The following is a 288,358-nucleotide window of genomic DNA, read 5'->3' as shown; positions in this document are numbered from 1 at the left end:
ACATTCAATGAAACAGGAATGGGAAAAAAAGAAATGTCAAAGGCTCATAGTATGCACACAACGGGATTTGTTCTAGTACGACATGCTTCGGGATCAATGCTTCGGGAACAATGTGCCTATATGAACAGCCACAACCCAAACCAAAATTCTGATTGCATTATAAGTATGTAGATTTAAAACGTTATTTTTTATATCATGCATCAAAACTGCTTGTTAGTACAGCCACGGTGCCTACAGAGGGTCTTATCATTGGCGTCAGTGAGATCCATTCTAAAATGACTATAGCAGGGGGGTCATTTTACTGCTGAAAACATCTGTGTGGCAGACAGCATTGTTTTCCACAATAACAGTGTAATTTATCTTTTTGTTTTTATTTTCTGTGATTAAAGGATTTGTCTTTGACAAGTCTTACTTGATAGCACATTTAAATAGTACTGTATAATTTGCTGGCAAACTGAAATTTCACGGAATCGGAGTGATGGCACAGCACCTGCTAGATAAGTATGTCCAGCTGCGCGAGACGACAACTAAATAAACTTCAACAACCCAAAATGGGCAAAACCTTCATTAAGCATTAGTTTTACAGCTGAAAGATTGTTTCCTCATATACCCTATTCACACATGTAAAGAGCAATATATCACAATGTCACCAAATTCAATCTTCAATTTACACATAAATTGTTATAATTATCTTTTTGCATGTTGAAGTCAAATGACATCAAACTAATATTCCACAAAATTACTGAGCAGACTAAATGATCAATCCTTATTATAAGCTAACTGTTGTGAATAGGGTAAAAGTTGTACTTGCAATAACTTTAAAAAGCTATTGCTGCTTTATAAAAAATACAATGTATAAAAGAAGTTAAGCCCACTAACCAGCATTTTTGATTACCACTGAAAATGATTTATTACTGCAGCAACTGATCAATAAATATTCCATTCCATTCCATTTTCTACCGCTTATCCGAACTACCTCGGGTCACGGGGAGCCTGCGCCTATCTCAGGAGTCATCGGGCATCAAGGCAGGATACACCCTGGATGGAGTGCCAACCCATCGCAGGGCACACACACTCACTCATTCACTCACGCACTCACACCCTACGGACAATTTTTTCCTGAGATGCCAATCAACCTACCATGCATGTCTTTGGACCAGGGGAGGAAACCAGAGTACCCGGAGGAAACCCCCGAGGCACGGGGAGAACATGCAAACTCCACACACACAAGTCGGAAGCGGGAATCGAACCCCCAACCCTGGAGGTGTGAGGCGAACATGCTAACCACTAAGCCACCGTGCCCCCCGTATCAATAAATATTGATAGTGAAAATAATTGACAATGAATTTCAATATTGATTAGCAGTGGTGGAAAGAGTACTGGAAATTTGTATGCAAGTGCAAGTACTGTTACATTGCTGAAATTCTACTCGATTACAAGTAAAAGTACTTGTGTTACAAAGGTAATTGAGTAAAAGTTAAAATTACTCTTCTCAAAAACATCTCAGAGTTCTAGTTACATTTTATTCAGTGTTGTTTAATGAATTAACCATAATTATTAATAATCAAATTTGGAGATTTATATAGAAAAGAGCTACTTTTAACAAAACACATATTTACCTTACTGATAAAGCATATAACAGGATACAACTCCAAAAGTTGGCAACATAAAAGTAATCCCTTCCGCTTCTTTTGAGTTATTAATGACGTCTTATTTAAGCGAATTGATCGAACTGCACAGTTTGCAAAACTGCTTTGCATGCGTCTGTAAGGTGGTGGAAAATGTGAGAACAGAGGAACCACCAACCACCCACTGGCCCAATGGCGGAGTCCAAGTGGCATGGTGAAGGCATTCGCGCGTTCTGTCTTTCCAGCGCTCTGGGTTGTTACAGTTAACGTTATTTTAACATTGCGTAATTTAATATGACTCCATAAGATAAAAAGGAAACCTCGTTGAATGATATTATTTGTATTTGGTTATCATGAGTGGTAATAAACCTGTAATTTGGTCAGTGTTCGATTATTCTGCTTTATTCTAAATTATACTCCTTCATCCGATTCTCAGTATCGCTTAGAGTCTCGTGCCGGCCGTTACACGCGGATCTCACGGTCACAAACTCGTCAGTCTTGGTCACTGCCAGAGGTTCTATGACTAGTAACACTCAGAAAGCATTATTTTATCTAGTCCCCTTAGACTATAAAAACTTAATCAAAGTAATGATTATTTCTAACCAGAGGTCATGACCACTCCATTGAGATAAATAGACCAATCTTACTTCCTCTGATAGCTTTGTATAATCATGCCATAGTTTCCTATGTACACTAAGTTAGAATAATATTTCAATAACCAGAGGTTTGAGACTTACCTTATTTAGATTGGTCAGACAACATATGTGCTGTTCTAAACGGAAACATTAGCCCCTACGGTCTAAGTACACTTAAACTAATGCCAAGTAGTTAGCCGGAGCTCTAAGATCTCAGCTGGCGTACCCCAATGCTCCACCTAATACAGGATTTTAGTCCGTCACTAACCTAAACGTAGATTTGCGGTAACAAAGAATATAACATGATCTACTAAAGTTCATAAACTCAGAATAATGCCGAACAATTCAAACATGACAATTTATTAGTCAGGTAAATGTTTCTTGCCAATTACAATTCAATTCAATTCAGAGAATACGAAAACAAAACATCAAATCCTCAAAGATTAGTCTACGAGTCTAAGAAGCATACCTGACAGTAGAAAAAGATGCGATCGGAAAAAACACAGTGCTGTGTGTCTGAAGGCTCACACACAGCACCGTGGGGTTCATCATAGTCAGAATTCCCCAGAACATTTTGCCTGCTTCCCTTAAATACCCAGACCAAAATACCCTTCCTCCACACAACAACAATTTACATTGTAAAAGACTCTGTCCTGGATCTGATCAGGCCACATATGGGCATTTGCACGAAGACACAACCTCAACAGAGAGCAGAATATCTTAAAGCCTCAAACCTATGTTATGATCTGCTCTACTGCTGTGGATATGAGACCATTGTACCAACCGAGACATTTCAAATGATACCAAACATGCATATGAAGATTCTTTGTTCTTATAAGATATGGTATTTGTCAAATCCAGTTCATGGGTGAGCTTTGAATTGCTCTGAGTTCAGTTGGAGAGAGAGGAGAGAACAGATGTAAAGGTGTGAGTTGGTAATCATCATTCATTGTTATAAGCTGTCTGAGATGGAGATGCAAACTCTGCGGGGAGTTCATTGTATTGGATGAAGTTCTGTGTTTCCCGGAATATGGTGCCCTTTTGGTGCGGACACCTTGGCACCAGCCTTACACGTCCAATCGCATATATGTTTCCTACTCACTTATAAATGCAGAGCACTTAATGTAGAGACTTTGGAGTGAGATGGACAATTGTATCTCATGATATAGCCGTTTGGATGAAACTTGGCGAACGGAGTGATAGAGGACTCGAACCAGCCTTCGTATTGTGTCCCTTTCCCACAGGGACTTTCAAGCGCGCAAAACCGCTGTTCCCCTTCAGTCGGTCTCTCGACGTTGTGTTGAGAGACAGACTGGGGTTTGATTCTGAGAACCTATCGTCTCCGAGATAAAACTAAAACGCCAATGGGGATTGGCCAATGGCCCTTCCACACCAGTCTCCGCCCCGTACATATGGGTATAAAAGGAAGATGGCGGTGGTCATTCATCTTCCTTTGTTCTTTGGAACCTTCTTGGCATATGATGTCGAGTTTATCTCTTTGAGTTCCTGCTGCACTTATGACGCAGAGCAGCGGACTTCTCCCTTCAAACGGCGGATCTCCCTCGGCGAGAGGACTCTTTCCTGTCGGCGACGGATTTCTCCTCCGGAGCGCAGACTTCCCCTGGGCGTCTCGGCAGCGAGCAGCAGATCTAAAGAGCAGGTCCTTTTCAGGACCAATATTTCTCACAGTTTCCACTCTCATCCAGGAGGGGGGACGGACACAGCGGCTACCCCGGTTGTTGGGCTTCCAGCATGCTGGTGCTGCCGTTGTGGATCAGTTCTGTCCGCACTGCGGGCGGTGTATGATTCAGATGTTGCGTCACTGGGGGCTGTGTTCCCAGGGGACTCAGCCGCCAACTGAATTTTTCATTTCAGCCGTGAACGTTTTTCATCAGCTACTGGCTGGCGGATCGTTCGCACCTCGCCTCGTCTAACCGTTCCCCAAGAGACGGTCCCACCGTCTTGTTCCTACACCACGCACCGGAAACGGTGCATGGTGATGATGACATGTTGCAGCTGTGTTCCTGGGTATGACAGACCCATCTTCGAATCTTACGGGCACGACACCTGTACTGCACGTTGGGGTTCCAGCATGCATTGGTATGGTTTGTCCTCAGGTGTGGCGGTCACAGCGGCTACGTACTCCGGAATGTTACTGCAACCCCGTCTGTTCCCTGTGCGTGACCGCCGCCTCGGCGAGGTTGAACGCTTCAGCGAACATCGGGGGTGATCGGGGTTCTCGTGTTTGTTACTCGCGCGTCATCCATGCCCCGACAGGCTCACCAGGCTCGTCCCCGATGGGCGGTGGTGTACCGTCCCATAACGGGCAAGACTCGACAACGTGCTCTGTCATAACATCTGATAGCTACCTCCGGTCATCAGATGCGAAGCCCCTTTGAGCTTCTGCCTCCTTGCGGGCAAGCCCAAGAGGAGGCAACGCAGAGTTGACGGCCGTGCTTCCCCAGGCCGGAGATGCACGTTGAGCTCACTAGATGTGGAGTATGCCGTTCGCGGCATGCTCCTGTCTGATGCAAAGCCCCTTAGAGCTCCCGCCTCTGGGCGGTCGAGCTCGAGAGGCAACGCAAAAGTGATGGCCGTGCTTCCCCGGACTGCCGCGGGCATCTGGTTGTAGTGGCCCCGCCCTCCCCGAAGGCTCGCCGCTGACACGGAGATCCACGTGGAGCTCATTAGACGTGGAGTATGCCGTCCGCGGCATGCTCCTGTCTGAAGAGCTCAGGGAGCTATTACTTTCCTGGACGGTGAAGGGAGCTAGGGGCTATGTTGACCACCCAGGTGGACTAGCAGCCGTGGTGCAACCCTGATGCTGCCACTTGGAGGAGTCGACCAAGTCTCCCTTCCAGGGCATGTAGCTCTTCGACACTCGTATCGAGGAGTTATAATGCCGTGGGTTAAGCTGCTTTCACCCTCCACGCTATGGTGATCAATAGGGTCCAAAACATTATGGCGACCCATTGGGTCATATGCCAGAGCGTTTGGATCTGGTTGATGGGAAGGTCGACCCGGCTGCGCACCGCCACAGGCCTCGCGCCTCGAGCGACGAAGGTCAGGGCGAATTCCCTGGGTTGGACGATGTCCATGATAGTGGTCCAAGGATCTGTAGCTCAACCTTGCGTGATGAAGCTTGGAAGGTCCGCCTTCTAGGGCATTGCGCAAGCATGGCTGTATGGTGATACTGGGGAGATATTCTATGGTGAAGAAGCAGACTGTTCCGTGACCCGACCATCTATGGATTGCTGAGGTCCTGAGCACAGCCTGAACTCCATCAGCCCCACCTCCCCGCGGTGGCCCCTCTGATACTGGGCCCTCCAAGGATGGCCCGTCAGAGATGCAGAGCCTCGCATGAGGATGCCTTTACCCTGTTGGGTAACCGCCTCAGAGCGGCCCTGACAGGAGAGCCATGGGAATGGAGAGTACACTCACTCTCCGGGCTTCTCCCCAGTGATATCGCTGCCTTTCGCAATCTCCACGTGACGTTGCGTTGGCCGGCGGTAACCCTAAGCAGGTAAGTACGCAGAGCAGTCAACCTATCCTGGGTCCCACCCTGTGTAAGGTGACCGCTCTGTCAGCCACTAACCAGCCTCCCACGGCACGGTGAAGCAGATCATCCTCCGATTTTGCAACCACGGTTCTTGGGCGCAAGAGTGGGAGCTCCTCTTATCTAGCAGTGGAACTAGACTCTGCCCTTATGCAGCATGCTCACCACGAGTTTCTGCAGTCGGTGTTGAACTGGATGAATCTGGTCAGCCGGACTCCGGGTCCCGCTGATCACTTTCAGTGCTCCTGGGCACGTGGCGTCCTCAACGGGTAACCCGCTTGATGCGTGTTAAGATAAGTCCCCAGTCTGTCTCTCAACACAACGTTGAGAGACCGACAGAAGGGGACATCTCGGTTATGTCTTCATGCCACAACGCTTTGCCGATCCGCTGAAAGGAGCACCTCTCAGGTTCCTCAGCACAAAGGGTGATTAATGACCGCCGCCATGTTTTAGTTTTATCTCGGAGATGATAGGTTCTCAGAATCAAACCCCAGTCTGTCTCTCAACACAACATCTCATTCCCTCCATCAGGGAACGAAGGTTACAGACGTAACCGAGATGTTTGATACGTGCCCTGCCTGCCGCACACGTTCGTCCTCCTCCATGTTTAAATTAAATTGCCGGCAGATGTCTTGAAATCTGTGTGAATCAAGTTCTTTTGAGCGATTTGAGTGAACGGCGCCATGTGAGGATGACAATGTGAGTTAAAATACCGCAGTAAAAGTACCAATACAGCACAAAAAAATTACAAGTACACTGTTTTTAAACCACCTAAAAAAGTAAAATTCCTGAAAAAAACTGGACACCTCATACTGTGTAGCTGAACGCTATGGAAAAACGAATTTTTCACAGATGACTGAAGCTTTTTCCAATAACGCAGTGAAACTGCACTGCCAGTGGCACCGAAGCTGCACGGACCTATGGCGATGGAGCTCGCCAAATGGGGTGGGGCTTATAGCTATATAAGCAGACACATCTCTGCAGTGTCCTCAGGTTACTTCGACTGAAGCGACAACCCTGGAAGTACGGCCAGGAATGCAGTACTCCTTCCCGTATCTCAGGAAACCAAGGTTACTTGAGTAAACGAGTACCTTCCCTATCGATACTTCACACGTACTGCGTAGCAGGACGCTATGGGGGACCAATACAAACCCGCCGTGCTGCATGAAGACCAATAACTCAAGACCACCCCGGAACAAGGTTTGGGGGCCAAGCATGAGCAGGGAAGCCCTGCTGTGCAGACAGGGCCATGCTAAGAGGTGGATAATAATAAGACGATAATAGATTTAACACTTAAATTAACCGAGTTCATAGCTAGATAAACAAACTGTAATACCCCTGAAATAACGGTACATGTTAACGTTATATGCATTAGCTAAACACAACGACATAAGGTACACAAATGTAGTGGATTGGACTCAGCCCTTGTCAAAGCCTGTCCTACGTGATTTCCGCCTGGAACGGGATAAAATGGCGGACGGACGGTCGGATAGGAAGTGTGCGCATAGCTGCCTAACGTGACGCTCGCGAGTAGCTCCTTTCCCGGAGTTATGTAACTTTCTTTTTGTTATGTTTAGTTTTCTTTTGTTTAATTTTCTTTGCGTGGATGTTCGGAGATAAAGGCTGTGGTAGTGACTGTTGAGCAGTCTAACTCTGTGTGCCGTGTACCAGCTGCTTGCTCATATAGCGTCGGTCTGTGAGGACGATAATGGCTCTGTGACAAATCCAACATGTAAGCTGTGGCTCTGTGATGGTGTGTGATTACTACACCGGTACAATTCTTGATTATTCTCACCAAGACTGAGGTTCTCAAGATTTGACGATCATCCGGCTGCAGCTGCTGTGTGGGGATACGATGGTTCCCATATTGATTTGCTTTCCTTGTTATAAGTGGTTCCCCCATTACGGGTGAAGCGTGTCTCTCTGCAGCCGCCCCGTGGTGACGGGATGATTCTAGAATAAGAGACATGTAAAGAACCATCTAGATGTTTGTTTTGTTTACCACTGTTTTTCCCCAGTACTTGAATTTGACATATTCTGTTTACCCAAAAATTGCAGTTTGAGTTTGTTCTGTAGTATTTTCTGTTTGTTCTTTTCATATATTTATTTGTTTGGGGCTGTAACCGCCATTAATGGGTAAATCGCTCCCTTGGCCGCTAGAGGGTGGTGTACTGCAGTGACAACACACATTGTGGCTTGATTTGTGATGATTTGGGTGATAGGTGTGCTGTGATTTGAGGATCGGTTTGCACTAACACGCGCCAAGGGTGGTCGTTGCAAATTACCAATCTTGTCTATCTGGCCCTGTTCACTGTCTACAGCCTATTCATTATTTAGTTTTTTGTTGTTTCTTCATTTACCTACCTAAAGTCCTAGTGTTCATTCAAGTGACAACCTTGAGCAGGCATATTGCCTGGATTGGTATATAGGGTGAATGTGGACCTTAGCACAAAAATATTTCTTGAAGTTAAGACAGAAATAAATAGTCACACTTACAGGTTGTGATTCGGTGGAGCTAACAGTTCCAAATAAAGTTGGAATTGCCCCCTCTTTCAAGGATAGTCGTTTAACATACCCTGCAGTCACATCAAGATTATCGAAGCAATCTTTGGTGAAATGACGTGCGCACAGTAAAAACCTGGGGTTATACTCCTTTCATTGATATATACATGTGTCATTGAAAAATGAATTGTATCCATAGTTTCCTCAGAAGTTCTTCCTTTTGTAGTTTAAATAAGACAGACTTGGTTTCACAACGTAGAACACAGGTTCTAGACATGATGCTCACGCATCACGAACGAGCGACAGTGTTTGGGGGAGGAGAGTTACAAATATGGTAGAACGATTACTTCAACTACCAAAGATGCGTTTCTCGATAATCTGCCTGAATTGTCTAAAATATCCAGCATGAGTAATAACGTTGACGATTTTGACACTACTATTGAAAATTTTAACTCTACTTTCTCGGAAATATTAGACACAGTTGCTCCTCTGCGTTTAAAGAAAATTAAAAATAGCAGCCCAACACCGTGGTATAATGAACACACTCAGACTCTAAAAAAAGCATCCCGTAAAATGGAGCGCAACTTTAAGAAAACGAATTTAGAGGTATTTCGTATAGCATGGAAGGATAGTACTCGAAATTACAGGAATGCAATAAAAACGTCTAGATCCGCCTACTTTTCAACACTAATAGAGGAAAACCATCACAACCCTAGGTTCTTATTTAACACCGTGGCTAAATTAACAAAAAATAAGTCGTCATCGACGTCAGATTCTGATTATCAGCATAACAGTGATGAATTTATGAACTACTTCACAAGTAAAATCCAAGATATAAGAGAAAAAATTATAACAATGCAACCTGTAGTGAAATCCGCTGAACAAACTAACTACAGCAACCCTAAGGAGAAATTGCAATTATTTTCTACAGTAGATCACGATGAACTGTCTAAAATCATTAAATCATCTAAATCATCAACATGCATGCTAGACCCTATACCTACAAAACTACTGAAAGAAATGCTCCCCGAAATTATAGATCCTCTTCTTAGTATTATTAACTCATCTCTGACATTAGGACATGTGCCTAAAGCATTTAAGGTGGCTGTTATAAGGCCTCTTTTAAAAAACCCCAAACTCGACCCTAAAGAACTAGGGAATTACAGGCCTATATCGAATTTACCTTTTATATCTAAAGTTCTGGAAAAAGTAGTTTCAACTCAATTATGCTCCTTCCTCCAAAGGAATGACATTAATGATGAATTCCAGTCTGGATTTCGAGCATGTCACAGTACAGAGACTGCTTTGATCAGAGTTACAAATGATCTGCTTTTAGCGTCTGACCGTGGCTGTATTTCGTTATTGGTGCTGCTAGACCTCAGTGCTGCATTTGACACCATTGACCACAGCATACTTCTACATAGACTCGAAAATTACGTCGGCATTAACGGAATAGCATTGAAATGGTTTAAGTCTTATTTATCCGACCGTTTTCAATTTGTAGCAATAAACAATGAGGTGTCCCGCAAATCACAAGTCCAGTACGGTGTACCACAGGGCTCAGTCTTGGGACCCCTGCTCTTCGCATTATACATGCTACCTCTAGGAGATATAATAAAGCGACACGGAATTAGCTTTCACTGTTATGCTGATGATACTCAACTTTATATTTCCTCGATGCCTCATGAAACCCAGCAGTTTCATCGAATAAAGGATTGCATAGTTGACTTAAAAATGTGGATGAGTAACAATTTTTTACTACTAAACTCGGACAAAACAGAAGTGTTACTTACTGGACCGAAAACTGCTATGCGTAACAACCAAGAATACTGCTTAACGATTGACGGATGCTCCATAAAATCCTCGTCATCAGCTAAGAATCTTGGCGTTGTATTTGACAGTACTCTCTCATTTGAAAGCCATGTCGCAAACACCTGTAAAATTGCATTTTTCCATCTTAAGAATATATCTAAATTACGTCATATGCTGTCACTGTCAGATGCAGAGAAATTAATTCATGCATTCATGACATCAAGACTAGATTACTGTAATGCACTTCTAGGTGGTTGCCCTGCGGGCCTATTACAAAAACTGCAACTGGTTCAAAACGCGGCAGCTCGAGTTCTTACACGTACAAAAAAGTATGAGCATATAACCCCGGTTCTGTCAACCTTGCACTGGTTACCTATAAAGCATCGCATTAACTTTAAGATCTTGCTTATTACCTATAAAGCCCTACATGGTCTAGCGCCGCAGTATTTGAATGAACTTCTATTGTATTACAGACCACCACGTACATTACGCTCTAAGGGGTCCTGTCAGTTGGTAATACCTAGAATTTCAAAATCAAGTGCAGGTGGTAGATCCTTTTCTTATCTAGCGCCTAAACTTTGGAATATTCTTCCCTGCACGGTCCGGGAGGCAGACACACTCTGTCAGTTTAAATCTAGACTAAAGACTCATCTTTTTAATCTTGCATACACTACACCTCCATAATATTAATCCTCAGAGGATTTAGGCTGCATTATTTAGATCAACCGGAACCAGGAACACATCCAACAACAAATGATGTACTTGTTGCATCAAAGAGTGCAGAACAGTACTCTACTCTCAGCCAGTCTTGTCTCTTTGTTCCAAGGTTACCGCAGGATGCAGTTCATGCCCAGACCTGATGGCAGAGCTGAGAATGGGAAGCGGTGACCTGACAAGTGCTAAGAGGATAGAGCTGGATAAAGGACGCGACAACTTTGTTTTTTTCTACAACATTTCAAATGCTATTAGATTGTTAATGATAATCTTTAATTTTTATATTTTTATTAAGCCTTGTTGTGCAAGCACTGATGAGCTTGTGCAGAGGCAGCAGCTTTTGCCAGAGGGGAACTGGAATCCCCTGGTTGGGCCTGGGTTCCCCTGAGGTTTTTTTTCTCGATGGGAGTTTTGGGTTCCTCACCACCGTTTGCATATTGTTTTGCACTATCTGCCTGGCCGGGGGGGCTGCTTTAGAATTCATACTTGTATTAAATGTGTCTCATGTACAGTTGCTTTGTAACAATGAAAATTGTAAAAAGCGCTATATAAATAAAGTTGAGTTGAGTTGAGTTGAGAGTGAAGTTTTTGCAGCAGTCCCAGCAAAACGTAGGCGGGGACTATTTCTAGTGACGTAGATATGTGGTGGTTAGAGACTCGGACAAGTTCATGTCTCGTTTGAGTAATTCAGAGTCTACTTCCTTTTTTACAAGCCAATAACCTTGTTATTCATTCACCTTCAGACTTAGAACTTGGCAGACTGCTTACTTTCAAACACGGCATCATAACAGACTGCTTGAAATGTAATTTTCATAATCTAATCTTACTTTCTCTTTAAAGTTTTACTTTTCACAAACCAATGCAGTTTCACTGCATAATTGGAAAAAGCTTCGTACGCAGTATGAAGTATTGATAGGGAAGATCTATCAGTGATGTCACCTTAGAGTAGTTTTAACACACATTTGTATGATAAAAAGCATTTGAAAATGGCAAACAACACTAAGTATGCTGCCGGGGGACAACTGAACAAACCAAGCTGTCCAAGATTGGGATCATATGATGGAATCATGCGTACCATTTCAAAACCATCATCTATCTAAAGGCCTGTTTATACACGAGCCTGGCTCCGCTTCGCGAGCCTCCGCTGACCGCGCGCGCAACTCCCCAAACGGACGAGACGTTAATACTTGACGCGTTCACCGTTGAGATATTCTTTGAAACGACAAGGGGCGCACAAACGAAATTGTCCTGTACATCCTCAGTAAGTAGAAGAAAATTAGGAATTTTCCCGGAATTACGTCTGACTTAATGTCTCGAGTTTGATAATCTATTGCGAGCTTTCCATATGGATGTGTATTTGACCCAGAATATTGTACCATTCATCAGGCCTCTGCTCACAGCATATATCTGAGAGTGTAGAGAAAAGTATGTAGCTGAAAGGCCTGAAATGATATTGAATCCTAGGTTTGAGGGGTAAACGGGAGTCGTGCTGGTATTTTAACTGATAAATTGCTGACGATTGCTGCTATTAACTTGTGTCAGCGATCTCATATTGAACCATGAAGGGCAGCATTATCTTTCCCCCCTGATGGAAGGTTTGTTTCATTACTTTTATGTGTTCAATGTTTTCTTGCCCTGAGGTGTATTCTAGGTAATTGGGTGTATATTGTACTTTGTCTTCCCCTTGAGTTTTGTACCCCAAACTTTTACATTATAGAAGTCTGTCATAACTTTTGCGAACTTGGGTTTAGAATGAGATTAAAACTGATTAAATCAGAATGTGAATAAATTAAAATAGCATTATGCAAATATTTAATCAAACCCACCATTTTTTTCCCCTGATTGGCAGCGCATACTGGTCAGCATTCAGCACCAAAGACAACCAAGACGCGCAACCCACCATGTGTACAGTCTGCTTGCAAAGGCATAGCCTACCGCTCTGGGCTAAGGTGCCCTCCAGTTAAGCAACCTTCAGCCCTATGGACCTCCGACTGACTGCAAATATCAGGTGTATAATGAGGCTATAGCCAGAGGGGCTATTGAAACGTGAGGAGAAGAACATTCTCAAGCTTGATGAATTGAGAAGGGCTTTAAAAACACCAAAAATGAAGCACATGTCACAGAAGTACTGTTAGCGTAAGAGCTAAAGAAAAGAAATTATGGTGAAACAGTCCCTGTCTGATTGTTCTGCTTCCAGTTTGCGCAGTAGTTGCATCATCGCTATCAAAAAGAGGAGAGGCCTTATAGAAACATAAGTGAAATTTTGTCCTAAAGGATAAATCAGAAATAAGTTAAATGGGAATAGTGGTAACACACTGTCATTGTGGATTATATCTGGTGTTGTTTGCTTCTCACTAATTTTGAGACTTGTTTCACTAGCTCTCATGGACCTGAGCAGCAGATCATCACAGTGCCAGGCTAGGTAAGGGAACAACTGTGAAGCGAGGCATAGCTGGCAGTGCCAAGCTGGCGGGCAAACCCCTCCCCCATGAGCCCTTTCACTTTGTGCCAAATGTCTTGGGCATTGGCGAGGGGTTGGCGTGCTGGACCAAACGAATTCATAAAGACTAATTGGTTGGAAGGTTCTATAACTAGTTATTATGGAAAATATTATAACTAGATAGCTATGCTTGTTTCTTATCAGATTTATGAATGTATTGCCCCAGGAGTTATTCACAGTTTAAAGTTTCACATGAAGCTTTCATAGGCGGATATCGCAGTTTTAAGAGAAGGATAGAACAAGCTTTTACCATATTCTTGTGCCCTTTACCGACCATAATGAGGATAAAGGGTTACTATGGCAACCAAAGACTCAGGTACAATTTATCTTTGTGAGGCCCAGTTCTAGCAAATGCTATGAAGGTTTTTCAACAAGGAAAAGGGAGACTTCAGAGGCTCGACAGGTGAAAATAAAGCTATATTTTAGATGCTTAAATGGATGAAAATGAAATTAATCTGCTGCTAGTCACAAAAAGACAAACATCCTCTTTTTTCACGCACTACAAAAGAAACCTTTCTGCTTGCTGAGGTTGTGGTAATGAGCCAAAACAGCTCATTTCAGATCCGTCAGTTATTTGTCTTGAGTCTATAACTAAAGATCAGAAATAAAGATTTAGAACAGTTTTTTTCTCCAAAGGTGTTGAATATTATTTAAGAAACATATTGTGTGACATAATATTACTTTTAAATATCTACTAATGCACTTATGTGGCCATCCGTGCGGTTAATGTGTAATGTCTGTGCAACATCTTTTTTATTGCATTTTTTTAAATGACTCCACCATGCTCCATTCTGGTTTATAACTTTCACTTTTTACAATGTAATATTTCTAAATGATGAAATATAGTCCCAGCTTGTTTTCTTAAATACCTAGCTTCACTTGGAAATACAATTGTTTTTATTGAAGTAAAATAGGTCACAAATGCTGATTTGTGCCCAAATGTTATTTTGCAGTGATTACCTAATATTCAGTTGTAGTAGAGAGACATAATAGTCTTCCTCTTCTGATTTGTTACTTTTGACAGAAGCATATTAATAATGAACCATATTTGACATACTGCCACTGAAACCTTCTCAGTCTCTCCTCCGGTTCTGTAGCAGATGCAGGTCAGTCTGTCAGAAGATGTTATTGTAATTTGACTTAAGCTTGGATCCCAATGGAATGAAGGTCTGCTACCTCTCCAGAGTATGTCAGGCACTCCTCAGATGGCTTGAGGACACATAAGAGCAATGAGGATGGGTTCAAGTCGGGTTAACCTTTGATACCCCAGGTCTCATAACTCTGCAGGTTTGTGCTGTTTGAGATATTTTGTTGTTGACTGCAACAAACATGAATATAATTCACAGGTAAAATTACATATTAAGCTATTACTAAATAATGAAGAACACAGAAAATGAGTCAAGTAACATTGTTGGTTATTATAAGTATATTTTATTCCCAACAAGTGTAAAGAGGTACAGAGCACCAGTATCCCAGTATAATATCATCTGCCATTTTTAAGGACAAAAAATATATATTTTTAATTGAATGGTCTTCAATAGACAGTTGTGTGTAGTTGTGTTGTGGCATCTACAAGAATGTGTAAACTGCTGCAGGTAACCACGCAGTATGTCTCCTTTGAAAAGAAAATGCTGTTCTTATGCACATTTAGGCTTATGTTTCAGTCTTAAATATGTTTCTTTTACGCCTTACTGCAGTCAGAGCCACTGAGGTTGTCTCTGTAAAATATGCAATGTAGTGGCAGATCTCAACCCCTAGGTTTAATTATGGTTTAATTTAAGAGATGTGATAATTAGAGTCACAAAATGGAGCCACTGAAGCTGCTACAGATGTATGTAATGCTCTTTATGCCTTTTGAGTTTACTGAAATCCGAAAATAAATGCATAAAACTTGCCTGTTCAAATACATGCTGGGAGTTGTTCATAAAATGCTGTGTGGGTTAGCTGAGGCTATTTGCTGAATATGTATTACCAGTTCCCTTTTCCTCAGGAGCTCGACACCTTCTGAGCTTCAGGCGTCTGAGAACCAGTTGGAAGGTTTCACAGCAGCCATTTAGCAGCAAAAATGCTTCCCACACATTAGTTTAATTTGTTTACCAGCCTGTTCCCACATGAAGGCATTTAGCACCACACTTACATTTAGCGCTTTGAATCTGTATGACAGAGAGAGAGACATAATGATCTAAAAACAGGTTCATTGAGACAGAATTTACATTTACAGAGTGGAGAAATATGATAAAACAGCACTATGTTAGCATGAATGAGGACTGTTCGCACATAACTTGCATCTTAATGCTGCATTAGAGAATTGTGTTACCTTAATGACTTTTATTTTGTCCAAATAAATATCCTCCAGAGTTAGAATGTCCCATCCACTAATACCCCGATCATATGGAACAAGAAAACAAAAGGTGTAGAGAAGGCATTTTATTTTGCTATTACATTTGTTTTATGTTTTGCAGCTGGTGAATTGTGAAGAGGTTTCTTTTTATTTGGGCCAAAAACAAACTATTCAAACAACCCAGACACTACTGAAAACCGGCATGGCTGAACCCTGGCAACCATCAACTCACACTTTGTAGACAGGGCCAGGGCTGAGTGATTACACCGACACTGTATAAAAAATTCGTAAAATTCTTTGAAATGTTTTTTACAATCAAAAAATGTAGAATTACAAGAAAATAAATTTACAAGTAGGAAAACACTGTTACTGTACTTTATGGTGTATATATTTTATTTGTTATCTTGTATCTCTAGAGTTATTTTACTTTTTATTTCAATTTTTAACAATTTTTTTACTGAAGTGTACAAATTTCAATTTAAACTGATGGCTTGCGGTTCCTATTATGATAATGACAATTATTTTTTTTCGCTATTAATTAGACAGCAGTGAAATTAAATGGAGTATCTCTTTTTTCATCAACATTCAATATACACAATATTTTTTATTTATATCTTAAGCACAATTATCTAAGTAATTTCTTATATTTGATAAATCACCCGGCCTTAACTTCACTATTGTCACGTGTGCTGACAAAAGAACGCGTCCATACAAAGGGTATCCAAAATGTGTACTTTAACATAAGAACAAAAGGCAACCAGGGAACCAGGGAACCAGGGAACCAGGGAACCAGGGAACCAGGGAACCAGGGAACCAGGGAACCAGGGAACCAGGGAACCAGGGAACCAGGGAACCAGGGAACCAGGGAACCAGGGAACCAGGGAACCAGGGAACCAGGGAACCAGGGAACCAGGGAACCAGGGAACCAGGGAACCAGGGAACCAGGGAACCAGGGAACCAGGGAACCAGGGAACCAGGGACGTAGCATAAACAATAGCAGACAATGAACTGAAAAACACACATGGCTTAAATACAAGGGAAAACGTAATCAAGGTAAACTGAAACAGGTGAGGGACTAATTAACTAATGTTGAAAACAGGCACGGGATTTAAAAAACAAACAAAACATAAATAACTGTGACAACTATAGGCTCAAACACCAAATAGATTGAATGGTACTGTATACGGATTAAATAAATTATTTTTTAGTTTTCTGATCAACTGTCTTGAAGTGGATGGAGGTGTTTAAAGTAGCCTGTGCCAAGTATTGCCAAGTAAAGGTCTAGCCTATGGCAAAGAACCCTTCTACGTTGCACTCTGACAGTGAGAATTAAATACGATTTAAAATGTCACATAATTCATGCCATACTGAATGCTTGGTAAAAAGCAGCGATCCAGAATGATACGGTAGCAGTTATGCCGTGAAATGCTTTTTCACCATAAAACTGACCAGGTCACTCACTATAGAACCAGTTTAAAGCAATAGGACACTGAGGAATGCTGTATTATGATTATAGACATTCTGCTGTCCTGTATGCCTTAAAATGCCTTAGATTACTGTACATATCACAGATACTCACATTATTCTTATAGACTCATTTAAGAGGCTTCAGTTAACATAGTAATGGGCAGGAGATATCTCTAAACAATTTAACATTGCCCAGAGACAACTGGAAAGTGGGGAATCTGGGATATTACCTTTTCTATTTTTTTGTCAAAATCTATAGTGTTTCGGTCGAAGCACATGCTAAGTGATCATATCTCAGCAGGAACTCATAAATGACTGAGGTTGGTTCAGTAATCCCTTTTATTGAGCGCTGTTGGCATTTAGACTGAGTTTCAGCTATCATTCGGTGGGCGAAAGGGAAATAAATAACTTTATAAAAATTTTAAGAACATAACAGTATGGCCAAGTTCGCCTTATGAAGATATGATTCATTATAACAAAGTAAAGATTCTGAAGGTCGGTCACAGAATGGTGTTTTATTAAATACTGCCTGAGAACATTCAGTGCAGATTTGAAGACAGCCTCGCCCACCATCAAAAATCACAGTATCCATCATCTCAGTCATTCTGGCGAGATGTTAGCTGCTTCATTACTGTGCAATATCAACGTTCATATCCAGAGGTATCAATTTTGTATGATGGGGCCTGCTCTGCTACTGTTAACCATATTTAATATATAAACTTGAGAAATCTGACAGGCTGAATTGCAAACCTTCTCTTGACTTTTTTCTGTCTGCATAGTATATGTTGCATGCTCATATTAGCCACTCTCTGATCTTTAATAGTCATTTGAGGTAAACTACTGTACTCAAACATGTTCTTGTTTGTTTTGCCTGGGATTAATTTAAGCCAATGGTTAAGTAAAATGGCAGACTTTTAGAGCATAGTTTTAAATGATGATTTGCAAGTCAAAACTATATATTTATGTTGAACCATTGCAATGCAGGCAGGGTCTGTGGTTTACCCATGGAATAAGGCTACTTTTAAACTGCTGCAATGGTTTGTTATTTATTCTGCAGGTTAAAAGTGTAAGGATTTTGTTCACCAGCTGTATGTTTTTAATGTAAGCTACTTTTATACAAGGAATTGTTTGCAATGTCCCTTGATATACCATGAGACTTTTTGCCGGGAAAGCTTTCAAAGTTTTAACATTTTTATGGTTATATATGTTTATTCTATGCTTGGCTAATATGTGTTGTTCTTTTTGGGGGGGGTTCATCTGCTTTGATACAAATAAAGCACTAACAAAATAAGTCTGACTTGATTTGACTATATAATTAGATATTACATATAATTTTGTTGTAAAACGTAGTCTTACACATTTTATTGGTTAAAACTCTCTAGAGTTATGTGTCACGAGATGACGAAATTCCAACTTTTTCCCTTGTAAGGCGGAACTAATGTTCGCCGCGGTTAGCGCAAAATCCCCGCGAATGGGGTAATTAGCCAAAATCGCCGACAGCTGTGCACGAGGGGATTGAAGCCCCGCGATTGGGACACGTTGCAATTAGGGCAGGATAAAAGGAGAGTGTACAGAACAACGAGGTGGTTGTTTTGGGTATCTCGGATTCTCTGTCTGTCACCTGTAGAAGAATAGGATTACGTGTCTGTATACGCACCTGACTGTTTGCAGTGAAACTCCCCAGCCATAAATTCTCTGTCTGTCACCTGTAGAAGAAGAGGATTACGTGTCTGTATACGCACCTGACTGCTTTGCAGTGAAGCTCCCCAGCCGTAAGTTCTCTGTCTGCTACCTGTAGAAGAAGAGGATTACGTGCCTGTATACTCACCTGACTGTTTGCAGCGAAGCTCCCCAGCCTGAAGCTCCCCAGCCGTAAGCTCTCTGCCTGTCGCCTGTAGAAGAAGAGGATTGCATACCCGACCAATCCCCTGACTGCTCGCAGGAATCCCCCTCGTCGTACCCTTCTGTCCGCTTCCCGCTGTGAAGAAGAGGAGTACGTACCTGAATCGTGCACCTCAACTGTTCCACCACAGTTCCTCCGGTCGTAAGTCCCGATTTATCCTCCCCCTGGGAAGAAGGGAGTGCGTCCCCGAAATACGCACCTAAACCGTCCTACAGCAGCCTCCTCCTATTCGGGAGTCCCGACTCGCCCCTTCCATTGGAAGACCGCGAAGCCACTCACCAGAACACCCCCCTACACTGCACTCTGTGGGCCTTCTGTGGGTCCGCAGGACGGAACGACCCTGCCCAGGAGACTCATCCTCTTAAATCTTTTATCCACTTTTAAACTCAAAGTACTGTTACTTGAAGTCTTGTTGTCTGTTATCTTGTCTGGCCTCTGTCCGACTCACCAAGGGTGGTAAGGGTCTTAGGGGTGGGTGTAGCCTGATTGGCCCGCCCGACCTGTGACATATGTATTTTGTAAAACTGCTTTTTATCACATAATTAGAAACACCACATTAATTAACGTTATATGTTTCCACTTGCTAAGTGTGTCTCATCAGGTTATAAATTCTACAAACTCACTTGGGATCTTCACGCACAGTAGAACACTTTGGCTAAAAACAGGAAATCGTCATGAAAGTAGTCAAGTGGTCAAGTGCAAATACTGCAAAGTGGGGGTATTTGGAAGTAAGACTGAAGGTCTGGAAACTGGCCACCCAAAAGGCCATGTGACTGACAGGTAAAGCAACCAATCACGTTTAGTTACAATATCAGGAAACGCAATTCCACGTAACATTTTAATGTCCAGGAACACCTGATTCCTATGTAAGTTGTAGAGTATGTAAGGATCACTGTGAAGTCCAGCTGCTTGTACTTTCAGCAAATAATTGCATGTTATAGGCCCGGTTTCTTCTAATCTCCTCAGCCATGTTGCTGCGTGTTTTATCACTCAGGGGAACGTTTCCCGGTGTGTTGTCACTGTCCCATGCTATGATCATTGCCTGTTTTATTGGACTACTGTTTGGACGCAATTTTCTTTTAAACATGGAAGGAAAAACTAAGTGTGGACAGGAAATCTTAAACCCAGAGAACCAATAAAACATTTAAACACAATAACATAAAAGATACTTTAACAAAAAAACCGACACATGATTTCTAGAAGGCAAATAACAAGGCGTGTGAGCCCACTTAACTGTATTAAGATATACTCTGATCAACCCTCCAGGGTGATGTTTTTCAGCTAAATGCTCAAAATGATTGAACACTTGTTTAGAGTATTTTCTCACTCATGAAAAGATGGGCTCATTTTCCATTTTTGAGTGTGCAAGCAAGAAATCAAAGCTTTTTGTGCCTTGCATGCCTCTTTAGATCTAAAATATGCATATCTCTGATTAGCCTTGCAGTCCAGTCATCTCACATTTCATCATACAGGAAACTGTTCATCGCTGCATTTAAAATCAGCAGGATTAACCTTGCAGATGATTGGAGGACTATTATGTCCTGACATAATAAAACATATATTCAAATATTTTTATGTATTTATATTAGGTTGAAATAAGTATAGCTAAACAAGTTACAAAAAAAATACATTAATGATAATGAAGGAGACAGTATAATCATAAGAACATATTGTATAATGTGTTTCTGTATTACTGTGACATTATTAATTTGAAGCCATTTAACAAACAAATTTTTAATTATTATTGTAATACATCTCCATAAAAGGGAAGGAAGGAGTCGGGAACCGGAAGACATTTCAAACATTTAATAAAGTAATATAACAGCCGGTGGCCCCTCACGGACGACCGCCGGCGAACAAAACATAAACATAAACACAAACAAACATAACACAAACACAAACACAAACACAAACACAACTACAACTACAACTACAACCGTAACACAAGTTCGGGCCCGGTCCTCTTTCTTCGACGGTCCGGTCGCTCGTTCCTTTTATATGGGTCATTCTATAATTAGGGGTACATTTCAAGTCCATTGGTTGTATTTGTAATTTTTACTGAATATTCACTTCAAGCAATGATCACTTTTATATTAGGGAACATTCCTCTTTATTTCATGCATAAAAGTCAACCAGTTCCAAGAGTTAATTAGGAGAAAATGCATATGCTGTCCTGGAAATAACAGTTTTTGTGCTCTCCAATTTGCTAAAAGTCAAGTTTTGCCTTTCAAATTGACACTACAATACATGTTTTTGTATATTATTTTCATCATTATTTGTTAAAAATAATCATTAAAACAAGGCAAATGTATTTTAAAAACTAATTCACTTGTTTATATCTATTAAATTATTAACTTTGTGTGTGTCCGAGAAATCTTTGTCAACTGTGTTACCCATTGACAAAACCCCTATAAATCAGCAATGGTTTGTTCCAAAGTCACATGTCCAACATCATGTGATGTCACGACCTTCAGTGGCAGGAATTTTAAATACAGTGTGGTAAATTTCTACTCCTCCTCTTCAATTTTTTATCATTATTATTGTCTACACATAGAGTAGATGATTTGCTCTTCAACTGTGTTATCAACATATATATATATATATATATATATATATATATATATATATATATTATATATTTACTATAAATAATAGCCAATAATAATTCAACTATATTTTGTTTTTTGTGTGGCTACTTTGTGCTATATTGTAAAGACTATTAAAATAGTACATGCTGTTATTTACTTCGTATTGTACTCTATTGAAAAAGAGTTTTATCAATGTCAGATTTACAGTAACTAGCAGATACAGAGCCTCCTCCTGCTTGCCTCATTGATGTTATCTGGGCTTATTTTAGATACTGTGTGCACTGCACAACCTTCCCTACAGTGTTCATAAGCTTCACTGGAAAGCCTTACTGAAGGGTACAGCTGGCTAGTGGCCCTCAACTTAATTAGCTTCATTAAAAATACAGGCCTTAGTGGTCGTCAACTACCTGTGTATAATTAACCAAATGGCTTTGTCGTCAAAACCGCTCGTTTCTCCTTCCAAAACGTTCAAAAGAGGAATCACCAGACAATGAATCGTGACAGAACTGGGAAGCCACAGACTCAAATCACGTCATATTTTCAATTGTCAAGTATGTCACTTGTGAGGTCCTATCTTTTTGGAAGTCTTAAATCATCATAAGTCAGGCCCAAACGAAATACACCCTTTAACTGAAGCGAATGTCTGATATATTCTTAAGAGGTCTGACGTCTTCACAAGGCAGGTAATTTGCTTCCCTGCTTGTTGTGATGACTTTCTTAGACAAGCCACCACTTCTTGCAAGAAAGACGAGGCCTTTTAGCCTTGTCATCGCACAGTGCGTTGTATTCGTTGGCCGACATATCGATAAACAGCTCCCGAACTTGATGGATGGCAACAAGATCTACCCTAGTTCTCTTGTGCGGCTGCATGAAGTCAGCGCGGATTAAAACATTAATCAAATTAATGTTGAAGTGTCATAAGAGCCAGGGGAGCAGGACTTTGTTCTCTAGGGAAGAAGCAGAGTAATAAGCAACTGACTGTGAAGTTTACGCCAATTTGGGAAAGAGTTGTCTAAGTGCTGAGGGATCCCATTGATGGATTTCAAAAACCCGAGCACTAGATAATGCTCAGTGGCAAGCCTATTCTCTGCATTTCCCCAGCAGGAGCCTGCTTTGAACAGGAACAGACCCCCATTGTTTATGTTTGTGGTCGATCGATACCACGATTTCTCTCACTGAATGCCAATACGGCAGAACTCCAATTTGCTCTACATGTTATTTCACATCTATACTATCTATAATAGAACTTGACTAATTGCCAGTTATTTGATTAGAATTTTGTTACTGTCATAAATGAGTACTCTTGGTTAATATATTTTCTATCTATTATGACTGTTACTAGCCCAGATAACTAACAGCTAGTGAGTCTAGATGAAGCTCCAGTTATTAAATCCTGCAGGAGCAACAGTGGTCACCACAGACCTGATTAAAAGTGTGTTGTTGCTATTACAGTGCATTCTGGTAAGAAAGTGTTTCAAGATATGCTTTGATTACGCACATACTGAAAAAACACATTATAAAATGCAAATCATTTTTTGAATATCATCATGTGTGGAAGCACATGAAAGCAACCTGTCAGATATTTACACATAGATATAGTCAGTTTAAAATCATAAACCTCAACCTGATCTGACAGGAATTTGTAACTATTTTTCGAGGTTGCTTATGAATTCGTGCATTCTGAATCTAGAAAAAAAACAATTATGAAGCACCCGCCCCTAACGTCATGGCTCAAAAAGAAATCGTACTAAAATGAGAGAATTTGAGTGAGATCGTACGAATTCATACGAATTAGCCAAAGTTTGACACTTCGTAAAATAGTTATGTTTTTGCCCTGAGATTGTGTTGAAACCTGTCACAGCAACCAGCTGCAGTGCCCTCTCAAAGCCACAATAGGGCACATTCCACATCACCCGAACTTTTAACACACTACATTTCCCATAACCCTTTGCCCGGACTCGTCAGCCATCATTGCATACACTGGTGTCTTGTTATCTTGTGTGTGTGTATATATAGTGCCTGTGTTTCTTGTTTTAGGTTTCCGGTATTGTTTATATTGTAATGTGTTCTTTGTGCCTTGTCATATACCTTTTTGTTTTCCATAGATATAACTTTTATATTAAAAACAGTTGAATTTGGATCCTACTTGACCCCATCATCATTACAAACCTTCAATAATCTTGCTACCGGTAAAATTGTCTTGCATTCTTGTATACTGTATGCTTTACTAATGCACACTTTTGTTCACAGCAGCTGTGTCACATACATGTTATATTATAAATATCGAAAGAGTGAGGGATTGATACTATAAAACATACCCTGTGCTACTACTACGAAAACACATAAACCTTCAGATTTATGCACTGGTTTGTCAAAGTTACTGACAGTCAGACGATTCTATTCCGTACAAATCATGTGGTCTACACTTCCTTTGTGGCCACACAGGGTTTGCAAATGCTAAGCATATTCAATCAAGTTCTATGTTGAATGTTTGAGAAAAACTGACTGACTATCTCCAGAGTATCAAAATAATTACCCCACGGCAAGGAATGACCTCAGGTCGCAGCAATATTCATAAGGCCTTCTGTTGTACATAAAAAATGACCTGAATACATTAACAGCAAAAATGTATAACTGGCCCCATATCCCTGAGCACTTGAAGAAAATTTTACTGAAACTTTGTTGATGTGGAGGGTTAAACTGCCTGCCACACAAAAACTGTGGCCTTTATGTTAGCTTTTTGGCTTACTAGTAGAGACAATGTTAGCTTCCACGCCAATAAAAACCAACAAACACAACTATCCATTTAAGAAAAACTTATTTTTAATGGTTAGATATTCATGGTCATAGTAAATGTTATAGTTATACCATTTGTATGAAAAAGCTTTAAAACTGTGGTGTTAGCAAAATATTAGAATAATCTGTTTATTTATATCACAATCCGTCAAATACTAGCCCAAATTTACCCAACCAATGACGTGAATTAAGGGAGAGACTAATTTTAGATCTCAAGAATCACATGTGGCACAGGTTTTTGTTCTAAAAATCTGTTGAGCACTTTGTTTGTGATGTGTCAGGCTGACAGGCGTGTCCTGTGGGTGACATACCTGAATTGGCTACCACAGCTCCCTTTGTCCTTTCCAGTACAGAACGTTCACCACCGTCAGATGTAAGTGATTATTTGCGTCCTATTTGTCTGTGTTATTCTGTATAATGTTACCCGGGGTGATTCCGACACAGACGGCTTGACCTCACAGTCCACAGCTTGAAATGGGGTCAGAAATGTATTTTAATTTTCAAACGCTAAGCTAATTTAAATAATTAGTCTCAAAGCATCGCCTCGTGGGCTGTTTATCAGAAAGTGCCAGACTGCACATTTCCCTCTACAGCAATCTATCCGTCATTGGCCGAACATTAATATTCAAAGCTTGTCATCACCATGACACTAGACTACTTCATCCACATTTGGCTCTTGAAATGCAGGGTGGCTCTTCAGCATGCCCGGTGCATTATTTAGTGTTCATCGCTTTAGGCGATTTCAGCCGTGCCTCGTTTGATCTTTCTGTCTCTGTTATGTCACAGAGGATTTTTTTTCTCTCCACCTCATTTTGTTCAGTATTAACAATGTATACGATACTGGCAATAGCTCAGACTAATGAACATCCCAAAAAATCCCTCTGCAGTCTGGAGAGCATTAAACTGAGTGTTCTGGACGTCTCTCTCATCGGCTTGGGGTGGGATAACAAAAGCTGAATTGAAGGATAATTGTGAAGAATTGAAAGGTGGTTAAAATACCTTCAAGACATCACGAAAAGAACAAGCAACGTTTACTATCCAGTATCCTGCCAAAGTGAATTTGCACTGAGGTGGAAATTGATTTTAGGGAAATTATTATTTGGCTGAGGAACAGGAAATGGGGTTTATTTTTCTTTCAATAATAATTGTTTCATTCTAGAGATTTTATAATGAAATGATTTGTATGTTCTAGTAGTAGTAGTAGTAGTGGTAGTGTCAGTGGTAGTGGTAGACAATTATTTTAAGTTTAAAAAAAAACATGAACCAAATATCACATCGCATCAAATTAAATTAAAATGTTATACAAAAATCAATTTTACAAACATAATGAAAAAAATAAAAATGATATATATAAATATCTATATAGAGGGGTGGACATGTCCAAAACATATGAATCGAAGTGGCCTCATCTCTGAGACATCTACAACACGTCGGGTCTGATCCTGGGAATATTTTTTTCCAGTTTACTACTAGAGAGGTGCAGCCTTAGAATTATTTTGAACTGCAATAATCCATGTCTGACAGAAATAGATGTTGAATGAATTCACTTCACTGCTAATCGATTTGTATGTTCTAAACAGTTTCACGTTTTCTATCTCTTTCTTTTATGTATTACTCTTGTACTTTTAGAATTCCTAAATAAATAAATCCACAGAATATTGAATATCTATGATTTCTATTATTGCAATCTACCTAGGGGACTCAGTACTCAATAGGGGCTCAGATTGTCACAACAAGCTTTAAAGATTTTAAACGTATCTATTAGTAAAAGATAGAGGTCCAGTTTGATCTATCCCAATTCAAAATATTTAACTAGTTGTTATGCTCTGCATTGAAACAGTCTAAATCAAGCCAGTCTTTTTATGCGGTATAATTGATAGCATATTTTTACTGTAGCTCCTACACTGACACCCTTATTAAATAAAAATGTATGGTGGAGAAAGCAGCAGAAATCCCATGCCCAACCCCTTTGCATCGTTCCTCATCCAGTTGCGTTTTACAACCAGTCCACCTGATTCAATCAGAAGCTAATGCCTTTTACCCTTGGTTGCCATGTGGAGAAACACACTTGTTTTAGTGCAATCTTTCACCAGGTGTCAGTGCAATGTGCTAGAATGAATGGTCTGTGGTCTGGTTTCATGCTAAATTAGTCTCCGGTGAGATATCTTTGTTTGTTTGTTTTTTTGTTTTTCACGTGCTTGCCAGGCAGCATGAAAAACGGATTTGTGGTGGTGCAGTTCATTCTCACCTGACCATCAATCTGTCGTGCTGCCTAATGTGCCGTCATCAGTGTTTGCTGCATAGGGCTGAAAATTGCAGGCATTATTGTCTTCTTGTGTTGAAAACACAAATTCAGTATGCTGGTGAGAGTGGTGGGTGTGGGTAATTTGCTAGCAACTAATGAGGCTTACGTCACATTGAAAGTCTTCTGAATATAGAACATTATGCATCATTTACATAATTCATAGAATTTTTACTTTTACTTTTTACTCGCACTTTAACATTTACTTACTCTATTTCCATCTCCCAACTATTTGAACAATAATCTTGTGTGTCTGAAGACCAAGGTCATGACATCATACTACAACACAACAGCTAAGGAGATTTCATGTTATTGATATTTTGGCTGTGTTAACGTGAATAATGGCATTAAGTATGGTCTGTTCATCATAGTAATTGTGTTTCTACAAAAATTAAACTACTGGATTTAACCACTGGAATTACCTTTACACTATGTTCTTTCTGGAGCCTTTTGACCTTCAATCTATTCATTTAAATATCTCAGTCTGTTTTTAAGAAAAGTGTAAAGCATGTAAAAAATTACAATGGGCTAGTTGCACGAAGCCGCCATATTAGATTTCTGATCAGCGTGTGGGAACACTTTTTTGGAAAAGTAGGATTTTCGGCCTATTTTAAAAGAAAGAAATGATATATCAGTGATATTACAGAAATATCCTTTGAAAATTTCTGAGGAACTCGTTAAGCCAACACTACTTGATATCACAGCATAAAAGGCTGATGATGTTTTATACCAGTCTATGCAACTCCCCGCGTTTTGCCATATAACCATCTTCTTTAAGCAACACAACAACAAACTCGTTTTCACTACTCACACTGCTATCAGTTAAGTTTTGTGTCTTAGTTTAAATTCATCGTTTCAAGTTCTATATGATAAAAGTCAGACAGATGGAATATTCTGCGTTGTGGGCAAGACTGAAACTCATTGTCATACGGCACCCACATCACTTACATGTGAGGGATCAATCGTGTAGTGTTCTTTGTGATGAGTTTCCATGATTAGCGTATTTAGGGTGTTGTACTTACTGTGAAAGAGTATTAATACAGTCATGATCAGGTGGCGTTTGTATTCCTTTCATCGTGCAGTCATAGCTCCCTGTGTGGAGAGAGGGTATGGAGCGGTTTCACATCGAAAGAGGAAATTAATGCTTTTAATGCTTTTCTTAGTCCTTCAAATGTCAAAACAAAATCATCTATGTGGAAACGTACAATACAAATGCAAGCTTATGTTACATGACCACATGAGCGTGGAGAATGAAAGTCTTTTTTTCTGTTATATTGTGTTGTGTTGGGCTATATATAAAATTTTACCCCTTGTATCTAAAAAGCACTCATATTTGCCAGACAAAAATCCTTATTTTCCAATACAGTGTTATGTAACTCGAATTAAGCCCGCCCACGCTCGCTGATGAGAAATCTAATATGGCTGCTTTGTGCAACTAGCCTATAGATTTTTTTTTTTAATGCCTGAATGTCTTTGTATGAGATATGAATAGTCCGCTATATAAATAATAAGAAAGCACAGAAGATGTGACATCTGCGAACATGGGATGCTTGTACTCTGGTCAGATCTAATTTAGCTTTAACTTTTGACCACCTGGTGTCAATGCAATTTTAGCTAAAGTACAAAGTAAATTCACCTCGAGTTCACATAGCTGTCCTAGATGACTAGGGCCAGGTGTACTTCATCACATAAACCAGACAATGTTCAAATGTGTAGTTTTTTTACTTGGAACAGAATTTTTATTGTGTTAACTCTTAAACACATTTTTCAACAAATGCTTTTGATAACTATTTTCAAAGTAAGTGCCACTTGGTTTAACTATATATATGTATAGTATGTCATTTGGTACACAACTAGTTTCTAGTTATATATAGTAAAGTAAAGTTTGTGAGAGTGCATTAAAGGAATATTGATTGTTGGAAAAAAGTTGAGCTCAACCAAGCAAAAAAATGTATAAAAGCAAAGATCATAGTGGTATACAATATCAGAAGGTCACACACATTAATAATGTATTGCTTTTTACAATATAGGACTGACTCTGCATTAAAATATGTGTTGACATGGATTTAAACTGAGTTAAGAATGTGCCACATTTTGAAAGTCACATTCTGGCATTTGCAAAAGTTTTTTACCCAAGAAGAGATTGGCAAGTAGGGCAGAGAGATTACTTAAGCATTCAATATCATTCTGGAACTGAAGGGCCCTAGACACAAAATAGCAACTGGACGTTTCGTTCCTCACTTCTAAGCACTCCTTGGTGGGAGAGAATCAGCATGGGACCTAATTTCATTTGTGAGTCTTTCTCTTTCCACTAGGGCAAAGTGTCACAGATCAAAGGCAATCAAGGTAAGTGTGGAGGAGATACATCGAGAGCTTTCGTACTCTGAGGCTGGAAACATCTTCCTTGGAGAGGCTGTTAGGGCTTTTCTGCAACCTTACAGTGCTTTTAGTCGTCAGGTAAACAAACCGCATCATAAACAGCGCATCTATGCAATATTTTAAATCTGTAAATGAAGGTGGCTGTTCAACTTTGGATAATGAAGCTCACAAGTCGCATACAAAATACACAATTTCAATTCAAAAAAATTTTCCCACATACATACAAATATACAATATAGGTGAAAAGGTGTAGGTTGAAGCTAATTATGCTTACTGAAGCTTATTATGCTTACATAATAAAGCAAAACATTTTCCAAACAGACATAATAACAAAAATAAACATTCTAGATGTTACTTCAACAGTTTAAGTATTACATACACTATTTACTTATATTGAGATTAATTATTTGACAAGCATCACTGAATATATCATTGTGTTATAAAACAAAACTGTTTGATCATCAGATCCCTTTTAGCAGAGAAGATAAAAGTCTAAAAAGTGAAATGTCCGCTTAATGTAAAATAAGTTGTTATTTTACTTTATTTTTACACTTTGATGCAATATTTTATTCCAATCTACCAAGAAAATGATAGCACGAACCTCAGTGGATCTCAGTTTCAGGGGGTGGTACCGAAATTTTATTTAAAAACCACTCTGGGAATTAACACTGGGTTGAAAACAACAGGAAACTCTCTCTTACTTTGCGCTTAGACAAATTTTCTGTACATGCCTAAAATGGCACCATGGGAAACAATAGCGTCTTTCATTTGATTTCTTATGGGACATTCATGAAGATTAATGATTTTATTTCCCAAGCTTATAGACCTCAGCCAGTCTCCATTTTTTATATGTTAATTTGATTTCCTCAACTCCTCTGGGTAGACAATGTCATTTAAAATATGCACCCTCTTGCAGACATTTGAGCAGAGCATTTATTCTGTTCAAACGTAAGTCTTCTGTGCACCCCGGATGATATTACTCATCTAGATAACCAGTCAACTTGTCTGTTATTTATATCCCACGATTTGAGTTTTAATGTACTGCGCGGTGGCGCTAAATTTTGTGAGCAGACAATTTGTGAAGAAGTATAAAGACAGATTTATAGAACAGGAAGTGAAGTTATTGAATGTTGGGGTATCTTTAAGAAACTACGACATGAAATCCTTTCAGAGGTGCTAAATAAGTCAAATGCACTTTAGTCATCTTTTATATATTAGGCTACTACAGTACAGGTCTGGTTAAACAGTCGCAGGTATATCGTTGAAAGAAAGGAACAAATAGAAAAAAGTAACGGCTCACCTCAAGGCACACAAATTACTTGAAATACTTTTTTACTCAGAAATGAAAATTCTTTCACCATTTACTCATGCCGTGTCATTCTAAACCTGTATGACTTTCTTTTTCACAACATAAAAGAATATAATATGAAGAACACTGGTAACCAGACATCAGCCCTTGTTGACTGCACTTGTATCTACACAAAACATGCTGTGGACTTGTACTTTGTTACTTCATGTTTACTAAATGTTCATTTTATAACTTAATTTTTTAACTTTACAAAGAAAAACGAGGGGGCACGGTGGCTTAGTGGTTAGCACGTTCGCCTCACACCTCCAAGGTTGGGGGTTTGATTCCCGCTTCCGACTTGTGTGTGTGGAGTTTGCATGTTCTCCCCGTGCCTCGGGGGTTTCCTCCGGGTACTCCGGTTTCCTCCCCTGGTCCAAAGACATGCATGGTAGGTTGATTGGCATCTCTGGAAAAATTGTCCGTAGGGTGTGAGTGCGTGAGTGAATGAGTGTGTGTGTGTGCCCTGCGATGGGTTGGCACTCCATCCAGGGTGTATCCTGCCTTGATGCCCGAAGACTCCTGAGATAGGCGCAGGCTCCCCGTGACCCGAGGTAGTTCGGATAAGCGGTAGAAAATGGATGGATGAACAATTAAAAACAGCTTTTTACATCTCTCTCTCTCTCTCTCTCTCTCTCTGGTTAATTTAAAAAAGGTCTAATTGCCTCACCACTCTCTGCATCACTAACACACATCCATCACCGAAATGTCCATCATCTAGCCTCCATCAGTGTCCTGGAGTTAGCTTGGCTTGGGTCAAGCCCTAATGCCACAGTGGCAGGCTGAGATATTAGCACAGCTGTGCATTTATAACCAAGCCACACACACACAAACACAGCCACACAAGCATCCTTGCTGGACATGATTTCTGTCTCTACTTCCACCCCCTGTGGCGGTGGCAGACAACAGCAGATGCCACCCTGCAAGAAGACCATTGCCCTTATTGTGTTAGGTTAGTGAGAAGGGGAAGCCAGTATAATGAGGGGCAGTCCAGTTTTGGCATCTTCTGTGTACCTAAATGCCCTCTGGGTTGATAGGGGCTGGCTGGAAAGCTGTTCAGGGCCAGAAATGAATATTAATGTGTTTATAGAGATGGAAACTGTAAAATGATTCCGAAAATACGGCTGGTTACATAAGGCTTTTTGGGACATTACGCCATACTTTGATCAATTGAGGGTGGAGATTATAGTAGTTTGGATTTAGATTCTGCCCACTGTACTAAATGGCTTCATAAAACGAAGTCTTTAAGAGCATAGTTTATAAAAAAGAAAATATGTGCTTAATTTACGTTCGTTTTCGAGCAAACCATGCTTTTAAAGACCTAATAATGGAATCTTTCAATGGTTTGATCAATGTTGATTTAAACTGAGCCTTACCGAAAATTCCATCAAATTCCTTACAGAAGTCTCCTGTGAAAAATGGCATGACAGTGAGTAAAAAAAAGGAATTGAATACATATTCATTTTAATATGAACCATTCCTTAAAAAGCTGTGTGATTTATTTTCTAATATACTTTAGTTTGTTACTTTAGATTGCTCCTAGATAAGGTGAAGATATCATATCTGGCCTACAACACTTCTGTGGATGCTTTTAGCTGCAGTCTAAAACTTCGAGGAGCAGACAACTAAAGAAGATTTCCATTTTAGATTATCCAGCTTGCTCCTTAGTTCCTTCTCCCCAATCTCAAAATCAATTCCCAGATGCTCTAAAAGTCCTCTGCCCAGGGCCATGATGGATCTCCTGAATTCTTCGATGCGGTGTGTAACATCTAAATTGTTGTAACCATCTTGTGCTTTGGCTTAGATTAATTTTGCTAAAATCTTTTTTGAAGGAGCAAAGCCACCCAGGCACCTTGTAAAGCAGCATAACATCCGCTCTGCAAATATCAGCGCCTGAGGGGCTGTTTGTTTGACAGTGGAACACCTTTCTCTACAAACCCATCAGTCATACAATGACGTAAACATTTATGGACAGCAAACTCAGATCTGCACTCAGCACACGTTCGGCAACGAGACTCTTAATTAGATCAATCGAATGAAGCATTCAATGGGTTATGGAAATGAGACTGAGAAAAACACTTGTACTGTTGTCAGCATATCCTTGTACAATGGAACCTACCATCTGTATGGCATATGTGATGAGGGCTACATGAGAGCGGCTGTCCAAAATCTAGAACTCTTGATCTTCTCTTCATCTTCTGTTCATCTTCATCAAGATTTTACCCTAAAAAAGGTCATTCAACTGTTAGAATCTATATAGAATGTACTCGTTGGCCTTCTATCCACAGTGAGACAAACTTTGTTATGCTCTGCCAAGAGAATAAATTTGAAAATGACAATGCTACTGTGTGGAAACACAAAAGAATATTTAAAACAGTGACTATTGGTTCAAGTCATTGGTTTCACTCAACGCAAACCTATTGGCCCATTTTGTAATTACTGCATGTTGCCTGTTATCCACATTAAAACTAAACAAATCGCAATTAGACTTGACAGGAATTATGCAGACTTGGCTTCTAACTTCACTTTTACAGTGTGGAAAGCAACGTTTGCATTGCAACTTGGGAACTGACATCCACTAGAATGACCTTGAAACTAGAAACATTACTGCAGAAATAGTAAATGTAATGCAATGGCAGTCATTAATTTAAATTTTTTGACCAGAAATTTACTTTATGTTCAAGGTTTTCTAAAAGCTGTCTTTATCAGTCAGTGCTGAGATAATAAGGATTGATCTCTCCATCTGCATGCTGCACTACGTACCAAAACCAAAGGGGATAACCGCAAATGTCCTTGTTGCTACAAAAACAATTTAATAGACTTTTGCAGCTTTCAGACTGCTCTTTTTCAAGCTGTGCTAGCCTCAGGATAGTCTTCATATTGTATTGTTCTATTGTTCCTTATTTTCAATAGGACTCTAAAATGTTCAACCCATTAACTGAACACACACAATGAGATGATCAAAAGATAAATAAATCATCAGTTACAGCATCAGAATATATAACTGATCTCACTTTTCATTTTGAGCTAATATCACCAAAGTTTATGATGAGTCGTTATATTATGACAAGACATTTAAAGATGAGATATTAAACTTTCACCCGCAATTAATTATTGTAATGCAGTTATGCCATAAATATACTGCAGGGATGCACAGAAGAGCAACGAGTTGTTCACTGGTCGTTCAGCTGTCACACACCAGGGCTATCATATCCATAACAAATGAACCCTTATTTATTCAATCACAGTTGAATAGACATTTGTTTTATTATTGACATTTGAGACATTCTAATTCAGTTTTGTTGTTAATTCTGAAAAATCATCAATATACAGTGTATATATATATATACAGTAAATACATACAGAAAACTTATTTTCTATTTCAACCATGGGTGTTGCTGGGGGTAGCGCCACCATCCAGGGTGTAATGTGATTGGTCACTTCAGTACCACCTGAAAAATGATTGGTTATGGTAAGCCAAATATTTTTTGCCAGACTGAATTACAGTGCACATCTGTTATCTGCAGCCCAATGGACGGCATAGCACAGTACAAAGCAGGTTCATTTACTTGCAGACCTAGTTTAGATTTCAGCAAAGATCCAATTTCAAAAGTGTTGCACGGCCTAGTGGGAAACTCGGTGTAATCCATCTGAATCCCCCTCAGAATGATCTATTGCATAGCCCTGTACGAGACACCTCCAACAGCAAGGAATTCAGATGAAGGAAATATTCAAACTGCACATGGCTTACAGTTGTTACAATTCTTGACGTCTGCTCTTTCTTTTTCTTGTGCTTTGCTTTGTGTGTGTGTGTGCAGGGATTGGCAGTCCATCCAGAAGCCTGGTTGGTGAGTCCAGAGGTGCAAGGACGTTAAAAGGGTGGCTCTACCCTAACATGGCGAGCTCAGTCTGGCGTTTGCTGTGGTGGCATGCAGGGCTACGGATTCCGCCTATGTCGACAGATCACCAACTTTATTCTCTGTTTTCTTTCTGATCGAGATTTACTTGCTGATTATTTAAGTGTATAGCTTTGAGGAGGATCGTTTATTCTTTGATAATTAGTTATCACTTTTTACCAAATTACTTTGAGAAGATTTCTTGTTTTTCTGTTTACTCTATATTTTCCCTTCACCTCTTATTAATGGTCCTGGAGCTTGTGGCCTGTCATTTAATTTGATCTCACTTAAAATCATAAAACTATGTTAGTTAATTTATAATTTTATTTTTATATTATCATATCATTTGTGCTATTTTTTGTTAGTTGGTTTTGTTTGTTATTTTGGCCTTGGGCCACCCCGAATCCATTGCTTCTTTATATTTATTTATATTCATGGTTTATAAATTGTGAAAACTTATTTTTGGTGTCCTCTGTGATCTGTCGGCTACTGTTGGAATCCTGTTAACATCGATTTTCACATAGCACCCCTTTAAATGGGCCCTAACACAGTACGCAATATATTCTAACAGTAAACCTGTTTCACATCCAGTAACTGTAAAAGTTCTATAAATAGTTTTAAACTGTTTGAAAGTCATTTTTTGATGAAGGGTACTCTGGAAATGAGCTTTTATCATAATTGTTTTACATAACTTCTTATTGTTGACTGATGTTAGTCATCTTGTCTAAAATTACTTGTGAAGAAAGTGGCATAGTTTAAGGTTGTCATAATTAAAATAAATGTGATATTCATTAGGCCTCTTCTGTGGCTCTGCTCTTAAGAAATACTGCACTTGCCATTTATTAATAGAGAGATGCCAATTTGAGCAGACAAGATCACATTCATTGTTACGTTATTGATGCATCTCTCAAAAGATACATTGTGCAATAAAATGACACATTAAAGACTGTGCCCTCAGGATCAACCCTTGTTGGTTATTCACTGTAGGAACAGCCAGATAATAGCACCAATCACACACTTTCTGAGTAATCTTGCTATGGTGTTGATTCTGAGAAGATCAAATTACAGTTATCCACCTACTGTTTCCTGTCTTTTCATAACTGCAATCCCTACAGAGTGGAAACCGGGAGCAAACCATTCCTTACAACATTGCTGCCTTTTCCAGCCATGTCTCATGTGTTGTAATTAATGTCTTTCCTCTCTCCAGAACAGCACTGGAGCTTTAAGCAGCTATTGTGATCAACTACACAATTCCAAATGAGGCCTTCTCTTCTGGCTCCCTCGGCCCCTGATGCTCAGATGTGACTCATTTGGGTCCCATCGCCCTATTGGTGGTGATGGTGATAAATATCCAGCAATGAGCGAGGTTGATCCGAGCTGCGGGAATGGGCTGCGATTCTAATATGTGTGTGGGTGGGTGATAGTGTTCGGTAGGCACAGTGCATGGTGGCTGCAGTGTAATTATGAGCATGCTAATTGTCACGGCTGTTGCCGTAGTGACAGAGTGCAGGAGTTGTGATCTAGGTTGGTCCCCGGAGAATGGAGACACTGAAGGGTCCAGATGGAGGGCTCAGGTAGATGCCGGTGTGCCACATGCTACTGCAGAACGCCACCCAAGTGTCCTACATTGGACAACGTTGAGGAATCTATTAATTTTTGAAAAAAATTGTAAGGTTTCAAAATCGGCGAGAGATAGGTCTTAAACGAAGAAATCACATTATGCAAGCAATAAGTAGGCATGAATGAGTCTGTATCGTAAATGAAACTGCATGGGCCTCAGAAGACGAAGGATTCAGCTTATTAATTAAGTGAATCGGGTTCCGCACACAGTTATATTTGTAGCTCAAAGAGGACCATATTTGGCCACCGTGTGGTCACCAGTAGGCCAAGTTCAAGGTACAAAGATCGCCTTAATAGTGGTGCTCATACTGCATCTAATTATGTCAACAGATATGGCTCAGTTGTTAGCCAGTTGTCGTCAATCCGAAGCAAAAAGAGACGGAAATGCCAACATATCACTCATCGGCATAGGGGTTCATTATAGGCTGTAAGGGTCCTTATTTGTGCGGAGCTTTATTTAAATGGCACAGCAATGGCGTCATGCCCCTTGCCTCCCTCAAACCCAAGAAGGGCATGAGGGAGAAGACTGGCGTCAAATGCATGTAAAAACAAGGCGTCTGAGCAAGCACATCTGTGTTAAGAAACAGATGTTTTCAAGTCCTTTTTAAAAGATAATTTACAATCTACTTTTACTGCTGAACACTATGACCGACAGTACTTTTTCATTTACAACACCCGAGACTTCAGATCGGAAGGATCCAAAAATATCCAACTCCGAGGTCGCCATGAACATATCTTAGCATGACTCAGGTGCTGTGCAAGGTGGATGCTGACCGAAAAAGAAGGCGCGAGAGGTCACCACTATTCCACAGGGGGATTCAGAGGATGTAGGCCTGCATCTCAAGAGCGCACTTCTAGGATGGGTATGTGCCTCCATTTGAAACCCAACCAATTACATCGCACCCACCCACCACCTCTGCAGGCAAGAAATGTGTATTTGATGAATAAGAGGAAGAAGGAAGAACTGAGAAGCGGAGGCGACGGTATTGTTTTATGTTTACACCGGCCAATTACCACGGTGCATAAGGGAACTGCTGTTTTGGAGATCAGACGTGACACTTTCGACAATTGTCAAGAGAAATGACTTTAGTGTGAGCGCAGTGTATTATTAGAGCAGTGGCGATGGTGAAATCGTCTATCATTACCACATCACTGTGCCAGGTGGGCTGTGCCATGTAGCTTAGGTGGTTTAGGCTTTCACACAGGATGATTAAGAAGCACTTTTGACAAAAACTTGATCACTTTGTATGACATCGATAGAGGCAACAGTGATGTTAATGATTGTTTTCATCAGCTTCAACTGCTTCCAACAGCTTCAAGTGTAGCACACCTCTAAAAATAGAGGCAACTGGTCTTGAATGTTCTTTTAGAATATTCAGATCATTTGCTGTGATTTCTTTTCAATGGCATATAGAAACTGCAAAGGAGCCTTTAATGTTTTAAGGTTGTTCTTTTATCAGCTTTTAGTTTCAACTTAGCTATGTCTCAGATGCTTCTCCTAAAATTCCTTGAAAAAAAATAAAAGCAGACACAAACTTTTGGAATAAAATAAGAGAAGGAACTATACAATATAAAATCATTGATCATAAACATCCGACTATGGGCGCTGACATTTTACGCAAAAACGTCAGTTTGAAGCCTTGGCATGCGCATAAGGAATCGTCAGTGGAGCCCGATTCTGCGCAGCAGAGAGCACGAAGTGCAGGGTGGTATCAACAGAGGTGGGGATAAGTCACGTATGGTCAAGTCCAAGGAAGTCTTAACCATCAAGTCTCGAGTCAAATCTCAAGTCACAGTTTAGACCAAAAAAATCAAGTCAAGGGTTCCCCTTAAGCAAGTCAAGTCCTGATAAGTTTCAAGTCAAGTCAAGTCGCAGTAGCCTACTAAAATAAACAGAGGTAAATCTTTTCGATACATGTTTATTTTTGCACAGAAAAGATGAACTTATATACATATATTAAGGAAAATCAATTAGAAATACAAATTAAACTTGCCTATCCGACTTGTGTGTGTGGAGTTTGCATGTTCTCCCCGTGCCTCGGGGGTTTCCTCCGGGTACTCCGGTTTCCTCCCCTGGTCCAAAGACATGCATGGTAGGTTGATTGGCATCTCTGGAAAAATTGTCCGTAGGGTGTGAGTGCGTGAGTGAATGACTCCATCCAGGGTGTATCCTGCCTTGATGCCCGATGACTCCTGAGATAGGCACAGCCTCCCCGTGACCCGAGGTAGTTCGGATAAGCGGTAGAAAATGGAATGGAATGGATCACTTGCCTATGTATGTGCTTAAAGTTTGGTTCCAGCAGTCGAATATTTTCATATGTTTACATGGACACAGAAATGCTTGTATCTGACAGAATATAAGCATTTATACAGGCTATGAACCTTATAAACTAATTTTGTATTGTGACTGAAAATCTGCAATTATATGTTTTATATATTTGATGCTGTAATACTTGTGCTGTCCATAATAGGGCACAGTAGGGCCATAGGGAATTTACATCTAGTGATGGAAATGTTGGATCGTTTTATTGACTTCGATCTTGAATCTCGTTAAACAAAATGTATGGATCTTTTTCATTTCGGCAGAATAAAAATAAAATGTATGTTAATATAGCCCAGGGATGATGTTATGATCCTTAATCGTCATCTCTGCGGTGGACGAGCAATATGCTCGATTCTTACGTAATATATAATCTGAGAATATTTGTTTTCTATTTGAACTGGTTTCATTATGTTACAGCACAAAACGTTTTGTTGTTATTGTGAGTGTACACAAAAAAATGTAGACACTTAACAGATTTAAAAGATGAAATTATTCTTGTCAGTATGACCAAACTGTTTTTTTAAGAGGTTTTTAAGTGCAAGTGATCGCACCTGCGCGTCCATGTCAGCCCCTCTGCTTCTGGCAAATATTTTTTTATTGGCACAGTACAGTTCAAATTCCTTATAACCAAACTTGACTACTGAGCTCGACTGTTGTCTGCCATGTTTGGCTCGGTTTGAGTTGTGCAGCGTTAAAGGCACAGGCGCAGATTAAAGTGCTGCTGAGTCACAATAATTATTTTTAAATCGAATTGTATTACTTTATTTTACTTTATTAAATGTTCAAGTCATTGTTGAGTCTTACACTATAAGTCAAGTCTCAAGTAACTTGCTATCAAGTCAAAGTCAAGTCAAGTCATTTTCTTACTTCAATCAAGCAAGTTACAAGTCCTGAAAATTGTGACTGGAGCTAGACCCGAGTCAACCCACCTCTGGGTAAGGTCCTGCCCATATTCCCTGATGACTCAATCGTAAATGAAGTAATCATGTTTCCGCACCACTTTTTTATAACATCTTTTAACTAACTAAAACCCAAATTTATAAAAAAAAACGAACACTGGACATACATCAAGGTGATAAAAACTGACTAAAATACCAGAAAACATCTGTTACGTGCCCGAGTTTTGTTTACTATCTCTTGTGTTGTTGGTTTTTGTTTTCCGCTCTCTGCTTTCTCATTTTTGTTTTCAGGTTCTGTGATTGGGTGTTCATCGTGTCAGACCTGTCGATTGACCAATCAGCAACTGGGGTTCCAGATATAAGGTGTCTCCGGGGGAATGAGATGTAAGGCTTGGGGAGTTTGAATGTTTATCCGTGTTTGTGCCCCGTTTTTGATCTTTGTTGATTCTTGATTGTGGTTTGCTTACAGGGTGGTTCCAGAGAAGCAACTTACCTGATCAATACATGTGAAAATACAATGTATTTGAAAAATAAATATTTAAAGTGTAATTGTATTTTAAAGTGTGTTTCCTGTCCCATTTGTTTACATGGAGAGGGCAGGGTTTATGGCCTGTACTGCAGCCAGCCACCAGGGGACAACCAATGGGCCGGTAGCTTTACTTTTTAGGACGTGTGAGGCACCTGGGAAAGCATTGTTAGATTATGATAATTTACACAATGTATCACAATTTTTAAAACGTTGTGTTTCGATTTTGGTTTCACTGTTTCATTATGAAGTTCAACATGCCGAATATTAAAATAAATCCGAAGTGTACATTTGACAGTTTTTTTATCTTTTAAGTTCCAGACGTAGTCACCCATCATCGCTTCATCCCACATTTCCTGTGCCCAGAAATTTCTAGAATTTTCTGACAGTGACAATTGGAAAATACATTTTAAAATATGTGAAAATGTATACAGTTTTTGTTTATTTGCAATGTACCTATATCGTAATGAATGATATAAACTAAAAATTTACTTGAGAGAAATATACACTAAAACATTGATGCTACATGAAAATAAATATTACCACAATAAATAACACCACAGAATTGTACAAGATCTATAAAAAGGTAGAGCGAAACAAAAATTTGTCAAATGATAAAATAGTATACAAATTGCCATGAGATTTTGTTAAAAATCTGAAGATTTATGTGTAGAAATAATTGAAATAAGTACAAGATCCTAAAGAATTGGTGACTTTTGTTTACTATGGGGAATATGCATGAAAGGAAGTCATGAGCTGATGACAGTGGTTTTAAAAGAATGATTCAGGAAGTCTGCTTGTCCTGGAGCTTGAGTTGAGACTTCAATGGAGATTCAAGGCTCATTGTTAAAGACACTCCACTATTAGGACTAGCAAATCATAATGCAAGTATAAGGCTACTCAGTGAGAGGGAAGGGGAACTTTGAAGTCTCTACATGATAGGAATAAACGTACATATTATTCTTCAGTTCTCCGTTAGTAAGAGTAATCTGACGGTCGCATGGGGGACAGAATGGATGCAATTTATGCGCAAGGGCAGAAATTGACTGTAAACTGGGTAAAAAAATCCTCAGTTCAAAGAAGAAGATAAACTATTTTGAGAATGGACCCCAGGGTGTCTTCACTTTATCTATAACTCTGTTTCTTCCTCTTTAAGTCTGAGTTTAAAATTTCTTCCTTCTTTCAATGTATAATCCCCAGTGTCTTGCCCCAAAGGAAATGGAAAGGACGGGTTCCCTTCAATAACCTTTCCACAGAGTTAATACAAAAGGCCGAGATTTGCGCGGCTCAAAGCAAAAGAAACAAGGAGATTGCCGCAACCTATGTAATCTTAAAACGAAGAGAAACTCAAGATAAACAGATTGTTCCAGTTCTTCCTCGATTCTTGCATGTTTCTGTTTGGTCAGGGACCTGCAACATGTTAGGAATCCAAACAGAGTCAGTGTGTTGACGATCTGTTTTTTATTTGCTGATGCACTTTAATTCTAATAAATAAAACTACGTGTGGATTTTCCAATACTTTTTATACTTAGAATGCTTCTTCAGAGCACCTGCAGTTTACCAGGAACACACATTTATCAGTCTGCACCATGTGTTTCTGGTTTCCTGCAAATGTCATCGGGTTAGCTGAATGGGGTTGTCAACACCAAATTTGCTGAGTAGAATTCAGTTCCAAACCTTCTCTTCTTCTGGCCTCCTCAGATATCTTACCCTTCGGTCAGTACTATGGCTTGTTTTTTTTCAGCGATCAATCCCTTTGAAACCATGTCAGCCAAAATGTACTATTCCCCAGGGTTTGATACCTTTCAGGGGCACATCTTATGCTGCCACTGGAGCTCACGGGACATATTCTGAATCAAAGTTAGGAATACACAGAGCAGAAAGAAAAGAAAAATTTGACATTTTCAATTCTGTGACACAGAGATGTTGGAAGTGCAGGCAGATAATGAGGTGCAGGCAATATGTGATACATGAGATAATGGCCTTATTTATGAATGTGTTTAATGCATGTCTGTTTAATGTTCAGTCAAACACTTGTTGGAGACTTGGGATGTTTGGTGTTTATATGGTTTAAGAAGCAAACTTATCTGTTGTGCATGCCACAGCTAAACCTCTCAGATGTATTCTTTCTTATACATGTCATGCCCTGTTTCCAAGGCAACTGATAATAATTCAGTTCACCATTGATCCAAAGTTATACTTATTTATTTACCCTCTTCCACCGAGTATCTCTGCCAAGCAATATTAAACACCCTAGACACCCTAGAAAGAAATTAGTTGATCGATTGAAAAACATTGTTAGCCATTCCAAGTCAAGTGACTTGTGATGTAATGTACTCCCCTGACGTTGTCGGATGCGTTTGGGGCAGAGCTAAGACAAATAAACATTCCTGTCAGATCTTTACGATTGGCCTGTAGACTGAGCTATTCCTGGTGAATATTATACACAAACCCATCTGAGCACCCTGCCGCATAATGTATGATTGTGGCCAGTTGTCCCACCTGATGGATATTTTGGGAATGCTTGAAAAGTTTAGTAATCGATACTCACCATCAATAGATTAATTCCTTTGCGTCTGAAAAAAATTGGTTAAAATATTGTAGTGTGACTGCTGTTACAGCAGTGTGATTGGTTAAATAAAACTACATGTAAATGAATTAAACAATTAGGCTACATCTGACTAAAAGCAGAACATGATTGTTATAACGTTACATTTTAATATCATTTACAGTAGATTAATTTGTGAATGATAAACTGTTTCTGTTGTCTCACTTTAATAAAATGTGACCCTGGATCACAAAACCAGGCATAAGTAGCACAGGACTTTTTTTTGTAAAAGACAAAAATGCATTGTATGGGTAAAAATAATCAATTTATTTTTATGCCAAAAATCTTTAGGATATTAAGTAAAGATATTTTGTGAATTTCCTACCTTAAATATATACAAACTTAATTTGTGTGAGTGGATGGCCTGACACAGTGCCTTTGATTAATAATTTCGAATGCAATTTTCTCAATATTTTGATTTTTTCACACTCTCAGATTCCCGAGTTTTAAACGGTTGTGTCTCAGCCAGATTTTGTCCAATTCTAACAACTCATATAGAAAATCAATAGAAATCTTACTTAAACATCTCAATCTCAAAAAAATTGCCCATGAGACTGGTTTTGTTGTCCAGGGTCACAAATAACATTGCAATTAAAGACGTCTTGTTTAGCCTATTGTTCAAAGTCTTTATTATGTTTATGATGTGCTAATCAATAGGTGTTCATGTTTTGATAAAAAAATTCTATTTCATATTTCAGTTGTGTTTTACCATAGATATAAATGACAAGATGCCGCATTAGCAGCTGTTTCTAAGGGACATATTGTAACAAGCCCGTCTGTGTTACCATGTCTGCCTTTTTCCCGAGGAATTGGGTTACTTTTGAACTGTTGCTGTGGGTTATTTTTCTGCAGTCTTAGAGTGAAATGATTTTGTTATGTAACTGTAAGTCTTAAGATTATTTTATTTATGAATGTTTGATTATTTGTGTGTTTATTTATGAAATATATTTGGACTAGGGACTTTAGCCTCATGATGAAGATTTTGTTTCACAGATCTGGCAACCCTGCCGGTCCGTTAAAGCTCAAGAGCAAGCTGACTGTGTATGATTATTAAAACTTATTTACCATTGTGTAAACTCAAACATTATACTTGCTACAATAACATATGAAAACAACGAAAGGGTATCCCATTTTTGGGAATTTAATTTCCTGTGCTTTTCATAATCCAGCCAAGACTGCTCAGTGTTGTGGCATACTAGCAACTGTGATTGACATCAGTGGACCGTTCCAAGATGGCAGACATGTTTACGTCTGAACGCCTGAACGCTTGAATAAGGCGTTTAGATATGAAGAGTTTGGTTCCAAAATAAGAAAAATCGGTTTTATTTATCTTTTCAAAAATCATGTTTTTTATTGTGCATTCCAATTACATTAATCAAACTGCAGTTGGTTTGCTTTGATTTAAGCCATAATAACAAAAAAGTACAGCTAACTAATACAATGAAAACATGGTAGCATAATACAATCTTTGAAAACAAATTTAAACGGAGTTATAACACACTCTTCATATACAGTTTATATACAGTATCTATTGTTGGTGTTTTACACCATCACCTCAACTCTCAGAAAACTTTTTTTTATTAAGTCCCTCCTTCCAAAATGCTCTGATTGGTCAAGCTGAGCAGGTCTTTTCTGATTAGTCTACTTTGATACAAATTTGTTGTTGTCCCATTAAGCTGTTAATTGTAGTCTTTGAATAGTGATTTTTCTTACAGAAAATATATTTCTTTTCTGAAAAATTTGAGCGTTGTGACTTGGCAGGTGTTGTTTACACTCAAACAGCTACAGTATACTACTCACTAACCAAATTTAAAATAATACAATCTATGAAAAGATGAACTAAAGAGCAAATTTAGATATTGTAATATTGGGCATATTGTAGGATATAGCAAACTACGATATAAAGTGCAAACTAAGAATAATTTGGTCGCTACGTTCTGGTGTCAGTTGCTTTTTTAAAAGGTGACTAATTTGTGTACTGCAAATTCGTACTACGGTCATATTATACAAACTGACAAAACTACAGGTCACAGGCAGTGAAAACTCACAAAATAATAATTTCTGCCTCACTCATTCACTTGAATTTAATTATCTGCGCTTCTAGATCAAAATGAAAGCGGACACCATGGTAACCAGTTAGCAAACAGGGGCATGCTTCTTTTCCGCCCAGTCATATCAAGAAGTTTCAAATGTAAACGTGTGTACTTTGAGCAAGTATGAAAAAAATACAAAGATGTCAAAACACATACCCACTTAAACTCGGCTACTGCATTAAGACGGCCTTAGGACTATCCATCAATAATGACTCAGTCCTATTCAGGTCTTTCCCTGTGAAAGCACTGGATGCGTCAAAGCACAGCTCCTTTGCCGACCACATCTGTGGCTCTTTGTTAGCAAAGGGTCATCTGTCCTCATTTATGCCATCCAACAAGCTCCAAAAATGGAACAACTATGGTGTGCGCGTTTCTTCTTTCTGATGGTAAAGTGTGCTACTTAATGAGAGATAATAACGTGGTAAAGGAAATGTACTGCATCGTCCAGCTCAACGGCGGTTATTGGAATTCCGTTCAGCTTTTAATGAAAACTCCATTGAGCGCAATGCCGACTCTTAGTTCATTAAAGCAGACCCCTCTCATCCCAATCCCCAAGTGATGGTGTACATATACCTACAGTATCTCATTACTGAAAAAGGGATACTTTGTTTGGACACATTTTCACAATGTCATCAGGATGACGATGCAAAGAATAGATTCAAATTATTCTTAGTGAAGTAAGACTATAGAGGAAAGAATTGATGAACGGTTGGTTTTCCCCTTCCGGTGTACAACGGTCATAATGGCTTGACTCTGAGCAGCTGATAATGGGAGAGAGATCACGTTGTAAGATGAGTTTTCAAAGCAGACTGACAGACCTGTCATTTATAGGGAGAGACACAGCATCATCTACTGGCCAGATCAAGAAAGTCATAGAGTTTAATATTTGACCCCCCACAACCTGTCCAATCTGCATAACTTGTTGTTGTTTAACCATTTATCAGGAATATACAGTAAGTTTGCCTAAAATAAGATTTAGTTATTTTTTACCAAAGTAATATTGTCAATTTTATACAATGTAAACCTAAAGGCTGCCAAGCTCCATAAAAGAGCTACAAATAGGTTTCTATTTGCAATCTGATCACATTCACATGTAGTCAGTAATGCATGAATTGTACATTAATGCATTTTACAGATGCTTTTCATTAGTTTGTATTTTCCTTGGGAGGCAGACTTGCTAGTGCTGTTCTCTACTAGTTAAGCTGCAGGAACATCATCACATTAGAAGTGTAAACACTCATTCACTCTGATGTGCCCTTGACCATGGAGAACATCAAAATAAGGGATTTATTGGCAGGAGTGGCTGACATGTTTTTAATATGGTACTATATTTTAGACAACAAGACAGTGATTAGGATTATATAAAGTTGGATTTAATGACATTGTATTTATGCTGAAACACCCAACTCACTAATTGGGAAAAAAATATGATGATGAAACTGACATTCATGCTCCCAAAATAATAAATATCTAATAAGTACACATGAAGCACAAATCCCTCATTCCTGTATTACTGTGTAAAAGGTCCATGTTACAATTAACCCCGCGTTAGTTTGTAACTGTTCACCTTTGCATTAAGAAACTTGACTTGCGAACGTATATGTTATCAATCTCTTTTGGCCAATGAATCACAATTAAATTCCGAGAGAAGTGGAGAGAGAATTGAAACCACTGTGGCTCTTAAAGTGACAGTTCCCCCAAAATAAAAATTCTGTTGTCATTTAGTCACTCTATTGTCATTTTAAATCTTATGACTCTTTTTTTTCCGCAGAACACAAAAGAAGGTATTTTGAAGAAAGTTGGTAGCTGTACAGCACTTGCCCTCATTCACTTCTTCTCTATGGATCCAAAACCAATGCAAACTGAATAGTGGATAGGGCAAGCTAACAACATTTTTCAAAATAGCATCTTTTGTGTTTTGCAGAAAAAAAGAAAGTCATACAGGTTTGAAATGACAAGAGGGTGAGAAAATGATGACATAATTGGTATTTTTGGGTGATTAATCACTTTAAAGGAGACATCATGTGAAAACCCTATAACCTATAATGCTATAACCGGGCCCCTGCTGCCTCTAGCAACCCAGAAAATTTGAAAAATAAGAACCCAGTAAGTTTGTTTTAGTGTGCCTTTTCCTGCAAGCATGTGAGAAATCGAGCCGTTCAGATTTCGCTCCGGTTGTGATGTCCAAAGCGGATTTTATAATAATGTTACCGCCCCTTAATCTACACAGTTCCACCCACCGCGCTCTGCCATTGTTGTTTTCATAAGGGACAGCGTTGTACGTGACACCAAGGCTAAAGTTCGTGGACAAAATACAATGTAGTCGCAGCACAGAGTCCAAACCTAGGAAGAGCTGGCGGCGTATGACGTTAATTTAGCACAAGACGGCGCTTATTTAACGCCTGGCAGTGTTAAGAAATCGGCTTTTTAATATTAATACGGCGATCCAAAGCACGCAAATTGTGATACTGTTGGCTTTCGTTATTTAAGACGAAACTAACGCAGAGGAATTTAGGAAACCATTGCCATGGCAGTATTACACGTGTGTTGAAAAGCTTGACAAGGAGGGGGTGGGGTTCATGCACTGAATCATGTTGCTCTGAGCAGAGCTGTTTTTGATGAGACAAGAAGGGTTTTATTATAATGACAATAAAGTTTTCTATTCTATTCTAACTACTTGTTGAAAGTGGTCGTATGAGGAGACCTTTAAGGATCAATGTTAAGATGTTGAATTATCTTCACCTACTGTTATGTCAACCAGATACTGTTACTGGATTATTTACAATATTATAATATGTTATTATTAACATGCAATAATGCCATAAAATGTCAATAAAATGTCAATTAGAATTACTCACTAGAAAAACCCTAACTTTAATAATCTGCTAAAGACGACAGTGGCAATGAACCAAAACATGAGTATAATTGGAGAAAAAACATTGGGAGAAAGCAAACTCAACTGGGAGGGCCAATTCTACTCTGGCACATTAACATAACAGTACTGCGGCTAGAAAGATGAATACTGATTGTAAGCCGCAAGAACAAGCATTCTGCTTGAAATGTCATGACTGTGGTGACATTAACATTCCGTTAAATTTCAAAACTGGCCGTATTTCCAGTTGAATTGTTAAATTGCAATGTAGGTTCAGCTGTAATGCTTGGATTTCTGACTATGCAAGCCTGCCTTCACAAACTTAGCACTTTGTAAACACTCAAGTAAAGCTCAATTGGAAAATGTATCAGCCAGACCCTTTTCTTTGAGGCAGAGGCCCTACTGAATAACCCTAATTCATTGTTATCAATGAAAAAAGGAAATGAAAAAGAATAAGGGTTTTGTCACTGATGCATTAAGATCGGAGAAGAGATGTAATTTCACATTTGGAGAAAACTTTTGCGGAAGCAATTATCAAATCGACTTTAGAATCTGATGGATAGAGGGGGTTATCAAGAGGTCCTTAATTCCTGCAAGACTGTTAGAACTTTTCTGAGTTCATCTAAGGACCAGCAGTTGTAACAACATCACAGCCTTTACAAAGAGGCTGGACTCTTTATGATTCTGAGATAAGAACCCGCAGACCAAGGGTAACCAAGCAAAATTCCTCAGGTTGGAATGTAGCAAAGCAATTCATGGCATTTAATCTTTGGTTGGACAGAATACCAACATTCAAATAACGCAGGGTTTTCTGGGGTTGTTTGACTTTGATAGAGATGCAAAAGTTAATTACATATTACATATTTTTGTATGAAACCTCTGCAAAACTTTGATCATACACATTGATACAAATTAATATTTTTTACCTCTGGAGCATTTTGTTTAGTTTCTATGGAAACTGTAAACAATTACTGCAAAGCCGTGGGTTGGAATAATATATCTATGGGCACACTGCAGAGCTCAGGGTTATATGAAAGTGTTTTCTCATTATTATGGTTCATTTTAACATTTATTTAATGACTTCTGCCCCTCTTTGGTCTGATGGTCACAGATAAGCACAACTACACAGAGAAAATAATCAGTACAAGTGGATGAGAAAAAGCCTTTGATCAAAGCCTTGAGTTCTTGTTTGTAAAAACGCAGGACTTCCAAGCAGATTGAGCATGTGAAATCACTATTAAGATCTACTGCCGCAATTCCCATTTCCATGGTAACAGTGATTTTCTCTTCAGCATTACCTTCTCTGGAATTCGGGGGCAATTAAACACATCTGATTTTTTATCATGCATTACAATTATATTGACTAATAAACTGATCAAACTTATACCTTGAATCAGAATCAGAAATCAGAATCAGAAAGAACTTTATTGCCAAGTATGTTTGCACATACAAGGAATTTGTTCTGGTGACAGGAGCATCCGGAACACAGAATCAGCAACAACAGTACACAGAGACAAAGAATAAAATACAGTACACAGATGATTTAAATAAGGGCATATGGGTATAAAAAAATTAAGAAATACAATACAATAAACATAAGAGTAAAGCTATAGAGAGTAAAGCTATGTGTGTATGTAAATAAGTAAAAAATGAGAATAGACTATTGTAGTTAAAGGTATGTGTTATATACAGCAGAATGAAATATAATTTTCAGCAAAGTTGTATAAAAATAGATAGTGTATTATCTGCAGGAAATATTTAATATTGCACTTTATTATTACTTGCACGTAATTATTTGCACGTAAGTTTCTTAATTGCATGTATAAAACATTTTACTGTTCAAGAGGGAAGAAGCTGTTTTTTTGTCTGGTTGTTTTGGTGCTCAGTGCTCTGTAGCGCCGACCAGACTGTAGCATTGTGAGGAGATGATGGCTTGGATGATGGCAGGGTGATTTTCTGAGCACTTTTCCTCACTCTGGATGCATAGAGTTCTTGGAGGGTGGGCAGGGGAGCACCAATGATCTTCTCAGCAGTCCGAACCGTCCTCTGTAGTCTTCTGAATATACTGTAAGTTTGGATAAAATATAAAGTTTGGATAAAATGTCTGCCAAATGCGTAAATGTTATATAACTTGAACTACTTAAGGTTTACTTTATATTCATTTTCTCTATAAAAGAACAATTCCATGAAGGTCAAAGTATGCTGTTTGTCAAAGTGACGTACAAATGTATTATATTTTTTAAATAAGTAGTGCTTTGTTAGTCAATATTCTAATGACAGAACATGTTTTACAAATGGTATTTTTTATGGTCGCACTTGTCTTTGTTTGTCAAGTTTGTTTGTGTTGGAAAAGGCATTTTAATTTTTTTGTAATAAATCTATTACTAACATGTTCTTGCTGAGGCTAATGTTATAGCTATTATTTCATGTTTTCTAAATCTTCACTGTTTTCTTGTGAGTTTACAGTGGCAAATTGTGCATTTTTATCTGCTCGCAAATTATATTTACCTAGATTTTTACAGATTTTTACTAATTATCTGTTTGCTCTTTATAAACACTGTTGTATTTAGTAACAAGTACGCTAAAGACATACAAAGTTTACAAGACTTTTTAATGTGACAGAAGTGGCCATAGTTGAAGAAACACTGCAATACAGTATGTTACGGCTGACTGTACAAATTGATGTAACCGTCCCTATTAATTTAAAAAATGAACTGTTTTGGTGTCTAACTCTATCATTTCCAAGACCTCTGTTTTTTATTTTCCGACAATGAAGACCCATCCATCTTTTCATCTGCCCACCCATCTGTCTGTCTAGGTGAAAAAACTTGTATTAAAGCACAGAGCACGCAGAACACATCAACTGTGGAGGCACTGCATGATGCATAGACATAGATCTCATATAACACACTGATCTCTGGGCAAACACAAATAACCGAATGACCATAAATGGACCGGGGTGGCGAAGACCAGCCTGTGTGTGATAACATCACAGACTCATCTCTACGGAGCAGGAGAGCTGAGCAAATACAATCATTCTCACTCAATCAGAGCCGGCCCTTTTACTGCACGGAGACTACAAGACATTTACAGACCACAGTCAATGTGTGCATGCGAGTGTGTGGCCACATGTGGGCGGACGGCAGATGAGGACATCATGATAGATGATGAGTTATTCTCATCCAGCCACATGTGCTGGAGCAAAACAGAAATGACTGTGCTAGTTAATAACAATACAATAGCAGCTTTTAAAGATGCCAACTGCCAACTATATAACTACATGAAAATAAGGCTGAATTTGGCAACCTCCATTTGGTTTCTTCTCCATTTGGTGCATTTGGATCTGTTGTTTACTAAATATATGTTCTGGGGTTCCTCAGCACTTGAAGTGCTTCAATTTCGAATGTCTGAGCCATTTAAATAGTTATCTAATTATTCAGCTATAACTATAGATATGGACATTTAAACTGATTTACAAATTTGATTTTGACCGCAGTTCAACTAAAAGCAAACACTTGACTGTAGACAGTTTTCAATACAGCAGAATTACCTCAGAATTTCCTACATATTTGGAATGCAGAATGAAATTGCAACCTCTCAATTTCACGAAAAACTACAAATGTGCTCCTATTTATACTGTATTTGTAGTAAATGATTCAGTACATTAGGATATGCATTAATACTAACAATAAACCATAATTCAATCTGCCTGTCGATATTATGAAATCAATAGCGGTCATGTAAAGGATTTATTTTGGCCCTTCACTTAAGCATGCATGAATTCATAAATGATGGGACACAGCTACATCTAGTGGTGAGGAAATGCAGCTTGGACAAGATTAATGATCTGCCTGAGTTACAGAGGATTTGGGCCTTTTTCTTCTTCTTTTGATACATTACTTATTTATGTCAGGTATTGTTAACTTCGCCTCGGAGCAAAAAGGTGAGAAAAGGATCTTCAGAAGGTTACAACAGCATTTAAGCATTCAGGATGCTGACAAATCATCTTCCCACTCTGTTTAAAAAAAACTCTTTTCTATTTACAGCCTGATTGTGGAAAGCGAGACCCAATTTCTCTTGACCCGTATTCCCTTGACCCCTGTGAACCGAGGGTTAAATACTTCTCTGTGCTGACCTATCTACCAAATGCTCTCCTAATTCACAAGGTGATGAAAACTGGTGAGTAGTGTCCCAAAAATATTTTGCAGGTTTGTTCAGACATGGTCACAAGCAGCATGGAAATGCACTGCTACATGCACATAATAAATTGCAAATAATTGTGCTAGTTTAGTTTTGCAAAATATCAAAGGCTAATTTGCTAAATGGGAATATAAATGTTATCCGCTGCTTTAATTGTTAACATCAAACTCAGTATTTTGGTGCATACTGGAGTTCTGGTTATTACGGTGGCCGCAAGGTGTCACTGCGCAACAACAGAAGAAAACACCTGCAAATACTCGCAACTCAAACAAACACAGAAACGCGCTGCAAATACTAGCAACACAAACTAACACAGAATCGTGCTGCAAGCTGCACGGATGACAACGGAAGTGTTTCCAGGGGACCCCAAAAACTGATGCACCTAATTGGGGCGCGCTTCATTTTGACTGTTCAAATTCGTTAGTGGAGTTGTCAGCCATATTGACTATGTGGATTAGAATAAGTTGACAAGTTTTTAATCATTTTTTTAACTTTTTTATAGTTACAGACACTTGTTTAAGTAAGTCGAGCAGCTAACACGTCTCATAGTGTTTGTTAAACTGTTCAATTCCACAGGCTAATAATATCCTACGTACATACATTAAGAAAGTTAAAATAAAGTTATAAAGCAATTACCTTCAATGTGGGTGACAACTCCACTCACGAATTTGAACAGTCAAAATAAAGCGCGTCTCAATCAGGTGCATCAGTTTTTGCGGTCCCCGGAAACACTCCCGTTGTCGTCTGTGCAGCTTGCATCGCGTTTCTGTGTTTGTTTGTGTTGCGAGTATTTGCAGCGCGTTTCTGTGTTTGTTTGTGTTTTGAGTATTTGCAGGGCATGTGTCGCCAAACTAACGAAGAAGCTTTCTGAATTCGCTTGTTTTTTTGTGTTTGCATGTGTTTTCTTCTGTTGCAGCACAGTGACACCTAGCGGCCACCGTAGGTTATGCTAGTTAAAGCCCTTGAAAGGAAACCCGCATCCCAGCATCCAAATATGCTGTCCTTTTTTCACAGGGGTATTGGGTGACCAGTTGATGATCATTGTAAAATGTAGGTCCTGAAAAAAATCCAGTTAAGGTTTATAAGACATAAGACATTTTTTAACAACCAGCTCTTTCATAGTATGGTTGGGGGTTCCCTGACCCATTCTTTTGATCTCCTGAGAGAGAAGAAATGGGAGCGTGTGTATAATTTCTTACTTTTGCTCACAGCATCTGTACACTCCATCAGACATAGTGCAGAGGCTCTTCAGATGAGTTCCTGTGGGCGACCTTTATAGCTCATCTCTGACCTGGTGCTCTGGTGGGTTGTAACTAGAGCCTTCTTTCCTCTTTGGAGTTTGCGCTGTGGAAAGGAAAGCTAATTTACTGTGGAGGTCCCAAACTGTGGCCTACATTTCTAACTGAGCCCCCTCCACGGGCCAAGCCTGGGGCTTCCAGACGGAAATGCAGTTAAGCACAGAGGAGCTTTTCCATGCTATACCGTTAACACTGTTAACACGGCTTAATCAAACCAGCGTCAGATTTATAAGCGCAAGGGACAAATCTAAAAAGTACAGTCATTTGCATTAAAAATAAATGCATTTTAGAGCTAATGGGTACAATGAAATGATCAAATTCACTGTCTCTTAGTCGAACGCATGGGCTTCTAATGATCATAAGAGACATTTTAAAGATTATAAGAGAAAGTTCTGCCTCATACGATGCAAAGCTGGATTATCTACTGAAGTTCTGATGAAACTCACACTGGTCAAATCCGATCATGTAAAACAGAACTTAAACAAGGAGGATTCCTCCGAGATCAGCCTGAACAGAGGAAATGTGGGGCTTGTCTACTAGTGTGGTTTGGATTCAGTGTGTGCACGACATCACAACTGCGCATTAGCCTAGCCAGTCGTTTGCTAACAGCCTAAAGTCTGGTTCACATTGAATTTTATTGATCCTGCATTTCATTGAACTGCTTGCAAATGTGCAATAAAATGCCAGAATGTCTGAAGTTAGACTTCCAAGAAACACGGACTTGCGGTGGATACGGTGACATGGAAACACAGTGGCATGCAGAGAAATGCAAACGGAATGCTTAACGTTCACTTTTAATAAATAATACAAATGGTATAGTCAAATTTTGTACATACATAACCTGGAAATACAATAAAAGACCTGAGGTTCATTTTAAATTCACACACAAGAGCAGCAAATACTAAGACAGTTTTTTCCACTGATAGATATAGAGAGAGAGAGAGAGAGAGAGAGAGAGAGAGATTCAAACAAAGATGGCATAGGTTATGAATTGCAGTTTTAAATATAGAAATATAGTAGAAGTTTGATGGATTTGAATCTAAATTGATTGAGGATATGCAGTGTTTCTGAACAATTCCTTATAAAAGTGCACAGACAATTGCCATTACAGGACTATAATCCATCCCCCTCACACCTACATTTTATGAACTATGTCCTTTTCGCTTCATCTACAGCCTCAAGCTAGCCCAACTACAGTATAATGCTGTTACAACCAATCAGTGAAATGCTGTCATAGGTGATGTTAGATCAAATGTGCTGTATGCATGAACTAGCTTGTTGGATATCTTACACTGGAATGCATTGTGCCGGTTTGCCTCTGAGCTGTAATCATTTTCTGCATCCTTTGTAAGGACTTTACTGCAGTGTATGGTATTACCATCATATCTAATGTGTAATAACATGCTTGGTTGCATGAGTTTATATAATACACCTGTGTTTTCAACCATTTTTTGACCACCGTACCCACACAGCCCCATTAGTAAAACTCAAAAAATCCTTCCAAACCAACCCAGATATAAGCTGTTTTTAATATAACATCAAAAAATGAATCTTAAATAATTTACATTTAAACTAGAAAACAGTGAATACCGTAGGTGAAACAAAGGTCCACAAGGTAGCTTCCCTTTAATAAGACACCTGAGATTGTTGTCTTTCGCAAGTTTTGACAGATGGGGCAATTACATTTGATGTTGTATTGATTGAAAAAAAGAGAAGAGCAAGAGTAAGAAAACTGTATCTCTGTTTAAAGCAGAAATGTATCTCTGCCTGGTGTCTTTATATAATCGAGACTGGGGCTAGATGTCATGGGAGGCTGTCACAAAATATTAATGTTGCCACTAACATACATTCAGGTAAATGTCAATTAAATAATTGAACCCCCAAAAAAAATTTCAGAACAAATATGTGTTTCACAAATACCATACCAGTGTACCAAACAATGATTATCGATATTGTGTTAATTGTCCTAACAAAAATATTGTTTTAAATTCAGCATCTATATAAAAGGTTTTGCCTTAAAGTCCATGTGAAATTAATAATTATGATTATTTTTTTTCTTGGATTATTGCAGTGTTTATTATAAATATCTTAAAAGTGTTGTTATTTTCTTTTTAAAATCCATGTGCCCTCATAATCTTCAAGCAAAATGTGAAAATACATTTCCAAACTAGTGGCTATCCATCTCCAATGACGGCAGTTAGACAGCTTCGAAAAGAACATCCGATAACTCCTCCCACAAACTGTCAGTTTGCTGCCAATTAAAATGCAACGCCTGTTTAAAAACATCCAATCAAGTCATGCCTATTACTTTTCCCGTTCGATATTCTGTTTCACTCTGAAATGCATCAAAATATGGTATTTAAAATTATCACAACTTTCGGTTCACAAGCATTTTAAGACAGTTTTCTTTCTCTCCCTTGATGCACTTTGAATTCGGAAATGATTTATTGGTCAAAAAACAGACAAATTTTTTGCCAAAATAATGATACAGTGAAAATCTGATTGTGTGTGTGTGTGCGCGTGCGTGCCTCGTACCTTTTTGCATTTTCATTAATTGAAAGCTTAAACAGGGTAAGGTAAGCAAGGAAATGTAAGTTCATGCTTTAAATGAGAGAGATGCTCCCCAATACCTGTTTAAATACTCCTTGGCTCATAATGCATGTACATACCGCAGTATATATAACAGTTTATATTAGTGAAAACATTCAGTTGTGTCCTGTTCTTTTCAGACTGTTTAATATAACTGATTTTGGACTTGAATGACATGGTGCCTCGTAGAACCTTTCCATATTTATAAAAGCATATCTCATATTGCATGCACGTTCTTGCCGAGGGCAAAGTTATGTCCTGCTAAGCTGCTGTCTGCGCCTGTTTGCATGAGAGACACGCCTTGACGAGTTATGTTGAGATGTAAAACATCACTGACCAGGAGAGCATTATTTTGTGCATATCACACACCCTTCAGTCCAGCAATGCCATACCCCCTCAACGTCTCCCAGGGTCTGGAAAGGCAGCAGGGTTGTTGTGTAGATGTGTGAGCATGTTATTGTAAGTCTCTGCAACGTTTCATAGATGCGTTTGAATTGCTTCTTGTTTCGCAAGGAACCAGCACAGGAGGACGGAAGAATTAGGAACTGATGAAGTTTTTATGTCTGCCTTTGCATCCGGGAAAAAACATGCAAATGATAATGTGAGCTGTCTTAAATCAACAGTTACAAAGACATGTTTCACATGTGTCATTTTTTCATAACTTTCAAGTGTACTCAGACCACATGATTTGCATCATTGTCTAGAAAATGAAACACAAGGGAGTAACATTTAACAGAAGCTTAGAGAAACAAGAGGCCAAAACTGTTGTTGTTTATATTACTCAGATCTGATGGTTACCATCTGCTTCAGTCAAGAACATGAGTTTTGCACATCTACCTGGAAATCATTACTATACAAACACGTAACACGTATTTAAGACTGCACTGTAAGCCCCGATGTACCTTCTAATTAAACTGTTTAATTGCAACATACTTAAACTATTTAAGATTTAGTGTACTATTTAAAAAAAAAGTATATTCTACTACTTCGTCAGACATAGTCGAATGTGGGGAAAAATTTAAGTGTAATTGGTTCAATAAAAAAAGTTTTCGACTGACCACGCCCTCCCCCTAACCCCTCCCTGGTTAGCAGTTCCGAGGGTTAGGACGACGTCATTTTCTTGCGGTTGCAGCAAAGTTGAGTTGTTGTTTTTTTGACAAATTTTTTTTGCCTATTTTTCACAGAGAGTCTGTTATGATTGTTTAAAAACTCATATATTAAGAATGTTTCGTTTTTATACTCTCTTGAACACCTGAAATGACTGGTGAAATTCGACAGGCAGGCCTAGCTTAGTCATGACATCGGCTCTTCACCTGTATTTTCCTGTTATCAAAGTTGTGAAAATCAGTGAGAGATACGAAATAACGCATACGAAAATGTCCGACTGTATGTGCAAACACCTTAAGACTTTGCGATCAAGAGGAAAAACAGGTAGGAAAAACTGTGCAATGACAACCAAACTAAAATCGACAATCTGTAAAACCTTCTGGTTTCTGTAAAAGCCATTAGGGTTGTGGAGAGCAAAGGAGAAGAACAGGGCTGATGCTGGGGGAGTCCAGTGGTTGTTCAGAAGGATAGTGAATATTTTTCAGGTTGGTTTAATCACAAATGAGGCTCAGAACATGTGCTCTGATGGTTTCACATCAGATGGTTTTCACATCAACTCTCCCTGGACTATCCAAAGAACAGCCATCCTGACAGGCAGACACAGGTTTGGAGATACCCGGAATGACCAAGGTGAACTGTGGGTAATCACACGCATTCAGAATGAGCATCTGGAAAGTATAGATTACACACAAATAAATTGTGTTTCACGTATCTGATTTTTACATTAAATAACGAATGTTTTCAAGTGTTTTCAAATTTCATAACAAGGCATTACGGGTTCATGAGAGTAAGATACAACAGTGTGGATGTCCTGGTTCTTTTTATCCTGAATAATTATGGCTTTTGAATTGAGTTCATTTCATTTATCTGTTCAATAAATAAATCATGGGTTATTTCAACATAACCTCACAGGAATTTGTTGCATTGTCCTAAAATTTTAAAATCATGGACACAACTTTCCCATTTTTATGTCACTCTGAGAATGTTTTTTATGACTTTTAATCTAATCTAATATACTATATACATGTATATCTATGTCAACATAGATATAGTTATATGGTTATATATCTATTTTACATCCTGATAGCAATCAATAAGTATAGCAGTCCAATGATAATTTTATAATTATACATCGTCTGTGAAAGGCATAGAACCAAAAAAAACATTCGCCCAATCATTGCATTCGATCCAAAAGCAATAATGGGTCGTGTGTACATTTTCAGTCAACGAATTTTGCATCCTACTGCGCACACTGTTCACGCAGACACCATATGTCATCAGTACAGTCACATTCGCTGTGCAGACACGGTGGGAGAATGGCAGGTAAACAGCTGTTAAACTTCAGGTTCCTTTCGAACATTAAGTTTCTTTCTGGGTTTTGGATTACCCTTAAAAAATATCAGAAATAGGTTGGATGTTGTGAGAGATTCTTCTGCAGTTCTGGGAGCACAATAATTTGACACAAAGGCATCCAGCTTTTGAACTCATTTATTTCAGGTAAGACAAATACTTATATAGTGCACAACAAGACACCTGTTATACCAAATAAGGTATAGAAACTATATGGAAGAAACATCTTCATATAGTGTGCCATAAGACACTGGTTATACGAAATAAGGTGTAGAAAACATAGCATGTCAGACAAAAACTGTTTGGCTTAGAATAAATCACCTTCCTCCACATTTGGCTCAGCTAGCGGCTATCCACTCTGTGAGCCTTAAAACCACACATAGGCTACACTTATTCATTCATTTATGTAGGCTTATTTATCTATGGGGAAAATAATATCTAACAACAGCTGGAACCCAAGTTCCTTTGTTAAATTTGTGCAAGTTTGGACAAACAAAAAGACAGGCCATCTAAAAAATTACCACAACTAAAAACGTCTAATCAGCAAAGTGTTGAAAGTAGAATTACATTCGCGAATACATTGCTGACCCTGAAGGTTGGTTCGCGGCTGCTTTTCGGGGGTTTCCCGCTCTTTCTGTTCGCGATTGTGCTTCGGAGGTTTCACAGGAGAAGGGTGTGAAAAACGGGAAAATCCTGGCCAAAACGGGAGTGTTGACGGGTATGATTATAATTGGTGTTGCTTTCCACGCTGGGAGCAGCGACGGGAGTAAAGGGTTTCAAAGATAATACCATGGTAACGTCTCGACAGGTTATGATAACATTTTGTTGGGTTTTGATTATGCTGCTTAGTTTGTGGACCTTTCAGTATTAGCTCAAGGACTGTGCCAAAGCCAGTGATAACACCAGTCTCTTCTTGCACATTTTGAATCTCAAAATTCAAAATGTTTTAATTTTGATTAAAGTTTGAAAATCAAAGATGATGTTTTTAACCCTATTGGCAGATTTTTTTGCCTGATTTAAACATAAACCTCCTTAATTCTTTCATTTTCTTTCCTAAAACAACACAGAATATCTAGGGTCACTTTGATGTTTATAGTAGAAAACTGTCTAATAGTTTGCTGGAGTAATAAATCGCTGAAGAAGCGATTAATCAGCAGAAGTCTGCAGTTTACCCTGTTTACCTTGTTTAACTGTTGACCAGACTGTTGCCTATTGTAAATTAAGATTATTTGTGCTACAAATGAAAATATGACATATTGCTTTATTATTCCCTGAACTCTCTGTAAATCGCTTAGGATAAAAACGTCTGCTAAATGACTAAATTTAAATGTACTAACAGAAAATTGTCTTATAGATTTGATTTATTATCTGTAATTACTTTAAAAAGTTTGCAATTTAATAAGTATATGGAAAAAAGTGAAACTGGGAAATTTCCCAGTGAGCTTAACAAAGTAATAAATGCAACAATTTTGACATGGCTAAAAGCCAAATTCCTGCTGCCATGTTCTCTCTGCTGCACAGTTCCTCAGCTAGGATCCCATCTGTGATGCCCCTTAATCCATTTGGACATGTGCCAAAACACAGTGCTTGCCCACCCACTAAAGAATGCCAGGTAGGCCGAAGGATTCAGCAGTCATGGAGGCTTTTTGATGTCCTACCAATGTTGGTATTGGCTGTTGACAGCAAATGTTAGAAGAAGTTGATACGACAGATTCCAAAGCCACCGAGATCCATCTTCATGTTATAATAAGGCATAAGCTTGGGTTGCATCTTGATCTTTCTCTGAAGACTGACAGTCTGCCCTTTTAACTGATTATATATATTCCCAAATCTCAAAATTACTTTGAGACTGAATGGACTGCCTAATGTAAAGTTATTAAACCACAGTTGTAACACACCGCTGTGACCAGGGTGTTTTGGTAGGTTTTTATCGTGTTACATTTAAGTTGTTAGAATTCGCCCAGTTAAACAAAATACTTTCATAACAAAGTGCTTTAGGAGACTCCTTGCATCATCAGAGAGAACCAACCATAAACCTTACCATGTGTGCCATAAAACACCACCTAAAGCAGTACTATATCATTTAGAATGCATTCTGTCAATGTTATTATGAGACTATTATCTATAGCCTGCCGCTATACAGTATATAAAAATGTTCTTAGCCCAACATAAAATCAAAAGGGATTATTTTTCAAAAATGTTAAAGCCTTTCTAAGAGTCTTCGTCATCGTAAAGATTCAAGTGACCTTAAGATAACCCTTCTTCAGATGTTCCAGAGTATGTCTCTTGTCTTTTATTTCTCCTATGGAAACCCTTATTATTGATCTAGACCCTTGTTCTACAGACAAACACTTCTTCAGGCATTCAACATTCATGTTTCAGTGCTTTTGAGTGGTATTCAGGCAGTAATACAAGCAGTCTTGCAACGGTGTGGCAGGTGGGAGTTATTAAAAGAGTGCAGTTGCCAAATCCTTTCACAGTTTTTATCTGGAAGTGATGAAGTGTCGTATGGCAGGGCAGTACCTGTTGGCACACCTTCTGAGCTCTGGGAAGAAGGCGAGAGTTTTCTTCCCTCAGGAACTGCAGGTCTTTATACAAGACCTCATGCATGGAACTACTCTGAGTGATTCTTTGTGGGTGTTTTGTTGGTGAGATATTTATGCATGTTTATATTTGCAGTTATTAGGAAATTAAGTTTTTAAGACAACACACCATACCAAAGTAATGTTAATTGTTTGTTGCCTTGCTTGATTATTCCAGTTTATGTCATTTATGACCGAACAATCTGAAAGTGTGTTTTTATGTGTGTTTTAATCCTAAAAGAATATCAAAGGTAACTTTCTTCTGCTTTGTGGATTGCAATCTCTCGTCAGGAAATTGATTCAGTACTTAGGGCGAGATTAACATTTGAAGACGTTGGTTCCAAAATGAGATAACTCATAATTTTGTCAAAAATCGTATTTTTTTTCATAGTGCATTCAAATGAATACATTGACATTAAGTCATTTAGCAGACACTTTTATCCAAAGAGACTTACAGAGAGTTCAGAGTGCAATAAGAGATGTCATACAGGATCAATAATACAATAGGTGCTAATTCAAAGTTACTAGTTTCAACATTCTACTAGTTTTTTGAATATCATTCAAAAATGCATTTGTTTTGTTTTTATTTAAGACACAATAACTCTAAACTATACAGCTTACTAGCACAAGAAAACACAAGAAAAACATGAAAACATTCTTTTGAAAAACTTAATAATTTTGGAACCTTGCACATTCAATGAACTCACCGCTGAAACAACAATGGTTAGGTCTCTGCTCGTTCACCCTTTACATAATATATAGCCAGCAGACTCATTTTATTAATTTCATTAGGGCTAACAAAACTTTTTTTTAATATAATTTAAAGTCATTCCCCACGTTTATTCAGGCCTTTATACAGGTCTATGAAAAATATTTTAGTGCTGTGGATAATGTAGTTAAAAAAAAATATCACTGGATTTCATTATATGGAAGTAATTCCATCGTTTATATATCAATCTTTTAGGAAAAACTGTAGAAACCATCACTGACGAATGAGCTTTCAAAACAGACAGATGGAGAGCTATTCCTTTTCATGAAAAGGATTCTATTGAAGTGAACTTGGCTGACGTTTCGGCTACATTTACGATTAAAGACATATTCCAAAAGTAAGATCCCGCATACATGTCTATGAGTTAAAGGGTCCAGAAGAGGAATTTACACCAGCATAGTAATGGCTGGAAGGAATATGACGCCTAGCAGTCTCACCAGGCCATGGTTTATCTTAATCTGGAACTGCTCAACAGAACAACCCAGCTGCCTGGACTTCTGATGCCAGGAGCTGTTGTCCTGGCCGGGGTCCATGGGCCTGAAGAACCAGCAGCTGGTTTTTGTCTGATCATTTTTCCATTTCCCTTCAGAAGAGGAAACCACTCTGTTGAATGTTGGTTAGAGTATGTTGCAGCAAATGAGATGTGGGAGGTTTTGTTTATGAGTGTTGTCTTTGCGGGCAGTTTTGAACATATGCTTCTTTTGAGGAGGTTTGTAATCTCTGTCAAACCTTTAGATTTGGTTGCCAATATCTCAAACTTGGCGGTCCGCACAGGACAGGTGCTGGGAGTGGACAACATAAACAGCAAAAAAGTGATTAAGACATGTTTTATAACACACATTTGACCGTAGTTGATTGTAATGTGTGTCATTTCTGCAGCATTTGAGTGATCGTATTTTGTCAGCGCTTAGGAGAATATCAGTTTGTTTTAAGTATAAGGCTGTGTTCACACTTGACGTATTTTTTGACAAGAAAATGTTGACAATAGCCCTTTTTTTAGTATAAAAAGGAATAGTTGTGGCTACAAATAGCAGTGGGCAATGTTCAAAGAAAGCATTTGTGTACAAAGGCAGCTTACAGAGACAGCCTTCATAGGCAGTGTTACGGAATTATTTTTGAATTATAAACAGAGAGTGTCTTTGCAATAACCAATCTCATATTTAAAAACCACAATACTAATTTCTCGCTTGAAATGCAATCAAAAGTTATTGAAAGTGAAATTTAACCTTACATTTACATGCTGGTGTTTAAAAAACATCGGGATCGGGACTTTTTTTTGAAAACATGGTTTACTCCGATTATAATGTAAAACAGATGCAAGCAAATTCAAAACAGAAGTCAAGTGTGAACATGGCCTAAGACTTACATATTTTAATAAAAGGGGAAACAATTATTTAGATTTCAGTGGATCTTAAAAATATGCATTTTGTATTGTATTTGTAACTGTTTTAAAAAACAATAAGGTATTTAAGGCTAGCGCTTTATCATAAGTCACGGCTTAGGGAGTTACAACAAAAACACCCTGACTTTTTCACAATAAAGCACAGCCTCTCATATCCTATTGCTTACATAAAACATTACAAATCTCAATCGTGTTGGTGCAAATAAATAAAGTCCGAAATTTTATTGAAAACAACGCCAATCTGAAACCAGAAATAAGAGGAGAGAAATGAAGAAAAACCCTCAGAGGTCTTCATTCTGAAACCTTCATGCGTCTTTTGCAAACAAATAAGCAGAGCATTGAAGGAATTTGGCTTTCCCTCGGGATGTTCCTCCGTCTTCTTTATCACATTGAATTTCCCACAACATCTTCATTAATCGTTCAAGCCCTTTGTTTGGATAGATATAAATAGCACTTGCTGCTTCCATCAACCACTATAAGATCTTTCTCTTCCACACTTCCACAGGTTGTAAATGAACTTGCCACACACTTGAGCGAAGACAGAATTGACATTGCATCAGTTCTATGGAAATTAATGAGGGTCTGGTAAGCGTGTAATGAATAGTGCTCAGTGAGCAGGTAGTGAATTATCAGTGCTTATTGCTCACAGGCGAGTCTTAACAAACACCCGAGTCTGTCTGGTTCAATAACACTGTCCAGCAGCCTCTGGTTGCATTTGTTGATTAAACTTCAGAATTTCCACTGGTGGTTACAAGTGAGACAAGCTAAAATGAAAGGTGTCTCGAATCATTGTGCTTCGAAAAAAAATTACATTCTGCCATCCACACATTCTCATTAGACCTAATTATAATTTCAAAGTGTGAAATTAAAATAAATAAATGGAAATATTAGCACCCGATTGGCTGCTGTTATTTTCATTAGTATTAATAAAACAGTCAATATTAAATATTAAAACGATTCAAGTAATCTTGAAACAGTGCGTTCTTTTGATTACATCAAAAAAGGTCATAGCTTGGAGGAATTCACAGATCTGGAGTTATCTAAAAGAGTTAGAAGCATTGGATTTTTAAGGTCCTACTTTGGTTTATGGAGTGTCCAATAACAAGTTTATTTACATACAAGGTGTAAAAACACTTTTATGTCGTAATAATAGGCAGTTTTTCTTACCTTACTTCTTGTCTGACTCTGAAAGGATTTGTTCCGCGATTCATCCGTCTAATCCCCACCTATCCGCTAGCCTAGTGTCATGTAATTGGTCAGATGGTGTAGTCTGTTGAGATTGGTCAAACTCGTTCAGCATGTGCCGCAAATGGAACGCCTATCATCATTACCGGATTACGGTTTACAAGTGGTTGGATTTTATATACAGTATATAGATAGAGATAGCAGGGATTTTACCTAACCAGTTTGAGCCAGATTCTGACGAAGAAACATCCGAAGATGATACTAGATAATAGATAGACGATTTTAAATTGAACACTTAAATTAGCCGAGTTCATAGCTAGATAAAAAAATTGTAAAACCCCAGAAATGACGGTACATGTTAACGTTAGCGTTTTATGCAATAGCTAGACACAGACATAAGGTACAAAAATATTTCTTGAAGTCAAGACAAAAATAAATAGTTACACTTACAGGTTGTTATTCGGTGGAGCAAACAGATCCAATTAAAGTTGGTATTGCCCCCTCTTTCTAGGATAGTCGTTTAACATATCCCGCAGTGAACGCGCCAAGATAATTGAAGCAATCTTCGTTGAAATTATGCGTGCACAGTACAACCCTGGGGTTATACACCTTTGGGGTCATTTGAAAATTTAATTATAACCATTGTTCCCTCAATAGTTCTTCCTTTGGTAGTTTAAATAAGACATATTTTCACAACGTAGATAACAGGTTCCAGACATGATACATCACAGAGGAACAACAGTGTTTGTGATCACGGCAGTCCCAGCAAAACGTAGGTGGGTACTATTTCTAGTGACGTAGATACGCGGCGGTTAGAGACTTGGAATAGGTCACGTCTCGTTTGCGTGATTCAGAGTTGAATATTTTTTACAACAAAAATAAAGTACAGGTTATGTCATTATCTTCAGGGTGTAAGTGCAAAGTGTGTATCAGAGGACACAGCTCTTGGAAAGAAGCTGTTTCTCAATCTGTTTGTATGTGCTTTTATAATCCTCCGCCCTGAGGGCAGGGGTCAAACAGTCCATGGCCCGGGTGGGTGGGATCTGATGCAATGTTTCTTTTTCTGGAGCCGTTCCTCATAAACCAATTCCAGGTCTGGAAGTGGATCCTTACAATCCTCTGTGCAGTCTTGACCACACAGGGAAAGTACTTCCTGTCCTGTGCAGCTGGCATACCACACATTAACACAGTAGCATAGGATGCTTTCTATAGCACTCCTATAGAAATGTATCAATAGCCTAGAGGAGAGGCCAGCCTGCTTCAACTTACTGAGGAAGAAAAGTCTTTGGTTAGCTTTCCTAACCAGGTGACAGGTGTTCAGGGCCCAAGTGAGGTCAGCTGAGATGTGGTTACCCAGGAATTTGATGTTTTCCACACACTCCACTTCTGCCCCATGTATAAGAAGTGGTGCATGTGTTGTCCTTCTAGACCTTCTGAAGTCCACAATAACCTCCTTGGTCTTGTTTGTATTCAAAACAAGGTTGTTTAGAGTACACCACAGGTCCCTGTCAAATTTGTGGGGGGATTATCGTATTGAAGGTGGAGCTAAAGTCAACCAGTAATATCCTGACGTATGTATTTGACATCTCCAGATGGGAAAGGGCTGTGTGGAGTGCTTTGATGATTGCATCCTCCGTAGATCGATTTTCCCTTTAAGCAAACTGGTAGCTGTCTAATTCTGGAGATACAATGTTCTTAATGTGCCTCAGAATGAGGCTCTCATTAAGGCAGTTAACAGCTGACTTTTTTGGGACAGGTACAATAATGGAGGATTTAAAGCAAATAGGGACAACGCCCAGCTGCAGTGAAAGATTAAAGATGTCCTGAAACACTCCTGCAAGTTGGTCTGCACATAATTTCAATGTCAGACCTGACACTCGGTCAGGCCCTGGTGTCATTTTTCCTCATAGCAGTCTTCACCTGATGAAACTGAAGAACAAGAGTCTGCTGCTGCTTTTCCTCAAACTGGGGCAGCTGGGCTGTCACTTCACCTCCTTCACCACCTTGTGAGTCCAAGTAGGCAAAAACTGACTCAGGGTGTCAGGGAGTGTCTGACCCTGACTGATCACACCCCTGTAATCTGTTATAGCTTTAATACATCTCCACAGATGCCGGGGGTTGTTGTTATCAAAGAGACCATCAATACGTCTCTTGTACTTGTATTTAGCCTCCTGTATGCCTTTCTTCAGCCAACTCCGGGCTCTCCTGTAGGCCATCAGGTCACCTGACATATAGGCAACATCCGGGCTTTAAGCAAAGAACTATCCAGCCAAGGCTTCTGCTTAGGGAACACTATGATGGATTTAGTGGGCAGCACAGATTGCATGCATAAATATAAATTGGCCAAAACAGATGAGGAATACTCCTCTATGTCCGCATTCTCTTTAAACACTCCCCAGTCAGTGCATTCAAAGCAGTCCTGAAGCGCTGAGATGGCGTCTGCACTCCAGACTTGTATGGTTTTAACAGTTGGTCTTGCTCAGCAGATAAGAGGTCTGTAGGCCGGTATCATTTCCAACGAGATGTGGTCTGACATGCTAAGGTGTGGAGATGCTACAGCCTTGTATGCCCCTCGGATATTCGTATAGACCTGATCAAGAATATTATTATTGAGAACACATTATTCTCCCTGGTTGGGAAGTTGATGCACAGCTTTCAGATCTACATGATTAAAGTCTCCTGCTAAAATCACAGCTCCCTCTGGATGTGAATTTAGCTGGCCATTTATGGTGCTGTGCAATTTCTTCAGTGCTGTCCTGATATTAGCCAATGGTGGTATGTAAACAGCTATATTCTTAAAAACAGAAAACTCCCTTGGCATGTAGATCAGCCTGCATTTTACGGCCAAATACTCCAAATCTGGGGAGCAGTACGTTGCAATGACATTCGTTGCAGTGCACCAATTATTATGAACATAGATGCAAACTCAACTGCCTTTACTCTTACCAGAGGCTGCCGTCCTGTCAGCTCGATACACGGAACGGCCCTTCAATTCAATAGCCTCGTCGAGTGTATTGTAATTAAGCCAAGTCTCTGTGACGATCATCACGCAGCTATCCGTGGCACGCGACATAATTCTGAGCCGTAACTCATCCATCTTGTTGACAATTGACCAGGAATTTGTGAGAAAGAGACTCGGAATGGCAGTTCTATGTAAGTTAGCATGTAGCTTAGCACGTAGGCCACCTCTCTTATGTAATTTTCATGATCTAATGTTACTTACTCTTTACCTTAAGATGAAGCAAACAGGAAATAATTGCACTCTGCCACAGGGATTCTCAGTTTCATTCACAACAGGGCAATTATTTGTGTGTTCTCGCCTGGCTCTCAACAATTCTCTAATGCCTCCAGGAAAGTTTAATAGATTTTTAATAAAGGGAAATGTCAGATTGGTGTGATAATTCTAATCCGTTTAGAAAACATGTGCTATCACTTTACTAAGAGATGTGTTTTTTTAGCTGGAGGCAAAAAAATAAATAGATCCTTTAGATTAAAGGAGGGACCTGAACCTAAACACCAAAATATCACGAAAAGAGGGGTGCGGAGAGCATGTCATGACTTACCAACCAACCACAAAGAACCCCTTTGCAACCAACTTGCTCCAAGACCCTGGAGACCACAAAGTCCATTGCTAGGCAAGCGTAGAATATTAACTTTAAACTTGGCAACAACAAAACACCCAGATAACCATCTGCTAAAATTTAACAAGCTACTGGCTCATGGTTGGATATCTACTGTATAATATTTGGTTCATTTCTTTCAGTCGACCTCTCTAATCAACAGCACTATATTAAATCAAGGTTCATTGATTCTGCATTAAACGTGAACAAAAATTATTTATAAGCTTCTATAGATGCATACAACCGAAGGTGCTACCAAAGAATAAGATCTCAGTGCCACCACTAATAAAAAAGTACATCAGAGAGCCAAGTAAGAAAGACAGCTCATGATTGCACACTGTATAAGAAAACCTTCGGCACATAAATACAGTCCGCTTCCTCTGGGAAATAATGTATATATCTGTGATCGGCTCAGCCATATCTGAAAGATTACGTCATGGATACAGTGATAGTTCAGCACTCATGGGCATCATGCGAAGCCCTTGTTAATGAGTAGCGAAGTCTGTTGAAATCTGGGGTTCTCCAGGAGAGGAGAGCTGTATTCGGTGGCAGCCAGAGGCTACGCTGTCCACCCACACTGTGAATAACACTCTAACATAAACTCTAAAATCCTCAGCTCTTTTTAGCCACAAAGGCAATGAAGCAATCCAATTGCCTAACCTTTACTTATACACTTCTGCAATGCTAAATAATTACAAACTTGATCTTTACATTTTCGGACAATGTGAGGATCTGGGTGATGCTTGCCCATGAAAAGACCTAAAATTGAGACAGATATTAGCCTTAGGTCCCTCCCTTAATGTAATGTCAATGTTTCCACTTTTTCACCAAAGTCAAATATTTAGAAAAGAAATAGTATGCCTCACTTAAAGAAGCCAGACAATTTGAAGTATCATTCACAGAGTATAGGCAATAACAACATAGCAACACACCATTTATGAGGATGTACTGTACAAGTGAACGTTAGGTGATGTAGAGTCAACCACAAACAATGGTTAGACAGACTAATAGTAATTTATGTAGATTAAGAAATATGTTACAGAAACAAACAATCAATACCACATAGAAGAAAATACAAAAATTTAATTAAAGCTAAGCTGTGTCACTGCATGTCTAGTTGATAAAAAAAAGTGCACCACAAACTGCACATTTGCTCTCAAAACATTTGTTTTCAGGCGTTTCGCTGAGCTGTGATTAAATTTCACAGCACTCTCTGTCTCTATTTGGGCACATAATGAGTTGTATAATGAGACATTATGCAAAGCCTCTCCAGCCACCAACAGGGCCCTCCAAGCGAACACTGATCTTATTTCAAATAAAAAATAACACAATAATACCACTTGTGTTTTTATGGATCATTACAGAACACTGAAACTGTACAATTGCAATCAATACAAACTTCTCGGGCCCTTTAAGGTCAGCAGCGGTAGCGCACGGCATTAATATTGAGTTAACATCTCTCTCTCTCTCTCTCTCACTCTCTCTCTCTCTCTTCTCCTCTGGAACTCAATAATTACTATTCCTTTGCCGTGTTTAGCATTAGATTCCAATTGCGCCAAAACACAGAGCCAAATAATGTGCAGGAGCAATTAAAAATATGTCAATTACAGTATTAAGCAATGCTTTGTTGTATCAAACACAATAACTCGCAGAATAAAAGTCATACTTGGTACAACTGTATGTGTTATGGGATCGTGTTTCAATTGGTCCTCAGGTGAAGGTTTCTCAAGGTGTTCCTGAACTGCATGATTGTTTTGGCACCATGCTCTGTGTTTAAATGCAACTCTGAACGTCGGCCTAGAAAGAGAATTAATTAATTTGCCAGCTGTGGCTGGAAGACAAGACTGGAATGATGAAAAGCATGCATTTCCTCTCGCTGCCCGAGAGAGAGGGAGAATCCTGAAGAGAAAGTAAAATGAAGGATCCAGGGTGTAAGAAACACCGGAATATAGAGGAAAAACTGTGTCCGGAAGTAAGATTGTATTGTGTGTGCTTGCTGAGTTTGTGCTACTGTTTTAGAATAGTGAAGGTTTCAACAAAAAGTTACGACAAATCCAATCATGCTCAAAAAATCTAAATAAAGTCCTGCATGCAGCTATACAATTTATACAGTATTCTTGGACTATATTTAGTGGCCCCACAAAGTCTTTGGACATTTAAGACACATGAATCTGACTATGGAAAGGAAATTATGCAAACTGTATTTTCATATGTATTTTTGCACTGATTCTAACTGGTATCCAGGTCAGTTTAGCAGATGTGTGGAGTCTGTTCCCCTCAAGTTCACACAACTGTCAGAATATCAACAGGTGTAGCTTAACAGGTGTAGTTCATCACATCACACTCTTTCTTTTTTTAAATCAAAGCCAAATATTTTAATGCAAATTTCAATGCAAAAACATACATATATTTACAAAAGTTTATAATTTCTATGAATTGAAAATGTTATCAAACCAAAGCATTTTGTTTCACCAAATGACTTACTTTTATAATTGTATCTACTGTGAATTCTGTCTTATAATCTGTCACTGTGTGTGATACAGAAGATAATTTAAATAACGGATCCTCTCAGGTTCTGGATCATAACATGTTTTATGAGAGGATATGGGGTTTCAGTACAGGTATGCTTGGTCAGAAGCACAGAAGCAGTTGGGGCTTTTGTTAAATAGGACCAGTGAGAAGATAACTACTTCAGCTTACATAATTTGTGTTTGTTCTGTTGTTTCTTTTGTGTGTCTTGATAAATAATTGTCAGTTAATTAAGTAAAGTTTGATGCAAATAACTGTATGACACGATTGACTTCAATAAAAGGGATTATTTACACCCAAAAATGAAAATTCTGTCACCAAATACTCACCCTTAAGTTGTTCCAAGTTTGTATACATTCTATACTTCGTTCTGTTTAACACAAAGTAAGATATTTGGAATATTCAGTTTCATGATATCATTTACTAGCATAATAGAAAAAGTTTTGTTGAACACAAAATTAACAGTTCTAGGTCACCTTTGACTACCATTTATATTGTCCCTAGTCAATGATGTCTCCGAACAGAATAATGCTAACATTCTTGCAAATATATTTCTTTGTGTTCAAATAATTTATACAGGTTTGGAACAAATTGAGGGTGAGTAAATGATAACAGAAATTTTGTTTTTGGGTAAACTAATCCGTTTTTTAATGAATGCTCCGGGTTCAAAACAAACAGATTTTGCATAAGACAGTCACAGGGGGAGCAACAGCTTCACCCACAGATCATGAGGTGTAGGTATTGGAGGAAGAAATAGTTGGAAAGAGGGATGGATGGGGGCCAAGTCTCCCAGTAAACCCTCCCCCTGTACGGGGCAGCTCAAAGGAGGAGTGTAGGTGGGAGTTAAGCACTTCTCCAGATGTAGTTGACTTCTGCTCTTAGAGTCTAACTTTCTCCAGCTAAGCCACCATCACCCAGAGCTCCCAGCAGTTCCTGCATAGGCAAGGGTTACAGGCACAAACAAAATAGCGTGACTGTCATCTGTAAACAATTACACACTTCGCCTGCGCTTGTAACATTTTCTCAACCGGAAACTTGAGGTAAGACGCATTATTTGTTCGAAGGTAGTCAAGTTGAGATCTGTCTCAGCATCTAATTACCAGAGATACAGAGCATGTCATGTTTTTTCTTGTTCATAAATATTCCAATGCATACTGAAATGTTTATGTTAGGCTCCCTTTATGGGAGACACTATGGATAACTTATGGGATGGCATATGAAACTAATATAAAGCCTGAAAAAAACTTCAAAAGAATCATATATGTTTCATCATCGTTTGAATATTATTGAAAACATTATGTATGAACTAAGTGAATATTTTAAGAGTTAAGCCCAGTCCGAGCACATGAGCACATAAATTCATTCTGACTTGAAAAATCAGCATTTAAGAAAAAGATTTAAAAGATATTTAAATAATTTAACAAAAATTATGCCCTGAAAAGTAAAGAATTGACTAAATTGTGTAAAAGTTTGATACTAGAGACCCTACAACGTGGAAGATACAAGCAACTTAATATTTGCATTACATAAGCCACTAAATATTTTCTGTAGAAAAAACATATGTTACATGAATGTACTTCTGAAACTTAGCTTTGTCATGAAGTAAAGCCCAGATAATAGATTTTCATGAAAATGATTTATTGTGATGTATACAGTTTAATGACATGCAGAATCTACTGCTTTTCTACAGGAAGAGAAGTTTTCTGTATAAAACATACCAAACCATAAAACAGCGGGGCTAACTTGTCGAGATAGTTTACAATTCCATGTAAATATTCATGAAGTTGGTAAATGGTGTAGTTGTCGTGGCAACAGCTGGAAGCAGTATTAAAGAGACAAGAATGCAGAAAGGCTAAAATTGTCCAAAATGGTCTGAGTCATCATGGGTCATTATTGGGCCTCTGACAGAGAAATAAATCATGTCTGCTGTTTCACCATATTGTTTTTTCTGAACTAAACAGCAGACATTTGCTTAAACTAAGCTGGCAGAAAGTAAAAAACTGATTGCTATAAATTTGTTCCCTGAAATATAAATACTTTTGTATTTATGCACTCGCCTCCTTCCTCTTAAAGATTGTATGTATAATTGGGCTGTGGAGGAGTTGCCAGCATGTGGTAAGAACCCAAGCAAAGCTCGACCTGAGACAAATACTTGAGCAATGATTTATTATGTGTAGGCTCAGTAGCTCTATGGGGAGGGCCAATATTACTCAATAAGAAACAGCAGTGCAATATACATTACATTTACATTTGGCAGACGCTTTTATACAGAGCAACTTACTGTACATTCGCTTCTGACTATGTGCAATCCACTAGGATTGAACCCATGACCTTGGCGTTGCTAGCATCATAATCTTACCAGTCAGCCACAGGAAAGCTCATGCACTCTCTATCTAAGCCCTTGATCCTAAATCTTACATGTAATTACAAGTGCTGTCAAATTAAGTCACAGTTTAAATTTACAGTGTATGATTCAATGAAAAGTACTTTATGTTTAAAGTACTTTAATTATACAGTGACACAAGGTGTAATTTAACAGTGTTGCTGTAATTATAATGCATTATATTATGTGCAAAACATGTATGCAAACAAATATGTAACCCTAAATAAGAGTTCAGCGTTTTTCAAACCTCATGATACACCAACAGCAGCCCACAAGCTGTTATTTCTCCTAGTCAGGAATAGGAACGACTTTCTTAGGTTTGTGAGTTTCAGTAGCACATAGATAGCTGTAAACATACTTAACAACTAAATGTACTTAACTCAAACGAACAGTGACTTACTGTTTGAATTGTAAGTTATTATAAGCTTTGATGCAATATTAATTTAAAAAAAAAATATTACAGTTTTGATATATGTTAACAAATTGCTGCATAACAACTCTTCCTTTCTTTTACTGGTCTCAAATAAGATAATGGCATAAGAGGGACATGGCTCTTGTGGGTGTACCTGCTCTCCTAAAGTTGGCAGCTTTTTCCCTGCTGCTAATCTTGCCCTCATGCCTATGTGCATGTCCGAGGTCCTGCAGTTGCCCCAACCCAAAGGAGGTCCACTGTACCTTCCGTCACCTCCCCTCTGCCCCACGCAACATACCTAAAGATACAGAAAGGCTCAACCTAGGGTAAGATGTTTTCTGAAGACCAAACTATCATATTAAAAAAAAGACATAAACATGGAGTGGTCCCACTCCCCAAAAGCTTTGACACATAACCACACATATTCAAATGAAGAAGATAACCTAAAACAACAATTGAAAACCATTGGTATAAATAACATTAACAAGCAGCATATTTGAAATTCTGATGATTACTCTGCGACTCACAAAATTACTTTGTCCACTGTAAAGCTATAACAGCATTGGAAATATTCGGTCTTCAGATTTTGCAAATCTGCACCAACTGGAAATGCTTATGCTTCATGGAAATGACATTGCCTCTGTGTCTTCAGGATCCTTTTACCATCTCCGTTCCCTTCAGGTACATTCCTAAGAAAGGTTTATGAGTGCATGAAGAATATATTGTACTGTAGTGTTCAGCTGAAATAAAAAATATTTGGTGTAATTTTTGTTCTTTATTGAAACAGATACTTAAGTTAAGCTACAACAAACTGAAAAGAGTTGACCCAAGCTTGTTTGAGGGCCTGACTAGTCTCGTACGACTGCACTTAGACCACAACCTCATTGACTTTATTGAGCCATTTTCCTTTAATGGACTCACCTCATTAAAGCTACTGCAACTAGAGGCGAACCGATTACGAGACCTCCACCCACACACATTTATTACAGTGTCAGTTCTGGGCACATTTTGGACCTCAGGTCTCCGGCACCTGCATCTGGCAGACAACCAACTGGAATGCCTGCTGCCTGGTACTCTGCAACACTTCAGCAAGCTGGAGGTTCTTTCCCTACACGGAAATCCATGGACCTGTGACTGCCACTTACAGGGGCTTTTGGAGTGGGACAAAAACCACGAAGGTGAATCTTCTTTGTTTGTATTTTCAAACCTTGAAATTATTTTTACCATCCAATGAGAAAGTGTGGGGTTCATTTTTCATCTATGTCTTGGATGCATTGTAACTCTGAGGTTGAATGAGTCCAACTTGCGAAGAACTACAAGATGAATAAAGCAAAGTATCTTTCTGAAATATTCTCTCTTTCCAGGAGTTATCAAGTGTAAAAAGGACAGTGAATCTGCAGATAGTGGCAGCTGTGCTGTATGTGCCTCACCACAGTCCCTGAACAATAGTCAGATCTTCCAGCTTTCGACCAACCAGCTCACCTGTGACCGACCCTCCCTCCAGTCTCCACTGAAAATAGGGGAAAGCAGCGTCTGGGAAGACCCGGAGCCAGATGCCCCGTACATTAAGGACCTAGAACGTCCTCTAGGCCACCTGACCTTCATTCTCTCTGACAGCCATGGAAATCAGGCCCATGTGGCTTGTGATGTAACACGTCCAGTTGAAGGGACCACTATGATGTGGGAGCCAGTCAAAGGAACAGATGAGATTGTTGTCAATGTGACACTGCTGACCCTCCTGGAGTGTGAGATTGACCGGGATGCTTTACAGAACCTGTGGAGGTTGGTTGCCTACTACTACGAGAGCCCTGCTATTTTGGAGCGAGGAACCAGACTTGGGAATTCTTCAAAGGTTACTTTTCAGTACTCTCAAGCTATAAATGAGGACTCACCATATTTTACAGAGCTCAAAGGACACTTAATGGCTGAACCTGTTTGGCTTTTACAACCAAGGGTCACCCTTCAGCTTAACAGGCGCAAAACCACAACCAAAAAACTGGTGATGAACTTTTCCACATTTGTATCCAAGCACAGTATTGGAAGAGGGGATGAGGAAGATAAGACTTCCCCCTGGGCTATCATACAAAGAGGAGCCCCAGGGAGAATTCAAACAGTACTAGAGCATTCCGAGGTCAGTCTGGACTGTAGCGTGCTCAGCTCAGGGCATCAACCTGCGGAGTGGATGCTTCCAGACTTAACGACTTTGGATCAAACAGACTCCCATAAAGCAACAATGGAAAATAATAGATTGGTTATAAAAAACGCCAGCATAGCAGACTCAGGGCTTTATCATTGCTTTGTGAGAACAGAAAATAATGTGGACATTGTGTCTTATAGACTCACAGTCAGGATGGGCCTTCTGAGTCCTAGTGATTTTAATGGAAAGAAGATGTCAATAGAAAATGGGGACATTCTTTATCTTCCTTGTTTAGTAACTTCTACGGAGCCAGTAGAGACTAGATGGTACTTGCCAAACCATCAGGTTCTCAAAGCATCGGGCATGAATGGAAGGGTTTATGTATCACAAAACAACACATTAATAATCCAAAAAGTGACTTATGAGGATGCCGGAGAGTACAGTTGTTTGGCAGCCAACCTTTATGGTGCAGACATGCTGTCTCATCTAGTTGTTGTAACCAGTGAAAAGGAAGTGCAAAGAAGTATTACAATGTCTGACCGTGAATTACCACTCTTTGGCATTGAGGACAACGAAGGGTCGGGATTTGAAGAAATCAAACGACCATCTCCTAAATTTACACCTCAAAGGGTGGACGGAAAACTCAGAAGTGATGTTTTCCGACAAAATGCAAAAGAGAAGAAAATCAAAGAAAGTGTGAGGAAACCTAACAACTCTGTCAAAGAGGTTGACCCAAGTCGCTTGGAACAGATTCTTGCTAAAAGTAATAGAGTCTCAATCATGCCACCAACACCAGGTACAACACATTCAGAAATGATAAGCACATTAAAAATAGTGACAGACACAACAATGATTATAGGCGCCACTACTTTGTTAGAGGATGTAAATGAAGAAACTAAAACAGATGTTGAAGTTAGCGGTGCCAGCACAAGTTCAAGTGTGCAAAATTTAAATGTGACACAGCTGGAACTGCCGCCACTCAGTGAGCATATAAAACAGAATACACAGGAATCAAAACAAAAGTCAAGTGATTCTAACATTTCAGATTTTACCTTAGAACACATAGCCTCAACAACGGTACCTGAACATGAAACCAAGTTGGGAAAACACACAATAGAGGATAAAATAAGGGGTAACAATAATTCTAGGCGGAGATTCCCATATAGACATCGTAGGCCTCCATTACGTAGGTTACGTCCTAAAAGACCAAATTTCACCCCAGTTCCCACTTCTGTAGTCCCATTGACTCTATTCTCAAAGAAAAGTCCGGTGATGAGCACTGACTCTTATTCTTTAAATTCTTTAACCCAAAACAAAGAAACCACAGCTTTAATGACTTTAGTAGTTTCTGTTCCACATGAGCAACTTACTGCAAGCTTGGCTTTGCCAGTCACAGAATATCCTCTAAAAGTAGCCAAAACAACATTGAGAAAAGAGGACAGAATAAATAGATTTGATGGCAAGACGAAACACCGCATATCAGGTCAACACATAATCACGACAGCTCTGGATGAAACTGAAGAAGTTTCCAATACACTTGCCCCACTACCAAAAATAAGGAATGAAATTGACAACCGAGAAATCATTTTAAAAAGTAAGAGCAAGACACTTGAAGATAAGACAAAGCAGATAACAGCAACCACAATTCCTAAAGTTCTAAGCAGCAACATCAATCCTCCACCAACAACACAAAGAGCCCATGTGACTGAGAAACCAACCTTAACTAAAATAGAAAGACAGAGAGTTTATAGCTGGGGAATACAACCTGAGAGGCAAGATGTGCCTATCCACCCCTGGCTTATACCAAAGAATACACCAAAAAACATCTCAGTCACTCAGTGGCCTCAATTCTTGGCCAACAACCATGGCATTCCAGTCTGGCCCACAGTTCCTACATCAAGACACCTTCCTTCCCAAAACAAAGCTTGGTATTTTCAACATACAGGGGACAGGGGTAGAGGGGTCACTAATCAACCTCAAATCACTGCTCAGACCGTAATACCCACAACTTTGGGGGTAAAGACAGCTTCCTTTGCAAGGACCATAGCTCCACATGTCAGCTCCCTGTCTCGTGTACGAGACCACTCACTCTTCAACAGGCTCAGAAACAGATACAGACAATCACAACTTAATGCATATAGACTGGCCCAGCTGGGAAAGTTTGTTACCTCTAAACCAAAGACATATCACTCCACCCCTCAGCCTTACCAAGCACAAAATTTCCCAAGTATCTACAAGCCTGTGACTCCGGAACCTGTCTTGGAATATACAAACAAACCCCCCACCACAGCTAATGTGCCATTTGGAGGCCGATGGCACTACAGTCATTTTGGAGCAAAGAAACTGAGCACTGCTATTCCTTTTCCAAACTTGATGGAAAAGGGCATCAAACCCAGTATCACAACTGAATCTGTCACTGTATCTGCTCTAGCAGAAGCAGATGTGCACCTGTCCTGTAAATCATCTGGGGACCCAAAACCTGTTGTATCATGGACCAAAGTTTCTACAGGTTAGCAGATTTTTCATTAGAAAACTTATTTGCTAGAGAAATGCATTTGATCCTTTATTATATTTGTCTCTTCTTGTTTACCCCATCACCCTATCTCACATAAACATGGTAATATACAGAAATATATTTTTTGTGGAAATTGTGCACAATTGTATTTATGTAATTTATGTAATCAACATAAAAAAACAGCATGTTAATGTTATTTTGCTTTCTTTTTATTTTGCTTTATTTGTGAATGAATCATTGACATGTGTGACATCAAGAAGTCCATGCAGTCAAGAAGTCATGCATTTACATATTCAAATTTATTAGATCTAGAAGATTCAAACAAATACATCTTTTAGATCACTGTTTTTATTTTAGATTTTAGATTATACTCTCTCTAGTCTTTGGATTGATCCGGAAATGGGCACATCACAGTATGGGAGCTGCTTTAAACAAATAACATATTGCTTAAAATGTGAAAAAGGCTAAAACAGAATTGAAAGTATACCAGGGTGGTTTGGGATAGTTTATTTCGCGTTTTTGTGATTGCTTAGTTTGATTATGTGTCTGTCTTTTTAAAGGTGCAACCATTCAGGCCAATACAAAACATGGACAAAGATTTGAAGTCCTTCCAGATGGAACTTTTAGGATAAAGAATGTCCAGTTGCAAGACAGAGGCCAATACCTCTGCACAGCACAAAACAAATTTGGTTCTGACCGTATGGTAGTTACACTTGTTGTGCAAACTCAACCTCCAAAAATCATGAGTTTAAAGCCCAGAGATGTGTCTGTTTATTTGGGAAAAACAGTCAGCTTGGACTGTTTTGCTGTTGGTAAACCTGAAGCTCAGATCTCATGGATACTTCCAGATAAGACATTTGTGCGAGATGTTGGTACCCATGACCAAAGAGTATACCTTTTCCCAAATGGAACGTTGAGTGTTTACTCAGCAAATTTTTCCAGTAACGGTGATTATAAGTGTATTGCCAGCAATGCAGCAGGGGCTGATACACTAACATACCACATTCATGTCACAGTTCTACCACCGACAATTGCAGAGATTGCATCTGAGAGTATATCTATGAATGTTGGCAGAAGCATATATACACATTGCACTGCTAAAGGAGAGCCATCCCCTCTCATTAAGTGGATTCTCCCTGATGGATCACAATTGAAGGGCACACAGTTCATTGGAAGGCGGTTATTTATTTTCCCAAATGGAACACTTTTTATAAAGAATGCCAGTCCCGTTGATTCAGGGAGGTATGAGTGTGTAGCTACCAACCCAGTGGGCTTTGCTAAAAGAATGGTGAAGATGGACATAAGGCAAGAGGATCCAGATCCTTTGAAAGGCTTTTTTCAGCAACACAGTGTTACAGCAACCTATGGATCAATAGTTTATTTGCACTGTCCGGTGTCCACAGGCTCCTACAGAGGCACAGTATGGAGACTGCCGTCTAAAATCTTGCTGGAACATCACTACAGGTATTTGAGCCTATTTATACATACTGTATATGTATTTAAACATGAAATTTGGTTTGAAAAATCAAAAGGTGAACATCGCTTATTCTTATGTTGGTTGAATTACATAGAAAATATGTTTTTCTTAAATGAACATCTTTGTATTTGGCAGATGGTTTTATCCTAAGTAACTTAAAATCCATTCAGTTGACACATTTTATGAGTATGTAGACTCTCTGAATCTAAACCATGGCCCTTCCCATTGAGCTACACAAAACCAGAGAAAAGTAGAGAATGAAAGAGAATGACCAAAATAATGAGTGAGGTGTATAGGATAATGGCATATATACCACAACCATCTTATAATTAACGTCAGGGTGACATTACTTTGTCAAAAGGGGTGGGAATCGGTTGCTCCCTCATTATTCGATTAGGGTCACAAATCAATTCAGAATCGATTCTTGATGTACTAATTAGCACATTTAAGATAAGATCAGAGTCAGACTAGGGTTGGTACTTTGGCTTCTAATCTTTAAACTGTATTTTAACACAACTGAGTGGCGAGTAAAACATTCTAATTGACTTATTCTGCTGTCAGACATTAAAACAATAAAATATAGTTATTAAACGCAACTCATAGGTGCATGTTAAAAAACAGTCACTTCCACAAATTGCCACATCGTATGAGAAAAGCATTACACACATTAAAAGAAATGTGAATTTACCAATATTAGTATATTAGTCCGGTGCAGAGCACCCAGTGCGTCCATCTTGCTAACTAACAGTGCAAATTTACAGAAGTATGTTCATGTTCTTCAGTCTGCACCTTGACAGGTTTTGTGAAACGCTATTTTGCACTTACTGACAAGTCAGCTGCGGTATAGTAAATTGAATGCACTGTTTCTCCCTGCCACTCACTCACTGCACAGAGCAGATGCAGAGAAAGACCATACCAGAAATGTATTTAATTTATCTTGAAGTTTAGTCCTACAGGGCTGAATATATGGTTTTCTCTCTTTCTCTAGCTACTGTATGCCCCACTGTGTTTGCGCGTGATGTGTGCACTCTGTAAAAGGTCCGGGTGTTGCACCGCTCTTGCAGTAAAGACATGACATTATTATATTAAGTAACGTTTAAAATAAAATGTTTTTGAAATTTGTGAATTAAGTGAGTTCAATCAGTTAAATCGCTAGCAGTTTGAATCGATACAGTATACAAATAGATATTTTTCCCACCCCTATTTTTCATTGAGGTTTTTTCACATCCCCTATTTTTAACTACAAATGTTCTACACTGTAAAAAAATCCTGTAAAATTTTCAGTAAACTACTGGCAGCAGGGTTGCCAGCCAGCTACTGTAAATTGTACAGCCACAGTGATTTAATTTACAGCCATTTACTGTAATTGAAGAATACAAGAAAAACTGTAATTTTGAATAGCAACAGTATAATGCTGTATTTTTTACAACAAATTGCTTGATTTTAATTTATTTTATTTAGAAGAAATACATAAATCACAGTATTTCCAGTACGTTTTGCATACTGGATATACAGTGTTTAATTTGACTTTAATTTTTAATTGATACAAAAATACATTACAGACGAATTGTGTACGTTGTTGTATATGAAATAATTTTATTCAGTTACAACTTCATAGTATCCAACATGGCTCTTTAAACATTCATGTTTAAACAACACGTTAACCAACATTACCATCATGAAACATCATTGCAAAACAAGGCCCAAGTGAGTCTGTAAAACGGTCCACATCTTGATCCATCAGAGCACAACAAGTAGCTAGAACTATGGAAACAAAACAAGAGAATAATGTTAGATATTCAATTTATAGTCAGAGAAAAACAGAGGACAACATATACAGTCAGAGAATAATATGATGTAATTCAATGATGAGATCTGTGTGTGTGTGTGTGTGTGTGTGTGCGTGTGTGCCTGTGCGTGCGTGTGTGTGTGTCTGTGTGTGTGCGTGTGTGTATGTGTGTGTGTGTGTGTGTAGGTGTGTGTGTGTGTCTGTGTGTGTGCGTGCTTCTTACTTTTCATCGATTACAATGAAAATTCATCATTGTGTAGAGCGGCAACATGTGGGTTCACTGCAACCTGTTTCTTCTGTATCCTGGCATTTTAGATGACGCTTCTTCTTGTTCCACTCTCTGGATTAATATCTACAAAGAGTCAGGAAAAACAAAATGTTATATATTAAATGTACAAAATATATTATATTAAAACACATGAATTAAATCATTAGCTTGCTAGTGTTAAATAGGGGAGACTTCTATATAATTTCCCCTAAAAAAATCCATCTCTCGTTGAGAAATGTTGTTTTAAATATCTTAACAGGTATATAACATTAACATATCTATAAAATGCAGGTAAGGAAGTTGTTCAACTAATACCTTTCAGTGGACTCCAAGATACACGCTGCCCCATCCTGGTACTCAAGATTGAACATGTAACGTGCTATGAACAGAGTGGGAAGGCCAGACATGAAGCTGTGCTGAGCACGTCACAGTCACACACAACCTAACCTTCAGTAGTCAGCATCCAGTGGCCTGCATGGGAAAGTGTGTCTTAAAACAAACAATACCACACATGACAATAGTTAATAGTTACTATACAATTTTATCTTTAAGCTTTTTACATTTAAACTACATTTTAGTACTTAAGTGACTATACAAACAAACTCTAAGCAAATTACACAGAGTAATTTACACTTAAAACCGTACTTATACAGAAATGTAATCCAACTAACGTTAGGGATGTCACGGTCAAGAAATTGTCACACTAGTATTTTGTAACGGACCGTCTCACTCCCATCCTCCAACGGTCCTATCTGGGAGACAGTCCTGCTCTAACGATGAGGGTGTCGCTAACGTCTTTTGCTACAGCTCTCATCTGGCCTCTCTTACATATACTGTATATCTAGCTGGAAACGTACATTAATCACTTTACCGGGCTATCCTCCGTGAACAACGACAAACCGCAAGCTTTGGTGACTCGTTTTAATTTGGTCTCTCGATTTACGAGTAACTGCATTTGCAAATTTGAATTACACCACAAAATAATCACGACCGAGTGTGGTATCCCAACTGTCGAAGCATGTAATTTTTACCGTGTCTACGGCGGGCGCGATGTTCAACATTAAAAAAACAACCGTCAACTTACTAATACAATGAACTGTAGCTCGTCACATACCGACTTCGCTCCTGATTTGTACAAAAACTCTAAATAACATGAACAACTTCTGTCCTCAGGTGCTATAGCGACGGAGAATGTTTGAAATCTTACCGCGACGGCGCTGCTGAAACCCTGCGCAAGACTCCTTCGGTCCCCGCGGATGGAGGTTGAATCCGGGGCTACCAATGTTAAACGCGAATGTAGATAGCTCTATATAAAGTTACCAGTATGATAGTTACCAAATATGGAAAAAAACGTAATAAATGACTTACCACAGGTGTGAATCACTCATTTTGCGCACTACCCCAATCTCGACTGTTGAAGATCATCCCGCCATTGTAGATTTGAAATTTACAGCAATGTTCTGTACATTTGAGTTAATCCGTCACGTGACCCCAGAATGCATTGCATTTACAGCAATATTCTGTATTATTTAAAAAACAGTCAGCTTCTGTAAAATAACGCTGTAGTTTTTACAGCAATTCGTTACAGTGTATGTATTTGTTTACAAAACACTGGCTGTTTTGGATACTGAAAACACTTTCAAAACAGGTTTCAAAGTACTATTTGTTTTTAAACGATGCTGATATTGTCTCTGTGTAAACTGTGAAAACACAAATTTGTAAATACTGTGACGTCATGTCATTTCTTTGTTAACATCAATTACTGACCTGGCATCCATAATACAGTATTTTACTGGTTTTCACACATCTGTGTGTATAAAGATCAGTTTAACATTGACATTGTGTGTTTCGGTGAAACTTAAATGTTTTTGGGGTATTTTTACTACATCGTTGTCTTGTAAACGAGCCTTAAAAGTTTTACTTTTCTCTTCTGAGCAATTATTGTCCCACACTATTACCACAGTGTGTTCTCTCGCAAACTCACAGCAGGCCAACTACATCACTTCTAACAAAGTGTGGTGTAGATTAAATAAGCATCTTTCTCAGTCTAGAAACCCCAAACAACCGCTGCTGATCTAGACAATACAGTGAATAAGTGTGAACAAAAGAACAATTTGTTTGTTTCAAATGCTTTTTTGATAACAATAATTTCTTTAGTCATTATTATGACAAGGGCTAAAATTACTGCAACTACGAGTTTTGTGAACCCATTTAATCATAAGTAAACTATGTCTAACTGTCATATAAAAGTGTAAACAATTTATTTTCTATTTTTTCTCAGTCCACAAAGACACATCACTGCTTTCCCCAATGGCACTTTGAGAATTCTGAGACTGACTGAGAAAGATGGCGGCAATTATCTGTGCATGAATCAAAGACCAAATGGTGAGGAAATGGAGCTATTCCAAGTAGAAGTTCTCATGAGTCCACCAAAGATAAAGAACACTGGGGCGCAACATAAGAGAGTTGCTAATGGAGACAACTTCCTGGTGGACTGTGTAGCTTCTGGCCTTCCAGACCCTGAGGTATCATGGAGCCTCCCAGATGGCACCATGATCAACAATGCTCTCCAGTCGGATGACAGTGGAATCCGTAATCGGCGCTATATCATCTTTGGCAACGGTACACTTTTGTTGCACCAAATAGGAAAGAATGATGAGGGCAATTATACATGTTATGCCAAGAACAACCTGGGAGAAGATGCGATGAAAGTAAGTGTACAAGTGGTGTCAAACTTACCACAAATATCTCCTTATGATCAGATATCCATTTTGGGTTCTTTTGGTAAATCAGTTGAAATAAAGTGTGAAGCTACAGGTGTGCCACAACCTACAGTCATCTGGATCTCACCAAGAAATGAGATAATAACCTCATCTTTGGTCAAATATCAAATCCTTAATGATGGAACTCTAATAATAAAAAAACTGACTTTGGCTGACCAGGGAAAGTATGCCTGTGTGGCACGGAACCCAGCAGGAGATCACATAAAGAATGTGAAGCTTCTTGTTGAGGTTATAGAGCCGAAAATCGATGGACAAAGTGGACGTACAGAGAAGAAAGTTTTAGCTGTGTATTACCAAACAATAATGCTGGACTGTAAAGCTGAGGGTATGCCTGAGCCAGAAATTACCTGGAACACACCCTACAGTATGTCACTGCCCACACCATATTTGGGAGGTAGATTTCAAGTCCACAGAAATGGCAGTCTTGAGCTGAGGGGCATTCGAAAAACTGATGAAGGTCGGTTTTTGTGCAGAGCCAAAAATAACTTAGGGGAAGCAAGTCTAGCAATTGACCTGGAACTTGCATCACTTGCTGAAAAGCCAAGCTTTCTGGTGCCAAACATTGAGGTTCTTCCTCTCAAACCAAATGGTGATGACATCGTTTTCGAGTGCCGAGCAGCTGGGAAACCAAAGCCAGAGTTTGTTTGGATTCTACCCAATGGGACAGCGCTAAACCCAGGCATGAAACTTCAAAGGTTTACACACTACTTGGGAAATGGAACTTTACACATCATGCGGCCAGTTGTCACCGACAAGGGCGTGTATCGTTGCCTGGCCAAAAATATAGCTGGACAAGCAGAGAAGCGTTATGCTTTAGAACTTGGACAAAAGCCTCAAATTAGAAGTGCAGCTACTACTATGAAGATTTCATTTGGACAGACATTTAACATGCCATGCACAGTAGATGGGTGGCCTCAGGCAGCAATTACATGGACTCTTCCAAATGGCCTGGTCTTGGACAAGCCTCAGGTTTTTGGAAGAGTGACATATTTATCTAATGGAACACTTCAGGTTAAAGACACTTCGAAATCTGATAGAGGAACTTTTACCTGCAAAGCCACAAACACATTTGGATCATCAACATTGTCATATCCAGTGAGTATTATGGTGTTTCCACCTCAAATCACTCATGCTCCCCCTTCAATGACAAGAGTTAGAAAGGGGTCTCCTGTGATTCTAAACTGTATAGCTGCTGGCATACCCAAACCAGACATTTCTTGGACTCTCCCTGGACGTACCACACTAGTACCCAATAATCGCTTCACGGGGCAGAATGGAATTTACATGACAGAAGAGGGTAATTTGGTCATGCAGGACCCAGGCCTCATGAACTCAGGGATTTATAAATGTAATGCCAAAAATGCCTTGGGAACGGATTTCAAAGCAACATACCTTCAAGTGATATGAATCAGAAGTCATTTTGGTCATGCACTCTAGCTTCACATAAAAAACTGAATGAAATGTCTTTACTTTTCCCAAACAAGTTTTGGGCACCTACAGTAAATAATTTAAAATCATGTAAGCAAAGTTGTTAAAGGGCATTAATCTTTTTACTGTGTCACAGCCATTGGTGCCAAATGCCCAAGGCTAAGATTTATTTGGTAATCTGTATTTAATTTATGAAATTATTGGTTTGTACATATATAAATATTCCACAGAATAATTTCTCATTACGTTTTTATAAAATTGTACAAAAACATTCTCAAGACAGTTGTGTTAATCCTTAAATCTCAGAGGTCTACATGTTTGTATGTTTGTCTCATGTTCTCTCACATTTCATGGATTTTCGTGTCCATCATAACAAAATAGCCTTTCACTGTCATAGCAGTGCCAAGCCGTTGTATGGTACAAATGTTGGCATTGATGCAGCCTTACAAAAAATAGACAAGAAGGCAATTATGTAAGCTACAGTGCTGGGTAAATTACTCTGAAAAAGTAATTAATTACTAGTTACTCATTACATATTCAACAGTGTAATTAGATTACTGTCCAAATTACTCTGTCCAAAAAGTATTTAGTTACTCATTAATAATTACTTTCTATATCCTACATCAACCTTGATAAGTAAAGTGATTCAAGGATATACATGAAACGGCTTATTTAATTCATTCAAATAAATAATATTAACTGACCAAAGTATTACAAATGAGAGAATTATACATTAAAGCACAGATTTTAAAGTAAGACTTTGAATTTTGATGTCAATTACACTATTGCACACGCATATATTTCACAAAGTATTTAGTTTAATTACATCAAAAGTAACTGTATTTAAATTAGAGAAAACATACGAGTAATCCCTTACTTTACTTTTTCAAGGGAAAAGTAATTAAATTACAGTAACTAATTACTTAGTAACTAGTTACACCCAACACTGGTAAGCTACTAACTGCAATGTGGCTAAATGAACAACTGAATATTAGATATGGTTACTGTTGTTCCATATCGGTCATGAATACTATTTCAAAATCATATGTATATGTTTACTATACTATACACTATACTCTATAAATGCCTATGCCAAGTAATGTGATGTGTATGTATATGCATTACATTCTAAAAATATATACTGTATATGCATATTCTGTTTTCAATGTAAACTTTTGTGAATAACCAAAAGAAAAGAGACCGTAACTTGTTCATTTTTCTTTTGGATATTACATTTTCCTGAAATATTCTGTTATATTTTCTTGATGCTAAAGTCCACCAAACACCACCGTTAGCATTTAGCTGTGTATTTGCTGAATAACACCAGCACAAAAGTTGCAACAACAGGCCCTTCTAACAAAGATTTATTAGAATAAACTAGCCTTAACGAAATTCCACGAGAGATAACAGTGTGAGCTCATGTTGCTTCGTTTTGAATGTGTCGACTATAATTTAAGTTATGTCTATTAAAACGTTAAAATTGCAACAACAACAAAAAATCTTAAGTATCGAAGAACCTGCATCAGGTCAGTTTTCTATCGAAAGCCAACAGTATCACAATTTGTGTGTTTTGGACCGACGTATTAATATTAAAACGCAGATTTCTTAACACCGCCAGGCGTTAAATAAGCGCCGTCTGGTGTTAAATTAACGTTATACACCGCCGCGTCTTTAAGTAACGCCGGGCGCCGATCGACGTTAAGTTAACGTCACACGTCACTCAAAATGCAAACTTATTAGCTAATATACATAGCCCCTCCTCTTCTGGGTTTACGTGCTCTACGGCAAGTCGGAGGCCCATGTCATCTCTAATCCATATCCAGCTTAACCTTGTGGAAAAACAAAAAATGGAAAGAAATAAAAGCAAAACCTGCTGAAAAGAAAATCACATTACTAATGTAATGCAGTATGTTCCAGTAAGCTATGTGTAAAATGTGTAATATGTCAAATTAAGTCAAGTCATGATTAAAGGTACCGTAGTTCCCCTCCAAAATGAAATTTCTGTCATTATTTACCAATAGTCCCGATTGACTTCTATTGTTTGAAGTAAAGTCAATGTGGACGAACGGTTTTCTTTCTTTCAAATATCTTCTTTTGTGTTTATAGGGTTTACAAATTATACAGTCATACAGGTTTGAAAAGTAAAGAGGGTGATTACAGAATTGTCACAATGCTTATGCACCCATCAATATAAGTCGTTGCTAGTCTAGAGGTCAGCTCGATTGGCTTGCAAACGCATACTGCGTCTTTGACTGGTTCGAGTCCTGCTTGGACCCGTTGTGGAATTTACATTTCTTGTCTTGTTATGTTTATCTGTGTCACGGGGATTTTTTATTTATATTTTAGCATTTATTTCGTGGTTAATATATAAAGAAAGTCAGGAATAAGAGCTCGTTTTCCACAATAGATTGATGCTATACCATATGTGGAACTGACTTTCAGCCGAGTATTTAGATATAATTAATTTTACTCGACAAAGCATGTGAAACAATATCATTGAAGGTGATTATTGAAAGGCTGTTAGCGAGGCTGTCTGGACGGTGACAGACGGTGTGTAAATTTGTTGTGGAAAACTTTCTTTATATATTAACCACGAAATAAATTGTGATACTGTTGGCTTTCGATAGTTTGCGTGCTGTTATCGGTCTCTCTATGTAAACTCCCAGCATCTGCAAAGGGAGTGGATGTGCCATCCCTTCCCCCATCATCGCTGCCGGGGACCAGTGAATACAAGGCTCGGGTCCATCATTTACCGTTATGGCAAATGAATTCACAGAAAACAGAGAAGAAACTGCAAATTCACGCCATGCAACCCTCACCTCGTCACTAGACCTGAGCACGTCCCTGGATCACAGCGTCCAGACGCGGATTTTTAAAATCATTGTCATTGGGGATTCAAATGTGGGCAAGACCTGTTTATCCTTCCGCTTCACCGGCGGATCCTTCCCCTGTAAAACAGAAGCCACCATTGGCGTCGACTTCAGGGAGAAAGCCGTAGAGATCGAGGGAGAGAAAATAAAGGTGTGTTTTTGCTGCTCTGTGCCTGTCTCTTTGTTATGCGGTTGCGTTTTGTGTTTCGGAGCATGTTTATGAGGCAGACGTCTGATACCACTTAATGTTTACATTCTGATCGATGATGTCGCTACTCATGACACTTGGTCAAGGCGTTGTTTCGTTTCGTGTATGACAGCTTTGTTGACTGGTCAATTTACATTTTATAGCTTAAATCCATAATTAAATAAATACCGGTTTTAATTTACATTTTATATCTACGTGATATGATGCTATTGTTTTATCATTTAGCTTTTTTCCACAACCATGAATTTATGTTTAAGTGTAGTAGGCCTATCATTTGGGCAGATTTCTTACTATTTTATAGTTTTACTACAAATACCACGAGTAAACTATAGTTACTGTTTTGAACAGAATAACTGCTATGAAAGGCACGTTTTGGGCCAAATGTATCTTTTATGGACACTTTTCACTACGTTTCACTACTAATCTACTTGTTCTGCCATTTTGAATTTTATTTTTTCATTACAGTATACAGTTGATATATTAAGAGAGTAGTTTTCCAAAATTCAGAATAAAAAATGAGGTTTGGAGTAGGCTAGTTAAAATGAGAGGCCCACTTTAGAGGAAGTCGTGCATCTAAGGATAAATATACTTTTCTTTATAGTAACACTAATACATTTCTTTCTGATTCTAACTACTATACAGTATGTAGCAATTTGTTTTAACCTGCTTATTTTCTAATAGGTGCAAGTATGGGACACGGCAGGACAGGAGCGCTTTCGGAAGAGTATGGTTGAGCACTACTATCGCAACGTGCATGCTATAGTATTTGTGTACGATGTCACAAAAATGGCCTCTTTCCAGAACTTAAAGACCTGGATCCAGGAGTGTAACGGGCACGGGGTCTCATCCTCTGTACCTCGTGTGCTGGTGGGCAATAAATGTGATTTAGTCGACCTGATCCAAGTCTCTTCCAACACTGCCCTTAAGTTTGCAGATGCCCATAACATGCTGCTGTTTGAAACGTCAGCCAAAGATCCCAAGGAGAGTCAGAATGTAGACTCAATTTTCATGTGCCTGGCGTGTCGTCTGAAAGCACAGAAGTCTTTGATCCACAGAGACGTACAGAGGGAAGATGGCAGAGTGAGGCTGAGCCATCAACCTGACCCTAGGAGCAACTGCCCATGCTGAGGACCTCAAATTGTGAAATTATTAACACTTATAATTTACAATGAAAAAATGTGCCTGCAACTAATGACATTTTACGTTGTGACAGCTGCTCTGTGACCTGTTTATGTGTTTCTCTGTGTCTTCATAATTTTACCTGCTCTCTCTTACACGATCTGTAGGAAACAACTCCAGGCGGATAAAAACTGAGTCGTATTTCTTTCTTAAAAATTCACAGGAATTTTTTTTTATATTTTGCCATTAAGCATTTTGCATGAAGACATTTTTCCATGACACTTAAAAACCCATTCTTTTTACTTTAATGCATAAAGGAATTTTTATACTTCCTTTATGCTGATTAAAACACTGCAGTCATTTTTTATGATATTATAATAATGAGGGTCTCATGCAAATCATGGAGAATAATGGGAAATTACTAAATAAAATGAAAAGGGGGGAAATGGTGAGTAGAATGGGTAAGGATTTTATTTTTCATTTGTCATGAAAATGAAGTCACAATGCAAAATAGTTTATAGTTTACCTTTTATAACCTGGTTTTGACTGAGATTTTTTTTTTATGAGATAAGATCGTGCAGCTCATTAATTTAGGGCACACCTCATCTGGAGTATGCTTAACTAATCTTTAAAAGTTTGAAAAAATGTGACATTAGACACATTTGGTTCTGTCATATCTATTTTGGATTCACTCATCAGCATACAATAAACTGAGCAGTGCAATAACACATCCTTAACAGTCTTAATGTACTAGCAGTCAGGAACTCAGAGGCGGACTGACCAGTAGAACATTCTGTCAAAGTCCAGAACTACTGGTCACCGCGAACAGGGGCGGACTGGCGAACGTATTATAAACGGCAATGCGAAGGCATTACCGAGTCAGACACGTATGCATGTAACACAATGCACATGTTACATACAACCACACATCCCCACCCGTCGACAGTTTTGGTTCAGGACCAATGACATCAAAATTGCCGTGGGCCGAAAATCCAGGGCTGAATTTGCTTCCCAGACCGCCCCTGCCTGAGGAACTGCACCTGGATTCCGTATCTTATGCGTAAGCGATGTATTCAGTTCCATATAAGGTTCTACAGTGAATATTCAAGTGACTCTATGCATTTAAACCATTGTTAATAGAGATTTCTAAGACATCAATACATAAAAATTACATTAACCATATACTGCATGTATTCAAACTAATATTCAAATGATGAAACAGTAAAATCATATTTCCTTGTTCTTGGCATCAAATAGGAGTCCAGCTAAATGTTTAATATAATCAGGTAAGGCTTCTGATTTACCAAATGCCCAAGCTCGAAATCAAGTAGGCCTATGGGATAAGTTTTCTGTAGCAGCTACATGGTAAACCTTATATAGTTCACCAGCTCAAATATGATCATGTGACTGCAAAACGCTTAACCATGATAACAGACTTATGATTTTTTCATATTTATTAAAAAGAACCATAAGGAGTGATAACAAAAGGCAGTTTTTACATGTAAGGTATCAAGATGTTTCCTCGAACTGGAGATTGTAAATTGGAGACCGTGTGACCTTTCTCTGACCTCCTAACAGTGCTAAACTTTATGTTCTTTTTTCTTTTCTGTGGATTTCTCATAAGAGAGTTCTCTGGTTTCCACACTGCCTTATATCTGCGGAAGAGATTAATGCCTTATCTTTTCGATTTTCTCTGTTTTGTGCCATTTTACGCCGTGTGAAGCGCTGAAACCTTTTATTACCTAAATGCTAAATTTACACAATGCTGTTTATACAGTACATAAACTTAACAGTTGAATTTAACTTTATATAGTGCAACATAATTTTATCATTTTTGGCTTTAAAATATAGAACGTTTCTTCGGACGCGCCAGCGCCTGAACCCCTGTTGCGTTTTGTGTTTGGCTAGTGTCTAATAATATAACTATTTCTATGTTATTTAATTTGTTAATATTCATTTATATTATTATTTTATTGTATAATTATGTTGCAAATTAAACGATTTTGTTGTATGTCCCTCCATTCTATTGAATAAACATTTTGTTGAAGGGGTCCTGTAGTTTGGTCGCTTTTAAAGAAACCGTATGGTACATTGACATCTAGCGGTTGAGCTTGGTATCGGAGTCTAAATTGAAAATTGGAGAGGAAAGTTCAGTCAAACAACTGTTCTTCTCGGTTTCTTTTGCTTGAAGTTAAGTTGGAGTCACAATAGTGTTTTTGTTTCTGTTGTTAAGATGAAACCGTCTATAATAACAGAAGCACACAATTATTAGGGATCAGTTTAGTATTTTACATAATTATGAAACATAACTTGCATATGCAGAGCGCTGTCACAAGGCCCCTGGCTCTCTGGAAGGTTTTTTTTGTGAATTGCAAAATATACAAGATTGTTGCCTCTCTTGAAGTCACAAATAGTATAGCCTACTTTTACACAAACACTAATGGTTTTTTTTAGAAAAATGATTGTGTGCTGAATGGAGTTCGCAGATTATGTAATACTTGGTTTGCACTGCAACTATGTTAACAGACTGTTTATGTCCACTCTCAATATTTGACCGTTGCACAAAAGTATTTTAATTTTAAACCATTGTAAACCAGATAGCTACAAAATAAAGATGTCTATCTTTTCAATTTCATACAATCCAAAATAGTTATGAATATGTTTTTTGTAAGGAGTAGTGTGTAGTGTGTGCTTTTTTGAAAATTAACTATTTACACAGTAAAAATATAGTCTGTTTTGACAAACGAATTAACAAAATCAGATATTACTGAAACCTATACATCATGGTTAAACTTTGGTAACTGTAGTGAGACTAGACTTGTGCAAGGTAGCCTTTCCTATCATTAATGCTGTTATGGTATAATGCTATAATAATTTGCTCTACATTGTGATCGTTTAAAATACTGTAACATGTTTTTCTAGATTACACACAGGTATTAGCATATTTAACATCTAATCTTTATTTAATCACAACAACGTTGTGCAAAAGTCCACCACCAGCTTAGTTCTTTTTCGTTGTTGTTTTAATGACCACCCATTTTTATTTTATTAAGATAGAAATACAGCAAAACGTACACAAAATTAAAATAAACAATAGAACTAAATGGGTTGTTCAGGCAGAAGTCAGTATTTAGGGTGACGTCCCTGTGAATAATAGCCTACTGTATTTTCATTTACTAAACGCTCAAGGATCAAGGTAATTGTTCATTATTGTTAACAGCAGTCGGAGTTAAAAAAAGGAATTAAAACATCATTATGAACAAAATATAAGCTTTTTTACCACAAGTAATTTAGTTACTGTAGTAAAACCCATTGCTAATTTTTGTAAGGGTGGTTTCCAATTGCTCCATTTTGCTACGAGTACAGTGTTGATGTGAAAACATTCGTGGGCGTACAAGCCTGTTCCATAACCTGGAGATGGCGTAGTTTCCACACTACAGTAACATTAAAGACTTTTATTTTGAAATCTGAAAATCGAACAGTCGTCCTCACTCTATCCTGTTTCACCGGGCTCGAGGCAGTTGTAGCAGGTGTCGGAGGAGTCAGGACCGTGAGCTCGGTTCTGTAGTTGTGGAGGGCCAGAGATGGCCGAGTATAGTCCGACGAGTATATTAACAGCCTTGCTGCTGTTTACTGTGGTCACAGTTAAAGATATATATGTGGGCCAAAGCAGCATGACTCAACATGACAGCACAGGCCCCGACCGCTTCCTGGAGCCCGACAAACCAACAGAGAAACAAAAACCTCAACTATACACAGGTCCGGTTCTCAATTTCCAGTTCTGGTGAGAGAGAGGTTTATTTCAGTACTTTGTTGTTGTTTGGTTAAAATCGATTGGTTAAATTTAAGCTGACTTTAAAACCATTACACTAAGGCGCGGTTAGATTTGGATAGTGTGAGGTGCTAAATTTTTTGTCATGACAAATAATTGCAATGTCTTTCTGTAAAAAGGGGATCATGGAATGATCTTTATCACACACCCTTAATTGTATGGAGGACCAGAAGAGTAGTGTGTAAAGTGATAAAGCATTTCTTTATTTAATAACTAATTCTACAATAAAAATAGGCATTAATCCATTTGTTTTTAACTAAAAAAATATTCAAATATAAAAAGGTGTAATGATAAAGTCATTTATTATCTATTGTTTTAATAGGCAAAAAAGCGTGATTTGTAAAAATAATTAATTATTGAAATATTAATCCATTAATAAATACTTCAAATTGAAAAGGGACTTTAAAAAAACAACACAAAACACGAAATAAATACATAATTTTAAAGTGCATTAATTAATTCCTTTATAAATAGTGAAATATCAAAATGTATTTGAAAATGCAGAAAATAATTGGATTTACATATTAAACTAGGAATACGAGTCATTTAAAATACTATTTATTTTACCATTTGCAATTGCATTTCCCCGCTGCCTTTCCTTTTCCTATTTGTTTTTCGATTAGCTTAGTCATTTAGCTTTTCCTTTTAGCCTCTCTATTTAGCATTTCCCTGACACTTTAAGACCTTGCATGGGTAAAACGAGGTTAAATAATGCAAATTAGCACTGAACGAATGAGATGTAACAAGCTCTCTGATTGGCTAGTTCCTTGTACGTCATGCTCAGAGGTATGCCAGATGAGCAATGGAGAAGAGAGGATAGTCTGTTGTTCACTGCATGTGTAACCAGTGCGTTATCAGCGCCTGCTTTTACTCCCAACAGAAATCATAGAAAAGGAAACTTATTGTTAGAACAGGTTGGAACATTCATACTGCAGTTGGAACACTGCAGTGCTGCGGTCATTAAGACGCCGGAGCTATTTATGAAGCTCTGCTTACGAGCAGTCAAAGTGAAATTACTTATAGAATTAAAAATTAATTAAGAATAAAGAATTCAGAGGCCCCTGGGCCCACGTGTATATTGGACCCCTCCATTCACACACACGCACAATAAAGTTTTAAATAAGCCTACAGTGTTTCCCCTATGTTTACGGCTTTGGGGGGGGGGGAGATATGTGCGGTCTCTATATTTTCTATTATTATATGCCTTTGTGGCGGAGGTCCGGACAAGACTTTTTCAAATATATCATATTTAATCAATTGAGCCCAGTCGAATATTTATATAAAAAGTGAACATCTAACCATTTATTTTATATTCAGATACCCATAATTTGTTGGCACTTGTGCTAAAGCGAAGTCCTAGTGGCCTATTTTAATAAAACTACTGACAACTAAATGTCACAACTGAAAATAGTTTATCATGAGCAGAAGTACTTACAAAGTTATTAACAAGTAGCATTTTCATGCCGTTCATACTAGAACTGATTCTAAATAATCCCAGATTTAATGATTCATGATTCATTATGAAATACTCTTAACATGCTGGTTATTAATGCTATTGATATTATTAATATCATTAATGCTAAATGTAGATACAAGACGTTATGGTTTATAATGCAACAAACCTATATAGCAAACAGTAAACTGGCAGACAGCCTAAAATACTTCATTACTGCTGCATTTCGTTTACTTAAGCGTTACAGTAAAAGTGTCCATTAATTTACCTGATTTTGGTGTCTGCAGGTCTCTATATGTGACGCGTCTTTGGCGGGAGAAGCAGCATTTACGGAGCAAAAAGGGTTTAAATGAAATACTTTGGGCACTATATGAAGATATTAAAGATATCGGCCAAATATAGTCAACATAAATTTCCCTGAGTGCGTGTGATGTGTACAGCTCAGGTATGTAGACGCGCTGCTCAATTTAAACTACAGAAATAGTCTGATGATGTAAATGGTTCATTCTGTCTAGCAGTGCGGATGGAACGCAGCCAAGCTGGGCGAAAACCTGTCATCCAGTGGTGACTGGACTGTTGCTGCTTGTCAGGGGCAGGGCGTGCGTCCTTTCTTTACTTAGCCGTTTTCACCACCCTGGAAGTGTTTTAAAAACGCAAATATTTTTATCTGATTGCTTTTCCGGTGTTTGACACAAAATATTGTTGGACACGCGCTCTCTGTCCACTGGTCGGAGTGTGTTTACCTGTGAGTGAGCGGAGCGCACGTGTCTGTGTGTGCGCACGCATCGGAGCGGAACTCGATACAGAGAGCAAATGAGAATTGTGAACGTAGAGACTGAAATGACATGCCGCTGTATAAATAAGATAAAGACCATAATGCTATTTAGTTTGTTTAGTAAAATAAAAAGGTATAGACATGTTCTGTAGGAAAGGTAACCTTAAACGCTCCTTAAACGCTACTCCAGTGATCTGGCGCTATGTATAAAATAAAATTAACTTGACCTTCAAGGGGGGTGGGTGGTGCGGTTGGAGGGGCGGAGCGCCCCCTAAGGTAATGGTAGGGGAAACACTGGTCTATAGGGTACTATGTGTATGAATACAGGAAACAGGAATACTAGGATTACGTTGACAAGTTACAAACTATGATCAAAACCTGACAATATCAACACCTGTGCATATGTTCAATTGTACACGATTTACACCACATATTTGCAACAAAACTTTCCTGGACCAGCAGCAACAATATTAAGACATTTAACAGGAAACCGTAACAGTAACTCACTGGCATGCAAGCAGCACAAACTACTACACCTACAGTGAGGAAAATAAGTATTTGAACACCCTGCTATTTTGCATGTTCTCCCACTTAGAAATCATGGAGGGGTCTGAAATCGTAGGTGCATGTCCACTGTGAGAGACATAATCTAAAAAAAATCCAGAAATCACAATGTATGATTTTTTAACTATTTATATGTATGATACAGCTGCAAATAAGTATTTGAACACCTGTCTATCAGCTAGAATTCTGACCCTCAAAGACCTGTTAGTCTGCCTTTGAAATGTCCACCTCCACTCAATTTATTATCCTAAATTAGATGCATCTGTTTGATGTCGTTAGCTGCATAAAGACACCTGTCCACCCCATACAATCAGTAAGAATCCAACTACTAACATGGCCAAGACCAAAGAGCTGTCTAAAGACACTAGAGACAAAATTGTACACCTCCACAAGGCTGGAAAGGGCTACGTGGAAATTGCCAAGCAGCTTGGTGAAAAAAGGTACACTGTTGGAGCAATCATTAGAAAATGGAAGAAGCTAAACATGACTGTCAATCTCCCTCGGACTGGGGCTCCATGCAACATCTCACCTCGTGGGGTCTCAATGATCCTAAGAAAGGTGAGAAATCAGCCCAGAACAACACGGGAGGAGCTGGTTAATGACCTGAAAAGAGCTGGGACCACCGTTTCCAAGGTTACTGTTGGTAATACACTAAGACGTCATGGTTTGAAATCATGCATGGCACGGAAGGTTCCCCTGCTTAAACCAGCACATGTCCAGGCCCGTCTTAAGTTTGCCAATGACCATTTGGATGATTCAGAGGAGTCATGGGAGAAAGTCATGCGGTCAGATGAGACCAAAATATAACTTTTTGGTCATAATTCAACTAAACGTATTTGGAGGAAGAAGAATGAGTACCATCCCAAGAACACCATCCCTACTGTGAAGCATGGGGGTGGCAGCATCATGCTTTGGGGGTGTTTTTCTGCACACGGGTAGGGATGCACCGATACTTCTTTTTCCGATCCGATACCTGAATTCTGCGTATCTGCCGATACCGATTCTGATCCGATACCAGCACTGTTTTTCATGATCAAAGTAAACTTGCATATTTTAACTTATATTGCCAGAGGTGGATAGTTAAGCATGTTTACTTTCAAGGGCATTTTAAAATATCTGTACTTTATCAGATTACTTTGGACAAAAAATACTTCCCTACAGTATGAAGCACATCATACTTACTCCACTACAGTCCACAAATAAATGTTTTATTAACATTAAATCCACGAGTACATTAAAATCTACCATTTTCCTTTACTTAAGTATTTTTACTTAAAAGTATGATATTTTAAATGTAATTAAGTGCTGTATTAAACTTAAAAATACATACAAAACAAAAATGTGGTCTCATAAAGCACAGATACTTACAAAATGTTTAACAAATAAATCTGTTTATTGCACAAAGCTATCACAATATAAAAGTCTCCAAACTCGCTCATGCACATCCTGGACACAAAATGATGCGCTTAATAGATTCGCTTCTACGTTATTTAAAGTCATGCGCATTGAACGCAGAATGGTGCGCTTAATTCATTCGCTTCTACGTTATTTAAAGTCATGCGCATTGGACGCAGAATGATGCGCTTAATGCACCCGCTTCACTCGGATTAGGGTTAGGATTAGGGCATCCCGGATAGTGATGATCCTGATGTCGCGGGGATCTTTGCTTCCCAAGTTCAAAACCGTTATAACACAAAGAGAAGAGATATGTCATGTGTTTAAATCATAGAACATTTTATCCATCCTAAAGTTAAAAGTTATTGTGCATGAATGACGCATAACATAGACCGCTTCCAGTGCTTGAATCTAATAACGTTACACTCAGCGAGTACAGTCTCCGGCAAAATGCATTTTAAACAAAACCACAGTCTATTATCTAGTGATTATGAAAAATATTGAAAACTTTGCAACGAGTAACGTCCTGACTGTTCCCGGACACATGCATGCTGGATAGAGATCGACACATTACCGCACCAGCGGAGGTCATAGTTTTTAAATTATGCTATATTGGTTTATTCCTCGCATAAAGCAATCAAAATACATGACATCGAATACAGTGTATGACAACTTTTATGGTAATTTCCTGATAGTTAGTCCTTTATGAAGCTTTAGAGTAACATCCACGGGTATCGCAACGGATCGGACTGAGGAGAACTCGTCAGTCCGATACCCGATCCAGCAAAAAAGACCCGGATCGGCCCCAATTCCGTCCCATCCCTACACATGGGACAGGAACCAAGGAGTGGCTCTGTAAGAAGAATATCAAGGTACTGGCGTGGCCTAGCCCGGCTGCAGACCTAAACCCAATAGAGAATCTTTGGAGGGAGCTCAAACTCCGTGTTTCTCAGCGACAGGCTAGAAACCTGACTGATCTAGAGAAGATCTGTGTGGAGGAGTGGGCCCAAATCCCTCCTGCAGTGTGTGCAAACCTGGTGAAAAACTACAGGAAACGTTTGACCTCTGTAATTGCAAACAAAGGCTACTGTAATATTAACATTGATTTTCTCAGGTGTTCAAATACTTATTTGCAGCTGTATCATACAAATAAATAGTTAAAAAAATCATACATTGTGATTTCTGGATTTTTTTTTAGAGTATGTCTCTCACAGTGGACGATGACAATTTCAGACCCCTCCATGATTTCTAAGTGAGAGAACATGCAAAATAGCAGGGTGTTCAAATACTTATTTTCCTCACTGTAGGTGTAGTAGTTTGTGCTGCTTGCATGCCAGTGAGTTACTGTTACGGTTTCCTGTTAAATGTCTTAATATTGTTGCTGCTGGTTTTTCAAATATTTTCATCTTCATTCTTTCTAAGAGTAAACGGGCAGTGATTGTCAATGATTATACTACAAGAGTAAATTGTCCATTTGCTAAACTTTATTTGTGTAACAAACACCTCGCGACTCCCGTTCTTATGTAACGTGTAATGTTTTACAGTAAACGCCATTAACGAGTAGGCTTTTATATGTAAGCATTCTTCTTTAGCTTATATATTATGACATCATCGTATTTGTGTGTACGTAAATGCACTGTGGGTTATCTAATAATGAAGGCTGAATATTGGTAAAGTAAGGCAGTTACTTTTCAACATTATATCAATATGAAATAATTCATAATTGGCCAGGTAGCACGCACCAAATAAATGTAAAAAAACTCATACCTTTAAATATTATAAGGCAGCAGCGAGGGTATATCAACTCAATATTTTTGCAACAATAAAGCCTTTCACTTGGACATATTTTCAGATTCAATTGTCAGTTCATGACGCGACATCCTCTAACAACTCACAATAAAAAGCGGTGATTTGAAATTTGTTCATATTTCTATATCCAAACAGTCGATAACAGTGACAGGTTGTTGGTTGTTTTGTACTCATTTCATTCGCTAGTCACCTTTAGTATTATGCTGCTTCTTCCTGCCGCTCCGTGACGCCAAGAGAAGGGATCCTTGCCACGGGAACGAGAGACCTAGCGCTAGTGGGGCAGAACTGGCGACATGTTAGTAAAACACATGATGGTGAAGACCAAAGACGAGGATTTGCACAGGAGAAGAAAGTTATTGACAGCGCATTGCATCATATCCCATCCAACATAAAATATGCTGTGTATATATTCTTTTTATTTGTTTCTCTGAATTGAGTTCGCTTAGAATCGTTTTCCACTCACTCATAGTATGAGTCTCATACAATAACATAAATACAAATACAATATCATAAGCAGTGACAATAACGCGCTGGTTACACATGCAGTGAACAACAGACTATCCTCTCTTCTCCATTGCTCATCTGAAATACCTCTGAACATGACGTACAAGGAACTAGCCAATCATAGAGCTTGTAACATCTCTCTCACAATAGCTAATTTGCATTATTGTTATTCCCAAAGTGTCAGGGAAATGCTAAATAGAGTGCTAAAAGGAAAAGCTAAATGACTTAAGCTAATCGAATAGCAAATCGGAAAAAGGAAATGCAAATGAAAATGGTAAAAGAAATAGTCTTTTAAATGACTGATTAAAACTCGTATTCCTAGTTTAATTTGTAAATCCAATTATTTATTCCTCTTTTTAAATCGCAATTCAAATACATTATGATATTACACTATTTACAAAGGAATTCATTTATGCACTTGAAAATGATGTACTTGTTTCTTGTTTTATGTTTTTTTATTTAGTCCCTTTTTAATTTGAAGTATTTATTGATGGATTAATACTTAATTTATTAATTATTTTTACAATCACACTTTTTATTGCCCATTAAAACAAAAAATAATAAATGACTTTATCATTGTGCCTATTTATATTTAAATAAATGAAGTTATAAACAAATGGATGAATGTCTATTTTTATTGTATAATTAGTTATTAAATAATAAAATGCTTTATCACTTTACACAAGACTCTTCTGGTCCTCCATTTAACTGTACCTTTAACAGTTTTGTATGCTAATGAACTTAATCCTTATATAAAAAAATATCCTTTTGTCATCAAGACCCCTTTTAAAATCAGTTAAATGTGCATCATATGCAATGCATAATGCATCACTACAGTTGAGCGTCTTTGTTTCATAGTATTTCCTGAGGGTACGGTAAGGTGTTCCAGGAGTACTCCCACGCCATCAATCAGCTGTACCCGGACATCAGAATAGAGGGAGAGAATTACCCTCCCAAACCTATCAACAAGTAAGTCTTTTTACCAAATGGTTATGGAATCAGTGCCTGTTTACAAACACACAATAATCCTGAGTCATGTTTTCTCTAGATACCTTGGAAATTTTATCTCCTACTTCAAACTGCTTGCCATCGCCTTGATTGTGACCGGACAAAATCCTTTCCAAATGTTTGGAATGAACACTCCAAGATTATGGTCATGGGGACAAGAGAATAAGGTAATGTTTGTGTCCCTTTATTTAACATAAACAGCTGTTGAACTGATTTTGTCAGAATTGTTGACAAAGATAAACTTGAGCTGTCACTATGGCCAAGCAGGTTTTTTGGAATGAGTGGCATTCAGAGCTACTGGTGTTAGTCACTATACCTTCCTAGAAAAATAACAGCCAATTACTAGTATGTGACGTTTACATTGACATAGACATTGATTGTGTACGATTCATTGACATCAAAACTGTCACCATGCCTTTTAATTTGTCAAATCCAAATTGAACTTTAAAAAACAATGGTGGGGAGAGTTTTAGCGAATTGCAAATAATAGTCCTATTCTCCTACAATGTTTTGGAATATAGTGCATTAAAGGAGTCATGAGACACGGCTATACAAATATAATCCTTTGTTTTAGATGTAATGCATTGTGTATACACGATTTAAGGTTCAAAACCACACCGTGCTCGTTTGTATCTCCTCTTTGCCCCGCCTCTCTGAAACACTCAGATTTTTAACAAAGCTCATCGCTCTGAAAAGAGTGGTGTGCTATGTTTTCCCAGTTAACCAGTGCGTAGTGATTGGTCGAATAGTGCAAGGGTGTGACGGAAATGTAATGCCTCTTACCATATTTTGAACATCAGGTTCCAAAGCAATTGTACTGACAGTCAGCACTTGCGTATACGCTTTTAGATTGAATGCTTCTTTTGTTCCAACACTTTCATTTTTGTTATTTTACGTGTCCAATGCATGCATAGACAACTTATAATACACCAAAGACACAGAAAAAATAAAAAATTACTTCTTACTGACGTAATCAAAACAAAATGTATTTTAAATTATGTCAACCACATTAAGGAATCCAAACACATTTTCGAAATCAAGCCAAGTTTACATTCATATGTAAGTACATTTTACAGGAAGTGCGTTTTAACCTGGGAAAATGTTTTTCATATTTGTTGGGTCTGTATTGCAGATATTCTCGTGTCTTATGGCCTTCTTCCTCAGTAACATGTTGGAGACCCATTTCCTCTCCACTGGAGCTTTTGAAATCTCATTGAATGGTAATGTCTTTTGGACACTTTTCTTGGGGAATTAAAGCTTGCTTAAAAGTATATGAACCATATTTGTGTAACAGAAATATCACCCTTTCTCTATTTTAGATGTACCTATTTGGTCCAAATTGCAATCAGGTTATGTGCCCAACATTCAGGAGCTTTTCCAAATTTTGGATAACCACCTTAAAATGAATCAGGTCGACAAGCTGACTTTTCCATCACCGTAGTGCAGTTGTTGTTGCCGAGAGACAAGTGAGTTGTACCTGTGCTATCATGACATCCACCACATTTTTCTGGTCAGACCTGGCTGGTGCAGGTCTGCATGATTGTGATGAACACTTATTTTTTGGCCAAGGGAAATATTCATAAATTACAAATGCAAAATGCACAAACCTAAATTGATGATTCATCCATAAAATAATTTTTGTTCACCAAAATAATTAAATGGTTCTGAATACTGGTTCTCGGGACCCTCAGCACTGCTTTCATAGGTCTTCCATATTCAAATCATACGGTCAATAGAAAAAGCTAGATAAGAAATGAGGGGAACATGTTGGTATAGGGGGCAATTCTCACTATTAACTAGTTGTTATTAGCATGCCATTTATTGTCATGTTGGCTGTTTATTAGAGGTGCCAGCGACGCAGACAACAACGTCAAATACGCGAGTAAACGTCCATTCAAGACAGCTGTCTTTCACGGCTCATTTACGCTCGTGACTGCGTGGTTCCCCCGAACTGCACGAGTCTTCCGCGAGCACACACATGTAGTGCACAGACAATTTTTGACTGTACAGTAGTTCATCTTCGTTGCTCTGTTTACTTCGGGTATGTACTACATGCTAACTGTGACGCTAAACTCAGACACATGCTAAACTCATGTTGAAATCGTTCACTATGTGTAAAACAAATGTAAAATTCCATTCAACCCGATTAATTGTCTTACGTTAAAACTATGGTCATTTCACTTATGTAAAATGACATTCAACATGAATTGAAAAAAATCCAAACTGTAAAAAATGAATAAATCAACCAATATTTGTGATATATATCTGATTGAGTTCTTTATTAACACAAAAAAGGGCAAATACATATAGACAAAAGAGATTTTTAACTTCTATTGAAGTGGCAGCTAAAATCAACCCACTTCTTTTAGTACTACAGACCAAAGATAAAGACATTTCAGAAAAATAAAATATAGCAATGATAGTTTCATAAATAGAAACAGACAAGAATAAAGTTGAAGTATTTTATTATTATCTTAGACTTAGACAAAAATGAAAAAGGTCGATTAAGTGATTAAGTTTAGTTATATTTTATTATTTATACTTATTTTCAGTCACATAGTTCTTCAATTTAAGAGTTGTTTGGGCAAGAGAAGATTCTGTTATTTAATGCAGGTGTCTAGAACTACATTAAGGGAAATTGTAATGTTCAATAATTTATGTAATGATAATAAAAAAAATGTGTATTAAAGAAAAGTTAATGTTTTTTTATATACTGTCAATTATAGTTTGTGGTTTAAAATCGGAAACGGCAGGTTTCACTTATAATAAAATCGAAAATCGTAATCGGCAAAGAAAATTGCAAATCTCTACTGTTTATTAGTACTTATGAAGCACATATTCTGCATGACCATGTTCTACATCCCTTATCCTACCCAACATCTAAACCTTACAACTACCTTACAAACTATGAATAGGCAACAAATTAAAGTTTATTGGGGGAAAAGTCGTAGTTAATGGTTTGTTATTAGCGAGAATTGCCCCCATATACTGAAGTGTGACCGAAATGATACCTTGAACTAAGCTTAAAACGATCACTCTTCACATCACGTCATCTTTAATTCAACACAGTGGCAGAATATGATATCACTTTCTCTTCCACAGGTCCCCGGAGCTATTTCTCTGGTCAGTGGGACTGTGGAGTGTGACATAATGAAGGCCTGTACTGAAAACACCCGCTGTTGGTACAGGCTGGATGCTCAGCCAACACACACATGTTCCCTTGACCAGCGTCACCCACCTTTGGGTCGACTGGATCTCTTCAAAACATCAAGCTACTTGCATTCTTAATATGAGAAACATGAAATCACTTAATGTGTTAGTAAATGCTGAAGTTGGCTACATATTCAGGTGTTTATTTTAGTCTGTGAATTTGGTCAGGGATGATATTCTGTTTGTACAAGAGCTGTCAGTTTCAATTGTATGGGATATTACAGATTTCTCAAGGGCAAGTATGAGCCGTTTATTTAAAAAGTGAGAAATCTTTTTTATTGCTTGAAATTGTAAATATTCTCTTAGTCACAGCAGGTTTGCCATTACACCTTGGGAATTTGAAGTATACATCTTTCTGTCTGTTTGTTGAAAGTATAAGGTTATAGCACTGGCAGAATAATCTATTGACTCATTTTAACTATTCTGAATGAGTGTCTGAGTTGTGCAGTTGTGATTTTTGCATATCAGAAGATGTGAATGGTAATTCCTAAAACCATTTGGAATTATTTTCTATTTTTCCAGCTTCCTTCATACCGATGTGGCCGTTAAAATGCACTCCTTGTTTTAGTTTAGTTCGTAAAAACAAAAGTGATGCTTAATTGTAATTCAGTTAGAGTGGTGGAAGAACTTTGAACATGTTTCACAGTGATGCAAAATAAAGATTTTAAAAAGCAAATTGTCAATGTTATTTCTTAATTTAAAAAGATATTTATAAGAATAATTATTATTATTAAGGTACTGCCTTTATTTATCTTGTCTCAAACTCTGGTTTTGATGTACTTTAGAGAGATTTATTTAAATTAGACATTTAAAGTTTTTTATAAGGCTACATTTATTTATACATATATATCTGAAAAAGGGCTGTCAAATGATTAAACGCATCCAGAATAAAAGTTTGTGTTTACATAATGTGCCGGTGTACTTTGCATATTATTTGTGTATTACTATTTAGTAAATATCTAAATTATTAATTAATTGAAATAACTTATAAAAGTTTATTAATTTGTGATATTTTCCTTAAAATATGCATGTATGTGTTTATAGATAGAAAATACATTTGCACAGTACTATAAATCATGTAAATGCAAATTTAGATTCTGAATGTGATTAATCGGGATTAATCGTTTGACAGCCCTAATGTAACGATTAAACACAACTCAGTTTTTGTCAGTCTTCATTATTACTGTACCAATTTTTACATATAATAAAAAGCTATTGTATTTTATCATAAAATGATTCCCTGCTGTGTGTTATAGTTCAGTTGATCTCAACTCCGGTACTGGAGATAACACAGAAATGTATATATCGGACACAACCAGTGAAGCTTGCTAAACAAATTTTTTTTTTTTTTTACGTGGATTAAATAATAAAGACTTCGAAGTTCGAAGCCCTTCCTAGAGTGAATTGTATAGCCTATACCTGTATCTGTATGTGCATAGTTAAGTTTGATTCAGCTAAAAGTTCAGGACCAGACTCATTTGAACTAAGCCAAACTTAAACTGTTTCCTGAAATATACAACTGATGTTTTTTTCTTCTATTGACCATGTACAGTAATTCTTAGCTGCCCAAAACTGCCATCTTTTTTGTTTTTCACGTTTATTGTATTAATTAATAATAAATAGAACAAAAACAGCTGCCTGGCGTGTTTATTTACTTCTATGTTAATTTTATATTTAATACACAAATTAAAAGCACTACCGTCTATCATTGCACGATTTTGGATGGATTATTCAGTCTCCGCTCCTATGGGTGTCGCTGTGGTACTAAACTGTTCTTATTCTCCTGTATTTGGGTTTGAATCTTATCTAATGCTGACAGACAGAGAGTGTCGAGTATGTATCCGACTATTTCTTTGATTTTCTATGAAGGGTTGATCGAGTATATGTTGGGATTTAATGTGGGGTTGTCTATTCATTAAAGCTACCAGGAATCAAGGAAGTTAACACTCTGATACATTTACTGTGCGATGTGATACTTCTTTAGGTTGATAGCAAGCTAGCTACGGTTTTGCAGCACTATCAAAACTTTATTCATTTGATTTTTATAACTTATATTTCATGTTTTCTCAGTGGAGACATTTTTATATTGGTCGATAAAGAACAATACTTAACGGTTTACTGCTTATTTACAATAATGCTAGCTACATTGTGTTTGATCTAGCATGCTAAACTGTTCAGAGGCATTTTGTAAAAAAAAAACGAGTGTATATGGTTTTAATAGATATGTTATACTCGTAAGGTCGGGATATATTGTAAACGAATATTATATCCGAATGAATACAATACATTTTTGTTTTTCAATATGCCTTAATATTGAGAAGTTTAACATTTCAACACTTTCTATATCAGGTCTGTGTTTGCCAGCTGGATTCGTGTACCTAATCGAGTAATCGTCATGAGTAATACTGTGAGTATCACATGACCAAACACGTGATTTATATTGATTACACTTAAACCATCGCAGCTTGTTGTTTGGATGTTCTCCTGCGACCGGCTGCTTAACTTAAACAATATCACTAATAGTCCTTCTGTACTATTGTAAGCACTGGTGCCTTCTGTTCTCAGACACAGAGGAAAAGACGAACAACTTCATGCTCAAGACGTAACAACAGCAAGAGGAGCCAGAATCAGGTGTCTGTGATGGAAACCATTGATGTGCTTGAAAATGAAAATGAAAGAACAAACAGTACGTTTGGTAACTTACCTAAGTTTCAGTGTATGGGTCTGCGCAGTGATCATTTAGTTGCATACCCATGAAAGATTAAGCTAGGAACCCTCTGAATAGCAACAACAAGTACATTTAAAGCCTTTACCATCTAACAATAGCAAACGATCAGAACTGTTTTAGATTATACTCAATCACTTTCTTTTCTGTAAGGTGAGGATGTGGTTGATTTAACATGTGAAGGGTTAGAACCTGCAGTTGTTGACCTTACCAATAATGATTCTATTGTGGTGAGTTCTGAGTTCATTAACCTTTTTTTTCATTTTGATGTTACCTGTTTCTATTGTACGATGGAATTCCTTTTAATGACTCCTCTTTCTGTTTTCTCATTGGCTTGTGGGAGAAAGGTTGTGGAAGATGGTAATGTATCATCCTGTTATTCATTTAAGACTTCAGGCAAGAAACAAAATTTACCCATGTTTTACTCACCCTCAATGCATCCTGACTGAATATGACTTTCTTCTTGAGGAATAATGCATGTATCATTTTTCTTTCAAGCGGTAGAATGGGAGTGAATGGGGGGGCAATTTTTTGAAGCTCCAACAAGTGCATCCATTGATCAAAGAACGGCTCAGCAGAGAGAAAAACAAAGCTAGACTGTCAATCTGGATATTTCTCATAAAAAAACGCATCGATTCACTTCAGAAGACCTTTGTTAAGACCACGGAGAGGTTTCGAGCAAGTTCTATGATCAATGGATGCACTTTTTGGAGCTTCAAAATTTTTACAACCATTCACTCCCATTCTACCGCATTGAAAGTAAAAGAATATGTGGTACTATAACTTTGTTTGCATTATTCTTCAAGAACATAGTCATATTCAGTTAAGATGGCTTTATGGAGACTGGAACATGGGGACATTTTGTTTCTTGCCTGAAGTATCCTTTTAATGTAGACAATATACAGTGTCTTGGAATAAAGTATCTGCTAAATGAAATTAAATATATTTCATATTTTAAATTAGAAGAGTATTCCAGGTTGATGGGAGACTGTAATAACTTCCATGCGCTGTGTTCGTGTAGCTATTTTTATTTGATACTTTATTCAATATAGCCGATAAAAGTTCTAAAACTTGTTACAGTTGTTCTAAATGCACCTTGCTTAAATTCTAAATCTGCCATTGCCACTAATGATTCTTGCTGAATTATGTGTAAATTGTTTGTGTTGCAGGTGTGCAAAATCGGGGCGCACAGGGCACAGAAAGTTATGTACTTAGCAGTGATGAAGAGGAAGAGTCCAGTTTAAGACTCAGTCCAGGCTTACTCTCCTCTCTACAAGCCAGCTCCCAAGCCAGGTGCACGCACATCATTAGTCCATTATTTAGCATTTTAGCAAACTGACATTGCTGCAATGTTATAGCAAAGTTTGAACTAAACATATTTGCTTATGATATTCAAAATTGCATGTAAAGAGGATTGTCCAAATTATAAACCGTCAGCTTAAAGTTTATATACCTATTATGTTTGCCTTTAGATAATCTTGATTTATAAATGAATTTACTTTTGATCTGTGACATTGTGTTGTTCTTAGGTCTACACCAGGGGCAGTAAGCTGTCCTGTTTGCATGGATGCTTATTCAGAGGTAAATAGTTCATATGTGCTTGAATCTTCAGTACTGGCTATGATCATACTTGTTTTGCCAAAATGGATGTGTTCTTACTAGGGCAAGATTGACGTCTCCTCTCTTTTAAATAAAATAAAAACATTCATACAATTAAAATGGAAAATAAAAACTACTTTATTTTAAGTGCAAAATCAAACACCTCATTGTAAGAGAGAAAAAACACTACAAGTCCTTACATGGACTGTTTTTCTTTCATACAAGTCCAACAGTATGAAAACCTCAGGTTTACACAAACAAATTGATTTGCGTAAAATATGTTGAAGTGTTACACAGTTTATGTTAATCTCCATTATGGTGGCTCAGACTCTCATGGCAGGCTAAACTGGGATTCCCAGATTTCAAGCAATGCCGTGGGAATCAAAGAGGCCTTTTCTTTTGCATTGTTGAATGTCTTTACTGAGAAGAATAAACCACTTTGTTACATGTAAAATGGTGAGTTAAAAAAAGATGTAGGATAATGGGAATGGGACCTATGTTGAGAGGGGGAATTGAGAAAATCAAGTTGAGTGCCAGTGGAGGATTTATTAAAGCATGTTGATCTGTGTCCTGCTTGGATACGAACATGTCTTCTTTAAATATACAATTTATTTAAACATCTGTTTTTACTTCGGTGTTTTTGAATATGATGTGAGCTCTTATTCTCATTTTCAGATTATCGATAGTGGACGGCTCATGGTTTCCACAAAATGTGGTCACCTCTTCTGCAGTCAGTGCATACGGGACTCTCTCAGTAGAGCTCACAGCTGTCCCACTTGTAGAAAGAAACTCACACATAAACAGTATCACCCTATATATATCTAATGGTATGAAATAAACCACGAGGCAGTCATTGAAACCGGCATACATTTAGATGAAGTCCACTTTCTCCTACAAAGTTCTACTGCACTCTCCTGTCAAACAATTGCATATGGCTCTGCATAAGGCATGTGATACTGGTTTCCTCATATTGTATGCATTCATGCAAAAATTACATGTCCAATTAGTACTAAAATGGTACCTTGTCCTGGAAAAAATATTTAAAAATTGTGAATTGTTTTGGAGTGAACAAATATTCTAAATCGATACCAATGTGGAGTTGTCTGGGTGTGAGGACTTGGCTGATAATATTTATTTGTTTTGGTTACTCAGCTGGCCAGTTTGAAAGTATTGAGCAGAGTAGTTATAGTGTCAGTTTTAAATTGAAAATGAATGACCAACTATCACAAAAATGGAAATATGAATCTGTCATTGTTTATTAAAATGTGTGGGTTTTCTGTGTTGTTTGGGATAAATTGCACATTCATCTGGGGGTTAAAAAAATGTATCCCCCTCTACACATTCATTTGTATAGCTAAAGTCCCAACCATATAGGCTTTTGTTATTATTACTCATGGTTAACATGTGATTTATCTTTGGGATATTGGCATCAATATACACAGGTTCTTGATTGACCATCAAGCATACTGTTATTTACAAGGAAAGAAAGTATGTTGGATGCGAAATTCTGTCCTGGGAAAGTGATTCTATACAGGAACACTTAAAGAAATCTTCTAAATTTGCTCCGTTGTCAGATATTTGAATGGTAACCAATTCTAATAACAGAAGGCTGATTTGCCAATTATACATGTAAATGTTTGTATATAGTTTCATGTATAAAGCATCTGTAATTTAAATGTTGGCAGTGTAAAGACCATTGATTTTGTTTCAATAAACGTTTTGATCACTGCTTGCAATTTTCTTTATTTTTCTTAGCTGGTGTTTAAATGTTCACCTTTATATATATACATTAAGAGGCAATTTAACATTATTCAGAGAAATTAACCCAAAATAACCACTAGATGGAAGTGTAATCATGAAAAACGAGATTTGATTAACAGCGTTTTGAAGGAATGAGGCAGCCGGGACTTCTGTAAAGTAGACTATGTGTTCTGCCCTAAACTAATAACAATACTAAGCATAACGTTTGAGACTGTAATATCATCTTTGGTTGATTGTGATGTGCAGAGTTAAATAATGCATGATCAACTTTCATAGATTTACGGCATACTGTGTTCAATATCATTGGTTAAAATGATCACAAGAGTAACGCATCGTAGATATTTCATAAATGAATATGTTTTACCAAATAAAAATGACAGCTCTACATATCGCATATGTTCGCCTTTTTGTAGAAGAACACATACAAACCATGAAAATGTATGTTAAACATTAACAAATTTATTAAAATATGTAGTTACGGTGATAAGTGAAGGTGCTGATGAGGAAGCCATGTGTGAGATGTTTTTTCAGCTGTCTCTTGAGCTTTGTTTACTGAAGTTGTCTCAGTTAAGACGTTATTGTTTGCAGGGGTAGAACTCAGACCCTCTTCAAAGTCTTATGCTAACTGGTTTGATTTAACTTATTTGATAAACTTTTGATTTTCAGATGGTTGTTTTAGGCGTCATTTGTTCTTCAAGGGTGTTAAGTGAATTAATTTCACCATTAGAGTTGTGTTTTTCTGTTTGATGACCACGACAATTGTAATTATTATATTTTTAAAGCCGTGATAATTGACGAATTATAATAGTTTTGCATATTAAATCAAACTAAACTAATTAATATTCGTTATTGTGAAATGTGTGCATTAAATAGTAAAAGTTAAAAGACTGACTGTGATTGGTCTAAAGTTGGCCGTAGGGTTGGACCAACTCACACTCCTCAGTGTGTGTGTGTATGTGGTGTGTGTGCCCGCTGTTTCTGAACGACGAAATATTTAGCTAACTGTATTTCTTTAACACGGTGATTTCACGTCTTAAAAAACATTTGTCTGGTGTGTATTGTTGTTTGAAGACTCCTGGGAGATAAACTTGATGTATTTTGAACTCGACGGCAGTAGCGGACTGTGCGCACGATTTGGACTGACATCTCGTTACTTCGATGAGCGCGTGTATTAAAAGCGTCGCGCAAAAATAGATGACGTCAGAGAGTTTGTGAGTACAGTCGCGTGTGATAATTCTACAGACCGAATTTAGTTTTTGCAAAATATTTTCGGATGTAGCCCGGGGAGTAAACAGCAAAGGATTGTCTGAAGTGTTCTAGACAGATGTAAGCATGATATTTCATCTATCAGTGGCGAGGAAAAACTTCATAAACTTTCTCTGCTGTTGGTAAGTCTTGCACGTTTGACTTTCATTATTTTATAGAGAGGTATATGGTTTGTAATTATTCTCCAATCCCCTATGCACATTTACTGCTTTGCATATATAGTATCTCCATTTATTAAGTTATGTCATGTGATTTAATATAAGCGGTGCTTTCATTGATTTAATTCACTGCATACATTATAAATGGGGGTATTGGGATAATGGCGACCTTTCAGAATTATTCTGAAAACCCTTCCAACGGTTTTATTTCCTTATAGATTGAAGAACCTGAAAACCTTTGTAAACACCATGGAAATCCTTTGGATTGCTTTGTTGATTTTTGACATTATTTTCTTTACGGATTGTGCTAGAGGTGAGTCATATTTTTTTGTCCTAAACTGTATGAAAAAGCCAGTTGAGAAGACGCCAAAAATGATAAGATGGTGCAAATGCTCACCTTTAAAAACACAAAAAGGATACAGCCTAACGCACTGAATACCTCATCATTTGAGTGTCTTTATTTTTTTGCTAACAATACACAATAATTAATGTAGTCGATATTGTTGTACGAGTTTTTAGACTAAACATTTATTTTATAAACTTAGTTCTGTTGCAGTCTGATGCATGTCATGTGCGCATTTCAGTATGCACAGGATTTTTATGTAATGAAACGGTAAAAAAAGACAAACAAAACTTATAAGTACCAACAGTTAACTTTAAACCAAGTCTTCTTGTGTTTCATATATGTGCTTATAAATGTGTTTCAAATATTTCCAAATACTGTAAGATGTCAGAAACATTAAAACAGTTTGCAAGAATGTTTTTTTCCATTTGTGGAACATCCCAAAAAATAATCTGATTTGACATTAAGAGTTAGGGTTTTTTCAATATCCATGTGACATATACAAACTATGCAATGCTTTCAGTCCCTGCTTTTGTTGATTTTAACAATGTATTTTCTTCTGTATAGTGCAGTGTAACCGCTTTTAATGTTGTTGTTCTATTGTGCCTTTGTAGTTGAACAAAAAACGCATGTACTGTATGATTCCAGAAAAAAGCGTAATGTTTACTTGACTCACCCTTATTCAAAATGTATTATTTAAATGACATTTTAAATAATGTATTACAAAAGAAGGTCAGAAACCTTATTCAGTCTGTCTCTTTTATTTGCCAAGTTGAAATTCAATCAGCCTTTAACTTGTCCATTGAATCAGATCTTGAGACTTTCTCGCATTGTTTGCTGAGTGCAGTCCTCCCATGTTAGCTGTTCTCCGGTCTTCCTTTTGGACTGAAACTAACCATCTTTTCCATTCAGTACGGGCTGAATGGGGGCCGCTGATGGGCAGATAGTACAGCTCACTGACTCCACTCCATCAGGGCCGCATATGAAGCGTGATGGAGTCTCCCTTCTGCGTTAGCGTACACCTCAGACTCAACAGCCTGTCACCGGAGCTGGCGCGAGACAGACAGAAAGAGAGAGAGAGGGAGGCTGAGCGACTTCTGTGCAGATTGCATCTGTGAGGGGCCCTGAACAATGTGGCATTCACGGTCACATAGCCCTGGCCTTCAAGGAGACGCTTAGCCAAAAGTAAACAGAAATGCAGAAAGCAATGCGATTAGATTAGCCAATTATGTTTGTTTGCTCTGCAATACCTATGGTGCCTCCAAAGCCCGAGCATTCAGGAGATTTATGTTTGCAAGCACAAACGATTTGCTGGCTCGATCGTTTCGAGGGGCTCGAAATTGCGGGCATGTTTGATGTTGCGCTTGTTGCAGAGAAGGGAACGGGACATTGAACAAAAGGCTGGTCAATTAAAGAAGATTTGCTCAATATGATAGTAGTATTATCTTGAAGATCAGATGTTCAAGTATACAGTCTTCAGCATTTTAGAAGTTTGAACGTACAGAGTGAGTAGTGGCAATTTTGGGCCAGTTTTTTACTTTGGTTCAAAGAACATCCCTTCAAAAGGGCTCACTGAAAGACAAGGCAATGGCAAATGAGGATACTATAATATACATAGAGTTACTGTTCACATTGCTGCTATACTGGACCACGATTTAAACTACCATGATGAAAATGTTTGTATGGTTACATGTGACAGGGTATCAGTTATTATGCATAAAGCAAGGAAAATAGATTCTGAATGTGTACAAGGATTGTAATACATGTATACCTTCAATAGTTGGTGTATTACCATGTTGCATTATTTTAACATTGTCCTTGGGTACTCAACGGTCTGACAAAAGAGTTTTGTACCACACTGTGTAACAATGTATCAAGCAGCTCTATCTTCCTTAAGGCCAGTAAGTCAACATTAAACCATTCATAATAATTTTGCCTGAAGTTAGCTGAGCTGAATATAGATTTAGAACTGATGAAAATAAAATGTTATAATAATAGTAAATGAATAAACTGATTTTATTCATAGGGAATTTATTAAGTTTCTAACAGATTATGTTACAACATGGGGATGTTTATGTTCAGTAGAAAAATTGCAAATTTATTTTTTCTTTGGAGTTATATCCCTTAAAGGAAAAGTTTAAAGGAAAAGTTCATCTCAAAATTTGGTTATTTTACAGTCACCCACATGACATGTTTTTGGACCTCCCTGCATCTTCGGAACACACATAAAGATATTTTAGGCAACATCCGAGAGATTTCCAGGCCTCCTCATAGACATCATGGTTAAAGTTTTCGTCAAGGTCCAGAAAAGTACTAAAGACATTGTTAAATTGGTCCATCCGCTCATAGTGGCTCAATTTTTTTTTTGAAGTGACGACAATATTTATGTGCGAAAAACAAACCAAATAACAACTTAAATTGATCAATTCTCCTCTGTCGTGTCAGTCTATGGTGTGCTTTAACGAGAACACTTCGACGCATGCGCATTCAGGAGTGGCAGATGCCAAAATTCTGCCTGTCAACCCGGAAGCGCAACTCTGTGTTTATTAGCAGACACACGCTGTATATAAGCTGATCCTTGCAAAATGTCTAATGATTTCGATATTGATGAGTGAGCACTTTTTTGCCCAACCGTACGTGAACGCGCTCCATAGACTGATAATACAGAGGAGAATATATAGATTAAAGTCATTATTTTGGTTTGTTTTTCGCACATAAAGTATTGTCGTCGCTTCATTAAAATTCAAATGAGCCACTATGAGCGGATGGACCATTTTCAAGATGTCTTTAGAACTTTTCTGGACCCTGACAACAACTATAAGACATCTATGATGAGGCCAGGAACTCTCTTGGATGTCACAAAAATATCTTCACTTGTGTTCCGAAGATGCCGGGAGGTCTTAAAGCATGCCGACACTTTAATCCAGACAGTACGTTCAAGATATACATTTTGTTCCCTTGGTTTCCTTCCCACCCCAATTGTGCTAGAGCAACACAATATGAAGCTGAACAAGTCAATTTTGATGTCAAGATAACTCCAAAAGTACTTTAATTTCTTGAGTATTAAATTACATCGCTGAAATGAGTTCATAATACAAAAAGTTGAACATTTTACTGCAGAGTGTTTTAAACAGTTTTTTCTGTAGATGTGAGGCTTGTAGCGAAAGGTTTGGCTGTCCTGGCATGAAGGGAGTACATTTCATCGGATGACAAATATTTTCCGTTGTTAACGGAAGTGTAGTTTGTTCAATACTGCCAAAAAAACACTTGAAGTGTGCAGCTTTTGCAATGTTTACGGGTCCAGGCATCCCGATGTAAAATTATTTGCATCCAATTCTATCAGCTAACCTCTCATTCCAGCTGGCGGGTGTGAATGGTTGGAAAAACGACGGACATCAGGTCCCATCCCAATTACTTTTGGCCTGTTAGCCAATCATGCCAGTAACATGTTTTAACAATCCTATGTGGAATTTCAACAATTTGTCAACAGGAAAAACATTAAAGTCTAAAGTCTATATACTATGCAGTCCCCTTATAGTTTAAATAGATAATATTGTGTGTAAGACACTAGAATATTGTAAATGAAATCCCTAAAGCCATGTTTCCTGCAATTTCCCATTTTCTGCTTTTACAGTTATATATTGAGTTATAAATCATCAGTCAACATGATCTCTTCCAACAACCTTAACTTCAAAACAAAGCCAAACATTTATTTGCTTTTTGTGGATATTAACAATGCAGGATCTCCTTTTAGTCCAAAATTTTGCTTGCTTGTAAAATATGCAGATCGTTTAATAAATAATTTAAAATAATTGCAGAAGGGTGTTTTTGGAACATGTGGCCTTGCAGTTGTGGGGGTCATGGTCTGAAGATGGGCTGAAGTGTTTGTAGGCACACACTGATTTGTTTACACTGAAGCAGACCACCCTTGCAGCACATGTCTACGTTAACTGAGATGTCGGATCCAAAATCTCAATGGAGCAAACAGTTAGATGGTCTGCTTGCAAAATAAACACCCTTATAAAGCTCAGATCTGATGGAAATCAAATCTCCTTCCCCTGAAAAAAGCCCCATGAAAACTAAGACTGAACTTTGTCAAATCAAGTTTCAAGAAGAGAAGCAGGAGGAGCTACATCTCACTTTTTTCTGTTTTTCTCTTTCTTGTATTATAGTTTATCACGATTATAAATACCACAACGTTCATTACTGTGAGTTAGAAGCACGCTGTTGCAGTTGGTGGCCATCCTCCACCAACTCAATTTAAAAGTCAAAGATATCGCAAACCAATGATAGAGATGCTGATAGTGATTATTTGCTGTCTTTTACTAGATGAACGGATGGATAAACAGGAATAGCTAAAATAAGTGAACTGTGACAGGAAAATAACTGGAAACCGTGAAACTCTTTTATATTAAGGAAGACACAAGAAAGAATGGCTGTTAAGTTGACCCAATTAAGTTGTTATTGTAAAGTCAAATGGTGTTTACAAAGTGGAGTTTTTTTGTGTCACCAACTCCAATTTGTGATGCACTGTGAAGAACATTCTTCTGAAATGAGGAGGAAGGAATACTCCCATTTGCCATACCAATGCAGAACATTTTATGAATAGTTCTGCAAATATAGAAGACTATGAAAAAACACATTTAGCTGTAATTGGAAATGAGATTTTAACTATATGTTTTAAATAATTGTTAGTCACCTGAGCTGGCTTTCTGATTATATGATTCCAGTACATCCAAAATGGCGATCTCAGTCTCTCGCTAGTTTTAATTTTTCAAGTTTTGGATATTTGGAATACCTCAGAGACCATGGGAGCATTTTGTCATGTTATCCATCCCTCTGTATCATCTAATTTTGCTCTTAAAAAGAGACCAAAAGGTCTGCAGTCACAGGATGAGTGGCATATGGCAAGTCTTTTGGTGGCTAATTGAGGTTTACAGATCCAACAGTGCTCTAAGAGGTTGGGGAGGTCCTCTTCTGGTCTTGGCGCCTCACGGTGCCTGGATGCTGGTGCAGGATCTTGTTACTCGCTGGGGGAGGTGCTCTTAATGATGGAAGTGTGAAAAGAGGAAAAACAGCCCAATTGGAATTGGGGGTTGTACAAACATTCTGTTAAATGTGTGACTGGGAGCATGAGCACACTAAGCAGTTGTTCCCAGTATGTAAACTATTCCAGACTGGAACTTGAAATCCAGATTACAGGGGGTTTACTAAAAGGTGGCACGAAACAAATCATATGCAAGTAGATGTCAGTCATTCATCGACTGCATGGCTCTTACATGTCTTGTGCATGGTACAGATGATCTTTGCATTTGCTGTGTCCCCCAAAAGTATATCTGACGAGTTAAACGGTCTGCCAATAGTATGTTGATTGTTGTTGGGAATAGGGCTGGAGACCAAGAGGCTTTCCATGTTTTGAAACATAGCAGAACTGAAAGATTGTTATGACTTGGTTCTGTTAATGGTTCCCGAGTGTGTTTTCAACAGCTAATGTGGACAGAACACAATGCTGAAACACACTTAAATATGAATCAGTGAATCAGAACATAAAAAAGATTACTATATAATCTGACCAATACATTTTTACAGTTCTTTATATGTTTTTCCATAGATTTTTTTCAAAAAGTGCTAAAAGTATCATTATGGAATCATTAAGGCATAGTATCATAGCCAAAATCATAAAATTCCTCATGACTCCCATCCTTAGTGTGGAATCAGTCCTGCGCGTTGTACATGCTCACTCTCATTTCCCGGTCACAGTATTGGCTGAATAGCTCATTGTTGTGGGCCGGTGGTCTGTGTTTGGCCAGGGTTCTGCAAAAAAGGTCAGAGGTCAGTACGGAGGACCACGGAGAGGATCAGGTTGGGTCGCATGCCTGACCCCACACCAGAGGTCTTACAATAACATGTCAGTTCTCCCGTTTTGTCTGCCCATGCGTCAATTTTCCAAGCACTTCCCATTTTCCAAATCTGATTCGACTTCTTGGCTTGGCTTGTTCCTTTTCACTGTCAGGGACTGCTCCCGCCCCCATATCCCCAGCTGTTCTTTTGGTTGCATTACAAATGAGATGTTGAAAAGCAATCCTAAGACTGGAGACAGCTCCCCTTGTTTTCTTTGGGATTTGGCATGTCAGTTTGTGTTGGGGCCTGTGCCTCACCAGCAGCTGTGTATATGTCATATGTCAGATGAGGCTCTGATGCTCCCCGTGCAACAGAAGTCCACGCCATCCTTAAACAATAAAGGTATGCACATGATTGATGGAAGGCATCTATAACAGTCACACTGTAACACGCAACATGCATCAGCTTCCCGAAAAGCGTTTTGTTTAGACGTGGCAGAACACTTAATCGTACAACCCGTAAGTCTCTGCTATGTCCGACCTGCTCCAAATATCGACCGCTTCAACAGGCTTGCATGCGATGGCCCCCACATGCCATTTGGCAGTCCTGACTTAAATGCTGCCAGTGTCCAGAGCAAAGGGTCATTCACAATCCCTGTATTTGCATTTTGCACGCTGCAACACATATTAAAAAAATTGACTATATCTTTAAAATTATTAACATAACAATAGCTCAAAAGGGGTCAGAATGTATTGACGAGAGAGTATTTGAATGTCTAGATTTCATATTAAATCAAGTGGCATCTGCACACAAATGTTGATTATCATTTTAACCAGCTGGTCCCATAGTGATTTTTAGTGGATGTATTAAGTCAGTTTCCCTCAAGTTCATGCAAGTGTGCTAGCAGATTAACCACAGGTATACTAAATCACATTAACTATTGACACGTTCAACTTATGTTTAACTTTTTGAAAGTCTCGAAGTACTTTTATTCTATATTCTTTAACATGTTAAACCTAAGATTTTTTTTCCAACTTTTTTGGTTTTGTTTGTGGTAAACAACATTTTACTACAATGATCATAGTTTAAACATGATATCACACGCAAATGGTAATCAATCAGCCAAAAATCAAGGTTACTACTGTAATATAATAAAACTATGCACAGCTCTACATCTATTCCACACTCATGACGTTTTGCAATTTGTTTGTTGGGAAAAAAGAAATGTAACCTGCTGACCCTCTCAATACCAGGCAACTCTTTGTGACTGAAATGTCATGACATGTCCCTCCCCTGCTGGCATACCCTGTTCAAGGTGAAAGGTTTTCCGTGCCTTAACAACAGCCACAGAGTTGACGGACGCTAAGTGGCTGGTGGGATGCCAGGAGGTCTCTTTGCCATTATACATTAGTTGTTCCTTTCAGCACTTCAGCTTTTTTCATCTCATGTATGACATGTAAGGCACTCTTTTCTGGTTATTTAGTGAAAAGCGAAGTGAATACATGACCTATAGGCAGTAGATAAAAAAAATTCTTGGATGAAAGATACTGAATGGTTAATCCTAGACAGTAGTGAGAATAAACAGCGAGCAAATCAAGAGAATGAGGTTTCCAACTTCTCATATTTGTCTGTTGAGAAAGACCCCATAAATCTCACATGGCTCTTTCAGAGTTCCAGTTGCGATGTTAAGAATGTTTTAAACCGTGCTCTCAATTAGGAAAACTGGCAAATCTCATAAAACTCCCAATACTAAATTATCTAGGATAAAATAACATAATTTTTGTGGCCATGGGTCCGTATCCACAATTTTTTTTACCACAGAGTATTCTCCTAAATAGCAGTAGGCTTAAAAGTTTTTATAAAGTTAAGAGTTAAGACTATGCCTACAAAAATTTCATTTTTGAAGTATAACTAAGGACTCATGGATTAAGTATTGTGAGCTGTGAAGGAGCTCACTGAAAGTGCTGCTTAAATTTGTATAACTGATTTAACTATATAACTGAAATTTGTATGCTGTTTATATTTATATGTTTTTATTAGCCTCTGTTATTTTAGTAAGTAAAATAATCTGTTACACACAGAAATGGTTATTTTGTGGTGGTTAAAGTTAAGTTTTCACAGTTTTTTGCAGTTGTGAAAAGCAGAGACAGCTGTTGGGCTTGAGATCCACACAGCAGTTGGAATGTGTGAAGTGTGTGACAGATGTGGGAGGAGTTTTGGGTCTTGGGAATGAGAGACGCTGGACCAACAGAGAATTTCACATCAGTTTACCATGCACTCTAGAGTTAATACACGTTAAATAATTGCAGCTGCAATACAAAATGCTGGTCAGTGCAGAGGAAACCATCCACAAGAGGTCTTCATGTAGTTTGGTGTTCGCTTGCACCTGTGGAAGTCTTCATCTGCTGCTGGCTGTGAAATGTCTCTCAGACACTCAAGGGATCAAGCCCGATAAAGTTACCTAGATGCGGATATGGGGGGTCGTTATGTGGGTGTCGTTTTTCCTGCCCAAATCCATTGTCCATTGGAGATTCTAACATATATTGTTATTTGTGTCTAAAGTCTCAATGTGTTGCGTTCTTAATCTAGAAAACACATGCATGTTTATAATGCATTTTTATTATTTTATGGTTGGTAACGTTTTATTTGACATGAAACCCAGAGATGAAACAGAAGGCCTGTTTCTAAAAACAGAGGGCCAGTTTCTAAAAATATTTAGCGGGAAAGCTGATTCAAGGCCGGCTCCCATGGGCCTGATCATTTTATTTTGAGCAGGAACTGAAACGGACAGTAAGGTTGTTCGTGGGGCGGAAGCTCTAGCCGAACACCCTCATGTGCCGGCAGCGGACAGGAAAATAACCACGCAGTAGATGACAGATCGGCGCACCGCAAGGGCAAAATTCAGGGTGCACTGACAGGTACAAGTGATATGACGATGGATTCATTTGAGACAATATTCCTAGATTGCCAGCCACGTGAGGTTCCCCTTCTGTCAATGACCACTTTGTCGGGCCTGCCTGTGCTTTTCGGGTCAGGGTATTCTTCTCGTGTGGCGCCGCGATGAATGCAGGGCTAAGGCGCTTTACAAGGACAAGCCGTCGGGGGATGGGGAGCAGGGGGGCGATTGGCACGAGGAAACTATAGCGCTACGTTTGTAATTTTATACAGGTACTTCATGTGGGCCCCATTATGCAAATACCTCGAAAGAGTCCTGAACCAAAACGACATTACTCTATCCGTGTAGCTTTACAATTTTTTTTAATCTTAAAATGATACAAAGGACCTCTATGAACCAATTTTACAGCCCACATTAAGAACACATGTAGTTCTCCGGCTAGCACATGGCTTGAGCATCAACCCAGAGCAACTTCATTCACAGCTGCCATTTTTTGAGTGCAAGAGCTTAAACAGGAATGTTCTGCCACCCCCTTCCATCACACCAACTCTCCAAACAAGCAGAGGGTTGTGTTCACGAAAAAACCTGATCTATACCTTGGTAGAGGATGTCATTCTTTTTTCTACGGGTCAACTCTACTCAGGGTGTCTCGTTTACCTGTTTGCACTGGTCAGTTGCCCACAGAGCGTGTAGATAAAAAATATTCTGATGGAGACCTGCACAGAACAAATTAAGTTAGTCATGGCTGAGACACGGTGTGGAATGTGGGAGGCAGGAGGAGCGTGATGCATACAGACTCCATAGGGAGAGGCTGGAGACTCCGGCAGAGACCCGGAACAGCAACCTTTCAGTGGGGAAGGAACATAGTTTTGGATTGGGAGGGGTTTGCCTTCTTGTGTGTGATTTTGGAAAATTTGTTATTTATGATTTAAGATTGGAATCGAGAACAGTTTCCATTAAAAACACTACTGTTCATGTTCTCTACTGTTCAGAAGTTTAGGGTCAATTCACTGAAATATTTTTCATAATCTTTCATTCGTTTGATTTAGTTACATAAAGAAAAATATCACTGCGCCAACATATGAATTTACTTCATTTAAAAAGCAAAGAATAGAGCTCATTAGAACCATCCTTTATTTTCTATCTGTTGTTAAAGAGCGAACACATGGCTCGAAGTTAACAAATGTAGAAAAGTGATTACAAACGTTAGCTAATGCAGGTGCTGGTCACCTATCAAGAGCGGGGTTAGTGCCCTGACTTCAGATAAGGCAAACAAGTGTGATCAGACAGGCTCGTCTCTGTCTTTATCAGGAGGCTGGAGGCCGCAAATGTAAAACATTAGCCAAAGAGATACCGGCCACTTTTCTGTAAATAGTTTCTTCTTTGCAGGTTTTTTTAAAACCCTTTCAATATCAAGTCCTCCTTGTGCCGTGGACTATAAGATCAGTGTGTTTCTATTGAACAATATTCCATCCTCTTTTCAACAGAAATGTTTTCTGCCATTTAACCTAATCCGCAACTTGACCTATGCCCCAACCTCAAACCCCTGTTCAATCCCTCCCGAAGCTCCACATTGCCATTTCATGTTCTCTTTACTCTGAAATGTCTGACCACCAACTTATGAAACATTCATCGTCTCACGATTCAAAATCAGAATCAATCCCAGTGGATTGTCAGCCTGACATTATAAGGTTCTTAACCTCTCATAACAATTCAGTTTTCGAAAACCACCAGTTGTTTCTCTAAAGGACGCAAATTGCAAATGCCGCTGTGCAACTTGTAGACTGGTGTGTGACCGACCATATATAGCTCTGTTTTCCTCTTTGTCGACCGAGGGGGAGGGATCGGCGGATATCTTATATACTCATGCCCTGCATTCCGTGCCTGTGTGAGCTGTTTGTCTGAGCGGTAAAATGGAATTAGCCCACTCTGTCCTGCCAAAGAGCACATACTAGCATGTGTGACTGCCTGGGCGTGTTTGACTAACATAGTCCGTGCTGAGACGTGGTGTTGGCCGCATGCTCTTTGAACGTATTCCCCACATCCAAACGTCTCTTCCAAGCTCAAAGGTCTCTTCCAAGCTCAAACATTAGTCCCCCTCTGTGTCCCCATTATTGAGTCCACACAGCTAACGTGGCACCCCGCGGAGGTCATTTTCATCTCCCCCCTGTGAAACGTAATGCCCCCACGGCAGCCACGTGTAATTGAAGTTGTGGCCTTTAACACAGTTTTTCGCCAGCACGCAATAAGAAGCTTACTTTTCCTTCAGCTTCCCGGCCGAGGTTACAGCCCTGGGAATTCTCTGCTCCCGCTATATTTTTTCAGGCTCCCCTTTCACATCCAATACATCTGGATAATTGTCATCCAGACCCAAGTTTTTTCTATCGAGTTCCCATAAAAGTCTTTATAAGCATAGGAAGTATGTCGTCCATTAAAATCTCCTCCAGGTTTTTGGCTTGTCGCTTTGCGAAAACAACATCTTTGAGACATGTCCTTTTCATAGCTTTTCAGCACTGTGCTTTCCAGACTTTATTGCAACATTTCTTTCTTCAATTCATTTGCACCGAAAGACAGGTGCTGTTTGAAATGAACATGATCTGGGTTAATTTGGAAGGACAGACCAGGCTTTGTTTCCAGTGAACCTGTGGCCATTATATAGGGTGAGATGAAGGTTTACGTTCTTTAGAATTGACAGTTTTAAATGCATCTGGACTGAGTCCGACTGAGGTCGGCTCTTTGGTTTCTTTGACATGGTGACCAACATTATTCCTTTTCAGTTTTTTCTAGGCTGACAATTATAGATCGGATTAAGACACTTGTTGGAAAAAAACCTTGGAGCTCAAGCTCGTCTTTTTTGCACCACTAGTGTGCAATTCCAAAAGTGAATGTTTTTGAACATATTTCAGGATCACACCTCCATTCTGCAGCTGGTTGGACAGACAAGTCTGAATGATTAAAAAAACCTACGAAAAATTACACATTCACCTTTGAAAATCTTGGAATTGTTCTAAGAAGGAATTAAATGCCATGATCCCAATACCGCTTCCGTGTCTCCCCTGCTCCAACCCTTGCCAAAACATCGAAGAGAACTTTAAAGACTTCAGGGAATCTGCTGACTGGTGAACGTGGTAACATTATCCGCTCAGCACCCAACAACCTACTGGCTTCTGATCCTGAGATTCCCAGAAAAGTGTGTCACTCTGTTGGGACCGTGGCAAAGTGGCAGAACTGGAGAGTCAGCCAAACCTATCTTTCCCCACCGCTTGAACCCCTCCATTAGATCAACCGCTCACTCAATCACTGCTCCAGCTTGTTGGATCTTGTGCCAGTTTTTATTTCTAATCTGGAAAAGAAATATGTGATATATGTGAATCTGTTTTTTTCTATTGATTGTATATTATGTTATTGATAAGAGGCCTGTGTAACCATTCATTACTGTAAACTACCGCAATTACTTAATGTGTCACAATACATATTAAAGGTCTCATGAAATGTCCTTGTTTGTTGTTATACTGTTGTATGAGGTCTATGATGTAGGATGTTTGCGTGAGTTTTACATTCAAATACATCAAAATCAAGAAGTGATCGGCTATTTTCTACACTGGTTTGGAGCCCAGTTCTACAAACGATCGGTTTTAATGGGCGTGAAGACTTTTTAAGTAAACGCCCACTGCTTTAATTGGATAGCAGTTTGCGTAGTTGGAGCCTTCTGTGAATTTGATTCGAGACGTATTAGCACCATTCACAGTTTTCGCAGGGCATCAGTATTATCTTGAGACCTCCTGTGATTTATAAATGTCCTCCCCACATCAGTATTGCATGTGACGCATTCGCAAGATTTACTCAAATTTACTGACTTATTTCCCGGATGTGATGGCCAGGCTTTGCGTATAGTTTGTATAGCCTATACATGTATTGCGTTTAATGATATATGATTGTACCTGTCTGTATTTGTGACCAGCGATCCCGAGTTTCCATGATAAATAAACAAACGGGAGACTCCCGGTAACTTATGGATGTCACCCAGCACCCAAAATAATGCCAAAGTACTTCAAAACAGCCTCCATTATTTGCAAATGATGGATAAAACTTGATATATTATATATGAGCCCGTCAAATCACAGAGATCCGCTTCGCACTGGCTTAAGATCACAGACAACCTCTGCAAGTATTACAAATGACTGAGGTCTCCATGTAATACTAATCTTGAATGCTCAGGGCACATCAAGCGATCTCTAACAAAGCAATAGTGACGCATAGTACAAAAAGGTTTTACTCGCATAAGTTTGCTGTGCCATTCTTATCGGATCCAATATTGAAGGCACAGCAGCACTGCTTTTTAATTTTAAACCCTCCACAAATCCAGTGTCGATTTCTGCCTTGTACACGAAGGAATCCTCTGAGAAATGAAACGAACAAATGCTTCATGTTTTTCCCACATGAGCTGGAACGTCTTTAATAATAAACGTTAACCACTCATTCCTAATATCGGAATCCGAAGGAAGGTTATACAGTGACTGTATTCTTCCACAACCAGGGATGACACAATATTTAGATATATTTAACGGCATGTTTGTTTGTTGCTTCAGTACTGTCATGCGCGAACCAGTGGGCAGGGCTAGAGAAGTAGTCGTTGATATCTTTCTATGGAGGTGGTGTTCAACCTATCAATGTTGTCATAGATAGGTGCATTCCAGAACCTGGCGTTCGCTGGGCCTGGTGTCAATAACAGATGTTATCTAAGTAACAAGGGCATTTTCAGTTCTGATACTTACACGATCGTGTGAATACGATTCCTTCTTATATAACAAAAGCTTGGGTTAAAATTTTGATTTTAATTTATGCCTCCTTTAAATTCTTCCGCTGAGCCTTTTTGTTAAACTTTTACCTATAACTTTTTGGCTTTTTTCTTTAGAAACAGAGATTATATGAAATCAGAAATACCCTTAAATCCAGTTTATATTAAAGTGCTGAAACTACTTTTTTAGATTTTCTGGAATGTGACTTGCGATATGCTAGGGTGTTGTTTGTGCTCACCAGGGAATGGATATGCAGTTAATAAAGTGTTTTGAGTGGTGGCTTTTGCTAGGGTCTTCTAGGTGGTTGCTAGGTTATGCACTGGGCCAGATCACAGTACTGCAGTACAAAGTTTAAGAAATCATGAAGGTTGATTTAAAAGCTTCATAAGTTTAATTTCAGATAACTACATGATCCTAAACATTTGGCCAGCAGTGAACACTCTAATATTTTTTATGTATTGGTTCTGTTAATTTACAGACTTCATTCTAGAGCTCTTGAAAATCTTTTACATGAAGTGTAGTCAGTAATGTAAACAGACCCAGCCCCTCCCCTCAGGCCAATGTTAACTGTCATGCTCTGACAATTGGTAGCAATTGACCTATTGACAGCAGGGGAAATGACTGCTTTTATCTGTCTGAATAGGGTACGGTCTGTGTAAATGGAATATTACCTTCACTTTGACTTGTCACCCCAGGCAATGACAGAAAAACAAGGGCAACAGTGGGTTCTTAGGTGAGACAGTAACTCAAGATTTACAGTTTGTTTTTAAGCTCTATTAAATTACGGTGTTTGCAAGGTAACATTGTATTTGTGTTTTATTAATTTAATTAAGGCGATTGTTTTATTACGATTTGTTTTATTACAACATTCTGGTTCTGGTTTGTTCTGAACCCCTAAGCATATGCACCACTGAACTTAAAAAAAGGTATTAAACCTAAACCACACAATGTATAGATTTTGCTGAAAGTTTAAATCTTAGGTGTGCTCTACTGTATATGTATATCCACTTGGGAAACCAATTTTGACAAGTTGCTATCTAGTGAAGCATCACACAAGTCTTTAAAATAAAGGTATGTTTTCTGGTTTAAGAAAATTAATCCACGCATGATTCTGATTGGCAATGCTTTGTTGCGTTGCATGCATTTCTGCATTCATTACGGACAAATAGCCTGTTGCAGGAATTTGAAATTCGCATGGAGATTGAGATTATCATCTTGATTGTTTTGTGTATTAAATTGTGTATTTTTCTTTTGTATTTGTAATGCATGATATAATCAGACCTTTTTCAAGCCGAAATTTATATCTGTATGTGATTAAAATACAGGAACGGTTAAAGAACAAAGAAGTTAACTAAATCAGATATAAAGCATTTGGTGCGGGTCATGCTTACATATTTCTCATCTGTTGTGGATTTATTTCACATAAATTTGGTTTAAAACATGAGGCTAATAATACCTTTATATCTTTTGGTATTTGTACAGTATGCCATTGCACAATCTGTAAACAGATTGCTAATGTTTGAATAAAGTTGATGATCTCTCATTTTGATACTGGACCATGTAATCATATGGTTAAACCCTAAAGACAAACTTATCTTGAATGTAGGTTTTGTTTTCCAAAAGAATAAGAAAATTATACCAAAACTGTTCGTAATGACAGCTTTTGACCTAACATAGTCTAAAAAATAGATACTTTGGGGTCCTGATGTGTGAGGCTACATTGAAAAGCTAAGGGATTGGAATATTCAAATAAAGGAGATTTATATAAAAAATATAAGAAAAAAGATTCTGAATTATTTCACATCACCTTTTAAATGTATGATTGATTTGAAATGCTTATGTTATTTATACATTTTTTGTGAAAAACTGAAAGATCTCAAATTCTGAAACCTATTGCATAAATTGTTTAACTTTGTGCAAGTAATTTATCTTCAATCATTTATTTTGGCTTAGTTTTATTTGGGTATATATAAATGTTTTTTTTGTGGGTGACTACCAAAGCTTTGACGATTTTCAGCATCATCTTTTGCTTTTGTAGTTGTTGGCTCTCAAAACCTCACAGTGGCAACATGCGATATCCCACAAAACCTCTCATTCCAGTTTTACCCGAGGGAGACCCATACACAATCCTGCAAATGTTTTAGGAGGTTTTTCTTTTGGTCTGACTCTTTTCTGCCCTTGGCCTGCTATTCACAATCGATTGTTCAGAATCTGGAGCTCTTCAAACTACTTAAAATTGCCCTCTGCAATATTTATGGTATGTGCCAGTCATTTGGATGACACGATAGTATTGCAAAAATTATAATGAGAAATATTATACAGTATATAATTAATATTGCTTCTGGCTGCTGACCTGTTCCAGTAGTAATATTGCGGTTATTACTGGTTCCATTGGTGTAAGTGAAGTCATACAATTCCACTGTTTTAAGACTGGAATACACTACACCACACTAACATTTGCCCATATTTTAAGTATAGATTTGTTGCAGAAATTTGTTTGCGCTAGTCTGTAGATTTTATTGTGTATTGTGAGATTCCCGGTTTTTCTCTGCAAACTATCAAAAAGTGTGATGTATGGTTTTTTAACAATCTGTAAAGATTTTAAAAGTTGTGTTGTGTATTCCAGCCTTTAGTGTGCAGCTGTTTGGAGAACATACCATAAATCATATCTGCAGTATGTTTATATTTGCAGTTGGCCATGAACCATCATTCAAGAGGGTGTAAATCCACCGTAATTACTCCATACTTTACCATATTTTATCAGACTCATAACATCCCGAATGCATATTAGGATGTTTAAATGAGATGGTGTTCGGGAGACCTTAAGTTATTCAACTTGATGAACTGAAGTATTTAGATGGTATTAAAAAAATGCTTTATTGATTTAGTAGTGAAATGTAAGAACGCTGAGTGCTCCAAACAAACCTTGCAAGACAGAGGAAGTTGGGTCAAGGTTATCTTCGTCACCGGCCGCTTCCTGACCGTGAATACATTGGCACCGGTAAGCCTAAACCTGCTAAAGAAATTATAATCTAATTCATTCCTGAGTTGCAAATCACCTCCTGTGCTTCCCAAACAAGGCCAACAAAAATATTATGCATCAACTTCTTTTTCACTAAAGCACCCTATCTAGCCGGCTCATGATAGATATGAATTCTAAAGGGAATACTGTATTTACAGAGATCACAAATAGTGCTCCACAGGGCCCTGAGGAGGCTCATTGGCAAGAGCGCTTGAGTTGAAAGAGAATTTATGATTGAATGCTACTTGCGTTGGCCTCTCTTTTTTCCTGTCATTAGTGGACATTTCAGACATGCATGTTGAGCTACCTTTAGCCAGCAGGCCATAAAGGGGAAAGAGGGACTCGGAGGACCGCAGTTTGAAGGGAGAGATCCGTGGTGCAGAAGGCAAGAGAGACTGACCACCGTATAGTGCTGTGCACTCAGCTGCAACAGAAGGGAATGCATTTATGCAGAATTGAGAAAACAGATTGCCTTTTAAAGAGTTTGACCTGTTGTCCCACCATTCACAGAGTTTCTTTCCCACAAATTCCCTCACACACAAACAAACAGAGCCAATATTTACACAGACACACAGGTTTTCAAAGGTTAAATGTGTATTGCCGCACACTGCACCACACTTATTTATTTGGGCACAATAAATATCGTTACACTCACTTGTCATGTCTGTCTTGCGCCCTTTTCAGGGGGCTAAAAAATGCTTTGCTTGACCCTGCCATTGGCTGTATGGCTTTTGTGTGTTGTGTGGGAGATGTCAAAATTAATCATGGCTGTCTTTGGGCAAAAGGGAGAAGAATTGGAAGCCAAACCCATCGCTGCTAGTGAAAGTTTAAGGCCTTTGTTTTCTCCTGAGCACCTCTGATCAGCGAAACGTGCAGTGCTGTCTGCCTCCGGGCTCCTGCGAGGAGGGGAGGCCTCGGGACTGACCCACGAACAGAAGGGACAGGAGCAGGAGGGCCATAAATCTGCTCAAGGAGTGGGCGTACAGTATTTTCCGAGAGAGAATGAGATTTCAATCTGTGTGAACAGCTCCCCAGGACGGTTTTACACTGATGAGAAAGCCATTCGAAACCAAGCGGCAGAAGAAGTCTTTGCGAGTTCCTGCCTGTGACTAATTTCTTTTTCACACTTTCAACGATAATCCATCAAAATGTCAAGCTACCCACTTCTCTCTGTGAGACACGGTAATGTGCTGTAGTCAAGCTGGCCTGATACCTGTTGCAGAGACTCCACAAGCCTCCCCCTGGGCACCGAATCATTTCACAGCGCAGTTTGAAACCATGCACACGATACATTTTTCACTCCAAACCTCTTTGATTCGAGATCAAAAGCATTATTTGGTGTAACTGTTCACAGGCAACTGTTTTATATCGCTGTATAAGATTTAACCATTTTCTTCCTGATTACATAAGGGTTCTGTTTTTTTAGAATTACATCCTGCACAGAGAGGGCAATCCCATAATGTATCACAAAGCCTATTAAAATATGTTTAGAGATGGTGCACAAAACAAGAAATATTGGCTATGGATATACCTTGAATATGTTTAATACCATAAACAATCAACTATAAAGTTGCTTTGTATTTAAAATAGATTAGCAGCATGCTGAATTTGTTGAATGACATAGACTGCAGGTCGATTATCTGCTGTGATTTACGGGACTACCGCTATAACAATGTAAATATTCACAAAAGAATATTAATATTTTCGATGACCGGTAGTCAGGTACCAATGCTCCAGTCACCCAAGTTAAATAGCTAACAATGATACATTTGTTATCCTTTTGTAGAAAGCTAAACTAATATGATATTAGCAGGGTATTTCCTGCCTCAAAATGAGGCGGAGATGGTGCCATCCTTATCTTGAACAAACATGTAGGGCTATCGTACCTTTAAGTGGCTTAACCAAACTCTTAACATATTAAAACAAAAAAAAAAATGATGAAAACAATGATTATTGAGTTATATAAAACATTTTACTTTTATTCAACCAAACATAAATGTTTTAAATCAAATAAAGCTTTTTATCCATTTCAACTATCTTTTCAACCTAAGACAGCCAATTAAATAAACCAGTCTTAGTAAATGAACAAAGCTCATTCACATCCTGCATTCTCTTGTGGTTCACTGAGCTTTGAATGATTCACTGAGCTCTTATATTCGCTAGTGACTGAAAAGTTTCAACAGTTCAAACGAATCAGTTCAAAGAAGTCATTTGGTTGCCGGTAGTTCTGATCGCAATTTGCATTCATACTGGCACATGTTTAACGCTGAATCAGAGAGCCAACTGCACATCTCAAAAACATTATAATGATGTAGGCCACATTAATTTCAGAAACCCTATAAGAAATTGAACGTACTTCCATTGAAAAAAAACAATATTCACCCGAACAGCTGTGAAACAGCTCCTTTGACAGACCCAATATTTGTCATGCTTCAGTTTTACCGAATTTTTTCATCTCTTTACGCATCTAATTTGTTCAGATGGATTTGGAAGCAATTAAATGTTGGACAGACGTCAGTCAATAAAATAAGGAACTATTTCCTTTTCTTCGATCCCAATAGTTCCTACAATTACAGGGAATGCTGTTTTAACATTTAAACATAGTATACTTTGTGCATATTACTGCATGTGGAAATTTTTACCACAAGATCTTCTTAATCCTGGTTTTGTGGCAGCTAAATGGATCCAGTCTTCCATCAGCCTTACATAAACAACCCTTTGGAAGACAGCAAGTGTGGACCGTATTTACAGACTCTGACCTTTCTCACCTCAGAGAAGCCACCGACTGAAGATCGCACAAACAATGCAGTCCGTTGCAGGCCGGTAGTAGAGAATGCCAACTAGACATGGCTGGCTGACAGAGGACTGCGGTTACAATTTCCCCGCAGACATAAACAGTGACACTATCAATTTCCTGCCTTCAGTCTCTTAACAGGAGTAAGCAAATCTGTGCGTGGGCAGAGGGAAGCCTCGGTGCACTCAGCTAGAATGAGATGCTTTAAAGGGATAGGTCCCCCAAAAATGAAATTCTCTCATCATTTACTTAGCCTTATGTCGACCTGTATGTCTTTATTTTTTACACACAACAAATCAAGATGTTTCCATTTAAAATATTGTCCTTCTGCGTAGCTCTCAAATCTCTGTAGTGGGATTCGACTTTACGCTTATTCAAATTTAGTAGTCAGCCTTTTCAAAAACGTTCGTCTTCCAAAAATGAATGAAAGTCAGAATTGGTTAAGTTAGGATGAGTTATGACGGATCTTTCTTTTCGGGTTAAACTATTGCTTTAAAGCACAGTCTTATCCTTGAAAATAAAATATCTTTGTCTAATGTTTTGAAGCTTTCGCGTTGCATGTTCAGACTTAAGTATTAGAGCCAGGTTTAAAAAGAAGAGAAATGGCCTTGAATTAGGCATGAGAGTGTGTCACTTTCACATTAGAGGTTTAACTCTGCTTATCTGGTGAACCAAGGTTGGTTTATAAATGCTGTGTTTCAAACTAAAGCACACACGCGTACCATACTTGCATGTTTGAAATAAACCTACAACTATAAACAGGCTATGTAACGACAATCTACAAGCCATTTGCTATATGTTAGGGTAAGACGAAGACATTCAAGACTTGGTATCCATCTCAATGTAAAACATTTTCCAATTTTATTAGGTAAACTGGGCCTCATTTAAAATCATTTACCCTACATTTTGTGATGACAATTTTATATGATGCTCTTTTTGATTTGGGTTTTGCAGCCCATCACATTGCTGAACAAAAGCAGGATAGCACAACAGTAGGAAAAACTCTAACCAACATGCTTAGTTTGAAAATGACATTATTCATAAAAACAGCTTGTCGCGGTTAGGAAATTTCCCTTGCGGTAAATATGTGTGGCACATTAGCGCGGTTGGCGGTATTACCGCACCCACCCACCCACTTTTTTTTTTCAAATTACCCGAGTGATTTATCATTATTTTAGTGCATGTAAAGATTTATTGATCAGTTGTTACCATGTTTTATATATTTTTTGTTTTTAAATGATAGAGAGACGGGTTATATCTTTTTTTTTAAATGCAGAACAGAACACCATGCCTTGAATCTGAAAAACTAAACTAGCCCATCACATAAAACAGTTTAAATAAAAATACATCAAATAAAAAGATAACATCAAAATAAATAGGCTTTTACTTGAAAAGGAGGTTTTATCTGGCAACTCGTAGTGCTTGTAGAATTTCTGAAGCATTCACTTAAACGGCGTTTTTTTCCTCAACTAGATACTATGTGACAGCGGCTGTAAGGCATTTATTCGTGTTCCTTTCACGACGGTTTTCGATAGATTTTGCAAAGGATTCAGCTACTCCTAACTGTCGGCTGGTACCGGCCTCGGCTGTCTTTTTTTAGGTTGCTCCGAGACTTGACGCGTCTGAAGGCAGCTACGTTTCGATGGCTGGATGGCAGTTAGCGAGATTATACCTCAAATTCGACGTATTGACGCGTGTTACAGGCAACTTTTTTCTGCAAATCGGCTCATCTAAATTAGCTGGCTCTCCCTTTCGGTTCAAACCCAAAGTATTCCCAAACTGGCGACGTTACATTAGGTTTTGGGACCAGAGCGCCTGCCATTGCGTCCATCTTTGAAACACCAGAAACTAACAGTTGGTGGGACAATGGTACACGTAACACTCTTGAATTCGTCATTAGTTTATTAAACATTCATTGCAGAATACAAAGGTGTAAAAAAGAACAGCATCTCCTGATGCCATACCCAAAAAAGTTGGTTGCCGCGGTTTCTGCGGTTGCGTTCCTCTCCCTGCGGTTGGCTTGTCAGTAGCGCGGTAGTACAATACAGCGGTTACCGCGACAGCTCTATTGTAGTAACTCACTTCTTTGTCTACAGGTCCCCCACGTGTAGCGCAGAAGGTTGCTCACCGACAGACCGTGAGGATCGGACGCACCATTAAGCTTCAGTGTCCTGTTGAGGGGGATCCACCCCCCCTCATCATGTGGACTAAAGATGGCCGGAATATCAACAGTGGCTGGACGCGCTTCAGGGTCCTTCAACAAGCCCTCCGGATCAAAGAGGTGGAGGCAGAGGATGCTGGAACTTTCATTTGTAAAGCCACCAATGGCTTTGGCAGCGTCAACATCAACTACACCCTTATTGTCATTGGTAAGTGTGTTTTTAGGTGGTAGACCTATTTTTTCATGAAATATTTGTAAAAAGTTGAATATTTTGACTGCAATTGTCATAATTGGATATTTAATGAACAACTCAAAAGTTGGCTTGATTCCCATATGATCTCCAAAGAGGAAATAAGCCTCTACTTTCCAGAAACTGCAATCCACATGACTGCCTTTTCTCAGTCTTGATGTCCAGTAGATGTGCCTGTGGTCTGTTTTGTGTAAAGTTAAAGGCTGAATGAGCACACTGGCCCATCACCAAATTAATCTGGGCTTAATTTGGCTTTATTCCACATGATGATCTGTTCGCTTACATGAGGAGGGGCCTCCGGTCTCATGATCTCACCAGCCCCTTTACAAAGCTCTTGAGGACATAACCCTGCTCCAGGTACATTAATCAAAGATGGTACACCATCAGGTCAACAAATCATCACCGTTACTTCAAATTGTGAACGATCACCTCTGCCTTCTGGGTATGGTCACCTTACACTTCAAAGATGATAATGTAAACCAGTGGGGTAATTTGGGACCGAATGAAGCATTCAACTAAAGCAATGCCAAGTCTAAATGGAGGAACTGGTGGAGTCCCTCTCTCAGGATGAGTTTTATATTAGCTGGACTATGTTAACGATCCTTTTATTTGCCTCTCAGATGAGCCATGTGTAATGCAAGACAATGCAGATAAATTACAGGAATTGAGAACATCCTCAGCAGTGAATGGACTATTTGTTTTGTAGCATATGGTCGGTCTTTAGTGCTCTTGACCCCTGTATGTGTGCCTAGTAGAGTACTGACTTCATAATCCTAGTACTGTATGTGCGATTCAGTCAAGTCAAGTCCCCTTACAGATTAATGGGCATTAAAAAGTGCTTTATATCAGAAACATCAATGCAAAAGGCAACCAATCTTGGAAATGTAACTGACATGCTCCTCACTAGTGGAAGCTCCAGTCGTTATATGTTTTGGTATAATATCACGCTATAAATATAGCAATATTGGTCTGCTGTTAGTAACTATAATAACACAACTGTTGTACTGTTGTACAACTGTTGTAGTGTGTACAGTAAATATTATAAACACATTCCAATTTGATGTGACAGCCTTCTTTGCGAGATATAACGAAATAAACGGCAAATGCACAACTGCAGAGCAACACAGCCAGCATAGGGGTAAAATTGTGCAGGGAAAAGAAAATAATGAGAAAATGAGATACTGTACTTGAGAAAATCCAAGAAAATAAATTAAACAATGCAGTGTTAGCTAATAGAATGTGTGAAATCTAACCCCTCCTTCCTCACGCTAGTCAAAAACAAGAAAACACCGTGAAATTCTGAAAGGAGAATCAAAGCACGAAATGTGAGTATAGTAAAGTAGGCGTGTGTAAATGTCTTCTAATAATTAAGCATGAATGAGAAGTTTCTCTGTAGATGAAAACAATAATCGGATGGATGGGGGGGATATGGGGGCAGCTGCCAAGATGACCTCAGTCGAGCAGCTGCACCCACTGTGCTGGGACGCCCCAAGATGTGCCAAGCCAGCTTTGATGAACCGCAAACACCTCCACATGATGTTTAGTCAGGGCCCTTGAATTAAGACATGTTTCTTAATCTTTTTTCTGCCACATCCCAACTTCGGTGTAATTCAAGCTGTGTCAGTTAAGGCTGAGGTATAGCGTGATAGGTGTTCTTTGGGTGCTTTTGAAGGCCCATATTTAATTCATGTTAAATAAAATGTAAATATCTTTTGTCATGGTTCTAGCAGTATCCAATACCATTTTTTGGTGGTTCCACCAACATCTTTGAGCTGGTCTTTTTTAAGTATAAAGCTTTTTTATATTCAATAATATTATTGTTTCATGATTTGCTTCAGCTTTTAAAAATGATCCCTGTAGTGAAAGACTTTTATAGGATCTCATAACATGTACACCATTGTATTTATGTGCCTTTGCATGTGGAAAATTAAGTAATCCACAGTATTCAATTAATGTTTTCTGACGTGAAGTGATAAGTTATCAGAGGATGTAATTTAATCCATGTCTTCCTCTAGATACACATGTGATTTCAGTAATCAGTTCTGTCCTCTTTTTGCCTTGTATTATTTTATATATTCCACTTCAGACCGACCTTAGTGAAAAATATTGACACCTTATTCTTATTACAGCTGTCTCTCTACACTGCCAACTTCTCCATCTCAAACCATGTTTCATGTGTTTTATATCATAAAATAATATTTACACAGTTTTCATGTCCTACTTTATTATATTTCATGCTAAATAAGCACATCTCTGCACAGAAGCCAGAAATATGCATTATGCAGTACCATAAACTGTGAGGAAATTAAAATGTTGCCTTATATTTTTTCTGGTAACACTTAAAACAATCTTACAATAAAGTTGTATTTTGTTAACTCTGACAGTTAACAGGATTTATAACATACATAACATTATATTTACAAATGATTAAACCAAATTGCATGTTCCTGACTGTTGTGCGTTGTTTCTTCCCTTGAAACTAAAAGTCAACTTTTACTATTGGAAGGTCTGCATTCAGTAAAAATGAGTTAAAAAAAAATATTTCACATACAAATTTCATGTTCAGTTTTTTCTAATGTGCAAGTAGCCATTTAATTAGCAGGTTAATGTACAGGCAGCCGGCTGTTATCACAAAATAAGCCCCTTCAAGTGTGATGCAAGATCCTCAGTGCTGATCACACTGCCGGGGCATATTTCTGGGATAACAACCGGCTGCCTGTACATTATCCCTTACATATGTAAATTCTGAAATAAACATGACCTAAGATTAATAATTGCACATTGTTCGTGCTAGCAAATGCATTAACTAATTGTTAACAAATACAACCTTATTGTAAATTGTAAATCTTTTTCTGGACGGTTGCTAGCTGATTACTTATTGCCCCAAGCCAAAAAGAGTTGACCATAAAAGATATTCTGGTCCTGCTTTATGGTTTGGTTTTGCCTATTTCCTTTTTTATTATATGCCAGCAAAACGCTGTAAATCTGATCGCTTAGAAGAGTAATTACACGCCTCTCTTTACCAAACCGCATATTTCAAGTTATCATTCAGATCCATAGCACTAACAGCACAGGATGAGTTACACGCCAAATTTAATACAGCATAAAGCGTTTTGAAGACTCCCTAATCCCAAATATAAGCAGTAGTTATGATGATGCCTGCCATAGCACGCACCACTAAGACCCGAGACACAAAGAGCATTGTGAGATCATACCTAATCCAAATCTAAACATCATCTTCATCCTAGACTCTTGTATCATAACATCAGGTTAAGTCATCAGTCAGACGGGCTCTTCTGCGTAGCAGAACAGCTTGTGTAGTCTGTTTCTGTCCTGTGTGGCTCCATGATCAAATGTCCCTGTGAGGACAGGAGACCTGTGTTGATAGGACTCATTAGTGGCTTTGCCCTTCCTCAAACCAGATGGAAAAGAAATTACTGTCCATCTATCATAAGCTGCTCTGGCCATAAAGAGCTCGCTCTCCTTACAGTCTGAAGTCTGACTCTTTTTTCCCGCCACAGCAGTTACACCTATTCATTCAATGCTATCTGCGCTTTCCAGGACTGATTATTTCCGTGCACCACCGCAGTTCGCCTATTTATTTACATCTGTATTGGTGTACCAGATGCATCATTGGCAGAAATAATGAGAAGCTTTCAGAGTAATGGGGAGAAAAACTGGCATGACCATAGATAGGAAGAACAGATTTCATATTTTGTTTCAGAACCTTGTTGCCATGTTGTTGTGTTTTTTGGCCCCCACCTGCATACAACCCAACAGGAGCAACACAACGATTGAGATTAGATTAACTGTCTGTTTGTGATGACAGTGCAAACGTGATTGTGGGATTGAGACATGTACTGTAGGAAGCTGTTGGGAAGTGGCGGGTGATTTATAGTGATTTGTGGAGGTTGTTCGGGTCCTAGAAGCTCCTGTTCAGCCAACATCTGGTAGTGATCTCGGCACAGGAAAAGTGGAGCTTGAGATATCTGCTGATCTCTGTATTGGGTTTCCCTTTGGACTTCAACCCCTATCATGACAGTGGGCGTGTAAAGCTCTGCAGATGGTTCGGGAACAATATTTTTGAAACACTTTAAATGACAGATGTCTTTGCTCTGTTTTGGTTCTGCACACTGCTCTGTGTATATTAAATTAAATTCAGCTTGTTCTTTATCCAAGTTAAATGGGGATGAGTTGTAAACGGTGTTGTTTGTTTTGTCCGTGGCGTTTCATTTGTTGGAATGGTTTGAACCATGAAGAGCTCTGTTGTTCATTGTTTGGAAATGGAATACAAAAATAATGTAAGACAAACAATATGGCGAGGCTAGCATTTGTTCTGCAGGTGTATGATTATCAAGGAGAAGATCATTAACAGTGTTTAAAACACCTGTCTCCACAAATGTTTGCTAAACAGGTTTTATTATTATTTTGGAACCGTAACTGTCTGGATCTTCCTGGGAGACTTCATGTTCCAGTGACATCATACACCTGTATTTCTGCAACACAGAAATGTTCTGCCCTAATTGCCAAGTTTGAGGCGCGCTTGTGTGGCATTCGCTGCACTTTACTGTGTTGGGCATTCCAGCTGTCCAGGTTGAATGAATGGGATTACAGTTGTTTGTGCTTCTTATGAGGTACACAAGATAAACAGAGAACTCGCAGTCCTTCTTTAATTCCAAATATCAAATTAAATTGATGGTTCACCCAAAAATTAAAATTTTGTCATCATCTACTCACCCTCTTTTTTCATTTTGAGCATTTATGACTTTCCTTCTTCCGCAGAACACAAAAGAAGATATTTTAAAAACAGTTGAACCGAACAGCACTGACCCCCCTTCAATATTGTATGGACACAAATCAATGTAAGTGAATGGGATCCAGTTAAAATTTTTTTCAAACATTTTATTTTGTGTTCTGCGGAAGAAAGAAAGTCATACTGGTTTGAAATGACAAGAGGGTGAGTGGTTGAGGGTGAGGGTTAACTATCACTTTAATATCAAATTCACCTTTACTGGATGCTTAGGATTTTCAGAATTTATGTTTTAAAACTAGGGATGCACCGATACTCTGGATTGGAATTGGGGCCGATACGGGTCTTTTTTGCTGGATCGGGTATCGGACTGACGGGTTCCCTTCAGTCCGATCTGTTGTGATACCCGTGGATGTTACTCTAAAGCTTCAAAAAGGACCAACTATCAGGAAATTACCATAAAAGTTGTCATGCACTGTATTCGATGTCATGTATTTCGTTAGCTTCATGTGAGGAACAAACCAATATAGCATAATTTAAAAACTCTGACCTGCGCTGGTGCTGTAATCTGTCAATCTCAATCCAGCATGCGTCTGTCCGGGAACAGTCAGGACGTTACTCGTTCCAATGTTTTCAATACTCTTCATAATCACTAGATAATGGACTGTGGTTTTGTTTAAAAGGCATTTTGCCGGAGACGGTACTCGCTGATTGTAACGTTATTAGATTCAAGTACTGGAAGCGGTCTATGTTATGCGTCATTCATACACAATTACTCTTTTTTTTTTTTTTACTTTAGGATGGATGCAATGTACTATGATTTAAACACATAACATATCTCTTCTCTTTGTGTTATTATAACTGTTTTCTCCACACAAGGCATGACACAAGTGTCAGATTCCACAGCTGTCTTTAGACTAAATTAAAGATAACAGATCCGATGGCAACCTTCATAGACCCCATATGAAATAACTTATTATGTACTAAATGAAATTCATTGACCCAGAGGGCATGTATTTGGTTTCATCGCTTTAATTTGCAAATCCGTGTCTCATCCTCAATTCTCCGTCTCGAGGAATGCAGCAATGTTAAAGTTCTCAAACAGCAGGCATCCCATATTGGGTTTGTCTGGCACTTTAGTAATATCTTGGGTCTCGGTTACTCTTTAATATCTGAAAATTGTAATTTACCCGTGTGACAGATTTTTTTAGCATCTTAATCACTGTAAAATAATACCAAGGAATCGACTTTCATTTTACACAAAGATAAGATGTATGCAAGGGCATATTGTTTGTAGAAATTGTTTTCTACACGTTTTTTCATTGTTGTCACTCTTATTGTTACACTAAAAAATCACTAGAATATACAACTAGCTACTTTTTATATGTACTGTTATATTTACTGTATGACTGAGTGCTGAATAAACCTCTTAACACATTGCAACCTTAATATAATGCACAACAAGAAAAAAAAGTATGTTTTAAAAGGCTAAAACCCTGCCTCTGCCTTTCCACCTAATAAAATGACCCATTTAACAATTCAAAGCTCTCATTTTAAACACACTTAGAAACATTACTGTAGATTGTCAACCTCACATTTGTCACAATACGAAATTTCACAACTAACACACTACTATGTCATTGTTTAACCTCACCTGTGACACTGCCACCTCCAAAACATGACAGGGCTGCTTCATTACAGACAGACACTAACGTTTAAGTTTGGAACTCATCCGGTAAATAGGGTATTGTCATGCAATGGGAAAAACATTGTTCCTGAATCAATATGTGATGCAACTTTAGTCAATAAACTCTTGGTAAGACATTTTTTTTTGCTAATTGCGACTTGTTGACAGAGCTTTGGGAAATTGGTGCTTACAACCAACCGTATCAGCTGTAGCCACACGTTAGCGAGAGAAGGCAAGACCAACCATAAAGCGACATGGGTTAAAGAGGCGGGACTCAAGAAAGGCAAAGCCAATCCTATTAGCGACGTGAGCTACGGAGGCGGGACTCATTGCAGAGAATGAAAATTAACCATTTGTGTACCACAAACAGCGCTATTTTTCAAGAATGTTGTTGTAAAAAATTTACAATTTTGATTAAATGATTACTGAATAAATGCATCTTAAATAAAATAGGTTATAAGTACAAAACACAAGACACAGACGGACATTAGTGGTTATATTTAAATATAGATTAATTGTTTGGTCAAAATAATTGGTAGGAACAATTTCAGTAATATTGTTTTCCCTACACGATTAATTTTAATAAATAAAGCACAATTATAATCGCACCTAAAACATATTGTGTCTACAGCAGTTTGTAACATTATTTTACAGCACCCTCAGAGCTCATAGGAGATCTTTTTCAGAGCTTACATTTGATCTCTGAAATTCAATTTCTCCACAGAGATTCTGAAAAGGAATTTCTGCTTTCGTGACCTTGCTCTCGAGGTCCATAGCTGTTATTTAATGGGGAAAGAAGCCATTGGAATGAGGAGTGAAAACTGAGATATGGAAGGATGGAATGCTTCTCCTATGATGTTATGATCTGTCTCGGCCTCCTGCCCTTTCATGTGCCTACTAGACTATTGTAGAAACTAACTCAGTTGATCTCTTGTACTCTGCTTAAGCCTTAGTGGTCATGTGACCATTGGCCTCTACACACCACAGCCTATTTGACTCTTAAGTGACATGCATGGCAAAGCAAGGCCAAGACGGATAGAGGCCTTAGAAGAGCAACTGGAGTGGAGATGCAGCCCCACATTCCCTTATACATTCTCTAGATGAAAAACAGGCCTGTTGTAATGGCAGTCATGGTTCAAAGGAACGTCAAGAGAGGGAGCAATAGAATGAAAAGTAGTGGTGTATGAAAACAGAGCAAAAGGAAAAATCTGGCTGTCGCTCAAAATCAAGCCTATGAATTTACAATGAAGATAGCTATTGAGTTACCATTCTGAATTTTTACAATGTGATACAAAACATCTCATTCTTTGATCCTGGTTTACGGGACATTTTTATCATAACCAAACAATTGTACCCTTTCAAACCATCTAAAACAATTCAGAGGAAGAGATCATCTTCTGTTTGCCCTCCAAAGAACCATATCCAAAGCACTGCTACATTCTTATCCACTTTAATTGGGCTCATATCAACATTTCATTCATGGCAAGTCAAGATGAATTTGATTTAGAACCCAGCAAACTCTATAGCCAAAGCAACACCACAAGCCAAGCAGATCCTCCCTTCTTCTCATTGTTTGTGAAGACTCCTCAGGAAACAGGGCATAAGGATATGAAGATGCCGTCTTTAACACACAATTATAAAAACATGCCGCCTGTCCCGCTACAGGTGGGGGTGATCTAGGGTTTCAAAGGCACTGGCAGCAGGAGTTACTCAAAGAACCGGAAAAGGATATACACAAACAAAACTTTGAAACAGCCAGGTCGGTTGAATGCACAAGGCCTGGGATTACATTTCACACCCCCCCTGTTTATGAAGGTCCTGAAAAGGGAGGCGAGGCCAGTGGGGCCGTTCCTGCACCGGCGTTCTGCATCACATCACCTTCTGTGCAAGACTGCCACCAGAAAGAGGAGAAAAAGGAAGCGCATTCCGATCCGCAGGGTTGAGAATTTGTGAGACGCGCCTTAGATAGGTGTGCCAGATATATGAGTCACGTAGGAAACGCAAAGAGCATTGGGAAGAGATGGACTTCAGTGCAAAAAGGAGGAAAAGATCTTTGGTGAAGAATAGATCAGACAAGCATTCCAAGCACATTGCAACCATGTAGAATGCAATATTCCCAATTACGAAGACAAATGGTGTTTTAAGGGACTTTTCTAAAAAAGTTTGAAAGACTTGTTGGCCGTTTCATGTTTCTTGTCATGATGTTTGTGATAAAACTTTCCCTGAGTGATGAGGGCTTATTCAGTTGTAGCTCTTTGTAGTTTCCTCATCGCTGAAATGGCCTGGCTTTGTGTAGCTTGTAATGCAGGGTTTGGGTCCCAGAACCCTTTCTTTTGCCTGCCTTCATAACATTCCCCCTAAGCGGATTAGGTGTCATTTTGCTTTAATACATTCCTCATACATCTCTCTCGCTTCTTGTGCGGTGAGTGGAAGAAAGCCCCAGCACTACATGCCTCATCGCCGCTATGGATGCTCTTGCTTTCATGGTCTGAATGGGTTCGGGCTCTTTGTTGTTCTACTGTACCTTGCCTCTTTTTCTGGTTCGCCACAGCCTGTGGAGGCATTTCAGTGCTAAAATTGATAAGTTAATGTTTTAGCCTTATGACCAAAAAGCATGTTTTAGCTATTTTTGCATTGAAGAGCAGTACTGGGGCATGTATTGTGGCTTAATTCACGGTCTCGAAACCCTTCAACATTCCGATGCAATTGGAAAGACAAGGTCTCAATAGAGCCTCTTGAACGTAGAGCTTCTATACATTGAGCCAAAGCCTGCGCATTCTCACGCATCTCAAACCCGTCTCATCTTCATCCTTGGACACTTGAAACGTAGGACAAGAGAGAAGAGCACCAGCAATGGAATGAAGTTTGGAAATCCTGAAAGGGTCCGGGGCATTTGTCCCTGATTAGCACCAAAAAAGGAGAACATTTTTGTAGTGAAAGGAAAGCTTATAGCTCATTATGAGCTGGCAAGGATTAAGCTTGTTCCTCCATTGTTCCCGGAGAAGGAACCAAAGGTCTGTCACAGAGGGAGGTGCCTCACTCCTTTTGAGCCCTATGTCTGCACACCTATCCAGAGTTTCCACTCTTTTAAGGATCCATAATAGCTTTTTCGTTTCTCTGTGGTTGGTAGCTAGTGTAGTGGAAGAATCCTCTCTCATTAGACATTGCTTTCATTCACCCGTTTGCCTTCTATTGTACGTCTGACCGCTGAATACTGGACCTCGCTTCTGTGGTAGTCCAACCTGTAAGAAATGAAAAAAGTAGACCGAGGTCAAAGAGAATAGATGCACCAATTTGTATTTTTGGGAAGGACACACTATTTGGAGACTTGTCCCTTTGAAGTCTCTGCGGCCTTTTGTTGTGTTTGTTCTATTCTGCTATTAAAGGACACTGCTTTTTGGTATGGTTTTTGTTCATTGTACGCTTGGACCTTTAGAAATATCATAATGATGCTTTTTGCTTTGATCGTAAAGTAGAACTTTAGGATTTTTTGTAGCTTTTGTTACTTTCCCCTTGAATAATACTGTGAAGGACTGCAAAATGTAATCATTATAACCAGACATGTTTAGTATGTCTTCATTTTTTTAACTGGCCACTTAATCCAAATTTTTGCAAGTTTACTAATTACTCTATGTTCAGTGCTATTTATTATATATTTACTATAACATATTATTTATTTTAATTAATTTGCTAATCTCCCATTTGTTAATATTTTTTATTTTAGGAGAAATATCCATGACTAAATTAATACTTAATGGGGTATTAAAAATATTTTTTCATTTACTCACCCTCATGGCATTCCAGATATCTGTTGCTTCTGAGGAACACAAAAGAAGATTTTTTTGAAGATTGTTGTCAACCAAACAACATCTGTTGACTTACAATACACTATTTGGGCACACAAGGCGCTAAAACAATTCTCAAAATATCTTCTTTTGTGTTTCACAGAAGTAAGAGTCATTTGCAGGTCATAACCAAGATGAGGTAGAATAAATGATGACAGGATTTGGGGGGTGATCTAACTGTCCCTTTAAATGAAACACAAAAGAGAACTTTATGATTTATGAAATCCCCTGAGCTATGAATGAGCAACTTCTGAACAATATGTTTTTTTTTCTACAGCATCAGTTTAATTCTGTATCATCTTCTATTTTAGTCTGTCTTAACTATGGGAAACTCACTATAACAGAGGGCCTCTCGTAATTTGTTGTTTAACCATACAGATTGCAGTTTCGCTGCAATGCTGAAACATCTTAAAGTCATCAAGTCATTATAAAAGTCGCATTCAAACATTTAAATAAATGAAAAACCCTTTGCTGACGTTAGAAAATGACTGCAACGTGTTTGATGGATTGCTGTAATTACATTTGGATCAAAAGCTTTTTTTTCACACGTTTTGTTTATAATGCGTCCATAACTAACACGCTTACAGTTTATTTAAAGAATTCCTTATAAAAGTGTTAACAAAAAGAGACTTGTGTAGCCAACTTTACCGTTTGTGGACTGCAGCCAGAGCTGCCAACGTTCTCCCCATTTTTTAAGGTCTGCTTTGATGTGGTTTCAACCCTCACACTGTATTATGCTCAGTAGAACGCTTTGCATCACGCAGTGCAAGTCTTGCAAGCGGCTTTAGTGGGATAAGATGGGCTGAAGTGATGGACTGTGGCCTCGGACATGTGTTGTTGATAGGGAGAAACTCAACAGTTTTGGCACGGTCTCCTTTTCTGTCAACTCCTCCTGACAGCCTCAAAGGTGAGGTGCTGTTGTGCAGACTAACATAAAAAAAAGTGTTGACTGAGTACATCAAGGATTGCTATTTATGGCATTTTAACATGGGCGTAAATTTCATCTAACAGTTGGGGGGGTTTGAAGGGGGCACAAATAATACAGCCAAAATTGTACTTGTAAAGATATGTGTACACAGAGGAAAGCTTTACAATAGCTGTTTAAATATGAGTTTGGTTCAATAGATTCACTTGGTTAAGTTCATAAATTCAGTATGCGGTCCTATTGTAATTATTAAAAATCTTGCATCCTCCACATAGTATTTTAAGTTTCTTTTGGAAAGGATATAATGGCAAGATAATCAGTATTCATCCTCATATCATCAATCTACAATATATATTATTTACAATACACAGCATGGTTTATAAGGATTTTTTTTGGGGGGGGGCATTTTAAATTTGAACGTTGGCTTGGTTCTTTTATAGTAGGCTTGAATTTATTTATACAATTGATATGACTTTCCAAGTGCAGAGAGTGCAAACATGAGAGCCTGGCGAATTAAATGAGCAGAAATTAGGAGATGGAGTCGTTCTCCCAATGTGGTTACAAAATATCTTCAGGGCTTGTGTTGCAGATTTTTCTGCTGTAAACACATAGTCAGCCATTTTCCTGGATGGAGATTAAACAGCCTTGTACATTTAAATTAGCCTTTCAAAATCACCTTTATCAGGAAAATGTCGTTTGTTTCCAAGTATCGTTTTCAGTGCATACTTGATTTTCTGTTTACTTGATTTTATTTTAGTCTACGAGTAACTGACACCCTGAGTCTTGTTCCTTTAAGAGCCTTTTTTAATTCAGAATAATTTGGGCAGAACAGAGGCCAGTTCAAAGTGCAGGGGAGGAGGTGTCGGTTTCAAAGGGAGTGCCGCACGATCAATATGTGAGATATGTTAATTCGGCAAAGATTCATCCTGTCCTTGATGTATAGAATTACAGGCAGGCAGCTGGGACGTTGAGAGTGGACAGTGATGGCAGGGTCTTGTGCCAACCCCCTCGAAACCTTACCACGGATCTTCTTCAGCGTCTTCCACCCAACCTTGTGTTTGTCTTGACAGCTCAGCGTGGAGAAAAGCCATTAAGCGGCTTTAACGCTGGCACTGTGGAGAATAGATGCCAGATTGTCCTTTTCTTTTCAAAGCGATGCTTTATTAATGTGTTTTGGACTTACATGGCAGTGGTTCTAAAGTGTTTTAAGTACTTTTAGTTCCCCCGCTAAACTAGTGTACAAACATCAGAGCTTTGGATTCGGGATGGGACGTCTTTATCTATCCCAGCATGCAACAGCATAGGCTTTCTTGTCCGTAAAGGCGTGATGGACTCTGTAAAATCTGAATGGGCTTTGGTGTGGGCGTACGGTTGTTTACAGTTATTGCTGCTGCTACTTACGCCGCAAAGATTCCTCATAGTTGAAGATCAGCGGTCCATCCGGATCGACAGAAAGTCCGAAATTGTTTGGCTTTCATATTTTGCTGTGTAAATAAAGTGTGAAAAAGATTTACACCAGATGCTTAATGCAGACATCCGAAGAATGTTAGGTTCAACTGGTGTGCTGTGCTTGTCAGAGTTTGAACTGGACTGACTTATACGATATTGAAGCGCAGACTACATACATTTTATTCTAAGGATACCAAGAAATAATACTATTACTATTATTATGTTGAGTAAAAATAGTTCGTTCAGAAGCAATAGGAAGAAAGTCATGACGAGTTCAAATAAGATACATTTCAGTTGCAAAGGATAGAGGAATATTAAGGGTGAATGTAAAAAGTAAATGTATTTAATGGTAAAGCTTTCTAGTTAAAATTAAACAAAGATCAGTTCTTAAGGAAGTACATGAAAAGAAGTGTTGAAAATTTTATAATTTAAATTGTTGGGTACAATATTGCAGGAAATGTCAGCTTAACATTTTTTGACTCATAAATACAGATATGTGGGTCAATGACATATAAGGATTTTCGACATGCCAATTTTAAATATTATTCAATAATAAATAATAATAGATAAATAATAATGAATTATTATACAATAATAAATGTTATTCAAACATTAAGAATGTGGTGTAAACATAAACATAGCCTTAAAAGATGTCATGGGGTCACCGTTATTTATCTAAAAAAAAGTTCACAAATCTTTATTATTTAAAACGTTTAGAAGCAAAGTATATGCATTTCTTTAAGTTTTGATTAGTAATCTTCTCATTCTATAATTTTGTCAGCTTTTAATATGCAAACAGTATGAAACAATTAGGTCTGTGATGCAGCAATTAAATGATCTGTAAATAGTTTGTCTCAATATAAATACGTACTTTCCCATTCCCAGCAAAAGATACTTCATCATCGCAACAAATCGGCCAACATTCCCAGTTAGTGTCTGCTTTCTGTGTGCTCTGCGAATTCAAGCAGTGTTGACCCCTAGTGATAATGAAGGTGGAAAAGCATTCCATCATTCAGCTCTACTAGAAATGTCTTATGCAGTGTGTATACTGAGCAATGTGTTCTAATTTTCTGAATGCAAACATTACTACATATTGTGTATAACCTGGGTACATTGTGTGGACCAATGTTTCACAGAATGCAATGCTCTTGATTTGACATTCCATTTAATAGCAAAAAAATCTAAAGTTATATAAAATGTGTATCCAAAAGTGAATTTAAAAAATAACAACAAAATAACATTTGTGTACACATCTAAATCTGTTATTAAGTTCTTAAACTATCAATTCTTAAGCCAGTTGGCGCGCAAGGGCCTTCTAGAGCTCTTTGTACACCCCCACCCCAAAGCACAAGCTGTAAAGCAGGTTTCCCTTTATCCCATCACAGGTGGCCACAATTATCACAGAGCCCGCCGATCGTATGCGATCAAATCCCTGTTGTTACAGGCCGCTCTAGCTCAGCCTACATTTAAACTCTGACATGTACATCTTGACACATATATATACACTGAGGACTAAAGGTTTTAGTTTGCTTTTGAGATGGCAAAATAATCACAGGAATGGGGTTGTATTTCGGGGCTGAGGCCCTTTATTTGTTATTTTAGACTTTAGTTCCCAAACATTTTCTCATTTGCCCTGGATGCTTTAGCTTGACAGATCTGATTTGTCAATTCAGTGCAGTAGAAGAAAAAAGATTCATTCAGTGTTCTGTTTAAATTTTTGCATTGGTTTTCAAATGCAAGGCATCATAAAAAAGTCCTTTTGAAAAAGTACCATTTGGAAAGTAATGTCGCTAATAAGATCTTAATTGTTTCTTATAGACCAGGGGTTCTCAACCTTTTTGACTCAAAGGCCCCCCCATTGAATTCAACAATATTCAAAGGCCCCCTCTTACTCACAAAACCTCAAAATAAAACTTTCAAATATTATAGAGCTTAGGGAAAACTTTATTGACTACAAAAATGTAAAAATAATAAGAAATATCTTGTTTTTTCAATGCTAATTTTGTCTAATTTTTATATAACGGTCATCTTGAGGCCCCCTTGGAAGTCCCTTTTGGACCCCAGACCCCCTGTTAAGAACCCCTGTTATAGACAGTATTGAGTAAGTGGAAATTTCTGTAAGTGTTCAGGCATTCACCAATGTGCTATGATTTGCCAAGATACGCCTGCTGTTAAAATTTGAGATTTCAAAATTAACTAATTTTTCATCAAGTTCTTGGAAGACTAAATAATTTAAGCTGTGCTTAAGGCTTTGAGCAATGAAAGGTTGTCTGTGTTCTGTTGTCTTATTAATAACACAATTTATTGCACAGGTGTAGGACACACTCAGAAAATGGAGCAGTCAATGGAGTACACTTTCCCACCTAAAAAGTTCCTCATAGGCACATATTGGTACATATTTTTACCTAAACTATGCATATTATTTATTTTTAAAGGGTATCATCTAGGACATGCTTTAAATTTTCTTTGTAAAGTGAATTTGGCTGGTATTCATGAAACCCCTGAAGGTAGACGCAGTCTCAGCCATACTCTTTGCTTTTCCCTCTGCTCCGGTAATCCTTAAAAGAGAAGCGGAAGCACTTAATGCAGGCTCAGTCCTCAGCTTAGAGAAAGAAGGCCTCACAAAATCTGCCTGGTGCTCCACAGCTGGAGTATGGATTCACGCACAGGATTGTAAGGGATTGCTTCAATGGAGGAATGACTGTAGATGATCAGGCAGACTCAGAGTCAATAGGAAGTTGACGTTATGGAACAGTTCAAATTTGGTTTGGCTGTCGTGAATCAGAGAATGATCTCAATAGTCCTTTGTACCTTGTAGAAACTATCCAGATGGTCTTGTATAATTTTTAACCACGTTAAAATAGCTGTAGGTGACTATTCAAATTAGAACAATGTAGCTTGAGGAAGTTGGCAGAATGTTTGGACTACTTTTAGCTAAATTACTATTCAGATGGTAAAATGTAGGATGTAAAAGAAATTGCATAAAGCAAAGGAAATATTGAACGAAATTAGATTTTTGGGGGGATTTTATCCTTTGTGAATTGATTTGATTGTAAAAATGGCCTGTTTAAAATTCTTGTGAACACTGGCACCTGCTGGAATGATTTTTTTTAGCATATTATTACATATTTTTTTAAATAAAAAAAAGTTTGGAAAAACAAAATTATGGATAAATAATGTACTATGAGAGGTATTATTAATGTGAAGGCAACCGTATTACAGCTGTTGTACAGCTCATTTCAGTCCTCATGTTCAATGATGAAAGTTCATGTATCTTAATGCAGAAATATTAATTCATTTTCTGATAGTGACTGTTTTTTAAACATTGTGAAACATCCTACAACCACGGTAATTCAAGCAAGATTCTTACAGCCCATGCATTGGCCAAAAGATACATTTGTGCGATCAAACATAAATATGCATGACAGGCAGTTAATCTGTCAACCTCTTAATGTTATTCATTCTCGGGTTAGTCCGTAGTCAGTAATGTAGTAACGTCTCTGCTGTAACCATGGCCCATAAATTTTCACAGTTTAGAGCTGGCTGTTAATACAGAGCTGTGTAGCAGCACAGTCGGTAATGGTTTCCATAAGCCAGTGCTGGAATTCAGTAAATCAAAGCCAAGGTAACAGCTAACTTTTAGCGCTCTGCATTGTTCCTTCTGTCAAAATTTTCGGTCATGAGAAGACCAAACCGTCTCTGGTTTCACAGCCGACTTCACCAAAGACATAACGGATGACAGCATAATTATCATGTTGTGTACAGAAACACTGTTTTGCTTTGAGCGAAGGTGGTTGCCTTGCTTCCAGAAAAACACAGGGCTGCAGAGACGTGGACGTTTAGCTTCATTGATGTAACCATTAGGATTGTTTGACAGCACTGGAGGTCACAAGCAGAACATACAAGTGAAATAAATCATTGGCACCAGAGGCTTTTTGCTACCCCTGAAAGACATGGCATAGCCAAGTTGGACGTTTTATGCTTAGCGAGGGACCGGTTTTCCCCGCCAAAATCCACAGAAACTCATGGTTGGGCTTGCCAGACTGCAAAGAAGGGCAACTTCTCTGTAACTCACCACCCCTTCACTCACCGAACCTCACCAATGAACATTAAAGATCCCATTCCCCACTAACCCATTTTTCAACCTTTAGTGAGTGTGTAATGTTGCTGTTAGGGCATAAACAATACCTACAAAATGATAAAGCTCAAAGTTCAGTGCCAAGCGAGATATTGGCTTTAACAGAATTTGCTTTTCAAGGACTACAGAGAACGGCTGGAATCGGACTACAACCCTCTACTTCCCGGGTACATGATGTCACTATTCCGAGGGCTTTTAATAACCTAGCTTTTAAGGAAGAGGCCTTCCTTAGAGAAGAGGAAGAGCCGCTGGAGTAGTGTTTGGTTATCAGAGATCGTAAACATTAGACTGAGCTACGTGCTAAACAACTTTCACTTTCATCACAGTCCTACAGCTGGTAATGAGAATTCAACAAGACACATTCTAAGATAACCAACGGTCAAATAACAGCTTCCATGATTTTAACATCGGCTGTGAAAGCTGTTCTCTATTAATACACTGATATTGTGTGTGTGTATGTGTGTGTGTGCGAGCATAGCCTACCACTAAAACACTTCTTTGAACATCCTTTGAAGTCCTGCTTGAAAATGTCTCCTGGTCAATCTGTTTGTTTTATTATTCAATTCCGGTTCAATATAAAAAGGCAAAACTGACGCTTCTGTTATTAGTGTTAATTAATATTACCCGTCTGACACCATTCGGTCCGGTGTCCAAAAAATGTGCGACCTCTAACAAAGATTGATGTTTGCACATGCACTAGCAGACCTCCGTTACACTTCCACACATGTTTATAACTGATAAAGTGAAGTTGACGCCATTGTTACTGTTTATTGCTAAAAGTTAATGAATACATGTGCACTGAGAGGGACACTGACCAATCACAACAGCTTGAGAAGCGGAAGCGCGCTGATATGCCATGGTTGGGACATCTTCACACACACTCTAAGCGGGGAATAAATCACGACAGACCTGGTCAGCTTTACCAATCAGAGCATTTCATAAGGAGAGACTTTATATAGACCGGACGACATCCAATAATTTTGTTAGAAGAGGGACAGTGGTGAACGTGTATGTGAATATGTGAAATATAAAGTGTTTTTTTTAATTAGAAGCATGGACATCCATTATTAAACAGCCAAAAAAACATAATAAAAGCCTCAAAAACAGCAAAAGAATGGCTCCTTTAAAACTGGAAGGCCACAAACCTGGAAAAAGAAACAGTGGAGCAAGCCCCGGCACTCCAATGGAATTCCATTTCCAGTGGAAAAGACTGTTTTTTGCTGCCGTCTCTGCTGCAGATATGAAAGCAAACACACGGAAGGGTTATACAAACACCTCTGTAATATTGAGCTTTTTCAAAATTATGAACACGCCTGGCCGGTCGACGTGTAAAATGCGGCATGCTGCGGTGTCACTTCGCTTTAATGAAAGGGAAACAGAAGTTTGTTTGGTTTAGAAACCTGACAGTTTGGTTTAGAAACCTGACAAGCCTCATCCATCCAAGATTTGTTTACTTTTCATTAATCAAACCAGGTTTTTCCTCTGACACCTTTATAGATTTTGTGAAGTTTTCAAGAATGTGTGTGTTTTATGAGCTCGCAGAGCACTTTTTATGGTATGGAAGTTTGGGGAACCAAGTCCCAAACATGAAGTTTGTGAACTCGGCGACTACATCGTTGAATTATATTAACTTTACAAGCTCGTAGTAATCCTGAATGCCTTGTTATTGTGCCAAATAAAACGTCTGCACAATTCTTCCAATGGAAGTTAGCCCGACACAAACAAAAGATCTATGTGAAGAGTGACCGTACTAAAGGGGCTCGGTGAAGGGTATGAGCAGATCTTGAGCCGTAGTAATTAAGCTGTTAGTCCAGCAAAGAGCTGTTTTACTTCGCCCCGACTGGAAAGTCTCCTGCAGGGGTGTTAAACTGTGTACATTCTCAGATCAAACCGCCCCACCGACAGCTTCAAAGAACTGACAGGCCTGAAAATGCCAGTCATGTGGTGAACGGATGAGTAGGGACCGCAACTAGAGCAGAAGGACCTCAGAATGTACACGGTTGGCTTTCATTTCGAATATACCTCTTGCAGCAAATTGCATTGTAAACACAGTTGAGCACAAGGAAATTCTGTCATTCTGTCACTCTCGAATCCTCAAGTACAACGTTGGCTTTTGAAGGCTTCCAGCAACAGTATCATGTTTGTTCTCTCATCCGTCAGAGACAGCTGTATATTTTGTTTAGGTCTTGAAGGGTTGTTCTAATTTTAGATATAATTATTATTTTGACATGTAAAAAGCACATTCACCCTCTCTTTCCCTCTAGATGACTCCAGCGCTGGGAGAGAAGGTGCCAGACCACCTGGTGAAAGCGAGTACTCCAGTACTGACCTGATGGGAAAACTGGGTAAGGTGTTACGGTCCTCAGACCCCCTTTGATCTCCTTCATTCCTAAAATGTATAATTGCTGCCCAGAAAGTAACTGAAAATATGCACTGCAGCTGCCAAGATGTTTCATAAGCTGCCTTTCATGAATCACAACTTTTAGTTTCACATTGTATTCAAAATTTTGAGTAGAACAAGGATAACGTACTGCTTGTTTTAATATGTACATTTATGTATTTCAAATGAAAACGCACTAGTGTAGACAGAGTCTTTGTGTGTTGCACTGTGAAGAGGACAAGTGGTCAAGGATTGATGTACTTTGGTCTCTCAGCCTATATTTCCCATTAAACCCCAATCTCAGCACACATGTGGCTGAATCTACCTTAATACCAGTCGGTAGTCCTTTAGTCTTGAACAGTCCCCTCACTACTTCCTTTGGCCAAACTCTCTCTAAAGTCACACACTACTACTTCTGTAGCCTAGTATTTGCTTTGGTAATTGCTTTTGACAAGCCAAAGAGCAGGCTATTTATGTGAAGTGTTTGCCAGGGTGGGTTGGGGGGCATTACATTCCCCTCAGATGCTGCAATCTGATGAGATATCAGAGCACCGCTGAACTCACAGAGGCCTGACCTTCTTCTTTTTGTATCGGAAAGTATTTTATTTACAAGACACTTATCGTCGCTGTCCTTCCTTCGGAAACGGTGCATGTTCAAATTGGCACTTTATCAGGAAATGGAAAACGCACTGAACTTTTTCTTTTATTGCATACTGTTTTGTCAAAGTTGACATGCACTTTTTTATACTTTTTATTGGATATTTGCAAAACCCATTAGCTAACATAAAGGATGACTAATAATGATTTATGGAAAAAACAAAAAATCACGAAATATGGAGATGTTTCAGAAGGACAGCAGCGATAAATTCAATATAAGATACATATATTTGATAACTCATTTTATTCTGGCTAAAGGTCAGTTTTAACCCTGCATTAAACAATGAATTACATTCGTCATTTTGAAAGGAAGAGGGTACAGCTTTTAAAGGCTGGGCTATGAACAAGGATAGCAGAATTGCAGTGAGGAGTGTGTGAATTGATGCAGTGCTAGAATGTTATGCTGTTGTGAAGACAAGCATTCATTAACTGCCTCTGTGTTTAACACACTGTTTGCTTTCAGTGATAAGAAGGGCTTTATTTCTGTAGTATGTAACAGAAGATTTAACACATATTTACAAGAGAACATATAATCAGATTTCAAGTTGTAAAACAGGTTACCTATTGCCAACTCTACTTGTATGAGACATGAAACAAGGATTAAGAATGTCCTTGGGTTTGTCATTTAACCATGTCTAGTATATTAGTTCAATATTGTATTTGGCTTTTTCAGTGTTTGTTTAGCAGAGTCTTTGTTACAAAACCATGCTACTAAATGTAACTCTATCCATATCTGAATTTAAACAAACTGTAAGCCATTAAACATGCTTGATAAACTCAACAGTGAAATCTGTAACAAGCAGGCCATCTTCAAATCAAGCAGTCAAAAAATTATCAACAACCAGAAAAAATTAAACGTTATATGAAGTCTAGTATTGCATTTCAAGTTTAATATTCTCTCAGAGAATGTATTTATTACCGTGAACCATCAGTTTTTTATTTTCCTAACCCCTGCTGATAGAGTCCAGACATCAGAAAAATATCAGTCTATACACATGTTTCCATTAAGACGAGGAAACATACATGCATTATGGATCCGTGAAAACAAACTCTTTAAAAAGACGACATACTCAAGATTCCTGTGAATTCAAATGCACAAACCAAAAGCAATAATACCAAGCAATTGCAGAAAAAAATGCTTTTTATGGAACATCAAAAATACATGTATATTTCATGTTGACATTTATGAAGAACAGGAGCCGTTATGGAAGTGTCAATTTCCGACACTTCCTGAAAATCATCTTTAAAAATAGAAAAATATTTAAAAAACTTAAGAGCCTAACATGGGTATTTGAACCATTGTATATTGAAATGAATGAGCTGAGTGTGGTGAAGACCTTTGGTAATTGTTTCATGGTTAGGTTGCAATTAGCCTGGAATTGCCCTTAAATGACTTTGCTCAAATGGAGAAGCACAAATACAATACAAGAAATATAAGCAGAAAGATGAACCCAGTGGAATTAATGTTTAAAAATTTTCTTCAATCAGGCACGCACATGCGTCAGCATGCATGCGGTCTAAGATCCTCATTAAGTATTGTGGTAGTACAAATAATTAGTTGTAAAATTAGTGTATTTAATTTTTGTAACATCACTATATGTAAACCTGTGTGAATAACTGAGCTGTATGGTATTGTTGTTGTTACTGTCATTTCTTAAATTGCCGAGTGCAAAACTCAGCAGTTTTTAACAAGGGCCTGACCTGCTTCTTTTTCTGCTGTGAAGCATCACAGTTGTTAAGGCTTCTAGTGGGAGAAGCTTTGTTCACTGTTTTATTTGCTTTTGGTTTGTTTGTTCAGATTCTACTGTGAGCGGCCAGCAGGGAACTACAGTATAGAGTTAAGCTACAGCTGTTTGCTTTGTCGGATTGCCCTCACAGTGTGGTGCTTTACTCAATACTTCTGCCCACAGAAGAATCCCATGTCAGCTCCTTTATGGATTATTTTCATTGTAATGTAATACGTGTTATATGTGCATTAAATGAGTCAATTGGCAATAATTTATTTCAACTCTTTACTCTAGAAATGCGTTTTGTGGCATTCCTATTACAAAACTTGGGTGCTGCTATACTTCACAATATTAGACAAGGATCGCTAAATAAAGCAAAATTGCATGTAACTGGTTGAATTTAAAAACAATTCCACCAATCACAGAATCATAAGTAAAACTTCTTGTAGGATAGATACATGTATATTTATATATAGTAATAATTTTACTAATCATTTTTTTATATATTTTTCCTGTCATTGTAGTGCGCCCCCGCTTCACACAGCCGGCTAAAATGAGAAAGCGTGTGATCGCACGGCCGGTGGGGAGCTCTGTCCGGCTCAAGTGCACCGCAAGCGGCAACCCCAGACCTGACATCATGTGGCTGAAGGACAGCAGGCCGCTGACACCTGAGGAGGTGGGCGAGGGCCGGAAGAAGAAGTGGACCCTCAGTCTGAAGAACCTCACGCCCGAGCACAGCGGCAAATACACCTGCCATGTGTCCAACCGCGCCGGGGAGATCAACGCCACCTATAAAGTGGAAGTCATCCGTGAGTCATTCAGCACATCTCTTTGATGTTCTTCTGGAATGCGATGCACCTTTTGATGCCTTACTTATATGTGTCGTATATGCATCAACAGTTTAAGAGACAGTTTAACATGATTTCTCTCATAGCTGAGGTGCTGTTCAGGGGAGTTTAACAGCTGTTTGGCATGCCCTCAAAGCATAGTGTTGGGAATAATCTTCCTGTCTCATGCTTTACAAACAACATCAGTGGTCTTAACACATGGAAACTTTAAGCTGTAAACTTTGTAGTAGGCTTTAAAGGTATATTTAACTTTTATTTCAGTAGAGCAAGTAAAAGCTGTGGCATCGTTCTTCACAAACAATATTTACATAAAACACAATTTAATGAGAGCAAATAGAAACTAAAGAAAATCTTTGAAAAGATTCTAGTTTAGAGTTTTGGTTGTCAGGATTGATCAAGTACCATTTGAGTGAACAGCCTGCTTTGAATATAGTTAGATAGTTTACCATTTGGTAGTAAATCCAGTCGAAGCCTGAAAAGACAGATTTTATCCAACTCATTTGCTATCTGCTACATATTAAGTCCCAGCTGTGTCTGTTAACTTTAAAACCACATCCCAACGACCCCAAAGGCAGCACATGGGCGAAATTAATTAATCTTGCTGTTAGAAGAATGATTTGTGACATTGTTCAAATGTTAAAAATCTTGAAATGTTCTAACAATTTCTATGAAAAAAGAGAAAAGGCAATCTAAACATATTAAACCCATAACTGCATTATATCCAGATTACTATTTAAATAACATTTTATCTTTATTTCATTACAGAGCGCACAAATTCCAAGCCAATTTTGACTGGCACTCATCCAGTTAACACTACTATAGACTATGGTGGCACCACGTCTTTCCAGTGCAAAGTGCGCAGCGACGTCAAGCCGGTTATCCAGTGGTTAAAAAGGGTTGAACCCGTTGACGAGAGCAAGTACAACTCCACCATTGAGGTTGGAGACCATCGCTTTGTTGTTTTGCCCACCGGTGAAGTATGGTCACGACCGGACGGCTCCTATTTAAACAAGCTACTTATCACCCGGGCTAAGGAGGAGGATGCTGGCATGTATATTTGCTTAGGGGCCAATACCATGGGTTACAGCTTCCGCAGTGCCTACCTTACAGTGCTGCCTGGTCAGTGTCATTCTACTTTCCTACTTTTGTTGACTTTTTTCCCTCAAGTTCACTTATAATGTTAATGTCATTGTCATTAACATGCATAACTGTACATTTGTTATATTGATTGTGCCACCGTACCTTAAAGACTTTTGTAAAAAAATTGTAGATCTCAATACTTTTCTATTTCTAAATTTCAGATCCAAAGCCACCATTTCCTCCAATCCCATCTGTGCTGCCTCCCAGTCTACCCTGGCCCGTCATTATCGGTATCCCTGCCGGAGTGGTCTTCATTCTGGGAACTGTCCTCCTCTGGTTCTGCCAGTCCAAGAAGCATTGTTCTTCAGGAGCAATAATCTCAGCCCAGACCTTACCCAATGGCCACCGGCAACAGCACAGAGAGCGAGCCCTCTCCCCCGCCGATAAAGACTGCATCGGCTCTATCACATATGAGGAGTACGTAGCACAGCAACAGCAGCTGTTACTGGCCCAAGCTGCTCCTAAAGTCTACCCAAAGATGTACTCAGACATTCATACACACACCCACTCGCATGTGGATGGAAAAATTCACCAGCATCAACACATCCACTACCAATGTTAGCCCTTGTCTGCACGTTCAGAAGCCTTCCTAGTTACGGTCCTTGAACAAGAAACCGGTTCTGGTTCCTTTGCTTATTTTGTCAGAGTTTTTGTACCCAATATGGCAGTCTGTAACCCAAAATAGTGCAGCGTGGCCAGTGTGGGCAGGGCTGTCTCAAACAAACATTTATTTTCAGAATCTGGAGAATGGAAAGACAATTGAGCCGTGTTGTTACAGTCTAACCAATCCCTTGTGCTGAATCGGAGCCCAAAGACATTGTGAACAGTGGGGTGGACAAGGGCAAGGCGAACAAACAAGCAATGATTTCTGAGTCTTTTGAAATGATAAACCATTTACAACAAAACACATTGTTCATATAGAGAATTAACTGAATTGAGTGAATTTATTGTCTCCTCAACATGTTTCAGTTTTAGTTCATCTGTCTTTTACTGTTATTAAGTTACATGAACACATTTTTTTTTGCAAAAAAGCCTGTGAAAGGGCCAAAACGTTTGCATTGTTTAACACCAAATCTAAGTGAAACATAGTTTTGCCAAAACTGAATCTTGGATCGCCACTGGTTCTTTTGAGACTTTCATGCATGAGGACATATACATATTTATGTTTTTGTATAGTTTGCAGGTATTGAGTTTTTCTTTCATAATAAGACATGGTGTAGTTTCAATCGGTCAAAGTTCTCCCTAGTTTTCTGCCTAATTGTAGCTTAATTCCACTTTATGGAAAAGGAGAATATTCTGATCTATTGTTATATCGTGTCTCAAGATACGTTTGAGAGATTTTGGCATTGCAAGTTCTGGCAACGGGTTTCTTATGTTTCTCATTACCTTGTGCTATTATTTTCAGGGCCTACTCTGAATGACCTGAGGTACTGAAATCCCATTGTTCCTCTATGGCCTTTATTGGTGCGTTTGGGAGGGATGTAATTTTTCATAAGTTTGACCACTATAATGAAGACTGTATAAATGCCTTTGACTGCTTATGTAATGGCTCCCCTTTAATATTTACAGAATAGAACTGAGTTTAAAAAAAAAATTTAGACTATAACTCAGACATATCGTGCATTTTCTGTGCATTTGACATCTGTGTTAACCGTGATGGTCAATGCTAAAAGCAATCCGGCAAGACAGGAATGCACTTAGCCTAGACATCTGTTTGGCACTTCGGCATCGAAGTGTTTTAAAAAAATTCATAGTAACCCAAAAAAGGAAACCTTGTTAATTTAATTTATTTGTAAGCAATATTTGGATTGCTTTCAATTGGGCATTGTTTAGATGTTTTAAACCAAAAAAGAGTGAACATAGCATCTTAGCTGCAATGTGAGCTATGTAGCATATATCAAGTGTAATATTTATATGTGCTGTTGAAAGAAATAACACAATGGTCGTAATTAGTTATCTTTGTATGGACAATCTTGTACAGTCTGGCCTGTTTTTATGTTCAAAATATATGTTTGTCACTTTGAAATATTAAAATCATTTTATCATTGTCATAAAATAATGAAGTATTTGTTCACTAGTGTTTTGTGTTCTAATGTGGAGCGTCATTTTGACAAATTTATCAAATCTTGGTCATGGTTAACAGTTTAACACAGATTATAGAGTAGGACAAGAATAGCTAAATTATACTAATGAATCAACCTCTTCTATAAGCATGTCATTTTTGAGCACTGTATTGATTGCAAAAACAAGTTCAGTTTTTGCTTTTTTTTAGCTTCAGCTTTGTTTAAGTGATGTACAGTTGATCAAATATTAATGTAAAACACCTTTATAAATATGTATACACAAAGCTTTCATGAAAAGTGTTACAATCTCGTTTTCAATTTCTACAGAGTTTTTAGGAGAGTCACCAAGATCACAAAAGGTCATGGCGTAACCAGGAAGCTTCCGAACATTAACCAAAGCACTACCGGTGTTTCAAAACATTGCTTCATTCTCTACTTTCTTTTTATTGAAGAAATCTTCATGTAGCAACTAGTGAGTGTCTTTGAGCCTCTGAAACTCCTGAGCGTCTGCAAGGCCAACACCTGGGAATACCTGGCTGTTCTTTTCAAAGAATGAAGCCTCTGTTTGCTTTACTTCATTTTTTTCAAACAGCCACAATGGCCCGCCTGACAACAAAGTGGCTGTCTGAAAGAGTAAAAATGAAAAACACCCCCTCCGCTCTGAAAACAGGTTTCCAGAGGTTTTCCTTAAATGTTTACCCTGCTTACAAAAAGAGGGATGCAGAGAGACAAAAACGTGTCTGCAAGATGGGACCAGAGCCAAGGCTTTTAAAGTCCGCCACAGAACCATGACAAAAGCAGCTTAATCTCGGTGTTGTCTTTCTGTCTTTCTTTACACATCCTGCCGAGCTGACTTAGAGGAAAGGAATCTTTCTTCAGCCCTGCTGACATCATGAAAGCCTGGGATGAAATCGGGGTCATCAAAGCCACTTGCATGTGGGACATCTGTGCGAGTGCTCGATCGTACTAGTGTTTTCAACCCTTACCTGTTCATCTTCATCCCTCAGACCACCTCTGAAGTTTCAACAGACGTTTTGAAACCACCAAACTATAACACAGATGCTTATCTGGTGAGGGTAAATTAGGGGCACAAAAAGACAGGAATTCACACAGATCTTATTCATACACGCTGTCTTTACCATCTTGAAAGAAACCAGAGGTTTTCAAGGGAGCGTGGAGGAAGTGCTGTCATTGTGTTCGGCAGGTGTTGCAGCACATTGTTTGCATTAAAAGATGACCGTTCAAGGGCATCCTCATGGTTTAACTTATTTCCTGTAATTACTCACAGGACTATAGGTTGTGACCGCATGCATTGTCCCCACTTTCAGAATTAAATTATCATTAATCACAGATGTGTCAAGTATTACTAGTTGATGGGATCAATTTATGACTGTTGAAAATGGACGTTGATATTTATGATCTGTTATTTCAACAAAGCTGAATTTACTAAAAAAAACTAAAAATGCTAAAGCAATGCTCTAAAAATACAACACCACAGCCGGACACAGAAACACTCTGAAATTGAATTTTCAATTTTTATTACATCTAGCAACAAGTACCACAGACAACTATTGATGAGCTTGATGGGATGTGCTTGATGTTCAATAAACTACAACAAACCATAATAAACATATTTCCAAAACAATATTATATTTCGCCCTTTTTTAGGCAAAATATTTGTTATTGTGTTTTTTTGTCTTGATACGAACAGTATGAGTACTTTTAAATCATGTGTTGTTAAACAGATGATGTTTTCCAACCTGATCTCACAGGAATTTGTAACTGTTTTACGAGGGGGCTTTTTTTAATGAATTTGTACGTTGAGAATCATCCAAAAACATATAATAACTAGAAAAAAGCAATACTGAAGGCCCAACCCTAACCTCTCCCCAAAACCTAACGTCACTGGTGCATAAGCAATTTGTACAAAAATTTACGGATAAGATCATACATTTTCGTAATAGTTATGTTTTTGCCGTGAGATTGTGCTGGGTTTTTTAATTTGCTCCTGTTTTTTGCATACATTTCCTGATTTTCAGCAACTGTACTTTTAGGCAGGCTAAATGTTAATACATTGTATAGGAAAAGTAACCTTTTTATAATAATAGATAAGTAACCATGTTTTTTAGTGTATTGATCAATGTTCTAATAGGAACCATTATGTTTTTCTGAAGTAAAGCTATTGTAATCTTTATAAGTGATATTAACAAACACTATATGTTTAAAAGTTATTTCACAAAAATAGACTACATGTTTGCAGTGACCAAAACATATTTAGCTAAACTTTTAAGTGCCCAGAAAGGGATAAATGTAGCCTTACTTTTTTTCAAAAGCAAAAGCATAAATCAATAAATTATACCTGCTTTTGGTAAACTGATTCAAGATGTCGGGGTCAGAACCGCTGAGCATAAATCAATTCATTACCGTTGAGATGCTCAGTTGTAAAGAAAATGGCCAAAATGTTAGGCAATCAGTATACCAACTCTCAACTATTTTTTTATCTTGCCTAAGCAGCACTACTCATTTGTACACCCCAGAGCTATACAAAGGAAGTCTGATTTATATTTTTCTCAGGCTGCATGACACAATGACAGCTTACCCGAGGGCTGAATTTCGCTCTTGCTGGACGTGGTACAGGAAATTACCTTAAATACCTCTGTAGCCCCAGAGTTCGGGCACATTTCACACGTACAATACTATCTGTTCACACCTTGCCCCTTGTAAGGAGCTGGACGTCTTGACAAAAACAGACATACTCTTGGAAACGGTCACACTGGGCAACTCAAGAAACACACGAGATGGCGAGTTTCCAGTCGGGCAGAACATGATATGCTAAGTGATGATAATCGCTCCCCATTCACATGCGTGCATCACCTGCCATGTCCTGCATGATGCATGAAATCCAAATGAGAGTGACAAGAAAGGTGGAAGGGGAGAAACAATTGTGGGTAGGGCAGAAGATAAAAGAAATCATTTTTACCAGTAAAAAATTCTATTAATATTTTAATCATAAATTGTAAACAAAAAATAAGTAGCTATTTAGTCAATTTATAGCACAAAGTAAATAAAAGTTAAACATAAACATTAGTTTATGTTATTGTTATTGTCATCAAATAAAAAAACAATTGCATTCACTGTACAAAGATGACAGTATATATATAAAGAATTATTGTGAAGTAAAATTATTATAAAGATGTAAAAATTATTATATAATGCTTTTTAAGGAAAATACAGAATGTAGCCACATACTTAAGAGGTTGAAATTTCCCTATGGATTATCTACAGTAGTGATTAATTCATCTACAGTATGTTGATCCACAAATAGTGATAATCCTTTTTTTAAGTGAATTATTCAAAATAAACAAAAAAAATGTTTAGGGTGTACATTAAATGGTAGGCTACAGTTTTCTAAAAACGTAAATATATATTTGGTACTCCCTACTACAAAGCATGTACAGTAGATACATCAATACACTGTAAACCTGTATATGTTTCACAATTAAAATACATACACAAATAATGCTGTAATTTATGCTCCAACAACATTTAAGAGTATATGAATCTAAAATAGTGCCATGCATGGGTTTAAATTTAGACTGCTGAGTTGTGTGTGTTTGATCTATATGATGTAGCATGAAATATAAAGAATCATCATGTGGTTTTACGAGTTTGTATCAAGCATGAGGGGATTAAATGATGTGATTCAACGGTGTCTGACATACAGTTTCCTAATGTTTGTGTCGGTAATGCATTTGTCTCTTGACAGGCATTACATCTAAATATTCCCCTCAGTTTACTCTGGCTCAGCACAAATAAATCAACATGTCATTTCCATTCATATTCCAATTCAGCAATGTAAAACAAAATCCATATTTATTAGAGCGTTGCAGTGTTTCGGCTAGAATAACACTGTAATTACAGCCTGATGTCACTGCTTTTATTCCGGCTGGTGGCTGCCATGTTGTGTGTCAGTCTTGTGATTCATTGCATGTGTTGAAGCCTTTGATGTGGTACTTTAGTGTCGTGTTTGCTAACATACTACCCTGATGATGTTTTTTCTTCTGTGGGTTACTGAGTGACAGTTTCATTTCTTTCACTTTTTTTTGCCATGTTTTCGAAATTTGAAACTTTCATCATTGTACACACGGGTTTGCTATACAAAAATGTGATGTTTGTTGGATATTTGCAAACAAAACACTATGCTTACTGTAATCTGCTTGTGCTTTTGTTTTGAATGCTGACTGTGCCAGAAAACTAAATTATTAAGAAGGGATTTTGATCTGAACCAACCACTTCGACTATGACTTATATCAGAAACAATGGTCTTACTATCTGATATCATCACTCCACATTTGCTATTCCATCTCTACCTCTTTTTGTAGGGGTGAAACATCTTAGTTTCACTGGTTGACCCTGACATTTAATCTGACTGGCATCCAATGTCAACCATAACTTCATCCCAATGGCAGAATTACACAACTCCATGTCTTTTAATGAAGCGCAAAATGTGTCCTCAACATCTGTACAACACAATTAAGCTGCTGTTCAATCTTTCCACTGCACATATGTAAGCATTCAATTATGGCCGTTTCAGGGTTTTGTCAAACTGAAGTTGCCATATGAAACCCAACCACTTCATTTGCGGTGATGTAATGAAACACGCCGAACCACCAACATTTCAGTGGACATTTCATTTGGTAAGGCTTTGGAACATTGACTGTCACAGGTACACAGTTGTCGCATTAACTGTGTGAGATTGTAGTTGTAGAAATCTACACATGAAGATTGAGTTAGAGAGAGGTGAGCCCTTGCCAACATAATAGTCTGTTTCTCTGCACATGTACGGCTAATGAGTTCCAGGTGTATGTGGCAGTATCTCAGATGTACCTATTATAACATTCATACCCCACCTCACACGTGGCCCCTTAAGCTTCCCCTACAGGTTTCTGGGTTTGAACCCTTAACCTGAAAAACAGCACAAAAAAATCATATTCAATCCTGCCATTGTGTAGTTTCAAGAAGCGTTGAAGTCCTCAAACTAGGACTGTGCTCACCGGTGTGGTTTTGTGAATTTTTGTGAATTTTCTTTCACATTCCAAAGAGGTGAGCAGCCTGGAAACTTAACTCCATCCAACAATTTTTTTCCTTCTGTTGTAGTAATTGTGGGAAGTGATTATTGTAAACACACACACGCACGCTCACAGTGCCCCATACGAGTGTACAGCACCACATCAGGAGAAAACGGCAACCAGATGTGCTATAACAAGAGCAAACGCTAAATGTGCAGAGGAAACACAGACTATTAAAAGTGGAGTAGAAAGATGCGTAATGTGAAGTGATGCGTAGGTGCGTGGCAAATTGCGCAAGATTACGTTTATGATATGCACCATCTTCAGTCAGTAGGCCTAAGCAGAAATGATCCACTTCCTGGATCAGTGAGGCTCTTTTATTACAAATTGAAGTCATTGATTAAACAGATTTTTACATTCACATTTTCTGAAGAAAATTCAGCGAGTGGTGCGTGTCCGTGCAAAACTGGCTAGTTTTCATCCCATTGCTATGTGATTGCTACCCTGCTGAAAAGAAAACTGCTAAAACCAAGCTGTTTTAACCCTTTGTGGTGGTTGGGTCTGGAGGACTTGTTCTCAATGTTTACAAAAAATGATGTAATTAATTTGTTCAGCCACAGACATTTAGACATTTATGTTCATTCAATAAAAGTAAATTTGATTTACACATTTCAGATTTTGCTGTTTTGGTACAGTTTTTTCATAAATGTGATAAATCCTACCTAAATATTACCCTATGCTTAAATATGTTGCCTGTAATTTAGACCAAGTAAACATCTGTAATCTATTTTTACAGTACATCCATTTTTGGGCCATTTTGTTTTCAAAAACTAATAATGCTGTGAATTAGCCGCAAACATTGGGGCAACAAAAACATGAACACCAGGTTTAAACTGCTCCTCCTATCCCCCAAAGCTTCTGCTGGTTTGAGCAGCAGAAAAAGTGTTCAAAATTTCTCTAAAACCAGCTTGCTTACACCTGTGACCAGGCTGGGGGACTTGCCACCACTATATATCATGGCAATTCGTTACTATTTTACAGGGTGATTCATTTAAATTTACAACACCTAATTCACTTTATTACCATCTTCTTTCGAATAATTGTACGATTCACATTGAATTTATTCATTGAAACAATTTCAAATGAGATTAAACTGCAAGAGCTGAAATCAGCCATCAAGCTTTTGGTGGGTTAAGGTATAGGTAACCATAAAAATGGTTGTTTACTTGTTTCTAGGGTGTTAGAATCAGTTAATATGCGTCGACTAGGTGGTTGTGACTCAACACAATGTCATGGCATTTCGTAACTATTTTATGAGGTTGCTCATCAGTTTGAATTTGAACTCTTGTTTTAGCCCCTATTTTGTGATGCCATTAACGGTGTAGATTGAGTAGGTACAAATTGTACATTTGGGTAAATGTTATGATAATGTTTCAAATCTCAACTTCATACTGAGATATAGACAATATAGACTTTTGATTGCAGATTTGACAAATCTGAGCTCAGTTTGTGTTATTGTTGAGATCTGTTCTAAAATTCTAATGAAGAAATGTGTGAGAAATGTCTTTTCTCAGGAGAAATAACTGAGACGCAGATGTGACCAAAGCAAGTTTTCATTTGTTCTTTGTTTAATTTTACTGATGTGTAGGAGAATAAATTTAGATGATAATCAGATCTCATGTCATCTGTGGCTTCTCCTTCTGATAGGTTTATAAGAATTATACAACCTCATAAAAAACAGTGGTTACGAAATGGACACGGTTTGATCACATCCACATTTGATTTTTGACAACTGCAGTTTATCTCTGTCTTTTCCCCCTCAAACATTCAAATGCAAATCAAAGGCCAACATGTTAAAGTTGTACTTGTGTGTAATTGTGTCGTCTTTCTCATGACGGCTTAAGTAACATGGCAGATATGACCCTAGAACAATCTCTGCTGTCTTTTGATCACACTAGGCCCTAAAGGTATAAACATCTCTTCTTTCACTACACACTTTATGCTGTCACAAGATTTACAAAGTACTATGGCACGTGTTCATCTAATCTTCCTGTATGCAGCTTTAAGATGTATGAGGATGTATGAGTAACTGGCTTTGAAGGTGCTGGAAATCATTTAGCTCTTGTGCTAATAAGAGTTCTAAGACTTTAGTCGTCCGGACTTACAAATATATTTTTTTTACGTACTGTTGTGTGGAACATCATGTTTGCTTTATTAGTAATGTATCTATTGATTTTAGAATAAGTGGGTTGAACGACCCTCTGGGCCTAAGTAATACGCTAATTGAGCCCCTCATTCAGAATCATGACATTATAGATTCAGTCGAACAGACATGAAATCAGCTTGAAACAAGCATAGCCTTTAAATGAAAATACCTGAGCCATATCTACCAAACACCATAATGCCATAGAAAATTCATGTATTCTCTTGATTTGAGCCAGTTTACCACATTGTGCTGTACAATGTGCTGCAGACAACTGGAATTCACAACTATTTTGTCTAATTCTATGAAGAATGTATGAATTCACACAAATCATCCACCATATCAAATAGTTATTAATTGCCATGAGATTGTATTGGCTAAACCATTTAGTTTGCTTTTTCGTTTCAAACTGTTTTTAGACAGAATTTGATTACACAACCCAAGAAAATATAACCAAGATACATTTGTTCATTTAAAAAAATCCTGAACAAACTCTAAAACGTTTAGGACATCATATCCACTATTTTAATCAACGTGAACAAGGTATGAACACCTCAGTAAAATGTCATCAGCGCACAGAGGAAAAATACAGAGCAGAGAACACACTGGATGTGATTAACAGCACATGCTGCTCACACAACGTGAGTCATGCAAGAAAAGTCGTATTAAAATTCACACTCGCAAACCAATTAAGATAGGTCTGTGATCAATTATGACAATACATAGAAACATTTATGGAAACAAGAGCACAGATGTCCAATGTTTCACACATAGAGGCTGCTTTAATGCATTGCACCATCATACGAGTCTATTACAGGCCATGGCTGTGATTATTTCGTGCAACAGATGGTTACATAAGTAATTAGCCTGATGTCTTTTACTAAAAACATTTACTATTTACAGCATCACCGCAAAACTGAGTTCAAATAGCCCAACTTTGTGACATCAAATTATATTATGACATACGATAAACTGTTTTGGCTTTGGAATGGATGTTATGGTGGGGGTCCGAGAGAAGACACAGAAGGGTATTTGTAAGCTGAGGGCAGTTTGAACACAGGCGTCTCCCATGGCGACTCTCTGCGGTAGGCCATATTATGGGATGGACTCATCACAGGGTCCCGTAGACCACTTGAGAATTCCCTACTGCAAGAGATACTTCTCATGTTACTCCGGGCGTCCATCCTAAGATAGAGTGGTTTTCCAGTATATAACACAGTGGAGTCATTCTTTAGTGGAAGAAATACCTGACAGTGGCACTGAATGGTACTGAATGGCTACCCATAGTGCTCTGACTGGATGCTCGGTGAGGTACTGAACCTAAATGGAGGAGACCATTCATTACAGAACAAAGTATATGACAAGGCAAGACTGTATAAAAGGATCTTTGATATCACTGTAAAATAAGTATCTGTCTATTCATTTTTTCGATAAATGCAGATAAGAACATTATGTAATACTAAGTAATTAACTCTGCATCCTTAATGACTTTCACCACTTTTTAGTTTAGAAGAATAGTGAGTTTTGATGTGTGTTTGACGCTTTAATATGCAACTGCAAAACTGATTGGAAAATGTCCAATCCTACATTACAGAACATATGAAGAGCTCCTTTGCAAAACGCATTAAATGCCAAATTTAAAAAAGAATGAGTTTGTCATGCCATTTTGCTGTGTACTAAACCTATTCACTGCTCCATCAATATTTCATGCCAAATCGCTATATTTCCTTGTTTAAAATGTACTGCAAGATGCAGTTTCTTTCCAAAACGCTATAAGTCCCAAACCTGTTTTTAGCCTAAATGCGATATGTCCTCTCGACCAATCAGAATTCGCTCGTTAGTGGTATTTGTATGTGTTATTCTAAATTATTTGTTGTATGTGGTGGAAAATCTTGAAACATGAAATTGAAAATATTTATTTTATTTTACTATTTAGTTTGTTACTATTTATTTTATTTGGCTGTTATTTATTTCATGCATTTGGATTTATATTAATTTACAGTATAAGTCCCTGATGTCATATGTTTCATGTTCTCTTGTTTGTTTGTTTTTAAAAAGAAAGAAAGCAACTTTGTTTGGAAAAAAAGGATGGATTTGTAGCGTTTTGAAAAAAAAAATCCACAATATTGTTGTTTCATTTAACATTCATTGTTTAACATGTTCAGACTGAGCCAACAGACCATTTTTAACAGGATAAATTGAATATTGATAAAATGTATGGGTCTAGGTAAAAAAAAAATCCATGAAAACTATTAAAATGGATTTATAGCGTTTTGGAAAAGGGCTCTTCATATATAATTTTTGATCAGGTTATCCAACAAGCATAAAAATATGAAAAACAGTAAAACACTGGATCTGCAGTGCTGACAAACCTATTCGTCCATCCTGCTGTGAGCTTATGAGACTAATTCTACCCGAAGTGCCTGGCTAGATTGAGAAAAAGACCTTTATAGCTCAGCAAAAGTAGCTTTTATAACAAATGAACTTAGACAGGCAATTTATGAATCACACAAGAAAAAGTATACTTTGTGAGAGAGCCCCCTGGTGTTGATCTCTATGCCTTCGGCTCTGAGAAAACACCCAAAGAGAAATTATGTGGAACAAAATATCCAGTCACAGACTAGTTTGAAAAAAAAAATCCGATCTAACAGATAGAATTTCACAGACATTTGCAAGAGGATGTTTATGTTTTTTTAAAAGGACCATCACAGATATGTTTGTGCTCTGTCACATCAGTGTAGCTGTCATATGTAATTTATCAGAAAATGTCTTGTAGAAAGCCATACTCACAAGCTGGAAGCAGATAACTTCCGTGACTTTGAAAGTGGAGAAGAATAGGGAATATTTGTAACAGGGGAAGCTGAAATAAACAGAGCGAGAGTCCTTTAAAATGAAATGGATCTATTTCAGACTTACTGGGACAAAAAAACAAGTTAAGTAGAGAGTGACAACACAATTGAAATACTTTGCGCTAAGGCAATACTGCACATACTGTGTGTACTATACATTTAAGATTTTTCATACAAAAAACAAAAAAGAACTGCATGAAAATGACAATTGAAACATACTTGTACTCAAATGACTTGCTGAATGTAGATTGGCCTGTGATGTCAGTCTTGAACTGAAGAAAAAAAGCAAAAGATGCATAACATACTGTATGCTAAGTAACATTTTACTGTATACTGTATTTTACCTTTTCTTGGACAATTTTATATTTCATTTCTAATTTAGACATTTAGGCAGGGATACCTTTGATGTTGAAGAGTCATTTCTAACTTTAAAATATAGGCTTTCTGTTCTGTAATTTTTCTGTAAAACATAAAGAAAATGTATAGAACTACATTGCACTGCATAATTGTGATATACAGTAGTATTACTGTGACATAAGATTGTGATTTTATTGCCCACCCCACCTATTATTCATCCTTACTTTGACATTCTCTGCATTTCTTGCTGCATCTCTTGCTGCATTTTCAGCCCAGTCTCCTGCATTCTCTCAACCTTTGGTAAAGTGTTTTAACAATTCATTCAATCAGTATTTTTTTTAAAGCATGTTTCTTAGGATGAATAAGAAATTAATGTTTTAATGAATAAATCAAATTACAAATCTAATATTTTAAAGAAATAAGGTTTGTTGTCATATTATTGTTGTCATATCACCTTCTGCTGATAGTGGGCCAGTAATCTTTTCTGATGTCTTGTCTGGAATTGTAAGACCTACACAGAAAGGATAAGGTCTGTGTGAGATGATATGAGCAGTGGTTGAAAACAGGGGGATGCGGTCCAGATTTTTTTTTAATACAGTGATATTAAAAGACCAAATTCAGTATATTTGAGCATACTGTGGACGGGCGATTAAGTAACAAATAAGGTTTTATGTTTTCCTATAGAGAATGTGTTACATGACTTACTCTAGGCATACCACATTGAGATTAAAATATGTAATTTAGTAAATATATCATTAATAAAGCACATGTACAGGTAAGCATAAGACCAGAAAATGATAGCAAAGCACTCACGCTCAAGTGTTTTCCCCGATAGAAAATCCTTATAAGAAAACAATTTTCTCTTGAAGCACAACATATGCACAAAAAATGCTGGGTTATTTTCAACCCAGTGTTGGATCAAAAAGGGACAAACTCTCAACTCAGTAATGGGTGAAAAAAAACTATAGCATTTTGGGTTGAAAACCCAGCATTATTAAAGTATATTTTTTAAAAATGTGTCTTGGATACATTTTCAGGTTATAAAGGTTATTGTAGCTATGCATATGGGGTGCAGGTTTTTCTGAAGACATCTTTTGGCAAGCAGCCATGTCACCCTGTAGCCCAAGACTAGTTGCCCACTGAAGCTGAGCAGGTCAGAGCCCGGTCAGTACCAGGATGGAAGACCTCCAGCAAAAACATTGTTGCTGCTGGAAGTGGTGTTAGTGAGACCAGCAAGGGGTGCTCACTCTGTGGTCTGTATGGGTCCTAATGCCCCAGTATAGTGTTGGGGGGACACTATACTGCTTTGGGTGTACAGCAATACATAATAAAGCACTAAATAAATGTTGTCATCATTCATGTTGGATCCACATAGCGGCAATGTAGTTACGATTACCTTGCTTATCTCTGAGAAGCACTTGACAGCAACTGTGTTTAAATCTGAAAAAAGTGCCTGAACTTCTGAGCTGCTCTGTAAAAATATAATGCACAGATTAGGGCCATAATTAAACAAACTAAACTAAATGATATGATAAATGTGTTTGATTAACAAGTATTGTAACTTACTTTATCAGACAGTGGGGAGATCTGACACTTTGCTTTGCAAATAAGACACACACCTTGCTTTCCTGTTAGAAATACAAGCACCATGTAGTACCGTATTATGTCCAGCAGACGGAACTATATTTACATATTTCATTTGTTAAACAGTAGTTTTGCCACTTCAATCCTATAATTCAAAGCAAAATGATCTGATAATTCTAATAGGAATAGGCATTAGATTAACTCCAACTACAATTACAATAATTAGCTAACAGCAGCTGCAGTTAATGTAGAAACATATTAATATGTAGAAACAATTTTAATAAATTCAGTCTCAGCATACAGTGTGTTTTGTAAACAAAGTAAACTACCTCTCTGAAAGCAAACATTACAGATGATGTGGCCGCAGTTTGAAACAGCTAGTTGACGTTCAGATCCAGATGGCATGAAGCATGAGTTACAGCAGATCCAGTGAGACATTTTTCTGTATTTCAGCACAATGACATGACTCTAGCTGTGTCTAATACCTCAGTCTCACAATCTAGACAGACTTTAGGGAATAATCATAACACACACATGATGGTCAAACATGCGATGTGCCTCTGGGCTTTTCAAATAACGTTACGTTAGGCACGTTCAATGGGTATTGTTGAGACATGGGATTGTCATTCAAAGTGCTTCTTTTATCCAAATTAAAACATAGGTGTTTACTGTTCATAAATATTTGAAATATTATTATGAAATGAAACGACACAATTATTATTATTTTCAGTTACATGATGTAATCTGGTTTTAAGTAGCTAGCTCGATAAACAGATAACAACGTCAAGTTAAGTTGGGGAGATTTTAAGCTAACTCTAAAGATTCCAGTTATAATTCCTCAGAAACGTTTACGAATGCTGTGGTGAATAAATATCAAGTCATACCCGAATTCTATATCTGTGTAGACTAACCAGTACTTTCCATATTAAATGTCAGATTCGCTAGTTAGCATAAGATGTTAATTACCTGATTTCCTCACTGATTTACAGCGGAAACTGACGTCATAGTGACGAAATCTCGCATCCCTCTTACCATTGTGGTAAACTGTTATAAACTGATAGCTTTGTATAATAATTCATTAGTATAATTTTCAATTTTTTTATTCATAAAGCTGAATAAATTGAAAAAGCACAACATGTTATCATATCATATTAAAATTGACATTTAAACCTAGGTGGAACAATGTCTAAAACTTTCCATGGTAGAGTGTTATAGCAACAGTAAAACAACTTTTCTAAAACTTTCTAACATTTTCATTATTTTAAACAAAATCATGACAAAAAAGCTATATTATGTGGTATTGTTAAGGTTTCTAAAGGATCAACCATTTTTAAAAGAAAATGTAAGAGTTTTAAAAAAGTATAAAGAGAATCAAGATGCAATTTAGGTATTTAACATGAATTTATTTACACCAGTCTGTACGGATTATACATCAACCTCAAATGAGATCATTGAGACACTAAGCCTACATTCCAATGTTTCAAACAGGGTGGCATTTGTTTAAACACACATCTTCTTATTTTATGAAGCTAAACCAACTTCTTTTCAATGAGAAAGTCTTTTAGGCTTTTCATTTGCCAGAACCCAACAGAGAGAAGTATTGATGTCTGAATAATAGCCCACCACAAAACGTTTCCATTCGTCTCTTCGCTCATTTGGCGAAACGTCTCCTCACGTTCCTGGTTGCAGCAAAGTAAACAGATACAAATTACACATAATGACTCTAGAGTAAGTATAGCATGAAAAACATGGACAGATGAAACTTGGTCTGGTTCTTATTCAGATTTTTGGCCAGTCATTTATATGGTAAGATTTTGTTGTCAGGCACTTCCTACTGCTTATGTTTGCTTACCCTCTGGAAATCTTGCTGCCTGCTAATGTACCACATCTGGTCAATGAGATGTTGCAGGTTGTACTCCATTGCTTTTATTGTGTCTTTTGCCTTGGCAGCATTTGGATCCAGGGTATGCTTGCCCATTTGGACATCTAAATGTACTTTCTGTGCATAAGTACAAAAGTAACAGGCCCCACAACATATTTCAATTATCTTATGTTAAAGGAATACCAAAAATGTAATTTATTTATACTCATACTGTTTTAAAACTTGTATTGAATAATTTGTGCTGTATATCACCAATGTTGAAATGTTGATACATTTATTGACTTATTTTTTCATGTTGGGACTCAGCCTTTATAAACACTTTATAAAGTATAGCCTATTTAAAAAGAACTTCATACAACCTATGGATTTATAATCTTAAATTTTGTCTTACAGCACAGCAATATACTTTCATTGAGACCAATGGCAAAGGTATTTTTTTAATAAATAACATGGTCAAATGTTGGCTATTTTCAGACAAAGCTGTCAAATGAGCTGATTAATTTGAATATATGTAAGTGTCAAAAGGGACAAAATTGGTCCATATTGTCTCCCAACTTACCAAACGTTCACCAGCAAACACAGAAAACCTTGTGGAGTTGGATCGCACACACAAGAAATGCTGACCTGAAGCATGAGACGTAAATGTGAATTTTCCTTGTCTCCCAAAGCGTTTCAACAAGATTACCTGCATATAACAAAACGCGTACAAGGAATTTACCCACGGGTAGATGCTTTGAAATTTAGCGCACACTGTTCAATTATTTCATTCACATTACAATGAGAAATATTTTTTTCAGACCTCATGCTGTGGGTCTCTCGCACTGACAGTCAAACCAAGGTGTGGGTTACTAGCCCTGTTTACATCCCAATACTCTAGCAGTAAGAAGCCTGATGAAAAAAACAAGAGTTAAATCCATTACAATGCGTACGTCAATAGTAACTTCACATAACACTGTATGATAGCAACTTTTCATTTGCAATACAATACAGAAGAAGTTTTTTCAGTAGCCATCGGCAGTGAAATGGATACTAATGTATTGCAAACAAATTATTATGTGTCTATGTGTACAAAAGAGAACTAAAAAAAATGTGCAATGACAATAAATGACAATGACGGTAGCTGACTATAGCACAAACTGACCTGTCACTAGTGTGTCCTCTGGAATCTCTTCAATAATACACTTTTCCTCCTGTTCTCCCAAATCAAAATACATTGCCGGAGCCAAAACGAAAAAATAAGTCAACAGCAAACTTGTGAGCCTCACATTCATTGCAGTAACCTACTTAATTCTATGGGTCAATAAGCGACAAAAGAATACAAGTAACCAAAAGAAACCGTGTGAATGGTTTAGTGTGAGAAATCCACAGATGCTGTTATTGCGTAAAGCCCAGTTGAAGTGTGGTTAAAAAATGTGTTAAAAAAGATAAGGAAATAGTTAACTTATTACTTGCCTTGTTTCATAGCATAGCAGTGATAAGTGAATAATTTGTATCAAATAATGTATCTACAGTTCATAAACAGTATAGTAGTCACAAAAGTATGTGGACACTTAAGCCATTGCAAAATGTCAAACGAAGTGTTATTTAGTTTTAAGTATGTTTAGCAATAAGAGACCAGCTGTTCAAAATAAAGACATATTTGGACACTCTCTCGCTATCACACATTAGTAAAACATTAGTCTGTAGTTAATGCGATGAACTACAACTGCGGTTACTCTGATACCCAAGCCAAATAATGAAAGACCTTGTGACCAGTTCATATTTTTATATTTTATGCAAAGATAAATCCGTACAGGGTGTATGAGTTTAAGTGCACATTTAAACACATTAAAATGCATCAGTGCCATTCTTTTGTCTCAAAATGCACAAGTAATATTTTTATGTAAGACATGTTTGTAAAAACTACTTTAACATCCTATTTTTTCTGTCTTAATCCCTGTCTAGGCCCCTATGTTTCTAAATACAGCAAGAACAGACACCATCCACTAATACAAAATATACCAACAAGAACAAAGTATTTATTTAGAAAAGGTGATTTGTCTTCTCTGTCTAGCTTGATGATGCCACTGGTGTTTCACCAAAGAACGATTCCTTGAACAGTGCATGAGGTCAGTCTATAAAATTATATTAAATTCAACCTAAACTCCTGCTTTCTGAGTAAATATAACTGTATTCAGCAATCATATTTTACTCTCAAATGTAATGCAGTTACTGAAAATGTCTCTACTTCTCGACTCGATTTCTCTTGTGGGGTCTTAAGATGTTTTATATGCGATCTTCAGTTTAACCTACAGTACCAATACCTCACATGACCAGACAGCTACTGTTATTCCAGTGAATTCTGCCCTGTGGATGACCGACAGATAAGGAGCAGGATCAGGATGGATATTATTGATCATGATGTCCTCCTCGTGTTCACACACAATTGTCAGGAAAACACGGTTTTTCTTCTTCTAGAGGAGGACAGACAACCCCATTGTTTGCGGGATGCATGTGAATATAGCGAGTTCTGTGTTTCACCCCCTTCTCACCACACTGACCCTTACAAAGACCCCAAGGTGACCACACAGACACCTCACAGTCCAGGGGAGTATCTGTTGGAACAATGCAAAGAGGTTTAGTATGGACTTTTCAGGCAAGTGTAAAAATAGAACATACGTTGCAATTGAAAAAACTTCAAAATAAAAATGATGACAATAATGAAAAACATCATAATTAGTTCACCCACAATTTGGGATCTGTCATTTTGCTCACTCCAAACATGTTTTACTCTACATCGTTTCTGGTACAAAAAGGGATAGTTTTAACAGAATGTTGATTGTAGATCTTTCTGTACATGAACTTTTTCCCTACCAACATTTTTAAAGAAGTTGCCAGCCAATGCCAGTTTATTTGATCATTTTCACAGAGCTGATGGCCTTCAGAATATTGTCTTTTATATGAATTTACAATATATCAAATGTGCCCTGCATTCACTGTAAAACAAAGAAAACATGGAAAGACTGGTAAACTTGTCATTGGTGCACGGGAAAAGAGTTTAAAGTGAATGGATACTAAGGTTGTTAATAAAAGTACCATAAAATAATTGTAATTAACAGGACTTGCACTATATCTTTATATGTAGTAGCCTTGTGTTATGTCAATCCCACTTAAGAACAGGCACAACATGTTTTGACAGAACAGAAGTTTTCATTTCAGTCCCCATTCATTTTCTTTGTTTCGAAAAGAGCAGGAAAGACATTCTGCTCTTTGCCTTTTGTGTTTATGAAAAGTAAAAAAGTAACACATGTTTTGAATGATGTGAATGTGAAATGAGATGACATAATTTTCATTTTGGGGGGAACTTTTCCATTAAAAAGATAGTTTGCCCAGAAATGAAAATTATATTATTAACTCACCCTCAGGTTTTCCAAAACAGTTTAAATATCTTTGTTCTGCTAAACACAAAGGAAGATTTTTGTCAGAATATCAGTAACCAAACAGATCTCACCCCTATTTACTCCCATAGTATTTATTTTCCCTTCTATGGAATTAATGGTGGATGATGATCTGTTTGGTGACATGAAATGATGACAGAAATGAAAATTTTGGGTGAACTATCCCTTTAAATACATACTAAAAATGTTAAGTGTAACAAAGTTTAAAGTGTTTACATGTTTTCCTAACTCAAATTGTAAATATTTGAACATCTCCCATGTTGCAAACCTATAATTCTAGCTGTTCCTCGAAATGACCCTGACTAGAGATCTCCTCCAACAAGAAAGTCTTCCAGAAGTTTTGACCTCGTAAATCTTGATACGTATCACAGATTGGAACAAGTAGAAAAACAGAAAGATGTAAAAAAAGCACACATTTTATTTCCAGGACAAACAGTGCTGAGTGGCAAAAAACCTTTAAACGGGTTGGCGCCCATTAACTTGTTTGCAGTTTGTTGTTGTGGTCACCATGGGGACGGATAAACCTTTCTGCAAGCTGGTGATTTAATCATCTAAACTTCTCTCTATGGATTTGTTGTGTTTCCTCAAGGATTGAATACATGCATATACGATTCAAAAGCAAGTATTCCTTATTTTCGCATGCAAGAATAGACTTTTCTAGATTGTGTCTGTGCCAAAGTATTACATATTCATGTAATAATTCATGTTGCAAAGAGGTTCCAAGCTTACTTATGAGAGACTCGTCTATTTCATTCCCAACTGGAATCTGATTAGACTGGGTTGGATGAATAGGTAAACTGAAGATCTGGTTGTTCTTGGTCTTGGTTAAGAGGACTCTGGCTATTGGAGGGAGATGCTTGAGTCTAGGATAGTAGAAGGAGTTTGCAGGGTGGCTTGGGAAAGATGAGGTTATCTGTTGAGTGAAAGACAGATGTTTCACAATTCATAATATCCCTTTCTGAGGATTTGTGCTTTGCTTCATTCTAAAACATGCTGGTTGGGTCAAAATGAACAAACCCAGCTGTTGAAATTTCTAGGTTTATCCATATTTAAAACCTGTAAACCACATTTGGCTAAGATGTTTCGCTTTTCTTCAACAAAGATTAATTCCCAAAGTTGAATAAACATTCATAGGTTACTGTTGTCTGCCTTTAGCCATTACCTGAGTGATTTTGTCTTGAGGAATGGTCTCAAAATTGGGTGAGGAGAAGGTGAAACCACTGTCTGTGCCAGCATCATAGGGATAAAGATCTAGGCTTATGTTTTCCTTCCAGTGATCCCCCTCACACAAGTTCAGACTGTCTACTCCAACAAACCAGTCTGGACTTGGCACAATGCGCACAATGAACGACAACTGCAAAAATAAGAACTTATAAGAGACTTTTTGAAAACACATGTATTTTTTGATTAGAATATGATTCAGATTTTTTTTAACGACCAGCTATAAGACATTCGGTGTTGAAATATAAATCACATACTAACAGGACCATGGCTTAATTAACTAAGGAGGATTCACAGTGTCATCTGTCACGTCATATGCAGACCACAGTGTACTTACCAAAGAGTGTCTTGCATAAACCTCAAATTCCGTGGTGGCCTGGTTAGTCCCTCCAACTACAGGCGGTGTTGAGAAGAGACCGTAGACGCTCTGGATTTGCTCCCCAGCTGCCTCCACCTCTTTTATAAGAGTCCAAGCCTCTCCATTCTCAGAAAACTCTCTCACACCATTGCTGGCGTATTCATTCCTTTCCCAGATGTGATAGTCTGGGCTGTGAGTAACTCCTATAATGATAAAGCAGTATAATCACTGGATATAAACTTAATCTATTTTTGGAATTAACAAGGCGAACAAGGACCACCATCATTAGCGTGACTGGGGGTTTATGAACATTATGCAGATTATAAAATGACTTTCAGGGTGGTCAAATTTCAACATAAGTTTTTATAGGAAGTTTACAAGGCACATTGCATCTCTGGCAGCTCGTCTTGCACATTGCAAATTGTTTCTTGGCAATACTAGTCCAGCGAGAAAAAATTACGTGAACATCTCTGTGCTATATCTGTGGAATATATTGAATAATAAAGTGATAATGTTTGTGTTTTGCTTATGTTCCCAATTAAAAGCTATAGCAAGTCGAGTCGTAGAGAATATTTACTCAAGAGGCCCCCCATAAATTGTATTAAGGGGCATAACATCCTGCATAAAAATGTGAAAGGTTGGGGCGAACACATGCACATGTACTTTGGTTTTTGAGTCAAAATAAACGGCAAACAATCACTGAAAAGTCTAAAAAGATTATGTTTTTTGTGAGCTTACTCACCAAATATGGGGGACCACTGAGCAGGCGGTCTGTACAGAGGGTAGTGCTTGGGGAAGGCAGTCTGACTCCACTTGCCAGCAAACGACAGTCTGTACTTGGCTGTGGACGGCGCCATACACACACGGTCCACATCTACCGGCATCGCAGGGACTCCAGGCAGCACAGACAGCATCAGGGTGACACAATACAGCCAGCAATTTGTCGATGTGATCTTTTCCATTTTCGTTTCTGAGGGAATAACAAATAATGCTATCATGGGAGACATGTGGATACCTGCCACAACAAGGTCTGAATGCTTTAGACCAATCCTTTTCTAACTAAATGTCAGTGATAAAATGCAACACTATGGGAAAGATTTTATATAAGCGGACACTGTCTGTATGCGATTCGAAATAACTGTGTCATACAATGACTAATGCGGAAAGAATCTGGTTCAGAACAAGCAAATTCCCTTTCCGTGTTTTCTTAGTCGAATTTCTTGCCTATAAGAAAAAAGTTAACTAACGACATTACTTTCTATTACGATCAAAATATTCAAATATAACTGATTAGGTAACTTGCTTTTCTCCTTGTTTTTATTATGTAAATGCCACATCATAAATGCTGGAAATAAAGCACACAATTTTACTCCAGTTTGTTTTCAAACCAAACATGACAGTATGAACTTAGCACTTACCGGGTTTGCAGAGACAGATGGACGTTCTGCAGAAGACTTAAATGGAGGTCACCTGTCCCTGGGCATCCAGAGAAAGACTGCAAGATAGCTGCGCTTTTTGCAGCTATTTATGCGTTTCCACCAGTCCCAGCAGTCTAATATCAATAACCTCCTGACCCCTCCCAGATGTAGTGCTGAGCTCTCCACAATCCACATTACAATTCGATGTGGGATTTCCTCTTTAGTGTCTGCGACTGAGTCATCGTTTGAATCGAGATCCCCTCCCAAACAGAATTCCATGGAGAGAGCACCACTGTGAAGCTCCTGAGGTTTCCGGACTCAGATGAGGAGGTAATATTGAGGGGTAGGTTGATTATAGAAACAGACTTGGCTGGTAGCGCCCGGCAAGTCGAGAGCTAAGCGATCCCGCTTGCGGCCGGTAATTGCTTCCACATGCTCACGTTTTATTCCTCACCCTTCTCAAATTCTCTCCAGCTTCTTGACACTTAATTTGCTGAACACTGTTTGGATGTGGTTTCATAAGAACCGGTTCAATTCTTGAGAGCTTGCTCTAATCGTTATCAATATTCCTCTGTTGCAAAATGGGCTTTTGGTCCAACGGGATTGCAACATCTGATGAGTTGACAAATGTTGTATGTCTGGCCCGATCTAGAGTCAAATGTCCCTCATTGTTCATTTGATCTGTGATCGGTTGTTCAAGGAGTGGTCACCGGTCACAATGGACTAACTGAAATTATATTTGAAGCTACTGAAATGATCATATACATAAAGTATGTTTAAGTAAGCATGATTGCACAAAATACATTTTTTTGAAAGTAAATTGAATGAAGTGATGCACTTCTAGGAGATCCTTGATGGGCAAAATTTGTATTATTATAACAATATATTCTTACTCAGTCTTAAAGGTACAATATGTCATGTCATTTTTGCCACTGGAGGTTATGAAACAATAACAAAAGTAAATGTACTTTTTGTACTTAAAACTGTTGTTTAATGTCAACAGCAGAGAGAAATGCATGTGAGTTACAGTTTTGCCAGGTAAGTATGATAACAGTCTTTTATCTGTGGTACTCTTGGATGAGACAACTTGACAAGGCCTGTATCTCAATTCCCATAATGCAATGACACATACGGACTTGTGTTCTGATGGAGACTGGTCTTGCAAGGAAGCCTCGGAAGAACGAACTTGGACACACCGCAGTGACTTCTGGTACTTCAAGCGGGTTCATACGTGCATAACTGTGTGTTCCCACCAAATGTGAATGAAGCATTAAGCGCGAGTGATTTACATGCTAAGTCAATGTGAAGACGCGATAGGACATCCTGTGACGTGATTTGCGTGAATGAGGAGATGCGAATGATGTAATTTGTGTGAATGTCGCGGCGCGAATTGAGCGTTTTGGACATTTGCCACGCGTAACGCTTGAGTTGAAAAATCTGAACCTTGGCATAAATTTGCGCCGCGTTAACCAATCAGGAGCTTGCTCTAGTAGTGAGGTGATTATGACGTAGTGAGCTGAGGCAGAAATCTGAAACAACAATGGAGGACAAAATCGTTGTTGCTGTATGTGGATACCTGGAGCTGTACGACACATCTTACTTTTATCGAAACAGGAATAAAAAGGATCTTGCTTGGAAGACAGTTTTGTCTCCAGTGTGGAGGTTGGACAATCTTTTAAGTTGTAAAAAAATGCTCTTTACTCAATTTGAGCTATATATATATATATAGTGTACATACGAGACTGGATCCGCCTGGCAGAATCCCCTCCCATGACGCGAATTCATGTCTGTTGTCAAGTGAATTTTACGCGCGAATGAAGCGAGGGGGCCCCAAGCTTGCGGGGCCCTACACATTTGTGTGGTTTGCGTAGTGATAAACACTGCTACTGATTGTAGGGCTGCACAATCACGCCATACTTGTTTGAATTATACCCCTTGATATTTTAAGTGTGATTAATAATGTTGATTATATTTTCAAGTTTTAATAAACCCGACCATAAGCTACATTGCCGCTTGCAGATCCCAGTGTCCAAGCACACAAAATATGTGTGAACTATACAAGTCTAATTCCATCAGTTCCCTCAAAACTTATCACTGGGTGTCATTGTTTCGTTAGTGACAAAACATTTTCGGTAGTTAGATAAATGAACACTTTATCCTTGTGATCCTAGTGATAAAGTATGTGAGCTGTCGGTGTTCTATTAGATATTAACTGTCAGATGTGTGTCTGATATACAGTATGTGCAATATCGTCAGATTTTTTATTAACATAAAATGTTGAAAGTCTGATTCAACTAGGCAAATTAATTATTGTGATCACTACAAAACATTACAATCACAACTGAAAATGTGTGTCACGACTGAAACATGGGATCCTTTTCCAAATATGAAGTATATTAAACTATCAACTAAGATGTTTTGATAGTGTTTGGTTCAATTTATATATATACTAATGAACCCTTAACTTTGAAATCAGTGTTATCAATTTTATGATAAGATTGGATTCAAAATACATCAAAGCTCATAAATGATACTTGAAATATTGTTACAATTGTAAATGTTATTGATATAATGTTTTTAATTGGCAAAAAATAAATCTAAAATCTTAATACGTAAATATAATCCTTCTTATTAAATTATATAATATTGTGTTTCGGTAGTGAAAAAATTTGAGGAAAGAAAAAATGTTCCACACTTTCTTTTCTGATCTTGCACCAATTCTGTAGAATGGCCTGTATAGAACCACTGATATTCATTGATTCAGCACCCCCGCCATGGACAGCACCTGGTAGTGTCGGACGTAAGAAAGTAACCTGGAAAGGTATAGTTCGGGAAACACCCCTAGAAAAGCTATAACTGTAGTTAAGGTGTACCTTTAAAGTCTTTGTAGCCATCTTAGAGACAACTTTATCGGGAAACACAGAAATTATGTCTTGTTATTTAAAAAGCATCACAGTCCTACTGATCAGTGAGTTGCACATTCTTGCTTTTATTTTCTTTAAATTCTAAACTTTAAATTTTAAAGTTGAGGTTTATTATTCTGTCAATAAACTATATTAAGCCACTTAAATATTCAAGACTATCTCCTGTTGTTAATGAGAGGGATTTGTGATTATAAATAGTTATTTCTAGAAAAGCAGACATGCACCAACACCCTTTACAGTATTTTCCTGAAGCTGCTTTTATAGGGATAGCAAACTCATTCTTCTGTGAAAGGATATTTTGACAAATTTCTCAGGGGGTTTTGTGTCCATACAATGGAAGTTTAGTTTGGTTAGCAACTTTTTTCTGAATATCTACTTTTGAGTTCTGCAGAAGAAAGGACGATATACAGGTTTGGAATGACATAAGGGTGAATAAATGATAAAATGTTCACATGTATTAGGCTAATTGTGATAAATTGTAGAATTACTGTACCGTAAAAAGTACTGTGAAGGTAATGCAACTAGGAGTCAGGAATACACTGTAAATTCATTTCAAGTTTAATCTAAGATCTTGACTAACTGAAAAGTGAAACTTTTCTGTTATTCCCATTTACATCTCCCAGTGTGACCATCTACTCCTAGACCGGAGGTATAGAGTCTGACTTACTGAGCCCTTCCTTAGGACGGATTTGCTTAGGGCATTTTAAAGTGAACAAAGAGCCTGTCTTGCTATTAAGTCTTTGACATGACTGATTTGATTTTTTTTAATGGTGCAAAATCTATTTTACTGGTTATTGAGAATAAACAGAATGTACAGTATTAGATTATGTATTTTCTTATTTAATAAGAGGTTGGTTAGCCCCAAAAATCAACAATAATGTTAAGCACAGTTTTTCAATGTTTGTTTTAATGCACATTTACTTCCAAGTTTTTTGATAAGACAGCTCTGGTATTTCCTGTGAATAGTCATTCTATACTCGCTGCCTTCAAGATCTGTCTTGGGTCAACATCAGTAAATTTTGCTGTGGAGGTATACTGAGAGATACAGGTATGCTCAGCCATTGTCCTTTTAATAGCCTGACTTTTACTTGACAGTATTTTGGTAATAAACTAAGTATGACACTATTGGTGGTGTTTGGTTAAAGTTACCTTAGACACCCGAAAATTACAGGTGTTCATTGGAAGTTTGCCAACTGGCTTTTACTTTTTGTGACCCGGTCTCTGAAAACCAAGCAAAAGTCTCAGAAGCTTAATATTAGATAATGAGCATCAAAGTTTGATTTCAATCAGGGTGTAATGGAGGGGCTCGCTGCCCATTGCTCACCACATTATCACTGGGGTTCCTCAAGGATCAATGCTTTGACATCTCCTTTTCTCCATCTACACGACATCCTTGTGACCCATCAAACGGGCTCATGGCTTCTCCTATCACTGTAATGCTGAAGACACCCAGAATTACAACTCATTTCAACCGGACGTTACAACTGTAGCAGCTTGCATAACAGCCTGCCTAGAAGACATCTCAGCTTGGATGAAAGAGTATCACCTACAGCTGAACCCTACCAAGAGAGAACTATTCATCGCCGGCACACCTCACGGTGCAACTCGATCTCACCATCCAACTTGGCAATACCACAATCACTTCTTCCATAACAGCCGGGAACCTCAAAGTCATATTCGATGAACAGCTGTCCTTCAAGGATCACATTGCAAAGACAACGCGGTGTTCCGATATGCCTTCCTGCAAAATCTATCAAACCATTCCTGCTGGTTCAGAATGCAGCAGCACACCATGTCTTCCAACAGTCCAAAAGGGCTCATGTGACCTCCCCTTTTCATCTCTCTCCACTGGCTACCGGTGTTGATTCCCGTTTTAGATTCAAGTCACTAATGCTTGCCTACAGGACTATCACTGCATCTGCTCTGGCATACTTTCATACCCTCCTACACTCCTACACCCCTCTCTCCTTCACAACTCCTTCCTGGTGGAACATTCTTCCTAACTCAGTCCGGTCAACCACATCTCTCACAACCTATCTCTTCTGTGAATACTTGACACACAAATGAGAAAAAACACTAATCCTCTCTCTTTCTCTCAACAGGTATTGTTCTGGCTTTTGTTGAAACTAGCATCTTGGTATTAGCACCTATTTTATTATTGATCCTGTATGACGTATCGCTTTATTGCTCCCTGAACTCTCTGTAAGTCTGTTTGGATAAAAGTTTCTGCTAAATGACTAAATGTAAAATGTTAAAACAGTAAGTTACCAAAAAATGCTTGGTTTTCACAGTCTTGGTCACATATTGCAGAAGAATCTAAGAACATTTCATGCATACAGCAAATTACATCTTCGATTTGTCCAGTTCCCTTTGGAAGCGGAGGATGTGACTCTTAATGACCCTTGTTATGGGAATTTCAACCTCAGCTATGATGTGTAATCTTCATGATAACATGATCACTTGCAGCATTGAAACGAAGCGGAGGTGAAACGTGTTATGTAACAGCTTTTGGTTCAGTGTGTGGAGTGAACAGTGTTCACAGCCCATTTTATTTATGTAGGATGGGACTAGATATTATTCATAGGGAAAGATTTGTATTCTGTCATGCTCCAAAATACACAGGCCCGAAAACAATATTCAGGTGGATTATGAAGGTCATCTCCCTTCTGAAACATCTTGGCATGTCCCAATGGAAACGTTTTGTTATCAGAATAGTTTTTGGTTATTGGAGCATAACCTTTATTACATAACATTATAATCAAATTACAGCATTTATTAAAAACAAGATCTTTATTGTATTTATCTTCAACAGTATTATGCCTTAAGTCCTAAAGAAAGTAAAACAGACAGGTTTAGTATAACTATAGCAAAATCTTGTGAAAACAAACATTTTCGGTCTACAGTAGTATTTTGAGGAAACATTAGGTTGATTGAAACCTATATATCTGAGATGTTGTTGAAAATATATATTAGCCCCACCTGGATACGGGTAATACCAGTTCACTGATATGAGGAATGATGAGGTCTTGATAGGTTTGTTGTCTCTTAAACACATTGATATGGTTTCCTGTATATGGTTCAAGACTAGACTAACGCCATTATTTTGTCTCAAAATGGAAACAAGTAATGTTTTTTAAGTTGTATTTGTAAAAACTTAAATGTCTTAATTTAACAAAGTTATTTCATGATCACTTAATCACTTAACCCTTCTTACGTACTCGATCATTCTTCTGGTGTCATGAGTCTCAAGGTGAGACATGGCGTGGGAACCCAATTGCAGGCAGACACAGACGGTATAGATGGTAACAGATATTTATTAGACAATAAACAAGACTAAACAAACAGGCAAAACAAAAACCCACGATGGGGGAAAACAATACAGGGAAATATATACTTTAACAATAAACAAGGACACTGACTTACTAAACTAAAACTAAGAAAACAAACACTTGGAACAAACACTAAACTGACACTTACTATACAGGGGAAACAGGAATAAGGCAAGACGAGGGCATGAAGAAGACGTGAACAGCATACAGGTACAGGTACAGGTACAGGTACAGGTACAGGTACAGGTACAGGTACAGGTACAGGTACAGGTACAGGTACAGGTACAGGTACAGGTACAGGTACAGGTACAGGTACAGGTACAGGTACAGGTACAGGTACAGGTACAAGAACACGAACAGCAAACAATGCACGAGGACAATGAAACATGAGGACTCTTTATAGGGGAGACAGACACAGGATCATAACGAGCAACAGGTGCTGGGGATTAACACTAAGGAGAGGCTGACGAGGAACGTGATGCAGGGAACAATGAGACATTTGATGCTCATTGAGACACGAGAAAGAACTATGTCTTTCTCACATAAAACCATCAGGCAATGCCATGGCTCCACTAGAGACAGGAATAAAACATGACATGGTAGTGAAACCATGACATCTGGAGACATACTGTGTAGCTTTAAACTTCTCTATCTCACATCATTTCAAAACATCTTTTGTAGTTTTCTCTGATTTCAGGAATGCTGTAATATACATTGAGGACATTAATATGCATTGAATAAGAAAAAATTAGTTTGGCCCAAAATTTATAACCAAAATGTGATCTGAGGTGTCGTTTTTTCTTTCATAAGCACTGTGTAGCTCTCCTGATCTTCCTTGCCAAAAATTCCATTAACCATCTGTAGATTTTACAGAACCTCAGTGGACATAAAATCCCATAACAATTTACTACAGCTGGATAGCCGGAACAATGCCTGAGGGTTCCTAAAGTCTATCTTTCCAACTAACCCATTTAATGGAGTTCCATGTTTATTTTGGTAGGAACCAACGTTTTTAGTTTTTTCATCTTTCTTTCCTGTCTTTAATTTTTATTCGTTTTTTCCCTAACAAATGAATTTTTTATAATTTGGTTACTAGCACAGAGTCCTTTTTTTGAGAAGGGTCATAACCTCAACAGGTAGTGGTCTATCTTTTGTTGAAACCAGTAACTTTATATTGGCACCTATTGTATTCTTATGACATGTCCCGTATTGCTCCCTAAACTCTTTGTAAGTCGCTTTGGATGAAAGCGTCTGCTAAATGACTAAATGTATATTTAAATAACCTTTTTAACACCACTGTCGAAGTATAGAGGAAGCATAGCCATTATTTCAGTATATGTTAAAATTGTAACCAAAATCCAGGTAATATTTTTTTATGATCTGAGTAACAGGTAAAGTAATAATCATACAATCATGCACTGGTCTGTCATGATTCTGCTGTGATTCCACTATCATGTCATGTTTATTCGTGTTATTTGAGTGGAGTCATGGCATAACCTATGGTTTTATGTGGGAGAGACTTAGTTCTTTCTCGTGTCTCGACATTGTTCCCTAAATCACGTTCCTCGTCAGCCTCTCCTCAGTGCTAATCCCCAGCATTAGGGGATTAGCTGTTTCTTGTTAACGATCCTTTGTCTTTTTTCCCCTATAAAGAGTCCTCATGTTCATTGTCCTGTGCTCGTGCATTGTTCTTGTACCTTGTATGCTGTACCTGTTCCCTTGTACCTGTTCCCTTGTACCTGTTCCCTTGTACCTGTTCCCTTGTACCTGTTCCCTTGTACCTGTTCCTGTATGTTCTTGTTACTCCGCGTAAAGTAAGTGTAGTTGAGTGTTAGTTCATTGTAGTCCTGTTAATTATTGTATTTTAGTCTTTGTTAGTTTTAGTGCAGTTAGTCCAGTCCCTGTGTACCTTTTGTTGTTATTGTATCCTGTTCTGTTTTACCCCATCGTGGGTCTTTGTTTTGTGTTTATTATTTAATAAATCCTGTTTGCCACCTCTACCGTCTGTGTCTGCCTGCACTTGGGTTCCCACGCCATGTCTTGCCACGCAAATCATGACACTGGTCTGTAGCCAGTTACAGTGTGAAAGAATAAAAACCTCTCACGGGACATGATTAAATGCTTGGCTACATAATATGAATTAACTGTTATCTAATTATATTCGGTTATGCCTGGGTTACCTCTGTTGTGTTGAATTTGAGTATTATAACACACACACTATACTTTACATTACTTGAGCCCTTGTCACTTCAAACCTAAATAATTGGACAAGTTAAAATGGTAAAACCTGTGATTTTGACCACAACTTTGTCTGTAGGCATATAGAAAGGCTGCAGGCTAAACTCTTTTTTTGCTAAATATTTCATTCCAGCTGGACCTTTGTCGCATGCAATTTGAAGAGGGTAAATATGGTTGTTAACCATATTTACTGTGATGCTATAATACAAATAAATTCACCTAATCTCTCAATGATGAAACTGCCAGTCATCTGCCAGACATCGTCTTCAAAATTCCAAATAGAATTTCAAGAAGTTATGTTGAGTTTAGATTAGCCATGCCTTAATACTGTCACATGTCATGAGGAATTAAAGCCAACATAAAAGTTACGTAAAGCGACATGCCTTCAGTCACGACTCATTTCGGTTCACAAGTCAAGATGTCGCCAAAATCTATAAATACATATTTAGGAGAAATAAACTATTTAACATTTAACTGTTATTGTGATTTTGGGATCTTTTTATCTAAAAGAAAGTGAGTATTGAAAACAAATTTAAGACCCTCACTGGACTTAGAAAGTCATGTGCAAATGTTAATATTTATGACAGAAATTTCTGGAGAGGCACTTGGTGAAAATATCTGTCAGGGTTTAGGTGAGTAGGACAGATAGAGGACCCAAACGCAGACAGCGGGTGAGGGTTAACAAGACTTTTAATGATGAAAATAAAACAAAGACAAAACAAAAACCCATGAGGGGGTAAAACAAGAACAAGGATATAACATGACACAGGAACAAGGACTAACTACACCTAACAAGACTAAATATAACATATGACATAACCACAAAAAACTAAACTACACTGACAAGACATGAACTCACCACAAGCAATGTCTCGGGTTACTTGGCTGTAACCCTGTTCCCTGAGAAGCGGGAAGGAGATGATGCGTTTCAAACGCTATGGGAGAAAAGTCTTTGTTCGACCGGTTGTGAAGCACGTGTGTCAAACACGGCAAAGATTCTTTGGCCTTTAAATAACCTTGGCAAGTGACGTGGCTGCAGATTATAAATACGCGTGAATGCGGACACGTCATCAGGTTCCAATTTTGTCTGAAAGGAAGTCCGGGCACGCCTAGTGAGGGGCAGCATCTTGGTGCTTGATGGCAGCCACCCCTTTATTGTGGCCCTGATAGCATATAAAAAGTTTCTCTGATTTCAGCCACTAGCTAGTGCGGTGGACGTAAGTCTGCAGACTCAGCGTAAGACTTTATTCGCTCCACGAATAAAGCGGGCGACTAAAGGGTGTTTTCCCACAGAAACCCCATCAATCAGGGCATGGCAGGCCGAAATGGTGGCCACATAAACCCTGAGAGTACCGGGCTTAGCCTGAGGATAGTTTCTCTTGAAACTTCAACACTGAAACTATCTGGCAGTGAATTGGGTCTGTATGATGTGCAATGCACCATCTAAGGACATAGTTCCTTCTAGTGGAGGGAGCCCTAGCACTTAGAATAGTCTCTACTACGTTAGGCGGAAGCCCAGCACCTCTCAGCTGGTGCCCTTCAGGGGCCAGGCATGGAGGTTCCAGAGCTCGGGACGAGGATGAAACACTGTCCCCTGTGCCTGAGACAAAAGGTGTCTCCTGACAGGGATCGCCCACGTCTAGGAGGGATACTAGGTCCGAGAACCAGATTCTGGCTGGCCAACAGGGAGCTATCAATAAGAGGCAAGAGCCCTGTTGACGGACCTTCACCAGGACTCCCGGGAGCAGAGCTGTCGGAGGAAATGCTTAAAGACGCAGTCTGAGGGACCGGCATTTGACCTCTGCCCAGGGCACAATCTGCTGGGCCAATTTTTTCATGTGGCGTGACCGCAGCCCGTCATGGTGATTAATGTATGAGACTACTGAAGTGTTGTCCACCCGCACTAGGACATGGTTGCCCCGTAACTGCCAGAGGAAGTATTTCAGCGCCCGAAATACAGCCATCATTTCGAGGCAATTGATGTGCCATTCGAATAAGATGATTTCTGGAAATCCCTTGGGCTGGACGGCCATCTAAGACCGCACCCCAACCTGTGAGGGATGAGAGTGGGACCTAAAGTCAACCGAGGTCTGAACCACATAGAAAGGGTGCGAAGCTCCTGGTGCGTCACCCTTATGTCTCTGGGGGTTGGCCCTTGGATGAAACCCCCCGGTCTTTGAGCCACAACTGAAATGGTCTTATATGCAGGAGGCCCAGAGGTATCACAGTGGAAGCCGCCGCCATGAGACCTAGATGATTTGTCCCTTTCTGGCCTAACCTGATGCTCCTCATGGTGTTTTGGACGAATTCGACACGTGCAGGAGACCGTTGTGCCTGACGCCATGACGCCAATAATAATTTAAAAGAGACGGAGGTATCATTAGATAAGGACCCTTGCTTTTCTCCATATACATGCTGCCCCTCGGCAACATTATTAGAAAACATGGAATTAGCTTCCACTGTTATGCAGATGATACTCAGCTATATATCTCATCAAGACCAGATGATTCCTTTAAGCTATCCAAACTGGCAGAGTGCATCGAGGACATAAAACATTGGATGACTAGTAATTTCCTCCTTTTAAACTCTAGCAAAACAGAAATATTACTTATAGCACCAAAATTAAGTAAACCGAATATCTCCGATTACAGCCTGCAAATTGAAAGCTGCACTGTTACTCCAACAAATACAGTTAAAGACCTAGGCGTTATATTAGACGGCAACCTGTCATTTAAAAATCACATCTCAAATATCACAAAAACAGCCTTCTTCCACCTTAGAAATGTTGCCAAATTACGAAATAGTTTATGTGTTGCAGACGCAGAAAAGCTTATTCATGCATTTGTGACCTCACGGCTTGACTATTGTAATGCTCTACTTAGTGGTTGTCCTGTATCATCGATAAACAAACTACAGTTAGTTCAGAATGCAGCTGCCAGAGTTCTTACTAGGTCAAGAAAATACGATCACATAACCCCAGTTTTATCATCGCTTCACTGGCTACCCATTAAGTATCGCATTGATTTTAAAATTATTTTAATTACTTACAAAGCCCTGAACGGTTTAGCACCTACTTACTTAACCGAGCTTTTATCACGTTACAACCCATCACGCTCGCTGAGATCTCAAAACTTAGGACTTTTGACAATACCTAGAATAACAAAATCCACCAAAGGTGGACGAGCTTTCTCATACGTAGCACCTAAACTCTGGAATAGCCTTCCTGATACTATTCGAGGGTCAGACACACTCTCCCAATTTAAATCTAGATTAAAGACACATCTTTTCAGCCAAGCTTTCACTTAATGCATAGTTAATGAACAGCAGCTACGCTAATTATTCTCTTTATTCTCTTTCCGCCTCTGCCTCGGGATGCCCATCCCGAGGTAGGAAGAAGTTCCACCATGTCCAGACGACCGACAGATGCCCATCCCGAGGTAGGAAGAAGTTCCACCATGTCCAGACGACCGACAGATGCCCATCCCCAATTTGAGATTACACCAGATACAGCTGCAGACTGACTGACCATCCCAGCTCCATCTAAGGCAATTCCACCAGCTGCCAAGAGAAATATGACCATCGGACCATCCCAGCTCAGACCACTACATCCCCAACCAAGAGCAAAGACGGACTATTTGTCTTATTAATGCTGAAGTTACAATATTTGGTATTAAATGCTAAACTAAAATCACATGTCACCAGTCTGAGTGCAGCTATGACACGTCAGAGGGGATCTGGCCCTCCCGGTTGAGCCTGGTTTCTCCCGAGGTTTTTTTCTCCATTAATCAATCATTGGAGTTTGGGTTCCTCGCCACAGCAGGGCAGTGTTGGCCTGCTCACCGGGAGACTGCATTCATTCATTTATTTATTTAGAAATTAGATGTTATTTATTAGAATGAACTTACTCGTTGTATAAATACCATGCACTGTGCTGTGTTTTAACTTTTCTGTTTTTCTTGTTTGCCCCTGTAAAGCTGCTTTGAAACAATACACATTGTGAAAAGCGCTATATAAATAAACTTGAATAAGGAACGATGTCATACGTTCTGACAGTATTTTCTATTTTTATTGTACCATGTGTGTATATATATATATATTAGCATTGTTCATAGCGGCAGTGAATGTTTTGTTTGTTAAGATGTGTATATGCCTCACACATAACGCTATAGATGCATGCCATCCTAAATGCTTTCTTTTATTTATCTTATTTTAATTTTATTAGCATTAGTTATTGTTTTGATCACCACCGATCTCCCTACAGTGACAATCTAAGGTTCATGAATATCAAGGTTCCAATTACGTGAAATGATGTCCAGGTCATTTAAATCACTTGGAGAGGTTCATTAATGGTTGAAAAAATATCCATCGTTGCGGGTAGCACGCAAATGCAGGATTGCAGTAGTTTGAAGTTTTCTGGGGGAGATAGCCTTTTCAAGGCTTGTTTATGTGTTATACGTTGTAGTTTTGAAGTGGTTTTTGTTCTTTATACAGTTTATGCACCTATCCGGCTTTCTTATCATCTTAATGGGGTAAACACAGGAATTTCTGAACTGAGTGGTTCTAATGACACAGAATAAGTCACATCTTGTCCCAGGTAAAGAGACATGAAAATTATAAATTGGAATGTGAAGGGTCTGAATCAGGCAATTAAGAGGAAAAAGGTTCTCTCTCACTTACAACATCTTGGGGTTGGCATTGCTTTCCTACAGGAAACCCACCTTCAAAATCGAGACCAGTCTAAAATTCACAAAGAGTGGGTTGGGCAAATGTTTCATTCACAATTCAACTATAAAGGCAGAGGAGTGGCTATACTCATTCATAAAAAGATCCCTCTCATTGTATCAGACACTATCTTGGACCCAAATGGCAGATACGTGATGGTTGTGGGAGAGCTGTTTCAACTTCGCTTAGTATTGGTCAATATTTACGGCCCAAACTTTGATGATGAAATTTTCTTTAAGAAAATGCTAATCTCTATCCCTAATCTGGATAGTTGTCACTTGATTATGTCGGGGGATTACAACCTGCTGATGGATTCTGTCTTGGATCGCTCTTCTCAGTCTGTACCAAGACCGTCTAAATCTATACAAACAATCCAGTCGTTCATAGATATGCATAATCTTATAGACCCATGGAGACTTAAACATCCCACCAAAAGGGAGTATTCATATTTCTCCAATGTACATAAATCATTCTCCAGGATAGATTTTTTTTTGTTGACCCTTTTTGCTTAATGTTATCACAGATTGTAAATATGATCCAATAATTATTTCCGATCACGCCCCGGTTAGTATTAAGGTAACTCTCCCGACCCAGAGGACAAAACGGACATGGCAGCTTGACACACTCCTGCTGGCTGATTCAGATTTTATTAAGTTTATTGCGGAACAAATAAATTTCTTTCTGGAGGTAAATAGGACGGATGGCAAATATAAGAAAATTTATGAGCTATCTTCAGAAATTAAGGCTCTGGATGGACTCATATCTGGTTCTCCGACCCCTGATTTGATTAGGAGGAGAGTTGGCTTACAAACTGAAATTGATCTCCTAATTACCACCCAAGCGGAGAGGCTAATTCTTAAGTCACGTAGTAGATTCTACGAAGAAGGGGATAAACCCTCCAAACTATTAGCTAGTCAACTCCACCAAAAAGATGCACCCTGCGTTATCTCTCAAATTATGCTACCTTATGGCTCCTCATCGGAGGACCATCAGGCCATTAATAACTGCTTTAAAGAGTTCTGTTCTAAATTATATTCTTCAGATTCAATACTAGATCACAACCAGTTTGACGCTTTTTTTCTAATTTGAACGTTCCTAGAATTGATCCTGACTCTAAACAACGATTGGAACAAAATCTGACACTGGAGGAAATCAACAATGCAATAATGTCCCTTCAGAGTGGAAAGGTCCCTGGCCCAGATGGATTTCCAACTGATTTTTATAAAAAATTTAAGGATAAACTTGCCCCTCTTCTTCTCTCAGTCTATGCAGAAGCATTGGAGAATAATATCCTTCCGCCTACGCTTCATCAGGCATCTATTACACTGTTGTTAAAAAAGAATAAGGACCCTCGAGATTGCTCATTTTATAGGCCAATCAGCTTGACCAACTGTGATGGTAAAGTGTTGTCAAAGGCCATTGCACTCCGGCTTGAGACAATTCTTCCTTATGTCATTTCGGAGGACCAGACTGGGTTTATCCAGGGCAGACAATCCTATTTCAACCTAAGACAATTATTTAATATCATCTCCACTAAACCTAGTACCCCAACCCCAGAGGCAGTAATATCACTGCCGAAAAGGCGTTTGATCGCGTTGAGTGGGATTATCTTTTTTATACACTTGGAAGGTTTGGGTTTGGCCCTTACTTCATTCACCTTATCAAGCTCATTTACGCTGATCCTACTGCCTCAGTTTATACCAACGGTATCTCTTCTAAGTATTTTCCTCTTCACAGAGGGACAAAGCAAGGGGATCCAGTGAGTCCGTTGCTTTTCATTTTAGCTATAGAGCCACTTGCCATAGCTCTCAGATGCAACAATAGTATACAAGGTATCTCACGCGGGGGCCTTACTCACACCGTCTCTCTCTATGCAGACGACTTGCTGCTATATGTCACCAACCCCAGCACAACTACCCCTATAATCCTTAAAATCTTGCAGGAATTTGGAAACATATCTGGGTATAAATTAAATCTTAATAAGAGCGAATACTTCCCCATCAGTAATAATGCCAGAGTATATCCCGATCTGCCATTTAAGATGTCTGCCGAGTCCTTTACATATTTGGGTTTGAAAGTCACCCAATCCTATTATAGTCTATTTAAAAGTAACATCACCCCTTTGTTGGAACAGTGCAAACAAGATATTAAAAGATGGTCAATTTTGCCCCTATCTCTTATCGGGAGAGCTAATTCTGTAAAGATGAATGTCGTACCAAAGTTTCTATATTTATTTCAGGCACTGCCCGTATATATACCACAATTACTTTTTAAGGCATTTAAGCAAATTACTTCTTCCTTTATATGGAATAACAAATCAGCTCGCATAAGAAAAGAATTTATATATATGGAAAGGCCAAAGGATGTAGGCTTTCACTTCCAAATTTACGCACATACTATTGGGACGCAAACTTAAATGCCATCTCTTTGTGGCTAAAAGATTGGAATGGCAAGACCCCTGCATGGCTCCAGATTGAAACGGCTACTAGCAGCCCACACTCACTCCCTGCTTTGCTCTGTGCACCCCTGCCATTACTTTTTAATAATATTAAGGACAATATAATAGTAACTCAATCACTACGAATCATAACTCAGTTCAAAAGATGTCTGGGTATTCAGAGTATGTCCTCTCATTCACCAATAACACATAATCATCTTTTTCAACCATCCTTAATGGACAATGGCTTCAAAATCTGGTATGACAAGGGCATTCATAGTATTGAGGATTTGTATGTTAATGATACTTTTGCTAGCTTTGAACAACTGTCCAGAAAATTTGGTCTGACCAATAATCATTTTTTTCGATACTTGCAAATTCGAGATTTTACTCGTAAAAAGTTTGCTAACTTTCCTACACTCCCCTCTCCCTCCTGTTTGGATTCCCTATTAAGGGTCAATATGCTGAATAAAAGTAGAATATCATTTATTTATTCTCATATAATGGATAGCTGCAACCTCTCTATTTCACATATTCGAGAACAGTGGGAAAGCGACTTGGGGGTCCAGCTGTCTGATGAGGAATGGGATATGGCTCTTACTAGAGTCCATTCTTTAGACATTCAGACATTCTTTAATACAGTTCAAAGTGCTACACAGGTTGCACTTCTCAAAAGCTAAATTAGCCCGAATATTTCCTAATGTAGACCCAATATGTGATAGATGTAAACAGACGCCAGCTACTTCCTATCATATGTTTTGGTCTTGTCCGAAACTTGTCCCTTTCTGGTCGTCCTTTTTTGTAAGTAATCTCTAAGGCTTATGGCTATAACATCCCACCTTGCCCCTTGATTGCCGTTTTTGGTTGTTTTTTGGATACAACGGGGTCCACCCCCCTGTTCATTTACAGAATGTCATTGCCTTTTCCTCCTTACTAGCTAGACGTTTAATTTTTTTTAAATGGAAGGCTGCTGCTCCTCCATCACACCACCACTGGATTAGGAACATTATGCAGAATGTCAAACTGGAAAATATCAAATGTACCCTCAACGGGTCCACTAACAGATTCTACAAAACCTGGAACCCTCTCATAACTTATGTGAACAATTTACCTGGGTTGGAACTGGAACTCTGAATGTTTACATTAACCCCTGGTCAATCCTGTGATAAGGAATGTAAGGGTGCACTTGTCCTTTTCTTTTTGTGTTTTTTTTTTTTCCGTTGTCTGTTACAAGTTTGTCAGGTCGATTTTGGGTCTTGTCTGTCTTTGTCTTTCTCTTGTTGGGTTTTTTGTTTACTAATTTTTTTCTATTGTCATTTGCATGACTGTTGTATACAATAAGTGGAAAATTACAAATACAGTGAAAAAAAAAGAAAAAGAAAAAAAGGCGAGTCGAGTACGCAGAACTCGGAACTCAAAGACATCACAGAGTTCGCACTCTCCCTCAAGTACATGGGCGGCATGGTCAGCCCCAAAGCATTCTGAGCGATACTGATGCTTGTCGAATTCGTAGAGGTTCCTTTACAGAGAGAGACACATCTCCAATCCGAGTCAGCCATGGTAAGATTTTATATTTCCTTGACTTGAGCTTATTTTTACACTAGGCTAAGTAACTAAAAAGTGCTTGGACACTAGTGTAAGAATCTACAATTTTTACACTCGGCAGCGAGGACTCTCCGACAGCATGTCTCTCCTTCCTCCCGGGTTTCGGCACCAACGTAACAAGGTTCATTAAAAGGAAGGAAGGAGGCGGGAATCGGCAAACGTTTAAACAGTTTAATCAAATAATAACAACGTATAAAAGACAGCCGGAAGCCCCTCACGGACAACTCCCGGCAACACAAACATAAATATAAACTTAACATATGTTCAGGCCCGGTCCTCTCTCTTCGATGGTCCGGTCGCTTGTTCTCTTATATGCTCCCAATCTCCTACGTGATTCGAGCCCGGTGTGCGCACAGCTGCCGCTCATTCACAATTACTCACCGGTCTCGAACCACGGTCTCGCCCCGCCTACTCCACTACAGTAAGATTTTAGACAAAACAAAGAGGGTGATTTCTCCCTAACAACACATGCGCAAACAAAGCGGTCCTTGAAGACAAAAGAATCTGATAAAATGTCCGCATTCACGCCTATTTATAAACTGCAGGTGCAGGTATAATTAGCCATGTCACCTGCCAAGGTTATTTAAAGCCTAAATAATTTTTGCCGTGTTTGACACACTTGCTTTACAACCGGTCGAACAAAGACTGTTCTCCTATAGCGTTTGACATTTGTTGTGATAAACACAAAGAAAAATACTTTGAAAAATGTTTGCACCTGACACTTTTAGACATTATTGACTACCATAGCAGGAAAAATATTGTTTCAATTATTTTGATCTGTTGAATACAAAATGAGACATTTTGAAAAAATTTGGAAAGTGAACTGTTTTAACAAGCCTCTTGTTCGCCTGCAGCGGATGTCAATATGGATATTTCTATTAAACAAACGCATCAATTCGCTTCAGAAGACCTTTATTAAGACCACAGAGCCGTGTCGAAATGTTCTTTGCATCGAGTGTAGCTTTTGATATGGAACAAGTGACAATGAACCAGGAAGGACAGAAAACACAAGGGCATTATAAGGGATCAAAATCAAGAGGGGACAGGTGCAGGACATGAACTAATTGACAACCAATAATGAGACTAAAGGGCGGGAACAGAGATGAGACCTGGAGAGAGCATGTGGAATGCCTACTGGGATAAAAAAATTCCTCTCTCCACACAAAACATGAGGTTCTGTCATGATCCTGCCACTAGATCAAGAAGAACATGACGAGGACAAGAGACATAATCATGACAATATTGGAGATCATTTGATGGATACAAAAGCAACAAGTTTATAAATTGTTATTCCTGTATAGGCACTTACATTTTAAACAGTTGGGCATTCCTGATGTTCATGTCATTCACGGAACGTTAAAGATGTTGTTTTCCCTTAGTAATGTTTTTGACATTATGCCATTGTTTAAAGAATAGCCTTTGCTTTCAAAAGGATAGTCAATGAAGTTAAGGGATCACAGCAAAACAGATTGCACTCCAGCAATGAATGACACACATTACTCCAAGGGTGTATGGTCTCTTTTGCTTTTGTTTTTTTTTTTGTTCATTTTTGTTCCTAACGCCGTGATTATGATAACCCATTGAGACATAATATTTTGAAATGTGAAATTTGGTACATTTCACTACATGTATCTTAAATTCTAACAGTTTGGGATTCTGACTACAACTCTTATAAATTTTGTTCAGTGTTTAACAAATCAGCATTTAAAATTGTTGACATGGCCCACAAGAGAGATTTTAAAATGAAATTAACTATACTAAACATCCTGAAGTATAAGAACACTTGCCAGTACCACTTATTGGTTTCATAGGATGCACACGCCTAGCCCGAAGTTAACTTCCGGTCTGTGTTTGGATAAAATATCATTTATTTAATTTTGATTTATATTAATTTATGTTACTATTTTATTATGTATTAATTGTAATAAATTACATTAAAACTACTCAACAGTTTTTTATTCTTTGTGGAGGTCTACCGGATGTTTTGGCCACAAACGTTTATGTTGGTTGCTGCTGAAACCATTTTGTTTAATAATTTTTCTTGTCCTTATAGTCATTGAACAATTACATAAACCAACTTTAAGTCTTTAAGGAGACAAAGAATTTAAATAGGACTGTTCCATGATACAATATGGGCATGTGTTCCATCTCAAACAGTTATTAGAAGTTCATCTGTAACTCAAAAAGCAGAAATCTGGCATTATCAGATGTAAAATTGCATGGTTAAAACAACCGTTTTGCTTTGGTTGAACAATATCTAAATTAATTCTTTGCTAAATCGGGGCTCACTTGCCTCAATGCTTCAAAAAAGCACCCAATCAATCCAAATCGTGTCAAATCTTCAAGAAAGTCCATATTTAACAGAAAACAGACAGGGTCACTTCTCTCTCACATGTGATCTTCTAAACATGTGGTGGAGAGAGCATGGGCTGATTTTGAAGTTAAACTGGTTCAAGAGAGCAAACCAACAAACCATTGAAAGAAGAGCAAACCAACTTTTCCAAGCACACAGAGACAAACCTGTCCATATTAAAGAAATTATATAGAAATCATTTACCAATCCTTGCTTTATACATACTGTAGTTGGACCACTTTAAGGGGAAACATGGGTCAGGAAAAAGTCATTCAAAATGAGCTCACATAAAGTGAGGACAAAACAATTACATGTGTGTTTGCAGAGCCAAACACGGCTTCTGTCCAAAATATGTCTGGCTGTACAAAAAGGTATTTTGAGTCGTATGCTTTGTGTTAGCTATATTTTCAATTTTACTGGATTATTTTTGTTGTTGTAGTAATGCAGATCTGTTAATGATAAAAATCAGTAGCTGAAATTATTTTTTAACAACTGAAAATGTTTTTTCCAAACTGACAAAATGATCTCAGATGTTAAAATGGGTCACTGATTTTCCAGGGTAAAGAAAAAAAATCTGTTCATTTTCCATTCAGCCCACTTCTCTGTGTATTGATTCACACCAGTAAAGAGTTCAATATCATCATTACATATTGATTAAAAATATAGCAGCTAAGCAGGAGTGAGACATATTTGTGGCTAGGGATTGTAATCCTTTGCTAGAGCTGGGCCATTGGTTTGTTTAGTTTTCTAGCTGTCAATGTATTTCTGTTAAACTCAGAAACTTATCATATTTCTTTGGCTTCAACTAAAGTAAGCCACATGACTCCCAGCCACTGTAACTCTTACTTGGAAAAAGGAAGTCTGTTAAGAATCTGGCTTTAAGCACATCTGTGACTGACAAACTCAAGCATCGAGTTCATACGTAATGTGCATTAAATCATGAAATTGAATAATACAACCATAAGTTTCAGTCTGCAGACTTCTTTGACAATATCCCAAATCTGTGCTAAATATAAAATATTTGACATTTGACATTCACTACAGTCTATAGAAACACATTATAGAAATTCACCAACGTAGATATTTTTTATTTCTGAAGAAAATCTGATGCTGACATGTTTAAAGTGGTGTTGGGTAAAATAAACCCTCTCCAAAGACATTGTGGTCCCCAAATACAGCTCATTTTATCCTACAATGACACGCTATAACTGTTTTAGGACTTGACATTCAGGAATAACAGTATATTGAAATCAAAGGCTTATTGTTTAATATAGTGCCACACTCTGCTACAGAATGGATGAACATTTTATTGTTTCCAGCAAAAGTAACTTCACTACTACTGGGTTCCTGTCAAAAATGAATTAATAAATAAAACAAAATAAATGTAATAAAATGAAAACCAGTCCCAGCCGAAAAGTTGTCAATTACACAAACCGAAATAACACAGTTTAACCAAAAACCTGCTATCCGAATAGTTTGTCTTCCTAAAATCACACTAAATAAATTTACACTTACACTGCCATCTGATGGTAGACAAATTAATTCATAGCCATGTAACATATCTACAGTACACCTTTGCAACTTTATGAAATTCTAAATTAATTTCTTGTCTGTGCAACAACAGCCACCAAAATAGCACGTTGTTGCTAAGGCATTTTTGCTGATTGCTTTACTGTGTGGTAGCTAGGCGGCGTAAAAGAGCCACTACAAAATCTCCACATTCTCAAATCTCATTTTCAACACTATTCTTGCACTACATATGGCAAAATTTTTTATGTTTTATTGTCCGTGGAATTAATCATCTGAATGCCCAGGACAGTATCACAAATTTGCCCATGACCTCTAACAATTACATGAAACTAATATCTTCATGACATTTAACGGTGTCCTCAATGCTTCAATATAAGGGCCTCTTTAGGTGTTAAATCCAGTCAATGGATACGATCGTTTATCGTTATTTTCATTTGTTTGAACCCCTAAGCATGAGCAACTATCAAACCCTGAGTAAATGCTTTATTTACCTGTTGAAAATATTAGATTCCTCCCTGTGGTGGTTGTTGGGCAATTTTGATGTCGATCACTCTATGTGTGTAAATAACAGACAGAAAACTGAAAATATCTGCAATGTTTTGAAAACGCTGGAATTGGAGCAAGAGGCAACTGTGTGTAAAATTGCCATCACAGGAGTGACAGATTTTTTGTAAGTTTTGACAATTATCCAACTATTGATGGTATATCCCATAATATAGATCTGCTTTTACACAAGTTCACACAAATTCAATCACAACATATAATGCTTTAATATTGTGCAATGCTTTCGATGTAGTCACAGCCCATTAAAGATTTGTCTAATCAGTTGCCAGATAGACCTAGAGATTTCAATGCCAGTAAGACCTTGTCTCAGTTTTTAGAAAAACATGTACCACACATTATTTTCACAGATTCAGAATTATGCTATATACCTTACATTTTCAGCAATTATACCCTATTTACCAATTTTTACCTTAAAAAACATCTAAGGCACAAATGAAATACATATACATACCCACACGTCATCAAAACTCTTACTAATAAAAGCAAATTAAGTATATGAAACCTATTCACTATATTTAAAGTCAATCATATAATTATGCATTTCCCTATGTTTAACATGAAATTCATTAGCAGTGACATCAGTTTTGTGAAAACAGTTCTGGGATCGTAGTGTTCCCTGTTTGTCTGGTTCCTCCAGCAGATCCTTCTCTGTTAGTTCATTGTCATGACAGCTTATTTGCCTCTGATGCTACTTTCATCAAACAAAAACAAGTACATTTGCCCTCTCCTTGACTCCCTGCACTTCAAATTCCTGTTTAATACTGCAGTGTATTCCAAAGTCCTCTGTTCATCAGAAAACCAGTTTCATACTTCTGTATAAGCCCCCTCCACCTCAATCGAGAGCAGGGGGTGGAATAGAAAATTGAAGGCGAATGCAATGGCATTTCTAGCGTTAACCGTCCAGTCATGCTCTATCTTGACCTGCCGTTGTATTGGTATGAGTGGCGAAGCACAGGTCTTGCAATGCAGCGCTTTGAGCTCAAACACTGGCCATTTGCTTCCCAGTCTGCCTTCGAGTACTGTACTGAACTCCACAACGCTGCCTGAACTGAGCCCCAGTAAAACACGTCGAAATTCGTGACTAGCCCTCAGCACAATGTCTTTGGTTGCATCTTCAATATCATTACGTCCCTTTTTCTCTTGCGGCATCCCCAAAGTCACTTCAAACTTGTAGTGGTCAAAACGTTTGACATGGCACTTGTGCTTTGCAAGGCTCTTGAGCTGACATAGTGGTTCAGTGGGCCCCAACTCAGTTGTGTCGCAGGCAGGGTACTCCTCCCCATAAAGACAGCGGACCCAATCTGCTATAAATACCGGCAGGAGGTTGATGACAGCCTGCGCACCGTTCTCAATCTCAGTGACCCGAATGTACTTAAACCGGCCTTCCCACGTAACGCGGTGGCCCTCCAGGTGGCTGCAAAGGATCTGGGCATGAGCCATGTTGCGCTCTTTCCATGCACGTGGGCCGCACATGTCACTGTACTGCTGCCACGTCAGAGTGGAGTTGTAAACCTTCATTCCCTCTGAACGGTACACGTAGAACCAGCTAAAGAGCACCAGAGCTGAGATCCACACAAGGATCAACTTTACCACGCTGCTACTCTGCAATGAGCGCAACACTGCCAGAGGCGACACGCTAAAACGCGTCCACCATCGCAGCAGGACAGGCAGCACACAAACACACACAGTTACAACCATTTTTGGCAGTTCCAGGGCGAGGAACCATTGCACAATCTGCACTAGGAGTACAGCTGCTAGACCCAGTGACACCACTGGCAAGGCAAAAAAGAAAAGGAGGTATCCCACAGCTGTGCGCATCAGTCCCAAAGCTGTGGACTCTACCAATAGTTTGACAGACAGCTCACACCAGATAAAGCACACTAGGTAGGGCAGCAGCACACAGTAGGAGCCACGAACCCCACCTGCTGTGGCCATATTGGTACAGAGGTACAGGAGGTAGAGATACAAAATACAAGGCACTCCCAAGTGCAGTACCAAGAAGTCACCCAGGCGTATGGATAACCAAGCACCACCAACTATACGGCCCAACCAGCCTCCCACCAGCAGACTGATGAAGGTGCAAAGGGCTGATGCAACCTGGGACAGCAAAGCAAATTTGGCCTGTTGCTGTGCTGCTGGTCTTAGACTTAAGTAGCTGCTTACAGTGAAGAAGACTGCAACTGTGGCCAGTTCAGAACATGGCAGCCAGGAATTATCCGCTAAAGGAAACGATACGATGAGGAATAGTGCAGAGAGGAGGAAGTAGAGATACGGCTCTAAGTGGTTCCATGTGAAGTTGGACTCTGCCTGCTCGAGGTCTATCCCTGGCTCGAAATGAGCCAACATTGCAGTTAATGCTCGGAAGTTCTCCCATGCCTTGCTGTTTTGGAAGACTCTGAGCGTACAGATTACCATTGAGAAAAAGGAGAGGTAGAATATCATGAGAGGTATGACAAGGACGAAGAACTCCAAGGTAAGATTGGAGATGATGAAGAAAAAGATCAGGGTGTTGACGTGATGAGTGGGTATGAGGGCGCTAATCCATTGCATGCCCGCACGCGACGCCCAGTCAATCAAGACTTCTTTCACCTCCAGCACTGCCTGAAGGGGAAACTTCAACACCTGCAAACATGGAGAAAATTATTTTATTAGCCAGAAGTTATTAATGTTGTAGGCTGGTTCAAAGTTTAGTATTGTATTCTTTCTCATTAGAAATTAATATTGGTACGCTCTTGGTACGGTCTGTAAGCTGTCATTGGATAAAGGATTGCATTCACGAAAAAGAAAATTTAATTTCACTGCGTTCTTAAAGCGATACTCCACCAAAAAAATTAATTCTGTCATCATTTATTGTTGTTACAAACCTGTATAAATTTGTTGTGATAAACACAAAGAAAAATACTTTGAAAAATGTTTGCACCTGACACTTTTAGACATTATTGACTACCATAGCAGGAAAAATATTGTTTCAATTATTTTGATCTGTTGAACACAAAATGAGACATTTTGAAAAAATTTGGAAAGCGAACTGTTTTAACAAGCCTCTTGTACGCCTGCAGCGGATGTCAATGTGGATTTTTTCTATTAAACAAACGCATCAATTCGCTTCAGAAGACCTTTGTTAAGACCACAGAGCCGTGTTGACATGTTCTTTGTCGATGGATGCACTTTTTGGAGCTTCAATAAATTGCCCCCCTTCACTCCCATTCTACTGCTTGGAACTAAAATAGGTAAAAGGATACATTGTATTATAACTCCGACTGCATTACGCCCGTTTCATACTGCATCCGTGAGCAGCGCAAAGGGAAAGCGTTAGAAGCACGTGCCCATTGTCCTTTCACACCGGCAGCGTATGCATTGTGCACCGCGCTGCCTGGGTACCACAGTACAACAATGCAATAACTCATTACGTTATTTAAATACATCAATGAGCAAAATATCTTCCAGAACTTCATCAAAGTGATTTTTGAGTTGATTGCATAACTATGATTTGTTATATCTGCCTGTTTGACGCTCTTTTAGATCTACGTAGTACAAGTTATAAATTTAAAAAATGCAATTGCTTTTCTCTCACACATTCGCAATATAAGGAAATAACATGATGTCTATGTAGTTTTATCTGGTTTTTCAGTAGGTTATAATGACAATGGGTTTCAGACAGTACACTCCTTCACATGCAATATAAGCATGACATTTAATATATACTTGTATTATAAATCCTTTAATTGTGCTGTTGTGCTTTTGGCCAAAACCTCCTGGCAAAGTGTTTTTGAAAGTCATGGCGACTGTTAAAAACACATTAGACATCACTTGCATGCTTTTAAGGTAAAAGTGTTACTTTTTCAGGTCAATCCATGTGGATTTTGTCAGTAAAGATGCACTGAAGTTTAATTGAGCGTGAGCAGCGCAGCAAAAATAGACTCTGCGTCGAAATGATCGGTGCACTGCTGCTTTCGGGCCGCTTATGGGTGCGGTATGAATGTTCTAATGTGTTAACATGCGAGTCGAAAAAAAATGCACTGCTGACGCTTTCTGTGTGAAGCCTCTGTTATTCTTCAAGAAGAAAGTCACATTCACTTAGGGTGAGTCAAACATGGGGAAACTTTGATTCAGGCCTGAAGTATCACTTTAAGTTTTGTAGACAGCCCATAAGTAGAATGGGCTGAATCTTTATGACCTTAGAAACTTTAACTGGTTTATCCTTTGTAATTAATACCTTTTGATGCAAAGGCAGTTCATTTGGGTTTTTTATTGGCTCTTCGTCATCATCATCATCATCACCTGCCACCCCTTCCATGACAGGTGTTGGTGAAATTCCCTGAGCATATTGCTTAGTGTTCTCAACAAACTCTTCTACACCCACATAGTCAACCCCTGTCAAAGCCAAAACGAATAGATTTAGATTTTTATACTCATATTAGTGAAAATATAGAGTAATAAATATTAGAGTCTGAAAGAATGATTCAACATCTGTTTCTATGCACTGACCATCTTTTGAGACCAAACTCTCCAAAACCTTTCTTTGTTTTTGTAATGGGCTTGAAAGAGGGCTGCTTGAAGCGCCATCTAGAGGAGAAAGACACATTTGAATATTAAATATTTTCTGGAGATTTGTAAAAAAAAGCCAGAATACAGATGTAGGGCAATAACCTACTTTAAGGTAATGTAAAGGATTTTTGTATAGAATGGCACACAAAAACATAACATAACCCGGTTAAATCCAAAAATAAACTCCTGTTTTACCAGTCTCATCGTTGAGTTGGCTCATGTTTTCTAGAAGTTCAGAGGGAGTTATCTTTCTCTTTCTCTCTGGATTAAGTTTCCAGTACATAAGCAGAGCTGCTTTCCTGACACTGCGCTCAAAGCGAGACTCGCAGGCCAGGGAGCGCACTTCATCCCTGTTTTCAGCTGTGATGCCTGTTAAACACACAAACACAATCTGTTACCGTTTATAAAATTATGAAGAATGGTATGATATAAGGTTCATAATAAAGGGATTTGTAATACCCCTCTTCTCATGCAGGCACCGCTGCAGAAGTTTCACTGCATCTTTACGGCCATTTTTGGCTGCCTGAAGCAGCCATGTTACTGCAGTAACATCGTTTATCTCTTCATCTTCTTGTTCTGCTACTCTCAAGTAATACCTACCAATCTGAGCAAAAAGAAAGTGTTAATATTTTTATTATTAAAGAAGGAAAGACATCAAATGTTTGTGTATGAGGCATTGAAACCTCCGTCTGTGCCTTGGCATCTCCAATTTTAGCCCTCTGTTTAAGCTCGTCAATGCTTAGCTCCTCTGGGGTTTCCCCTTAAAAAATAAAATAACCAAAAAGATAAACAGTCACACATACACATTGACTTATCACAACAAATATGCACGGTGAAGCAAAGCAGGCTCGCTTGTAAACTAAGAGTTTCCATAAAGATTTGTTTATCAAATTAGATCTTTAAAACCACTATATTTGCATCAGATCAAATATAATTTAATTTCTGGCATATTTTCGTTAAGCAGCAGCAAACTTGCTAACATACTTAAAAAAGTAACAGCACATCTATACACTTCCAAAGGGAGAGGCACCAAAGTTAAATACTTCAAGTTAATTATTAAAATCCCTACTGTATACAGTCTAATCTACTGCAATAGTGAAGTTTTTAGTAAGCACTTCTTTTCTGCTCTAGATTTTAATCAGATATTTTTAATCGGATTTTGGCGAGTTTAACTACAAGTTATAGATGATAGAACACATAATATAACTGTATTTGTATTGTTTTATTATTTGCTTGTGAATCCTGTGTGTGTGTATTAGGAGATCTGACCTAATTCTGAACAATGACTCATCATTCAGGAACTGGGTGAAAACCAGGTTGGGTGTCTGTGCGACATCTGACTTTCCATGAGCGGGTAAAGAAATCACTGAGAGTCATGTGATGATAAATCCTTTAACATTTACATGTATGCATTTGGCAGACGCTTTTATCCAAAGAATATACTATACATTTGTTTCTGTTGCTTGTAAATGCAAGCCCTGGGATTGAACCCTTGACATTGGGATTGTTAGCACCATGCTCTAACATGAGGAGGCTCTTTTGTGGCTCATATGTTAAGGTCGTGAATCAGCACTCCCATATGGCCTGTGAGTTGACAGATTGTATATTTACCTTGATGAGGAAAAGATGACTGTCCTGGGAAGCCACTGTGAATATTGCTGGCTGCATTTAGCTGGGATCGACCTGTCTGAGAAGCAATGTGTGGGGGCGGGGTCATAGTTAAATGGGTGTGGCTACTGGATGAAGTAGGTGCAGAGAAAGTGGCAGGGACTGAAGATGCTTGGGACAGCAATGGAGATTCAAGGGGACATTCCATTTCTAAGGAATGAATAAAAAGTAGACATCAATTTTGTTATAAATGTGTGCAGTACAAAAATGTACTCTCTTGGTTAGCTTGGCTATTCTTGTATTACGGAATATTTATTTTAGTTTAATATGTCATACTGTACTTCTCTTTAGTCACAAAAACATTTGTCTTCATGAAGTACAAAAAATAAACATAAAAAGGGAGAAATATAATGTTGTATAATAATTCTACAATGGTCAGTATACATGTTTTCAGTTAAACTGCCAGTAATATAACACTATAACACTGAGAACGTGCCAAAACAGTCTGAAAGCTTATTTAAGAGTTAAAGAACATTATATTATAAAGTTTAGATTTAACAGATGTACAATAGTATTAACTATTATATTGTATCGTAGTTAAAAATATGAATATTATTTTATGGAAAATTCTAGGATTATGGAAAGTATCAGAGTGAAGAATTCTATTTTACAAATACATTTATTTAAGTTATTTGTTGTTAGCACTGCATTTTTACACCAGTCAGGGCCATAGTTTAAGCTGAGTTGTCATTCTTGTGTCACCTTCACTTTTGACCAGCAGAACAGAAAGTAAAGTTAAACACCAGCACTAATGTTGTTAACACCGACAAACACAAATATCGAGGAAGCAGACAAATGCTAATAAATACACAGTCATATCCAAGCGCTGAAAGATAAACAAATGTGCAAAAATGAACGGCTACAGCGAACTCTCAAATCACCGATTTGTAAACGCATTGTTTTGTTTCTCATACCTGAACTCATCCATTACTTCCCCACGGGTGAGTTTAATGAAGCTCTCGGCATACATTGTGATACTCCAGCATGATTTAACACTAAACATGATATTTGTAAAATAAGTGAGGTTTTGAGTGATGAGCACAAAGCTGACAGAAAGAGGCCCGTACAGATCTTGCACGCCCCTAACTGACTCGGGCTCACTGACTGGACAGCAATGTTGACAGTGTCAGAACAAACTTCCGGTTGCTGCCTCCTTTAGATTTCATAATAAAAGACATTTACGTGTAAATGTCTCGTTTTGTTTTCCTTAGCAGCTGAATTTAATTTAACGTTGTTTTGACACATTATCATGCTTATTAACAATTATAACCCTAAAGTCAGTTATTTTAATGGTCAATGTGGAAATTTGCAAAAATACAATTCTACTTAGTAGCCTATCTTATATTTTGGTTTATATTTTTTGGTAGATTTGGTTTCTATATTATTTCCCTACCTTATTTCTATACTGTATTATGTCTCTACAGCTCAAATGTATTTTCTGTGAAGCTGCTCTTGAAAATGTGATAGAGTACTTCAGATAGATGTTTCATTGAATAAGAATAGTGTTTTATAAAGTACAACATGTGATATGATTGCTCACAAAAACAAAAAATTCCAGACCATATAGGAAATATGTTACTTTTAGCTTTACTCTTTCGAAAGCATGAAAATGTCCGGCCGATTCTAACCATTAAATGTATGAAACCTTAAATGCAGGTGCAAAAAATCTTTGCAATCTCTGTTTGAAATAATGTTATGCAAACAGAACTAATGCATTTAAGCAAATATTAAAATCTTTAACAGAAAATTTTGGACATTTCATCAAATAACAGATTTCAGTACATTGGAGGCAGCTAGTGTATTGGCGATAAACTAATAAAACTTTGTAAGGTACCAATAATAAATCTTAAGGGTATTTTTGAGACCACATGTCAGTTTATTTGACCTGAAAAGACAACGTGTATTGAAAGCTTCAGCAAGACTATTGATTTATTTTCATCTATGTATTAGGAAATGTTTAATAAATAGATCAAATTGTTTCACCTAAACATTTTACATTGATTGTTAATGTGTTAATCATCTTTTTAAACCATTGAAATAATAGTTGGAGCTGATAGCATTGTGGGCAGTGCTCCAACACGTGCGCTGGTAGCGCATCTGTAACCCATGTTTGATTTCCATCTCATGGTCCTTTCCCGATCCAACCCCATTCCCTCTCCCACCTCGCTTCCTGTCCTCTCGCTCAATGAACGGTACAAATAAACGCCTGTTTTCAAATAATCAAGTAAAGACTCTAATCTTTAATCAAATACATGAAAGGAGTACTGGCACATTTTATGAGTGTTTATCGATTTGATCTCCTCTTATCGCTCTTGAAAAAGTAAAAAACAGATGGGCACAAATGTATTTTGAGGGCTGTTTGAGCTCAGTGTGTGAGTGAGTGTATGTGGTGCATGATCATCTGCTGATGAGGCGTTGTAACCATGGAGACAGAGCTTGCTGCATTACAGAACAGATAGGCAAGGGTGGCTCTTTATCTCCTACTAGTGTAAGGACATGATCTCTTTACCTGATAAATATATATTATTTCTATTACACAATTCACTGTTTTTGAACTGAACTGTCTTTCAAGAGGATCATATCAGCGGTGAAGTAAAATTGCCACATACATATTTTTCACTTTAATGTGGTTTCTTTAGGTTTCATTCCAGTATTTATGGAAAGCCATTGTTGTGGTTAGAATTACCAACATGAAGAAAGGTATAAAAAGACGTTTACGTTTTGCCCCACTTGAGCTGGACTTTGGAACAAGATTGGAAACAAAACAAAAGTTTTGTACACACACTTTGAACGCTTATTAAGTAAGAGATAAGAGCAGGTTTAACATAATGAGTTTATTTAGAGTTACATAAACAGAGACTTTCAATCCAAAGTCCTATTTAATGAGCACAATTGTTTGCTTTTGTTCAATTGATGTAAAACATGGTGTTCATATTTTTATTACCCAGCCAGTGTTCACAGATCTAGTGGACCCACAGCATTGTTTTTAAATCAATAAAATGTATGTAAAACACACATAATGTCCTTTTATTTCCCCAGTATAAGAACAATTTTAATGAATAGTGTCTGACTTGCACTACGATCTTTAAAATATATGGCACAAGTGATACTTACTTACATAACTAGCTAAAACCCAAGTATCAGTTATCCACAAGGATGATAATTTAATATGCTGTATTAAGCATCACTTTGTAAAATGTTAGGGCATCTCAAAGTGCTTGCTTGCAGGCTACTTTTAACCTTTTACTATTCAGATCAGCTCCAAAAGTAGCCTATAGCCTACATTTGAAAGACTGCAGTATATTACAAAAGTACACATGAGAAATATGACAAATGTATAACACCAGAAATGTTTGTGATTCAGTTATATAGTACTATACTATATTTGTATTTTGGTGCATAATTTAGTCAGTAACCCCATTTTTGTGATTCATGTTTGCCAGATATTCTATTCTGCTGTATCTATCAGACAACATATTTTGATAAAAGTACACATCCCCTGACTTTTGAACTTTAAGTACTTCATGATGTAATTTGCTGGTCCAGAGAAGAAGTAAAACCACAGTCCACAAATTAAATCCGGACCTGTTTGGGCCAGGTTACTAGCCTGCATGTGGAGCCAATCAAGCATGCTGTAATTTCTGTGTCTGCACTCAAACATACATTTACAAGAAAAGCCAGAGCAACACAACTATATGAGGAAATCTAGGTCACTTTACTGATGTTTCTGAGCCGGATTTTCCACTTCACTCAGCAAAGACTCAACCCCACGCCAGCTCTTATTTCCCCTTTATTTCACTGTGGTTGATTGTATGAATGCAGTAATCATGCGGTCCACTCTAACATTCTTAACCCCTTATCATCATGAGTTAATCTGCTAGGAAACAACTACTCAGTTTCCATGGTGGTTGACATGTTACTTGTAAGCAGTATGTCTCGCTAAAATGTAAACCTAAGAAATGAAGCAGCTCAATGAAAGGCATGACTTTCAAATCAACAATAGTGGCCAAAAGTGATGTCTATCTAATCGAGTTAGATTGATACCATCAAAATATGCGGTCTATAATAATGGATAAATGCACTTTTATTTCTCCCACTCTAATAATCTGACAATCTAAAAGCCGTTACCCATCTTATAAATGTGAACGATATGGTGCTGACGTTGTGTCATTACCGTCCAATAGTAAAGGCTCAGCTCATGAATATTAAATAAACCGCGTTCACCGTAGTAGGATTCGTAAATTGGCTGGCGGGTTTCTGTCGCGTGTATAGTGGAGACGTAAACCATGTAATGCCATCCGGTAATAGTATCACATCACCACATCTGTTGGTACAGCATCACAAACACCAACATCATCCCTACACTTCCGCATCTACTGTCAGATGTTGTGAATCGGTCTGTTTCTCTGCATGCAACGGAACAATAAGACACATTTTCGGCCTGCGTGAACTGCGGACACCTGAGACGCGAACGGTAAGTTACTATGTATCATAAAACACAGGGATTAATTTATAACATTTATAACAGCATTATTATAAGAAACACTGTTTATTAATGACTGAGTTTGATGTGCGTTATTGTGAATGAATGTGATTCTCTCATCACTTTTAATAGAGAGACTTTATTGATCAGCTCGCCCTCATCGCTTCTGAAAAATATCACGCACTCGTTTTAAATGATTAAAAAAAAAGATTTGTTCAGTTATGTAATAGCAACATCTGACATGCTCTCGTCATGTGGTCGTGTTCTTAACGTTAGGCTATATCTATAGGGCTGATGAAGGATTCACGTCCATCTCTCGACTGTCAGTCACGATAAAGCTGTCAGTCACGCATCATGATGTGAGGTATTTCGTGTGTTATAAGAGGTTCGGCTGCCTGCAGTGGGTCTGTGGGTGTGGTTCTGACGGCCGGTGATGATCAATTCTGCATCCATATACCCCGAACACAACGCACTGTTCCCACGGTAATGAAGAAAGCGTCGAAATTAAATAGTAGAATTTAAACTTTGAAACGCATTTAATGCTTTTACGTTGCTAAGTATACTTTATACATCTTGGCCTTTTTAAAATCATTTAGGTTTTACTGAATCAATTGAATAGCCACTATAATAGAGCATTTGCTGTGGCAGGTATGATTTAACATAGTTAAAAAATATGTCCTCCTAATAAAGACTTTAAAAAGCCTAATGCGTGTTTAATTGACTGTCTCTTTTAAATAGTAAATAACTGTAAATGGAGCCAAGACTTTAAGGTGAGTGGGTATAGTAGTGGCTATACCATAGACACTGACTTTCATAAAGGTATTATCTTGAGTAAAAAGTTTGACAGGTGGCCCTGGTAGCTGCTAATTTTCACTTTTATATTATTCTTTGAAAGTGCAGTCTTTATAAAATAATAATTATATCTAGTAATGAGCAACAACGAGTCATGGACATCGGTAAAGGACTGTTAACATGTTGTGCAAAAGCAGTATGCCAAGACAGTAACTCGTCTGATCATAAAATCTTGCAGGATCATCTTTCTTTTGCCAGCGTCATAGCTATTCTAGCATCAGGTTGAATGTTTGTAAGTAGGTATGTTTTTTTCAATGTTGGGTGTGTTTGTGTGCTGGTTTGTTTTGAGATCCTTATTTGATTACTTGTAATATGGCTACACTTATACCCCAATGTTGCATTAGTATTGCAACCCTCCTAGTGAAATGAACTGAACACTCTGAGTAGCATTTACATTGTCAACACAACTGTTTCACCCCACCAAAACACAAATTCAAACCTGTCCTGTAAGTGCATAATTATAATCTGCCACTAGCTTAGTTTGATGTGCAGTTTCAGAAAACAAGTCTTTATTGAAGGCTGCATATCTCCCTAAACAGCATGCTTAATACTACATTTACCCATGACCAGTGAGCCACTTCAATAATTTGAATAGGGTTTTATATCCAAGCCATTAAGATTGCAAGTTTTGATATTAAGGTTATTAAATGTTTCAATGGTCTACAAATGTGTTGAACACCATAGAGGTGTGGGTAAGTGTACTATACCTTTTGGGGGATGCTGTATATGAGACTGCACTACCTGAATCACAGAATTTACAAACAACATTCCCAAGCCGTTTAATTGCAATATTTTGCCATTTCTGTCTCGCGCAACCCGTTGCTTTTAGATAGAGTTCACATATTATTTCTCTCTTTGACTCGCAGCTCAGTTATTGTGAAACGTAATTGTCTTGTTCCAATTTTCAGTTTCTGTAAGTGAATCTGCCATTCAGCTTGGCTTTGATGTGTGTTGCCTGTAAATGTGCAATATCTGCATAATGTCATTTAACTTAATGGCAGGACACCTTGGAGCCATGTGTGTTTGGGTGTGTGTGTAGGTTTATTTTAATTAGCAACTTACTCAGATTTTTGTGTGTGTTTTTAATGTGTCGTAGACCCTATTGCATGTGCTTGCTGTTTGGTAGTACTTGTTCATTTTGCAGTTAAGAGAGATTTGGGGGACCAGTGTGTAGAGTAGTAAAGCTTTTTCTTGTGCTTGTAATCTTTAGAGCTGTTATTTCATGTCACAAAGGGGTCAAGATAAACCACAAGCCTATTATTTGTCATTAAATTTTTTGGTTTAAGTTTCTTTAAGTTCTGTTTTAATAGCCCAAAATCTTATATTAGGTAAATCAAGTAATTTAATGAGCTCTATTTCACTTATGTTCTACCGTATGTCTGTCACATCCGGTAAAAGGTTGATTTCCATAGCTCTCCTTGTTACATAGCTGACAGCCTTAGGGCTCAACTATGTGGTTGTTCTGTACATACAAAAGCAGACACAGTGACCTTTGTCACATGTTGGTTAACTGATATCAGATCTCCAGAAGTATGATCTGTCCTGTGAAAGATGGATTTGGCTTAACTATACTCCAAAAAAGAACAGTCTGTGAATTGTTAACTTGCAGAACCTCGAAGACTAGACCACGCTTTCAGTTGTTGGCATAACTGTATTGCCTTTATAGGGCAAAATAAGAATTGTGAGAGAAAGCTTGAGATCAGTTAACAGACAGTTAACACGTGTTCTTTAGGGCCACTGCCAGTATGTTGTAGGCATACCCAATGAGGTTTCTTTGGTTTTCAATGACTTGTCTTGTTATAGGCTTATAAATTGACAGGACTGAAAAATTTGCTGATGTTTAGATATTATCCCTATCATCCAAACAATAACTGTCCTATAAGCTTTCCTGTGGCTCAGTGGTTAGAGCATGGCACTAGCAATGCCAAGGTCCGATACCAGGGGATTGCATAGTCAAAAACGAATGTATAATACAATGCAATGTAAGTCGCTATGAATAAAAGCGTCTGCCAGCTGCATAAATTAACATGTAAGAAGATCATAGAAGCTGTTATTTCTCCGGTACAAAAAACACACCAAAAATTACATAAAATGTAAACTTTTAATGAAAAGATTATGTAAAATAAGTAATTGTTTTACTTAATCTCATTTAGCTCTACTAAATTTCATATAATGGTGTTCAGCCTCCTGCTGTCTTTAATGGTGAAAATACAAATGAAGGGTTTGGTTCCAAAAAGAGATAACTTTTAAAAATCATGTTTTTTTGTGCTTTTCAATGAATATCAATCAAACTGCAGTTCGTTTGTTTTGATTTGAGCCATAATAACATAATTATCAAAAAACATCTAACTAACACAATAAAACACAATCAAAAAATGCTAACAAAATGAAAAAAAAAGATTTTTTTTAAAAATGGAGTTATCTCACAAATACTGTTACAGTAGTATCGTGAGGCTCCACTAGATGGAGTCGAAAACATGCCAAACAGGTTGGAGCCAAATTCTGGTGAACAAATGGTGCAAAATGAGTTTCCATGACTGTTTGTGTGTGAACTGTAGCTTTGTGAGCAAATGTTAGGGCAACGCCCCACTCTTAGTAGTGGAACAACTGTGTGTGCAGTGAGTTTGACTGTAAAATTCACAGACTCTCTGTCTTTGTTTTTTTAGCCAAAGAAGAGGAAGATGAAGTTGATGGTGTGGTTAATTTCCAGTGTTATAGAAATTTTGGAGTGAGATTGGACTGCAGAAGTGTGGATTTGACTGGGAAATTATGGCTGCAACCACACCCACAGCAGCCCCACCTCCCAAAAAGAGCAGAGGGAAACAGGAGATAGAGACAGCCAACGAAGAGCTGAAGAGCCGCCTGAGCGATGTTCAGAATGAACTGCAACAGGAAAGAGGAAAGGTACATTTTTTTTTCACACTACACCCAATTTCATTTGGTTGCAAATCTGATTTTTAGGTCTGACTCTTTGCACTACTGAAATCAGATCTCTTTGTCAAGACACCGTGGTCCAACATCCATATGAACATTGGTTGCCATAGAAATGATTTACATATCAGCCCACACTGTATCACACTGAAGATGGAAAACAGGAAATGTCACCTTTGCTAATGCTGTTGTAGCATCCTACTTGAATGCTAAACTCATGAGCCGCTTGTTAAAATATAACTGTATGGCAGTACTGTATTTTACTTGTTCGCTCATTCACTATACATAAAATTCATAGTTGGCTGTATGGAGAAACGTACATCTATAAATGGTTTGAAAGCAACACAAACATTTCTGTACATGTGTGTTTTTGTTGCCTAAACTGGTAGAAATCCGCAAAGAATAGAAGCCCTTTAGATTATTTATGATAACAAAATAAAGAAATAATAAGTAAATTACATTAGCTAGTTAAGTATGTCTAGCCAATATTATGTTGAGTTACCAGTGAAATAGCAATTTCTTGCCTAAACTTCAATGCGAAAGCAGTGTTGCCAGACGTACCATAATCAAAGTATTTGCACCATAAATTTTACTTCGGTGCGATGTATGATCAATAATCCCATAATGTACAATAATTTCAAAATTTTGTGACACTTCAAATGATAGTTGTTGTAATGATATGGCTTCTGTACACATTGATCTAGTTGCGGATCCTATGTGTGCCATCATGATTGTAAGAATGTGAATGTGCAGTTACTCATGCCTCACGCTACGTCTTCTCGGCAAATCATCTGGGAAAATGACTCTCTCTCACAAGCACAAGTTAGCATTCCCACAGCAACGGCGCTTATGTCAGTCCTGAAGGAAGGTGAAGACAGGGGAAAGGCAAAAAAGAAGGCAGAGTCTGGATGGCAGCTTAAAAGTAAGCACAGACAGAAAACATACAAAAGTTAATGGGAAACGGACCCCGTTTTGCAGGATGAATAAGACCTGTGTCAGACAATGACACCAAAGCCTTCTGCCGGTCGTGTCAAACATTTTTGTCTTGATAAGTATCAGTATTTTATGCATTCGACACGTTTACAATAATTTTCTTCCAAATACAATAGTTTTGAGCTTCTGGTACGATAGTTGGACATTTCCAATCTGGCAACACTGTAAGATAGTTAAGAGACCCTTTTACAAACTGTTTCTATAATAAAATGAAAATACAATAAAAGTCAACAAATTGTTTATGTAATACAGAAAATATTTATATCAAATAATTTTCATATAAAAGATAAAAAAGTAAATAGTTTTATTAATAGCCACAAGCCAGACCGATAAACAAGCATAGACCTGAAGATAACTTTGGACTAGGCGCATGTATCTGATCATGAAACCGTCTAAAGACATTGTATGGTACAGCAGAGTTATTATAGTTTTATTTGTTTATTATTATAATTTTACTGCCTTAAAAATACTTCAGTTTATTTTTGAAGCAACATTTAAAATTTTCCTTGAGTTAAGTTTTTCCAATTATTTTTAGGTCAATGAACAGGAGCGTTTTCAAAGTTTAAATTTGAGTAAACTAAAATAACAGTGTGTTCATGTCACATCCCACATAACAGTTTGACCAAAATGTTTCCAATGCTTTTATTTTTATTAGGTGTTGTTCCATATACAAATAGAATTAAAGAAAGGAGTTAATTATGTCAAAAGAAACCTTTTGCATGCTTTTGCTGTCTGAACAAGACTGATCTTCTGCTCCGTTAAGTAATCTGCTTGTCAATCAAAAGATTTTGATTCTGAGAACCCTTGGAATTTAGCACCCGACTGTCACAATATGTGCCAGTCATTGCTTCATTGGCAAAACCTATTTTAAAAGAGAATTGCCTCGTGGAAAAAGTCTGAAATAATGGTTTAAACTGCTGTCCAGCACTGTTGTGGTTTAGGGTGTTTGTGGGTGTTATTCATCGTAACTCGATAACAAAACTTGGTTTGGAGCCTGATTAAATAAATACTAGAGGTTTAAAGAGGAACAAAAACCTTTTTGTTTGCCATTTTGGTAGCTTGTTACCCATTTAATTTCATCCTCTCTCTTTTTCTTCTAACTCAGTAAATCCTGGTGGTTTTAACTATATTGCCGAGTCGAGATTGTGAAGTTGCATTGTTGGTAGAATTTCCTCAATGTTAGCTTAAGTTAAGTGAAGACAAGAAAACTTTTAATCATTTAGTAGACCCTTTAATCCAAATGGGAGATAACAGAAGCAATCAAGTCAACAAAATGGGCAACAAATTTGTAAGTGATGTGGCTCTTCAAAGATAGTCAAACACACTGCAAATAGCTTTTTGCACCGGTTGAGAGGCAGAACATTCCTCAAGCCACTTTTCTTCTAGTCGGCTTGTTGGGATCTTTTAATAAAATAAGTCAGTGCACATCTTTTCTGTCACCTTCTAGGTGGGCAAATTACGAGAGCGACTTCAAGAACTACGGGGGCAGCGTGAGACAGAGCAGCACAAGCACTCAGTGGCTCTCACTGAACTTCGCGTCAAACTCCACGAGGAGAAGCAGCGGGAGGTGGCGTCCGCACGAGAGACCCTATCCCGGCAACATGATGCAGAGATGGCGCGGGCGGCCCGCCTTCGAGAGACCGAGCTGTCCCGTTTGCAAGCGCTGGTGTGTGTTTTACGGGATGGAGCCAGCAGCGAACTACGGAACGCCCTCAAGGAGGAGGCCAGAGAGGAGGCCCGCAAGAGCTACGAGGCGGAGAAACTACGGCTTACGCAGGAGCTGCAGGAGGCAAAGACGTCACGGCGACAGGCGGAGGAGGCCCTGGCCAATGCCGTGCAGGCAGACAGGGCCAAAGCAGCGGATCTCAGAGTGGCCCATCAGGCTCATCAGGAGGAGATACAGAGAATCAAACGAGAAAGCGAAAGGGAAATCCGGAGACTGGTGAGATGGATGAGTTATTTCAATTTGTGAGGACTTGCATTGCAGAGAAGTCTATTGGATGTCATATGAGGGGTCTTATACAAGTTAAAGGAGCTGTATGTAACATTGACACCTAGCGGTTGAGCTTGGTATCGCAGTCCAAATTCAAAATATTGGCGAGGGTTTTTCCCCTCCTCCTCCTCCTCAGACTCGATGCTCACAGGAGTTGCCAGACACTTACAGGAGTGTAATGGACAGCATCTACTCTTACACTGTAAGTTAATCTGATTAATTATACTGTAGTGTGCAGTGGTTTTGTTGTTTGCAAATATAACTCAATCAGCAGCTCGTTTAAGAGGTTGCGGCCTGCGGGGGTTGCATTTACGGGCCATATTGCTGTCTCGTCTGAATAACCAAAATAAAATTGTATATTACTCCTCGTAAATTGTAAAATAATATAGTTATTCTTTCTAAGTTTTCAACTTAATAGTACCGGGAAGGGTGGAATCTCCTCCATCCCAGATCATTTGTTGTGCTTGTCTCAAACTGGCAACCAAGCTGTCGAAATACACTAGTGGATAAATAGTCAGTGGGCAGGGCCACACGGACCAAAACAAAAACTGACATTCCGGCACGGAACGCACATTTCAGATTGGAATAACTGGCTATAGCATTGTTTTTTAGACAATCCAATATACGAACTTGGCATGTTTCCTAAATGTCTAAGAACATACAGTATTAAGGTACTGTTTCGATTTAATAGAGTACAATTATTACATACAGCTCCTTTAAATGTTTTTAATGCCACTTTAAGGCGAAATAAAGACAAAAATAATTATTTTCAAACAGATTTTCCAAATACTTGCCAAACTCAAACTATTGATTGAGCCAATCTTCTAGATTCTTATAAGTCTCAACATATTTAAAACCATCATTCATCAGCCAATTCAAGGCATTTTCTATTTGGTTTTCTACCTTCAAACCTAATACGGATATATAACAGTGGCTCAAATTTCTTTTGTCAGTGCATCAGGCCTGAAGGGAACAAAAAAGCATGTTTAGTCATGTTACATGTGTCTGACAGATGGAGGAGTTGAGGAGCAGAGATCGTGTGGTGCAGTCACTGGAGAGAGAGCTTGGTGTGCAGGCGGGTCAGACTAAGCGTCTCCTGCTACAGAGAGAGGAATCAGAACGGCATCATGGGAGTCCAAAGAGAGAGATGGCACCTGCCCTTGGGGAGAACACAGACTCCCCTGTTAACCAGGTCTGAAACACAGCTGACAAAAAGCTTATAGAAACACTGAGGAGTGCAAATATGTCAGCCATTTCCTTGCATGTTAAACTAACATTATCATGACAGAGTAAAACATGTTTATGGGTGTCTGTTTATAGGAAGTGGATGAGAGGGACGTTCGTAGGTTTCAGCTGAAGATCGCAGAGCTGCAGGCTGTTATCAGGAAACTAGAGGACAGAAACACATTGCTATCAGATGAAAGGAATGAATTGGTATGTGCACACAAGAACTTTTTAAGCAACTTTATTTTTAAGAGTGTATTTAACATTTCTACCTTCACCCCAGTTCAATTTCTCTATATGTCCTTTATGGACATTTATCTTATTATAATTTAACTGTATGGAACTGAGTTTACTAAACAGTTGTACCACTTTAATGCACAGTATTTGAGTGCATGTCCAAACGATTTACTTCTTATGCAAATAAGGGCTCAAAATGGAATAAACCTCATTCACAAACAAATATTTACGACATGCCACCATTGTACTGTACTGTTGAGGTTTTTTAGGCCATGCTTTTTTGACATGTGAGGCAATTCCCCATGTCCCTTTTACTGTTGGGTCCAAATTACAAAGTCTAATCAAAGTGCTTTACAAACGTCTTATTACTTCCTTTAGATTTATTTTGTAAGCATGCGGTCTGTATGTAGAGAGGTCTCTCTGTGTCTTAAAGCTGAAACGGGTGCGCGAGACGGATGGAGAAATAAAGCCGCTCATGGAAAAATATAAACGGTTGCATAAAAAGAATGAAGAGCTCCAGCAGACACTACAACGCATGGAGGACAAGCTAAAGACGCTCAGCAGGGAGAACGCAGAACTGGTTTGTTGTTTAAGATAACACTCATTTACATTGGATGAACTTCTGTAATGTGAAGTAATTTTAACTAAAGCTGAATGTTACTTTACACTAACAGCCAACAAAGCCATAATAACATCATCAAATAAGTTGTTAAGAATATTATAAATGAAAGTTAAATGTCAACTTTCAGAATAAAGTTCACGTTGTGTTTAAACCCTTGTTTCTGTCAGAAGGAGAATTCACAGCAGAACTCACAGAAGAGCCCCCAGCCAGGCTTGTTGAAGAGACACACCTCTCTGACAGACCTCAGTCATGCTCATGAACAACAGGAAGTTGAGTATCTCCACATGCAAATCAACGAGCAGCGTGGTGTTATTGAGGAGCTAACGCAGGTGGGCAATTCCAGCGTCACGGATGTGAAATAAAAATGCTCAGAGAATCTGTTTGTTACGAATATGTTGAACCGTCTGTTTATATTTTACTAAACCCTTCTTGATAGAGTCTAAACATTAGAAAAATGTCAGTCTATGAACACATTTTCTGTTTTAAAAAAAAAAGGAAATAAACATGTGTGACATGGATGTGAGAAAAAAGGACACGGTTTTTGGGAGACAATAAACTTTGTAGGAATTCTGTGAATTAAAATGCACAAACCTGAATCAATAATACCCAATGAATGGAGAAGGGATGCGTCTTAATATAACATAAGTTAGTAACTTTATTTATGAGGAATATGAACCGTTATGGATTTGACAATCATGAAAATGGCACTTACCTGACTAGGAAAAATCATACACTAAAAATAAATATATTTTTTTATGAAGAGAGACCTCATATGGGTATTTAACCCACCAAATGTTAATATCTATGCTGTTAGCATTTCAAAAACCTTTGGAAAAAACATAATGTTTCACGGTAAGATTGACATTTTAATGGAATTGCACAGCTACAGTATTCCTTGACCACATACACGCAGTGTAAATTGTTTACATTTTACTAACTTGTTTGTATGTGTGTCAAAGTAAAATAAACTATTTTGTTTGAAGAAATAAACAGTGTTCCCTGATTTGATCCTTTTATCAATATTTGATTGGCTATTGTTGCATGGGCTTTGATATTATTGGTTAATAACTTAAATGCCCACCCACATGGCCTTGATTACTTCAGCAGAGAAAAGAAAGAAAGAAAAGGGTTATTATATTGAACTTATATCATTCACAATAAGACCAGAGACAAAAAACACGTTACCTTTGCATTTCTTGTCAGGTGTTTACTCTGAAGTCCTTGTCAGATTATTAGATTTACAGTGTATGTGTGTGTGTGTGTCAGTGTTTGTGTGTGTTTAATCTGTAAATGGTCACACTCAGTAGTTATTTGTGTTTGGTAATCAGTGCTGTGTTTGTTAATTTGCTTGTTTTCTTCATTAACAAGAGGCCTCATTATAAATGAGTTAGCCTCTCGCTCTTCCCATGCAGCTGTGTTCACATGCACAGTGATGTCACTGTATTACCCACAACATGCTGCTGGTCCATCTGAGGCAGCCTAAAAAAACAAAACGCACCATTTTGTGAAACCTGTTTTGCGCAGTATTGAGGCCTAAAACCTTATAATCTTAAACCAACATGTACAAAAATTAGGTTACAATAATATAAATTGAATCTGCAAATAGAGTGAAACACCAAACATTTGTGTAAATATCATAGTCCATGATCATTTTTGTGTTTCTCTATTAAACCGGAAACTGAACAGGGTGTGTGTTTTAGGTGCGTTGTGCTATTGTGATGTGTTGTATAATAAGCCATCAGTTAAATGTGATTTTTGAATCTCCATTCAGGAGCGAGACAGACTGGTGATTAGCAAAAAGAACAGAAGAAGAAACATGAAATTGCCCAAGGTGAGATGCTTTTCTGGCTTTCCTTCATTTTGGATTGTGTTTTCAGGACGTTTCGCTCAACTTCTTCATTTCTTTAAAACACATGAACACTCTCTCTCTGTCCTGTCACTAAGCAACTGTCTCCTCTGAGAAGTTTTTGTTAATTCATGTGTATGTCAGCACATTAATTGGCCTCTCGAGACCTCAGAGTCGAGCTAAGTTCGTTAATTTCTCTCTAGTTTCTCATTGATTTTTAACCTTATAGCGGTACTCAAACTCTCTAATGTAATTTCTTTCAATTGGTTATGAACATGTTATTTAAAAATATATATATGTCTGTTGTACCATGTGCAAAAAGTCTTTAAAGTCTATCTTGCTTAAAAAAAATATTTTTTGCATTTTTAATTCATGTTTAATGTTTATTCTAGTTTGTTTTAGATAAAAGGAATAATAGATGCCTATGGCATGTCCTTAGATGATTAGACAGACTTGTGGGGTGGGGTTTAGTTGTTTCGTTCTCTAGAATTGTTGCCAAGGAGGAGGAGTCAGTTGACTTGGGTATAATCTTGCTCACTAAAAACATCAGACATTATTGTACCACAGGTTTAGTCATCCATTGGATAGATGCTTTTGGAGTTCTGTTTAATAGGTTTTTGAGTTTTTTGGAGGGATGTTTAAAAGGAAATGAAAGCTGAGGAGCATATATGACACATACAGTATGACAGAATATTTCCTGCTTGTGCTGTATCTCTCCATGTTCCTCTGTCTGTGTGGTCTGGTGTGTCTGTATTTTTCTGGCTGTAAGGAGATGACCTACAAACACGATGGTAAGAGGAATCGACAGCCTAATGGCTCAATGGAATCTGTGTCACATTTTTATTACTGAAATTTCATAACAACCAGGGAAATTTGCCAAGAATCCTTAATTTTCAAATCAACTTGCTTCTGTGCATCTGTGGCATGCTGCAAATTGATATTTGTTCGATTTATTTGCCAAACCCCTTTTTCTGTTCTCGCACATATTATGCAAAGTGTTAATTGGCATTGGTCTATAAAGGAGTTAAAATTTGATGTAATTTTGCTTGGACAAGGTTAGTAAATGTTTGTATTGCACTAGTCCAATGTTAAAAATGTTAGGCTTTCATGTTAATGTTAAAGTGTTTTTATGTATGTACTTGGACTGCTTTTGACCATCTCTCTTTGTCTTTTAGAGGCATGTTGTGGAGACATATTTTGGATTTGATGAGGAATCGGTCGATTCTGAAACATCGTCTCTGACATCATATAACACTGACCGCACAGATCACACCCCCGTCACCCCAGAAGAGGAACTTGAGGATGTGCGTTAAGTGTTTCTTTAAATACCTTTTTAATATTCATAACAAGAATCAAAAACATCCAACACAAAATCTCATCAGTTTTTCTGGCAAAGAATCTTGCATCATAAATTCTGCTGTGCAGTGAGCATGGACCTGTTTCTAATGTTTGTTTAATGCGAAGTACTGTCTTTTGGTTAATTGTGTTTAAGTGTTCTGCTCAAGGGAACGTAACAGGAGATCTCAGCAGTTTTCTAGGTGATATGTACCCAACTACCTGGCTGTTGTTTACTCCTCAAAGTCAGCATGAAACGAATATCCGAGTGAAACGGCTTCTGAAATTAGGAAAAAATGATTGGTCTGTTGTAAATTGGGCCTGCAGGGAAGGCCAAAAATGCCTGGCCATTGGACAGTCAGTATAGTCCTACCTCTTTTTTTTGTTGCTGACGTCATGTGGTGAAGAGTTGTTGTTGAGAGGGGGAGAGGAGGTTAACGTTTTTGATTAACGATTACAAGTGCAAATGAATAAAAAAAGAGAATGATGTGCATGGATAAATAATTTATAATAATCACTGCAACACTGTGTAAAACACTTTGATTGCATGGTGACTTTAAGAGAGAACAGAACAATGAGCAAGTCGTTGACCATATTCTCATAACAGTGCTAACAGTGTGTTCACAGTATAAACAAGACACTGGTCAGATTATAGTTTACTTTAAGGAACATTTCATCACTTTTGCTTATGATTCCCCCATGTGGCTGATAAGCGCAATTGTCTGTTATCATTGTCGTAAATACTGTGGCTGTATAAGCTTCCCCGTGGACAACGCAATACACGTGAATTTGTTGAGTAAGCAGAAACTGCTGAAGTGAAAATGATGTCTCTAAAATTATTTCAGTGGTAAAGCAACTCTTAACCAAACTAATTATACGTTCGCTGCTACCTGAGCAGCCTCATAGCAGCTAGAACCACACTCTGTTCGTTCTCTGATCGAATCGGTACACACAGCCTGCCCATCTCCTGGCTGCCGAAGAGTGGTAACAGACATTGGTAACAGACATATGTGCTTATCAACCGCATGGGGGAACCCATGAGCAAAACTTCTAACGTGTTGCTTTAAAATAATATGTTAGTTCTGACCAACCTTTTTGTTTAGAGTGAAATGTGAATACAGTAATCTGTTTAGGTCTACTAATTTGTATTGCAGTTAAATATTGTAACCAATCACAGAGAAGTACGTTAGATGCACATAAATAGAGTGGTGATAGTGAACCAGAAGCCTTGACTCAAACCTGTGAAACTACATACATTTTGACATTCACAAGCAAATTACATGACCACAACTCTCATGATTTTGGTCGGACATTATTTTTACAAGTGTGAAATTGTGGAATTACATTTGTCGGTCAGGGCTTTTCCCGGGAGGAGGCCGAGATGCGTTTTCGTCAGCTCACACGAGAGTACCAGGCACTGCAGCGAGCATATGCCCTTCTGCAGGAAACCACGGGGCCCCTGGACCCCGAGAGACACTCCAGGGTGAGGGTTGTTATGCCAACTTCACAGATGCATGTTTAACCTCACTGACACTGGACATTCCTTTTCTTACTAATGCAGTTCTGTAAACAAATCAAATCTTAACATTCATTAAAGAATCAATCTAACCACCAAAATTCTCAAGAACTTCTCAAGACTTTTTCAGAACCTAACTCTCACGCCTTTCAGATTGACCGTAGCCAACAGTCTAGCAAGCATGGCGAAAAATTCCTGCCTCAAAAAAATGTATCTTACTAAAATGTAAACTTTTTATAAATATATAGATTTGAAATCAAAACCAAAACAAACCAAAGGTCACTATGTTCAAACTTTAAGCATGCCCTAGGCTGGCTCTTTGATTGGGTGTATGCTCTATCCGTTAGACGCGGGAGCAGCTGCAGACGGAGCTGATTGGGTGCCAGGCACGGATTGCTGACCTGGAACGGAGCTTGGCAGAGAAGGGGCAGGTAAATGAGAAAGAGGGCGGGGAGAAGAGACCCCTGACTCCACTCACATTGGCTTTGCTGCTTGTCTTTCTTACAGCCATGCTTGTGTGCTGGCGCTACACACAGAGGATATGCCGCCAAATTATGTGACTTTCAACTGGCCAATCCAAGCATGCACATTTATCTATAGGATCAATTAAATTAGCAATTATTGTTAAGTATGGGCTACAGTATAAATTACAGCTCAGTTGTACAACATTGTCTGCATTTGTTCAATTTCAGTCAGATGAGCAGATATTAAGACCAGATCATTTAGTGTGACTGAATCATAAACAATAATACAGCTTGGATTTTGTGTATTTTAATCAATGATATAATAAGGTTTAGTTTTGGTGCTTTTTGTGCCTCGGAATCTATTTAGTTGTTATATGGTTGCCACAAACTGCCTTAATGCTATGAATTTGTGAAATTTGCTACTTTCTTTAGGTTTACATTTGTGTAAACGGAACATTTAGAAATCAAACCCCAACCTTAAGCAGAACTGTATAAAAGTCATTGCACATTGAGTCAGAAAATAGCGCACGTTAAAAAATAAATATGACCTCACGTTTCGTCAATCACATTTACACACACTGCCTGTGATATTTAAGTTTATCATAAAAAAATTAGGACTGGGTTAGATTTTTGGCGTTTTTCGCATCCGTAGCAAGCAATTTGAGAGGCGATTTGACAATTCAGAGGCACGGTACTAATATGAGCGCCAAATACATAAAATACGGCACAAGAATGTACCTCCTGTTTCATTGTCCTGGGCTGTGTTTTGAATGAAATACTACCTTACTGTTTACTGACTACATTGCAGTAAGTTGCACACAGATACTGCCTAGATAGTGTATGAATAAAAAAAATTGAAAAAGATTGTTATAATTAAAATGTTACAAACCCTAGTATGCTACATTTTGCTAGATCAGCATGCTCCATGTTTAATTGTGTCACATTTTAATCTAAATTTTTGTAAAAACATTTAAAATTTTGTCAATCATATCATAACATACTATAAGAGGGGGTGTTAAAAATTGTGGCAGTGCACCTGTGGTTCATTTCTCACATGAAATGAATAGTTAAGCACATTGCATTGTGGGATGTACTATTCCTTGTAGTAATATCTATTTTATACTTTTGATGGTAGTATGCTGTTCCGAACGTAGGCATTCTTATTGTGAGCTTATTTATTGGTTGGTTCACCATGCATGTTTATCACTGGTCAGCCTGCTTTTGCATGCATTTCCTGTCTGTTCTGTTCTGTGCTCTGTCTGTTCTGTCTGCATGTGGCCTAATAAATCTTTATTGAGGAAATTTCTCTCCATTTATGTATTTATTATTTGTGTGTGTTCATGTGTTCTGTTTATAACGTTTATTGTGTTGAACACAATTGATTATAAAAAAAAAATCTGAGAACAAAGTGAATGAGAGATACATGTGTGTGTTTGTGTGTCTACTGTGTGTGATCTGTACATACTGTAATTATAACGAGTGTTAGATAAGTGCTTGCAGTGTAATTTGTAGTGGATTGTGTGTTTGTTCGGGTTTATGTAATGCAGGACTCCAAATGGGTGGAGGAAAAACAAAATCTCATCAGGGTTAACCAGGAGCTCAGAGAAAAGGTACCGTCTTTGACCTAAGCTTCCAATAGCTTCACACAAACTTAAATACAAAACGCTTAACATTCTCCAGCTGCGTTTCTATGTGTGTGTGGCAGATAGCGTCGCTGGAGCAGTGTGAAATGAGATTACGCTCGGAGGTTCGAGATTCCCTGGATCAAAATGAACTACTTGAATTCCGCATTCTTGAACTGGAAGTAAGAGAATCTGTATTGCTTCCACAGCATCAAACAGGGGCAGTCAAGCCTGTAACTTGCCTTCACCATCTACATACTTAAACCCATATCATCCAAAGAAATTGCACTGCATCAAACCTTGTGTCATGTTAATATTTTCACACATGTCATTATATATGTGTTTTTGTTTTAAAAGATGTGTGTTAATATCAATATTGTTTTGTTAAATATAAAATTAAATTAAATAAAATGTATTTGAATTAATCTCCTCACCTCATTTAATTTTTTCCTCCTCCTCCTGCATGTTGGATTTTTTGTGTGAAGTCATTGTTTGTACAGCATCACAAACACTAAATTCACTTTTGTTTGTCAAAATTTACAGTGTAAAATATAAAATTACCAACATATTATTTGTCCAAACATTTATTTGATAAATGTTATACTCTATACTTTATTCTTTTAAAAATGAATCTTCAAAATATAAATGTTATTTTTTGAGAGAATTTTCTGCCATACTTACAATCCATACTGTTTACAATCCATACTGGCCCCTGGGGGGCCCAAGATGTATCCAGGGGAAGCACAGTTTTTGTAGCATTTCATGAAATATAGTGATTTTGTGAAATCAAAGATCAGAAAAATAAGACTCTCCAATTAAAAGAAGTGATGTTCTTTGTATAATTGTATTTGTTTATTTAATTCAAATTTTAAGTTTAAGATCATAAGTCTTTATTTTGGCGGCCAAATAAGTGATGGACCCTACGCATAGGTGGCCTTAGAACGAACAGATGAGAACCACTGGTTTAACAGGTTATTCTTTCCTTTCTATCAACAGAAGTTTATACAATGATATTACATTATAAGAGTTTATAAAATATATTTCAAGCATCACAAATTATTGAGTCTTTTGATTCCTGTGGGTTTTTTGCACATTCCTCTAACCGTTTTGGATTATGCACAGATATATTCTAGGTAATGTGATGTTATTCATCCTTTTCTTCATTTATTTTGATTGCATTTATTGTAATTTCTGATATTCACTGTTTCTTATATACTTTGGCAGTTATATTTTGGCATCCTGCATTTAAATTTAAGGAATAATTCACTCCGAAAGTAATATTCTGTCATCATTTACTCACCCTTTTGTTTCAAACCTGCATGCATGACTTTCTTCAAGTGAAATCAAAAGGTGAATTTTTAAAGAATGTCCTCTTCATTCATATGACATGTTTATTCATACAGTGATGTTTCCTTACAGATACCATTATAGTCCTAAACAATGCTTTCTTTCAATATTTGACCAAGTGTTTTTTAACCATTAGGAGAGAGAACGTCGATCTCCTGCCTTTAACCTGCAAATCTCTGCCTCTGAAAACAACAGTAGCCTACAGCTTCACTGCCAACAGGAGGGTGTCAAGGTGTGTATTCAGTACAATATACTTTGTACTGTAAGTTGACTTATAGACAGTCTCAACAACATACTGCGCATGCATGCTTTTGTGGTTCAAACTTAACTACTGGTACACATCTGCAAAGAAGTTAATTTTGGTTAACAAGCAAAATAAATAACAAGTAAATTACATGGCTAACAAGTCTAACAATTAACATGTCTAGCCAGTATTATTTTGGTTTACCAATGGAATAACTGTTACTTGGCTGGTCTTAAATGTGACCCGTTCAACACGACCCATTCAACAAATTGTTTATTTAATAAAATTAATATATAATAAAATTCAACAAAATGCTTATTTAATACAATTATTATACAATGAAATATTAATATAAATTCAATGAAGTTAAATAGTTATATTATAAGTCACTGGCCAGAACCATCAACAAACACAGACCGGAAGTTAACTTCGTGCCGGGCGCTTGTGTCCGATGAAAGTGTCAATAGTAATAATGTAAACAAATTAAACTAAGACCAGTAGACTTTGGTAATATAACATGGGTTTGCATGTCTTAGCACCACAATTACAACTGTATATATCACATTCACAAAAATGACAGCTTCATCTATTTTGTTTATGCTATTTGGATACGTGTTTTTGTGTAGGACGTCATCATTCCTGACCTTATGAAAAAGCTTGACATTCTTGGTGATAATGGGGTAAGAAAAGTGTGCATTTCTGCTGTAAAACATGCTTGTATTGCTCCTGTGTCTAACAATCAAACGTTTAACCCGGCAGAACTTGCGTAATGAGGAACAGGTCACAGTAATTCAAGCAGGCACTGTGCTGTCTTTATGTGAAAAGGTATCTCTGAATACAAGTAATTTCTTTTTAACACTTATTCACTTGGCAGACACATTAAATTCTCTGAACTGTGTTCGTTGTATTGTTTTACTTTTCTTCCCCTTTTGCCTATATCTGTTTCTAACAGTGGTTGAAGCAAATTGACAACACTGAAGCTGCTCTAACACAGAAAATGATTGACCTGGAAAATGAGAAGGTAAGATCATTCATGCCATCTGAGATAAAAGTCTTATATGTGACTTAAATAAGGTGTAGTGAATGATGCATTACATTGAAGTTACATTCAGTTGTGATATAATCATCAACAGGAGCTGTTCAGTAAACAGAAGGGTTTTTTGGAGGAGGAACTCGACTATAGGAAACAAGCTCTCGATCATGCCCAACTGGTAGGACCATGAGATTATTTTAGTAGAGCACAGTCTGGTCTCAGCAGTAAAAATCACATTCCTGTTCTTCATAAAAACTTTAAGCAACTTTAAAGGCCTACCTCAAAGGGACAGTTCACCTAAAAATGAAATCTCTTTCATCCTGTTGTCATTTCAATGCTGTATGACTTTCTTCCTTTAGCAGAACACAAAAGAAGATATTTTAAAGAAAGTTGGTAACCAAACAGTGCCGGTTTAACAACTTTCTGCAAACTATCTTTTTTGTGTTGTCTGTGGAAGGAAGAAAGTCATACAGGTTTGAAATGACAAGAGGGTGAGTAAATGATGACAGAATTTAAATTTTTGGTTGTACTATCACTTTAAGCACGGAAGTTTTTAGCTGATGAATTCCTAGTAAAGAACTACACTTCCCACAATCCTGAGAGATCCACCAATTAGAGAAGTCAGTGTTGTAGATTCACATGATGCATTGCAAATTACATACAATGCCCCCCAGAATTAAACAATTTTTTTTTATAAAGAATTACATACAATGAATCATTGAAATATGAATTTCAAATCAAATGTGGAGAAAATGCGCAGAATGGTATTGTGTAGTTTTATTGTCCTTTTTTATTGTTAAAAAAAATTCTGTTGCGTTTGTTTTGGTTTTCAGAGGGTGCAGGAGTTAGAGGCTACATTATATGTTGCTCTACAGCAGGAACCAGACAGTTGTCTGGGAGAGAGTTTGAGTGACAGACAGCGAGAAAAGCTTGCGGAGTCAATGGAAGCTGTGCGGAGACAGATCCTAAGACAGAGTCGCCATGCTGACACTCTTGTCTTACAACAGCGGATGGAGCTTCTTCAATCTGCAAAACAGGTCAGGCTGTGTGCTTGTGAGGAAATATGTAGATGATTGTCCCCTCCAAAAAAAACAATTCTTGAAAATCAAGTGCCTAAACAAGACAAACACATACATAGGTGCTTCTCTTTGTGTTTATCTTTCTGACAGAGAATCAGAGAGCTTGAGGACAAGATTGACATGCAAAGACAACATATCAAAGAGATTGAAGAAAAGGTGTGTATGTATGTTTATGAAAGCAGTAGATTGTATTCTGGAAAAAAATGGCCATTAAATGTTCTGAGTTGTGGAATACAGTTGGGTTCGTGTTTATGAATTCTGAATGTGTACTTGTAAATTGGTCTCTGAGACTGACTCTTCCTCTCCTTTCCTCTCTCTTGTTTGACATTTGTTTTTATTATAATTTATAGTTTTTGTTCCTTTTTTTGTTTTTCTCCTTAGCTTTTATTCTCTGGCCTTAACCCCCCCCCAAACATTCACACCAAACACACACTACACTTGTCTCTCTGTTTCTGTCTGTCTCACTCTCTCACACAAACGCGTACACACACACACACACACACAGGTGCAGTATCGAACGAATGATACACACTCAACTTCTCAATAGAATCTTTGGTCAGGCAAACATTCCTCAGTTTGTTATATATATAATGTTTTTTCAGATTTTATGATGCGTTTCCAAAGAGAAACATTTGTATCCCAAGAGGCCCAGTTGAAGCTGCTTAATTTTATGTTGTCCAACTGAAAATTGTGTGATCTAATACAAAATATGTATAATGTACCCTAAATATTTGTTACAATGAGTATTTAAGAACACCTCAACACTTGTCAAACTGCTTTTAGTTTCAATAAATAAAGTTGTATTTTTTTCATATGGGCTAAGGATGACTTTTTTAACAATATGATATTTTAGGAAAACATTGCTCAAAAAATACAATATTAATTTAAGTTTATAAGATTTAACATACAATAAATACAATTTATGTGATCCAAGTGAGTTTTTAGGATATTTTGATTGAAGTTTTCGGTATAAGTCTTAGCCAGCAGGTGTCAGTAAAGAATAAAGAAATGGGCAAAAACAGGAGACTGTGTCAGGTCTGGATTATCCAATGGGTATTATGGGGAAAGGCCCAGGGGTCCTTGCACGCTAGGGGCCCAGGCAAGAGGATGAAAATTTCATATAACAGCGTTTTTGCCATATTCATTCTGCTGTGCGCTTCTCTGAACACATGGAGTTGCTCACACAAAACAGTGTTTCTAAATAAGTAAGTCTGTCTTTTTGATTTAGTCACTTTTACGATCCCCCTAGCAGCTTCTGTTCAGAAACGCATAGCGACAAATCTAGCGACTTAACCTTAGCTTTCATTCAGTGGGAAAATGTCCCCAGTGCTGCCCCGCGAGCACGAGGTCTCTCTTTCCCGGTGTTCTGCCAATTTATGCTACCCTTTCAAATTTTGCCACTTCCATACAAAACAGGACTAACCCTTCTCCCAACCCAACCCAACCCTTACACCTAAATAACCCCTCCCCAATTACAACACGAGGGTATCAAAATTCTATAGTATAAATTGACACAACACCGGCGGCAGGGATTCTCTTGTGTGGGCGTCAGTCTGTAAAGTCAGGAAGGAAGCAGCAGGACCATACGACAGGTGACTTGTGAATAAAATGAGTACGAAACAGCGTTTCCAACAACCTGTCACTGTTATCAACTGTTTAGATATATAAATATGAACAAAGTTCGTCTGTAAATTTGCATATGGTTACCATGAGGCTGTGTTAAAGAACATATAGCCGAAATCACCCCTTTTTATTGTGAGTTGATGATGCCGCGGAATGAACTGACAACAGAATCTGAAAGTATGTCAATGAGAACGGCTTTATTGTTGTAAACATAATGAGTTGATTTAGACATACCATCACGGCTGTCTTAAATCTTAAAAGGTATGAGTTTTTTTACATTTCTTTGGTGGTGTTTCCTTGCCAATTGTGAATTAATTTATATTGATAGGATGTTAATCAGTAATCCACAATGATTTTACATACATATCAAAATGTTTACATACACACAAATGTCGTAACATATAGGCTAAAGAAGTATAATTAAATTCTTGTTAATGCCGTTTACTGTAATTACTCTTGTTGTACTATCATTAGCAAAGACTGCCTGTTTAGTCTTAGAAGAAATGAAGATGAAAATATTTGAGAATTGCACTGAAGAATATTCTTTAGAACGTTCATTTTGTGTATTGTAATTTATCTTAAGAAAGTTCTTATATTTTCTTTTAAGAACCGTTTTTCGGCATGCTTGTGTGTGAATTATGGAAGAATCTGATGGAACATTCATTGATAGAGGTGTGGAAGTGTATATTGCTTGAGTATGCCAGTTAGTTAAAGCTGGGTTAGTAATGCAGGTTAAAGCAAGTTAGTTATGCAGGGAAATTTCTTGATATTTTTGTTGCTGGTCCAGGAAAGCATTGTTGCAATCATGTGGTGTAAATCCTGATTGATGGAGGATGTGTACAGGTCTTAAAAATATTTTCCTTCAGGATGTGATGATAGTTTTTAACTTGTCAATGTAATCCTGTAAAAGAGGAGGTGTTTTAAACACATAGTACCCTATAGGCTAATTTAAAACTTTTTTGTGCACACGTGTGTTTATGGGGGTCCATAAAACACTTGTGCCTAGGGGCCTCTGAAATCTTAATCAGGGCCTGGACTGTGTGTACCATGGTACTGACCAGAGTTCATCTCAACGTACTACAGCTGCTAATTTAAACCCATAGCAAAGACTGACTAAGCTTTTAAAAAGAAGACAATGTACTGTGAAAAAGCATGAATGAGTGAATGAATTAAAAAAGATGTGGGGCAAGAGTGTAAAATAAATCCGTGGGAGAATGGACACCTTTTAATAAATGTTCAATTACTCACGGACTAACAGGAAATTAGCTCTGTGTGCGCGTGTGTGTGTGTATGCACAGATTCTCGGGTCCGCGGAATGATCTCAGCCAAAGCTTAAACAAACTTGCCAGTCAAAAATAGACTATTGGACAGAAAAAGAGCTTTGATTTAATCACTGTGAGCTGCATGATCTAACACAGATTATCTGATTTGGACAAAGTGATGAATAAATAATGTATAATTAACACCTGATGCAAACGATAACATGTCTGTAAAATAAACCCAATGTACCCCTTGGATACCCAAACCTCTCTAACTCACATGCACACTGTGTCTGTATGGGTGCCTTCTGTCAGGAGTATTTTGAGTTAAGAACAGAAGTTTAGTGGGGATGAGAGAAAGGGTGCAGCCCCCACGCTGCTGACGCAGTCTCTTAATCACCCCGAACTCATTCATGCCAAGTCCCCCCCATATCACACACTCTGCAGTATATGATCACTCTATAAACTCTACACACTTCTTCCCCTGTATGTTTTCAAATAATGTAATTTCTGAGTATAAATTAGTTAAACTCTGTTGACTGCCATGCTGTCATTAATAACAAAATATAAATTATAATTTATGATTATAATTTCATTACATTTCATACCCATTTTTTGTAATCAAAGTGGGCCATTTTGAGCACAAATTTATTATTTTGGTTAAAGTTCCAAAGCTGTAAGGTGTCTATTTCATTCTTCTGCAGTATATAAGGGTGGATTGTTGAAGTAAACAGACCCTATTACTATTAAAATACAAACTTAACGATGTTAGTTTTAAACATTGAATATTTAAGTCTATATGCTATATAGCAACATTGTGTTGTCCTGTTGAATTGTCTACTGACTTCTTTTTTAATGAAAAATATTGTTTCATTTGAACTCATTTTCATTTGAAAAATAATTCTCCTAAAAGTATCTAAAGTATCTAAAGTTGTTCACTTAACATTACCTATTAACACTGTAGACTTGTAGATCATTCATCCAAGTGACGTACATCGCTTCTTCAAGTTTGACCTTGTTTGTCCCTATCATACTGTTCACACACCTAACAGATGATGTCCATCTCACCCCACATTCTTGTTTGTCCCTTAAATTAGCCGTCTCTGGTTATGGTCTTGTCAAATGAAAAATGACACTCTCTTTCTTTCTCTCTCTCACTTGCAATCTCTCATGCTTGACACACGACTGATGATGCACGTCACAAGCCCGCCAACACACGTTCCATGAAAACAGAACCATCTGGAGAGAGAATGGCAGCGTGTGAGGAGATGATGAGATTTAGGAAACTGGAGATGAATGAATGGCCAGCTCATGAATGCTTTAGTGATTTTGATTGACATACAAGACAGAAGAACAATGAACAGAAAGTGTACAACAAACAGCGCTCTGTGGGAGAATAGAGCAAATGCGTCTTTGGTACAGAAAGTTCCGGAAAATCATTCAGATTGTGAACACACGTACTTTATGCCTACTTTATAGAAAAGTAAAATCCTTAATGAGACCTGTAACAAAGTTCAAGCTCTGAGGAAGAAAGGAGGCGGGGTCGGCGTGACTGAGAAACGTAAGAATCTTTTATTTGGTTATTTCCGGGTTTACTTCCGGCATCAAACATTCACACTGTCTATTTATAGCTCTTCGTTGAGTAAGATTCTTCCCTTCTTGTCCTGGACACAACGTCTCGAGGCTTCTCCTGGGACACGTTTCTCAGCCGTCTCTCTCTCTCCGTTTGCTTCCTCCGTCGTGCCTTAAAAGCGTCTCCTCGCCAATTACTAGAACAAGAAGCAGGTGTTTTCACTATAGCGTTGATCTGCTTACTTACCGTCGTTCTCCCGACACGCCTCTCTGCCGCAGACCGTGTCAGACCACGCCCCCCTTGCCACAAGACCTCTCTACTTTTATTGTTTTTCCGAAGCAACAATGACATTTAATGTAGCAAGTTGTGTCCTGCTTAGAAATCCCTCCTGAGATGAGTCATGTCCTCTAGAGGTTTAGAAACTGTCACAAGCTGTGCTTATATTAATATCAAAGTGAAATCAAAATATTATATAAAGATTCATTCCGCGATTCATCCGTCTAGGCCCTCCTGCCCGCTAACCTTGTGTCATGTGATTGGTCAGATGGTGTTGTCTGTTTTTATTGGTCAAACAAGTTCATCATTTGTCGCAAATGGAACCCCACTACCATCATTACAGGATTACGGTTTACATGTGGTTGGATGTCATGTTTATTATATGTGTAGCTAGAAATGGCGGCGATTTTTCCCTACCAATGTGAGCCCGAGTCTGACGAGGAAGAAGACGCTAATCCACAACAAACTCCACCATGACTGGAGCAAGATGTTTGTCAGTGGCAAGTGACAACTCTTGTCATAAAAACTCCCAGTGTGACAACATGCTTATCAATGAAATAAAATATCATTTTTTTCTTAAAATACTGTTAATACGTTAGTAATACTATTATTCCGTATTAACTGTGCGTTGTCATGGTACATAAAGCCTTTTAGAAAGTCAACGTTATGAAAAATTATTGTAGTATCACCAAAATATATCTATATAGGTGCACGGGCGGCAAATGTGTCAAAATGCAAAGTTAATAGCAAGATAAACAAACTGTAACACCCCAGGAATAACGGTACATGCTAATGTTAGCTTTATATGCATTAGCTAAACACAGACATAAGGTACAAAAATATTTCTTAAAGTTAAGACAAAAATATATAGTCACACTTACAGGTTGTGATTCGGCGGAGCTAACAGGTCCAAATAGAGTATGTTTTCCCCCTCTTTCAAGGATCGTCGTATCCTTCAGTGAACGCGGCAAGATTATTAAACCAATCTTCTGTGAAATGACGCGCGCACAGTTAAACCCTGGGGTTATACTCCTCTGGCATCGTTTGAAAAATGAATTGTAACCATTTTTCCCTCAGACGTTCTTCCTTTGGTAGTTGAAATAGGACGGACTTAGTGTCACACCTTAGAACACAGGCTCGAGACTTGATACACACGCATGACGAACGAGCGACAGTGGTTGGGGGAGGAGAGATAAGTTTTCGTGGAAGTCTGAGCAAAACGTAGGCGGGGACTATGTGTAGTGACGTAGATGCGCAGGTGAACTATTCCACGTATCGTTTGTGTGATTCAGAGTCGACTCCCATTTTTACAAGCAAATAACTTTGTTAAACATCAAACACGGCAACAGAACAGACTGCATGAAATGTCATTTTCATGATCTCATGCTACGTACTCTTTAATATAAAGAACCCACTTGCTTTGCCAAACATGAAATGGGCATGTCTATTGTAGATACAGTGAAAGGGATAAGCAAAATAATAATGCACATGATCAAAGTGCAAAGTGCAAGATGACATGTGAGTATAAACTGTAATAGCAGGACACAAGCTCCTATCAGTGACTCTCAAGACTATTTGTTACTACAGTTAACATTATAACAACTGCAAATCGTTGTACGTTATAACAATAAAATAAACGGTGGATCTGAGTAAAACGTTGTTGTTGTTTTCTATTCACAGTTAACAATGTGCAAACAAGATTTATTACACACAGAACAGACATCTGCATCAAAACTCACTTTTGTTTGTCAAAATCGTTTACTGCAGGTTTAACTTAACGTACATTTTATCATGATTCATAGTGGTGTAAAGTAACGAACTACAAATACTCAAATAACTGTGAGTAGTTTTTTTCAGGAAATGTAGTTTTTTAAATAGGGTGAATTAGGGTAATCTGGGACATCAGATAACCTGGGACACCTTACCTCTAGTGCAGCGAGAGCGATTAAATGCATACGGAGCAATCTCCACTTGAATCGCTAACGCGGTACTTGTATATAGATTTGTGCAGCACCGCATTAAATTTTACGCATATATTCCTTAAAGGAGTGATGAATTAAAATCACAATTTTAACCCAAGCTTTTGTTATATAAGAGGGAATCGTATTCACGGCTGTTTTGAAGTGTTTTGGTATTATTTCGGGTGCTGGGGGATATCCATAAATTACCGGGAGTCTTCCCTTTGTTTATTTATAATGGAAAATCTCGTAACATTTGAGACGATCGTAGTGATCTTTTTTGGGTTGGTGATCACGGGTCTCAAATGCAGACAGGCAAGGTCATATATAATTAAACGCAATACAACTATAGGCTTTACAAACTATACGCAAACCCTTGCCATCACATCTGGGAAATAAGTCTGTAAATTTGAGTAAAATCATGCCGTGCGATTGCGCCATATGAAATACTGACGTGGGGTGGTCCTTTATAAATCACAGGAGGTCTTTAGATAATACTGATGCCGTGCGAAAACTGTGAATGGTACTAATTAGAGATGTGGCGCTGTATGATCATTTCTGTATTTTCTATGATATATCAATCAGTCCTGCCACTGAAGATAGATCCGACTCCATAAAAAAGAGATTCATAAATGAGAACAGCAGTGAGCTATTTATGAATGCTATGTCTTTGTCACCAAATATATCTGCAGACTCTATGGATGTTCTCCTCGATAGCTTTAATACAAAAGTTAAAAAAGCTATCGATGCCATTGCTCCAGTAAAGGTCAAGGAGATGACTGACAGGCGTAAAGCCCCCTGAAGAAACACACCAGCTGTACAAAGCATAAAAAGAACGTGCAGAAAAACTACGCGTATGTGGCGAAAAAACTAACTTGAAGTTCACTTTAACATCACACTATAACATATAAGACAGTCTGCATGCCTTCAATGTTGACTTAGGCAAAGCTAGACAAAACTTTTTCTCTAACATTATAAACTGCAAAGTAAATAACACTCGCACTCTTTTTGCAACTGTAGAGACACTAACAAATCCCCCTAGTCAAGTTCCCATGGAAATGCTGTCTGATGACAAATGCAATGAGTTTGCAACTTTTTTCGTTCAAAAGATCAGTAATATTAGAATGGAAATCAGCAAAGCTCCATGGGGCAGTCAGGTCAGTCTGACTTCAGTACGTCAGAAATTAGTAACTTTGTCTGAATTTCAGACAATTGATCACAAAACCCTGGAGGAAACGGTACAGCATCTTAAGGCGTCAACTTGCAGCCTTGACACACTTCCCACATCCTTTTTCAAAAGAATGTATAACTCATTCCCCGCCAGCCTTTTAAAAAAAAAATGCCAGTCTACGCCAGCGTTTTTTAACATTTTGACCCAAGTTTAATGGCTCACAGTAAATTTTCTGTAAAAAATATATGGACAAACAATATGTCAAATGAAAGAACAGAGACTCAGCTTTTAAACAAAAGAAACCGTATTCTTCTAGCTTAATTTTTTCGGTTTTATCACTCCGTAGATATGGGTAGGTGGACTCTCTTTGCCAGTGCATTGATGAAATTAACAGCTGGATGTGTCAAAACTTCCTTAGGTTAAATAAAAACAAAACTGAAGTAATTGTCTTTGGTAACAAGGATGATACTAACAAGGTAAACACATACCTTGACTTAAGAGGTCTAAAGATCTTGTTAAAAGGTTAAAAAATCTTGGTGTCATGTTAGAGTCTGACCTTAGTTTCAGCAGTCATGTCAAAGCAGTAAGCAAATCAGCCTACTTCCATCTCTGAACGTAGCCAGAATCAGATGTTTTGTCTCAAGCCAAGATTTAGAGAAACTAGTCCATGCTTTCATCACCAGCAGGGTGGATTACTGTAATTGACTCCTTACAGGTCTTCCCAAAAAGACCATCAGACAGCTGCAGCTCATACAAAATGCTGCTGCCAGGATTCTGACCAGAACCAAAAAATCTGAGCATATCACTTCAATCCTCAGGTCCTTACACTGGTTACCAGTAACTTTTAGAATCAACCTAAATACATCTCAGAAATGCTCATTAAATATAAACCAAACAGACTTCTCAGATCATAAGGATCAAGTCAGTTAGAAATAACAAGGGTTCACTCAAAAATGGGCGTGTCAGCGTTTAGCCATTATGCTACCAGCGTGGAGTTGAAGACAACAGATCCCATCATTCCACGCTCCTTCACAGCACCTTCAAGCTACGGCATTATAGTTGTTGTTTTGATCAGTTTTACAAACTGCACCTTTAATGTCAAGGACATAAATCTGTCAAAAATAAGACAATGTTTCTAATTGCTGCCAATAAAATATTAATTGAAGTGTTGAAAATGTGTTTTAGGTTTTTTTAAACATTTTGTGTTCGCCCACATTGTCAAATGTGATTGAAAATGTGGGACAGCATGCTTTGGGTAAACTAGAACAGTCTTCAAATGGGGGAAATGTGCATTTAGGGACTTAATAATTCCAATGACAAGGGCTAATATACTCCAGAATGAGAAATGGGTGTTAATGTGAATTACTGGAGGTTATAACATCAGATAGATCATGATGGGTCTCTCTCAACTGCAATGAGTGTTTGTTCCCTGAGTAGCCCCATTTGAATGGAGAATTTGAATAACCAAATGAATAATCTGTTAATAAAATTATTGCTTAGTGTTGCTTAAATTTTAGTTTATTTTTTATTTTTAATATGATGTTAAACAAATGTTAAACAATTTTAAAACCGTTTTAAATGAATTTAAATGAATAAACACTGTAGATTGTTAATCCTGCATGTGTAAAAATAGAAATATTGGAATATGGATTTTCTTTTTGAGATATCTGTACTTGTAATTTTTTGCTTTTGTACATGCTTTTAAAAAATTGGTGATATTGTGATTGGCATTCATAAATGAATAGGCTTTTTAGGCCTTGTTAGGTTCAATTACCGATCTAACTTTTGTGTAGGTATAAAGTTTAAGAGTCGATGGAACACTCAGAAGTCTGGATCCAGGGACCAAGAATGATACAGACACAGAAGTGCAGTTTCAATCAGAGTCAAATCTTTATTCAGAAAGGTCCAGTATGCACACACCTAAAGGATTATTAGGAACCCCATACTAGTACTGTGTTTGACCCCCTTTCGCATTCAGAACTGCCTTAATTCTACGTGGCATTGATTCAACAAGGTGCTGAAAGCATTCTTCAGAAATGTTGGCCCATATTGATAGGATAGCATCTTGCAGTTGATGGAGATTTGTGGGATGCACGAAGCTCCCGTTCCACCAAATCCCAAAGATGCTATATAGCTTTGCTGTAGCTCAGTTGTAAGAGCATTGCATTAACAACAAAAGGTTGTGGGTTCGATCCCAGGGAATTGCAAATACCTATGTAAAATGTATAGGATAAAGCAATGTAAGTCGCTCTGGATAGAAGCGTCTTCAAAATGCCTAAATGTAAATGTAATGGGTTGAGATCTGGTGACTGTGGGGGCCATTTTAGTACATTGAACTCATTGTCATGTTCAAGAAACCAATTTGAAATGATTTGAGCTTTGTGACATGGTGCATTATCCTGCTGGAAGTAGCCATCAGAGGATGGGTACATGGGGGTCATAAAGGGATGGACATGGTCAGAAACAATGCTCAGGTAGGCCGTGGCATTTAAACGATGCCCAATTGGCACTAAGGGGCCTAAAGTGTGCCAAGAAAATATCCCCCACACCATTACACGACCACCATAATTGGATTAATGAGAAAATGAACAGGTGTTCCTAATAATCCTTTAGGTGATTTTATATATAGGCAAAACAAGAAAGTGGGCTATTGCTAATTATGGGCATAGCCACAAATCTCAACAGTGGAATATTAGATTCATAAAAAGTGTACAGCACAGCAATACGGTAGTTCAGTGTTCTGCATCCATGTGCTGATTTTAACTCCTACCCAGACATGTTTGATGTGCTTTAAGGTCATAAATTTGTCAGGCATTATAATTATGAAGCAGGACACAATACATTGCTATGACCTATCTGGATATACGGCCTAAACATATGTTACGGGGCAGAGGGAAGCACAAGATTATACAATCTCACAGGCCTATAATACATATGTCCCAGATTAGAAAGTGACCTGTCCCAGATTATCAAATTTAGGCAGAATAATTTTTTTGGGAACAAAACACTCATAGGTGTGGCATGTCTCCTCTTGGTATAATATCTACATTCTTACTTCTGGTGTGGTTAGAAAACATCTTGGGGATTTCAGAAAAGTATAATGTGTTGATCAAATGTGTAATATAGATATCGAAATAAATCGCAGGAGTCAAAATTGCAACTCGATTATCCGAATTCATCATAGTTTAAAAAAGTGTACTTTTACTTTTCCTTGAGTACATTTTTAGTGCTGAATCAGTACTTTTACTGCACTATTTGTCCTCACATTGTCTTCACTAATTTATATCTTTAATTTTCATGTGATTGGCTAAGGAGAATAATCAGACAAATAAAGACCTGGTGTCATACCGGTTATATTAATTAACACTAATAACAGAAGCGTTAGTTTTACTTTTTTGCTATTGGGCCAGAGTTGGGTAATTTAACAAGCAGATTGAGACAGAGGTATGCGCACACACACACAATATCAGTGTTGATAACCCCAACTTTTGGTTCCAAAAAGGACAACTTTCAGGGTATGTAAGAAACCATAGCAACTCACTCTCTGAAGATAACCTGCTCCATCCAGGGTTATCCAGGGTTAGTTCATTTTAAGGAAATGTTACTAAGCTATAGGGGTTTCTGCGAATGTGTGCTATAGGGGTTGTCTGCTCATGTGTGTGCTTTTGATGAGCATTAAGTGGAAGTGGACGTGGAAGCATAGATTACGTATAATATATTATAATGTTTAAGCAATATTACAATTACATTTCCAATCTCGACCATCAAAATTTAACATTCACAACTATTTTTTTTATTAATTTATTATTTAACCTTTTAAAATGAAATAATCTTTAAATAAAATAATGTAAGCTGTTATTGTTAAACTTTTTGATACAAGTATTTATATTAAATACTGTATATGCTTTGAATTTGGATAAATATACACACCTTACAATTTCCAACAGTTAAAGGATGTTAATAGTGAAGTATTTTAACTCCAGAGCAATTGCATAACATCACTCTTGTCCACTTATTATGTAATATTTGATGATTAGAGAGCCAGATTTCAAACTCAAAGGTTGCAAGGTTTTATTAGGTAAACCCCAATGGGATCAACATGGCATACTGTCCACATACTTAAATAATAATTTAATAACCTAAAAAAACTTAGACTTAAGGTTTGTCATACTGACTTTATTATTTAAAAAATTCTTTCTGATCTTCAGCCATCTTCTACAGTTTAGTATTGAAAGGCCTTTCTCCAAATAACAATAAGCCTTTCAGGATAGGCCGTTTCCACCTCTTTTGACATTTGGAAAGCCATGGCCTTTAAGCAAACAAAGTCAAATATATATATATAAAAAGAACATGTTTGAAAGGGATATATAAAGGATACACAATTATCATATATGACTGTGCCTAACTCTACCTTTGTCACAGCAGATTTTCATCCTCTGCTGCAAATTAATTATCATTCATAGTATAGTGTTATTATGACTAGTAATAATGTAGTAGTTTCTAGAATTAAAAGAGTCTCCATTACTACGACTACATCAGCAACTATTGCAAATAAAGCTGATACAATGCAAAGTCAGTTTTCAGAAAACCAAATAAAGGTAGATTTTTTAAGGAACATACAGAGAAGGAACAAAAAAGAGGTTTAATACTGCCTTCAAAATGACCAATGTGATCAAATAAACATGACACAATTTGGGTAAAATACCATGGTAAACATGTTAAAATGACAGTCTGCGAAAAAAAACTCTGATTTAAAATGTTGTTTTACAGCCAAAAACCTTAAGCTTCCCAGCCGTTTGCATGGGGACTCGTGAAATCTGTGATCCATTGACAATGTCATCATGTTGTTTCTGTGACCGAGAGTTAACTGGGTATGTTTTGGGAGGTTGATTAAACCAACTCTTGTCATGTTTTTTGGAACAGTCATACCCCAAGTAAGCAAGATTTGGGTTAATCAACCCAGAGTTCAGGGTTTAGCTGACGGTAAGTTAACCCTTCTTTCTGGAATACACCCCAGGAAACAAAACGACAAGTCAGAAAACACAATGACAAATCAGTCAAACCGGAAAAGGTAGGTATTTTGTGGGATTGGGATAGCCAGTGCTGTTTGAAAGAATGTGATATGGCGCAAATTCATTGATTAATGTTCAAAAGCAACATTTTGGTAATAAAGTTGAAATGGGCTCATCTTGCATTTGGAGAAGTGTGTGTCTGTTTCACACTGCAATCATGAGCAGAGTCTTCGTGCGGCATGAGCCCTGAGCAGTATTCAGAGAGCAGCTGAAAGGCGACTGCCTTTGTACCATCCATGATCGTTTTCACAAGATACAATATATATAATATAATAACATACAATATAAGCATAAACATGATATGTACTTTGTACATGATATGAACATCGTTTATAATTTACGCGATGTGGTGCTACGCGTCTCGGCCCATGTGTGAAGCCAAGCTAGAAAGCCATTTCATTTTGATATTTTTCAAATATTTGTTGTTTTGTTTTGCAGTTCCTGGCCCCGGTAAATATATGCCCAGAAGTATATTTTTATATATATTTTTTATTTGTTTTAGTTGTGTCCCTAGATCACTAATCACCTCCCCAACCACTGAAACCGTTGTAAGAAGTTTAAAGTGGGGTTGGATGTAGGTGTAAAATTCCTTCGTTCACCATCTGGTCAAAGTTTAAGCTCATACACAGACCCACATAACAATTAAATACTGCAATAAAACACACACATGTTTGAATATTTATTGATGATGGTTTATTTACAAGTTGTTGTAGATGGAGTGCATAATCTGTTTTACCTTTCTGCACACGGCTGAACACTTGCTCAGAGAGAAAGGCTATGTGATACCTTATACGCACACAGAAAACACAGTTTATCACCCCAAGTGGTTTCTGAGTTCTTGAATTAAACATCGACTTCCTTCCCTAACTTTACTTGACACCTAAAGTTCCTGGGACAGCTCATGTTAACTAAAACAACCTGAAGTACTTATCACAGTTATTTAACTGTTGATAATCAAGATAAAATCAACATGAAAACCATCAACTTGTCTTTCTTTTATCAGATTGATGTGCTTGAACTATTAGACGGTAGCCAACAATCCCACTAAATACTGTAATCCACAGTCTCTTACATGTTCTGGAAAAATCTGTCTCAAGTATGTGTGTGAGCATGTACAGTATATGGTCCTATTTATATTGACTGTGATGATCATTAAATATTTACATTCTCATTTGCTCGTATGAGAGTTTTTGTATGCACTCTCCTTGACAACCTAGTGTCAATTGCATCTTACTAGACCATGTAGTTTCACAACCCCACCCACATCACTGCCTCTCCATCCCCTTCTCCATCCATCCTCTGCTTGTCTTTTGTTCTCTGACTTTAGAGGAGGATGTGATTTATTCCAAGGACTACATGGAATCTATGCATAAACGCATCAGCCCTGTTTCTGTTGTATTTTTGCAAGAGAGTGTTGCAACATGCACCTGCAGATGTGTTTTTTATACTTGATTTTTGTTTCAGTATTGTCTACCTTCTCTGCTAGTTCCCTATGCATCTGTCTATGCCCGGCCGCCAGGGAAAGGGATTGTAGAATAACAGTAGAAGGAGAAAGAAAACTCAGCCAAATAGCAGATGGAAAGAGAGAGTCAGTGCTGTAAGCGAAAGGAAGGACAGAAGGGATGCTGAGGAGGAGAGAACGGGAGAGTCATAACCTGGTGGACACTCTAACTCAAAACAGCGGACTGAGGCTGCATCCTCATTGCCATAGTTTGCCCAGTATTCTTCGGGCTCCAGCTTGGGTAAGGCAGCCTCCTCCACTGTGAGGTCGTACTTTGATGAGGAGGACAAAGAAGGACTTTTGATGGAGGTAAATGGAAAGGCCTTTATGGTCTCCTTACTCTTGTGAAAAAGGCTCTTGGATGATGAGGCTGGTTTGTTCTTAGAGAACCACCAACGTGTCTTGGTGCTGAAGGTGGTGGTTGTAGTGCCAGCCAGGGATCCTGGGTCAGGCAATGGGCAGAGGGCAAAGTCAAGCTCTCGCAAGAACCTCAGGTCCTGGCCTTTACGAGGAGCTGGTGAAGTGCAAGTCAGGTCTGAGCTGGAGATCCGAGCTTTGCGGAACCACTCCCAGAGTGACCTTGCTTCACAGCCGCAGGTCCAGGGGTTGGCATTGAGCCTGAGGAACTGTACTGACGATGTGTCCTTCAGCACCTGGCCTGGTAGCTCCTGCAGGGAGTTGTTAAAGAGATAGAGGATGGTCAAGCGGCCCAGGTCGCGAAGGGCTCTGCGGTGGACTTGACGGATGCGGTTGTCGTGCAGAAGTAGTCGGTCGAGATTCACCAGGCCCCGAAAGGCATTTTCAGACAGGGTTCGAATGCGATTGCCATGCAGGAAGAGATGGGTGAGGTTGACGAGGTCAGAAAAGAGGCCATCAGGTAGGTGGGTCAGCTGGTTTTCCTGTAAGTAGAGGAACTGTAAGCTATAGAGCTTATGAAAGAGGTCGGCGGGCAGCTCATTTAGGTGGCAGCGGTGCATGTGTAGGCTCTGCAAACGCTCCAGCCCCCTGAAGGCACCCCCGTCTAGCCTTCGCAGTGATGGGTTGTCACTCAAATCCAGTTCCTCTAGGACACGCAGATTACTGAACGCCCCTGCCTCTATCCATGAGATGTTATTAGAGTACAGCCATAGGACCTACGGATACAGTGCATACAAATTTTATATATTTAATCATTCCATATACTTACACAAAAATACAATTGATCACATAATTCACCTGTGTCTCAAAACCAAAGGAGTCAGCTCTGAGCTCAGCTATGCGGTTGTTCTGCAGGAATACACGCTGAGAGTCATAGGGCACTCCAGCAGGAACAGTGGTGAAGTTCTGAGACTGGCAGCTGACTGTCATGGGCGTGTGGTAGCATACACACAGCCTGGGACATGCCTGACCCGGTGCACAGCGACATGCCAACAGCCACACCACCAACCAGAGAGACAAACTACCTGTGGAGAGAGAAGAATGGAGAAGCGGGTTGAAAACATGTTGTTGAGGTTTGCCCAAGATGGTCATGTGATCATGTACAGTAAAAAGATGGTTACTGAAATTCTGGAGACATGCAGACACGAGGAAACACTTTGTCAACAATATGCCCTGATTAACTCAAAAAGCTGCAATTTGAGAAGATATCTAAATTGATATACAGATATTTTATATCAAAGAATCATATACCGCTGCTGTCCATGTCCATCCTGGACAGACCAAAATAGTGCCTAAGAGTGCGTGAAACAAAAAGGTCGGATTATCTTTAGGTTTGTGAAACTGAACCTGATTCAATTACTTCAGCGCATGAATATTTTAGGGACCTGTGGGGTTTCGTGACAATGCACAATAATGCAATGCTTAAAGACACACACGGTGTGAATAAATCATGTTGTGTCCATTCATGTTGCTTGCGCAAGATTTTCCTATTACTTGACCCGTGACCTGATGACTGCATGTCCTCTTTCAGGACAAGATGTACTAATCTATCGACTTAACGGACTAATGTGGAAAATTAAATACATAACTGTATGAGTGTTTTCAAGTTTTGTTTGAAAATCACCCACACCAGTTTCATAGAGTCGGTGTTTGTGCTTTGCAGCTGGTACTGTTAATTCTTAATTTATACTGCCCTTACGTAAATTAACCATGTTTGTTATGGTAAAAGTGTAGTAACCACAGCTTTTTTAGTTTCAACTGTCCTTAAAGCAAACATTTTCGAAAGGATGGTTATTCAAGGTCATTGTTTAAAAATAGGCTACATTTGTTTTCTCTTTAAAATAAATGTATTGTAAGCGTCTTGTAAAATTTATAGCATGGCATTATTCGATTTTTAACAATTAACACGACCTACCAACTTGTACATTTCAGAAGGTATAAGCATTAATTTCGTGCAAGTCCATTATAAATCATAAAGTATAAATTAAACTTATAACATAAAGTTACTACTTACTCTTGAAGGTAAGAGTGCTGGAGGCGCGAATGCTGCGCGCCGCCGAACGAGTTTCCATCCCAAAATCTAAACCGAGTGCGAGTTAGTCTAAGCGCGTGCCCGCTATCTGCGCTGCCGGTCAGGTCTGGTGCTCGAGTCGACTACGACTGAAGAGCGACTGGCATCCCGCGAGATTTTATACTCTAGGGCCGGCTGCTCGCGTAGGTGGGAGGCAGCGGATTCTCTACGTAACGCATGCGAGGGCGAAATGCTCGGAGGCGGGGGGATGAAAATGGACAGCGCGTGTGTGTAGTCTGTGTACAGGTTTCTTTTAGAATGTCTCCATAATAATTATAAAAGTCCTACATATTCAAAATGAAATTAATAAACGTTTACTAAACTATTTGATAATATAAAAAAGCTAAACGTTTATGTTATGTAATGTTGAGGTTTACCGTAGAAAACCAATACGTTTAATGGAAAGTTCCCACAATGTGTAAAAACAAACCCATGTGTGTCTGTGTGTGTGCACGCGCGCCTGTGACAAAATAATAAAATAAGCTTTTAAGGAGTCTGGTAAACATGATATAATGAGTCTTGTTTATCAAAATACTCTAAGCGCGTGGGCTAAATTGGTGGCCTAAATAAGTAATGTGATTTTGATAAAGCTTATTATATAAATAATTGCAGCCATGACAAATAGACAGGCGGGCATAATATAAAAAGAAATACAAACTTTTAATGTCTTCCTATGAGAGTTCTCTATTAGGTGTTCTCTGCTCTGTTTTTTCCTGTAGAATAACACAAAATGTCTTTGAAGACATTTGCATGATGCTAAAATTAGCATCAAAATGACTTTCTGAGTGTAGTAAAACAGTTAAATTGTAATGACAAGTGGGACACTGCATTTCGTAAAAGGTATAAAAGTTGAATGTCAATATCATCTCGCAAATTCTTCAAAAGATGCCTGCCAAAGATGATGTATTAGTGAGCCATCCATTTTAAGAACCCTGTTAAGTAACCACGATTTCAGTCGTGAAACCTATTAAAATGTTGAATTTATCAGAACCTAATTTAGGATTTGAACTTCTTGTAAAAGGGCTATTATGCCTATATACTCCATACATTTAATGGCAATAAGAGATATAAAATGAATTTACAAGATCATTTTTTTAGTGTCATGAAAATCTTTTAAGGTTTCAAAATAAGTTATTTCTCATATTCCGAAAGTCCGAAGTTTTTGACCACACAAATTATATCTAATATGATTTAGGAATCAAACAGGATCCTATTTTGGTTGTCTTGATGGCCTCAAAATAGATCAGCTTTTTTATCCAGTGCATAAGTCCACCTCGCTGCTTTTCATTGTACACTGTAAATACAAAAGGCTGCTGTATGTGTGACATAGATAGACATTTTTGTGTGTGAGTGTCATGTGGGTGCATTGAGTCACAGTTCTCTACCATTACTGAGGTCACAGTGTGTTCCAGTTTCAGCATGATGCAGTCCATCTGCACACACACACCTGTGTCCCCCATGTCATGACACATCCTAACAAACACACTCCACTCTTCCAAATGCTAACATGTGCATCATGTACACATAAATACAGTATCTCTAAGTTGTCATAATACACATATTTTGTTTAGGTCTCTGTGCCCTTTCTCTCACCGGAATATATAAATAGCAGGTGAAATACACAATTTCATCTCGAACCTACAGCCATTATTCAGTATTCAAAGGTTAGAACAAGGGACGATGGGGGAAGAGATACACAGCCTGCAGAGGCATACACTCACAGTAGCAGATCCCTCCTCGTCATTATCAACCTTTGTTTTAAGTTCGCTTTCTATAAGCTACATACACAATAACATGCACACACACTCACAATTACCATAGCCCACAAGCTCAGTCATCACTGAACATTCTCTACACTACAGGGGGCCGTGGGGAGAACATACAGACACACATACATGAAGCAAGTTCAAACAGATGACCACACTCCCCCTCACCACTCGGGGCAGTGACACACTCTAAAGAGCAACAGACAGGGTTTTGGAAGAGTGTGTGTTAATTAGAATCCCCCCCTTGACAACTGCCAACCTGTACTATTAGAAAACAAATGAGTTGTCCCCCTGTTGTACACTTTCTAGCTGCGTAGCTCTAGTTGAAAAATGGAAATGCTTTTATAAACCATATGTCTATCACTGTTTTAAGATCTTAATCTCTACAGTGTATGTATTGATAACATCTATAGCTTATGCTAAATGCTATGAAATTGATTCAGACAAATGTAAATGAAAATATTCCTATATATCTGGAGAGAAAAACCACAGTGCAGGTAACTCAAAAGTCGTAACTTGTGTCTCAGACCAGTGCAGATCTTGTACCTTAGAGCATCTCCTGCAACATCATGTCTTCCTGTTTATCACTATATTTAGTAGTCAGTCTTGCGTTTTGTCTCTTCTGTCGAAATCAATTGCTTTACTCCTACAAACCTTTGCTTCTTATTATAGAGATGAGCAGAGCCTTGTCATCTGCCTGTCAACTGACTAATATTCACCTCCATTGCTGTTTCACTGTCTCGTTCGTCTTTCTATCTGCTGTCCATTCATTCATCCCTATTTTTAAACAGAGGCAGCCCGTCATATCTCAAGCTATTATGACGTAGAATGAATGATGCTGAGTGAAGGGAGAAAGAGTGTGTAAGAGAAAGAGAGCAAGTCCTGTTGCTCTCTTGGCTGAGCTAACAACAAACCTGCTGAATAATCTACAAGGTTTAAGCCAAAATTGTATCCCTGTTTTATTTTCCAAATATGTGTTTTATTGCGATTTATACAGAAACTATTTCTTCACATGCTAGCCTACAAAAAGATAGGTCAGCAGGTTGGATGAAGATTAGGGATAGAATGACCACTCCTCTTGTATGCTGATCATATTGACAATGGCTCCAATTAAAGGCTTAGAATCAAATAAACAAAGCACTAAGCAAACTAAAAAGATTTACCACAGCAGAAGACAATAATGATTGTCATGATGACCAATGGAATTTTAAGGAACAGTGAAAGGAATAGTTTACCCGAAAATTCTATCATCATTTACTCACCCTCAAATTATTCTGTATACATTTCTTTGTTCTGCTTGACAAAAAAGTAGATATTTGGAAGAATGTTAGTAACCAAGCAGATCGTCTTGGTTACGGATGTAACCTCTGTTCCCTGATGGAGGGAAAGAGATGTTGTGTCAAACCGACAGATGGGATTTGACTTAAGAACTGACGAGAAGTGGCGCGAGGCGGGGCCGGTGGCGTGATTGATAGTTTGAATCAGCTGTGCGCACACCGGTCCCGCATCTCACAGAGGAGATTCGGAGCATAAGAGGACCAGTGACGGGACTGTTGACGAGAGAGGACCGGTCCCGAACATGTTTATGTCTTTTATATTTGTATGTATTTTCTTTTGGCCGGTAGTCGACCGTGAGGTGACTGCCGGCATTTTACTTCAGTGGTTTTGTTGTAGTTTGTTTTGTTCTGTCTTTTTACTTTTGATTTCATTTGATTAAAACTTTATTGAAATGTCTGCCGGTTCCCGCTCCCTTCCTTCTTTCATTTTATTGGAACCTTATTACAAGTACCTATCATCTTCTGACTAGTTTTGAAAAGGCCAATGAAATTGCCGAATTAACTTTGCATGCCGGACTCCGCCCTCGGATATCTGGGTATAAAAGGGAGACGGCGTGCTGCATTCACTCACCTTTGAACCAAGACATTCAACCAAAACTTTCCCTTTCTGTCGGTCTGTCGATGTTGTGTCGAACCGACAAATGGGGTTCCTATGGAAACCGCCATGGTGCTGTGCCGCGTCACAATCTCTAGCAAAGCGATGCTGACTGGCACCGTCCAGTGGATGGGTAGGGGGTCCCAGAGCTTTGGAAAGCCCCATAAGGGCCACTGGGGAAGCGTAATTTCCTAACCGAGGAAACACGCTACAGAGACCACTTCCTACCGTAGGGAGGACATTTTAGTGGAGACACCAGCATGGTCTTGCCGTCAGTGGGGGAACTCATGGGAGGAATGTGCGGACTGAGGAAGTGCCGCAAGGTGGAGGCCCACCTAGGGAAGGTCATGGGTTACCAAGGTGGGAACCAATCATGAGGATACATCAGACAGAACCACCCTGCTGGGGGGTTACTACGTCTGGAGCACTAGGCCTGGTTAGAGCTATACGATAGATAACTCAGCTGAGACACGGCCTAAGGAGGAAGGGCTGCTCTGCCCAGCCCGCCCGCAGAAGGAGCTTATTGATGGATGAAATGTCTATTTTTCAAACTCTAGGCAATCCGTGGACACAGAGAATACTTGTAGGTCCCCTACCCTCTTTATAGAAGCGAGCGCTACCGAGAGATGAGAAAGAGCGGTGTCTCCCAGGAGCTCGAAAAGGGGACCTCTGAAGGCCCGCCAGGACCACGTCGAGATCCCAAGAGGGTACGGAGCATGGACGAGGCAGAATCCGCCTTCTTAGGATCCTAATGATCAGGTTATGCTGTCCCAGAGACTTTCTAGCAACTGATTCGTGATGAGCGGCGATTACGGCTACATACACTTTCACTGTGTAAGGGGGGAGATTACTCTCGAGCCTCTCTGGAAGGACAGCACGTTCGCGAACGAGCAACACCGCTGGTCTTCTCCTCAAGAAGAGCACCAGGACGAGGAGAGGCGCCACTCAAAGGCGTACAGCCGCCTAGTGGCAGGTGCCCTAGCCTGAGTGATGGTCTCAACCACCGTACGGGGTTGGCCACTCAGGATCTCCTCGTCCCATCCAGGAGCCAGACATGGAGGTTTCAGAGATCTGGTCTCAGATGCCACAACGTGCCCTTCCCCTGGGAAAGCAGGTCCTTCATCAGGGGAATCGACCAGGGGGGAGCTGTCGTCAGGAGTATTAGCTCCGATTAACCAGTCCGGTTGGGCTATAATGGTGCAACTAGTAGTACTTGATGCTCCTCTTCCCTGAACTTGCACAGAACCTGTGCAATGAGGCTCACGGGGGGATGGCGTACTTCCTCTGGTCCTGCAGCCAGCAGTGCCCTAGAGCATCCGTGCCGAGGGGGGCCTCAGACAGGGAGTTCCATAGTGGGCAATGGGTGGTGTCCGGTGGCAAACATTCCGACCAGTGCCTGTTTGAACTGCACCCAAATGAGCTGGACTGCGCGGGGATGGAGGCGGCACTCTGAGAGAGCGCGTCAGCTCTCTGGCACAGATTACCCGGCATATGTGTTGCACGCAGGGGGGGTCAGGCAAGTTGTGTTAACTGCCTTGAGCGAATGCCACCTTGGTGCTTCATATATGCCACTGCAGTTGTGCTGTCCGACCGGACCAGCATGTGCTTGTCCTGCACGAGAGGTTGTAGCCTCTTCATTGCAAGTAGCACAGTCTACAACTCTAGGCAGCTGATATGCCATACCAGGCGGGGGCCCATCCATAGCCCTGACTGTCTGGCATGTCAACACAACATACGTGTAGTACTGCCATGCCAATGGTTCAGCTACATTATTTTTCCTGAACACCTCTCCGGTTAGTTTCGTCTCATTCGTCTGGAGACTAAAAAATCTGTCACAGCAAACAGCACATCCTAATGCGGTCACATTGTGTGTGTATGCTTGCCTAAAATCCCATAATGTGCACCTGCAGATCTAGGCGGAATTACGTGGATATTAGTGCTTGTCATCGACAAGTTATAACAAAAATGACTAGTATGCTGCAACAGATTTTTCAGCCTGAGGATGAATGATTTGAGATGTTTGCTTTCCAGTAGCTCAGTGGTAAAAGCATTAAGTTAAAAACGCAATGTTGTGGGTTCGATCCCAGGGGATTGCACATACCTATTTATAAATGTATAGGACATTGCAATGTAAGTTGCTATGTAAGTTTTAGTAGCAATACAAATTGCTACTAAAAGCGTCTGCCAAATGCATAAATGTAAATGTAAGACAAACTAACCGCAGTGTTCGCCCCTGTTCATTATCAAAACAAACTGTTTGCCGCAGCTGAATATTTTAACGCACATGATGTTTTAACAAACAGTACATAAAGCTTAACTCCAAGTGCCAATTTTCCAAAAACATATAAATATAGAGTAAGTTTAACAATTGCTTTGAATGTTCTATTTAGCCCATGACAGACTAAGCTCCCTTCGCTATCATATGCTAACGTTATCCTCCTATTTACATTTAGGCATTTGGCAGACACTTTTATCCAAAGCAACTTACATTGCATTACTATTATACATTTTTGTACATGACTAGTATGCTGTGACAGATTTTTCAGCCTGAGGACGAATGATTTGAGACGTTTAAAACGAAACTAACCGCAGTGTTTGCCCCTGTTCATTAGCAAAACAAACAGTTTGCCGCAGCTGAACATATTAACGCACATAATGTATTAATAAACATACAGCTAAACTACAAGTGGCCATTTGCCAAATAACATATAAATATAGTTCATGTTCATTTGGTCTCGATCCCTTTTGAGAAACAACTTTGAAGCTAATCCTGCTTTTACTGTTCCAGGTTAATAAAGCATGCCAGTTTGAAGTGATTCGCGCGAACAAGCAGGTTTAAATTTATGGTTTCTGAAAGATTTCCACAAAAAATTAAATAAATCAACTCCTGTCTCTTTCGAGGTTAAGACTCTGTGCAGCGACTACATTGCATGTTGCATGTTGTCCACAAACTACAGTCGCTTGTGAAAACAACAATGGTGTCAGCGCAGTGGGTGGAATTGTGTAGATTACGGGGCGGTATTATTATAATAAGATTCTGCTTTTACTTCACAACAGGAGCGAAATCTGAACGGCTCGATTTCTCACATGCTTGCTGGAAAAGGCTCGTCAAAACAAACTTACTGGGATCTTGTTTTTCACGTTCTCTAGGTTGCTAGATGCACCAGGGATCTGATTATACACTTATTCAAAGAAAAATTTGGATTTTCATTCGATGACTCCTTTAAAGGTACATACTGGTACCCAAAGTATCTGTACATATTTTTAAAGGGTTGCATCCCAGCTTTTGTACCTGTTTGTCTGAGAGTGCAGTAGCAGTCCGGCTAAAGAGGAGAGCATCAGGCCCTGATGTGATTCATATGGGTAAAAGTTCATGCAGAAGGTTCAGATGGAAACCAGTCAGAGCATCTTCATAACATGGATTGAGCACAACAACACAGCATACTGTATGTCTCACTGTCACACACAAATTCAAACCATGCCTGATAACTGCCTAAACACTGGAAATTCTATTTTTTACATAATATATTTTGCTTTCTAAAATCCTTGTACTTTAGGGCTGTCATACTGTCACATTACAGTATCTCACGGATTGTGTTTTGCTGGGAGGTCTTTACACATAACCGCCCTCGCTCATCTATTTCAAGTCCTTTTCTGTTCATTACCACTTTTAGCAACGCTGTCAGACCATGTCACACCCAAAACAGTTATCACACTGAAAAGATGTTCTAAGGGAGAGAATGATAGAATGAGAGGGAAAAAAAGATTGGGAAGGCAAGTATAAGCAGCCAATTCTGATTTTTTTTTTTAGAGTAAAATCTTTTGTTGACATTTTACGCACATCAATTTAGGGCCTGGACATGTGCAGAAGGAATTAGAGCCAGAGTCTGCGCAGTAGTGAGCACAAAGTGAAGCCCAGTATCAAGGTCCTGACCATATTCACTGATGACTCAATAGTAAACGAAGAAATTCTGTTAGCGCACCCCTTTTTTTATTAGAAGAATATTTTTATATTTCACCTTTCCCCAAGCTTTAAGGTCGCTTTACAATGAGCAATTTCAATCAAAAAAACATACAAATACACAGCAAAAGATTTCAAACAATTTGTTTTCAAATGGGTTTTGAAGATGGATAGAGAAGAAGAGCTACAGAGTGATATGGGCAAAGAATTCCATAACCTAGGGGCATTAAACCTAATGCTGTGTTCCCACTAAACGCGAATGAAGCGTTAAGCGTGAGTGATTTACATGTCAAGTCAAATCAAAGATGCAATAGGCCATCCTGTGGCGCAGATTGAGCGTTTCTAGCGTTTGACGCACATAACGCGTGATTCGAGCGAATCGCACAAGTTAAAAAATCTGAACTTTGGCGAAATTTGCTCAGCGTTATACAATCAGGAGCTTGCTCTAGTGGTGACGTGGTAATGACGTAGAGCTCTGAGGCAGAAATCAAAATCAAAATGGAGGACAAAATCATCGTTGCTGTATGTGATTACCTGGAGCTGTACGATACATCTTACTGTTATAGAAACAGGAATAAAAGGATCTTGCTTCGAAGAAAGTGAGTTAGGAGGTCCTGGCAGAAGTCCCTTCGAATTTGCCTCTGTTGTGAAGTGAATTTCATACGCGAATGAAGTGAATTTCATACGAGAATGAAGCGAGTAAACTCAAAATGTTCAAGCGCCCAATTACAAGTGAATTGTGCGATTTATCGGCGGAAGGGAACGCTCTATAAATGACCTTCCACCTGCAGTGGACAGTCTAAATTTGGGAATGCTAAGAAGCCCCAAATAAGATGATCTAAGAGACCAAGTTGGTATATATGTGTGAATTAGGTCTGCAAATTGGGCCCAGTGCAAGACCGTTCAAAGTCTTAAATGTAAACAGGAATCGAAAACTGAATGAAGTGGAGAAATATGAGCACTGTGCCTGGTTGAGGTAAGTACCCTAGCATCAGCATTCTGGCCATACTACCTTTTAATATGTTTCCCTGTCAGACCGATAGATGCAGAGCATATCTATAATCAGTCCCGTGATGTAATTAGAGCATGCGATAGGGTTTCTGTATCAGGCAGATTAGGAGAAGAGTGAAGACGTGTAATATTGCGCATTTGATAAAAAAACTGTAGGCCATATTTACGAATGATGTCACCTAGTGGCTGTATATAGATAATGAAAAGTTCTGGACCGAGAACAGATCTCTGTGGAACACCTTAAATGAGTGGCAGACCTATAGCGTTGCATGGCAATAAAGTATTTTCTGTCGTAGAGACAGAAGAAAAATCTTTGATGCCAAGTTCTGATAGACGAGAAATGAGTACACCCAGAATCCATCAATAGTAGATTATCATTCATTTCATTGACCAAGTGCTGTTTCTGTGCTGTGCGATGGGCAAAAGCCAAACTGGAAAGGGTTAAAGAAATCATGTGCACTTTGATAATTTCTTAGCTGAGTGGCAACTACCTTATAGCTTTTCAGAACGTGTGAGGCACCCCTGTTTTTGACACTTCAATATGGCAGCCATGATTGTTTTCACTCAGAAGTCCCCTTCAAAATGCAATATATCCCGTTTGGAACCCACCGATAATCATACATTGTAGGACCTTTTTAAAATGTGTATTGTTTACAAATGTTTACTTTTCTACATTTCTGAATATTATATTTAATGTTGTGTAACTGTATTTTTTTTACCAAATGAAGATCCTGATGTGTGCAGTGTGCCGGTTTTCTGTAACTTAGTTGGCACAGCCTTGTGCCAGATGGACAGAGGTTGTGGGTTTGCTTGCAAAACAACACACAAACTGCTAAAAAATATATTTCTCCACTGTGGCCTTTAGGGGAGTAATTCAAACTTTTAATATCAACATATGCTGTTTCTAATCCATGGCCCCCCAGAATATTTTAGATCTCTCCTTATATAAAAGACGATTACTCAACTCTATCAGCCTTCAGAGATGTCTCCCTAACCAGCTGATGAGAATACTAGAAAAATAGTAGTGTCCACTTAGTTGTGTACCTTCCTACAAAATAATGACATGCACGAAAAGTTTCAGTCTGGCTTTAGACCGCATCACAGCACTGAAACTGCTCTCGTTAGAATTACAAATGACCTTCTTATTGCATCAGATAAAGGTAACATCTCACTCTTAGTCCTGCTTGACCTTAGTGCTGCTTTCGATACTGTAGACCATAAAATACTATTAGATCGTTTACACAATTATACGGGTATTCAGGGACGGGCACTACAATGGTTCAGATCTTACTTAACAGATAGATATCAATATGTCCATTTAAATGGGAAATCGTCAAATCTTACACAAGTAAATTATGGATTACCTCAGGGATCGGTTTTAAGACCCTTGCTTTTCTCCATATACATGCTGCCCCTCTGCAACATTATTAGAAAACATGGAATTAGCTTCCACTGTTACGCAGATGATACTCAGCTATATATCTCATCAAGACCAGATGATTCCTTTAAACTATCCAAACTGGCAGAGTGCATCGAAGACAAAACATTGGATGACTAGTAATTTCCTTCTTTTAAACCCTAGCAAAACATAAATATTACTTATAGCACCAAAATTACGTAAACAGAATATCTCCGACTACAACCTGCAAATTGAAAGCTGCACTGTTACTCCAACAAATACAGTTAAAGACCTAGGCGTTATATTAGACGGCAACCTGTCATTTAAAAATCACATCTCAAATATCACAAAAACAGCCTTCTTCCACCTTAGAAATGTTGCCAAATTACAAAATATTTTATGTTTTGCTGACGCAGAAAAGCTTATTCATGCATGGTTGTCCTGTATCATCGATAAACAAACTACAGTTAGTTCAGAATGCAGCTGCCAGAGTTCTTACTAGGTCAAGAAAATACGATCACATAACCCCAGTTTTATCATCGCTTCACTGGCTACCCATTAAGTATCGTATCAATTTAAAAATTATTTTAATTACTTACAAAGCCCTGAACGGTTTAGCCCCTACTTACTTAACCAAGCTTTTATCACGTCACAACCCATCACGCTCTGTAAGATCTCAAAACTTAGGACTTTTAATAACACCTAGAATAACTAAATCCACCAGAGGGGGTCGAGCTTTCTCATACGTAGCACCTAAACTCTGGAATAGCCTTCCTGATACTATTCGAGGGTCAGACACACTCTCCCAATTTAAATCTAGATTAAAGACACATCTTTTCAGCGAAGCTTTCACTTAATGCATAGTTAATGAACAGCAGCTACGCTAATTATTATCTTTATTCTCTTTCCGCCTCTGCCTCGGGATGCCCATCCCGAGGTAGGAAGAAGTTCGACAATGTCCAGACGACCGACAGATGCCCATCCCAAATTTGAGATTACGCCAGCTACAACTGCAGACTGACTGACCATCATAGCTCCATCTAAGGCAATTCCACCACCAGCCAAGAGAAAATGACCATCGGACCATCCCAGCTCAGACCAATACACCCCCAACCAAGAGCAAAGACGGACTATTTGTCTTATTAATGCTGAAGTTACAATATTTGGTATTAAATGCTAAACTTAAATCACATGTCAGCAGTTTGAGTGCAGCTATGACACGTCACAGGGGATCTGGCCCTCCCGGTTGAGCCTGGTTTCTCCCGAGGATTTTTCTCCATTAATCAATCATTGGAGTTTGGGTTCCTCGCCACAGCAGGGCAGTGTTGGCCTGCTCACCGGGAGACTGCATTTATTTATTTATTTATAAATTAGATATTATTTATTAGAATGATCTTACTCGTTGTATAAATACCATGCACTGTGCTGTGTTTTACCTTTTCTGTTTTTCCTGTTTGCCCCTGTAAAGCTGCTTTGAAACAATATACATTGTGAAAAGCGCTATATAAATAAACTTGAGTTGAATGAGCTGAGTCAAGTGTTTTATATAAAGAGAGATCTAAGACATTTTGTGAGCAGGGTCCCGTGAACTGGATTTGGGAACCACTGTTCTAATGTTTGTTAAAAACACATGGTATTGATTTAATCACTTGGGCTGACAGTATAGGCTTGAAATAAAAATGTATTCTTACTCCAATTTCAAAAAAAAAAAATTTAAATATAGTGCAACATAAATAACATATTTCTATAGCTACAATAACAAGTCTTCATATTTTTCTAAAGCCTCAATTTCTTATCTAAGCATATTATGTAATACATAGAATGTAATAATCTATGTAATGGTACATAGAGAACCAATTTTTTTTTCTGGATGTGACTGTCAGGTAACAGACCAGAGTCGCGGATAAGCACACAAACCTGATATTTATATAAATAATATAAATAACAGGAGAGCATATTCCACATTGATTAACGCATCAACACGACTGGACCCTGTAGTTGGCATACAGGAGTGGTTTAAAGTTGGGATAGGATCGACAGGCACTGGTGAGGGAGCTTGGAGGATCATGGGTCACAGGGGAAGATAAAAATAGTAATAATGAACCAGGGCAAAGACAGGACTGTCACCGTGACAAACTACTGCTATCAATATGTATGTGATAAGTTTGTGAATTTATTTTGTGTTTTCTTTACGAAATGCCATAGCCATGAAACCCCTTTTCATCCCACAACAAAATCAGCCAACTTCATTAGTTTTTCTTATAAAAAATCCCTTTATTTTGAGTAATACAGATGCATTTATGAATACATCTTTCACAAATTCCAGCCTGAAATTCGTGTTACGTCCTACAGAGGGCTCCCGCAACTATAGTTTTCCAAGGGAGCATGTGGTCTTAATCAGATTAGATGCATTTTCTTTTATCAAAGTACTAGCTGAGAATCACTGATTAAAACATACACATTTAGGAAGTTAAGTGCTAGTTGATATACACAAAAAAAATAAAAAATGTGAAGAACATGCTTAGATTAGTACAACTTTTGTCCGGATTTGGCAAAACGTCCTTGTCATCTTATTACATATATATTTATTATGATCCCTTTAGGATTAGTTATATTGTGGGAATCCTTTAAAATTTCATTGCAAATCGCTTAATCAATTTTATAGTTTATGTAAAAATGATAATAGAATTCCCTTTTAGAAAAGCAGGCATTTTTTGTGCAATGTTTTTTCTTTGTTTTTTGGATGTGTTCTCAAATTGCAGAATCCAGGCCGAAGTGTGTGGGAGAACATAAGTAAAGGGTGAAGGACCCTGTTAATTTCCAGCTTCAATCAGCACAGATAAAGCACTGCATACCTTTACAGGGCCATGAGTGGATCTAGGTACAACACGAGCTCTGAAAGATTAGTACATATTTCTCAGCACTATATTAGTTTTTTTCTGTTTATCAAAAAATAAACAGAAACCAGTTTTTAAAGTCAGAGGTCAGTTTGATATTCCCTTTGTAAAAATAATCTTATGAAGAAGTGTTTATGTTGCCATTGGATCGCTGGGCTGCTTGGTGCCGACAGTGCAAGTAAACATAGAGAGGGTTGATGAAGGCCAGGAGACTCAGAAGGGTCAGAGCAATGTTCACCTAGAGACAAAACAGTTTTCACAGTTCAGTCAGCCCTATTGATCCTAAACAATGATATAGATGGGTGCTCAAGTGATAAAACGAGCTCAGAACGGTTTCAACAACCTCTCAGCTGAACCATATACACGTTATCGATGCTGAATCTGGTATCTGCCAAACAAACACTGTCATGGATTTAAGACTGAGGACTGGAGGCTTGTTCAAAATACAGCAGGTTTATCTAATTTAAAAGCTGCCACCCTCCCTTCCTTCCCAAAAAATGAAAATAAGTGATGCTTGACACATGACACAGACTGTGAATAAACGTCAAGAAGAACAGTATGTCAAAATGAATCAACAGAAACAAGCACAGTGGTCGCAAAATTTTTTTACACAATGTGTCACTCTTTAAATGATAGTGCATTACGTAAATATCAAAACCTCAAACAACAAGGTTGTATTTGTTAACATTAGTTGATCTGTTAGCTACCATAAAGAAAAATATACAGCATTCATTAATTTTAGTTCCTGTTAATTTCAGCATATTTTAATTGTTTTTAACATTTAAAAAATCAAAAGTTGTCACTGTAAACATTAGTTAATATAAAATGAACTAACAAGAACAATTAGCATTAAGTAATTTAATGAAGATTAAGTAATGCTTAAAATCTATGTTGCTGGCTGGTTGTTAGTTGGTATGGTAGCTAATGCATTTAGTAAAGTTTACAAATACTACCTTATGTGGAATGTGTCGTGACTTCAAACATCTATTAAGAACTAGAGTGGCGCCATTGTGGCGTTAGTACTGAGAAGACTTTTATTTCTTTGCAGATACTGTGATATTTTATATTTTATCTAATGAAATGAAATGAAATTCAAAAATGTTTTATTTCTGTGGTTGTCCAAACACTAAACATTTACCAATCCATCTTCACTGAACAAAAATCTATAATATTAAACGTTTATTTTATTTGAACACTTTAAATACACAGAAACTTACATAAAGAGGGTCTCCACCTAATGGTCCTTTAATGATGGCAAAGCAGGGATACTGGAGCAGAGAGACCACTGCTGAGAGTGCCATCAACATTCCAAATAGCTTTCCAAAGTGGACTGGGGGAAACCTGAAAAAAGAAACATTGAATCACATACAGTAACTACATAAAAACACTCACAGTCCATTACTTTCTTTTTTATTAACGAATAATAAATTCAAGATCTCTTTTAAAAACTTGGTTACTAAGGAGTAATTTGGGTGCCTAATATGTCTAAATGCACGCAATTTCAATTCACGCAATGTTTTACATCATCTGGAAGAGACTTGTTTATAATACCATTTCATAATATGTACTCCTTATCAAAATCTAGATAAGATTTACAACACAATATAAAAAATCATATCAGTTATCCACCATAGTAAATGTGTCTGTGATAACTCACGCCATACTGATGAAGGCAGCGTTTCCTCCGAAGAGGAAGGATCTGTTGAGGACCTGAAGGACAAAAGTGAGGTACTGCAGGGGCAGGATGGGTGTGGCTGCACACACTGAGAACAGCACACACTGAAGCCCAGTCAGAAACAGAGACAGTATAGCTGCCCTCAGGTCGGCCTCTTGCTCACTCAGACCTACATAATAAAAAAAATGTCCCAGCTCAACAGACCTGCATGTGTTTTGACTGAGAGGGTTGACCAGCCTCTCTTATTCAATGAGACTGAATTTTTTTAACAGTCCAATGGCATTTGATAATTTTATCACTTGAATATTTGAGCTTAAAATAGCATATGTAAAGTTTTTTTCCTGTGATAATAATGTCTTCATGCCTTATAACGACTTGAATGTAAATCCACACCCCTACCTCATTTATGCAGAGTCATATATTTGCTCCCCACTCAATCACATCAAATCCAGAGCCATTGAGAGAGAGTTATGACAACGGAAGTTAAAATCTTTCGAGCGTCACGTGATTCATGGAGCCTACAGATAGTTCCAGGAAATGATGTTTTTTCTTTTAATTCTTTATTCCTTAGAAATGTTTATTCAATAAATGACTTGCATATTTAAATGTGTTTAAAGTTTACCTCAATTGATCTGTTTACACAGCTCCATGTGTAACTTCTGGGGACTATTGAGAGGATCCATGAAATGACATTGCTGTGAAAAAACTGTTCCATTGGAGTCAACGGAGTTGACGTGACTGTCTCTCTCAACAGCTCTGACCAGATCGAACCATAGAATATGTAAATTAGCTCCGCCTACACTCATTCGCACCAGCTCGGACATACATGGATGCTGCATTGGGCAGTAACAGATGCTGCTAAAGTGAAAGTAAAACTGAGAGGTGACAGCAGTGCAACGCCTAATCTATGCGCCATCCATACATATCTTTGGCTCGAACTGCTGATTCACACGGTCAAATGGGTTGATGTGATTGGTTACAGGGTAATGACGTTATAAACTGGGGTAGCTTTAAACTGCATTCTTTAGTAAGCTTCAGTTTCTTTGAGAAAATTCTCAGGAATAAAATAAAAGATTTGCACATGGTATGTGAAAACCACATAGACATATAAACACAATTTAAAACTTGACTTATACTACAGGGTGAAATGCAAGGACATGGATGTGTTTATGTGTTGACCTGGTTCTCGCTCTTTTCCCTTCCGGCGGTCCATGATCAGGCCATTCCAGGGAGCACAAAGTATTCCGCACAGCTGAGTGAACGCAAATGCGTTAGTATATCTGCTCACTGGAAACAAAAGCAAAAAGACTGTTCAAGGCAAAAAGATGACAAGATTATGATATACAAGTTGAGGTAAGTTTGCTAGTATCTACTAATACTGCCTAAAGGAATTAGTTAACTTAGTTAACACAGATGGTAAGAAGGGATGATAACACTGCATATGTGTGGGTATATTGTACCAAGGCCTGCATCCCCAGCAGCAAGATGATTCAGCATAGGGTTTAATGTACCGATGAACAGATAATGTCTCAGCTGCATCACAGAGAGCCACAATAGATGACACATGAAGAACCAGGAGAGGAAACAGCTTTTAAAGGTCCGTTCTTAGAAAAACATACAATACAATCAACATACATTCTTTATTGTACTATTGTAGACCATCACATCATAGAGCTGCACGGGTCCGATTTTGTAAATCCGCACCCGCCCGTACCTGCAGTGCTTAAAACCGCTTCCGACCCGTTTTCCGACAGCAGCACTAATTAAAATCCGCACCCGACCCGCTTAAAATAGAACCGACACCCGACCCGCACTCGAAATCAAATCAGTTAATCACATTATAGACACACTTTCCATTCCATTCCATTTTCTACCGCTTATCCGAACTACCTCGGGTCACAGGGAGCCTGCGCCTATCTCAGGAGTCATCGGGCATCAAGGCAGGATACACCCTGGATGGAGTGCCAACCCATTGCAGGGCACACACACTCACTCATACCCTACGGACAATATTTTTCCAGAGATGCCAATCAACCTACCATGCATGTCTTTGGACCAGGGGAGGAAACCGGAGTACCCGGAGGAAACCCCCGAGGCACGGGGAGAACATGCAAACTCCACACACACAAGTCGGAAGCAGGAATCAAACCCCCAACCCTGGAGGTGTGAGGCGAACGTGCTAACCACTAAGCCACCGTGCCCCCCATAGACACACTTAATGTTTCTAATTAAATTTTTATTAAAGGACATTTATCTCGACGACTCATGCAGCAGTTCGCGCGGTTGTGATTTTTTAAAAGTGGAATGTGGCCTAGAGACTCCTGAGAGGGCGCGGGCTCAAATAAACAAAAATAATATTTTACCAACTTGAAATACAGGCATAGTTTTGTAGAAGTGTTCCTAAAAATATGCATTTATTTTTACATTTGCATGTGACTGTTTTGAACCCGTGTTTAGACCCGTGTTTCCCCCGTGTCCGAACCGACCCGCACCCGTATCCAACACAGTTATATATTTTTCACACGTTTCAGCCAAATTTGCGGGTCACCCGTCGAACCCGTGCAGGACTCTGCATCACATACAATTTTGAGATTTTACAGATTTTAGCTTTATAAACTATGATATTATAATCCTAGAACACTTCAATCTCTGTGTTTTAGTGATTTCTACAGTACACAGTGCTGGTTTTGGTTGCTAACATGCATATCAACTAGTTTTTTTAATGTTGTTGGTTATTTCCATATTTAATGTTGACATTGAAGTGTACAATAGACAACAAAAACTCTTTGTGGAAATTTAGCGATCAGCAATCAGACTGGTTTTAATCCTGTTGGATTTTGACAACTATGGAAGTCAGAATCCTTATTAAAGACCTTCTTAAATTTGATAACCTCAAAGCGTTTCATAGTGAATATGGTATGTTGTTTCCATTAGGATTAATGTTGTTAAAAACTTTATACCTGTATTTACACAATTTAAATTAGATTATTCGATTATTCAGGTTGAGCTGCTGTGAAAAGGTTAATGCTTACCCATATTGTCTGTGTTTTGGCCTTGAGGAGAATTCCTTCCAAATGGCATATCCACTTTTGCCTGGGAAGTTCCCCCACATTTAATCCTGGCAATGCCAGAAAAAGACAGACACAAGCAAAACATTGGATTTGCAGAGTAACAGAATGTCAGTTTTAGTTGAGAACTTAAGTTTTCATGTATTAAGGTACTTATGTGTTCATGTGTTGGAAAAGGTTTACCCATAGTTGTAGTTCTCTGGAAGAGGGTAGGGAATACGGGTACGAGGTAACAGCACAAATGTACGGAACAGATGAATGATGGCACAACAAGACAGGAAGAGAAAAGACCATCGCAAAGAGACTCCATTCTCAAACACCAACTGAAAGAGAGATGTGACCATTCCCATATTCTTAATCATCAACATCATCTTTCCCAGGGCTCTAGACTAACATTTGAGAGGGGCTGCACTGATGCCACCAGGTTATACAGATGAAATTTAATAGCATTATTTGTCACGTCGGCACAAATAATTTTCGACTCTGTCAATCGAAGATTAAAAAAGATAATATTAAACATGTGTTTGAGTTTGCAAGCACGATGTCAGACACTAATATTTTCTGCCTGCCTCCTTCTCATTGTGGTGATGAGGTACATAGTAGATTGTTATCACTAAACAGTTCTTTGTCTAGGTGGTGCCTGTAGAATAATATAGCTTTTATAAATAACTGGAAGAGTTTTTGGGGCAGACCTGACGTGTTGAAAAGAGACGCTCTCCCTCATGGGCTGAGGCTGCTCTCCTGTCTAGAAATATGGCATGTAGTCTTAATTCTAAAAATTTGTCTCACTCGGGGCTGTGTCAAGGAGAAGACAGAACCATCTGCTAGCGGTCTCATGTCACAGGAAACATAAAATCCACAACATACAATAATCTCATCTCCCAAATATCTTCACATTGAAACAGAAACTGTGTCCCCTATTTAAAAAAAAAAAGTAAACTATTTACAGGTCATTTAATTGATGTTAATCAAATAAAAGCACACACAATGTGGATAAACAATTAATATGGCGGCTCTTTTTGCTAAATATAAGATCTGTTTTTTGCAAATTATATAATACAGATTGCCACAGGGCTCAGTGCGAGGCATTATATAATTCACATTATACATGCTATCCCTAGGAGCTATAATAAAAGGTACAGTAGGGACACACCAAATAAAAAAGGGACATAATAGTATGGAATGGTAGTCTTTTCAGTCTCCCTAGGTAAGATGGATTTGTCTTGTAATCAGACTGGTCCGAAGGAATGAGATGATGGCCAGACAAGTCCTCTTCACAACACACTATTATTATATATACTTTACACAATAGACATTGTGTGTATTTATCCTTTTTGTAGTTTTTTATTTGTATGTTCTTAAGATTAATTGCATAATTCTCAGCTTAGTTAGCCTATACAAGTTTAACCTGTAAAGATGCAGGTGTGTTGTGGTAACAAGCCAGCGGAAAACTGGCTCTCCTGGTTGAGTCTGGTATCTCCCAAAGTTTTTTTTTCTCCATTTATATATATGATTGGTTCCTTGCCACTGTCTGCCGTTGTGTGCTTACTTACTGGGAGCCTGCTAGCATCAGACTTAGGGCTCTATACTTGGCAATCACTTTTATAGTATAAGACTAAAACCAAAATGACATATTTTTATCCAGGAATGCTAATTGCATTCCATGATTTTATGGGAAATTCTCTTTGACCGTTGATAATATACTGTATCTAGAGTTTATTTAGCTCATCTGTAAGACTTGCCTTAAAACCACGAGAGTTTTACACTGGATACAATGCCCTTACCTAATCGATTTCGTATTACTCTTAAGGTTTATCTTACTTTCTATGTGTTAAACTTATGTTTTTTTTTTTTTGTGTGTACAGCTGCTTTTATGCAATGCAAGTTGTAAAAGCACTATCTTTTATTTTTTAATTGAACCGGTCGCACTGGCGGGGAAAAAAATAGCAAAATGGCATGTCTTCCATTTGTCTCTTACCTTAATTACGAGGAAAACTGCAGAGGATGAGTCGAAAGCTCCATTATACAGAGTGATTATAGTGGAGCGATGTGTGCCAAAGAGATTTCCAACCTAAAGAAGCAGATGAGTGACATAAGAGGACATACAGTAAGTGTCGTAAACAGGCCAAAGGGCCAGATTTACTAACAGCTTGCGGCCGCCTCTTTTGATGAAAAAGAATACTGTCGATATATTTACTGAAGACACACAGTGAAACTTAGCGCTGAAAAGGAGTGACCACAGCTGTTTTTGTGACTGGCCTTTTTGCATATGGATTTGTAGGCGTCTCCTCTTCAGATGCAAATTTTATGGGAGGAGAGTATTTAAATGAATCAAGTAACGCTATTTACTTATGTTTGCGTTTGTCATTGTACTGTTATTTGCGTCTTTAATGCTCAAAAAAAGCACATCTTAAACCCATTGCTAGTGACTCATCCACAGTGTTGATGAACTCTTACGTCACTAAATCATCCATCTCTCTTAGCTAGAGATACGGATCTGTGGCATGTGTCAGTTTGCATTCCGTTATGAGTAGATTAATCAGCAAAACCTCTTCAAGATAATTTGTGGACCTTCTACGAGTCCTGCTGCAAGAACCTCCAACGCAAAGTCAGAGCATCTGAGAAGATCATTGATGTCTCTCTCCCCTCCCTCCAGGACATTTATGGAGCCGGTCTCCCCCGCAAAGCCCTCTGCATTGCAGGTGATCCCAGCCACCCACACACAGCTTTTACTGGCTGCTGCCATCAGGGAGGAGACTGCGGAGTCTCCAGGCCAGGACCAGCAGACTAAAGGAAAGCTTTATCCACCAGGTAGCCAGGAAGCTAAACTCCAACCCAGCCCCCCCTCCCCTCTCTTGCCCCTTGCACCCATGCACCCATGCACCACTGAACTCTGATCACATCTGGAGGTCTGTGTTAGTGTTATTTGTATGGGTCTGAGAGTAACGCGTTTTCAATCCTCTATATGAACTGTTCATGTGGCAGAATTGACAATAAAGCAGACATTGACCTTGACATTGTTTTTGGTTCCTTTTTTTTTCCCGTTGCAGACATCTGACTACACTCCCGTTTTTCCAGTCATTTCTACTAGTAAACTCCGAGACCGCTGGCGCACACAGACAGATGCTCTCCGGGGCTCCCCCACTATTACAGTGATTGCAAGCATACAGACGGGGACTTACCAAATGCGTTTGCGAAAAAAACAAAAAGCATATCAGGCTATGAGGCTCGTTACGGAGCCCTTTTAGGGACATGGTGGTGGAAAAAAATGAGAGGGAAGAGAAAAATATGTTTTATGTTTATCTCGCAAAATCTTTGCGTTCCCCCGAGAAACGTTGCGTTATCTCGCAAAACGTTTGCGTTCCCTCGCAAAAACTTTTGCGTTATCTCGCAAATTTTTTGCGTTCTCTCGCAAACATATTCGTGTTATCTCTCAAAACATTCAAACGTCCTGTTATTCCGATCCGTAGATTAACAATGGAGCGGTTCATACTAGATTCCCGGACCAATAACTTGTGAGCTAAACGTTGTTATAACACAAACAACACATTATTCCTTAGACAAGGATCAACAACCTAGTCTTCCTCAAAACGAGAATATAAATGTATCTCTGTATGAGCAGGCGACATGGAGTAGTCCAAAGAGACCGTCTCCAAAGTGACTGTAAATCCGAAAAGCGTTATTAAAAAAATTGTAATTAACAACTTAAATGTTACACACTGTAGTCTCACCAAATTCAGATTACACATTAATGGCCTCGTACTGAATCTAAACTGGTTTTAGTTATACTACATTATGTAGCACTGAAGTTAATTACTATTTTTAGTAGCCTAATGATCTTCGGGTTTTGCCATTATAGAGGATCCTTTCGGTCTTGTTTCAGTCGGCTCCCGCCTAGGGCTCGATTTGTGGAAAATTAAGTTCAAGTTCATTGTTTACGTTACGTAGAATGAGGTGTCATTTGTGTTATAAGAACGTTTAGCTCACTAGTTATTAGGTTGGGAATCTGCGTCTATAAACCAATGTTAAAGGCGCTAGTCTCAAACTCAGCCTACAGTACATTAAACAAGTGTTTTTCCGAATACAAAATGGTTTGCGAGATAACGCAATGGTTTTCCGAGATAACGCAATGGTTTTGCGAGATAATGCAAAAGTTTTGCGAGATAATGCAAAAGTTTTGCGAGAGAACGCAAAAGTTTGAGAGAGAACGCAAAAGTTTTGCGAGATAACGCAATGTTTCCCAGGGGAACGCAAAGATTGTGCAAGATAACGCTAAAGCTTTAAAAAAAAAATCTCTCCCCTCTCATTTTTTTCCACCACCATGTCCCTAAAAGGGCTCCGTACGTTATAATGAAAATAAATGTAAAATAAACAACAAACTACAGATGTCGGCTAACAAAGCGCATTGCTGGTTTCCATTCGTCCGTTCCGTTTTTTTGTGTGATCATCCACTTGGCTTAAAACTTGGTGAAACAGTGTCAATTAAGTTGTCTTAAAATGAAACATAATCCTACATAATAATAATAAGCCTACAAAATAAGACATTGATTTTTTTATGCACCCTGGAGAAAATCAGTACCTGCATGTTGGTGATCAGAAACAGAACTCCTCCCATAGCGATGAAGGACAGTGCAGGAAATAGAAGGACAGAGGTGGCTGAGGAACAACATTAATTTGGATCATAAACACGTTATAATATATCAGTGCACTGATGGTCAAGAGGAGATTAAAACTGTATTTACCTGGACTAGAAAAGACTATTAGCAGCACTCCTACAGTGTAAACTGAACTGTAAATAAATGATAAAACAGTGAGAATATTTAAACAAAGATTAATCCCCATTCCCTTCAAAAATGAAAAATGTCATTACTGCATATTCTAATTCATAAATGTCCTTCAAAGAATATTTGGACATTTAAGAAACATTGTTTGAAAATGTATGAATTAACAAACAAATATCAAACCAAGTAGGATCTGACAAATGGTGCCAGACCCTTTTTTCCTGGAATTAAATACACTTTTCTTTACCATGTTTTCAGAGTGCACACTTCATGCATCAAATTTTTATATCTTGCACCACAATTTACAGTACAGCATGAACCAGGGATGGGCATTTATGGTCATGAAGAACCTATTAACTCTGATCGCCTTCGAGGTTCAAACCTATACGTACTAGGTTATGCCTTTCTGTCTGGCCCTGTCACCTCAAATCTTTACCAAAGTCAGAGACGATCTTGACAACTGGCTCATCTTGGTGAGAGTAGTGTATCTGTAGTGTGTGCACAGGGACCTCCTGCTCCTAGACCGGTTGGGTAAACTGGGACAACAGCAAACTCAACCCGGCGCAGAGCATCTCATATTTTAGTATGGGGCGCTTTTTTGGGGGGCCTTTTAAAATTCAGAGTTGAAAATTTCTCAAGTTCAAATCCAATTCTGTCTCAACACAGTTCTTCTATTCTTTTTCATTTCGAGGGTAAAGTCGTAACCGAGATGTTCCATTTCTGTAATCCACTCAATGTTGTGTCAATGACGAAACTAGGGGTTTGCCCTTGGTAACCTATAATCTCTGATTACATTTTTAAAAGGCATATTAATATTGGTGAATGGAATTGGCATGCGATTCACCACCCCAATTAATACCGGTACAGCAGGGAAATGCCATGAACACTCATTCAGCTTTTGTTCTTCAGAACCAGTGCAGCGTATGTTTCAGAGTCAGATGCTGAGCATGTGGTCTTAGATATCACCTTTTGCTCAAGTATCCCCCTGATGTTTGGACAGCAAGAGCCAGTGGTGCTTAAAAAAATAATTTGCTTCCTAAAAGAACTCTGCACAGAAAATGTGTGTCTTTTCAATGATGCCTGTTTGCCTCTGTACACTTGATGGCAAAATATATATCCCTGTGTCGGTCGAAGATGATTAAAAGCGAGAAAAAGAAGAGAAATTAAGGTATCTTTTATTATGCTCATTAGAAAACCGCACACAATGGTCAGATTCTTAATGACATTTATCTGAAGTAATCCAATCGTGGAATGTAACCTCACTTACGAAAATTTACCAATTGAACCACAGTTAAAACCAAAAAACTATGGTTACTGTAGTAAATCAATGGTTATAACAAAATACCCATGGTTTTGAAAACCAAGTTTTTTGTACAAAACATAGTAAACGATGTTTAAAACCATGGTTTTGCCCTAAGTAATCAATGCACCCAAAAAACCATGGTTACTACACTTGTACTACAAAAAACTATGGTTTACTTTCGTAAGGGCTGGTCTGGAGATTAGTTCAACTGCTTTGATTACTAACATGACCGGTTTGTGGAATCAAACATTGTGGAAGTTACTTTTTAGTTAACTTTCCCAGTTCATTTGCTAAACATTCTTTCTGTTATACTTGCCAAGCAGTTTGTTGTTAGGATTTAAATTGAAAGTGTGTTTCAAGTTAAGCAGTATGAACAGGAAGAACAATTCAAAGAGGGCTAATGCCAATCATAATTCCACCAACAAGAAAGATCATCACACTGGTTTCAAAAGGCTTATAACAGATTTATATCTAGCAAAGACTTTAAAACATAATACTGTAGGTATAAATGGTAATGTTAAAACAATGAAACTGGATTAAAAAGGCTTTTAAGAAAGTGAAACATATGACGCTGTAATGAGTGATGTGACAGGAGAGCAGAGCAAATGAGGAGATAAGGACAAAAAACATTGGGTTTCTCTGGATCAGCAATGTATGTCGCTTTGGATAAAAGCTTCTGCCAAATGCCTTAACGTAAATGTAAATGGGTCAATGTGTTAATTTTGACAGCAAATTTTGATTTGGTTTTAGTGTTTCTGATTCATTTTAAGCGTATGCAATTTCGTATTAATCACATTTTAGTCATCCCCATTGTTAGTTAATTATAGTTTTAGTATAGTTTAAAGGAAAAGTTCAACCAAAAATGTAATTCTATCTTCATTTACCCACCCTCAAGTTGTTCCCAATCTGTATAAATGTCCTTGTTTGGTTACAAGCATTCGTCCAATTATCTTTTGTCTGTGTTCATAATAACAATGTTTCCTACTATGGTAGTCAGTGGGGTCCAAGGACTGTTTGGTTATAAGCATTCTTCCAATTATCTTTCTCTGTGTTCATCGAAACAAAGACATTTACACAGATTTCGAAAGTGAGTAAATGATGACAGAACTATTTTCCTTCGAAGTAATATCTTTTAAAAAAGACACTTTTACATTTCTTCAGTCGTGTTACATACTTGGTTCAATCTTTAGCATTCAATCTTCTAATGTACAAACAAAGCGCTGGTTTCTTTTGTCTTATGCTGCATTTCATAATTAAACAAACCTCCGTCACATCTTTCACATTTGCGCAATGCTGTTTACAATACATCGCGTCTTGAGACACTTGCATACTGCGCAGTAATTTTTTTAACCATGTCTGAGCACTGTAAAATGCTCTAAGAGACATTGCCAAATGTGCATTAGTGAATTAGTGACACAGTGATTCAAATGGTTAAGTGGTTCCTGTGTTGATACTGGTGGAATATCGCGTGGCATTCAGCCAATCAGATTCGAGAACCAGAAAGAACTGTTGTATAATGTTTTAAAGATCTCATGAAATGGCCTTGTTTATTGTTTTATACTGTTGTATGAGGTCTAGCTATGACGTTTGCATGATTTTTACATAAAAAAACATCAAAATCAAGAAGTAATAGGCTATTTTCCACACTGGTTTTGAGGCCAGCTCTGCAAACGCTTGGTTTTAAATGTCGTGCCGCATTGAAGAGTTTATAAGTAAACGCCCACTGCTTTGATTGGATAGCAGTTTACGTAGTTGGAGCCTTCTGTGAATTTGGTTCAAAACATTACTTAGTGGTTCTCAACTCCAGTCCTCAAGCCCCCCCTGACAGAATACTTTGGATGTCTCTCTATTGAACACCTGAACAAGTTAAGGAGATAATGAAGTGATGATTGAGTCATTAATGATGAACAGGTGATGTTAACAAACACAATCACTAGAATAAAAACTATAATAGTGTTGAGCTTTCATTAAGTGTGGCTCTTACCCTTGATTTATTATGTTATATTTTTTGCTAGCTGAAATAGTTTGTTTTTGAAGCATCTTTATAAGAGCCTGACAAAAGACAAAATTATTTTGTCCTGGTGTTGGTAATAGCTGTGCAAATGTTGGTTGATTTTTGGTATGTCACGATATTTGTCAGACTTAAATCCCCCTTATTTGTATCTGTCTTATAACAATTTAAGAAGGTTTCATTCCAACAATTTTGTCTTTTGAATGGCTGTTCAGAAACACACTATAACAGCTGATATAAAAAATAAATCAAGGGTAAGAGCCCCACTAAAGGAAACATTATTATGGTTTTTGAACTTATGATGTTTTCTTCAGCGATTAACATCACCTGTTCATCATTATTGATCAATGATCACTTCATTATCTCATTAACTTGTTCATGTGTTCAATAGGGAGACATCTAAAATATTCTGTCAGGTGGGGCCTGAGGACTGGAGTTGAGAACCACACAGTTTTCGCCAGCATCAGTATAATCTGGAGACCTCCTTTGAATTATAAATTACCTCCCCACATCAGAATTTCATGTGATGCAATCGCAAGATTTAATCAAATTTTCTGACTTATTTTCCGGATGTGATGGCAAGGCTTTGCGTATAGTTTGTATAACCTATACTTGTTTTGCGTTTAATGATATATGACCGTAACTGTCAGCAATTGAGGCCAGCGAGACCGGACAAAAGATCACCGCGATCGCGGATCTCAAATGTTACGAGAGTTTCCATGATAAATAAACAAACGGGATCACATACAACCTCTGCAATTAATACAAATGACTGAGGTCTCCATGTAATACTAATCTCGAGTGCTCATGGCACATCAAGCGATCTCTAACACTGCAATAGTGACGCATATCACAAAAATGTTTACTTACATTGCTGCGCCATTCCTATCGAATCCAATATTGAGGGCACAGCAGCACTGCTTTTTAATTTTAAACTCTCCACAAATCCAGTGTCGATCTCTGCCTTGTTCACGAAGGAATCCTCTGAGAAATTAAACTAACGAACACTCCATGTTTTCCCACATGAGCTGGAACGTCTTTAAAAATAAACTTTAATTACGCATTTCTAATATCGGAATCCGAAGGAAGGTTATGCAATGACTGTATTCTTCCACAACCAGGGATGGCACAATATTTAGATATCTTTAACGGGATGTTTGTTTGTTGCTTGCTCGCGCTACCTGCTTCCGAGCAACTTGTTGCTTCAGTACTGTCATCCGCAAACCAGTGGGCGGGGCTAGAGAAGCAGTCCTTGATAATTTTCTATGGAGGCGGTGTTCAACCTATCAATGTCGTCGTAGATAGGTGCATTCCAGAACCTGCCGTTCGCTGGGCCTGGTGTCAATAACAGATGTTTTCTCAGTAACCAGGGCGTTTTCAGTTCTGACACTTACATTATGTTCGCGTGAATACGATTCACTCTTATAAAACAAAAGCTAGGGTTACAATTGTGATTTTAATTCATTTCTCCTTTAAATGAAATGCTACATTTATTAACCAAAGCTAGTGTAAGAATCTAGTGTGCCTTTAATGTAATTACCTCAATAAATATTGCAATAATGTTAGATAATAAGAAATATCTGGAGCAGGCATTGCAAGCTAGGTGCACTCAAATTGACAGACGAACCAATTTAATGCCAAATTCATTACACCAGGTGCCGCACAGAACTTGCTTATCTTAAATACACTGTGCAACTCAAAACCTTCTGGTGTCAAGTACCTGGAACAAAAAAACTGAATCAAACAGTCCTCAGAAAACAAAAACAACGGAAACAAAATGTTCTCATCAATCTAGGAACTCATTACACAGCTGTGGTTCATCACAACCAGCATAACAGCTGTTATAGTAGGGGAAACGGGGCATGTTACCCCGTGGTTCTATATTTATACTGAAGATGGAAATTATTTGTTCGTCTCTCTATAATAGATAGATTTCACACATCCTTCTATCATGAATGGATACATAGCTGTCATTTATTTCCCTGAATGTTGCACACTCTAAAATAAAACAAATCCGTAAAAATAGTGCACAATATACTGTATTAACATAAATGAATTTTCCATATTCATTTTTACTGTTGTTTTACCTTTATTTACATTTTGCAGTGGATTGAATTGCATTTTAGCATTAAATGTTCATAACATTTTCTGCCACTACTTTATCCGTTTTTTGCAGGATTTTATTTTACAGTCTACTTACAATTGTCTATGTGATGAATGCAGTTTACATTGTTTTAATTTCATTTTACCTTTGTACACTTGAAGGCTTAGATATACTATTGTGTACAACACTGTGTAGCAACATTTAACGGTTGCAAGGAGCGACTGACATGTTTCAGTATGTTACTTTATTTTAGGCATCAAGACAGTGATAATAAGATAATATAAGGTGGGATTTGGTGACTTACACGCCCAATTTACAAATTGAAGATAAAAAACATCGGATAAAGAAAAAACTACTTTCATGCTTTCAAACTACTCAAGTACTTGCACAAAAAAACTAAAAAATTAAAACAACAGTAAGACTGACAGTAAGAGAGAAATACAAAATCCCCAAATCCCTTTGAACCTGTATATATGCAAAAGGGCTTTCATACAATTAACCATGTGTTACTTCGTGCCCTGCTCCCCCTTTTGTATTTTATATTCAATGTCTTGACCATGTCAGTTAATTCGTTTTTTATATTCTTTTAAGCCTAACAACATATTTTAAGTTTTAAGGAAATACTTCACGTTAAGGTTTGGTTGTCAACAGTTGTGGAACACATTGAAGCTACACCTATACAGATTAAGCATATTTTACATTCATGCGTTTGGCAGATACACTTATCCAAAGTGACTTACAGTACAGTGCATACATTCTATGTTTTCCCATGGGGATAAACCCATGATCTTTGCACTTGCAATGCTTAAACTACAGGAAACATATGATTCTCTAATACAATAACATTCAGGCACTCTAGATTTAATATGATTTAGGTGTCCATATCGTAGATCCACCGCACTTGGACAATTTTTTACAATTTACACTTTAATGAGTGGCAAAGTTTGATGCAGGGGCCAGTTGCATAAACATAGCCACTAAGTTAAGACTGTGTCTTAAAGCGCCCATTCCCTGTGATGCCAAACTTTGTTTAGTGTGTAATGTTGCTGTTAGAGCATAAACAATATCTGCAAAATGATAAAGGTCAAAGTTCAATGCCAAGCGAGATATTGTCTTTAACAGAATTCGCTTTTCAAGGACTACAGAGAACGGCTAAAATCGGACTACAGCCCTCTACTTCCCGGGTACATGATGTCACTATTCCGAGTGCTTTTAATAACCTCGGCCCAAAAGAATAAGCCAAAAAAGGGACGAGGCCTTCCTTAGAGAAGAGGAAGAGCTGCTGGAGTAGTGTTTGGTTATCAGAGTTTGTAAACATTTGACTGAGCTACGAAATACCAATGGGACTCACCAATACCAGTACCAATGGTAATGCTAACGGCATACATCATGGTGCTTTAGACCATCATAGGATCACAGGATTATATAGTATTTATTCCAAATAACCATTGTAATACTGTACCTTTTTGTTAGTGGTAGCATACTGTAAACATCATTAGTCAGACAAACACACACAAAACAAAGAGGTCTGACTCACATTCCCAGTAGCCTGGAAACCATGGTACCAAAGTGATCGAAAAGGAAGCCAATTGGCAGCGTAAGGAAATTATTCATAAAGGAGGCAATGGTGAAGATGAGGGAGAACTGCTCATCCTGCCCACTGCAATCTAGTACAAAAGCATCCATTATACACATTGTGGTGGACATAAATAATATTACCCCCATTTACCTACTGACCTTCAGTGATGGTTCCATTTCTAGTGTTGTTCACGCACAGATTGCTGAAGTATCCCTGACTCTTTAGCACAAAAACCAGTGATGCCCAACCGAACATGACCCCCGCAAACCCCAAACACTCCACCAACCCTGTGATCAGAGTGACCCAGGACCGAATCCTAAGCCCAGCTCCCTGACAGCCAAACATCTTCCCGTCCACTGCTGTGCCTGTGCTTGTATCAGACTGTCTCTGAGAGAAAACAAGACATTACCTGAGGAATCAATTCTGTATTACTAAGGTTTTTTTTAAATTACCCAATCAGTTATACCTTTATCGTTTTCTTATTCGCTAACACGCACATATAGTACAACCTCCTAATGCGCATATGCACCTACTTCTCCCTCTCTTGCACATTTTCTCTCTTTATATGGACTTTCCCTCCCATTCTCACAAATCCCTCCTCTTATTTTACAGAGGTGGGAAGAAGTATTGTTTCTAACTTCATACGGCAAGTCAAGATTCAACACAGAGCACTATAAGAGAGGTGTTTTACGAAATGGCTCGTGTCATTTGAGAATTTACGAAATTTACTTAAATATCAAACTATTTGTTATGTGGTAATAGTTGGCAGTAGTGTTTATCAATAGCCTTTAGAAATGTTTAAGAAGAATTGTTAATAAATATAATTCTTAAAAGTATTTTTTGGTATGTAACCGTGTTGGTTGGTTTGTAAATGCAATGGTACACAGATTCGCAGAACCAATACATGACCAAGTTAAACTTTTTGAGTGAATAAACATGGGAATGTTGCTGCTTAGACCACTTATAAAGAACTGTCCTGCAAGCTAAGGTATTTGCGTGTACCTAAACTCTTTCACCACACATGAAATATGGTTTTGAAAAGAATGCCAGAGAAATGCGCAAATGGCCTAGAGTTTTAGATTAGGAAATGTAAAGATCAGCTTTTAAAGACAAGCTTCACTACTCATAGCACAATGGTTTATGACTTTGTATTACTTTTCCTGTTATTTAAAAAGTTTTAAAACAAAGCAGAAGTTGAATGTGTGATTGGCACAAGACTCACTCTTACTGAGGTTTTGCACTTCCCTTGTAGTTTGTAGCAATCGTTGATGCACAGTGTTTATAATTAGATGACTTTTGATGCCCTGTCACAGTCCCCATCACAAGACTACCAGAAGATTTCCTTTTAAGTGTGACAAACGCTGATCTGCCATGCACAATTCACACTATCTGACAATTCCCAAAAAATGTTGTTCATGGAAAAAGTACATTTATAACAAGACCTATTCATTGACTGTTTTGATGTAACTGTCAGCAGAGAGGAGCATCACTTTATTTGTATGCTATAAATGCTACAAATGGCAATCACATGTTGACCGTCAGATGTCAAATGTTCTTGTCAGCATATTTATTTGTATATATGTCATCTATTTCAATAACACAAGAGGATATATTGGCCTTACTTCTGCAAAATGGGTAAATCTCAGAATGCAGAACAAACTTTACCCAAATTTACCCAAACTAAATGACCTTAAATAGTAATAATTCCATAAATCTGGTGTGACTGTAAAAGCAATATGCACCCACACTGACTATTGTATAGTTTATTAAACGTTTAAGAAAGCATTCAGTGTTTCAATCTGTCTGTCTGATGCACATAAAATAACCCATGTCTGTTTCTTAATTGTCCAGTAGAATACCTCCCTTTCTATTAAAAATGCCACCAAAGAGGTCTAAAAGTTTTGTTTACACTCTAAAAAAAGGCTGGGTTAAAACAACCCAATTTGGGTTATTTTGGTAACCCAACGTTGGGTCAAATATGGACAAACCCAGCGTTGGGTTATTTTAACCCAGCCAGTTGGGTTAAATCTTTGACCCAACATGCTGGGTTGTTTTATTTAAATCAACTTTTGCTTAAAAATTACATTGATGGTTTAAAACAAACCCGAAATGTTTAAAAATAATAATAACAAAATCACAGAGGAATACTCGAGGCATCAGTAAGAATCAAAAGTTTTATTAAGGATCAAAATGCAAGACAAAAGGAATTCATAAAAACATGCAATATGTTATGCTCAATGAACAATAAAATGGCATATAAAACATTTTGATGAAATGTATGTTTATACATATTTAAAGAAAATTAACTTCAATAAATTACATTAGTTTAGATTTTAACATATACATTTAACAAGGTTATTAAAGTGGCACAAGTAAATATAAATAGTTAGACAACTTAACACTTCAAAACACTATAAAAAGTATTTTACTAAACCCTTGTTGATAGAACCGCATTTATATGATAAAATATAAATCTATGCACAAGTTTTCTATAAAAAAAGAAATAAACAAGCGTTATGGATGTGAAAAAGGGACACCGTAACTTTCCTCTTCATATAAACTCACAAAACATTTTCAATAGTGTTAGTTCTTTCGGTTTCAGCACTGCTTAACCTAAAATATCCACGGAGCAGTCTTACTAAAGAGGATTCTTTTCCTGGGAGTTTGTAGAAAACAGTGTGGTGTGCACTTTTGGAAGTGGATGTCCAGCAGGAGGGTTTCTTTATCAATTTGTTCATCTATAAAGAGACAAGAAAAGAGACAAGAGTAGAATGTAAGGAAACTGGCCTAACCAGAGCACAATGGATTATAATAAACATATAAAGAAGTACATTAACATTTTACCTAAATAATGTTTACCTTTAAGCCTGTTATGAAAACATACACGTTCCAGTTGACTTTCTCTTGAATAGAATGATCCATTAATATTAGCTGTTATTCTGCAACCTGTCAGTGGGGGAAAAAAGAAGAGTGGGATATAGTACAGAAAGTGAAATACAGTCTTAAAAAATAATATTATGAACGTTAAAACAACCCTTCACTAATTCGACACACTCGGGAATAAGTAGAAGTCTAAAAAGAGCATCAATTGTTCGTCTCATATACCCAAAATTAATTTTATCTCACGGTTAACCACTAACGTTATAAGAGCGGCTACTCCCGAGGCAATGGCCGAGATAGAGCTGCTCTCCACGGAGCCACGACCGCTGACAGCCTGAAGCTCACACCTCCGACAGCGTCTTAACAAAATCTCAAAGAGGCGTTATGTTTATATATAAATCACGTATTTGACTTCTTAACAACTACATTCTCGTCTAAAAGACTCTTAAATCTAAGTTCCGTCACCGAACATTAGCGGTATTTATAAAAAAAAATGAGCTGGATGTTTGCTTTTGGCACGACGCTCTCGTGTCGACCTTAAACTAATATCAAGATGCGTAAGTTACTGACTCACACAAGTCACACATTTCAGAGGAAATGTTGACCAAAAATGAAGTTTAAATGATTAAAAAGCTGTAAATTAGAACAACGTGGGCATAACGTTACAGACTAGCTATACAAAGCTAACGAAGCTAGATTGTAACGTTACTTTCAAACCTAATGCGAACAGCCAAATTTTGCATACTTTTGCATTTTTTTTACAGTAATAGTTTTATACATTAAAAACTCGTAAACATACCTTTTATTCTCCGAATAACAGCTTTCCGAGATGAAGTGGATCAAAATGCCCGCGGAGGTAGAGTTTGTCTGATGCGTAGAGGAGTGGGAGGGGTTTAAACTCTCAACTGTCACTCAATTGGACCCGACTGGTAACCCAGCGTTTGGGTTACTCAAAAAATGACCCAACACTAAGAAAATAACCCAACAAAATGACCCAACAGGCTCAACCCAGCTGTTGGGTTAAACAAATAACCCAGCATTTTTTAGAGTGTACTTATGTCAACATCCCAATAGTCTGTCATTAACACCTGGAAGTTTATTGATTCCTATGATCTTTTTATGCTGGATTTGGAGAACATACAAGCAAGCCGGTAAAATATTTATATAAGGAATCCTAAAACATGACAAAAATGTACTTCTAACCAAATAATATATGTTAACCCAGTAAATGTATTTTTCTTTTACAGGTTTTGTCACGATCACTTATGACAGAAGCAATTCTTGTCCCTGTGTTAGTTCGTAGTTCTGTTCTGTTCGTAGGCTGCAGATATCCCACAACAATAATGTTGTAGAGTTAATAATGTGAATGACGCACCCGACATGAGCTTGAGTCTGAAGCTTCAGGAGAAGCCCACTCATCACAGTTCACATAAAATGCTAAAGCTTTTGCTGAAGTGAGCACATATTAAAAATATCTAAAGGGATAGTTCACCTAAAAAATTAAAATTCTGTCATACAGAAATGTATACAAGTTTGAAACAACCTGAGGGTGAGTAAATGATGAAAACATTTTCATGATTGAAGTATCCCTTTAATCACAGTCTACCACACAACAGATGACTCTGGATCACCCTTGATCACATGATTTCACTAAAGCTTTTCATTAACATCACTGTCAGCATTTTATTTTACAGTATAACAACATAGACACATTTATATTGTATTCAAGAACATGCTGTTGTGTGATGTTATGCAATCAAATAAGTTCACCTGCACTGTATTAAAACTAGCTGTATGTCATCAAAATACCTGTTTCCTGCAAACATCCCGCTGTCTTCAAGAGAATTTTTTTTTATTTGGCGCCCTCTACTGAGAATCTCGATAAACTTGTTCTGATGAAGTTTAGTGCTTTTTAATACTCAGAACTTGTTACACTGACTTTTGTTACAATTAAACTAAATACATTACTTTTTCCAATCATTCTCTATTTTTTTTATTAATAAATAATCAAAATAACTTCATTCATTCATTAAACCAATCCTCTCCGATGTTGTCAATGGTCACAAACAACTTCAGATAAATTTTCCCTTAGGGTCGGTTGACCCCTAAATTAAATGATATACATGTATACAGTACATACATATGCAGTCATTACTACATTAGAAGGTAATTCCGTTATTTGTATCAGGATGAGTATATTCTTGAACCATGTAATCGACCAATGACAAAAAAATAAAAGTTAAAGCATGATATTGCAATGGCACTTTTAAATATTACATATTTATCTAGTTGAATTCAGCATTAATTTATCAAATATAGCAATATAAGACAATATAGGATACTATAAGGACCTAATTGCAACTAAATATAAATAAGCAGACAAAATCTGATTTCTATTTCTGAAATCACTAGTAACAGGAATTATCTACTGTGGGACGTTTTTCATCTTTATTTATTTATATACTGAAGGAGTGAAATTAGCAGCAACACGACGTTGCTAGCACGTGTATACACAGATTGGAAAGAGAGAAGATGACCGACAAATTGAGAGCTAACCGTGGGGGATGAGTGAATGAAAGCAAAGATAGCAGTTTATTTTTAAAGCCATCTGCTTTGTGTTGAGAGAATAGAACTACATATATACAGAGATAGGTGTGATCTTAGTTATATATTCTCTGAACGTTTACTACGATAAAGAAGAGAGCCGATATTTGAATGCAGTGACTCCAAAATTCTATTGCTTGGTAAGATAAATAATGTTTAGATTATATTATCCATTAAAATGATATAGTATTACAGAATAGAAACTGTAATAAGGTTTATGTTAAAACATGACAGGAACATTGGATTCTTTTTAAGCTTCTTTTGCTTTGTGTGAGTGTGTTCGTGTGTACCAAAGGGTTTACAGTAGAGGTCAAAAATTATCTTTAAAATTCAGATCTTTAGGGGTACGTAACTATATATAAAAATATAACTGTGTAGCTATAAAAAAAAGAAGTTAGTGCTTATTTAGATAGCTAGGTAAATGTGGGTTTGTGTAGAATTGGCCATACTAGTAGTAAGGGAACTGTATTTTATTTTAGGTGGTCCTCATTGGTGATAAAGACTATTCCTTCGAATGCTGTTGTTGGCATAAATGTTTGTGAACATGGAATCTGATGTAATTCTTCAGTGTGGTTTATCGTTGGTGAATATTGCTGAGTTTTACAAAGTATTTTATATTATATTATATTCTTGAATGCACATCAATATTGTTTATTTCTATGGTGTACTGTATGTTTGTGTACTGTTGTGCATTGGTTTCCACTAATAACAGCTGTTCGGTGGGAAACACTATTTCTGGAGCATGTGTTGTTTGAAAAGGTCAGAAGGACAGACACTGAGAGGATAGAGAGAAAGAGAGGAAGGAGGAACCAGACAGAACTTATCTTCAGTGTCTGATAATTCAGTGAGTAGTTTGACTGAAGATTCTTTCAGTTTGCACAGACAACTCCAAAAAAATGGAGGATACTGAGAATATCACAGTGGCCAGAGAAACTTACCAGGTAAATATTGCAGTTTAATAACATTGATTTCTGTGTTTCTCTTACATTTATAGAATTCATCTTGTTTTTGCAAATGCTTTGCCTGTTGATTTAAAAAGTATATAATTGGTTTATTTTACATTCTCACACACACATGCACAGATAAGCTCTTAAATTAAAATTAAATTAAATTGCTTTTTAAGCTTGCACAAAAAAAACTGTTTAGTCAAACATAATCTGATGGACCCTCATAACTTTTTTACGAAGTAGCTGATCCGTATAAATTCGTCCAATCTTTTTTGTATTTTTTTAATACTAACTGTTTTCACTCCAGTGATATTTTTTAACAATCATATGTTTTTGTACGATTCAAATTGTACAAAATCGTACAATTTAGCCACCTTGTAAAATACATATTACTTCCCATGAGATCCTGTTGTTTATTAGCGTGTTGCCCTTTAAGTCGAAGGCAAATGTCAATGGAAAATTATTTAATTATTATCTGGGGTAAAACCACATTCCCAGTTGGCTCATTGAGCTCATTTATTCTAGTGTGGTTCACATATGAGAATTCATTTTGAAAATATTTTCTAACACATACACACATGCTCGCGCACACACACACACACCTGCTCTTATTAAGGAATGCTGCAGCTCTTTTTACAACTGGTGAGTCATGACCTCATGTGACACCTGGAACAGCTTCTCAAAAGCAGAACTGATTACATATACACAGAGACACAGTCCCTTAAATGCTTAAACAGTGAACATTACACAAGACAGAAAAAGATTGTGTGTCAAAGAAGGAGAGCAGACATACTCCCTGATGCAGATCGATTGTCTGTTAGAATCCATAGTTGACCCGAGACATGTCATTGGGTTGTGACCCACTGGGGGAAAGCAACTGTTCAATGCATCTTGTTAAAAATCATGGGACTGGTTGATAGACAAGTGTTTATATATAGGTAATATATGCTTAGGGGTACTGAGTAGATTTTTTCTTAGAAGATATAAATTTCTAGTGGAAAAAGAATGTAGTATTATATAATATTTGAAAACCAACTTTCTGTATAAAGCTAATAACGTGCATTTGCAGTAACTCATCAAGCAAAGACAAATGACTTACACAAGAAAAAATGCTTACATTATCTGATGCCAATTTTTGTATGCATACCATTGTCCTCTAGACCTCCCACTTTAGACTGTATTTTAATTAATCCATAGAATGGAATTTTGTGTATGCGATGCAAAAATATTTTTCATTCCGGCTGGATATCAAAGTTTAGGATATACAGCATTTGCCTATGATTGGACGCCTTGTTATTGAATATTATGCATCATAGAATATAACTCGGGGTTATTTACCTGTATAAATATCTGTTCATATGTGTCTCATACAGTATATACAGAAATGCAGGATGTTCAGAGTAACCTAAAATGTCATAACAAAAGTGAAGTTAGTTAAGTGTCAGGCATGGTGACCCATAATCGAAATGTGACCTCTGCATTTAGCCCATCCAGAGTAGGGAACACACGCACAGCAAGTCGTGAACACACATACACCCAGAGCATTGGGCAGCTATCATTGCAGCGCCCGGGGAGCAAGTAGGGTAAAGGTGCATTGTTCAAGGGCACCTCAGTCGTCACCCGCCGGCCCTGGGAATCGAACCAGCAATCTTCCGGTCACAAGTCCAATTCTCTCTAACCATTAGGCCACGACTGCACCCAATGTAATACAATTAGAATATAATGCATGACGTGTAATATATTTAAACGTGTGGTCTTATGGTAGTCAGCCCTACGGGTCTAATGAATACATGCACAGTAAATGTAGAACAAGTTATCATATGATAAATGTCTGTGAGGATTAAATTTGTATCACATTATTGTTCTGTTTAAATGCATCCATTTTTGGAATGGGCACTTCCCAGGACTCCAAACACGTTGATCCCCAGGAGATCAAATGTACTGCAGCTGCCTCAGAGCCAGTGGATGGGACCGATACAACATACAGTGAACCTAATGAGGAAAACAAAGTAGAAAAGGTGGAGACAAAACCTGAAGCCAATAAAGGTGAGACATGTGAGCGTGGGGTAGGAGTCAACACATTAAGGGAGGAGGAGAAAGAGACTGCAGTGGAGAAAAAAGAGGAGGTCAAAGAACAAACAGTTAAGGAGCAAAACAATGAGACAGGGGTTAATGGGGAAGGAAATGAAGGTAACAATGAGTCTCTCGCAAAAGAAAATCATATTAATAAAGCTGATGACATCTGTGAGGAGGAAGGAAAACTTAAGAAGAACAAAGGACACGAGCTGAGAAATAGCTTTGAAAGTCAAACTGAACAAAAGACAGAGGACAAAGACAAAAAGGAGATTAAAGAAAATAAAGATCATGTTCAGGACAAGGAAAGAAATCCGTCAAGAAAAAGTGGAAAAACTTCATCGTCTGCCCTCAAAGCTCCAATTAAATCATCTGTGTGTCCACGTGCTGCACGGTCTTCTGCCAGAAGAGAAGCCATGGCCAAGTTTCAGAAGGACCAGTAAGTCTTTATCTTCATAATAATTTACATAATACCATGTGCTTATAACTTTGCATTAACCACAACATAATTTAATTCATTCATGTGAACAACAGCATCAAATCATAGCAACAAACTGTGTGTTGTTGAACATTAGTATTTGTTGAGTAGCACTGTTATAACTCTTCGTTGCTTTGGGATTTAACATCTGTTACATCTGAAGAGTAGGCTATATGTTGCCCTGTTTTAGGACTCCAGGAGTTCGTAACTTCAAAGTTCAACAGACATCCACAGGCATGGGCGGTGGAGCTTCAATTAAACAGAAAATTATCCAGTGGTGTAAAATCAAAACAAAGACATATGAGGTAAACTATGATTAGTTGAAGTTTCCTTAAATTATCTGAAGAATTTAAATACAACACCAAGAAAGAGCAATAGCACAAAATAAAACTAAATAGCCAACATGGTTCTTTTTTAACTTTCTTCAGGAACCGCTGAAGAAAGTTTTATTTAATGTAAATACACAACTGATTTGGAACAAGTTCTCTTTAAAATAATCCCATGTGTAAGTATATAACCCTCTCCTTATTTTAAAGGGTGTCAACATAGAAAACTTCTCTTCATCTTGGAGTGATGGTCTGGCATTCTGTGCCCTTGTTCACAATTTTTTTCCAGACGCGTTTGACTTCTCCTCCCTTAAAGCCAGTGAGCAAGAAAAAAACTTCACTCTAGCCTTCAGCACAGCAGAGTAAGTTCCTAATGCAATGTGTCTGTGACTAAAGAAAGACCATAATCTACTGAAAAAACACCTACAAATGCAGAATTCTCTCTCTCTTCCACAGGTCTCTTGCTGACTGCTGCCCCCTTCTGGAGGTTTCAGATATGATACTAATGGGCAAAAACCCAGACCCTATGTGTGTTTTTACCTATGTACAGGCCCTTTGTCATCATCTGTCAAAGATAGACAAAGAGAGGAAAGAGAAAGAGAAAGAGAAAAAGGAGAATAAGAATAAGAACAAAGAAGATGATCAAGAGGTGGCTGAAGTTCACGAACAAGACAAAGTGAAGGAGGAGAGTGAACAACATGAGGAAAATCAAACAGATCGAGGAGACCGACCAGAATGAACATGTTATATCACAGATGCTGTGAATGATGTTTAGAAGGAAAAAAGGGGGAAAAAACCTAAGCCAAGGCCTATAAATGTATTGTTTAATATTATTTGGACATAGGCCTTGGCTTAGGTACATCATTTGTTATCATAACCTTTACACATTACTGAATGTATGAATTGAGATTTTTATTTAAAGGGTGAATAAACACGTTATTCTGTAAAAAAATAGGTATCATAATGATATATTTACAATACAATACAGAGTTTTTCATTCATTCATATCATATCAAATAAATGTTGAAACAATACGTGGCTTTACAGTATCTGACATTTTTGGGGACTCTTAAAACCTTCATAATTTTCAGCCTTATTACGACATGCGCTGAATATGCTTGGTATGCTAGTTTTGCCAAAACTAAATACAAAACTGTAAGTGACAAAACCCCATTTGTTGATGTTAAACTTTCTTGAAGAGAGCAATGTTTATTTTAATATTTTGTTTTACTGCTTTAAGATGTTCTTACCTGGGGTTTAGATTTTTTAACACCTTCTTAATTGTAATTGTATGTTGAAAAGTTTTTTTGGGGGGGAGTCAATTCCATTCCATTCCATTTTCTACCGCTTATCCGAACTACCTCGGGTCACGGGGAGCCTGTTCCTATCTCAGGAGTCATCGGGCATCAAGGCAGGATACAGCGTG

At 38.1% G+C, this 288,358-nt stretch overlaps 13 protein-coding genes and 2 long non-coding RNA genes across 22 annotated transcripts; 7 read left to right on the top strand and 8 right to left on the bottom strand.

Moving 5' to 3' along the window:
- Nucleotides 1-70,840: 70,840 nt before the first annotated feature.
- Nucleotides 70,841-85,408, top strand: si:ch211-159i8.4 (matrix-remodeling-associated protein 5). The gene is made up of 7 exons (XM_056768931.1): nucleotides 70,841-70,976; nucleotides 72,848-73,057; nucleotides 73,283-73,412; nucleotides 73,519-73,909; nucleotides 74,096-77,377; nucleotides 77,944-78,847; nucleotides 83,199-85,408. The coding sequence occupies exons 2-7, from the start codon at nucleotides 72,867-72,869 to the stop codon at nucleotides 85,105-85,107; spliced, it is 6,807 nt and encodes a 2,268-aa protein (XP_056624909.1). The 5' UTR covers nucleotides 70,841-70,976; nucleotides 72,848-72,866; the 3' UTR covers nucleotides 85,108-85,408.
- On the bottom strand, nucleotides 80,553-83,329 carry LOC130437577 (uncharacterized). The gene is made up of 3 exons (XR_008909201.1): nucleotides 81,233-83,329; nucleotides 80,873-81,001; nucleotides 80,553-80,624 (listed from the first exon to the last, which is right to left on the bottom strand). It is a non-coding gene; the product is annotated as an uncharacterized LOC130437577 (long non-coding RNA).
- Nucleotides 85,409-87,789: 2,381 nt separating the features above from the next.
- On the top strand, nucleotides 87,790-91,534 carry rab33a (RAB33A, member RAS oncogene family). The gene is made up of 2 exons (XM_056768923.1): nucleotides 87,790-88,149; nucleotides 88,888-91,534. Exons 1-2 carry the CDS (start codon nucleotides 87,886-87,888, stop codon nucleotides 89,332-89,334), a joined length of 711 nt encoding a protein of 236 aa, XP_056624901.1. The 5' UTR covers nucleotides 87,790-87,885; the 3' UTR covers nucleotides 89,335-91,534.
- A 1,264-nt stretch (nucleotides 91,535-92,798) lies between these two features.
- Nucleotides 92,799-104,551, top strand: selenot2 (selenoprotein T, 2). Its single transcript, XM_056770108.1, has 6 exons — nucleotides 92,799-93,109; nucleotides 100,516-100,626; nucleotides 100,706-100,832; nucleotides 101,798-101,885; nucleotides 101,985-102,131; nucleotides 103,768-104,551. The coding sequence occupies exons 1-5, from the start codon at nucleotides 92,910-92,912 to the stop codon at nucleotides 102,104-102,106; spliced, it is 648 nt and encodes a 215-aa protein (XP_056626086.1). The 5' UTR covers nucleotides 92,799-92,909; the 3' UTR covers nucleotides 102,107-102,131; nucleotides 103,768-104,551.
- Nucleotides 104,552-105,644: 1,093 nt separating this feature from the next.
- Nucleotides 105,645-109,931, top strand: rnf4 (ring finger protein 4). 3 transcript variants are annotated; one of them, XM_056770434.1, is made up of 8 exons: nucleotides 105,645-105,708; nucleotides 106,225-106,282; nucleotides 106,441-106,561; nucleotides 106,754-106,830; nucleotides 106,948-106,960; nucleotides 107,770-107,893; nucleotides 108,130-108,181; nucleotides 108,875-109,931. In XM_056770434.1, exons 2-8 carry the CDS (start codon nucleotides 106,271-106,273, stop codon nucleotides 109,022-109,024), a joined length of 549 nt encoding a protein of 182 aa, XP_056626412.1. In that variant the 5' UTR covers nucleotides 105,645-105,708; nucleotides 106,225-106,270; the 3' UTR covers nucleotides 109,025-109,931. The 3 variants fall into 3 exon arrangements, with proteins under 3 accessions (XP_056626412.1, XP_056626411.1, XP_056626413.1); XM_056770433.1 differs by having other exon boundaries at nucleotides 106,754-106,960; XM_056770435.1 differs by lacking the exons at nucleotides 106,754-106,830; nucleotides 106,948-106,960.
- Nucleotides 109,932-110,922: 991 nt separating this feature from the next.
- On the top strand, nucleotides 110,923-159,095 carry fgfrl1a (fibroblast growth factor receptor like 1a). Its single transcript, XM_056770143.1, has 7 exons — nucleotides 110,923-111,348; nucleotides 111,603-111,697; nucleotides 133,176-133,448; nucleotides 152,549-152,629; nucleotides 155,573-155,857; nucleotides 156,662-157,015; nucleotides 157,198-159,095. Exons 2-7 carry the CDS (start codon nucleotides 111,634-111,636, stop codon nucleotides 157,596-157,598), a joined length of 1,458 nt encoding a protein of 485 aa, XP_056626121.1. The 5' UTR covers nucleotides 110,923-111,348; nucleotides 111,603-111,633; the 3' UTR covers nucleotides 157,599-159,095.
- Nucleotides 159,096-166,934: 7,839 nt separating this feature from the next.
- Nucleotides 166,935-172,182, bottom strand: LOC130438207 (probable E3 SUMO-protein ligase RNF212). 3 transcript variants are annotated; one of them, XM_056770038.1, is made up of 13 exons: nucleotides 172,128-172,182; nucleotides 171,491-171,603; nucleotides 171,144-171,205; nucleotides 170,974-171,048; nucleotides 170,032-170,088; nucleotides 169,802-169,872; nucleotides 169,621-169,680; nucleotides 169,440-169,492; nucleotides 169,162-169,231; nucleotides 168,897-168,939; nucleotides 168,744-168,798; nucleotides 167,619-167,691; nucleotides 166,935-167,517 (listed from the first exon to the last, which is right to left on the bottom strand). In XM_056770038.1, exons 2-13 carry the CDS (start codon nucleotides 171,597-171,599, stop codon nucleotides 167,367-167,369), a joined length of 879 nt encoding a protein of 292 aa, XP_056626016.1. In that variant the 5' UTR covers nucleotides 171,600-171,603; nucleotides 172,128-172,182; the 3' UTR covers nucleotides 166,935-167,366. The 3 variants fall into 3 exon arrangements, with proteins under 3 accessions (XP_056626016.1, XP_056626013.1, XP_056626015.1); XM_056770035.1 differs by having other exon boundaries at nucleotides 171,491-171,669; nucleotides 172,128-172,172; XM_056770037.1 differs by having other exon boundaries at nucleotides 171,491-171,669; nucleotides 172,046-172,132.
- Nucleotides 172,183-172,604: 422 nt separating this feature from the next.
- On the bottom strand, nucleotides 172,605-174,606 carry si:ch211-255i20.3 (transmembrane emp24 domain-containing protein 11). Its single transcript, XM_056769737.1, has 5 exons — nucleotides 174,185-174,606; nucleotides 173,843-173,931; nucleotides 173,603-173,728; nucleotides 173,014-173,160; nucleotides 172,605-172,840 (listed from the first exon to the last, which is right to left on the bottom strand). Exons 1-5 carry the CDS (start codon nucleotides 174,312-174,314, stop codon nucleotides 172,691-172,693), a joined length of 642 nt encoding a protein of 213 aa, XP_056625715.1. The 5' UTR covers nucleotides 174,315-174,606; the 3' UTR covers nucleotides 172,605-172,690.
- Nucleotides 174,607-174,823: 217 nt separating this feature from the next.
- Nucleotides 174,824-179,892, bottom strand: spon2b (spondin 2b, extracellular matrix protein). Its single transcript, XM_056769736.1, has 6 exons — nucleotides 179,478-179,892; nucleotides 178,802-179,029; nucleotides 178,039-178,262; nucleotides 177,643-177,834; nucleotides 177,210-177,393; nucleotides 174,824-175,637 (listed from the first exon to the last, which is right to left on the bottom strand). The coding sequence occupies exons 2-6, from the start codon at nucleotides 179,019-179,021 to the stop codon at nucleotides 175,459-175,461; spliced, it is 999 nt and encodes a 332-aa protein (XP_056625714.1). The 5' UTR covers nucleotides 179,022-179,029; nucleotides 179,478-179,892; the 3' UTR covers nucleotides 174,824-175,458.
- A 21,469-nt stretch (nucleotides 179,893-201,361) lies between these two features.
- wfs1b (Wolfram syndrome 1b (wolframin)) lies at nucleotides 201,362-208,486 on the bottom strand. Its single transcript, XM_056770126.1, has 8 exons — nucleotides 208,310-208,486; nucleotides 207,339-207,545; nucleotides 206,411-206,487; nucleotides 206,187-206,331; nucleotides 205,923-206,096; nucleotides 205,668-205,745; nucleotides 205,396-205,553; nucleotides 201,362-203,801 (listed from the first exon to the last, which is right to left on the bottom strand). Exons 1-8 carry the CDS (start codon nucleotides 208,317-208,319, stop codon nucleotides 201,984-201,986), a joined length of 2,667 nt encoding a protein of 888 aa, XP_056626104.1. The 5' UTR covers nucleotides 208,320-208,486; the 3' UTR covers nucleotides 201,362-201,983.
- A 3,163-nt stretch (nucleotides 208,487-211,649) lies between these two features.
- Nucleotides 211,650-232,028, top strand: jakmip1 (janus kinase and microtubule interacting protein 1). Of its 3 annotated transcripts, XM_056769407.1 has the most exons (21): nucleotides 211,650-211,869; nucleotides 215,397-215,634; nucleotides 218,102-218,596; nucleotides 219,660-219,839; nucleotides 219,968-220,081; nucleotides 220,542-220,688; nucleotides 220,898-221,059; nucleotides 222,502-222,561; nucleotides 223,752-223,880; nucleotides 225,269-225,394; nucleotides 225,775-225,858; nucleotides 227,439-227,501; nucleotides 227,597-227,695; nucleotides 228,997-229,092; nucleotides 229,731-229,784; nucleotides 229,864-229,929; nucleotides 230,057-230,125; nucleotides 230,238-230,315; nucleotides 230,971-231,174; nucleotides 231,307-231,372; nucleotides 231,567-232,028. In XM_056769407.1, the coding sequence occupies exons 2-21, from the start codon at nucleotides 215,500-215,502 to the stop codon at nucleotides 231,615-231,617; spliced, it is 2,478 nt and encodes an 825-aa protein (XP_056625385.1). In that variant the 5' UTR covers nucleotides 211,650-211,869; nucleotides 215,397-215,499; the 3' UTR covers nucleotides 231,618-232,028. The 3 variants fall into 3 exon arrangements, with proteins under 3 accessions (XP_056625385.1, XP_056625384.1, XP_056625386.1); XM_056769406.1 differs by having other exon boundaries at nucleotides 231,307-232,028; XM_056769408.1 differs by lacking the exon at nucleotides 225,775-225,858 and having other exon boundaries at nucleotides 231,307-232,028.
- Nucleotides 232,029-244,814: 12,786 nt separating this feature from the next.
- rtn4rl2b (reticulon 4 receptor-like 2b) lies at nucleotides 244,815-248,214 on the bottom strand. Its single transcript, XM_056769790.1, has 3 exons — nucleotides 248,081-248,214; nucleotides 246,865-247,091; nucleotides 244,815-246,782 (listed from the first exon to the last, which is right to left on the bottom strand). Exons 1-3 carry the CDS (start codon nucleotides 248,136-248,138, stop codon nucleotides 245,709-245,711), a joined length of 1,359 nt encoding a protein of 452 aa, XP_056625768.1. The 5' UTR covers nucleotides 248,139-248,214; the 3' UTR covers nucleotides 244,815-245,708.
- A 12,261-nt stretch (nucleotides 248,215-260,475) lies between these two features.
- On the bottom strand, nucleotides 260,476-278,141 carry slc43a3b (solute carrier family 43 member 3b). Its single transcript, XM_056769607.1, has 13 exons — nucleotides 278,091-278,141; nucleotides 277,783-278,011; nucleotides 277,583-277,712; nucleotides 270,589-270,635; nucleotides 270,426-270,502; nucleotides 267,825-267,917; nucleotides 266,030-266,169; nucleotides 265,811-265,896; nucleotides 264,239-264,382; nucleotides 263,958-264,065; nucleotides 262,761-262,947; nucleotides 262,321-262,444; nucleotides 260,476-261,341 (listed from the first exon to the last, which is right to left on the bottom strand). The coding sequence occupies exons 1-13, from the start codon at nucleotides 278,121-278,123 to the stop codon at nucleotides 261,222-261,224; spliced, it is 1,518 nt and encodes a 505-aa protein (XP_056625585.1). The 5' UTR covers nucleotides 278,124-278,141; the 3' UTR covers nucleotides 260,476-261,221.
- Nucleotides 278,142-279,899: 1,758 nt separating this feature from the next.
- Nucleotides 279,900-281,471, bottom strand: LOC130437578 (uncharacterized). Its single transcript, XR_008909202.1, has 3 exons — nucleotides 281,304-281,471; nucleotides 280,484-280,570; nucleotides 279,900-280,362 (listed from the first exon to the last, which is right to left on the bottom strand). It is a non-coding gene; the product is annotated as an uncharacterized LOC130437578 (long non-coding RNA).
- Nucleotides 281,472-283,129: 1,658 nt separating this feature from the next.
- Nucleotides 283,130-287,966, top strand: smtnl1 (smoothelin-like 1). Of its 2 annotated transcripts, none has more exons than XM_056769988.1 (7): nucleotides 283,130-283,248; nucleotides 283,588-283,691; nucleotides 283,821-284,049; nucleotides 285,960-286,567; nucleotides 286,797-286,911; nucleotides 287,143-287,294; nucleotides 287,389-287,966. In XM_056769988.1, exons 3-7 carry the CDS (start codon nucleotides 284,005-284,007, stop codon nucleotides 287,669-287,671), a joined length of 1,203 nt encoding a protein of 400 aa, XP_056625966.1. In that variant the 5' UTR covers nucleotides 283,130-283,248; nucleotides 283,588-283,691; nucleotides 283,821-284,004; the 3' UTR covers nucleotides 287,672-287,966. The 2 variants fall into 2 exon arrangements, with proteins under 2 accessions (XP_056625966.1, XP_056625965.1); XM_056769987.1 differs by having other exon boundaries at nucleotides 283,588-283,715.
- Nucleotides 287,967-288,358: the final 392 nt, after the last annotated feature.

This window comes from Triplophysa dalaica, chromosome 16, assembly GCF_015846415.1.
Source record: "Triplophysa dalaica isolate WHDGS20190420 chromosome 16, ASM1584641v1, whole genome shotgun sequence".
Classification (NCBI taxonomy): Eukaryota; Metazoa; Chordata; class Actinopteri; order Cypriniformes; family Nemacheilidae; genus Triplophysa; species Triplophysa dalaica.
Note: the sequence above shows the minus strand (reverse complement) of the source record. Positions and strands in the feature narration are given on the sequence as shown.

Excerpts from the sequence above, each read along its gene's own strand:
- rab33a (XM_056768923.1), top strand. The coding sequence starts at position 87,886 with ATGGCAAATGAATTCACAGAAAACAGAGAAGAAACTGCAAATTCACGC. Across the intron at positions 88,150-88,887 it reads TCGAGGGAGAGAAAATAAAG|GTGCAAGTATGGGACACGGC; the intron begins GTGTGTTTTTGC and ends ATTTTCTAATAG.
- wfs1b (XM_056770126.1), bottom strand. Across the intron at positions 206,097-206,186 it reads GTGCCTGCATGAGAAGAGGG|GCATCACAGCTGAAAACAGG; the intron begins GTATTACAAATC and ends TGTGTTTAACAG. Across the intron at positions 203,802-205,395 it reads AACTGCCTTTGCATCAAAAG|GTGTTGAAGTTTCCCCTTCA; the intron begins GTATTAATTACA and ends CCATGTTTGCAG.
- rtn4rl2b (XM_056769790.1), bottom strand. The coding sequence starts at position 248,138 with ATGGAAACTCGTTCGGCGGCGCGCAGCATTCGCGCCTCCAGCACTCTT. Across the intron at positions 247,092-248,080 it reads CAGCACTCTTACCTTCAAGA|GTAGTTTGTCTCTCTGGTTG; the intron begins GTAAGTAGTAAC and ends CTCTCTCCACAG. Across the intron at positions 246,783-246,864 it reads CCTTTGGTTTTGAGACACAG|GTCCTATGGCTGTACTCTAA; the intron begins GTGAATTATGTG and ends CTGTATCCGTAG.
- rnf4 (XM_056770433.1), top strand. Across the intron at positions 106,961-107,769 it reads GAGAAAGGTTGTGGAAGATG|GTGTGCAAAATCGGGGCGCA; the intron begins GTAATGTATCAT and ends TTTGTGTTGCAG. Across the intron at positions 108,182-108,874 it reads GCATGGATGCTTATTCAGAG|ATTATCGATAGTGGACGGCT; the intron begins GTAAATAGTTCA and ends TCTCATTTTCAG.
- slc43a3b (XM_056769607.1), bottom strand. The coding sequence starts at position 278,123 with ATGTGCGTGTTAGCGAATAAGAAAACGATAAAG. Across the intron at positions 277,713-277,782 it reads AAATGGAACCATCACTGAAG|ATTGCAGTGGGCAGGATGAG; the intron begins GTCAGTAGGTAA and ends CTTTTGTACTAG. Across the intron at positions 267,918-270,425 it reads TTCTGATCACCAACATGCAG|GTTGGAAATCTCTTTGGCAC; the intron begins GTACTGATTTTC and ends CTGCTTCTTTAG.
- si:ch211-159i8.4 (XM_056768931.1), top strand. The coding sequence starts at position 72,867 with ATGGCTCTTGTGGGTGTACCTGCTCTCCTAAAGTTGGCAGCTTTTTCC. Across the intron at positions 73,058-73,282 it reads ACAGAAAGGCTCAACCTAGG|CTATAACAGCATTGGAAATA; the intron begins GTAAGATGTTTT and ends TCCACTGTAAAG. Across the intron at positions 77,378-77,943 it reads ATGGACCAAAGTTTCTACAG|GTGCAACCATTCAGGCCAAT; the intron begins GTTAGCAGATTT and ends GTCTTTTTAAAG.
- spon2b (XM_056769736.1), bottom strand. The coding sequence starts at position 179,021 with ATGGAAAAGATCACATCGACAAATTGCTGGCTGTATTGTGTCACCCTG. Across the intron at positions 177,835-178,038 it reads TTTATGCAAGACACTCTTTG|TTGTCGTTCATTGTGCGCAT; the intron begins GTAAGTACACTG and ends TTATTTTTGCAG. Across the intron at positions 175,638-177,209 it reads AATAGACGAGTCTCTCATAA|ATACTCCCCTGGACTGTGAG; the intron begins GTAAGCTTGGAA and ends TTGTTCCAACAG.
- LOC130438207 (XM_056770038.1), bottom strand. The coding sequence starts at position 171,599 with ATGTCTCACTGGATCTGCTGTAACTCATGCTTCATGCCATCTGGATCT. Across the intron at positions 168,799-168,896 it reads CCAGGGGGCTCTCTCACAAA|CCAGGCACTTCGGGTAGAAT; the intron begins GTATACTTTTTC and ends TTCTCAATCTAG. Across the intron at positions 167,518-167,618 it reads CCATTCAGTGCCACTGTCAG|TAGGGAATTCTCAAGTGGTC; the intron begins GTATTTCTTCCA and ends TATCTCTTGCAG.
- jakmip1 (XM_056769406.1), top strand. The coding sequence starts at position 215,500 with ATGGCTGCAACCACACCCACAGCAGCCCCACCTCCCAAAAAGAGCAGA. Across the intron at positions 220,689-220,897 it reads GCAGGGAGAACGCAGAACTG|AAGGAGAATTCACAGCAGAA; the intron begins GTTTGTTGTTTA and ends TGTTTCTGTCAG. Across the intron at positions 230,316-230,970 it reads CTCTCGATCATGCCCAACTG|AGGGTGCAGGAGTTAGAGGC; the intron begins GTAGGACCATGA and ends TTTGGTTTTCAG.
- si:ch211-255i20.3 (XM_056769737.1), bottom strand. The coding sequence starts at position 174,314 with ATGAATGTGAGGCTCACAAGTTTGCTGTTGACTTATTTTTTCGTTTTG. Across the intron at positions 173,729-173,842 it reads CGAGAGACCCACAGCATGAG|GTAATCTTGTTGAAACGCTT; the intron begins GTCTGAAAAAAA and ends TGTTATATGCAG. Across the intron at positions 173,161-173,602 it reads TGTTTGCTGGTGAACGTTTG|AAAGTACATTTAGATGTCCA; the intron begins GTAAGTTGGGAG and ends ACTTATGCACAG.
- smtnl1 (XM_056769988.1), top strand. The coding sequence starts at position 284,005 with ATGGAGGATACTGAGAATATCACAGTGGCCAGAGAAACTTACCAG. Across the intron at positions 284,050-285,959 it reads TGGCCAGAGAAACTTACCAG|GACTCCAAACACGTTGATCC; the intron begins GTAAATATTGCA and ends GGCACTTCCCAG. Across the intron at positions 286,568-286,796 it reads GCCAAGTTTCAGAAGGACCA|GACTCCAGGAGTTCGTAACT; the intron begins GTAAGTCTTTAT and ends GCCCTGTTTTAG.
- fgfrl1a (XM_056770143.1), top strand. The coding sequence starts at position 111,634 with ATGGAAATCCTTTGGATTGCTTTGTTGATTTTTGACATTATTTTCTTT. Across the intron at positions 133,449-152,548 it reads CTACACCCTTATTGTCATTG|ATGACTCCAGCGCTGGGAGA; the intron begins GTAAGTGTGTTT and ends CTTTCCCTCTAG. Across the intron at positions 152,630-155,572 it reads TGACCTGATGGGAAAACTGG|TGCGCCCCCGCTTCACACAG; the intron begins GTAAGGTGTTAC and ends CTGTCATTGTAG.